Below are 288,358 nucleotides of genomic sequence, written 5' to 3'. Positions count from 1 at the left end.
TCTGGCTCTAAAGCAGCACTGCTGACCTGGTTCTCTGGCTGTACAGCAGCTCTGCTGACCTGGTTCTCTAGCTCTACAGCAGCTCTGTTGACCTGGTTCTCTGCCTCTACAACGGTTCTGCTGACCTGGTTCTCAGTCGATGCAGCAGCTCTGCTGACCTTTTTCTCTGGCTCTAAAGCGGCTCTGCTGACCTTGTTCTCTGGCTCTACAGCGACTCTCCTTCCCTGTTTCTCTGGCTCTAAAGCAGCTCTGCTGACCTGGTTCTCTGGCTGTACAGCAGCTCTGCTGACCTGGTTCTCCGGCTCTACAGCAGCTCTGCAGACCTGGTTCTCTGCCTTTACAACGGCTCTGCTGACCTGGTTCTCTGGCTCTACAGCAGCTCTGCTGACCTGGTTCTATGTCTCTTAAACGGCTCTGCTGACCTGGTTCTCGGTCTTTACAGCAGCTCTTCTGACCTGGTTCTCTGGCTCTACAGCGGCTCTGCTGACCTCGTTTTCTGGCTCTAAAACAGCTATGATGACCTTGTTCTCTGGCTTTGAAGCAGCTCTGCTGGCCTGGTTCTCTGGCTCTACAACGGCTATTCTGATCTGGTTCTCTGGCTCTACAGAAGCTCTGCTGACCTGGTTTTCTGGCTCTTCAATGGCTCAGCTGACCTGGTTCTCTGGCTCTACAACGGCTCTGCTGACCTGGTTCACAGGCTATAAAGCAGCATTTCTGACCTGGTTCTCTGGCTCTAGAGCAGCTCTGCAGACCTGGTTCACTAGCTATAAAGCAGCTTTTCTGACCTGGTTCTCTGGCTGTAGAGCAGCTCTGCAGACCTGGTTCACTGGCTATAAAGCAGCTTTTCTGACCTGGTTCTCTGGCTGTAGAGCAGCTCTGCAGACCTGGTTCACTGGCTATAAAGCAGCTTTTCTGACCTGGTTCTCTGGCTGTAGAGCAGCTCTGCAGACCTGGTTCTCTGGCTCTACAGCGGCACTGCTGACCTGGTTCTCTGGCTCTAAAACAGCTATGCTGACCTTGTTCTCTGGCTCTGAAGCAGCTCTGCTGACCTGGTTCTCTGGCTCTACAACAGCTTTGCTAATCTGGTTCTCTGGCTCTACAGCAGCTCTGCTGACCTGGTTTTCTGGCTCTTCAATGGCTCAGCTGACCTGGTTGTCTGGCTCTACAATGGCTCAGTTTACCTGGTTCACTGGCTATAAAGCAGCTTTTCTGACCTGGTTCTCTGGCTCTAGAGCAGCTCTGCTGACCTGGTTCTCTCCCTCTAAAGCAGCTCTTTTTACCTGCTTATCTCACTCTAAAGCAGCTCTGCTGACCTGGTTCTCTGGCTCTAGATTAGATCTGCTGACCTGGTTCTCTGGCTCTAAAGCTGCTCTGTTGACCTGGTTCTCTGGCTGTACAGCAGCTCTGCTGACGTTGTTCTCTGGCTCTACAGCAGATTGTCTGACCTGGTTCTCAGGCTCTAGAGCAGCTCTGCTGACCTGGTTCTCTCCCTCTAAAGCAGCTCTTTTTACCTGCTTCTCACTCTAAAGCAGCTCTGCTGACCTGGGTCTCTGGCTCTAGATTTGATCTGCTGACCTGGTTTTCTGGCTCCAAAGCAGCTCTGTTGACCTGGTTCTCTGGCTGTACAGCAGCTCTGCTGACCTGGTTCTCTGGCTGCACAGCAGCTCTGATAACCTCGTTCTCTAGCTCTACAGCAGCTCTGCCGACCTGGTTCTCTGCCTCTACAACGGTTCTGCTGACCTGGTTCTCAGTATCTGCAGCAGCTCTGCTGACCTGGTTCTCTGGCTCTAAAACAGCTCTGCTGACCTGGTTTTCTGGCTCTACAGCTGCTCTGCTGACCTGGTTCTCTGGCTCTACAGCAGCTCCGCTGACCTGGTTCTCTGCCTCTACAACGGCTCTGCTGACCAGGTTCTCGGTCTCTACAGCAGCTCTGCTGACCTGGTTCTCTGTCTCTAAAGCAGCTCTGCAGACCTAGTTCTCTGGCTCTACAGCGGCTCTGCTGACCTCGTTCTCTGGCTCTAAAACAGCTATGCTGACCTTGTTCTCTGACTTTGAAGCAGCTCTGCTGACCTAGTTCTCTCGCTCTTCAACGGCTATTCTGATCTGGTTCTCTGGCTCTACAGAAGCTCTGCTGACCTGGTTTTCTGGCTCTTCAATGGCTCAGCTGACCTGGTTCTCTGGCTCTACAACGGCTCTGCTGACCTGGTTCACTGGCTATAAAGCAGCTTTTCTGACCTGGTTCTCTGGCAGTAGAAAGCTCTGCTGATCTGGTTCTCCCCCTCTAAAGCAGCTATTTTGACCTGGTTCTCTCACTCTAAAGCAGCTCTGTTGACCTGCTTCTCTGGCTGTACAGCAGCTCTGCTGACCTGGTTCTCTAGCTCTACAGCAGCTCTGCTGACCTGGTTCTCTGCCTCTACAACGGTTCTGCTGACCTGGTTCTCAGTCTCTGCAGCAGCTCTGCTGACCTTTATCACTGGATTAAAGCGGCTCTGCTGACCTTGTTCTCTGGCTCTACAGCGACTCTGCTTCCCTGTTTCTCTGGCTCTAAAGCAGCTCTGCTGACCTGGTTCTCTGGCTGTACAGCAGCTCTGCTGACCTGGTTCTCTGGCTCTACAGCAGCTCTGCAGACCTGGTTCTCTGCCTTTACAACGGCTCTGCTGACCTGGTTCTCTGGCTCTACAGCAGCTCTGCTGACCTGGTTCTATGTCTCTAAAACGGCTCTGCTGACCTGGTTCTCGGTCTCTACAGCAGCTCTTCTGACCTGGTTCTCTGGCTCTACAGCAGCTCTGCTGACCTCGTTCTCTGGCTTTAAAACAGCTATGCTGACCTTGTTCTCTGGCTTTGAAGCAGCTCTGCTGACCTGGTTCTCTGGCTCTACAACGGCTATTCTGATCTGGTTCTCTGGCTCTACAGAAGCTCTGCTGACCTGGTTTTCTGGCTCTTCAATGGCTCAGCTGACGTGGTTCTCTGGCTCTACAACGGCTCCGCTGACCTGGTTCACAGGCTATAAAGCAGCATTTCTGACCTGGTTCTCTGGCTCTAGAGCAGCTCTGCAGACCTGGTTCACTGGCTATAAAGCAGCTTTTCTGACCTGGTTCTCTGGCTGTAGAGCAGCTCTGCAGACCTGGTTCACTGGCTATAAAGCAGCTTTTCTGACCTGGTTCTTTGGCTGTAGAGCAGCTCTGTAGACCTGGTTCTCTGGCTCTACAGCGGCTCTGCTGACCTGGTTCTCTAGCTCTAAAACATCTATGCTGACTTTGTTCTCTGGCTCTGAAGCAGCTCTGCTGACCTGGTTCTCTGGCACTACAACAGCTTTGCTAATCTGGTTCTCTGGCTCTACAGCAGCTTTGGTGACCTGGTTTTCTGGCTCTTCAATCGCTCAGCTGACCTGGTTCTCTGGCTCTACAATGGCTCAGCTTACCTGGTTCACTGGCTATAAAACAGCTTTTCTGACCTGGTTCTCTGGCTCTAGAGCAGCTCTGCTGACCTGGTTCTCTCCCTCTAAAGCAGCTCTTTTTGCCTGCTTCTCTCACTCTAAAGCAGCTCTGCTGACCTGGTTCTCTGGCTCTAGATTTGATCTGCTGACCTGGTTCTCTGGCTCTAAAGCAGCTCTGTTGACCTGATTCTCTGGCTGTACAGCAGCTCTGCTGACGTTGTTCTCTGGCTCTACAGCAGATTTTCTGACCTGGTTCTCTGTCTCTAGAGCAGCTCTGCTGACTTGGTTCTCTCCCTCTAAAGCAGCTCTTTTTACCTGCTTCTCTCACTCTAAAGCAGCTCTGCTGACCTGGTTCTCTGGCTCTAGATTTGATCTGCTGACCTGGTCCTCTGGCTCTAAAGCAGCTCTGTTGACCTGGTGCTCTGGCTGTACAGCAGCTCTGCTGACCTGGTTCTCTGGCTGCACAGCAGCTCTGCTGACCTGGTTCTCTAGCTCTACAGCAGCTCTGTTGACCTGGTTCTCTGCCTCTACAACGGTTCTGCTGACCTGGTTCTCAGTCTCTGCAGCAGCTCTGCTGACCTGGTTCTCTGGCTCTAAAGCGGCTCTGCTGACCTTGTTCTCTGACTCTACAACGACTCTGCTTCCCTGTTTCTCTGGCTCTAAAGCAGCTCTGCTGACCTGGTTCTCTGGCTGTAGAGCAGCTCTGCTGACCTGGTTCTCTGGCTCTACAGCAGCTCTGCAGACCTGGTTCTCTGCCTCTACAACATCTCTGCCGACCTGGTTCTCAGTCTCTACAGTAGCTCTGCTGACCTGGTTCTCTGGCTCTAAAGCAGCTCTGCCGACCTGGTTCTCTGGCTCTACATCTGCTCTGCCGACCTGGTTCTCTGGCTCTACAGCAGCTCTGCTGACCTGGTTTTCTGGCTCTTCAATGGCTCAGCTGACCTGGTTCTCTGGCTCTGCTGACCTGGTTCACAGGCTATAAAGCAGCATTTCTGACCTGGTTCTCTGGCTCTAGAGCAGCTCTGCAGACCTGGTTCACTGGCTATAAAGCAGCTTTTCTGACCTGGTTCTCTGGCTGTAGAGCAGCTCTGCAGACCTGGTTCACTGGCTATAAAGCAGCTTTTCTGACCTGGTTCTTTGGCTGTAGAGCAGCTCTGCAGACCTGGTTCTCTGGCTCTACAGCGGCTCTGCTGACCTGGTTCTCTAGCTCTAAAACATCTATGCTGACCTTGTTCTCTGGCTCTGAAGCAGCTCTGCTGACCTGGTTCTCTGGCACTACAACAGCTTTGCTAATCTGGTTCTCTGGCTCTACAGCAGCTTTGGTGACCTGGTTTTCTGGCTCTTCAATCGCTCAGCTGACCTGGTTCTCTGACTCTACAACGACTCTGCTTCCCTGTTTCTCTGGCTCTAAAGCAGCTCTGCTGACCTGGTTCTCTGGCTGTACAGCAGCTCTGCTGACCTGGTTCTCTGGCTCTACAGCAGCTCTGCAGACCTGGTTCTCTGCCTCTACAACATCTCTGCCGACCTGGTTCTCAGTCTCTACAGTAGCTCTGCTGACCTGGTTCTCTGGCTCTAAAGCAGCTCTGCTGACCTGGTTCTCTGGCTCTACATCTGCTCTGCTGACCTGGTTCTCTGGCTCTACAGCAGCTCTGCTGACCTGGTTCTCTGCCTCTACAACGGCTCTGCTGACCAGGTTCTCGGTCTCTACAGCAGCTCTGCTGACCTGGTTCTCTGGCTCTAAAGTGGCTCTGCAGACCTAGTTCTCTGGCTCTACAGCGGCTCTGCTGACCTCGTTCTCTGGCTCTAAAACAGCTATGCTGACCTTGTTCTCTGGCTTTGAAGCAGCTCTGCTGACCTAGTTCTCTCGCTCTTCAACGGCAATTCTGATCTGGTTCTCTGGCTCTACAGAAGCTCTGCTGACCTGGTTTTCTGGCTCTTCAATGGCTCAGCTGACCTGGTTCTCTGGCTCTACAACGGCTCTGCTGACCTGGTTCACTGGCTATAAAACATCTCTGCTAACGTGGTTCTCTGGCTCTAAAGCCGCTCTTCTGACCTATTCTCTGGCTCTATAGCGGCTCAGTTGACCTGGTTCTCTGGCTCTAAAGCAGCTCAGCTGACTTGGTTCTGTGGCTCGAGAGTGTCTCTGCTGACCTAGTTCTCTGGCTCTAGAGCAGCTCTGTTGACCTGGTTCTCTGGCTGTATAGCAGCTCTGCTGACCTGGTTCTCTGCCTCTAGAACGACTTTGCTGACCTGGTTCTCTGGCTCTGCAGCAGCTCTGCTGACCTGGTTTTCTGGCTCTACAATGGCCCTGCTGACCTGTGTAGGAGAGTAGGATCTGCACCTTATGCTGCCCCCACTTTTTTCTGATGTTTACAATGGTTTCTGGCTATAGTCTGGCTGGGACCCTGCTAATCAGGGGCCCCAGCCTCTCTATTCTCTCTAAACAACTTGGAGTGCATATTAGATGCACTAGTGATTGGATACTGTGGTACCTTATGAGCCCCTGTATATGGTACCTTATGTACCAAGGGCATAGGTACTTCACAGGCCTACCAGCGGCTGAAGCATGTATTATGCCATCCGTGGGAAGAAAACTAAAACTGACACCACAGGTCTGCTACTGTAGCCTGGGTGAGGTAGTGTTAGCACTCCTCACTGAGATATAGGTTCCATATATCTCTACCTGCACACACATATAAACCTATCAGTCACCCCTAAGGCAGGCCCTATCAATCCTGAGGACAGGGTGCTTGGTTTCCATGTGAGGGGGTGCCTCTGCCTGAGCAGGGCCCCTCTGCAGCCCTCAGAGTCTATTCTCTGTGGCTGTTTGTGGATGCGGTTAAACCATATACTCTTAATTGCATTATAACCTTGTGGTTAATGCCAACTCTGGGATGGCTGCATCAAAACATGTCGTGTTTGGTGTCAAATGCTTCTAGAGGGATAGACATGCACCTACTGTGGAATCACGGAAGCATCCTGAAGAGCCCTGGCATCACAAAATGAATGCAACCAGCACAGACACTGGGCTGCCCTTCTGCTGCTGACCGAAACTCGCAGTGGAGGAGGCCCAACAATAGGTATCCTGTCACAGGGAGGTGTGACCACCTCCCAGACAGGATTTAGTGTATTGGGGCTGCGTGGGTGCACACCTAGAGAGCTTTGAAGTCCTGCACTGGGGGAGCTGTAGGCTCCTCTGTGCATATGCCAGGGGCTACCTGCCTCTGCTCTGGCATGAAACTGGACAAAGGGAAGTGGGTGTAACCACCCACTCCCCTGACCCTCCCATAGGAGGTGTCATAGAGCTAGTCCCTCCCTTTCTTTTTGTATAAGTTAGGGAACCCTTGCCATTGCAAACTAGATATCCCTGGACGACGATCTGAAGAAGAATCCTGGACCTTTGAAGTTCCACTACCTCTGGAAGACTGAAGAATCTCCCTTGGAGTCACCAAAACTTTGCATCAACGGTCGCAAACTTTCCTGCTCCCACTGGAGTCTGAAGTCCCTGCTGCCCCATAAGTGGATTTCCTGACTTTGCCAAGGCTATTGCGAGTCCCCAGTGAAGCTGAGGCAAGTGGACCCCACAAGCGACGAGGAACCGCAATACGTGGATACTGTGCACTAATTTTGAGTGCAACCCCTTCTTGATGATCTACGAACTTGTGCATTGGACCACGTGTGGTTTAAGCCTCCTGCAGGATTTCCACCGAAGATCAGAGGCCTACCTCATTTCAAGTGACTGTGGGCTCCTGTTAAGTGAATCTTCCCAAGGCGTCTTCATGATCCCTTGCCAGTTTGCTTGTGGGTCCCCAGAAGACTTTTCTACAAAACCAAAGAGCTCCTCTGGTTGCTCCATACCTGCCCTGATGTACCCTTGCTGGGTGAGTCCCTCAGACCTGGCTGGTCTGCACCGCTGACTTTTACACTTTCCACCAGACTTGCTGTTGCCAAGGCTTGTTGGCTTCAATCTGGTCGCCGACACTGCTGTAAGCTGCAGACTTCATGGGACACGCCGAATCACATTCCTGGTCATCGTCGACACCTCCTGGACCTCGTGGCTGAAGAGTCAACACACCCGTGATCACCTGAAATCATCCGACGACTGTGGGCAGCCAGCTTCCTTGCCCCGGGTCACTGCCAAGTGACTTTGAAGACTGTCCCTTCTGCTTTCAGGTCTTCTTTCTTCTGAATCCAGCCTTGGATTCCACCGGACACTTCTCCTGTCTTCACAAGCAGCAAGTCTTCTTTGGCTCCCATTGAAAACGACGCAGCGACCCGACACCAAAAGACAACTATGCACCCGGCTTCCCTGGGTGAGGTAATTCCAGCACTACGGTGCTCCTGTGTGTGTTGGCTCTAGAACTACTTACCCAGTAAGTGACTTGCTTGTAGACTCTTCCAAAGTATCCTAAAACTTTAAAATTCCAACCGCGACCTGCTCCATTGAAGTCTATTGGATCCAGGGCTTTGTTCTCACACTGCATGCGTCTCCCGTGGGTCCTTTACTTACCTGCCTTGGGTGGATTAGTGAGGCCCCAGTGCCTCTGAAGGCCCTAGGCCTTGTCCCCTCGCAAGTCGATATTCCTAAGTCTCTTTTTTTAGTATATGGTCTGGTACGCCCCTAGGGCCCCAGCCATATTTGTGCTTAATTTATTGTGAAACTTTGTTTTGTGCATATATTCCTGACTTCTAATCTCATAAAGAGATCAGTAGAGTGTGTCTAGTAATACATACATATATATTTGATATGAATATCTGTGTGGTTTCCTTTCATTTAGTAATTCAAGAGATTATAAGGTAAAACAAGCTGCTTTACATTCCTCTAAAGACTTAGCCCGAAGGCTGCTCTCCACAGCTACCACTAGAATAGCTTTCTTTAAAAGGTTGTCTTAAACCTCTCTACCATAAGAGTCGAATTGTACTGGTGCAAGGTGGCTACTTTAACTAGTGACCAGCATATACCAGGACAACTTCTCAAAACCTGGTTCTCTGGCTCTACAATAGCTCTGTTTACCTGGTTCTCTGGCTCTACAACGGCTTTGCTGACCTGGTTCTCTGGCTCTAAAGCAGCTTTGCTGACCTGGTTCTCTGGCTCTACAACGGCTCTGATGACCTGGTTCTCTGGCTCTAAAGCAGCTCTGCTGACCAGGTTCTCACTCTCTCAAGCAGCTCTGTTGACCTGGTTCTCCAGCTCTAGAGCAGCTCTACTGACCTGGTTCTTAGGCTCTAGAACAGCTCTACTGGCCTGGTTCTCTGGCTTTGAAGTAGCTCTGCTGACCTCGTTCTCTGGCTCTAGAGCAGCTCTGCTGACCTGGTTCTCTGACTCTAAAGCAGCCCTGTTGACCTGGTTCTCTCCCTATAGAGCAGCTTTGATGACCTGGTTCTCTGGCTCTAAAGCAGCTCTGCTGACCTGGTTCTCAGGCTGTACAACAGCTCTGCTGACCTGGTTCTTTGGCTGTAGAGCAGGTCTGCTGACATTGTTCTCTGGTTGTACAGCAGCTCTGCTAACCTGGTTCTCTGGCTCTAAAGCAGCTCTGCTGACCTGGTTCTCTGGCTCTACAGCAGCTCTGCTGTCCTGGTTCTCTGGCTCTATAGCAGCTCTGCTAACCTGGGGGCATATTTACAAGCAGGCGATAAAAAATTATCGCCGCTTTTGCGACCGTTTTCGTCCGAAAAGCGGCGATAATTTTATCGCCAAATTAGGAAGGCCACGCTAACGTGTGAAACCTTGCTTTAGCGTGGGGATTCTTTACGCCCAGCTTTGCATCTCTAATGAGATGCAAAGTGAGCGTTCCTGACCTAACATGACAGGAGAAATGTCGCTAAGCGACATTTCTCCTATCATCAAGCCCCACGCTATGAAGCATAGCGTCAGGAAAAGTAGCGATAACCCCTGTTATCGCTACTTTCCTTATGCCTGCTTCAGAACTGACTTAGCCATGACATTCTATGGAGGGTGGATATCATGGCTAAGTTTGTGAGTCCCTATCAGCAAGCTAACGCCACATTGCATGAGATTATCGCTGGGTTTCCAGCGATAATCTCACGTTAGGCAGTTAGCATGAGGATTTTTATCGCTGAGGAGATAAGCGTTGCTAATAGCACGCTATCTCAGCGATAAAAATCCACGTTACCCGGCGATAATTATCCTCACGCTAAGAGCGCAGAGCGATAATTATCGCCGGTTGTTGCTGATATGCCCCCTGGTTCTCTGACTCTACAACAGCTCTGCTGACCTGGTTCTGCTAACCTGGTTCTCTAGCTCTACAGCAGCTCTGCTGACCTGGTTCTCAGGCTGTACACCTGCTCTGCTGACCTGGTTCTTTGGCTGTACAGCAGCTCTGCTGACCTGGTTGTCTGGCTCTACAGCAGCTCTGCTGTCCTGGTTCTCTGGCTTCATAGCAGCTCTGCTAACCTGGTTCTCTGGCTCTACAGAAGATGTGCTGACCTGGTTCTGCTAACCTGGTTCTCTAGCTCTACAGCAGCTCTGCTGACCTGGTTCTCTGGCTCTAAAACAGATCTGCTGACCTGGTTCTCTGGCTGTACAGCAGCTCTGCTGACCTGGTTCTCTGGCTCTACCGCAGCTCTGCTGACCTGGTTCTCTGCCTCAACAATGGCTCTGCTGACCTGGTTCTCAGTTTCTAGAGCAGCTCTGCTGACCTTGTTCTCTGGCTCCAAAGCGGCTCTGCTGACCTGGTTCTCTGGCTCTACAGTGGCTCTACTGACCTGGTCATCTGGCTCCAAAGAAGCTCTGCTGACCTGGTTATCTGGATGTACAGCAGCTCTGCTGACCTGGTTCTCTGGTTCTACAGCAGCTCTGCTGACCTGGTTCTCTGCCTCTACAACTGCTCTGCTGACATGGTTCTCAGTCTCTTCAGCAGCTCTGCTGACCTGGTTATCTGGCTCTAAAGCGGCTCTGCTAACCTGGTTCTCTGGCTCTACAGCAGCTCTGCTGACCTGGTTCTGTGGCTCTAAAACAGCTATGCTGACCTTGTTCTCTGGATTTGAAGCAGCTCTGCTGACCTGGTTCTCTGGCTCTACAATGGCTCAGATGACCTTGTTCTCTGGCTCTTCAACGGCTCTGCTGACCTGGTTCACTGGCTATAAAGCAGCTTTGCTGACCTGGTTCTCTTGCTCTACAGCAGCTCTGCTGACCTGGTTTTCTGGCTTTTCAACGGCTCAGCTGACCTAGCTCTCTGGCTCTACAACGGCTCTGCTGACCTGGTTCACTGGCTATAAAGCAGCTGTGCTGACCTGGTTGTTTGGCTCTAGAGCAGCTCTGCTGACCTGGTTCTCTGGCTGTACAGCAGCTCTGCTGTCCTGGTTCTTTGGCTCTATAGCAGCTCTGCTGACCTGGTTCTCTGCCTTTACAATGGCTTTGCTGACCTGGTTCTCTGGCTCTACAGCAGCTCTGCTGACCTTGTTTTTTGGCTCTACAACGGCTCTACTGACCTGGTTCTCTGGCTCTACAATGGCTCTGCTGACCTGTTTCTCTGGCTCTAAAGCAGCTTTGCTGACCTGGTTCTCTCGCTCTTCTACAACTCTGCTGACCTGGTTCTCTGGCTCTAAAGCAGCTCTTCTGACCTGGTTCTCTCCCTCTAAAGCATCTCTGCTGACCTGTTTCTCCGGCTCTAGAGCAGCTCTACTGACCTGGTTCTTAGGCTCTAGAGCAGCTCTGCTGACCTGGTTCTCTGGCTTTGAAGCAGCTCTGCTGACCTGGTTCTCTGGTTCTAGGGCAGCTCTGCTGACCTGGTTCTCTGGCTCTAAAGCAGCCCTGTTGACCTGGTTCTCTCCCTCTAAAGCAGCTCTTCTGACCTTGTTCTCTGGCTCTATATTAGCTCTGCTGACCTGTTTCTTAGGCTCTAGAGCAGCTCTTCTGACCTTGTTCTCTGGCTCTATATTAGCTCTGCTGACCTGTTTCTTAGGCTCTAGAGCAGCTCTGCTGACCTGGTTCTCTGACTTTGAACCAACTCTGCTGATATGGTTCTCTGGCTCTGGAGCAGCTCTGCTGACCTGGATCTCTGGCTCTAGAGCTGCTCTGCTGACCTGGTTCTCTAGCTCTAGAACAGCTCTGCTGACCTGTTTGCAACAGATATAGGGTTGATTCTTAAGAAAAATCACCCAGGAGTTAACTTCTGAAATTTTGGAATTAGCAGAGGATTGTAGGAGTACTGGCAGGAAACCATGATGACAATCACACGTTTGTGAGGACATTTGTGGAATTCTTTGTAAATCTCAACATTCTCATATGCATATACAGGTATTTTTGGAAACAAATATAGGTAACGTACATTTACGCATGCACAAATCCCTCTTAATTACAGAAATCCATTCCCCGGCATCGCAAACAATTTTGGGTGAGTAAGTTCTCCGTTTCCACCCACCTTAAAGACATACTCCTGCCCAGACAATATTACATTTTGAACCGTGTCATAGGAGGGAACGGATATGGTAGAACACCGACAAACACTAAAGCTTGGTGGGGAAAAACTGTCCATAAGCGTGCACATCTTCTGTCCCCCTTCGGCTAATAAACTGACAACAATAGGTCTCGCCAAGGCGTGCTGCGGATGAGCTGCGTTGCTAGGCGAGACCTAAAAAAAGGGATGTTTCAGACCGCCTACACAGAAATTGCATCATTATCTGTTGGATGGGACCTTCTACTGCTTGTCAGGTGGTCCCACTCCCTCTGCAATGGTGGTCAGACATCGTATTAACGCCCTAATTCTCTGCAACATATTAAAATCTTTTCAAAAACATAATTAACAGTTAAAAATATATAAGTATGTAAAAAAAGAAATGCAAATATATCTCATTTAAAAAATTCAATAGAATAAATACGTATTACAATGCCATATACATATTATAAATTACTACAAATATTATTATAATTAAAATACAAAACTATATTCACAAAATATTAACAACTAATAAATACCAAATTATTTGAATTTAAAAAACACAACACAATAAAAACTTACAATAATAAATAACATAAATAAATAAAAATAATTACCTATTTCTAAACTTGTTTTTACTTATGTTAAATTCTACCCTATACTCCAACAAAGTATACAACATATATCTAAAAATGTCATCCCATCTCTTAAAATGCAGTTTTCTTTATTATGGAGGCAAAATAAAATGGGGAAATTATTGGCCAATTATATAAAAATCAGACGTGACCGCACTTGAATAGAGTCCATACGAAATAATGCTGGTAATTCAGTTTTTAAAGACAGTGATATTCTAAATGAGTTTGTTTCCTTTTATAAAAATCTATATACTCCTGAGAGAGAGACGACTTCTAATGACCTTTTATCTTACTTTCAATCTATTACACCGCCTCCTACCCATCTTATTGACTTCAACTCCTTAGAATCTGATATTACTTTGTCAGAAATTACTCATGCAGTCTCGATATTAAAAATAGGTAAAGCTCCTGGCCCAGATGGCTTTACTATTGAATTTTACGCTCACTTTGCCAAACTTCTTCTTCCACATCTATTATTGCTTTTTAATTCCTTTTTTACAACTGGTTCATCCTCTGGTACTTTTCAAGAGGCCATGATATGTTTAATCCCTAAAGACAATAAAGATCCATCTTTATGTAAAAATTACCGTTCAATCTTTCTAGTTAATTTGGATTATAAATTATTTGCAAAAATTCTCGCCCTCCGTATAGATTCCATATTATCTAATCTTATTGGCCCTGAACAGGCAGGTTTCGTAAAGGGTCGACGATCCTCTGACAATTCAAGAGTCTTTTTTAGCATTCTCAGTAAAGCCTCCTCTCTTGATTATCCCATTGCAGCTATTGCTTTAGACGCAGAAAAAGCTTTTGATAGAACAGGATGGGATTTCATGTTTCAGGCTTTAAAATGGATAGGATTTCCTCCAAAATGAATCTCCCTCATTTCCTTACTATATGCAGGCCCAAAAGCATCTATTTTTGTTAATGGTAAGACTTCAGACTATTTTCCTCTGTTTAGAGGATTAAGACAGGGATGTCCACTATCACCTCTTTTATTTTTAGTAGCATTAGAACCTTTTTTATCCAAGATTAGACAAGATACCCAATTTACTGGCTTTCAATTAGGTTCCTCTCATGATAAAATGTCTGTATATGCAGACGACATTATTTTATATTGTTCCAACCCTGCCACATCTATCCCCTCCTTTCTTACTCAAGTTGATGCTTGTTCTCAAGTATCTGGATATCGCCTTAACTCAGATAAATGTGAAATTCTTCTCCTTAATGTGACATGCCATAAACATGATTTTGCACTTACCAGTTTCTCTTGGATTCTGTCTAAAATAAAGTATTTAGGATGATGGTTTTCTTCAAACATCTCTGATACACTGAAGCTAAATTTTGATCACATCATCAAGACCCTATCTGATAATATTGAATGTTGGCATCCATTATTTCTTTCTTGGTGGGGAAGACTGGATTCCTTCAAGATGATGCTCTCTCCCTTAATTGTATATGTTCTTTCAATGATCCCTATACATATTCCAGGATTTTATTTTAAGAAAATTGACTCTTTGCTAACAAAGTCCCTTTGGAAGAATAAGTCACAACGCATAGCCTTATGCTCTCTGAAAGCAGACAAATCATCTGGTGGGCTTAAATTTCCCTACTTTAAATCTTACCATTATGCTTTCTCTTTAAAGCAATCCTCTTGTTGGCTTTCCCCTGATCAAGGTGTTTATCCTCCTGTTTGGATTTCTATAGAAAAAGCTTTTATAGCTTCTTTTCTTTTGACAGAATCCCTTACTTTTGCTAATAATATAGCATCCTTACATTCCCCAATTATTTCTCATACACGTTAAATTCTCAACCCCCTCTTACCCTCTTCTTACCCCTCTTTCTCTGTGTTAGATCAACAGCCTATTTGACATAATAAATTATTACGTATAAAGAATCATACCTTTTATTGGAAATCCTGGAGAATTACAGGGCTCCTCTGGATTTCACAACTACTATCTAACGGTACCCCCTTATCTTTTTCAGTACTCCAAGAAAAATTCTCAATACCATCATCTGCTAAAACACAATATAATCTCCTGCTCCCTTCTCTTTCTCAGTATCTTCTTTCTTTGTCATCTATCCCCAGTCCATCCATAAAATGTCTTGCCCTTTTTCCCTTATTAACTTCGACCCCCTCAGCATCCTCTCTATATAAACTTTAATTTCTCTCCGCAGAAAGAGTTAAAACAAAGACTGAATTGACATGGGAGAAGGATCTAACAGAAAGCTGCTCGACTCACTTCTGTGATAAACTATGGTTTAAAATCCATAAAACTTCTAGAGCTGCTAACACCTCTCAAACCCTTTATTTTATTTATCAGCGTCTTTTATTTACCCCGACTAAGCTTATTTCCTTTTCTCCAAATTCCTAAGCTACATGCTGGTTTTGTCCCAGCACCCATGCAGATTTAAAACATGTGCTTTTTGAAAGTCCCCCTATTTCCTAATTTTGGCACTTAGTTTGGTGCCAAATAAATAATATTTTTAATACCATGGCACCTTTCTCCCTCCCTACCATATTCCTAGGCTCCTTAGCTCCTCAGTGGCCCCAAACATCACCTAATTTTAAATTAGTAGATTTACTTTTAGCAGTGGCCCTCCATCTAATAACCTCTAACTGGAAGCAAGCTACTAACGTTACTTTTAAAGCAAGGTGGAATGCTGTCTGTTTCCATCATAAACTGGACACTAACTACATTACGCCCATATCTCTAGCTATTAAGAGAGATCTTTTATGGCTCCCTTTAACCTCTTAGTTAACTTCGGTAGCTTCTACTACTGCTAAACCAACCAATACTTCGGCTGAAGTTCGGAAAACTCCATAATGGAATATACTGTTATATGTAATAGTTTCTTGTTCCTGTTTTTAGTGTTACTCCTTACAGCTATCTTTTTTCTTAGCACAATATGATATTTTACTCTTCAAATGTTCTACAGTGATAATTTTTACATAAGTTATATCTTGTTTCTATATTATAAATTGTGATACTTTCTTTAATATTTTTTATCCCCTGTCCTACAATATTCCCCCTCCTCCCGTTCCTTTCCCTTTTATTTCATAAAATGTTTGCAACATATGTTATTCAATATCGATTGAAGATTAGTTACACTCTTTCTCCTTTGGAATTTCCTATGTATGTTTATTGACATATACTGTAAACTGTATTTGTTGCACGTTTTATTTTTCTTTGATGGATAAAGTCAAACTTAAAAAAAACACATTATTTACACATGTTACACAATTAAATATTAGTTAGAATATTAATGATAAAAATGTAGTATTAAAATAATTATTGTTACTTACCACCCCACAATTTATCCATACAAATCAAATACACATCAAATATAAGAAGCAAAACAGTATTGTTTCTAACATTTTCCTATTCAAATCTCAATTATGAATTTGTTATTAACAATTAAGTAATAATAAATTATGAATATTTAATTACATTCCGACCATTTCCTCCTACAAATTCAACATAATTATTATAAATTAACTTTATTATATAGAATAATTAATTTCCTATTCACCCTTTATACGTACATAAACTACAACACACACCTAAAACAAAATAATTTAATATATGACACAATTTACCTAATTAGTTATCATATAAATAAATGATAATATTTAAAACTTTGTAATTAGAAGAAAAAAATATTAAATAATTCTAATTCAGTTACTTCCCACCCTATATCCCTACAAAACACACACCCCACACCAAAACATATGGTGCCAATTACGATCCTGTAAAAACCGGGTACGAACCGTCGGACGGAGCATATTCCCCGTCCGACGCGTACCCGGTCGTAAGAAGATACAAACATGGAAGTACGATTCGCACGGAAATACTATTTCCATACGAATCGTACAAAACACCGACAACCGAAAATATACATACAAATGTGATCCGGGAAAGCGCCGACGTGACGTCGGGACGCACGCAGCCTGCCATTCATGAACCAGGAAGTACGATTCGCACCGACGTCATCCCGCACGGAGAATATTTTCCGGCAGTTTCCGGGAAATCAGGACGACGCGAACAAGGAGTACCTGTACGCGACGGACAGACATGGACCCGAACCTACGTGTCATCCTGGCCGTCATAGCAGTCGACCTCCTCTACAGGTTACGACGCAGACGCCGCAGAAGGTCAGAACAACAAAGGGAGGGGGGAAAGGGGGGGGCAGGAGCAGGGGCAGGCCACAAAACCCCCACCAAAGTCACACAGCACACATGCCCTGGACATACCTGACCCCCAGGCCCTGGTCACTACGAGGGGGTGGGGGCGTGTCCAGCAAAGCCAGCCTCCGCCACAACGGAGACAGGTACGTCCCGTACCCACGCCTTAAGAGCATGGTACGAGTCGTACCACGCCCACACCTACGTCACCCCAACAATGGCGGGACGGCTGTACCCACGTGGCAAAGGCCTGGGTACGGCCCGCACAAGCATTCCACAGCGTGGGTATGGATATGTACGGACCGTACCCCCACCCCTGTATGCATGGAGCATACCCCCCACCCCAACAGTGTAAGTACGACCCGTACCCTCACCCGCGTATGTATGGAGCGTACCCCCCATGCCAACAGTGTACGTACGACCCGTACCCTCACCTGCGTACGTATGGAGCGTACCCCCCATGCCAACAGTGTACGTACGGACCGTACCCCCCCGTATGCATGGAGCGTAGCCCCCACCTCAACAGTGTAAGTACGACCCGTACCCTCACCCGCGTATGCATGGAGCGTACCTCCACCCCAAGAGTGTAAGTACGACCCGTACCCTCACCCGCGTACGTATGGAGCGTACCCCCCACCGCAACAGTGTAAGTACGACCCGTACCCTCACCCGCGTATGCATGGAGCGTACCTCCACCCCAACCTTGTATGTACGACCCGTACCCTCACCCGCATACGTATGGAGCATACCCCCCACCCCAACAGTGTATGTATGACCCGTACCCTCACCCGCGTATGTATGGAGCGTACCCCCACCCCAACCGTGTATGTACGACCCGTACCCTCACCTGCGTACATATGGAGCGTACCCCCACCCCAACAGTGTATGTACGACCCGTACCCTCACCCGCGTATGTATGGAGTGTACCCCCACCCCAACCGTGTATGTACGACCCGTACCCTCACCCGCGTATGTATGGAGCGTACCCCCCATGCCAACAGTGTACGTACGGACCGTACCCCCACCCCGTATGCATGGAGCGTACCCCCCACCCCAACAGTGTAAGTAAGACCCATACCCTCACCCGCGTACGTATGGAGCGTACCCCCCATGCCAACAGTGTACGTACGGACTGTACCCCCACCCCGTATGCATAGAGCGTACCCCCACCCCAATCATGTATGTACGGACCGTACCCCCACCCGCGTATGCATGGAGCAAACCCACACCCGTGTATGTTCTAAGCGTACATATCCTGAAATAGGAGGGTTGGGTGCAGAGTCCTCCCAGCAGTGCCCAGTCATAAGAGGGGTGTGTGCAGAGTCCTCCCAGCAGTGCCCAGACACAGGAGGGGTATGTGCAGAGTCCTCCCAGCAGTGCCCAGACACAGGAGGGGTGTGTGCAGAGTCCTCCCAGCAGTGCCCAGACACAGGAGGGGTGTGTGCAGAGTCCTCCCAGCAGTGCCCAGACACAGGAGGGGTGTGTGCAGAGGCCTCCCAGCAGTGGCCAGACACAGGAGGGGTGGGTGCAGAGCCCTCCCAGCAGTGCCCAGTCACAGGAGGGGTGTGTGTAGAGTCCTCCCAGCAGTGCCCAGACACAGGAGGGGTGGGTGCAGAGCCCTCCCAGCAGTGCCCAGTCACAGGAGGGGTGTGTGAAGAGTCCTCCCAGCAGTGCCCAGTCACAGGAGGGGTGTGTGCAGAGTCCTCCCAGCAGTGCCCAGACACAGGAGGGGTGGGTGCCTAACACTCCCAGCAGTGCCCAGACACAGGAGGGGTGTGTGCAGAGTCCTCCCAGCAGTGCCCAGACACAGGAGGGGTGGGTGCAGAGCCCTCCCAGCAGTGCCCAGACACAGGAGGGGTGGGTGCAGAGCCCTCCCAGCAGTGCCCAGTCACAGGAGGGGTGTGTGCAGAGTCCTCCCAGCAGTGCCCAGTCACAGGAGGGGTGTGTGCAGAGTCCTCCCAGCAGTGCCCAGACACAGGAGGGGTGGGTGCCTAACACTCCCAGCAGTGCCCAGACACAGGAGGGGTGTGTGCAGAGTCCTCCCAGCAGTGCCCAGACACAGGAGGGGTGGGTGCAGAGCCCTCCCAGCAGTGCCCAGACACAGGAGGGGTGTGTGCAGAGTCCTCCCAGCAGTGCCCAGACACAGGAGGGGTGGGTGCCTAACACTCCCAGCAGTGCCCCTGCAAAGAAAAGGGTGGAGTACCCACAGATCCAATGCCCACAAATGTCAGTCAGGTGCATAAAGATCCTGCAGTACATGTACCACATTAGTGCGAGGCTGGGAGTATACACATGCATAGCGCCGAAAAGAAAACATGTCCACATGAAGTCATGACAACAGTCGACATACACAAGTACAGTGACCACCAAGGACGCCACGAATGATGCAGGTGGAGACATCGCTCAGCATGCATGGCCCAAGTCTAACGAGTCCGTCACACACCCAGCCAATGTAGACACAGCTCAGCACCACATATTGGAAAGACCCTGCAGGGAAGATGTCAGGTTACACAGAGGAAGGAACACACCTTGGGACGATGTCACCATGCAGTAACTGCTTACATGAACAAAGTTATGTAGCCAACAGCTTGTGATGGCACACAGATTCCAGGATCCACCCTATGACCAGCAAAAGACTACAATTCCCACACACCCAACACATAATCACCACCCAAAATATTGGGGCAAGTCCACCAACAGCAATACCAGACAGACAGTAGTGTCATAAGGAAAAATAAATTGCTTTATTCAGCATCCAAAAATCTGTTTGTCCCTTGAAAGTTCAAAATGTACAATGCCCATAGGGCAATCCAAAGTTCAAATCCAGGTGGGGGACACAGTGGGATGCCTGTCCCCTAGCTTGCCTGCACAGTCAGACTCCTTCATCTTCCAGAGGGGGGAGGGCATCATGTGGGGGGGAAGGACCAGGCACCGCAGTGACATGAGGGCGAAGGGTAGGCGTCGTGTGTGCAGGGATGGAGGACTCCACCACAGGGGGTGGGGCAGGGCCAAAGGCAGAGGCCAGGATGGCGCTGCACACCTTAGCAAGGTCCTCCAGCGACTCCCCTGCACCCGAAGGAACCACAGGCCCCAAGGAGGGGTGAGGGGTCAGAGGGATGGGTCGCAGCACCACTGGGGGAGGGTGTGGACAGGGGGGGGACTCAACCACCCTGACCGGGGACTCCCTTGACCGCTTGCGGGGTGGTGTCACTGTGGGGCTCAGGGACAGAGCCGCCATGAAGGAGTCTTTGCCGGATATGTGGCCAGCAGAGCTGAGGGGAGGGGATTTGGAGGGAGTGGATTTGGTGGAATGCGGACTCCCACTCTGGCTGCGTGTCTTACGTTTGCCCCCCGACCCAGTGGGTGTGCCTACTTCACCCTGTGTGTGCGTGCCAGGAGGTGTGCGTTTGACCTTCCCTGCTGGTGTGGTGCCTGTGTCTGTTGTGGTGGGTGCATGCTGACGTCTGGGTGTACGTGGGACAGGAATGGGAGTGGGAAGTGTGGATGGGTCAGGGGTAGGGGGTTGGACGAACCGATGCAGGAGACCCACTGCTGCAGTCAGTGTCGAGTCAATGGACCTCAGCAAGTTGCGTTGGTCAGCCTGCGATGAGAAAATGCCCTCCAAGTATGCCTCCATGTTGTTCAGCACTTGGCTGTGGCCATGGAGTACATTAAGCATCGCAGCCTGACCAACCTGCAACTGCCGCTGGATGTCCACAGACTCGGCATTGGCGGCAGCAGTGGAGACAGGGGCAGGGGGTGCGGTGCCTGGCAGGAAGGAGACATGTGGTGACTGGGCACGCTGGGAAGGGACACGAGCAAGTGGGAGGCGGCTGATGGCAATGGAGGGTGCGGGGAGAGATGTTGTGCCGCTGTCAGCTGCTGGTGCAGCCTGACCCCACTCGGAGAGATCATCCTCGGACCCGTCAGCTTCATATTCTGTGGTGCCAGTGGACAGGTCCTCGGCCTCACTCTCCTCCGCCTCAGTTCCACTCGATGTGCCAGCCACGATGTCACCGCGGTCCCTCCACTCCGTCTGTGCTGATGTCTCCCTCCGTGTCCCCCGACGATGCTGTGGGCAAGGTGAAGAGACAGCAATTAATCATACACCTGTATACATATGTCACATGAGTCCAAACTACATAGGTTACAGTGCATAGCCTGAAAAGGAAGATGAGTAACATCTACAAAACAAGGTACAGATGTAGGGCATGCAACACACAGTTGGTTGACCCACCATGCCAATGAAAAACTATGGAGAGCATGACACTATAGCAAATGACATGAAATGGATTTTGACAGAGGAGCCAGGCCCTGGGGACAATCCAGCACTGCATCTGCACCACACAGCATTGCCGAAAATAGGGATGAGCAGGGACCATATCCATGAACTTGAGGCACATGCTGCATAGGTAATACTGAAAACATGCCCACCATGACTGGCTCACTGCACCTTGAGTGTATGTCCAGACAAACATCACACACTGGCCAGACCTAGCAAGGAAATATCAGGTTTTGACATGAAGGCTTTGCCCGCACCAACCACCCCCTACATGAGACAATTTGTTGAGACACAGGAAGCACTTACATCTCTTAGTCTGGGTGAAATACACATGGGCTGGATAAATGCAAGATTGGACACAAAATACCCAAGGTGCGCCTGTCCAAATAATCCTGTACAAATGGGCATCATCAGATGATTGTAACAAGACACACAGGCACTGGCCACCGTGAGTATGAACAAGGAAAATCAGGTCAGGCTGTACAGTGGACACTTGTACTACATTTTACGTCAATATACATGGTGCCAGGGGACAATGGCACAGAGCACAACCTATGCTGTAGACACTGAGAGTGTCCACATTTTGTGATGACACACATGACACCTAGGAAAATATGCCCCAGGGGACAGTAGTGGCCACACAACTCCATGGTCCTGAATGGGAATGACTGCAACACACGCCACCATCCCTGCACTATGCGTATTGCACACTCATGCACGTCATGTCACAGGCCACAACATAGGACATACGTGCTGTAAGGCATGACACTTGAGAGACTAACTCCCATGTGTGGACTCAGCATCAGTGCCAACTGACATGGAACCCACAAGTACTGAACTGGACAGGGCACAGGCAAGGTCCCAAAACCTGTTACACACCACCCCACTCACATGATGCTACAGGCATTGTTCACGTGGATAAAGTGCCAGCCTACATAACCTTGTGAAGGAGTGACTACACACAGACCAGGGAACACATTGCAAGGAGGGGAAGGGAGGCAGGAGAGCACCGCTATACTGTGGGTAACAGGATCTGCACAGCACCTTTAAACCCTGGCAGTGTATCCATGCAACTGTGCGCTTACAAATGCTGGTGACACACAACAAACACACATGTACCTACCCCCTTCCTGCTGCTGCTTCTCCTGTAAGCGCCTGTCCAAGTCTGGAAAGACCACCGCCAGCACACGCTTGTGGATGTGGGTCAGACGGCGGCGCTCGCGGTTCTTATGGGTCTCAGGTGAGTCCCCCAGCAGGACCCGTGCGATCCTCCGCGTCCAGCACCGGATATCCTGCCAGCGTTTTCTCACCTGGGCCAGGCGCCGCTTGCGACCCTCCGTCCTCCTCACGGCACTGATGGCGTTCATCGAGATCTGCTTCTTGGCAGAGGCGCCTACCTGTGAGGATGAACAAGTGACACTACATCAATACACCTGGCACATGTCACAGAGACACACATTAGAACAAATTTGCTGGTTACAACAAGGCATAGTATGCATCCAACGCATTGCACCTTTGTCATAGGGACATGATCCCCTGGGGAAGGGCATAAGTAGTACGTGCCATTGAAAGTACACAGGTGGAATGAGGGCAACGACACAATCAATGATCCAGGCTCACACTGTGCATCACAAGCTACACCAGGATTATGTGCAGCACCTCAAAGCAGTCACATGCCACAGGCCACTGACGCTACCTCAGCAGAATACACAGACACACACAGGCACAGGACATTCACCTGCCATTGCCAAATGCAGCTACAAACCTCACTCTGCACATGTGCCACTAGACGGGGGGGCTCACAGGTGTGGGGCTGGCTCTGCACGTCAGACACACAGCACTGCTCCCTGCTCACATCACATGGGCAGGGTATATCCATCCCTCATGCAGCTTGGGTGCTACACTCCACATATTCACCCACACACATGACAGGGTACGAACACATCATGTGGACACTCTCAGCACAGGTACACAGAACTAACACACATCTGTGGGTACAATCACCTGTCACACTGGGCTGACCACATAATCACATGAGGACTGTAGAGGCTACATTCCCAGGAGGATAAGACAGGCAGAATGTGGCATGCACCATGCAGTGATTGTCACAGTAAACACAATGCAAGTGAGGCCGGCAGACATGCACCACAGCATGCTCTGGCTGGGAGACATCAGGCATTCCCCCCCTGGGACCCCCCCTACAGTACATTGCATGTGTGTCACACCTGGACACAATGGCAGAAGTCCCAGTCACAAAAAAGGGACACAGTCTGTGCTAGTGGACTCTGCACTCACCTGATACCCTGGTCGCCCATACAGCAGGGGGTACTGTGGGAGGATCACATCCAGCAATGCCAGGTTCTCCTCCAGGGTGAATGGCTGTGCCCTCTCCACAGACCTTGACATGGTTACAGGGAATCAGCAGCAGCAGCTGGGTCGTAGAATCCAAAGATGTGCAGGCAAGTGCTCTCTCATGGGACCTTGCTGCCTTATATCTGCCTTGCTGGCCTGTTTCATGCACAGGAGTACAGAGTGATTGGTCACTCACATTTGCATCCTATGTTTCCTCCAATCCCTTCAAACCTAGCACAGTCAGTGGGTTTTCATTGTTTTTTTTCTTGAGCATGATGTCAACTCCAGAACCACATTGCAACAAAGTAGATTCATTCAAACTGACTTTTGCTGTGCACCTGCAGAAAAAAATTCATACTTTAAACTTGGTCTCCATGACAACCAGCATGCATGTAGGCCTTTACACTTCTCCCTCATGTGTCCCCTATGTAATTTGGAGATTCACACACAGGTACGGTGCGTTCCGGGGCCCTAGGGCACACCAAATGCATAGCAACAGCCCGTACAGGCGTGTGTACGGTCCGTATCACTATGGGTACGCATACGCGAGCACACCCATAGTGATAGTGAGCGTACGTGCGTGTGTACGGTCCGTATCACTATGGGTGTGCTGGCGTATGCGTACCCATAGTGATATGGACCGTACACGCGCCTGTAAGCTCACTATCACTATGGGTGTGCTCGCGTATGCGTACACATAGTGATACGGACCGTACATGCGCCTGTACACCCACTATCGCTATGGGTGTGCTCGCGTATGCGTACCCATAGTGATAGTGAGCGTACAGGCGTGTGTACGGTCCGTATCACTATGGGTGTGCTCGCGTATGCGTACCCATAGTGATACGGACCGTACACACGTGTGTACGCTCACTATCACTATGGGTATGCATACGCGAGCACACCCATAGTGATAGTGAGCGTACAGGCGCATGTACGGTCCGTATCACTATGGGTACGCATACGCCAGCACACCCATAGTGATAGTGAGCGTACAGGCGCGTGTATGGTCCGTATCACTATGGGTACGCAGACGCCAGCACACCCATAGTGATACGGACCGTACACACGCCTGTACGCTCACTATCACTATGGGTACGCATACGCGAGCACACCCATAGTGATACGGACCGTACGCAAGCCTGTACGCTCACTATCACTATGGGTGTGCTCGCGTATGCGTACCCATAGTGATACGGACCGTACACGCGCCTGTACGCTCACTATCGCTATGGGTGTGCTCGCGTATGTGTACCCATAGTGATAGTGAGCGTACAGGCGTGTGTACGGTCCGTATCACTATGGGTGTGCTCGCGTATGCGTACCCATAGTGATACGGACCGTACACGCGTGCGTACGCTCACTATCACTATGGGTACGCATACGGCAGCACTCCCATAGTGATAGGGAACGTACACAGGCCCACTAAGCGAATGTACGGTGCCTTTCACACATCACAGTGGTGACAGGCAGCACACAGGAAGGAATAGAGCTGACATACTTGTCCATGGATGGACATCAAGGCATTGTCTGGGCAGTACTACATGTGTGGGGCACAGGTGTGAAAGGCCGTGATGTGGCACATTACTCCTGAGTCGAGAAGGCAAAAGATGTATGATGAGATGTGTACAGATGTTATGTGTGACGGTGCAATGTGTGCCAGGCATGCCCTTCACTCCCTTGACATGTGTGCATGTCGTACTGCACACTTGGGATGAGCGTCACTGGCATGGCACAGTCAACAACACACGCAAGTGTCCCCTGATGCCCGCTACAGGGGTTACCACACCAGACATGTGACTACCCACGGTGCACGATGTGTCTATGTCATGTATGTGTGGTGTGTTCCCATTAGCTTGATGTTGGTGCTCCCTCAAAAGCATCAGCTGTTGCAGCAACCAACATGTGTCTGTGTGTAGATGGACATGGCACACTGTTACGCACACCAGGCCACATGTTGTATGGGATGTGAGGTGCGTATGTATGCATGGGACACGGAGTAGCGTAACAAGGACATGTCTGCATCCTCTCAATGTATGTGTGGTGAGTCATTACATGTACACCTTATTGGCAAGGTGTGTGGGCTGTCCTAGTGTAATGTCATGTGACCTGTGGCTCTAGTGTTCCGCTACCTGTCTCTGAAATCGACATCCTACTTCTGCTGATGTGTTGATGTATGTCACTCCTGTGTTGCGTCTGGCTGTTCACTTACACTGGGACACAGCTAATCCCATGCCATGGCATGTGGAGGTTCACAATCTCCGTGTGTAGCTGGGTCTTTGTAGGAGTGTCACCTGGCAGCCATACGTGTCCAGGGCATGTGGCACATACCTGACTCCGTATGTAGCATATGTGTATTGACAGATTAACATGTGCTCAGTACAAATAAATTGTTGTTGTAGTGCACTCACTCTTCCTTTTCACTTCCAAATTACTGCAGAGCGTCGCCTCTTCCCCGACCAATTCCGGACTTGGCTGACATGCGGGAGAATGACTGTATACGGTGCTACCGCTTCCCCCAACCGTTGATTGAGGAGTTGACGGCAAGGCTGGCACCACACCTGCAACCGCTGCACAGGTATCCTACTGCACTGACACCCAAACTGAAGGTAATGGCAGCCCTACATTTTCTTGCCACGGGTACCTTTCAATATACCATAGCTCATGTTGGTGGCATGTCCCAGAGCATGTTCAGCCATGTGCTGCATGATTTCTTAGAGGCCATGTTGCTGCACCTGGATGAGTTCATCCATTTCCCAACTCCTGAACTGTTGACTGGGGTCAAGTGTGGATTCTATGCCCTGGGAGGGATGCCCCATGTCATTGGGTCCATAGATGGGACACATGTGGCTTTGGTACCACCACAGGCACAGGAGGTAGCGTACAGGAATCGCAAACACTACCACTCCATCAATGCCCTTGTGGTGTGTCTGTCCAACATGGTGATTTCCCATGTCTGTGCTCGTTTTCCAGGATCAGCACACAATGCCTACATCATGAGGCGTAGCAGGGTGCCTGAAATGATGACGCAGCTGCGCAACGAACGAGCATGTGTTGTTGGTGGGTACACTCTATCTGTCCTGTATTTGGCATAGACTTCCAGCACGACCGCTTCTCCTGTCCTACTTATGTCCATGTGGTTTCCATGTAGGGGACGCTGGCTATCCCAACATGCCATGGCTGATCACACCTCTCCGCAACCCCATCATGCCGGCCCAGCTCCGCTACAACACCGCCCATGGCCGGACAAGGCGAGTGATAGAAAGGACATTTGGCCTCCTGAAGAGCCGATTCAGATGCCTCCACAAGACCGGCGGCGCCCTCCCATATGCCCCGGCGAAGGTCTGCAAAATCTTCATAGTCTGCTGCATGCTGCACAACATGGCAGTTGAGAAAGCTGTGCCACTCATCCTGGATCAAGATGATCAGGACCATCCACCCGTGGAGGACGAAGGGCTTGGCAATGGGGCTAGTGATGTGGAGGATGTGGTTCCGCAAGAGGAGATCCGGAGTCGGCTCATACGCGACTTCTTTGCTTAGTGGTGAGTACCAGTGTCTGTGTGTGCACGCATTGGTCCCCGTGTGGCATGTGTTGCGATGTGTGTGTCCATCTGCATGTATGCCACGTGAGTCAGAGGTGTGTGTGGATGTGTCACTGGAGTGATGGTGCCAGTGATGAGTGTATTTCCCCAGTCATAATTGTGACCTAGCATGTTGTCATCCTTACATGTGTAGAGTTCATGCACATGCAATGGGCTGTGCTTTTTGTGGCTGACTTCTTGTGTGTCTCTCATCCCCAAGTACTTGCGCATGCCGTCTGCTGGTTGCATTGTTGTGGCACTGCTATTCCTCATGGACACGTCATCGTGTGCTGACTCAGCGTTACACGAACGGACAAGTTTGGAAGTCTCCTTAGGGTAAGGGATGCATCAGGGGTGTATTGGGTGTGGCTGTTGTTTCCGATGTGTGCACACTGCCCCTGTCGATGTTTGGTTCCTCTGCAGACATGTCGCATCACCATGGGACACATGACATGTAGCTGGGTACACCTGAATAGATGGTCAGACTTGTTGACATTCATCTGTGATGGGATAGTGGATTGTGATGATGGCATCAATGTGTGTAACACTGCCCTCGGACACATACGGTTTGCATTGGCTTGACATGGTGTGGGACTTCCACATCAGAGGATCAATGGTGTATGGCAGCCTCTCCGTGAGCAGCAGGGGGTGTTTAGCTGTTAGCCGACACTTGTGTGCCAGTTCCATGGCTATCACGCATTTGTGCTGCAGAAAGGGGGTTCCAGTGTTGGACCCACATGTTACTCCACATGACCTGTTCATGTGTACTCCGAGTTGCCTCTGCATTCCCGAATACATGAATAATAAAGGTGTCCCTATGCCTCCAAGGTGCCTATTCTCAGTCAATGCTGGTGTGTTGCCAAGCTGCATACGGCATGTCTGGCATGGTTTTCCGTGATAGTGGCTATGTGTCTATGTGTCGAGTAGCAAGATGCAAGCTGTTTGTGTGGGATTAGACTGTGTATTGTGCATGATGTCCATGACTGTGTGGGTATTGTGACATGTGCCATCCCCATGCATCCAACGTTGGCCAGGCCACCATTCTCTGCATCCACCTGACTCAAGCTTGCAGGACATGGTTCTGCCACCTGTCCACACATACCTGGGTGCCCCCCAGGACACTCCACATGATCCCTGACCTCTGCGCATGGCTGTCGCTGTACTCAATATGTCTGTCGGCACGGTTGTGCGGCCACCCCCTCAGCTGGTTGGGCCCATCACGGGTGTGTATGGTGCTCCATGTCTGTGTTGCCTAATACATTGTGACCCATGTGTGTCCTGTGCCAGACTCAGGCCCCAGGGTGTGGATGGTTGAAGTCATATGAGAACTCAGGCATGGTTAGACTTAACAAGACACATGTAAGGTAATAATGCAAAATGTAGGCATCATCTCTTTATCGTGTAACTTTTTATTTTTGTTGGGGTACGTGGGGGGGGTATGACATGAGGGGCTTTCTGGGTGTGTGGAATCCAAAGTTCACTAGGGGAGTTGGTGTCCTTGCCATTGGAAATCCTCAGAGTCCATGCCACAGTCTTTGTCAACATTGGTCAGACAGTGACCAGCAAGTCCATGTGGCAGAGAATGTCTTTTGCTGATGTGCTGCTGTTGGTCCAGTGGGCCAGGTGCCAGGCCAGGTGTCCTGGGAGATGGTGCTGTTGCGCCGACCCTCACGGTCTTTTCCGTGGACGACCCGCCCTCCTGCGGGAACCCTCAGAAGCAGGCCGTGACGATGTTTGGGATGCTCCGTCGGATGTCTCCTCCTCCTCCTGATCCCTCCCTGTGGGTGGTGATGTTCTACGCCTGGTGGCACAGGGAGGGTTGCCCATGTTGTCGGCTATCCGACGGAGTGTACTGTGAATTCACGTGAACACCCTCACAAGCTCAGCCTGTCTGTCCTCCATCCGCCCTTGGTGTCGCAGTAGACAGGCATGTTGCTCCGCATGTTGATGGGCCTGCTGGGTCTTGATCTGCTCGAGGATGGACACAACCTGGGCCATGCCCGTGGTGTTCTGCCGGTATGTGTCCAGGATGTACCGGTTCCGCAGCCAACTGGTCAGGCTCGCGCCTCCACCGTCCTCCACTCCCACCACCCCTGCCCACTAGCACCTGGCCTGCCCTTGTGGGCACATCGGGTCTCCGGGACCCCTGAGGGGTGGCATTAGCGTTGTCGCCTGCCTCCTCCTGGGTGCCCGGTACACCGTGTCCCTCCTGGTGAGCCTGGCTGCATTGTGGTGGTGGGGCAGGGATCCTGGGTGTCTCCTGGGATGTGGCAGGAGTGGGGGTGGTGGTTGGCCCAGTTGTACCTGACGCAGGTGCTGCAGGTGGTTGGACACCAGAGGGGCCAGGTTGGTCGGGGTCGTCCACAGAGTGGTGAGAGTCGTCGCTGCCGGTGGGATCGGCATCCCGCAGAGCCAGGTCCTGTGAGTCTTCCCCCCAGTGTTGGCGGGTGATCCACGACGTTGACCTGTGTGTGAGAGAGACAATGTTATTTATGTTCCATGCAACATCCATGTTTCATTTGTTTCAAAGTTGGCACATTTCCTCTGGGAATTTGGATATGTCTTGCATTCCACTCACAGTGCACTTGTGCATGGGTATGTCCCTTGGCCACAGCTTTTGAGACTATACCTATGTGTGGCACAGTCTTACTTGCTGCGTCAATTGTGATTGCAGTCAGCAGTGGAGTGAGCAGGTGTGGCGAGCCATGCATTGGCGCCTTCCGTGTTGCACTGTACGTGGGCACATGGAGTTGTTCCACACACTTATATAATGCAGGTAGCTGGCATTGTGCTCGTGCACAGGTTGAGACATGGCCCTGTGTTTTGCCATGGAGAAGAGAGGGGGATTCAGGCACTGGCCACCCTTGTCTACATGTACATTCCACCTGCTGATGTGCAGACATTCCCACACCCCACAAGGCTGAATTGGTCTCCCTGTGTGTCCCTTTCTCACTCCCTCTCTGTCCCCCTCTCCCTCCCTCCCTGTGTCAGCCTCCTCCCTCTGTCCGTCTCCCTGTGTCTCCCTCCCTCTCTCTCCCCCTCTCCCTCCCTCTGTGTGTCGCCCTCTGTCACCTCAGCCCAGCTTCCTAGGCACACACTTTTAGCAGATCTTTGAATGGCCCTTGGCTTGTTGATGTGAGTTTGTTTCTGATCTCCAGGCACCCATTGGGTGTAGTGTCTGTGTCTGCGCTGCTGCTGTGGTGGTGTGTGCTGCCACTCTTTTACAGTGTTGGCTGTTCATTAGCTGCTGTCATGTGCAAAAACGTGCCTTCACCCCCATGTCTTAATGCAAGGCGTCCGCCATTTGCTGGCACGTCTTTTCTGTGTGGGGACACACTGTTTGTCTAGCTGTGACCTAGGCCATATGGGCAGAGGGCATTGTTGTCTGCTTCTGAGTTGCACTATGTGATTTTTGGGGCCCACACTCCCGCCATCCGGCTTACCGTGTCTTGTGTTGGTGTTTTCTGTGGCCTGTGACTTGGCAGGGTGCATGGGGCATGGTGGCGCTAGTGGCATGTGCGTGTTCATGGAGTGTGGTTGAGTCATGCGATATCTTGGGGTGGTTGCGTGACTGATTGTGAGTTTGGTTGTGGATGACGTTCCCTCCATGTGAGGTGAGTTGTTGTGTACTCACCCGGGTCTCGGAGTCCTTCTAATCCGTCCACTGCCACCACCGGCAGTATGGCCATCACCCTCTCCTCCCAGGGATGGTATTGTACGGGTCTGCGGGGCGGCCCTCCTCCAGTGATGTTGGCCTGGTTGTGGTCGTCGGTCATTTTGGCTCGGACCCTCCTCCGCAGCTCGTACCACCTGGCTTGGCATTCATGCCTGGTCCTTCTGGTGGACGCAACAGCATTCACAGCATCAACAATCCTCTGCCACATGGCTGTTTTTTCGGAAATGCTGGTCTGTCTGACCAATGTTCCAAAGAGGTGTGGCTCGACTCTGAGGATTTCGTCGACAAGGACCTCCAACTCTTGGCTAGTGAACTTTGGATTCTTGTTAGTGGGCATGGTGAGGGGTGTGGGTGTGGATGGTTGGGGGGGTGTGGGTGTGGATGGTTGTGTGTGTGTGGGTGTGGTTGTGCAGGTGTGTGTGTGAATGTGATGAGGGGGTGTTTGTGAAGGTGTGTGTGTGAAGGTGTGCAAGTGTAAGGTGTAGTAAAGGTTCAAGTATGGTGCTGTAGGTTGTCTGTGGGGTCTGGCAGCAGTGAGTCTGTTGCAAAGGCTCATGGTTTGTGTCTGTGGGCCCTTTTTATTGGTCCATTGGTGGGTGTGGCTGTGTTTGAACTTTGGGTGGGTGTGTTATAAGGAGTGGTTGTGTTTTGGGCCTCTGTTTGGGATTTTGGCAGTTGCAGGTCAGTGAATGTGTTGCATTTATGCTTGTTGGACATGTTTTGTGGCTTTGTGCCATTCGAATGGTGTATTCTTGTGTTGTTGTGCTTTGTCCTGGTTGTGTTCGTGCGTTTTTAGCGTGTGTACGGTGTGTACTTCGGCAATTTTGTTGTACAGTGCTGTCCTTGTGTCTGGCTTGGTACGACTCGTACATGCGCGATGTTGGGTGAAGGTGCTGGTGTTGGGGCCTGGGGTGCGCTCCGTACTTAGAATGTTGGGCTGGGTGTACGCTCCATACATACGCGGGTGAGGGTACGGGTCGTACATACACAGTTGGGGTGGGGCTACGGGTCGCACATACACGGTTGGGGTGGGGGTACACTCCATACATACGCGGGTGAGGGTACGGTCCGTACATACACGGTTGGGGTGGGGGTACGCTCCATACATACGCGGGTGAGGGTACGGGTCGTACATACACGGTTGGGGTGGGGGTACGGTCTGTACATACACGGTTGGGGTGGGGGTACGCTCCATACATACGCGGGTGAGGGTACGGGCCGTACATACACTGTTGGGGTGGGGGTACGCTCCATGCATATGGGGTGGGGGTACGGTCCATACATACACTGTTGGCATGGGGGTACGCTCCATACGTACGCGGGTGAGGGTACGGGTCGTACATACACTGTTGGGGTGGGGGGTACGCTCCATACGTACGCGGGTGAGGGTACGGGTCGTACATACAAGGTTGGGGTGGAGGTACGCTCCATGCATACGCGGGTGAGGGTACGGGTCGTACATACACGGTTGGGGTGGGGGTACGCTCCATGCATACGCGGGTGAGGGTACGGTCCGTACATCCACTGTTGGGTGGGGGTACGCTCCATACATGCGCGGGAGAGGGTACAGGTCGTACATACACGGTTGGGGTGGGGGTACGGTCCGTACATACACGGTTGGGGTGGGGGTACACTCCATACATACGCGGGTGAGGGTACGGGCATTACATACACGGTTGGGGTGGGGGTATGCTCCATATGTATGCGGGTGAGGGTACGGGTCGTACATACATGGTTGGGGTGGGGGTACGCTCCATACATACGCAGGTGAGGGTACGGTCCGTACATACACAGTTGGGGTGGGGGTACGCTCCATACATACGCGGGTGAGGGTACGGGTCGTACATACATGGTTGGGGTGGGGGTACGCTCCATGCATACGCGGGTGAGGGTACGGTCCGTACATCCACTGTTGGGGTGGGGGTACGCTCCATACATACGCGGGTGAGGGTACGGGTCGTACATACACGGTTGGGGTGGGGGTACGGTCCATGCATACGCGGGTGAGGGTATGGTCCGTACATCCACTGTTGGGGTGGGGGTACGCTCCATACATATGCGGGTGAGGGTACGGGTCGTACATACACGGTTGCGGTGGGGGTACGGTCCGTACATACACGGTTCGGGTGGGGGTACGCTCCATACATACGCGGGTGTACATACACGGGTGGGGATTCGACTCGTACATATGAGGGCTGGGGGGAGTGTTGGGCACGTATGCGGGCACATGTTTCCATGGTTGCTATGGGAGTTCGGTGCAGACGGTGTTTTTTCCATCCGGTTGTAACATCGGACGCACGGGATGGATCGTACTAGCGTGGTCGGACTTCACTTTTCACATTTGTACGGTAAATCGTCCGAGGATGTGTCGGACACATTTTCCGACCCGAGTACGTGTCGGGAATAATTCCCAATGCGATTCGTATGGACTTTTTCCCATGTGAATCGTACTTGGCAGTTTGTACGGCACTTGTACGATTCGCACGGTAAAAAGACCGGATACGAGTCGTACGGGGACATTTTTTACAGGATCGTAATTGGCACCAAAGTAAATAGAAATTATTTACACAAATAACATAAGTGTTTATAGATTAACTAATTATCATCAACAATTAATTATTACTTAAATAAATTATATTTACTTCTCACCTTATACCCCTACTTAACCCATAACCAGCATCTAAACATTTTACAAAAAAAGTATTGCTCAATTAACATAATTAATTATAAACAACATAAGTAATATTAATTCAAATTAAATATTTTCCCATTCTTGCAATTATAAACCTACAACCCATGCGTAAAATGTAATTTAAAAAAATTATTATTGCACAATTAACATAATTAATTTCCAAATAATTAATTATTGATTAAAAATGAACTTTTAATTAATTATAATTAAAATATCATGCACCCTAAACCACTATAAAATCAAAAACCTGGTATAGAACTAAAAACCACAAAATTGTATCAAATAAAATGTAATAACTACAACAAAATTAGCAACTGTATTACAATCATAGACAATAATTATTCCAAAAATCCACTGCATATACATTTAAAACATACACTAAAATACATTACAATAATAAACAAATGATATTATTAACAACTATATTTTTTACACAATATTAAAGACTGATATTTTCAAAATCAATATTACTTACCTTAAATCGATATTTTTGATAATGATATTCTTTCAGATGATATTTCCATATCAAGATATTTTGTGTACAATATTTTGGTAGAATTATATTTTGTCTGAGTACAGCCAGAAAAGATACACTTAATACTGAAAGTTTAATGAACTTTAAAAAAAAACATCAACCATTTGGAATATTTATGGTATACTTCTATTTTCAAATTCCACCTCCATAACTTACTTAATGCTAAATGCCATTTTAATGACATTCCTACTGAAGATGCAACTGCTTATTTACTTAATTCTAATGCCAAATATTAGACCCAACAAAAAAAGGCTGATTCCGAAAGAGTGCATTAGAGTGGACTCCATTCCAGCTGAAAACTCTAAAACCTTGGAGGAATTAAGGGGCCGATTACCGCCATCGTAGCGGGATCTGGACCGCCGCCTGTAATGCGGCAGTCCCGTACCCCAAATTATGATTTGACCGCCACCGCAGCAGTCGCATCTGGCAATTTATCATTGCGGCGGGTGCTGCTTGGTGCAGTACCCACTGCAATGGTAAATGGCCATGTTGTGCATTTCCTTGCACAACGTTGCAGGCACAGCGCGGTGCCTGCCACCTTGTGCATGGAAATGTAGGAGGGTACCATGAGTACCCGCAGTGTACAACTGCCTCCACCACACGTAATGGGCGCACCAAAGCCAGCCCCTGCCAGCCTTTCCAAGGCAGTTCCACCACCATGGGAAGGCTGGCTGATGCCCACATTGTGATCGGGCGGGCAGTGCCTTCGAGCCTTAAAAAATCATTGCGATTGCCTGTGGCGGAAGGGCCTTGCGCCAGCCACTCTTGCAGAACAATTCCCACGCCATCCTGATGTGGTGGGGAAATGGGCATGCAAATGGCAGAGGGACCGCCACCGCCGGGCCGGCGGTGGTGGTCCCTCCACCATAGTTATGAGCCCCTTAAATCCTTGCTGAAAAGGATACCTTCCTCCAACCTACTAACTGTTATCTCAATTTTCAAGTAGCTTCTCAGGATTTATGTCTGGGATTCTAAGCTCATTGGTAGTTCTGAGTGCAGTGGTCTACTCCTGCGCTTCTCTAGATGACTCTGCATTTTGCTGCGCATCCTAGCAGGGGATGTCCTTGTCCACGGGGTCTGATTCTGAAGAACAAGTATGAGTTCTTCTTGCAGAAATTAATCACAGACATCCTATGGACTAACAATATGGGTCATTTGTACTTTGTGATGATGTCTTAGGGAAGCCGCGACCAACATCATTGAGAACTATTCATGGAATAGACAGAACCTTTGGAAATTACCTTTTGTTTTTCCTCATCCATAACGTGCAGATTAAATGATCAAAGTGCTGCATAAGGGCTCTATGACATTTGATTGTGTTTTCCAGTGGCTGTGCTGACTGAGTTCACTGGAGATAGGCAAAGCCCTGGAAAGGAGGTGAACAGAGGGGGTAACTATGTCATGTAGCCCAAGGCAAATCTAGCTTCAAAACGCCTTACTGGATTAATTCCTTACAAATTATCAAACAGGGGCCTATAAGAAAGCATTTTTGCTCCCCAGCACCAAGGAGGGCCAGCTTGAGGCAGATCTTTAGTGCTTGGGCAGTTTAATGAAACTTTACATCTGCAGCCTGCATGCCTCAGCTCAATCCTAGAAAAAACAACTACAATCTCTGTTCACAGACGCACTTTCCTCTTGACACACACAGCTGCACTTGGTCACCGCTATACTGAATATTGAAGTCACAAACCTGTCTAATCCAACCATTACCCTTCAAAGTGGAAAAAACCATAAAAAACCAAGTCATCCAAATGGCATTTGAGAGGGACATTTCAAGGCTTCTGAAAAAAACACTTTTTAAAGCCCTGAATGCCTCGTACATCAAGGGGAACCCCCAACCATACTTCAAATGTTCCCTTCAATCACATACTCACAATAAAATGACTTACATGAGGCTGTTAGCCCTTCTGCACTGCCGCTGCCTTCTGCTCCCAGTTTATCTGGATACGTCTCAGAGGCACTGAAGGGAAGCATGGGATCTGAGTTCTAAAAAGGTCTGGGAAGTTTATTAATATCGTTCTAAACGCATAGGCCAGCATCAAGGACAAGACAAAGAGTTCTATCTTATACTGCCACTGCACACATGGTCCTTGCTGAAAGTCAGGGATTGACTTCTGAAGCAATTTTGGGGTATCCTGCTCTTGCCTTTTGCACGCCAGACTTTCTTTCTGAAGTCAAATGGGCTGTCTTGACATTCCTGCCATTCACTATAAATACTACTTTGGAATTTATACTTTTCGTGCATTGCTTTCTTATATAATGTGTTTTTAAATTGGAATTTCTGTTTTAATCAAGTATCAACTGGATGTCATTATGTTATGGTTTTAATTAACTGTATAATAAACTAGTCTAGACTGGTCTAAACTCGTTACGGCTGTTGTCAATACCTCAGCACAATAGTGCTGCGATTGGTACCATACCAGAATCTGACCCATTCACCCTAGAAAGAGACATCCTCATAAGTTTTATTGGCAAAGCCAATCAATCTTGCTTTGGCAATGTCTGACATTTCTAGTTATCTTTGCATATGGTTAGAGAGCTGTCCAACAAACACTGGAAAAATAACTACAGGTGTATACCTTGGGGTGATAACCAGTATTCTTCCAACATGGCCAAGACATTGTATCTTGGAGTAACCTGACAGCCACCTTGAAACAGTGCTCCTATAAAATATACAATATAACTTTCCAAGATACAAATTAGATAATAACTAAACAAGATGGGGAGTCCGTTTCAGAATGCTAAAACATGAATTTTCTGTACTTATTGCTATACTGTTCTAACATGGCAGTCATGTTGTGTCTACATGCAACCTAATGACCATCTTAAAAAAGATTCCAAGATGACTTTGACAAGCTCGGTGCAGTTCTATAAGAATGAGTGAAGTGAGTGAGGACAATGGCAACAGTGGGAAGCAGTAGTCTATGGGGTGAGGTTATGGACAGAAAGGCAGGGGAGAGCGACACCAAGGGCCTGATTACAATGACTGTGGGACCACCGCAGACAGCTCCTCAGTGGTGATCCCACCACCATCGTCTGTTTCCTGCCTGGTAAATCAGGATGGCAGGTGGATGGGTGGGTGTCAGAGAGACCGACCACCACGGATCCGTCAGAGGTGAAGTAATACCCACAATGGTGGCGGTGCCTGCCAGGCACCACCATAGTTATTACAATGTTCCTTTCAGCTGGCCCTTTAATGGTGGCGAACCTGCCATGAAACAGCAGGTGGAAAAGGACATTGGGGGCCCTGTGCAGGCTTTCCTTTGCCCCTGGGCCTCCGGCAAGGGCCCTGGGAGGCATACCTCTGCACCATGTGGCAGGCACCACATGGTGCCTGCCATGTAGTGCAGAGATTTGTGTAATGTCTATTTTTTGTACTGTGGAGTGTGCTGCCGAGAGCAGCACCCGCCGCAATACAAAATATAGAAATTGAGACTGCCGTGGTGGCGGTTGCAAGCTAATTCGGTTTGCAGGACCACAGACTTGTAGTCGGTCGGTCCAGTTTCTGAATGGTTGGCAGTCAGACATAAGTCCGACTGCCATCCTAATGATACTCTAAGTTACAACAATAGAGTGTTTGGTGAAAGGTGGGAGAGAGAGCAATACAAACATAGGAAAGGAGGCCAAGGCTGACTGAGCAGGGTGGGATCATTGTTTATCACTGACTATGCCACTCTAGACAGAGATCCATCACATTCAAATCAAACCCATTCCTATTCCACTACAAACAGCCAGACAACAACACAAGCAACCTCAGTCAAATTTCAGCCTACTTATTTCATCAGCATTTCATACCTTTGCTCTGTTTATTTTCCTTATTTCACATGTTTACATTAAACTCAACCTTCATTTTCAAGAATGTCATAACAGAGTTGCCCAAACACACAAATCATTGGGATGTTTACTCACCAAGCACATGTTTCCTACCTGAGGATACCTGTAGATTCCAAGAAGCTGGGCTATTGAGAAGGATGTTGTAGATGACAGGTCTCCAATAAAGCCAACCAGTGTGCCATTACTCTGGCAGCTGTAGTTTGGGACTGGATACTCCCTCTTTGACATTATGTTAAACGTGGCTTGAAGAGCTTTCATCACACTGCTGCAAGAATCATAAATCTGATAACCCAGTGTAAAGTTTCCTAAGAGGTTAGGGTTTCTGTTGATCTCTTCTGTGGCATAGATGAGAGCCAGCAGGTGTCGAAGATGGCGGAAGGATGGGCTGAAAGATAAACAGCAAGTTTGACCATGGTACATGAAGTTCATATTTTAGCAGTTAGAACAATTACATTAATAATTCCAGTTGACACCAATTTTAAATGTGTTGTAAGAGTGGATGGCTCAAAAATGATCATAAATATGTGATCTCCCCAGAATTTTTTGTGAGAAATGAGTACGTACTGATACCATTAATCTACATTAAAAAGTGCATAGAAAAATAGATAATGGTAATTCATTGTGGCCTAAACATACACAAATGTGATACGGCAGGTGCTATGAGAATTGATGTTATACTATGTGAAAGTATCATTATCAGTGGGTGTATGGTACTGTCCAACTTCCAAAGAAAGGCTTTGTTGTTCTGTTGGGTTAGAATAGTGTGAATAGACAAACTTATTCTTCCTGATAGCAGAAGTCACCAGTGCATAGACTCTATATGTGATGTATGTCCTGGAAGTGATAATGTGAAAGTGTTCCTAACATGTTTTTTTTGTAAAACTCTCTAGCTGTCATGATGTAAGGGGAGCTACAAAGAGGAGGTTTTACTTAATATTCTCCTCAATGAAGACATAGGCTACAGGCGCAAACTGACTGACTGATCATAAACAATTACAGCCTGCTATTCTGCAAAGGGACACCTGCACACCTTCCTCACCTCATCAAAAACAAACCAGACCTGAGGCAAACTGCAGTGGAAGTTATCACCTGACAGGCAGTAAGCTCTTTAGGCGGGCCAAAAGCTGCAAAGTTGGTGGTGTCCCCCTAAATAGTTAAATGTAGGCATGACAAGCCATACTGTTGAGTTGTATATTTCTCAGTTCTGATTTCATGGTTACTGGTTCTCACCTCCAGCCATGAGGAGTCAGTGAACTACAGCTTGCTACTGAGCAGTGGTCGGACAAGTAGCTTGGCTCTGTTGTCTGTTTTCTGTGTGTGAACAGTAGTAAATGAGCTTGGACAAAGCTCTGTAGGAGGCAACAACAACATATTCCTCACTTTAGTTAGGCAAAATGAGCAGTCCAAAATCTGCAGCTGTCGAGGGAACTAGCTGGCAATGCCAAATTTAGTGGCTTTGAGGCTGACATGAAATGATCTAGGATGGCATCTTGGAGCTGCAGCCAGGCATGAGACATCAATCTTGCTTGATTGTGGTGTGAACTGAGGTCTCATGGTGTCAAGCACCACAAGAACTAAGCAGAGCTGACCTCCAAGGTATGAGGTATCTATATCCCCTTGGAGGCTCTGGTACTGTAGTGGAGAGGCAATATATTGATGGGCAATTCTGGGTGGCAAATTTCTTAAATCTGTTAGTTACTCCCTTTTATTCCTCGCTGACCTCTTCTTTCTATCCTGTCCCTCGCTGAGTATGAGTGGAATGTACAAATGTACCTTTAGATCGGCCAAGTGAGTTAACTGCTGTAAGTGGTGCTGGTAGTCTTGAAGTTTGAAAAGGAAGTTTATTTAAAAATGCAACTTAGCCTACATATTTAACAAAAACTGCAATATGTTAATATAATCATAAAAGGTGTGATGGCTTAATAGTGCTGGTAGTCTTCTGGTATGCATGAGCACTGGAAGTTGGCTTGTAAGAGAATCTAGTTTGCATAATATATTTTCCCTGTGTTTCGAATCACCAACCCAATGGATGGAGGAATAAACCATTCCAAATTGTCAGTTGATTTGTGTTCTTTGTGCTGCTGTCTAATATTTTCTTAGGAACTAAACAGCCTTGTAGGTATATAACTATTGTCTACATTTTTATTTACTTGGCAGTATACATTTCATTAATGAAAGTATGCTTGCAGTTATTATTGTTATGTATCTGCATTGTGAATAGTGTTTTTTTCTCAGCATAGTAAAACTGTGTGGATTATTCACAAACTGCATTGTGTAGTACTTTAGTCATAATATAAAATGCAATCCATAACCATAGGAGGATAGATTTCCACCTCTCTTTTCTTTTCTAAGGAGTGATCCTCACACATGTAAGTTTACTACTAAGGGTCCGATTCTGATTCCGGCCGCAAAATGTACCGACTGACACGGACCCGGACCTGAGACCAACCGACATGGACCGGCGCCGTACGTCCCGTGCAGTACGATGCAACGCATGTGAATTACAACCGATACGTACGGAATACAAGCCGTACGAACGAGCCATAGAGAAAATAGTGATCTGTCCGGAAACCGACGCGAGTTTCACCGACTAACACGAACCCAGAATGAACCCGACCGACCTGTACCCACAATGTCTGATCCCCGCAGTATGATGCAATGCGTGTATACCCAGACCGACTCGCACAGAGACCAAGCCGCACGACCGACACGCACAGAAACCCGGGCCCACAAGTAATTGAGATCTACGCGACCGACGTGTATAAACACAGAAGATAGGCAGCGTGAACAAGGTGGAGAAGCCCGCACGAGCCAACATCAGCGTCCGTTTCCGTCAGAAGAACATCTCCTTCATGCCTACAAAAACCAAAGGAAAAAAGACAAAAAAAGGACCAAACAAGCAATGACAAAGTCAATAAATATCAAATAAAAAAAACTATGACAAAGACACACCCACAACTCCAACTATATAAAGGACTACAATCACTACCAAATCACTACCATGATCCCTTGCAAACAGGAGACACAGCCAGCAGCAAACACCATTACACAGCAACCACAGAAAAACTCACAAGTCACCCATCACACAACTCACACACCATCAGCACCTCATCCAAAAGCACACCCACATACAGTCAGCAAAACCAACACTAACCCACCCTCACTTGCACCCTCACACACACATCACTCACAACCACCACCCATCACCATGCCCCCAAAGAAGAATCCAAAGTTCACAGATAGTGAGTTAGAAGTGCTGGTAGACGAGATCATCAGAGTAGAGCCACATTTGTTTGGTACATTGGTCCAAAGGACCCCCATGTCACAGAAAACCAAGATGTGGGTGAGGATTTTGAACAAGGTGAACGCTCAAGCACCAGCAAGGTGCACAAAGGACGATATCCAGAACAGATTGTATGACATGCGCAGGAGGGTCAAGAAACTCATCGATAAAGATCACGCCCTCAGTCAGTGCACCGGCGGTAGCCCTCCTGCCAAACCAGTCTACTTCAGGACCTGGGAGGAGAAGGTGCGGGCCATCCTACCACCAGAGAGCGTCTATGGTCTAACAGACATACCAGAGCCAGGTGAGTACACAAACAACATACCTAAGATTGTGTGGCAAGGGGACAGTGAAACCATGCACCGCAAACAAAGCTACAGTAACCAATAGATAATCATCCCAAGATGTGTATGTCAGTTAGACAAACACAATACCTGCCATCTCATAGTGACTTGGAGCTGTGTCATGACATGCACCAACCTGCAAACAAATAGAGCAAGGCAGTGGCACAAAGCTAAATAAACACTGCCAGACAGTTTGCCACCACAAACACACTACCTCACAGAGCAGCTGACTGACAGGAAGGAATAGTGGGGATGCAGGTGAAGTGAGTGTATCCAAAAGCATGATGGGGTTTGTAGTCACAGATAATGCTCCCCCTCCTGATTGGCCCATCAAGACCTCTCTGAGACATGCCCAAATCACAGGGAGTGGAAAATGACTGACAAGATGGCTGACACTGGGTCCTGCTGTGGGGAGCACAAGGCCCTGGTAGGGCTTGTGCGCAAATCAGAAGCAGGACACCACTGACTGACATCCTGAGAGACAACTTGCACGCCCTACAATGAAAGCACATTTTGATGGTGGGATGTCTGGCTGGGTGGGAAGGAGGACTGACAGCTCTGATCATACTTACCAGCATGTGGAGACACCCCCCTTCAACACAAACTCCACACAACTCACCAGGTAGAATGCATTGACCCACACCTCTGTTAAATATCAGCAAAAGATATCTCGTACTGGGTGCTGCTGTGTGAAGCACAGAGGCTCTCTTTGGACTTGTAGCAAAACAAACACCAGGATTTCACAGTCAGCCATCTTGTCATTGCTGTCACACCCCCTCACAGGGAAGCAGAGTCAAGAGGGAGGAAGTATGGGCATGCTGGGAAGGGGGGTGTAGCCAAGAGCATGATGGGAGTTACAGTCACAGACAATCCACACCCACCCACATGGCCCAGCAAGCATACACTAAACCATGCTCGCCTCACAGGGAGTGGGAAGGGACTGACAACATGTCTGACACTGGGTTCTGTTGTGGGGAGCACAAGGCCCTGCTGAGAAATGGGCAACAACAAACACCAGGACTTCACAGCCATCTTGCCATTGCTTTCACACCCCCTCACAGGGAAGCAGAGTCAAGAGGGAGGAAGTATGGGCATGCCAGGAAGGGGGCGTAGCCAAGAGTATGATGGGAGTTGCAGTCACGGACAATCCACACCCACCCACGTGGCCCAGCAAGCAAACACTGAACCATGCTCACCTCACAGGGAATGGGAAGGGACTGACAACATGTCTGACACTGGGCTCTGTTGTGGGGAGCAAAAGGCCCTGCTGGGAAATGGGCAACAACAATATCAAACTCTGTCCATGACAAGCTGGAATTAAGCAGTGTACAGGCAGGCATCTGTTCGTACAGTAGAAAATGTCATGTTTGTGAACCATTGATGCCTGTAGAAACATAACTTACATTGTGTGTCTCTTCCAAACACAGTTGGTGCTGGGGACCCAGCACCAAATGAAGAGGATTCTCAGTCCCAAACTCTGGTGGACCCTGAGCTCTCTGGTTTGACTCTGTCTCTGTCCTCTTCGGATGACGACGACCAACCTGGCCCCTCCGGTGTGAGTCATCATGCAGCACCAGCAGCATCAACATCTGCACCCCCTGTACCCACGCCTCCAGCATCTGGAAACCGACAGGACATCCCTGCCAAAACAGACAGACCAAGGCCACTGAACACCCACAGCACAGGGACACAGGACCCCCGGAAGCTACAGCAAACACCACCAGCAACACCACACAAGGGGTCCCAGTGTCACGTGTGCGTCCTGCAGCTGGTCCTGCCCGTGTGGATAGGGGTGCTGGGAGAGGTGGGAGACAGAGGGCGCGCCTTGCAGAGGGGTCTGGACTGCATGATGACCCCCAACTGGCATGCATCATAGATGCGTACCAGGATAGCACCGGAGGATATGGCCAGGTACTGGGGATCCTCAAGGACATGCAACAGGAGCAGGCTGCCCACCATGCCCACAGGAGGTAAAGTGGGATGCCGTTACTGCGGTGAATCGGGACATACCCCAATGCCTCTGCCAGATCAACACAAACCTGTCCACACCTCCCTGTGTGGCCACAACATCTGTTGCAACACCATCTGCCAGGGCCACAGGGAGGGAGGAGGACTCTGGCGGAGAGTCCCCTGCACCGCAGAGGCCTGCACCTGAGGTTCCCCCCCAAGAAGAAGAGGGGTCGTCCGAAGAAGGACATGTGAGAGGCAGATGTCCCAGCACATCCCCCAGGACCTCTAAAGCTGTTCTGGACAATGTTCTTTGTGCGCAACCCGTTCACCTTGTTCAAACGCACACAACTCGCTCACATGACATGGACGGTTCATGTTGGTCCAATGTAGCAGAAGACTGTGGACTTTACTGTGGACATTTCATCTACCAGCACTTTCAACTCTAATGTGAACTTTGGATTCAAAAACCAATGTACAGCACCCACCATCCTGTGCACTTTCCTCACACATGTTCAAAAATAAACTCACCAGTATACCATACTTGCCTCTGTTGTGATTCCAACTTGTCATGTGTCATGGAGATGTCGATCTGCTACACAACACAGTGCATGACAAATACTGCAACAATGTGACCAACGTTAGGTGAGTCATGGTGATGTGACACATGTGAGGGAGACACCACCATGGCAACACAACACATACTCACCATGGCCATGTTACTCATCCCACACAATGATGTTGACCTGAAACACATAGGTATTCCCAAACACAACACCTATCCACAGTCATTGGTAACAAGTCCACAGGTGAGGTAAGCAAATGTCACTCAGATGTGGGAAGACAGACAACGCACCTAACAAAGCATAGCACAGGTTCATTACACATCAGCAACATGTTTATTCAAAAATAGTTGCAAGGCAAATGTACGTTACATTGGACACACGGTCACAGAGTGTCTGAAAATTGTAGTCCAGGGGTGTGTGGCACATCACTCGATGTCAATTGACTACTACCAAACTGGTGTCAGATTCTGGGTGTTGGGGGTCAGTGTTGACCAAACAACAGGCAAATTACCCTGTGAAGGACAGACACAAGACACAGTCAAAAGCACAGCAGAACAGGAGAGAAATGCAATACACATGCACAAAACATGTCACAAGAAACCTACACAAAAACAAGTTAGCAGTACTACCCTATGGTGGAGTACACACCACCTGAATGGACACATCACTGCATGCATCCAGTCAAGTGGCACACAGACACACTCATACAGCAACAGAGCAGCCACAAAACTTTCCAGGCTAACTCCATACATTGACATAACAACCCAGGAAACTCACATTCAGGTGAAGAAGTTGTTGATGAGCTGTGAGCGGACGTCACCCTCATCCTCATCATCACTGGCATCGTGGCCCAGGCCGGGCTCCTCCACAGGTGCCGGAGGTTGGTCATCCTGGATGAGAGGCACCTTCTTCCACACTGCCATGTTGTATAGCATGCACCGTACAAGGATTATTTTGCACACCTTTGCAGGCTCATATGGGAGGGCCCTCCGGTCTTGTCCAGGCAGCGAAAGCGGCTTTTCAGGAGGCCGAATGTCTGCTCAATCACCCTCCTGCTCTGACCATGTGCCTCATTGTAGCGTATCTCGGCTGATGTCACAGGGTTCCTGAGGGGTGTCAGCAACCACGGCATGTTGGGGTATCCGGAGTCACCTACACACAAAAAATGAACAAGTAGCTGAGTTTTGTAGGAGTGCGGAATTCAACATTGACAAACACACACAATGATAAACAGTCAGTACACACCGACAAGCCAGGCATGCTGAGCTGGCATATGTGACATCAGTGTTGCAAGGAGACTACTCCTCATTATGTAGGCATCGTGCGCAGAACCAGGGAACCGTGCACACACATGTGTGATACACATGTCTGCAAGACATTCCACCAGAGCATTGATTGAGTGGAAATGTTACCTGTTACAATATGCCTGCTCATGTGCCTGTGGTGGTATCAGGGCCACATGTGCCCCATCAATAGATCCGATGACGTTCGGCATCCTCCCCAGTGTATAAAAGGCATCCTTTATTTCAGGGAGTTCAGCTGGGCTAGGGAACTTGATGTACAGGTCAAGGAAATGCAACATCCCCTCCAAGACATTGCGTAGCACACGACTAAACATAGTTTGCGACATACCACCTGCTGTAGCCACAGTGTACTGGAAGGTACCAGTAGCAAAGAAGTGCAGGGCTGCCATTACCTTCACCTCTGGGGTCAGTGCTGTAGGGTATGTCCGGCCAGGTAGCAGATGTGGAACCAACTGCTCCACCAACTCCTCAATCAGTGGCCTGGTGAAGCGGTACCGTCGGATGCAGTTGCGTTCCTGCATGGTTTGAAGGTCTGGGAACAGTCGATGGACAGCTGGTACCCTGCATAACAGAGATGAACAAAGGAAGATTGTCGGATCATCCACCCATGTGGCCATGACCAGGCTCAATATCACATGATACATCAGGACATTACACAATGTACTGAGGTGTGTGCTGTTGGGCATGGACACATGTGTCACCTACATGACCATCACCTCACATCTCAATTCCACATGTCCACATAAGTCCCATGTAGTTCAATGGCCAATCATCTGGCTGTGTCACCCGACCTATGTACTGCTGTGACGTTACAAACACACACCACAGTGACAAGTGAGGCCTGATGTCTCCCAGGCATCACAGATCTTTGCCACGCAGATACCCAGGGTCCCTGTATTGCCACTTCAACACTGGCATGGACATGGCGTATCACGTACACACCTGTCAGATGCGTCTTTTATTAATGAACCACACAGGAGTAGAATGACGTTAGCTCCCAATGCCCTTCTCGGAACTTTCCCCACCAGGTTTCTTGGGTTACACCTTAGTAAGTGAGTACCGAGGGGGGAAAGGGGATGGGACAGAGAAGAGACAACTCCAAACACTGCTGCTCAGCACGAACCTCCTCCCTCACCGTTAGCGACAGCTGCAGACAAATCATGAAATCAAGTGGCGAAACATTTATAACTTACTTGCATTTAGAATTTAAGATAACTTATCTTACCAGGAAGTGTTTTGAGTTATGCCCCTCTTCTACTTCTCTTTTGCGTTGTGTGTATTTGAAGAGAAGTCATAACTCTTGTTGTTCTATCTTCGCAGGAATGCTACCTTTTCTCTACTCTAGAAAATTGGGATAAACAAGGTAAGTGTACATCCTATTAATTTATTTTAACCTGTAATTGCGTTTCTTCCATCTCACAGAATATACTCACTGGATAGGTAAGAGTTGTTTTTATTTATTGGAGTCTATTGGATTTACTGCCACTGATTGTTGACCTTGGAGTCCTTAAAGGACTATTTTTGATTTGGTCTTTATTTTTCTGGTGGTAAAAGACTGCCTTCGTTATTATGGACTAACCCAGTTGAGAAGGTTTTCCTCATGTCAGACAAACGTCCGTTGGCTTTAATGGATTTTTTGTTCATTAGCTTTTAAGCGAAGCAAGTAAATTATTCTTTTCACTCGGCTTGCTTCGTATTTAATATACCTCTCGCTCGAGTCCTAATTATTGCCAGCTGGGGGTTCTTGTAACACGAGTCGAGCGTTTATTTTAGCCTGCACGTTTATTTCAGGTTTGCATTCCAAGGCTACACGCGAAGGCTAAAATGATTACTTCCCTCGCGCTAGCTTTGTGATGAATGCTAGTGTTTATTCGAGCGTGAAGAGCTTTTATTGTAATGAGCTCTTGAACTTGAGAATTAACCGGCCTTTCAGTACGCGCGAGTGACGAAATGAAATGACTCACTCGCTCGTCTAAAAAGCTTCCTTTAATTAATGAAATGGAAGCTCTGTGCATAAACGCTCGTGGTTTTCAGCTGATAACCACTGAAAGGATTTATTTATAACGCGGCGAAGGTGACTGACGCCGGCGTTTCTTCTGAACAGTTTCCACTACAGTTTTTCTCCTATTTAATTCTGGAACTCTTCAGTAGAAGGATTAACGTTGTTATTAATTTCTTCACACATATATTTCTGTGAACATTGGTTTCTTCAGTATTCTGCTTTTCTTATTACCAATTGAAATGTAATGCTTATTTCTCAAAGATAATTACACTTTGACAGTTCAACTAACCTGAGGTTTTAATCCGACGAACTAACCCCGAGTTTGACGCCACTACCCTGACTAGCTTTCACGACGCAGAAACAGGTGCTCCTCCTGAGGAATCTTCGGTGAAGTGCACCATGGAATGTTGGAGCACACCTCACCATCTGTCATTCACTGCAAGACTAGACTGCTAACAACAATATGCTATAGCAGCAAGTTGGCAGCCATGTTGGAATTTCTACGATGCCAACAAGCACTCCAACTCAAAGGATTGACTGCTTTCAGAGTTTGCGATGAGAGCATAGAAGCCACGGAAGCAGAAGGAGTAGGAAACCTTCCGTGATTCCTGACAACACCACAAGGCAAGCGTGAGTCCCACAGGTAGTGGCCACTGTTGTCCCTGCACTCCCTACATGTACGTCTCTTAGACACACACACACCATCAAGGTTGATGCATATACCACATGGATGTGGAGACTGTCTCCCATTGGGCACATTAGATCAGACACATCTGAGACACAACATGCACACAGACTGTGGGTGCACATCTGAATTGTGGCTGCAGGTCTCACTGTGATGTACATGCCAACACCCCCAGGACTCAGGGTGTATGTGACATCTCCTAAACATATCCAACCTGCAACTGTGTCCGTGACTCATGCCCTTTACTGTACATTTGCACATCACAGTGGTAATGTGCACAACACACAAAGGATTCTGCCCCCATGTACATGTGCACAGCCTGGGAGTGGCTGAACAAAAGTGCCACCCAACAAACCAAATGTTGCCCCCCAACACACAGGGAATGCAGCCTTACATGCCATGGGACACTGTGTGGCCAATGCTGTAGTGTGGTAGGTGTGCACAGGTGTCCCTGGCAAGTAATTGTGTGTTGAATCTGTCAAATAGTCACACTAATGAGGTCCGACGCGGGTGACAATGCATACGCATTGCACGGTTCATGACCGAGCCGTGCGTATGCTTTGCCATTGACTGCAATGAGGTCCGACGCAGGTGACCATGCGTATGCATTGCACGGTTCATGACCGAGCCGTGCGTACGCTTTGCCATTGACTGCAATGAGGTCTGACGCTGGTGACAATGCGTACGCATTGCACGGTTCTTGACCGAGCCGTGCATACGCTTTGCCATTGACTGCAATGAGGTCCGACGCGGCGACAATGCGTACGCATTGCACGGTTCATTACCGAGCCGTGCGTACGCTTTGCCATTGACTGCAATGAGGCCCGATGCGGGTGACAATGCGTATGCATTGCACAATTCATGACCGAGCCGTGCGTACGCTTTGCCATTGACTGCAATGAGGTCCGACACGGGTGACAATGCGTACGCATTGCACGGTTCATGACCGAGCCGTGCATTAGCTTTGCCATTGACTGCAATGAGGTCCGACGCGGGTGACAATGCGTACGCATTGCACGGTTCATGATCGAGCCGTGCGTACGCTTTGTCATTGACTGCAATGAGACTCGATGCGGGTGACTATCATGCGTGCACGTCGGGCAGGCATGATCCGAGACAGGCGTACGCCTTGGCCATTGAATCGTATGGAGACGGGTGCATGTGTATTTTAAAAAATACGCGTTGTACAGTCAGTTGACCGAGCCGGGCGCACCTATTGGCTCTGGACTGTCATGGAGACATATGCGGATTCAATACTTGTACGAGTTGTGCACTAGATTTTCAGTTGGATGCCTACAACAATGTTGCAATTCCTAGTATATCATGAAGGTGAAGAGTTGAACGATGCGGAAGGCGTGTACGAGTCCTACATTTCCATGCATTGGCCAGATTCATAGAACGCAACCGTGTTGGACCTATCATGTGGGAAATATGGCACAGATTCTGCAGCACAGATATAAAGCTGGCTGGCCCCCAGGGAGCTCACTTGCCTGCACTACGTGCTCCTGGACCACATCCCTGCTACCACTGCTGCTGTCTCTGTCTCTGCATCCTCTGGCTCCTGGCTCCTGCTATGGCACGTACTCTGGAGAGGGCCCCAGCCTTCACTGAGGGGGAGAACCAGGCCCTGCTGGATGGGCTCCTTCCACAGTACAGCAAGCTGTATGGGAAACCAGGAGAGCAGGTGAGTGTGCAGTCCACTGCCTTCCTAATTGTGCATGTTATCTGACTAGCAGTACTAGCAGTGTGTAAACCAGTGGCAAGCATTCTCACTGACTACTTTCATCCCCCAAAGTGTGTAGGTTAGTGTAATAAACAGGTGTTCTGCTGCTAAAGTGCATTAGTGCAAGCTCAAACTTCCCAGGCATTGTTAACATGTCAGACATGCAGGTTATTTGTCCTTTCCCATGGTTGCACTACCTGTGTAACTCATTTTCCTTTGTGATCATGACATGTATATCCAAATGTGTGCACAAATATGGGGCATGTACGTTAATGGAATTTTAACTTTGTCATCCTCACAGGTTGATGCCCACCAGAAGCAGGAGATATGGCTGACAATCGCCCGGACAGTTTGTTCTGTGGGGGTCTACAAGCGCCAGATCCGAAACTGCCAGAAGAGGTGGCATGACCTTCGGGCTGGACCCGGAGGATCGCTAGAGTCCAGCTGAAGCTGTCACCTCCACGCAGGAGGGGCGGACACCGGACCCTGCCCCCCCATGCTTCGGATCCTGGCGGTAGTCTTCCCAGGCCTGGAAAGGCAGCTGAAGGTCAGACAGCAGCAAGAAGGGGGTAAATCCATGCCTAATCTGTGTACTATGTCTGACATGCTAATTGCAGTCTTTTGGCCTGGTCACACTTCCACATTACGTAGGTCTTGTAGTCCAATACTCAGGTCCCTCAATTGTGTGATGCACCCTCCTTATCTGTTCCACAGGTGTGGCCCCTACAGTCTGTTGCTTGTGTCACTAGGGCACTGTGTCCCTGCAGCCAGCTATGCTTCAGGTACCAGACAGCATCTGTTCCCGTGACTCTGTTGTGTGTTTCACGGGTGGTTCAACTGTTTACCCAATGCCTGGGATCTGACATGTGATCTGTGTGTGCCCTTGATATGTGTTACAATTGCTGGTCTGACTCGCCACATGTGGCTGGGGTATTTCAAACAAAACCATCTTCTGTCCAAGGTCAAAGCCTGTTTCACGTAGACCTGGGCAGTCATGCCTCCTCAAGGGCATTTAGAAACACTCTGTAATTCCACTCCTGTGTATCAACTTACAGGTTGTGCTTAGAGACATGTGCCTTCAGGTGTCTGCCTCTGTGTCATTATGGTGTGGCTTCCTGTTACGTACAACTGGGGTTTCTATGATTTTGAGGGCCAGCAGGACATCTGAGATGTAACTGTGAGAGACAAGACCTGTGTGACATATAGATGTGTGATCATCTGACAGCGCACAATGGTGTATGCAACTGTGTACTTCAGGCAGCTGGGCTACATGCACGGCAGACTGTAATGTGCTAATGTACAGGGAGCTGTGTTTCCAGAGACTCATATGTCTGATTTGCATGATGTGGGGTCTTCTGGGTCAGGGATATGTTGTTTGCAGGGGATGGGTAAGTGCACTTGTCATCTGCAGAGTTAGCTTTACCCCTGAGCTATGATTGACACAGTGACACAGTGCATACTGTTGTTGTCTGGATGCCCTGCCCCTGTGACAGGAGACAGTGTTGAATGAATTTCCAGGCATGCCAGTGCCATGGCATTTAACTTGCTATGAGTGATCCTGCATTGTGGTCAAGTGTGCACCATACACACCATTGTGGCATTGCCTATCAGGACATGAGAACATCATAGTGTGTGTTGCTGGCATGCATCACAAGCATGTGAAATGAGTCTCTGCCCATCCCTTCATCCGGACACCTGTACTGAGTCAGTGGCAAGAGATGTGCTGTATGTATAGTGACAACTCCTACATGTTCATTTGCATGTCCAACTGATGCGTGGGTGGTTCATGTCGGGAAAGTGTGGTATTATCATCCATCATGACATATGGGTGCAAAGTCAAGGAGGGATATGTGTGCCATGGTTGATGTTGAGAATGACAATTGGCTTATTCTAAAGTGTTGGCACTTTGAGCAGTGTTCAGCTGATGATGCCAGGGCTTGCCCTATGATGCGATGTACTCACTGTGGTGTGTGCTGTCAGTGCAGGTGACTGATGTTGTTCTCTTTCTTCCTATTCCTATCCAGATACATCCACGGCCACAGGAGGGGACAGCTCCAAGGACCAGGAGGAACCACAGAGCCTGACAGGGACAGAAGGAGAGGAGTCGAGGGACCCAGTGGCATGGAGGGTGAGTGGAGCCACACCAAGGAGTCGTCAGCACCATCCCCCCCAGCTGAGGGCCACAGCAGCTCTGAGGATGACTCCCTTGTGGAAGCGGGTGTCAGCAGCCACCAAACCCCAGCTAGTGAGGCTGTTCCCACCACCGCCCCCACCACCACCATCACCACCCTCCCATCGGTTCCCATCCCAGAGGTCCGTGGAGGCTCCTGTGTAAGGGAGCATGTCTCCTTTGTGCCAGGCACCGCACCCCCTGCCCCTGTGTCCTCTGCTGCCCTGAGTGAGGAGTCTGTGGAATTACTAAGACAGATCCATGTAGTGCATACATTGATGCTGAGTGTCCTCCATCCACACACCAGTCTGTTGACGCAACTGGTGTCGTTCATGGAGGGCATTTCTTCGGGCATGTCTGCCCTACAGAGGACCAATCAGTCCATGGCCTCCTCCCTGATGGCAGCAGTGTCCCTCCTCCAACAGTCCCGCACCCCTCCTACCCCTGCACCACCCACGATTCCTAGCAGCCTACCTGTCCAAAGCACACACACCTGCACATTTTCACAAGCCACAGACATGGGCAGCACACATACACCCAAACCAAGGGCTAGACGTGCACACAAGCAAGCGCAGGGGACTGATACCACACTCACAGGGGCAGGTTTGCAGACACACACACAGTCCTCCACAACCACTCCGCAGTCCCACAAAACCTCTCCCTCCCAGCCCCCCTTCCCTTGCCTCACCTGCAACCCCATCTCCACAGAAGCTCTTCCTCTGTGACCGTGGCCTCTTCCCCACCGACCCAGCAGATCCAGATTACAAAGGGAAGAGGAGTACCCACACACAGAGGGGAGTGCCCCTCACACCCGGACACCCTCCCCTAGGTGCAGTCAGAATGAGGCCCCCACCCGCAAGTCCCCCCGGAGCTGGAAGAGCAAGACCCCACCGCCGCCACGCAATTCCAAGGCAAAGCCCCGTCCTCCATCCCCCAGGCCACTGCTCCAGAGGTTCCCCCGCCACACCATGCCCTGGGTTCCCCCACCCACAGATACACCATCCCCAAAATGCTGAGGCCCTACCCCTACCGCTTGCTCCTCCACACCCAGTCACACGGTTAGTGCCACTAATGTGGGGACCGTGTCCCCCCCTCTGTCCTGCCGACTTCACCTTCACCCCATTCCACTCACATGGATTTAGACACTGCAGTTGAGTCCACGACCACCCCGTCTGACTTGGGCACTGCAGTGGGGACCCAATCCACTCCATCTGACCTGCCCACTGAAGTTGTGCCGGCACCCACCCCATCTGACTTGTGCCCCACAGTTGTGACTGCACCCACCACTTCAGTCAGCTCCACTGCAGTTGCAAGTGACTCTCCTGCATCCACCACCCCTTCACTGCCTCCTTCTGCTGCGCCCTGATCCTCTCCATGCGGTGCCTGGCCTGCCCCCATGTATGCCCGTCCGAGGAGAAGTCCCCTGTCCTTACCAGTGCAGGCAAGCAACGTGTGACAGTTGTCACTCAAGTTCACTCCTTGTAATTTGATAATGGACTGGCCATTGGCCTTTTGTTTTAATGGACGTTTAAATTTTCATATGCTGAATAAAGCTTTTTTCTTTATCCTTGTGAACTTGATTTAGCTGTACATTAGGTTGATGATGTTTAGCATGCCCTTGTACCTGTAATGCTTGGTTTCCAATGTTGAATACTGAGGTGTTGATGTGAGGTACTCCATGTGGTCCATGAGATATGTATCCTATTCTGGTCGGTATCCATGTCATCCTTTGCAGTTAACTGGGTGTGTCATGATCAACAATTTGTGGACATCTCTGTGAACATTTCATTTGCATGGTCACATCTGTGGCTTGCACCCATACGCATATGATGGGCTTCCCATTGTCCAATTTGTCTATTTCCCTGACTTTGGGCACATCTCCACTGGACGTACAGGTGTGGGCATCATTGGTAGGAGCAACTGGGTCCTCTGTGCAACTTGCTGTACCTATGTGTTGAGTATGTGCAGATGAATTAGGGGTGACTCACGTACCCAGGCTGTTGTGACCAGAGGATCACTGACAAAATATCGAAGGTCAAAAAATCGAGCTACAAAAATATCGGAGCAAAAATATCGATGTCAAGAATATCGACATCCTATCTACAACATGGTAAGTACAAAAATATCGTAAATAAAATATAGATGTCAAAAATATCGTTATTAAAATATATCGTTTTTTTCTTTAGTTAAAAAAAATATGTTAAATAAACCAAATAATACTTATAAATAAAATAAACATAATTAAATATATTTTATGTTTAAAATTATTAATTAATATATATAATTTAATAAAACATTAATTAAACATATACATATAATATATAATATATAAACTTACTTAATAATTAGTTTTAATAATTATTTTAATAACTTATACATTATTAAAAGATATTATAAATTACCAATACATCTGTACACATAAAACAATAAAATGAATAAAAATTAAATAATTACGTATAACAAATTAAAAAAATTACATTTAATTTGAATATTTTTAATTATTAATTATATATTGTATTAGCTAAAATAATACAAAAAATATTAAATAGCAGAGAGAATAACACTACTACTCCAACTCCAACAAAAACAACAGTAAGGAAAATGTTGGCTAGCGTAGGGTTAACATTTCGATTTCCACTCCAGGGAGTGTAACAGTAGGGAAAGTGTTGGATAGCTTAGGGGTAAAAATTACTATTCCATCTCCGAAGAGTGCAACAGTAGGGAAAGTGTTGGATAGTGTAGGGGTAAAAATTACTATTCCAACTCCAGAGAGTGCAACAGTAGGGAAAGTGTTGGATAGCGTAGGGGTAAAAATTACTATTCCATCTCCAAAGAGTGCAACTGTAGGGAAAGTGTTGGATAGCGTAGGGGTAAAAATTACTATTCCAACTCCAGAGAGTGCAACAGTAGGGAAAGTGTTGGATAGCGTAAGGGTAAAAATTACTATTCCCACTCCAGAGAGTGCAACAGTAGGGAAAGTGTTGGATAGCGTAGGGGTAAAAAGTACTATTCCCACTTCAGAAAGTGCAACAGTAGGGAAAGTGTTGGATAGCGTAGGGGTAAAAATTACTATTCCAACTCCAGAGAGTGCAACAGTAGAGAAAGTGTTGGATAGCGTAGGGGTAAAAATTACTATTCCCACTCTAGAGAGTGCAACAGTAGGGAAAGCGTTGGATAGCGTAGGGGTAAAAATTACTATTCCCACTCCAGACAGTGCAACAGTAGGGAAAGTGTTGTATAGCGTAGGGGTACAAATTACTATTCCCACTCCAGACAGTGCAACAGTAGGGAAAGTGTTGGATAGCGTAGGGGTAAAAATTACTATTCCCACTCCGGACAGTGCAACAGTAGGGAAAGTGTTGGATAGGATAGGGGTAAAAATTACTATTCCAACTCCAGAGAGTGCAACAGTAGAGCAAGTGTTGGATAGCGTAGGGGTAAAAATTACTATTCCCACTCCAGAGAGTACAACAGTAGGGAAAGTGTTGGATAGCGTAGGGGTAAAAATTACTATTCCAACTCCAGAGAGTGCAACAGTAGGGAAAGTGTTGGATAGCGTAGGGGTCAAAATTACTATTCCCACTCCAGAGAGTGCAACAGTAGGGAAAGCGTTGGATAGCGTAGGGGTAAAAATTACTATTCCCACTCCAGACAGTGCAACAGTAGGGAAAGTGTTGGACAGCGTAGGGGTAAAAATTACTATTCATACTCCAGAGAGTGCAACACTAGAGAAAGTGTTGGATAGCGTAGGGGTAAAAATTACTATTCCCACTCCAGACAGTGCAACAGTAGGGAAAGTGTTGGATAGCATAGGGGTAAAAATTACTATTCCAACTCCAGAGAGTGCAACAGTAGAGAAAGTGTTGGATAGCGTAGGGGTAAAAATTACTATTCCCACTACAGAGAGTGCAACAGTAGGGAAAGTATTGGATAGCGTAGGGGTAAAAATTACTATTCCAACTCCAGAGAGTGCAACAGTAGGGAAAGTGTTAGATAGCGTAGGGATAAAAATTACTATTCCCACTCCAGAGAGTGCAGCAGTAGGGATAGCGTAGAAGTTAAATTGATTGATTTAATTATTTAATAACTCAAAATTATTTACAAATACCAATTAATAATTATTAAAAACACAACTACCAATGAATAATTAATTAGCAATAAATTTATAATATATACCAATAAATAATAATTAATAAACATTATTTACAACATAAGAAATATTGAACAAAAAAATATTTCCCATAACAAAAACGTATTAATTATTAAAAAGTAATTATCAATTAAAATATATTGAACAATTAAATATTTGCTATACCCCAAAATATTAATTACGAAACATTAATTACCAATTAAAAAATATTGAACAAATAAATATTTGTATACCAAAAATATTAATTATTGAACATTAATTGCCAATTAATAATTACTTATTAATATATTAATTAGAAATTTCAATAAATAATATTTAATCATATTTAATTACCAATTAATGATTAATACGCAATAAATTATTATTCATAACCAACATATTATAATTTAAAATATTTACCAATTAATAATTAATGTCAAATAAATTAATTATCAATACCCAACAACAAATCTAATAATTACTTAATTAGATTACAATTACTTCCAACACTATTCCCCTATAAACGCACGACACACTCCAATAATAAAATAATAGACTTAACATAGTTATCAATTAATCAATTAATAAAAACTAATTACCAATTAATACAAATTAATTACCAATTAATACTTAATTAATAATAATATAATTATCAATACCAATAAATGAAAATAAATTATTACTTAATTACAGTGGAGGACTGTGGCTCAATGGTCAGAGCGGCAGACCCTGATGCAGAGTTCCGGCCAGAGACCAGGGTTCGATTCCCGCCTCAGCGGGGCTCGGGCTCAATTTCCTTGGACCTGTCAATTCTCGCCTCGGTGCCTATCCTAATCACGGGCCCCACGCTGCAACTCTGGGCAATAGCTTGCTTAGCCTCCACACTGGCCCCCACAGCGCTAAGGATGCCTGGCTTCACCCTGGGGGTGCCCAGGAGTGGACACTTCACAGGGAAAGCCAGGAGGGGTTCCACAGCGGTATGAGTATCAGTGCCAGGAAACCGATAGGCGACACCGCAAGGTGACCGTCTGGTGACAGTGCGCTCTGTAAGTACCATGACATTTACATTTACAATTAAATTACTTCCCACCCTATTCCCCTATAAACCCACAACCCGCTACAGAACTTAAACGCAAATATTAATTAAAATTAATTAATAATTCCTAATAATTTATAATTAATTTCATATAATTAAATTACTTCCCACCCTATTCCCCTATAAACCCACAACCCGCTACGGTACTAAAACACTAAATTGACTTAAAAAAACATTATTAACATAAAAAAATTGTATACATTTATTTTAAAACCAGTAGAACACTTAACAATTAACATATAACACATACATATTAAATACATACTAAAATACATACCAATAATATAAATATCGATATTAGTAACATCAATATTAGTAACATCGATATATTTGATATCGATATTACTAACTTCGATATTACTAACATCGATATAAAAAAAATCGATATTACTTACCTTAGGGTCGATATTCTGTCCATAGATATTCTTAACATCGATATTATGTCCCTTCGATATTGTCAACTCGATATTAGTGTAGGTCGATATTTAATTTTCGATATTTTGACTGCTCACCGTGACCAGAGCCTTCATTGTGTGGTAACTGATGGCTGACTGACCAAGTGTTCTGCTGACATGAGTGAGACGTGCTGTGACTACGTTTGGCACAGCTGGGCTTCCACAGGCGTTGGGTCCCCTCAGGCTATGTCACAGATGTGTTGTTCCGTGACATAGCCTGGGCCCATGGTATGTGTTGTGTGAGCATGTGTGTGTGTTACCACATCCCTTTGCATACACAGGCAGTGTTCCCTTGATATGTTCCTGTTGTTTATGCTTGCTGAGTGGTACTGTGTTTATCCCATAACTTTGCCATGGGCTACCAGATGTGTGGGTGCATGACACACTACTGTTAATTGGTGTTTCATCATTAAGATTTTTCAGTTCTGAGTTGTGGTGATGTTGTCAGACGCAGATGGGACACAGTCAGGGGTCCCCAAGGCACTTTTTAGTTCTCAATATCATGCAGTTGTCCCTAGGAGCTACTTTTCAGTGATTGAGACATGTGGATGTGTGTGTGACTGCTCACATATGTCGGGTTCAGGGCTGCAATGTTTGCAGGTGCCAGCATGTGTGCCTTGTGGTTCTCCTTGGCTTCGCCATTGTCCGGGGACTGTGGGAGGTTTTCTGAAGGTTACGTGGGCTATGACAATATGGCCAGGTACCGCATAATGTGCAGTATGTCTGTCATTCACCAGGGTTGTGAACTGTCCTTGTGTGATGGGTCTGTGCACTTTAGTTCCTTCCAACATTCCTGTGTTTGTCATGGGTGCATGCGCAATGTCACCTGTCCATGTGGGCTTCACAGATGCACATTGTTGCAGTTCAGGGTGTTTGGTGTTGAGGGTGGACTGATGTAAATGTTTCATGGATGGGCCCCTAGCTCCTGTTTGTCCATGCATGACTGGCCCTGCCGAGTGATTTGTGTTTGTGTGGATGTGATGTATGTTTGTGACACAGGACACATGTCCGGTTTTCACAGTTTGTAAGACATCTACCTTTGTCATCACAGTGGAGGTGTCATGCATGCTTGTGTCACCCCAATATCTGGTCCCTGGGGGTAGTGCTGTTGTGTGTCAGTCTCTAGCTGTGTTAGTTTGTGTTCATTTCAGCTTGTGTCACATGTGTCTGTTGTGCTCCCTCTCATCTCACAATGCCTGATTGCTCACTAAGGGTGTCCCAATGATGATTTACTTTTGTATGGCACTGTGTCATCATCTGCGTCATTGTGGTTCAGCCATGTGTTGTGTAGTTGCCTGGGGATACTGAGACACACACACACATGGTGTGTCAGATGTGCAGTGTGAGGTTGCCTGTTTGTGTTTGTGCATCTGCATCAGTGCATTTGTATTGCTGTTGTGGGCCATTGTATGTATGCTGTTTCTGTGATTTCCCTGCTGTCCCTGTGAGTAATATCACATCATTCTGCACATTCATCCTGGTTGTTAGGTGCCATTGCTGGCATGGAATGGGAGTTTGTGACCTGACACCTACAGTCTACACAGGTTGTTTTGATTAGTGTGTCTATTTTCGAGATGTGTGTATGCTTTGTGATGGTTACTTCTGCTCTTGTGTCATTGTACACTGTATGCATTGTCAGCCCCCATGTGTGGTGCTTGTCTGCACATGGCCCACATGGCCGAGAGCATGTGTTGTTTTCACTGCACTGTTAGCCTCACCATATCTCTGTGGGTATGGGAAACAACCACAAGTTTGCCCCAAAAGTGTTTCATGTGTTGGGAGCAGGAATCATACATGCTGTTTGGCATTTGCAGCTTTGACCATGATGATACTTACCTTTTGGTCACTGTGAGGAGGGGGGATTTAGACCCCATCACCACAATGCTCGACATTTGCTGCAGTTTGGAACCCCACACTTAACTTTTGTTCTACACAGTGAGGGGGTGTTATTTTTACATTGACACAGTGCTTTAGGGATGCTTGCCTTGTGTTGGCCACGCTCATTTGTTGGTCACACATGTGCTGTTAGTTACATTGTATGTTCGAAGTCATAATCACTGTTGTGAGCATTTGTCACAGACTACACACAGTTGTCATGATGTTAAGGGGGATGTATTTTGCTGGCATACCTAATGTTGGAGTATGATGGATGTGTGGCGCATCACCCATCCTATGGGTGGGGGTGGCAGGGGTGATGGGCAATAGGTCCCCTATAAGTGGGGTTGGCAGTGGTGTTGGGCAACAGGAGCCCTATGAGTGGGGGTGGCAGGGGTGATGGGCAACATAAGCCCTATAAGTGGGGGTGGCAGGGGTGATGGGCAACAGGTCCCTGATGTGTGGGGGTGGCAGGGGTGATGGGCAACAGGTCCCCTATGAGTGGGGGTGGCAGGGGTGATGGGCAACAGGTACCCTATGAGTGGGTGTGGCAGGGGTGATGGGCAACATAAGACCTATGAGTGGGGGTGGCAGGGGTGATGGGCAACATAAGACCTATGAGTGGGGGTGGCAGGGGTGATGGGCAACAGGTCCCCTATGAGTGGGGTTGGCAGGGGTGATGGGCAACATAAGCCCTATGACTGAAGGTGGCAGGGGTGATGGGCAACATAAGCCCTATGACTGGAGGTGGCAGGGGTGATGGGCAACATAAGCCCTATGAGTGGGGGTGGCAGGGGTTGTTAAAATACAATTACATTTTTCAAAATAATTCAATGCATCACTTTGAATTATCATTAATGCAGTGATCCTCAAAACATCATGGAGTTAAGAAATATTCACCTATAGAACAGGGGAGTAACAATTTCATAGTTCTTGTCATTTAACAGATTAACCAACAAGAAAAACACCCACATTCCCTATCATGAGCATCACCTGGTCCATGAATACCTTCTCAGTTGCTGCCTGACTAGGTTAACATAACATTTACAACCCTCTCTGACTAGCTTCATTCTGCTAAGTATCCCCAACAATATACTTTTATCTGAGAACCATCTGTTGTCCCAGTCAAAACGCATCCTCTCTTTCCTAAAAAGAAGACAGTCACTACCATCAAACACCTAAACATCCACCCAATAACCATCTGGCCTTGATGTAGCAATAAAATAGAGCAACTAACTGTTCATCCTTCTATCTAAAGCCACCTCAGAGTACTCTCAAAGTCTCTTAAGTCTTATAACTCCTTCCAACACACACAAAATTGTGCATCTGCAGGAGCTTTGGATGTTAAGTCTTGGGGATGTGACAGATGGAGAAACTCTAAAATGGTCCAGAGAGAATTTGTTCTGTTGGACAGGCTGAGATTATTTCACTTTAACTAAGTATGTTGAATTTCTTATACGATGACTGGCTATGCGCATTTGTATTTTAGTCATTTGCCTGGTTGCCTGAATTTGTCTTTAATTTAGCAATGTGATTTGTTACTTAAATGTATTTGTTTGGAGAAAGAGAGGGAAATGTTGCCATTACTGGTTTTACGTTGCTGAGAGTGGTGCATTACATTGATTATGTGCATTAGAAAATCTTTTTTGAGTCTGTGATATTTTAAATCCTACAAATCGATTTGGAAGGTGAGTTATAAATGTGTTAGGTGTACTATGTATTAGGTTTATTTCTAATCTTCACAAATTATTGATAAAATGTGATGTTTGAAATATATTATTAAATGTAGAGATATGTATTGTAGTTTGTTTTATTCTAGTTAAATGTGGTTTGAAATAGATTTTGTATAGTAATATGTGTAAATTGGAAGATGGATTAGTGATTATGGTAATTTGTTTTAGTGTGTGGATATATAGATTTGTAGTATGTCGCATAATTTTAGGTGTTGCTTTAAAATTGGAGGTGAAGTGTGTCAAGTTTTAAGGTGTGCATGGACTTCTGTCTCAAGTTTGTCTCTACTTGTGTATTTAATTTCATATGTCTCATACATTTGAAGGTGCATGATGTATGACAAAGAGGTGTTGTTGCTTTTTATGTGGTAGGCTCAAGATTGTGAGTAGTAGTGGAATAGTGAAGATGTAGGATAATAGTGTGCTTTAAAAGATGTTGAGATAAGGTATTAGTGATTAGGCTTCTTATTTTAAGTTTCTAGAGTGGTACAGTTGAAATATGCCACATCGTGTTGGGTGTTTGCGTGAAATTGGAAGTTTGTTCTGTGAATTTTTAAGGTTTGGATAGTGTCATGCTACACACCTATTCATGTATGCTTTTAGGAATGTGGTGATACATTTAGGAAGGATTTGTACTTTGTATTTGGGTAGGTGTAACATTGTAAGTAGTTGTAGAATGGTAAATCAGCAGCCGAAAAGAGAGGTTTGAGATATGTTTATAGAGACTTTATTTATTAGAGTAATTTGTTTGATGTGTGGAAAGGTATATTTCATATATACCGCATCGTTTTCAGTGTATGTTGAAAATTAAAGTGTAGTCTCTGAGGTTTTGAGGTTTGGATGGTCTTGTGACTGAAATATGTTTCTACAAGAACATATATTATGGTATGTGTTAAGTGTCTGAAGATGATAGATGTATAAAACACAGGTATACATGTATCTGTATATTACTTTTATAAATGTGGCTGCTAGCAAAAGGTACAGACATATGGATACATGCTTTTAGAAATATGGGGAGGCTTTCATCAAAGATAAGTGAAGGGTTGCTTTGCTGCTAGTTATGCTCAATACCAGATGGGTACTAGAATTGTAAAGCAGTATTAGTAGAAAAGTGATGTTTAGGATTTGTTGGGGGAGCGATTATTGATCATGGTGCTTTATAGGAGTCTATGTAACAGTTCACTTGAAATTTCCTGCATAAATCTAGGTGTGTTTGAAATGTTAAGTGTAGTATGTCCAGTTTTAATGCATGTATGATCTTGTGAGCATGGTTATGTTTCTACTTGCACATGTGTTCTAATATGTGTAATGCTTTTGGCAATAGGTGTAGATAGGTGCATGCATGCTTTTAGGAATATGGTTAGAGTTATGGTAGAAACATGTTATAGGTTGCTAATTTATGTTTGACTAGGTCTAATATTTGTAGAATGGTGAATCTGTAGAATAAAACTGAGTTTCAAGACATGTTAGCAGAAGGGATTACTGGTTAGGCAATTTTCCATACGTTTGGGGAAAGGTACACTTGAAATACATTGCAGAAATGTAGGTGTGTGTTTGAAATGTAAAGTTCGAACTATTGGTTTATTTCTGTTATATATATGATGATGATTTCAAAAGGTAGACATATATGCATGTATTGTTTTAGGAATAGGGTGAGATTTATAACAGAGTCATGTGTAGCTTGTATGCTTTATTATGAGTATGTTCAGCACCCTGAGTCATTACAGAATTGTGAGACTGCAGTACCAAAATGTACACCATGTCATAGACCTGACTTTTGAGCTGCAGTTTCAGTATTCTGCTACTATTTAGAATGTTGTTGTCCTCCAATTACTCAGGCACTACTGTAGTACTGCTCCCATCAATCAGACAGTACACCTGCACTTATAAAATTACTCAGGCACTTCGTATGTACTCCTGTAATCTCCCTGATATTATCCTTGCAATCATGGAATCACTAGGTATTACCTATGGACTCCTTTAATTCCACAGCCATAACTGCTGCAATCATGCAATGACTAACGTTTTAGTTATACACTGGTTTAATTATACAGGCACTAGCCTTGCAGTCTTTCAATCAACCTGTCAGGATCTATGCACTTCTCCCATCAGTTAGCCAGTGTCCATGCACTTATAAAATCACCTAGGCATTACCTTTACAATTTTTCATTCACTAAGGCACTACCACAGTATTACTGCAATCATCGAGGCAGTACTGATGCACTTATAAAATTACCTAGGCTCTTTCTATCTACTCTTGTAGTCCCCCAGATATTAATTGTGAACTCATGTAATCACCAATGCATTAGCTATACACTGGTTCAAATACCCAGGCAATACCCTTGCAGTCTTTCAATCATGCAGGCACTACTCTTCTACTTATGTAATCACTCATCAAGTACTCATGCTGTTATATAATCACCCAGACACTACCTTTGCATTCTTTTATTCACTCAGGCACTACCTCATTAGTGCTGCAATCACCCAAGAGGTTGTCATGCAGGTGTTACGTATGTACTCTTTTAATCCTCTAGACGCTACCCCTGTAGTCATGCCATCAGCAATGCATTAGCTATAGAGTATTTCAATCACCCAAGCACTATCATTACACTCTTTTAGCCATGCAGGCACTACTCCTATACTTATGTAATCACTCAGCCATAACTCATGCACTTATAAAACCACACAGGCACTACCTTTGCACTCCTGCAATCACTCAGGCAGTACTTTAGTATTTCTGTAATCACCAGGTAGTACTTATGGACTTATTAAATCATGCACTCACTGTCTATGTACTCCAATAATCCCCTAGTTATTACCCCTCCAGTCATACAATCACACAAGCACTAGTTTTGTAGTACTCCTGCAGTCATGTAATCATGTAGGCTGTATGTATGCACTCATGTAATAACCCAGGCTCTACCCTTGCAGTCGAAGAATGATCCAGATCCTACTGTTGCAGTTATCTATTCACCTAAACACTATTCAATGAGTCATCTATATGTTTAGATGCTATTGATACACTTATCCATACACTCAACGTTTATGTGTGCAATTAGCCAGTCACTATCCATCTTCTCTCAGAATTATCCAGTGACTACCCTTCAACTCATTCATTTACCCAAGCACTACTCCTGAAGTTATGCAGTCACTCAGGCAGATCTGTTACATGTTTCAGTTGTGAGTTTCAAAATATTCCAGAAATAGTGTATACATATTTCTTTTAGATATGATGATGATTTGAAAAGGTAGATACACATGTATGCATGCTTTTAACAATATGAAGAGACTTATGGTTCAGTTATGTAATAGTCTGCTGCTTTATATTTGGCAAGGTCCAACACTCATGCAGTTATAAAAACACTCAAGTACTACCCTTGCAGTCTTCCAATGATCCAGGCAGTACATATGCAGTGATGCAATCACCCAGGCATTACCCCTGCACTCATATAAACATCCAGGCACTACCTATACACTCATGAAATCACCCAGGCACCACTGATGCTCTTCTTTATTCACTCAGACACTACCTCAGTAGTCTTGCAATCATTGAAGAAGTAGCCATGCAGTTATAAAATTACCCAGTTACTTCCTATTTAGTCATGTAAATCCCCAGATATTACATATGTAGTTATGCAGTCACCTATCCCTTACATATGTACTACTTTAATCCCCAAGACGTTACCGATGTACTCATGCAATTACCAATGCATTAGCTATACAGTGCTTAAATCACCCATGCACTATCCTTGCACTGTTACAATCATGGAGGCAGTACTTTTGTACTTATGTAAATCGCCCCGGGCAATACACATGCACTAAAAAAATCACCAAAGCACTACCATTGCACTCCTGTAATCAATCAGGCAGTACTTTAGTGCTTATGTAATCACCCAGGCAGTACTCATGGACTTATAAAATCACCCACTCACTTCCTATATACTCTAATAATCCCACATATATTACCCTTGCAGTTATGCAATCACCCAGGCACTAGTTATGTACTACCCCTGCAGTTATAGAATCTTGCAGTCTCTACCTATGGACTCATGTATGTATTTATTTATTTATTTGAGAGGTTTTATATAGCATTGGCTAGACCCGGAGGTATCAGAGCGCTTTACATGAAATAAGACATTGCCTCAGAACATTGTTAAATAGTTACATCAGTTACAGCTGCAGTTATCAGTATATGCTTGGGAGAAAAATGTGAGCTTACACAATAATATAAGATATTAGTGCATAGCATATCCAAGACACACATCATATGGGGAATGGACAGTAGTGGGGGAAAGGTAGACAGGGGAGACGAAAGCAGACGGAGTCAGATAGATCTGAAGGGGGAAAGTGCTCCAGGAGGAATAAAGCAGTCAAAGTAGTCAAAGAGAGAGACAAATAAAACCATGAAGAACAGTGAAAAACAATGTCCGATGTATGTCTGGGTAGGTGACTGCCGATGGGGTTACCCAAGACCAGCCTCCGCTATAGCTGCATAGGACAGCTCCACTGGGCATCGCCCATAATTGCTCTGTCTCAGTGTTCAGTATAATGAACATGATCACTCTGAAAAATTTCAAATTCAAATGTGAGAGTTTGAGAGATAGAGATCACAGACAAATCTGATCCCAGGTGAGAATAGAGATCCAATAAGGGGGGTAGCTCAAAGGGGAATAAATCCTAAAAGTCAGTCCCTGGCAGGGGGGCTCCCGGCGGAGCTCAACATCTGTCGGCCATCTTAAAGAAATCCTTTGTGAGATACATTGCAGGATAAACTGGTTACCAGTTGACAGAACTTTAGTAGAAGCGACGTGATATTCATGATCGGCCACCATTCTAGAAATCATGATCAGGCACATTGTTAGGGTCAGGCAGGCAGTCAGGCAGGTATACATTGGCCGCAATCAGTGGTTAGCAGTTAAAAATCAGATCCAATTAAGACCATTTAATAACAGATCGCGGTGATCTTTAGTTTTAACTGACATGTCAGGTTTTCCGTGGACGGCCGCACTTCTAGGGATCACGATCAGCCGCCATGTTAGGCTCAGTCATGCAGACAGGCAGATACGCACTGGCGGTAATTAGAAAGGTCATCAGCCCGTATTTTGAAGACTCGCAGGCAGCCTTACTTGTGTGACAATTCAGAAAAAAGCTCCCACTGCTCCTTGCTCCCATCACACCAAAGCAGTGCATCCTGCCTCATCAGTAGCACAGACGGCACCATCCAAGGGGTCACATGTGCGCAGCAAAGACCCTCCACAAGCTCCTCCAGTCACGAACTGCAGCTGCTCCAGTCATGATGTGAAACCTCTGCACAGTGATCCTATAGAGGTGACAGTGTGAGCATGAACGCCTCAACTCCGTCCCTTCTGCTCTGGCAAAGGCACCTGGGTATCAGCGACTCCTCCATCCACCGGAAACGAAGGGCACCATTTCGACTCGTTCTGCAGCAGCACTCACGGAGCCCAATGAGTTACAAAAGGGGTCTTTTTTCCTAATGTGAAGCGGCACTTGCTCAGCCTCCAGAGGATCTGTTGCAGTTTTGCAGCCTCTGAAGCTGGTTTGGTGAGTTTTTGGATGCATATGTGCTCAGGACACTGGCGCAGATCGGGAGCCGAGGTGGAGCATGTCCATCCGGCTCCCCAGCTCCTTCTCCCAACCTGACAATATAATGACCCAGGCACTACCCTTGCAGTTATATAATGACCCAGGCTCTACTTTTGCATTTATCTAGTCACCTAGGCACTACTCTATGACTCATCTATGCTTTCAAGTGTTTTTTATACACTTGTCCATGCAATAAACCTTTAAGTGTGCACTAATGTAATTAGTCAGTCACTATCCACCTTCTCCTGTAATTACCCAGGGAGTACCTTTAGAGTCATACAATCACCCGAACACTACCCATAGAGTTTTGGAATAACTCAAGCAGATCTATTACATGTCTCAGTTTCTAGGTTTCACTATATTTTAGAAATATTCTAAATATATTTCTTTTAGATGTGATGATGATTTGAAAAGGTAGGGACATATGCATGCATGCTTTTAACGATATAGAGAGACTTATGGTTGAGTCACGTAATAGTCTGCTGCTTTATATTTGGCTAGGCCCAACACTCATGCAGTTATAAAAACACCCAAGTACTGCCCTTGCAGTCTTCCAATGATTCAGTCACTACATATACACTGCTGTAATCACTCAGGTGTTACTCCTGCACTCATGCAAACATCCAGGCACTATCTATACACTCATACAATCATCAAGGTATTACCCATGCACTCTTTTAATCATTTAGCCACTACTCATGTACTTATATAATCACTCATGCACTAACGTTGCACTCCTTCTATCACAGAGGCACTACACTTGTACTTATGTAATCACTCAGCCAGTAGTTATACTGTTATGAAATCACCAAAGCAGTACCTTTGTACTCCTTTATTCACTCAGACACTACCTCATCACTCCTGCAATCACTGAAGCAGTACTCATGTACTCATAGAATCGCTCACTCACTTCCTATGTACTCCAGTAATCCAAGATATATAATCACCCAGGCACTACTTACGTATTTCCTTTGCAGTCATATAATCATTCAGTGTCTACCTATGCAGTCATTTAATAACCCACACACTACCCTTGTAGTCATAGAATCACCCAGGTCCTACTATTGCAGTCATCTATTCACCTCGGTACTACTCCATGACTTATCTATGGCTTCAGGTGCTATTAATACACGTACACATGCATTCAACCTTTACATGTACACTCATGTAATTAGCCAGTCACTATCCATCTTTCTCGCGAGAAATGCGCATGCGCGGGTGTCCGCGCTTGTGCATTTGCGAGAAGAAGTTGCCGGTCAAGCAGGAAGAGGGAGCCCCGGGACGCCGCACCACAGGTAAGGTATTTTATTTACTTTTTAATTCTTTAATTTATTTTAAAATGAGGGCGGGCGGCGCGTAGTGGGGCTACGTGGAGCACGCAAGTGTGCGTAGATTTGGGCACACTACGCGCTGCTCCACGTATCCCACTACGCCCACTACGCCCAGGGTAAATTGTTTTCCACTGTTCTTCCAAACTGGAAAAGATGGATGATATGATGAATGACCAGTACATATTCCAGCTTCAGAATACCGTTCAACAAGAGTGTACTCGGAAGATCCAAGATTTCGACAGTGTGTTCCATGATTGTTTCATTTTCTGTTTGAAAGTGACTTGCCTGGACATTCATATGCAGTGAACCACATATTAAAAACAGGAGTTCATCTTACACATCTTTCTGAAAAGGAATTTTTTGACAAAGTTTAACAAAGAGAAAATCATTTAGAATCTCAGTTAAGTAATTTGATGGCATGTCAACGTGGTGCCAATGAGTATTGGTATCATCGTTATGGAGAACTTAAATGTATATAAAGGAACTTTGGTTTGTTACGCTTAGCTGTGCTGAGTACGCATGGGACGATTTGCTTGAATTTCTAAGAGAAGCAAATTCAAATGTAAAAAATATTGAATTGAAAACAGCTAGAGAACTGTAAATGTGTGCAGATATTTCAATCATAGGTTTCAAGCTATGATGTATTTTATGTGCAATAAAAATAATCCACCTCTTTGAGAAGGTATTGTTTTCTTTTGGAGAAAGGAGTACCAAGCCAGAGGTGCACCTCATATTCACATGCTGTTATAGATCAAGAATGCACCAAAATGTGAAACTGATACTGATGAAAGTGTTTTGTCTTACATTGAAAAATATGTACCTGTGTCATACCAAAGGAAGGATGAGAAAACAACTTGAGATAGCAAGTTTTACGGTTTCAAAGTCATCGATGTGGGAAATATTGTAGATGGAAATACAAGTCAAATAGAAAATGTTATTCAAAATGTTGTTTTGGATTCCAATGTTCAGTAATTTCGAGGGGATGAGTCAACAGTATTATGTCAGCAGTAAGGCATACTATAACTTGGAAATCTCTGAAGAATACTTACAACATAAAAAGATGTGAAGATTCAAAGTATATTAATGAATACAATCCAGTGATTCTGATGAAGTGGAATGCAAATATGGATATCCAGTATGTTGTGGATAATTTGATTGCCGTTGCTTGCTATGTTACATCATATATAACTAGGCTTTCCTGTTTTCAGTTTCTATTTTTGGGAAATTCTGGTGGGGTTTTTTCAGTTTTTCCAATACCTTAAAAAAACAGTGATTATCAGTGGTTACACATTTTCGCGCCATTAAAAACAACGAAAACAGTGTGTTACCGGTGTTTGTTGAATTTTTATTTAATTTTAATTATTGCTTGCTTTCTGCACTGATAGTGCATGTGTATAGGTAGCGTGTGCACAGGGTATATGAGGACCAAATACATTTTTACTGCACCAGAATGGACTACAAAGTCAATGGCATTCTTCATTAACTCTAAAGATTGTAAAGATGCTTTCAGCAAACCATCTAGCAAGTGACAAGGATCTCTTACAGGGAAGCACTTCAGCTCAGGTATTTTGACAGGCCATCATACAACATTTTCATATACATAGCTGAATTACTGCAAATACAAACAATATCACTCAAATCTTTATTGAACTTGGTAGGAACTTTTTTCAGCAGCATTCTAAGTCTCACTGTGTTCCATGTTTACCAAACGCCTGGTGTCATGTTTAAAGACTGGGGGGGTTGGCAATTTACTTACAATCAATACTGACTCACTAGAAAAGGGGGCTGATGTATCAAAGGATTTCACCCATTCTCTGTCTGTGGGTAAATGTGATGCTACATATTAGGAAAGATTCTAATGAAACCAGCCATTTTACCCATCAGTGAAATCAAATGTAGACAAAATTTCAAATATGATTTTGATATTTCCTTATTCTCTACAGTTTATAAAACAACTAAATAAGACCTAAAACATGCTTTTAAACACTGCATCTATAGACCAAAGATCACATCCCTAAACAACTAAACTCAAGCAGAATAATGCTAGCCCAGTCTTTCTTGATACTACCTTGTATAACAAAGTTACATTGTATTGCCCCATTCAGGACGAAATAAAAAATACACTTTCACTCATCTTTTCCTTTCTTTGAATGGCACTTAGTTTGTGGTTGTAAAGGTGTTTTTTCAGTGTTTATATGTTTACACCGGTGATGGCTATTTTCCTTTCGGTGGGGTTTTATCAGTTATTATAGGTTTAAACCTAAAACCAGATAGCCTATATATAACCAAATCTGAAAAGACGGAGTTAAAAGGAATGTGGAAAGAAACTTCACAAGAGAAGACTCTTAGTAACAAATTGTACAGCTTTAGTTTGAAGATGTTTTCCCATTGAGAGATTTGATCATTCAAATGTTCAGATCAGTTGACCTCTACAAGTTTATATTGAAAGTCAAGAGGAATCATTTGGGTAAGTCTAGGTCTTGCTGCAACACAAAATCGAGTGTACAAGAAATTGAATACTTAGTATTGAATGAACTGGAAAGTACAGATATTGTTAAAACAAATATGTTGGATATGTACTATCCTAAACGAAGTCCAAATCTGGAAAACATATGTCTCTATGAAGTACTGCAACATTACAGCTTTAAGAGAAATGTTACAGAAAATATAAATGAAGAAAAATATGCAGTAATTGGATGTGATGGATGTTTGGTAAAACATTCCAAAGGAAATCTTTTTAACCACAGGAAACTCAGTTGTGATACTCCAGATAAAAAAGAATTTTCCTATTTAGTACTTCTGCAACTGTTCAAGCCTTAAGCGTAGTGAAATGGAATTACTTGGAGATTTTTACTGCTATGACGATTCTTTTAATGTATGTAAAGATAGCATTGAATGCACAGTTTTTCCAAATTATCTACAAATGTTGAATGAATAGATTGAACAAGAAACTAGTATTGCAGCTAAAATCGCTAGAGATAGTTCCCAAGATAGTCAAAGTTCTGCTCCACTAAGTCAAGATCCACTAGGACAACCAATTCTTGAAAATGAAGCAACAAAAACTTTGAATGAAGTAGGACCAGCAATCCAACAAGCACAACAGGATGTTACTGAGTTGTCAAACTTGGAAGAACAACTTAATATTAAACAAAAAGAAATATATCAGCAAGTTACACAACAGCTATAGCATGGTTTACTAAATATAAAAAAGAATGCCAATGCACATTATTTAAACTTATTCGAATGTATATCAGTGGGCAAGGTCGAACAGTAAAATGTTACTTAATTAAAGTTTTGTCCAGTTATCTACACAAGACCACTGAATCACATTTATCTTGTGTTGTACTTGCTCCAACTGGGTTAGCAGCACATTACATTAAAGAGATTACATTACATGAATTACTCATGCTACCAGTTGAACATGAAAATAAGTTGGAATATCACAAGCTATCTGGAGAAGCTTGTTATAAAGTTTCAAGAGTTCTAAAGAAAATAAAACTTGCAATCATTGATGAGGTGAGCTCAAACTTAATGCTTGCCTTTGTACATTTAAGAATGCAATAGATTTTAAAAACAGTTTATTATGTTTTATTTGGAGGAAAACATGCAATTGTATTCAGCGATCTACTACAACTTACTCCTGTGAAAGGATTACCAGTTTTTAAAACCCTTGTCCATGAAGAACCTAAGAAATCTTTGGGAAGTATTGGAAATGTGAACATTTGGTTTCTTTTTGAATACAAAAGAACATATTAAGAATAAGCGACAAGCAAGTGATGAACACTATGGAAACATTCTTCAAGATATAGAATTGGTGTTTTGACAAAACATTGTAAAGAAGCTTTACAAAGTCGACTACTAAAAAACTTGTTTCCAAATGAAAATATTGCACCTGAAATAATGAACAAAAAATTGGAGAGAAGAAGTCTATAGTTTGTCTAATGCCAACACTGCAAGAGTGTTCTACATTCAATCAAGAACTTTTGAAACTGGAGAAACAACCAAAGGGAAAATGAAAGCCATTGATAAAATGGAACACGAAGTAGTTACTATGCTTCTCTCAGAGAAATTACAGTCAAAATTGGATTATTTGGAAAAGTCTTATCTAAGACTGCTGGTTTAGAAAAGACTTTATATGTATTTGTAAACTGTCGGGTAATATTACGGCATAATTTAGATGTAGAAAAAGGTTTAGTAATTGGAGCAATGGGAAAAATTGTTGATAATGTACATTTCCAGAACAGAGATAGAATTGAATTTTTGAAGATTATATTTGATCAGATTGAAGAGGTAAAACAGATTGGACGTTGTGCTGTTCATTTTTTGCTTGTAAAAGACTTGTATGTTCATAGAAAACAGTTTCTTCTTTCCTTAGCATATGCAGTTACCATTCATAAATCTCAAGGTTTAAGTGTTGACAGTGCTTTGGTAAATATTGAAAGTACAGTGTTTAAAGAGGGTATGGCATATGTTGCATTGTCTCGAGTAAGAACATTATCTGGTTCATATTTGATCGAGTTGGATGAGAAAAAGGTTTGTGCTGATGCAAATTGTGTAAGAGAGTATAATTGGTTAAGAAGACTGTATGCTCCTAAAAAACGTGTGGTGTGCCCAAAACAGAATATGACAAATATTATTGTGAGGGTCAAAAAAACGAAAAAAATTAAAGAGAATGATGAAGCTGCATAGAAAATGAAAATGGACACTGCTGATGATATTATAGGATACCAGTTCGAAAATAGTTCAGTTATCAACGGCTATGCTAATGTAATTGTAATTGTTGTCTTTTATCTAGAGGATCTTCATCATGAAATTATGGAGAATCGAGAAAAACGTTCTGTACTTTACTGCATTATATTTTTCATAAGTTGTTAACTGATATAACTAAAATCCATACTGCTTCTAGCATTCGGCATCTTTTGTATATATGTACTGGTTCTTCGCAATTTACACTTAATATACAACAAGATGCACAATAATTTCTTATGTTTATGCTCGCAGTATTGAAAGATGAAGGAATAGATATTGAAAATGTGTTTGGACTAAGTTACAGATGGGATCATAAATATGAAGAGTGTTCATTTTGTCCTAGCACTCAAATAGACACTGAACGATTCAATATTTGACAATACCTGATTGCAAATTAGTGTCTTTTAACAAATGAATAAAAACAGATAATCAAGAAATAAAATGTTGTCATTGTAAATAAGAAATGCTGTCAACATTATATATGGAAGAATTTGGAAAATATGTCATTTTAATTCGACAACGTTGTAGACAAAATGGAAGAAAATTGGAAACAAAATGGGTTTTTTTGGCAAGTTAAGTGTCAATTTCAGGAAGAACTTTTAAAGCAGTGGCTATTATATTCCAATATGGACCTACTACAACATCTGTCCACTATAATGTGTATTGAAAGTTAAATAAAGGATGGACACATTGCAATGATGACCATTTGGAATTCAAATGTAGGTTGCCTTATGAATTACCAAATTCATATCTGATACTTTTGATGCCAAAATCTTGAAAACATCATTCGGCCTATTGGGAAGATGTGAACACAAAATATTTTGGATATTATCAATGCCAATGGATCTGGAAACATTATTCGGCCTATTGAGAAGATTTGACCAATTAGTGTTTGGATTATTATTTCTTCGATTTTTTATAGCATTTGCAAAATTTTGTTTCAAGTAACTAGTTTATATATTTGATCTTTATATTATATGTAATGTAAATGAGAGTGTATATTTTTGAAAATGTACTTCAGAAAAATAAATAATTTAATGTAGTTGCAGAATGCAATTTAGAAACTGTAGATAGTTAAACAGATAGTTAAATTTATTGTAAATATTTTTGACACTGATTTGTTTTTTTTTACAATCACATTGATTGTATTTTTTTCCCCGCTGGTATATGATGATCTACATTGAAATCACTGTGTATCGTGAAATTCACTATAATCTGAAAACAGTAAAATAGGGAGACTGAATATGTTATGTAATTGTAAAATCATGTTTTGTTCTAAAAACCATAATATTATATGTAATCACAGTTTTCCTTCTTTTTATTACGGAAAGTAATAGTAAACCTTACAAAGATTTTAAATTCAGTTTACAACAAAACAACTGTAAAATAGTTTCACTGAGTTTGGTATGTTTTTGAGTTAAGAAGGTAAGGTGAAATAATGCAATAAGCATAATATTATGAAGTAATGTTTACAGTCATCTTTATTGCACTGATCCATTTTTTCAAATACTACCCATGCACTTATCTACATAATTAGACACTATTCTCATACTCCTATCATCACCCACGCGCTATCCAAGCATTTCTCCATTCACCTAAACTGAATCTATATACTTATGATATCACCCAGAGACTACTTATGTACTCATCCAATCACCCAAGTACTACCCATGCAGTCTTCCAATCATCCATGCACTCACCCAGGCACTACCCTTGCACTCCTCCAGTCTCAAGGCACTATCCATGCACTCGTCCAATCACCCAAGCACTACCTACGCACTTATAAAATCACCAAGGCACTTCCTATACCGTCATTAAATCACTCAGGTCCTGCCCTTGCACTCCTTTAATCACCCAGCCATTATCCCTGTATTCATACAATCACACAGGCATTACCCTTGCACTACTTCAATCACTCAGGCACTGTTCATGCAGTCATAAATGTGCTCAGGCACTTCTGTACCACTCATGGAATCAACCAAGCACTACCCATGCAGTCTTCCAATCATCCACACAGTAATCCTGCACTCATGCTATCACCCTGCTACTACTCATGCACTCCTCCAATCGCCCAGGAACTAGCCAGGCAGTCCCTCATACAACGAGGCACAATCCATGTACTCTTCAATGCACTTAGGCATTACCCATACACTCCTTCAATCACCCACACATCAGCCATGCACTCTTTCAATCACTCAGGCACTATCCCTGCAGTTATGCAATCACCCAGGCACTACCTATGCACTACTTCAATCATGCAGGCACTGTTCATGCAGTCATGGATGTGTTTAGGTACTTCTACAGCACTCATGGAATCAACCAAACACCACCCATGTAGACTTCCAATCATCTGCGCACTACTACTCCAGCAGTCATGCAATCACTTGGGCACTATCTATGCACTTATGCAATAACCCAGACACTACCCTTGCACACCTCCAACCACCCTGCCACTACCCATACACTTAAAAAATCACCACACACTACTCTTGCACTAATTCAATCACCTAGGCACTACCTTTGCACTCACGGAATCACACAAGCACTACCCATGCACTTCTTCAATCACTCAGGCACTACCTATATACTCCTCCAATCAATAAGGCACTGCCTATGCACTCATGCAATCACCAATGCATTACCCATAAACTCATGCAATCGCTCAGGCATTACCCATGCACTTACAAAATCACCCAAGCAATACCCATGCACTTGCAAAATCAACCTGCCATTACCAATGCACTCCTCCAATCACCAAGACTCTGCTCATGTAGTCATGCAATAACCCAAGCACTACTCATGCACTCAACCAATCACTCATGCACTACCCAAGCACTCCTTCAATCACCTAGACACTACCCATGCACTCCTTCAATTACCCAGCCACTACCCATGCAATTATAAAACCACCATACACTACTCTTGCCCTCTTCCAATCACCTAGGCACTAACCTAGCACTCATGGAATGACAATAGCACTGCCCATGCACTTCATCAATCACTCAGGTACTACCCATACATTCCTACAATCACCCAGGCACTACCCATGCACTCCTCCAATCACCCAGGCACTACTCATGCACTCATTTAATAAGCCAGGCATTACATATGCACTCATCCAATCATCCAGGCATTACCCATACACTTATACAATCAACCAAGCAATACCCCTGTACTTACAAAATTACCCAGCCATTACCAATCGACTCCTACAATTACCCAGGCTCCACTCATGCACTCATGCAATAACCCAGGCACTACCCATGCACTCATCCAATCACCCATGCATTACCCATGCCCTCCTCCAATCACCTAGACACTACCCATGTACTCCTCCAATTACCCAGGCACTACCCATGCACTTCACCAATCACCCCACCACTATCCCTGCACTTATAAAATTACCACACACTAATCTTGCCCTCTTCCAATCACCTAGGCACTACCCTAGCACTTATGGAATCACAGAAGCACTACCCAAGCACTTCTTCAATCACTCAGGCACTACCCATACACTCCTCCAATCACCCAGGCACTACCCATGAAATCATGCAATCACTGAGACATTACCCTTAATGTCAGGCATTACCCATCCACGCTTGCAATTGCCCATACATTTCCTCTGCACTCATTCAATCACCCATGCATTGCCCATGCACTTATAAAATCACCCAAGCAATACCCATGCACTTACAAATTCACCCAGCCATTACCAATCCACTTCTCCAATCACCCAGGCTCTACTCATGCACTCATGCAATAACCCAGGCACTAACCATGTACTCATCCGATCACCCATGAACTACCCATGCACTCCTCCAATCACCTAGACACTATCCATGCACTCCTCCAATTACCCATCCGGTACCCATGCACTCCACCAATCACCCTGCCACTACCCATGCACTTATAAAAGCACCACACAGTACTCTTGCCCTCTTCCAATCACCTAAGCACTACCCTAACACTCATGGAATTAAAGAAGCAAAGACTACCCATGCACTTCTTCAATCACTCAGGTACTACCCATGCACTCATCCAATCATCAAGGCATTACCCATGCATTTAAAAATAACCCAAGCAATTCCATGCAGTTACAAAAACACCCAGTCATTACCAATGCACTCTTCCAATCACCCAGGTACTACTCATGCACTCATGCAATCACCCAGGCATCTCCCATGCACTCATTCAATCTACCCATGCACTCCACCAATCAACTTGACACTACCCATGAACTCCTCCAATTACCCAGCCAGTAGCTATGCACTCCTCCAATCACGCAGTCACTACCCATGAACTTATAAAATCACCATGCACTATCCTTGCACTCCTCCAATCACCAAGGCACTACCCATGCACTTATACAATCACTCAGGCATTACCCATGTACTCCTTCAATTACTCAGGCACTACCCTTGCACTCATGCAATCACTCAGGCATTTGGCATGCAGTCCTCAAATCACCTACATATTACCTCTGCACTCATGCAATCACCGAGGCATAACCCCGTACACTCATGCAATCACTCAGGCATTACCTCTTCACTCATGTAGTCATCCAGGCACTAACCTTGCACTCATGCAATCAGTCAGGCATTACTTATGCACTCCGCCAATCACTTATACATTACCTCTGCACTCATGCAATCACCCAGGCATAACCCTTACAGTCATGCAATCAATCAGGCACAACCCTTGCACTCATGCAATCCCTCACACATTACCCATGCATTCCTCCAATCACGTACAGATTAGCTCTTCACTCATGCAATCAACCAGACATAACTCATGCACTTACAAAATCACCACAGCCCACACTTGCACTCCTCCAATCACCCAGGCACTACTCTTGCAGTCATGCAATCACTCAGACCTTATCCATGCACTCCTCCAATCACCCACACATTACCTCTCCACTCATGCAATCACTCTGGCACTACTCATGCACTCCTGCAATCACCCAGACATTTCTCTTGCACTCTTGCAATCACCACTGCATTACCCATGCACTGCTTTAATCACATATGCACTAACCATACCCATCTCCACATATTCCACTTACCACAATTCATACAGCACTTAAAAGTGATTTCTTTTTTAAACAAAATAGGCGGTTCTGAAAAATATATATTTTTTCATTTTTTGTTTTATATTTTTTTTGTATTTTTTCAACTCTTTTTTACATTTTGTTGGTGTTTTTTAAAAAAATGAAAAACAGAACTAATAGGAAAAACATTGAAAATTTATGCAATTAAAACTCATTGCATAAACAAAAAAATAAAACAAAATTAACACTTGTGGTTCTGAATTACAACCAGGATGACATTCACTGATCGCTCAACAAAAAAGAGGGGGGGGGGCCAGGAGGTGGTTATGGTCCAATGTCCATGCTCCAACAGTGATAGTTACATCAATGAGGACATTGTTCCGTATTGGAGGTGAAACAACACGGTCAGCAGTGTGAGTATAAGAATGATCTCTTCAGAGCGTACCAAGTTTGTGTTACCCTCGTAGGAAGACTTCCTACAGGCAGCCGCTGGCAGAGGGTAGGTGCTGAATGAGCTGACCCCCGACGCAACCCAAATAGGGCGCGGGCAGCCAACGGCAATACCTAGGAAGCCCTCACTAAAACTTACGAGGGTAACACAAACTTGGTACGCTCTGAAGAGATCATTCTTAGACTCACACTGCTGATTAGGTCATTGCACCCCGTTGTCCTGTACCAAACATAACCTTTCACTGATGCGGGATACCCTTCCAATTCCTGGAACCCCCGTCTGTATCGTGCACACCTCTTCACATAGCTAGGTCCTGAAGAAACGCCATTGACCTTTACAGGCTAAGCAGGCATGAAACGTGTCAACCTTTTTATGAGTCACATCAGCACCTTGCGCTCACTTGTGACTCCCTGACTTTACCAGGGGTCCCGTAACATTAAAATAACGTATTTGGATACCCCTAGGTAATTTTATTCACATACTTTGCACGCACGCAACCATCTGTCTCTTGGATCCACCACCATTTTATCCCACACACTTGCACTCACCTATCGGCTTTTCTCTTTAAAAGACCTCCGATAAGGAGACCCTTCGGGGGACCGTCAGGCATTGCAGCGCCGGCCCGACGAGGAGCAATAAAAAGCCCAATGATGAAGCAAGACATCCTTCGGGGTGTGTGAGGGCCAATAAGAGGCTACATTGAGTCCTCCCCTTCAGGATTGGATCCTTGATACCGGGGTAGTTCTCTCTGCCTCTTTTCACCTTCACCCCTCCCCTCCCTCTACTCTTTCCTCTCCTCCACACTCTCTCTCTCTCCTCTTTGCCATCCCTCCACTTTTCCCGTTGAGTAGGTGTTCGCTATTTCTGTTTCACCTCCAACACGGAACAATGTCCTCATTGATGTAACATTCACTGATCACTCACCAACACATAATGTCTTTTTACATTTCAAACAACGCCGCTCTACTCGAGCTAAATCAGGATGGATGTTGATTGCAGCAGTTGTTGTGCCAGCAGAAGAGGTACTGGGTCCAGCAGTCTTGTCATCAGTTGTATCATTTTGCTGTTGACGACGCAGTTGTTCTCTTTTGAGACGTCAAGGGTGCATTGTCTACAAATGTTTGAGCATAGAAGAAGTCCAGCAAGAATATTTTTTTCAGACCCTTGTGACAATACTTTTTCACAAAAGGTGCACGTCACCTTCCTGGCATTCACCTCTTTTTCGCAAGGTGGTATAGTGAAAAAATCCCACACTATACTTTCATACCTCACATTGATGGGTTCTTCCAAATCTTCTTCCTCTTCTGGTAGAAGCTGCTATGGTGGATTTCCAGCTGCCATTTTTTGATGGTACAAAAAAAACACCAAAAAGATCCAAAGGAGAGATCCAAAAGACAAAAGGTGTGTCTTCTGAAATGGTCTTGAAAGAATGAAAAAAATGGGTGGGGTCCTTCAATTTCTAGAATTAAAAGCCTCTAAACCAATGAAAGTCTTTCTCATGAAGTCACATGGGATTCACGCACCCGGCACGCAACCAGCGAGCACCCAACACGATTCCTGAAAAATATAATTAACATTAATATATCTTTATTCCAGTCACAGATACATGATATTTACAATTATCTTAAATAATGTTTTGTTATAATATATAACAAAGTTATATATTTATACTTTTAAAGCTCAAAGATTTGGAATAGATTCAAGTACTCAGCACAATTCCTGAATCTACATATGTGACATTACGTACATCCACGATCCCCACATCTATCGCTTATCGAACGCGCATTCTACATGACTTAACCAATATGGCGGCAAAATTCTTGGTTTTCTGTACCCATCAAGATAGGTACACGATAGGTATGCAAATCCTCTTTAAAACAAAAGAAATTCTGTTTATATTTTAGAAAAGAGAAAACATTCTTTTATTTTTATAACTATAAAAAATTTAAAAAGTATATTTTGGGGACATTATTCTTAAAAATTAGCATAAAAAAAGCTTTAAAATTCATTTAGAAAACTAATAGTTTCAGGGACGTTATAGTTAGAAATTAGCATTGAAAAAAACCTTAGAGATTCAGTGAAAAAAACACAGGTTTCAGGGATGTTATAGTTAGAAATTAGCATTTAAAAAACCTTTGAAATTCACTGAAAAAAACACAGGTTTCAGGGAAGTTATATTTAGAAATTAGCATTTAAAAAACCTTTGAAATTCACTGAAGAAACCACAGGTTTCAGGGAAGTTATAGTTAGAAATTAGCATTTAAAAAACCCTAGAAATACACTGAAAAAAACACAGGTTTCAGAGAAGTTATAGTTAGAAATTAGCATTTAAATCCTTAGAAAATCACAAAAAAACCCACAGATTTCAGGGAAGTTGTAGTTAGTTGGACATTTCACTTGTAGAAAACCAGAGAAATTTGGCTGTTGTAGTTAGTTGAGCTAACTATAATTCATGCCCCCGCAATGGACTGCTGATGACGTCACATATTACATCATTCATGACATGGTCAGTGACATCACTGATGACATCACTGAGCCTTCAGGGCCCTGGGGACCACCAACCCCAGGGCTGGCTCCTGCAATGTCCCGGGGTGCCCACACCCAGACTATTGCTGTCTGCTATTACAGGGCGGGAGCACAGCTCCCACCCTGTCATTACAAACACTGTTTTGCTTTGTTGAAGCGAGAGCAGGAAACCTGCTCTCGCTTCCAAGAAGCAAAACAGAATTTCTTTTGGTCAAGGGGAGCTAATTGTTAGCAGTTCCCTTTGCCCAAAAGCAATGCCCACTCCCACAGGAGGCAGAGAACCAGCTGGGACTGTGGGGGCATTGGGGCTCCCCCCATGGTCACCATCAAGGAGGCCAAGCCCCGGGTGATGGGGTCCCTGGGGCCAGAAGTGGCCCAGGGGAGGGGGGCCATGCAGCCCCCTCCTACAAATTTAAAATAAAAAAAACAGGCCAGGCCCCAGGGAATGGGTCCCGGGGGCCAATAGTGACACAGGGCATGGTGGGGTCATGCAGCCCACCTCCTATAAAATAAAAAAAACAGGCCAGGCCCTAGGAGATGGTGTCCCAGGAGCCAATAGTGGCCCAGGTAAGGGGGACCACACAGCCCCCTTCCCATTTTTTTTATATAAGTCCAGGCCTCAGGTAAAGGGGTCCCTGGGGCTATAATTGGCCTCAGGAGGGAGGCCACATGGCCCCCTTCCACCCAAAAACCTCGAGGCTGGCCAGGCCCCGGGGGATGGTGTCCCCAGGGCCAAAAGTGGCCCATGGTAGAAGGGCAATGCGGCCCCTTTCCTGTTAAAAAAAAGATAATATGCTGAGGCCCTGGGGGATGGGGTCCCCAGCACCCAAAAATTCTTAAGGGAAGGGTGGCCAAACAGTTCCCCTTCCAAAAAGAAAAGAAAAGCTGGTGTTGTGGGAGGGCTTGCCCCCTCCCTGCACCATTGTGCAAAAGTACCTCCTGGTGCATTTTGGATTGGGTGATTAAGTCTCCTTCATTCCTCAGGATCCCTGGGGCCATCTAGCCCACCAGGTACCTCCAGTAAGCCCCACACAGTGGGTTTGCTGAGGGTTGGTTCGAGGCCATGCCTCTTTTTACACTACTCTGCAAGCGCGCCTTTTGGTACACTGCTGGTGGGGCGATGAGGTCCTCTTGCGTCCTGAGCACCTCACAAAACAAGTGGACTTTATCCCCCAAGCAGCAGTGGGCCAGGCGCTACATTTGCAGAGTGGTTAAAAAGGGGGGTGGCCTTTGAGCCCTCTCTGCAATCCAGCTGTATGAAGCTTACTGGAGGTAACAGGAGGGCTAGTTGGCCCCCAGGGATCCTCAGGCGGAAAGGTGACTTCATCCCCCAAACAAAAGTGCACCAGGAGGTGCGTTTGCAGATTGGTGGAGAAAGGGGCATGGCCTGTGTCCACCCCTCAGCAATCCCACTGTGTGGGGCTTACTGGAGGTAAGAAGTAGGCTAGTTGGCCCCTAAGTACCCCCAGCAGTGAAGGGGACTTCAATCCCCCATTAAAGAGCACGTCAGGGAGAGCGTTTGCAGAGTGGTAGGCAAAGGGGACATGGCCTGCTATGAAAATTTAACAATCCTGCTGTTTGGGACTTACAAGAGGTACTAGGAGGGGTAGTTCCACCCTAGTATGTCCTTGGGGCCAACTACCCCTCTTGTTACCTCCAATAAGTCTCACACAGTGAGATTGCTAAGATGTCATTGGAGGCCATGCCCCCTTTCTCCACCACTCTGCAAACAGGACTCCTTGCAGACTACGGGATGGGGATGAAGTCCACTTTACTCCTGAGGGACTTTGGGGGCTAAGAAGCCCTCCTGGAACCTCCTGTAAGTCCTACGCAGTGGAATTCCTGAGCACTGGTTGGAGGCCAAGCACCCTTTCTCCACCACTCTGCAATTACGGCTACTAGTTAAAGAAGCATTTGCAATCTAATAGGTTTCGCATTTGCGAGAGTTAGAGCTATTGGCGTTGTAAATGTAATACATTTTTACCAATTGTTTTGGGTGTAGAGTGGATGTACGTTGTGTTTAGTGGAATTATGTGGTATGTTGTGCAGTGAAATTATGTGAATAGAAAGTGTGTGATATTTAGTGTATAGGAATTATGTGGAGTGGGATTATGTGTTTTGGGGAGTAATTATGTGGTATTGCAGTCTGTGTTATGGAGTGGTAACCTCAGGTTTAGTTTTCCTCATTTCCATAGAAGCTATCAATCAATAAATCAATCATAGCATTTGTAAAGCACACTACACACCCGTGAGGGTCTCAAGGTGCTGGGGGGGATGCTCTTACTGTTCAAAGAGCCAGGTCTTGAGAAGTCTCCTGAAGGTTAGAAGGTCTTTGGTCTGCCACAGGTGGATGGGGAGGGTGTTCCATGTCTTGGCGGCGAGGTGGGAGAATGATGAGGGGGATGGTGGCGAGGGCGCGGTCTGCGGAGTGGAGCTGACGGATGGGGTTGTTAAAGCTGAGTCAGCGGTTGAGGTACCCTGGTCTGGTGTTGTGGAGTGCCTTGTGTGCGTGGGTGAGGAGTTTGAAGGTTATCCTCTTGTTGACAGGGAGCCAGTGCAGGTCTCTCAGGTGGGGTGTGATGTGGCTGCAAGGGATGTCGAGGATCAGGCGTGCGGAGGCATTCTGGATGCGTTGGAGCCGTTTCAGGAGTTTGGCTGGGGCTCCTGCGTAGAGTGCGTTTCTGTAGTCCAGTCTACTGCTGACGAGGGCCTGGGTGACCATCCTTCTCGTTTCAGTGGGGATCCACTTGAAGATTCTGTGAAGCATGCGGAGGGTGTTAAAGCAGGAGGAGGAGACAGCGTTGACCTGCTTCATCATGGAAAGCATAGAGTCGAGGATGACCCCTAGTTTTTGTGTGTGGTTGGTGGGTGTAGGGGGTGCTCCTAGTGCAGTCGGCCACCAGGAGGCCGAGGGGAATGGATCCAAGGATGAGGACCTCCGTCTTGTCCGAGTTCAGCTTCAGTCGGCTGTTCCTCATCTAGTCGACGACGGACTTCTTTCCATCGTGGAGGTTGGTTTTGGCAGTGTGGGGGTCTTTGGTGAGGGAGAAGGTCAGCTGGGTGTCGTCGGCATAGGAGATGATGTGGAGGTTGTGCCATCGTGCGATGTGGGCGAGCGGTGCCATGTAGACGTTAAACATCGTTGGGATGAGGGATGAGCCTTGGGGTACGCCACAGATAATCCCGGTGGCTTCAGAGCAGAGGGGGGAGGCAGACGCTCTGTGTTCTGCCAGAGAGGAAGGAGGTGGTCCAGTCCAGGGCCTTCTCTTGGATTCCAGCATCATAGAGGTGTGTTCGTAGTGTGTGGTGGCAGACCGTGTCGAAGGGGGCTGACAGGTCCAGGAGGATGAGGGCTGCGGTTTCTCCGTTGTCAAGCAGGGTCCTGATGTCATCTGTGGCGGCGATGAGGGCAGTTTTGATGTTGTGGTTGCTGCGGAACCCAGACTGGGATGGCTCCAGGATGCCGTTCTCCTCGAGGAAGCTGGCCAGTTGTTTGTTGATGGCCTTTTCGATAACCTTCTCTGGGAATAGGAGCAGGGAGATGGGTCAGAAGTTCTTGAGGTCCTTTGGGGTCCGCCTTGGGTTTCTTGAGTAAGGTGTTGATCTCTGCGTGTTTTCAGCTCTCCGGGAAGGTCGCTGTCTCGATGGAGATGTTGATGGTTTTCCGGAGATGGCGTGCAATGGTGCTGCTGGCTTTGTTGAAGATGTGGTGTGGGCAGGGGTCTTCCGGGGATCCGGAGTGGATGGTGTTCATGATCTTGATGGTGTTGTCGTCGTTGATGTTGGTCCAGGAGAGCAGGCAGTTGGTGCGGGTGGTGGTCGTTGGAGCGGGCGTCTCAGTGGTTGCTGGGGTGGTGATGGAGTCAAAGCTGTCGTGGATGTCTGTGATCTTGCGATGGAAGAAGGTGGCCAGGGATTTGCACAGGTCTTGTGAAGGTGAGAATGTCGTTGGTGTTGGAGCTGGGGTTAGAGAGTTTCTTCACGATGTTGAAGAGCTCTTTGCTGTTGTGTGCATTGTTGTCCAGGCGGTCTTTGAAGGAGGTCCGTTTGGCAGATCTGATGAGGTAGTGGTGTCTGCGGGTGGCGTTCTTGTGGGCTGTGTAGCTTTCTGGTGTTCGTTCATGGATCCAGTTTTTTTTCGAGTTTTCGGCACGTTCGCTAGGAGTCCTGGAGGTCTTCGGTAAACCAGCTGGCTTTCTTGCTGGTGTGGGTGTTGGAGGGCTTCTTGAGCGGGGCGAGGGTGTTGGCACAGTCGTTGATCCACTGTCTGAGGTTACGGGCTGTGGCGTCGGAGTCGGTCGGGTCTGCGGGTAGACTCTGGGCGAGGGTGGTCTTCGGTGACTTTGCTCCAGCGGGGGCAAGGCATCTGCTGGGTGCAGTGGTGCATGGTGGGTTTCCAGAAGGTGAAGTGGATGCAACGGTGGTCGGTCCAGTGGAGTTCGGTGGTGTGGTTGAAGAAGACGTGGGAGTTTGCTGAGAAGATGGGATCAAGCGTGTGTCCGGCAGAGTGGGTGGGTGTTGTGATGAGTTGTCTGAGTCCGAGGTTGGCGAGGTTGTCGTTCAGGGTAGCAGAGTTGGAGTCGTTGTTGTTCTCGAGGTAGAAGTTCAGGTCCCCGAGGAGGATGTAGTCCGGTGAGGAGAGGGCGTGTGTGCTGATGAAGTCGGCGATGGAGTCGCTGAACTGCGGTCAGGGTCTGGGGGGCCTGTAGACGAGGGTACCTCTGAGGGTGGTGTTGGCATCGGTGTGGCTCTGGAAGTGCAGGTATTTGGCGGTGCTGAGGGTGTCGTCGGTGTATGTCGAGATTTTGAGAGTGTTCCTGTGGACGATGGCAATTCCTCCTTCTACTCCGTTGGTGCGGTCCTTGCGGGTGATCTTGTAGCCTTCTGGGATGGCTATGGCGATGTTGGGTGCTGAGGAGAGGTTCAGCCAGGTCTCCTTCAGGAAGGTGACGTCTGGGGCATTGGTGTCGAGTAGGTCCCAGAGTTCGACGGCGTGTTTGCGGGTGGAGCGGGTATTGAGCAGGATGCATCTGAGGAAGTTGAGTTCTTTGGTATGAGGTTTGGCGGTCCGGATGCTGGTGAAGCTGCAGTTCCGGCAGGAGAAGGGTCCTTGGGTGCGCTTCGGGGCAGCCTGCAGCAGGTGCATGATCGTCCGGCGTTGAGTGCGTGGAGAGCACTAGAGTTGTAGCAGAGTCGGGCGTCATGGTGTTCGCGAGGGCCAGGGGTTCTGGCGCTGGGCACGGTCCGGGCGCAGACGGGCTTGTCTTAGGCATGGCTGCAGCGCGGCCTCCATATGAGGGGATGAGGGAGGGAGAAGCAGCTGGGAGGTGGGAGCAGTGCGGCGAATGGGAGAGCAGGGGGGCAGGGCCGCAGCGGATGCAGCAGCGGGAAAAACGAAGGGGGGAGCTGGTGGGGGTTACAGAAGGCAAAAAAGGGACACAAAGGGGGAAAGAACAACAGTGCTGGTGACAAAACAAGAACACGGGCAAGATAACAAAAAAGAAAACACAGAAGTAACAATTGGCAGAGCAGAATGCAGGCAATACAAAAAGCGGGGCACGAAGCAAATGCAAGCGGCAGCGGGCTCAGGGCACACAGGTGCGACTGTGTGGCGGTAAGGGGAGCGACCTGCCTGGTGACAGGGTCAAGGGTCGCTCTCTTCACCACTGCGCGGCCTCCATATGAGGGGATGTGGGAGGGAGGAGCAGCTGGGAGGCGGGAGCGGAGCGGCAAATGGGAGAGCAGGGGTCGGGCCGCAGGGGACGCAGCAGCGGGAAAAACGAAGGGGGAGCGGGGGGAGGTTTCAGAAGGCAAAAAAGGGACACAAAGGCGGAAAGAACAACAGTGCTGGTGACAAAACAAGAAGGGCAAGATAACTAAAAAGAAAACACAGAATTAACCCCTTCTCTGCTAGCCCTTTCCCCCCCTGTGCTAAGCCTTTTTTGGGCTATTTGGGGTAGTGCACGCTTAGGCCCCTGTAACTTTTTGACCACATAAGGTATCCATGCCAAATTTGCATCCTTTTCTGCCACAATCATGGGAATTCTAAAGGTACCCAGGGTTTGTGGATTCTCCTGGAGGGGGGCCAGAAATTTGCCAAAATACAGCAATGTTTTTTTTTGTGTGAAAAATGGGAAAAACGGGCTGCAAATGAAAGCGTCTGGGTTTTTCTGTGCAAATGGTATCAAAAAAGGGTTTGTGGGGCTGAAATCACAATTTTCCCAGCTTTTAGGGAATGACAGACTTTTGTCATAAAACCAACATTTTTTTACACAGTTTTGGCATTTGTCTGGGACTTAGCCCATTTTTACTATTTTTTGTGCTTTCAACCTCCTTCCAGTTAATGGTAGAACTGGGTGTGAAAGCAATAATGGCTCCTGGAAAACTATACATTTTAGAAAAGTAGACACAATTCTAAATTCATCAAGGGGTCATTTGTGTAGATCCATCAAGGTTTCTTTATAGAAACTAACAGTTGAATGTAGGAAAAAATAAAAATTAGTTGAAAAAAAACAGCCTTTTGTATCAACGTTTTCACCTGTAACTTTTTCTAATAATGACAGTTCTTTGAAAGCAACATACCGTTACATCTGCTGGACCTTCCTGGTTGTGGGGATGTATAGTACTTGTAGGTTCACCAAGAACCCCACGAACCCAGAGTCAAAACAGTAAATATTTGCACATTTTCGAAATTGGGAATACTCATACTAGCATGAGAATTATCGGTCATTTTTCAAAATAACTTTTTTTTTTACACAATGTCTTTCATTTGGAAGGCAGAAATGCATCAAAATTCAATAGGTAATAACAGTTGTTTTACAAATCTGAATTACCCTCCCGATAAAAATGGAACCTCGCTTGTGTGGGTCAGCATAGTGCCCGCGACAGGAAACGGCGCAAAACACAACGTGGTCACAACTAAATTCGCAGTGAAAAATTACCCTTTTGTGGCCAAGTTCCTAGCTGTAGTTTTTGAACCCTAGCTCTGTTGACACCTTGGGAAACCTAGCAAACCTATACATTTTTGAAGACTAGACACCCAGGGGAATCCAGGATGGGGTGACTTGACTGCCTCCAACCAGGGTCTGTTACCCAGAATCCCTTGCAAACCTAAAAAATTGTCAAAAAAACCCACATTTTCCCCACAATTCTGTGGTGGAAAGTTCTTGAATCTGCATGGATCCACAAATTTCCACCCACCCCGCGTTCCCCAAAGTCTTGCGGGAAAAATGGCACCTCAATTGTGCGGTTCGGCCTAGTTCCAGTGACAGGAAACGGCACAAAACACAACATGGCCACACCTCAATTTCGTAGAGAAAAATGACCCTTTTTTGGCAAAGTGCCTAGCTGTAGTTTTTGAACCCTAGCTCTGCCGGGACCTTGGGAAACCTAGCAAACCTATACATTTTTGAAAACTAGACAAACAGGGAAATCCAGGATGGGGTGACTTGACTGCCTCCCACCAGGGTCTGTTACCCAGAATCCCTTTCAAACCTAAAAAATTTACCAAAAAACACATTTTCCCAACATTTTTGTGGTGGAAAGTTATGGAATCTGCGTCGATCCACAAATTTCCACCCACCCCGCGTTTCCCAAAGTCATACGAGAAAAATGTTACCTCACTTATGTGGGTCGGCCTAGTGCCCGCAACAGGAAACGGCGCAAAACGCAACGTGGTCACACCTCAATTTCGCAGTGAAAAATGACCCTTTTTTGGCAAAGTGCATAGCTGTAGTTTTTGAATCCTAGCTCTGCCGGTACCTTGGCAAACCTAGCAAACCTAAACATTTTTGAAAACTAGAGAAACAGGGGAATCCAGGATGGGGAGACTTGACTGCCTCCCACCAGTGTCTGTTACCCAGAATCCCTTGCAAACCTAAAGAATTGTCAAAAAAAATACATTTTCCCCACATTTCTGTGGTGGATAGTTCTGGAATCTGCGTGGATCCACAAATTTCCATCCACCCCGCGTTCCCCAAAGTCTTACGAGAAAAATGTTACCTCACTTTTGTGGGTTGGCCTAGTGCCCACAGCAGGAAACAGCGCAAAACGCAACGTGGTCACAAGTCAATTTCGCAGTGAAAAAAGACCCTTTTTTGGCAAAGTGCCTAGCTGTGGTTTGTGAACCCTAGCTCTGCCAGCGCCTCGGGAAACATAGCAAACGTATACATTTTTGAAAACTAGACACACAGGGGAATCCAGGATGGGGTGACTTGACTGCCTCCCACCAGGTTCTGTTACCCAGAATCCGTTGCAAACCTAAAAAATTGTCAAAAAAGACAAATTTTCCCCACATTTCTGTGGTGGAAAGTTCTGGAATCTGCGTGGATCCACAAATTTCCCCCAACTCCGCGTTCCCAAAAGTCTTACAAAAAAAATGGTACCTCACTTGTGTGGGTCAGCCTAGTGCCCGCGACAGGAAATGGTGCATAACGCAACGTGGTCACACCTCAATTTCGCAGTGAAAAATGACCCTTTTTTGGCAAAGTGCGTAGCTGTAGTTTGTAAACCCTAGCTCTGCCGGCACCTAGGGAAACCTAGCAAACCTATACATTTTTGAAAACTAGACACCCAGGGGAATCCAGGATGGGTTGACTTGACTGCCTACCACCAGGTTCTGTTACCCAGAATCCCTTGCAAACCTAAAAAATTGTCCAAAAAATACATTTTACCCACATTTCTGTGTTGGAACGTTCTGGAATCTGCGTGGATCCACAAATTTCACCCAACCCAGCATTCCCCAAAGTCTTACAAGAAACATTGTACCTCACTTGTGTGGGTCGGCCTAGTGCCCACAAAAGGAAACAGCGCAAAACGCAAACGTGGTCACACCTCAATTTCTCAGTGATAAATGACCCTTTTTTGGCAAAGTGCCTAGCTGTAGTTTGTGAATCCTAGCTCTACCGGAACCTAAGGAAACCTACAAAACCCACACATGTGAGCCCGGTGATGCCACAACTTTCCTCCACAAAAATGTGTGAAAAAAGTGATTTTTTCAGCTAAAATTGAGGTTTGCAGGGGAGTCTGGGTAAGGAAACGTCGGGGGATCCACGCAAGCCATACCTTCCTGGAAGCCCCCTGCTGTCAAGTATTCAGAAATGTGTGGGTTTGGTAGGTTTCCCTAGATGGACACCGAGCCCCTGACCAAAAACTCATGGGACCCCCTTGCAAAACCAGGTTGGTTTGTGATAGGTAATTTCGATGTCACATCAATAGGTTTTGGGCCTTTCCCTGCCATGGGTACTTTGCCCACCCATACAAATGAGGTACCATTTCTATTGGGATACTTGGAGAAATGCAGAGGGGTTGGACATTTGTTGTTACTTTCTGCCGTGTGAGAATTTGGGCACAATAATGCAAGGAAAATATCACAGTCACATTTTGAGGTTTGCAGGACAGTGTAGGTAAGATAACTTGTTGGGATCCACAAGAGAAACATCACCATGCACTCCCATGGGTGTTTAGTTTACGACAAAAACTACAATTGTTGGGTTATTCTTAAATGAAATGTACAGCTTGGCAGAGAGACAAAACAGACAAAGATTACTGCACAACCTTCTATTGCTGAAGCAAATACTGGTTGGATTTGGCACAAGGGCGAGTGATGGTTCAGTATATAAAATTGTATTAACAAGAGATTTCACAAAAATGAAATGCACTGTCAGTAATTGAATGGTAAAAAAACTGAACCAGTGACTCGCAGCTCGTGAGCTGTAAAACAACTTCAAGGAACCAACCGCTTTACAGGCCATTGACACACCTTTCATGCATGATACACAAAAGACCATTTACACCACCAGGCACAAAACCAACACATTATAACATTCACAAAAAAGGACAAGGTACACCCTGCTTGACAAAAACAGAAAAGACACATTTTTATGCACAGCCACCAATTCCTCGAGCACACATGCATACCGGTTGGATTTGGCATGAGGGTGGTTCAGTATATACAGTTGTATTAACCAGAGATTTCACAAAAATGAAATGCACTGTTAATTTAAAGGACGAGAAACTGAACCATTGACTCACAGCTTGTGAGCTGTAAAGCCACGACAAGGCACCAACCTCTTTACAGGCCATTTCTACACCTTTCATATGTGGGACACATACAAAACTATTCACAACGCCAGCCGCGGGCCCAGCACATTACAACTCTCACACCAGCAGACAGTGCCATTCAAGGGCCCATCACTTTCACACGCCCACATTCCTGACACAGCAACCACACCAGCTCACGGATTGCGTTGAGTGGTGTTTGGTTAGCAGTGTGTGTAGTGACCAGCAGCTAGTCACTACTCACACAATACCAGCCAAGCAGCAGTCCACGCACACCTCCAGCCAAGCACCAGTCCAAACACACCACCAGCCAAGTGCCAGTACAAAAACACACCGCCAGCCAAGCGCCAGTCCACGCACACCGCCAGCCAAGTGCCAGTCCACGCATACCGCCAGCCAAGCGCCAGCCCACGCACACCACACTGTCAGCCAAGCGCCAGTCCACGCATACCGCCAGCCAAACACCAGGCCATGCACACCACACCGCCAGCCAAGCGCCAGTCCACGCACACCGCCAGCCACGCGCCAGTGCAAACACACCGCCAGCCAAGCACCAGTCCACGCACACCACACCATCAGTCATGTGCCAGTCTACGCACACCATACCGCCAGCCAAGCACCAGTCCACGCACACCACACCGCAAGCCGAGCGCCAGTCCATGCACTCCACCATCACATTTAGGATTTTTTTTTATATAAATAAGAAAACACAAACAAATTGCAAATAGATACAAATCTACTAACACAAAAACTGAAACGAAATACACTACACAAATGCCAACCTTGAAACTGAACAAAAAATATTAAACAATAGAGGCCAGGCAGGCCACTTTACCAATCATGGATGCTCCTAAAAATTATTTAGCGTGTGGTACATTCTAAAACAAGCAGGCACACTCAGCCCAGGGTTGGAAGGACACCCGGGGTAGTACATACAAGTCTCCTACCACGTACCTCTTCACCAACAGACTCTACATCTCCTACTGGGAAAGTCTGTTGAGGGTGTGGGAAGAATGTGATCAGGAAAGTGGCGATCTTTCAATCTAGCAACATCCTCCGCCACTCCAACTCTAGGAACACTTGCCTGTTCCACTAAAACAAGGCTGCCTATTACAGACTCCTGAAACTTAGCAAAAGTCATCTTTGACTCAGGACAAGAATCCTGGAACACAACAAAAGCATTAAAGGTTGCCAAGTAGAAAAGATGGATAGCCAACTTCTTTTACCAAATGTAAGCCTTACGAAGAGCAGCGTAAGGTTCCAACCTCTGATCTACTCTGTCAACACCACCCATGTGCCTATTATAGTCTAAAATGCACACAGGTTTGGGCACTTCAGCAACCTGACCCCAAACAGTCACAGGTGAAGTGCTTTCATCATGGATGGTAGTCAGCAGCATGTAGACATCTCTCCTGTCTGAAAACTTTACAGCTAAAAGCTCCTCGCAACGCAACGCACTGCACTGTCCCCACACAAGCTTTTGACAAACAAGATCTTTTGGGAAAACTTTACGGTCAGAGCGGATTGTGCCACAAGCAACAGTGTCTACTTTGGCCAATTTACTGAACAACCGCGCACCAGTGTAGAAGTTATCTACATATAAATGGTGGCCTTTGTTAAAATATCCTCTACCAAGTTCCCACACAATTTTCTCAGTCACTCCAAAGGGGGACGGACAACCAGGGGGGTTAATCCTGGATTCCTTACCGGTGTACACCTTGAAATTAGAGACATATCCAGTCCTTCTGTCACACAGCATATACAGCTTAATTCCATAGCGTGCCCTCTTACTAGGAATGTATTGCCTAAAAACCAAGCGGCCCTTGAACAACACCAAAGACTCATCCACTGCTATTTCTTTCCCTGGAGCATAGATCTCAGAAAATCGTTCAAAAAAGTAATCAAGGACCGGCCGAATTTTTAAAAGACGGTCACAGTCAGGGTGGTCTCATAGCAACGCTAAACAATTATTGACAAAATGCATCATATGAAGCAGAAGCAAATACCGATCATGACTCATGACTGCCAGAAATATAGCAGTTGCAATCAAGGGACTAGTAGACCAATATGAAGACATTGATGGCTTCCTTAGCAAGCCCATCAAAAAAGTTAAACCCAAGAACTTCTTTATCTCATTCAGATTTGTGGGAGTCCACCGGGTAGCTCTAGAGTGGGGCTTAAGGCTGACACTGTTGTCCCTCAAAAACTGTTCGGCATACAAATTAGTCTGCTCAACAATCTCTGCCAAAAATACATCATCCATAAACAACTGAAAAAAATGTATAGACAAAAAGTTTTCAGTATTCACTCTACACCCTGGAACACCGGTAAAGTCTGGCAATGCTGGCTGCACCATCCCTGGGGCAACCCAGACATCAGCACTTTCAACGTGAAACCTTGCAGCCCCAGGCTGCAGCCCAGATGCCTCTTGCTGCACTATACCAATGGGAAGCCTTGCAGCCCCAGATCCCTCTTGCCGCGCCACACCAACGGGAAGCCTTGCAGCCTCAGGCTGCAGCCCAGATGCCTCTTGCCGCACTACACCCTCAGGAAGCCTTGCAGCCCCAGGCTGTAGCCCAGATGCCTCTTGTCGCACTATCGGCACATCAATGTCCTCCTCTAACACTAGCACTTCATCTGCACTAAGAGTAGCTTCATCCGCACTGAGAGTAGCTTCATTATCCGATGATGCCATGTGTTGAGAAAACTCACCGCCTGAATCTTCCCCTCCCACCTATGCCTCGGATTTAGAGTCAGTCTCTGGACCATGGTCAGAGGAAGACTCAAAAAGCATACCAACAACCTGCTGAGCAGTAATCCTGCGGTTAGCCATTATCCTTACTAAGAAAGGAAACTGCACAAACAAGTCAACAACAACTAACACTGTGCAAAATAAGTAAGTAAAAAAAATGTGTGCCTTTATCACAAAGATCAATACTCAAAAACTATACGATTCACTTGCAAGAGACTGCTACACTCACCAGCACCTACTCTGCAGAGAGACAGCAAAAATGATATCCCACTAGAAAGAAAAAAAAAAAACAATTACTCACAAAAGAACATACACATCAAGCACAAATGCAAAAAGTTTTTGACACTCAAAAAACAGAAGCCAAACATACTGCAATTCTTACATCATTTGCAAAAAACACATTCATGCAGAGAAATGAAAAAGATGTACATTGTACAAAAAAAAGTCTCTTACCAAACACAACCAACTACACAAGCAGCAGAACCTAAAGTAACGAAACCGCAACCTGGAACAGTCTAAAGAGCAAAACCTTTCAACTAGAACAAAAAGGGAGAAAAAAAGCATTACAATTGAAATTCACAAAAAATAAAACAATTAACATTATAACACACTGTCACTACCCAATTGGTCAATCTGCCAGATGGGCCTTCTAATAGGGCTGTGCAAAAATGGGGGTGAAATTGCCCAAGGGATCGCATGAGCTTGTCTGAGGACGGGTCAGAAAATAGCAGACAGAAATATGCCCCCCTTGCAAAAGAAATAAATCCCTGGCGCCTAGTAGGGTTTTCTGCCCCCCTCCCGCATCGGGCAAAAAGGCCACAAAAAAGGGGCAGATATGTCCAAAGGAGGGGCAGAAATAACAATACCCAAATTTATAAAAATATCTGCCCCTTGGGAGCGACCCTTGCCCAAGGGGTTTCTTCCATTTTAATTTCAAATATGTCCCTGGTGACTAGTGGGGTATTCTGCCCCCACCCCCCGGGGACAGAAGCCAAATACATGGGCCGATCTGCCCCCAGGGGGGGCAGAATACACATAAAAAAAAAATATAGGCCCCTGGAAGCAACCCTTCCGCAAAGGGGTCGCTTCCATTTTTTAAAAAAAAGATCCCTAGCTCTAGTGGGCAGAAAAGACTTTTAAAAAATGTGCCCCCTAAGGAAGTGATGCTGCAGCATCGGAGCCTGGATTGGACACAACAAGCCTTGGCAACAGCAACCCACGCAGAAACGAGAAAGATGTTTTGGTGCAGACCAGCAAGGTCTGTGGGACTCACCACTTGGTAGGGAGTTGGGGCACATCTGGAGCAACTGGGAAAGCCCAAGAAAATACAAAGTTACCTCCTCAGGGACCCACCAGTCAACAGACCAGGGATTGCAAAGGGACCTCAAGAAGAAACACAAAATGGCGGCCCATGGGTCACTCGGAATGAAAAGGCTGACAATCTTCAGTGGATTCAATGCCCGAGGTGTGGGCTACAAGTCAGCCCAAGCAAGACTTCAAGAGATGTCGAGAAGTCAATGCACTTGCAGAAATGCACGGTGACCAGGAGTTCTGGTTCCATGCTACTCATGAGGGCTGCGGGTCTCAGCTTTGCTGGGGTCTCGGGTCAACCTCTGAGATGTCTGGAAATCCTCTTCCTGGGCTGCAAATACTTCAGAGTCCAGTGGGAGCTTTGTTAATGCAGACTGGCAAATTGCTTCATTGGTGCGTGCAAAGCAGGGGAGTCACTCCTTGACCCCAAGGGAGATTTCTTAAGTCCTCTGGTCTTGAACAGAGCATCGAAGGTCCAGAATTCAGCTTCAGAGTTTCATCCAGGGTAATCTAAAGACCTAACGACTGGGGTCCCATACTGATACTAAGGTAGGAGATTGGACATACTCTGGGGACCCACCTATGGGAGGGTTTGGAAAGAGGGGTTGTAACACCCATATCCTTTGTCCAGTTTCATATCAAAGCAGGGACTGGAAACCCCTGAACCGATCTGAGCTGGACTATGCACAGGGACACCAAATGTGCCCCCAGTGCAGGACTTCAAGGCACTCAGAGAGTGCTCCCACCCAGCCCCACTACACATAAGCCTGTCTGGGAGGTGGTTGCACCTCCCTGTGACAGAAAATCTATTGTCCACATCTCCCCTGCTGCAATTCGGTCAGTAGCAGGAGGCCAGACCCGTGTCTGTGGCTGCAACATCCATTTTGTGATGCCAGGGCTCAATTTGTTTCTACCGGGTATACCAGTGCTGTCATGTCTCTCCCTCTAGAAGGGTGGGATCATACTCCCACACCAGTTACTGGTGTGGGGATATGATTCCAAGGTGTTTGACACAAAACACAACATGTTTCCGTGCAGCCAGTCCAAAGTTAGCATTTACCGTTTGGTTATAATGCACTTAAGAGTATATGGTAAGGCTGCACGACTGACAACCCCGGAGAAGAGATTTCGAAGGCTGCAAAAAAAAGCCTTTTGTGTCAACGCTTTCACCTGTAACTTCTTCTAATTATGACAGATCTTTGAAAGCAATATACCGTTATATCCGCTGGACATTACTGGTTGTGGGGATATTAAGGACTTGTAGGTTCACCAAGAACCCGAGGAACGCAGAGCCAAAAACTGAGCAGCAACTTGCAATGGTTTTTTTATTATGTACCGGGTATATAGTCATTATTCTGTAAAAATGTGTACATGGAGAAATCGGTATGAAAGACACCTATGTATTTCTGAAATGGGAACAAAATATAGAGTTTAGAAACAGTAGATATTTGCACATTTCCGAAATTGGGAATACTCATACTAGCATGAGAATTATCAGTCATTTTTTAGAATGACTTCTTTTTTACACAATGTCTTTCATTTGGAAGGCATAAATGCATCGAAAGTCAATAGGTAATAACAGTTCCTTTACAAATCTGAATTACCCTAAGTCCCCGATAAAAATGGTACCTCACTTGTGTGGGTAGGCATAGTGCCCACGACAGGAAATGACTCAAAACCCAACGTGAACACACCACATTTTCACAATGAAAATGTACCCTTTTTTTGCGAAGTGTCTCGCTGTAGTTTTTGAACACTAGCTCTGCCGGCACCTAGTGAAATGATGCAAACCTATACATTTTTGAAAACTAGACAACCAGGGGAATCCAGGATAGGGTGACTTGACTGCCTCCCACCAGGTTCTGTTACCCAAAATCCGTTGCAAACCTAAAAAATTGTCAAAAAAAACACATTTTCCCCCAAATTTCTGTGTTGGAAAGTTCTGGAACCTGTGTGGATCTACATATTTCCAACCACCCCGCGTTCCCCAAAGTCTTACGAAAAAAATGGTATCTCACTTGTGGGGGTCGGCCTAGTGCCCGTGACAGGAAACGGCGCAAAACGCAACGTGGTCACACCTCAATTTCGCAGTGAAAATGACCCTTTTTTGGCAAAGTGCCTAGCTCTAGTTTTTGAACCCTAACTCTGCGGGCACCTTGGGAAACCTAGCAAACCTATAAATTTTTGAAAACTAGACACCCAGGGGAATCCAGGATGGGGTGACTTGACTGCCTCCCACCAGGGTCTGTTACCCAGAATTCCTTGCAAACCTAAAAAATTGTCAAAAAAAACATATTTTCTCCACATTTCCGTGGTGGAAAGTTCTGAAATCTGCGTGGAGCCACAAATTTCCATCCACCCCGAGTTCCCCAAAGTCTTACGAGAAAAATGGTACCTCATTTGTGTGGGTCAGCCTAGTGCCCGCGACAGGAAACAGCGCGAAACGCAACGTGGTCACACCTCAATATCGCAGTGAAAAATTACCCTTTTCTGGCAAAGTGGCTAGCTCTAGTTTTTGAACCCTAGCTCTGCGGGCACCTTGGGAAACCTAGCAAACCTTTACATTTTTGAAAACTAGACACCCAGGGGAATCCAGGAAGGGGTGACTTGACTGCCTCCCACCAGGGTCTGTTACCCAGAATCCCTTGCAAACCTAAAAAATTGTCCAAAAAAACATATTTTCTCCACAATTTGTGGTGGAAAGTTCCGAAATCTGCGTAAATCCACAAATTTCCACCCACATCGCATCCCCCAAAGTATTACGAGAAAAACGGTACCTCACTTGTGCGGGTCGGCCTAGTGCCCGCGACAGGAAACGGCGCAAAAGGCAACGTGGTCACACCTCAATATCGCAGTGAAAAATGACCCTTTTTTGGCAAAGTGCCTAGCTCTAGTTTTTGAACCCTAGCTCTGCGGGCACCTTGGTAAACCTAGCAAACTTATACATTTTTGAAAACTAGACACCCAGGGGAATCCAGGATGGGGTGACTTGACTGCCTCCCACCAGGGTCTGTTACCCAGAATCCCTTGCAAACCTAAAAAATTGTCCAAAAAAATACATTTTCCCCACATTTCTGTGGTGGAAAGTTCCGGAATCTGCGTGGATCCACAAATTTCTACCCACCCCATGTTCCCCAAAGTCTTATGAGAAAAAGAGTACCTCACTTGTGTGGGTCGGCCTAGTGCCCGCGACAGGAAACGGCGCAAAACGCAACCTGGTCACACCTCATATTCGCAGTGAAAAATGACCATTTTTTGGCAAAATGTCTAGCTGTAGTTTTTGAAACCATAGCTCTGCAGGCACCTTGGAAAACCTAGCAAACCTATAAATTTCTGAAAACTAGACACCCGGGGGCTTCTAAGGAGGTATGGCTTGCGTGGATCCCCCAACGTTTCCTTACCCAGAATCCCCTGCAAAGCTCAATTTTAGCTGAAAAAATCACATTTTTCACACATTTTTGTGTGGGAAAGTTGTAGCATCACGGGCTCACTCACATTTCCCACCACCCAGCATTCCCCTGGATCTCCCGGTAAAAATGGTGCCTAACTTGCGTGGGAGGCCGAAGTACCCGCGACAGGCAAGCGCCCAAAACGTAGTGAGGCGACATCAAAATTGCCTATCTCAAAACCACCTGGTTTTGCAAGGGGGGTCACTTGGGTTTTTGGCCCGGTGCTCTGCGGGCACCTTGGGAAACCTAGCAAACCTATACATTTTTGAAAACTAGACACTCAGGGGAATCCAGGATGGGGTGACTTGACTGCCTCCCACCAGGGTCTGTTACCCAGAATCCCTAGCAAACCTAAAAAATTGTCAAAAAAAACACATTTTCCCCACATTTCTGTGGTGGAAAGTCCCGGACTCTGCGTGGATCCACAAATTTCTACCCACCCCGCGTTTCCCAAAGTCTTACGATAAAAACGGTACCTCACTTGTGTGGGTCGGCCTAGTGCCTGCGACAGGAAACGGCGCAAAACGCAACATTGTCACACCTCAATTTCGCAGTGAAAAATGACCCTTTTTTGGCAAAATGTCTAGCTGTAGTTTTTGAACCCTAGCTCTGCGGGCACCTTGGGAAACCTAGCAAACCTATACATTTTTGATAACTAGACACGCAGGGGAATCCAGGATGGGGTGACTTGACTGCCACCCACCAGGGTCTGTTACCCAGAATCCCTAGCAAACCTAAAAAATTGTCCAAAAAAACCCATTTTCCCCACATTTCTGTGGTGGAAAGTTCCGGAATCTGCGTGGATACACAAATTTCCACCCACCCCGCGTTCCCCAAAGTCTTACGAGAAAAATAGTACCTCACTTGTGTGTGTCGGTCTAATGCTGGCGACTCGAAATGGCGCAAAACACAACGTGGTCACACCTCAATTTCACTGTGAAAAATGGCCCTTTTTTGGCAAAGTGCCTAGCTGTAGTTTTTTAAACCTAGCTCTGCGGGCACCTTGGGAAACCTAGCAAACCTATACATTTTTGAAAACTAGACACCCAGGGTAATCCAGGATGGGGTGACTTGACTGCCTCCCACCAGGGTCTGTTACCCAGAATTCCTTGCAAACCTAAAAAATTGTCAAAAAAAACATATTTTGTCCATATTTCCGTGGTGGAAAGTTCTGGAATCTGAGTGGAGCCACAAATTTCCATCCACCCCGAGTTCCCCAAAGTCTTACGAGAAAAATGGCACCTCATTTGTGTGGGTCGGCCTAGTGCCCGCGACAGAAAACGGCGCAAAACACAACGTGGTCACACCTCAATATCGCAGTGAAAAATGACCCTTTTCTGACAAAGTGGCTAGCTCTAGTTTTTGAACCCTAGCTCTGCAGGCACCTTGGGAAACCTAGCAAACCTATACATTTTTGAAAACTAGACGCCCAGGGGAATCCAGGATGGGGTGACTTGACTGCCTCCCACCAGGGTCTGTTACCCAGAATCCCTTGCAAACCTAAACAATTGTCAAAAAAAACATATTTTCTCCACATTTTGTTGTGAAAAGTTCCGAAATCTGCGTGGATCCACAAATTTCCACCCACTCCGCATCCCCCAAAGTCTTACAAGAAAAATGGTACCTCACTTGTGTGGGTCGGCCTAGTGCCCACGACAGGAAACGGCGCAAATGCAACCTGGTCACACCTCAATTTCGCAGTGAAAAATGACCATTTTTTGGCAAAATGTCTAGCTGTAGTTTTTGAACCCTAGCTCTGCGGGCACCTTGGAAAACCTAGCAAACCTATAAATTTCTGAAAACTAGACACCCGGGGGCTTCTAAGGAGGTATGGCTTGCGTGGATCCCCCAACGTTTCCTTACCCAGAATCCCCTGCAAAGCTCAATTTTAGCTGAAAAAATCACATTTTTCACCCATTTTTGTGTGGGAAAGTTGTGGCATCACGGGCTCACTCAAATTTCCCACCACCCAGCATTTCCCTGGGTCTCCCGGTAAAAATGGTGCCTAACTTGCATGGGAGGCCCAAGTACCCGCGACAGACAAGGGCCCAAAACGTAGTGAGGCGACATCAAAATTGCCTATCTCAAAACCACCTGGTTTTGCAAGGGGGGTCACTTGGGTTTTTGGCCCGGTGCTCTGCGGGCACCTTGGGAAACCTAGCAAACCTATACATTTTTGAAAACTAGACACTCAGGGGAATCCAGGATGGGGTGACTTGACTGCCTCCCACCAGGGTCTGTTACCCAGAATCCCTAGCAAACCTAAAAAATTGTCAAAAAAACCCACTTTTTCCCCACATTTCTGCGGTGGAAAGTCCCGGAATCTGCGTGGATCCACAAATTTCTACCCACCCCGCGTTCCCCAAAGTCTTACGAGAAAAACGGTACCTCACTTGTGTGGGTCGGCCTAGTGCCCGCGACAGGAAACGGCGCAAAACGCAACATGGTCACACCTCAATTTCGCAGTGAAAAATGACCCTTTTTTGGCAAAATGTCTAGCTGTAGTTTTTTAAACCTAGCTCTGCGGGCACCTTGGGAAACCTAGCAAACCTATACATTTTTGAAAACTAGACACCCAGGGTAATCCAGGATGGGGTGACTTGACTGCCTCCCACCAGGGTCTGTTACCCAGAATTCCTTGCAAACCTAAAAAATTGTCAAAAAAAACATATTTTGTCCACATTTCCGTGGTGGAAAGTTCTGGAATCTGAGTGGAGCCACAAATTTCCATCCACCCCGAGTTCCCCAAAGTCTTACGAGAAAAATGGTACCTCATTTGTGTGGGTCGGCCTAGTGCCCGCGACAGAAAACGGCGCAAAACGCAACGTGGTCACACCTCAATATCGCAGTGAAAAATGACCCTTTTCTGACAAAGTGGCTAGCTCTAGTTTTTGAACCCTAGCTCTGCGGGCACCTTTGGAAACCTAGCAAACCTATACATTTTTGAAAACTAGACGCCCAGGGGAATCCAGGATGGGGTGACTTGACTGCCTCCCACCAGGGTCTGTTACCCAGAATCCCTTGCAAACCTAAACAATTGTCAAAAAAAACATATTTTCTCCACATTTTGTTGTGGAAAGTTCAGAAATCTGCGTGGATCCACAAATTTCCACCCACTCCGCATACCCAAAAGTCTTACGAGAAAAATGGTACTTCACTTGTGCGGGTCGGCCTAGTGCCCGCGACAGGAAACGGCATAAATGCAACCTGGTCACACCTCAATTTCGCAGTGAAAAATGACCATTTTTTGGCAAAATGTCTAGCTGTAGTTTTTGAACCCTAGCTCTGCGGGCACATTGGAAAACCTAGCAAACCTATAAATTTCTGAAAACTAGACACCCGGGGGCTTCTAAGGAGGTATGGCTTGCGTGGATCCCCCAACGTTTCCTTACCCAGAATCCCCTGCAAAGCTCAATTTTAGCTGAAAAAATCACATTTTTCACCCATTTTTGTGTGGGAAAGTTGTGGCATCACGGGCTCACTCAAATTTCCCACCACCCAGCATTTCCCTGGGTCTCCCGGTAAAAATGGTGCCTAACTTGCGTGGGAGGCCCAAGTACCCGCGACAGACAAGGGCCCAAAACGTAGTGAGGCGACATCAAAATTGCCTATCTCAAAACCACCTGGTTTTGCAAGGGGGGTCACTTGGGTTTTTGGCCCGGTGCTCTGCGGGCACCTTGGGAAACCTAGCAAACCTATACATTTTTGAAAACTAGACACTCAGGGGAATCCAGGATGGGGTGACTTGACTGCCTCCCACCAGGGTCTGTTACCCAGAATTCCTTGCAAACCTAAAAAATTATCAAAAAAAACATATTTTCTCCACATTTCCGTGGTGGAAAGTTCTGGAATCTGAGTGGAGCCACAAATTTCCATCCACCCCGAGTTCCCCAAAGTCTTACGAGAAAAATGGTACCTCATTTGTGTGGGTCGGCCTAGTGCCCGCGACAGGAATCGGCGCAAAACGCAACGTGGTCACACCACAATATCGCAGTAAAAAATTACCCTTTTCTGACAAAGTGGCTAGCTCTAGTTTTTGAACCCTAGCTCTGCGGGCACCTTGGGAAATCTAGCAAACCTATACATTTTTGAAAACTAGACGCCCATGGGAATCCAGGATGGGGTGACTTGACTGCCTCCCACCAGGGTCTGTTACCCAGAATCCCTTGCAAACCTAAAAAATTGTCAAAAAAAACATATTTTCTCCACATTTTGTTGTGGAAAGTTCCGAAATCTGCGTGGATCCACAAATTTCCACCCACTCCGCATCCCCCAAAGTCTTACGAGAAAAATGGTACCTCACTTGTGCGGGTCGGCCTAGTGCCTGCGACTGGAAACGGCGCAAAACGATACGTGGTCACACCTCAATATCGCAGTGAAAAATGACCCTTTTTTGGCAAAGTGCCTAGCTCTAGTCTTTGAACCCTAGCTCTCTGGGCACCTTGGGAAACCTAGCAAACTTATGCATTTTTGAAAACTAGACATGCAGGGGAATCCAGGATGGGGTGACTTGACTGCCTCCCACCAGGGTCTGTTACCCAGAATCCCTTCCAAACCTAAAAAATTGTCCAAAAAAACCACATTTTCCCCACATTACTGTTGTGGAAAGTTCCGGAATCTGCGTGGATCCACAAATTTCCACTTACCCCATGTTCCCCAAAGTCTTACGAGAAAAACGTTACTTCACTTGTGTGGGTCGGCCTAGTGCCCGCGACAGGAAACGGCGCAAATGCAACCTGGTCACACCTCAATTTCGCAGTGAAAAATGACCATTTTTTGGCAAAATGTCTAGCTGTAGTTTTTGAACCCTAGCTCTGCGGGCACCTTGGAAAACCTAGCAAACCTATAAATTTCTGAAAACTAGACACCCGGGGGCTTCTAAGGAGGTATGGCTTGCGTGGATCCCCCAACGTTTCGTTACCCAGAATCCCCTGCAAAGCTCAATTTTAGCTGAAAAAAATCAAATTTTTCACACCTTTTTGTGTGGGAAAGTTGTGGCATCATGGGCTCACTCAAATTTCCCACCACCCAGCATTCCCCTGGGTCTCCCGGTAAAAATGGTGCCTCACTTGCGTGGGAGGCCCAAGTACCCGCGACAGACAAGGGCCCAAAACGTAGTGAGGCGACATCAAAATTGCATATCTCAAAACCACCTGGTTTTGCAAGGGGGGTCACTTGGGTTTTTGGCCGGGTGCTCGGCGGCCATCTAGGGAAACCTACCAACCCCATACATTTCTGAAAACTAGACACCCGGGGGCTTCCAGGGAGGTATGGCTTGCGTGGATCCCCCAACGTTTCCTTACCCAGAATCCCCTTCAAACCTCAATTTTAGCTGAAAAAAATCAAATTTTTCACACCTTTTTGTGTGGGAAAGTTGTGGCATCATGGGCTCACTCAAATTTCCCACCACCCAGCATTCCCCTGGGTCTCCCGGTAAAAATGGTGCCTCACTTGCGTGGGAGGCCCAAGTACCCGCGAAAAGACAAGGGCCCAAAACGTAGTGAGGCGACATCAAAATTGCATATCTCAAAACCACCTGGTTTTGCAAGGGGGGTCACTTGGGGTTTTGGCCAGGTGCTCGGCGGCCATCTAGGGAAACCTACCAACCCCATACATTTCTGAAAACTAGACACCCGGGGGCTTCCAGGGAGGTATGGCTTGCGTGGATCCCCCAACGTTTCCTTACCCAGAATCCCCTGCAAAGCTCAATTTTAGCTGAAAAAATCACTTTTTTCACACATTTTTGTGTGGGAAAGTTGTGGCATCACCGGGCTCACTCAAATTTCCCACCTCCCAGCGTTCCCCTAGGTCTCCCGGTAAAAATGGTGCCTAACTTGTGTGCGAGGCCCTAGTACCCGCGACAGGCAAGGGACCAAAACGTAGTGAGGCGACATCAAAATTGCCTATCTTAAAACCACCTGGTTTTGCAAGGGGGGTCACTTGGGTTTTTGGCCCGGTGCTCGGCGGCCATCTAGGGAACCCTACCAATCCCATACATTTCTGAAAACTACACACCAGGGGGCTTCCAGCGAGGTATGGCTTGCGTGGATCCCCCAACGTTTCCTTACCCAGAATCCCCTGCAAACCTCAATTTTAGCTGAAACAAATCACATTTTTCACACATTTTTGTGTGGGAAAGTTGTGGCATCATGGGCTCACTCAAATTTCCCACCACCCAGCGTTCCCCAGCGTTCTCCCGGTAAAAATGGTGCCTCACTTGTGTGGGAGGCCCAAGTACCCGCGACAGGCAAGGGCCCAAAATGTAGTGAGGCAACATCAAAATTGCCTATCTCAAAACCACCTGGTTTTGCAAGGGGGGTCACTTGGGTTTTCGGCCCGGTGCTCTGCGGGCACCTTGGGAAACCTAGAAAACCTATACATTTTTGAAAACTAGACACTCAGGGGAATCCAGGATGGGGTGAATTGACTGCCTCCCACCAGGGTCTGTTACCCAGAATCCCTTGCAAACCTAAAAAATTGTCAAAAAAAACACATTTTCCCCACATTTCTGTGGTGGAAAGTCCCGGAATCTACGTGGATCCACAAATTTCTAATCACCCCGTGTTCCCCAAAGTCTTACGAGAAAAACGGTACCTCACTTGTGTGGGTCGGCTTAGTGCCCGCGACAGGAAACGCCGCAAAACGCAACGAGGTCACACCTCAATTTCGCAGTGAAAAATGACCCTTTTTTGGCTAAATGTCTAGCTGTAGTTTTTTAACCGTTGCTCTGCGGGCACCTTGGGAAACCTAGAAAACCTATACATTTTTGAAAACTAGACACCCAGGGGAATCCAGGATGGGGTGACTTGACTGCCTCCCACCAGGGTCTGATACCCAGAATCCCTTGCAAACCTAAAAAATTGTCAAAAAAACATATTTTTTCCATATTTCTGTGGTGGAAAGTTCCGGAATTTGTGTGGATCCCCAAATTTCCACCCACCCTGAGTTCCCCAAAGTCTTACGAGAAAAACGGTACCTCACTTGTGGGGGTTGGCCTAGTGCCCGTGGCAGGAAACGGCACAAAACGCAACGTGGTCACACCTCAATTTCGCAGTGAAAAATTACCCTTTTTTGGCAAAATGTCTAGCTGTAGTTTTTGAACCCTAGCTCTGCGGGCACCTTGGGAAACCTAGCAAACCTATACATTTTTAAAACTAGACACACAGAGGAATCCAGGATGGGGTGACTTGACTGCCTCCCACCAGGGTCTGTTACCCAGAATCCCTTGCAAACCTAAAAATTTGTCAAATAAAAAAACACACATTTCCGCAATATTTCTGTGGTGGAAAGTTCCGGAATCTCCGTGGATCCACAAAATTCCACCCACCCCACGTTCCCCAAAGTCTTATGAGAAAAACGGTACCTCACTTGTGTGGGTCGGCCTAGTGCCCGCGACAGGAAACGGCACAAAACGCAACGTGGTCACACCTCAATTTTGCAATGAAAAATGACCTTTTTTTGGCAAAATGTCTAGCTGTAGTTTTTAGAATCCTAGCTCTGAGGGCACCTTGGGAAACCTAGCAAACCTATACATGTTTGAAAACTAGACACCCAGTGGAATCCAGGATGGAGTGACTTGACTGCCTCCCACCAGGGTCTGTTACCCAGAATCCCTTGCAAACCTAAAAAATTGTCCAAAAAAAACAATTTTCCCCAAATTTCTGGGGTGGAAAGTTCCGGAATCTGCATGGATACACAAATGTCCACCCACCCTGCATTCCCCAAAGTCTTACGAGAAAAACTGTACCTCACTTGTGTGGGTCGGCCTAGTGCCCGCGACAGGAAACGGCGCAAAACGCAACGTGGTCACACCTCAATTTTGCAGTGAAAAATGACCCTTTTTCGGCAAAGTGCCTAGCTCTAGTTATTTAACCCCAGCTCTGCGGGCACCTTGGGAAACGAAACAAACCTATACATTTCTGAAAACTAGATACCCGGGGGCTTCCAGGGAGGTATGGCTTACGTGGATCCCCCATCGTTTCCTTACCCAGAATCCCCTGCAAACCTCAATTTTAGCTGAAAAAATCAAATTTTTGTGTGGGAAAGTTGTGGCATCATGGGCTCACTCAAATTTCCCACAACCCAGCGTTCCCCCGGGTCTCCCGGTAAAAATGGTGCCTCACTTGTGTGGGAGGCCGAAGTACCCGCGACAGGCAAGGGCCCAAAACGTAGGTTTTGCAAGGGGGGTCACATGGGTTTTTGGCCCGGTGCTCTGCGGGCACCTTGGGAAACCTAGTAAACCTATACATTTTTGAAAACTAGACACTCAGGGGAATCCAAGATGGGGTGACTTGACTGCCTCCCACCAGGGTATGTTACCAAGAATCCCTTGCAAACCTAAAAAATTGTCCAGAAAAAAAAAAAGAATTCCCCACATTTCTGTGGTGGAAAGTCCCGGAATCTGCGTGGATCCACAAATTTCTACCCACCCCACGTTCCCCAAAGTCTTAGGAGAAAATAGGTACCTCACTTGTGGGGGTTGGCCTAGTGCCCGCGGCAGGAAACGGCACAAAACGCAACGTGGTCACACCTCAATTTCGCAGTGAAAAATGACACTTTTTTGGCAAAATGTCTAGCTGTAGTTTTTGAACCCTAGCTCTGCGGGCACCTTGGGAAACCTAGCATACCTATACATTTTTAAAACTAGACACACAGGGGAATCCAGGATGGGGTGACTTGACTGCCTCCCACCAGGGTCTGTTACCCAGAATCCCTTGCAAACCTAAAAATGTGTCAAATAAAAAACACACATTTTCCCCACATTTCTGTGGTGGAAAGTTCCGGAATCTGCGTAGATCCACAAAATTCCACCCACCCCGCGTTCCCCAAAGTCTTATGAGAAAAACGGTACCTCACTTGTGTGGGTCGGCCTAGTGCCCGCGACAGGAAACGGCACAAAACGCAACGTGGTCACACCTCAATTTCGCAGTGAAAAATGACCTTTTTTTTAGCAAAATGTCTAGCTGTAGCTTTTAGAATCCTAGCTCTGAGGGCACCTTGGGAAACCTAGCAAACCTATACATGTTTGAAAACTAGACTCCCAGGGGGATCCAGGATGGGGTGACTTGACTGCCTCCCACCAGGGTCTGTTACCCAGAATCCCTTGCAAACCTAAAAAATTGTCAAAAAAAACACATTTTCCCCACATTTCTGTGGTGGAAAGTTACGGAATCTGCATGGATACACAAATGTCCACCCACCCCGCCTTCCCCAAAGTCTTACGAGAAAAACGGTACCTCACTTGTGTGGGTCGGCCTAGTGCCCGCGACAGGAAACGGCGCAAAACGCAACGTGGTCACACCTCAATTTCGCAGTGAAAAATGACCCTTTTTCGGCAAAGTGCCTAGCTCTAGTTATTTAACGCTAGCTCTGCGGGCACCTTGGGAAACCAAACAAAACTATACATTTCTGAAAACTAGACACCCGGGGGCTTCCAGGGAGGTATGGCTTGCGTGGATCCCCCATCGTTTCCTTACCCAGAATCCCCTGCAAACCTCAATTTTAGCTGAAAATATCACATGTTTCACACATTTTTGTGTGGGAAAGTTGTGGCATCCCTGGGCTCACTCAAATTTCCCACCACCCACCGTTCCCCCGGGTCTCCCGGTAAAAATGGTCCCTTCTTTGTGTGGGAGGCCCAAGTACCCGTGACAGGCAAGGGCCAAAAACGTAGTGAGGCATCATCAAAATTGCCTATCTCAAAACCACCTGGTTTTGCAACGGGGTCACTTGGGTTTTTGGCCCGGTGCTCGGCGACCATCTATGGAAACCTACCAACCCCCATACATTTCTGAAAACTAGACACCCGGGGGCTTCCAGCGAGGTATGGCTTGCATGGATCCCCCAACGTTTCCTTACCCAGAATCCCCTGCAAACCTCAATTTTAGATGAAAAAGATCACATTTTTCACACACTTTTGTGTGGGAAAGTTGTGTCATCACCGGGCTCACTCAAATTTCCCACCACCCAGCATTCCCCCGGGTCTCCCGGTAAAAATGGTGCCTCACTTGTGCGGTAGGCCCAAGTACCCGCGACAGGCAAGGGCCCAAAACTTAGTGAGGCGATATCAAAATTGCGTATCTCAACACCACCTGGTTCTGCAAGGGGGGTCACTTGGGTTTTTGGCCCAGTGCTCGGCGGCCATCTAGGGAAAATTACCAAACCCATACATTTCTGAAAACTAGACACCCGGGGGCTTCCAGGGAGGTATGGCTTGCGTGGATCCCCCAACGTTTCCTTACCCAGAATCCCCTGCTCAATTTTAGCCGAAAAAAAATCAAATTTTTCACTCATTTTTGTGTGGGAAAGTTGTAGCATCACCGGGCTCACTCAAATTTCCCACCACCCAGCGTTCGCCCGGGTCTCTCGGTAAAAATGGTGCCTCACTTGTGTGGGAGGCCCAAGTACCCGCGACAGGCAAGCGCCCAAAACGTAGTGAGGCAACATCAAAACCACCTGGTTTTGCAAGGGGGGTCACTTGGGTTTTTGTCCCGGTGCTCGGCGGCCATCTAGGGAAACCCTACCAAACCCATACATTTCTGAAAACTAGACACTAAGGGTGGGCGTAGTTCACGAAGTAGCACTTCGTGAAGCTACGCAAAGTGCAGTTCGCACTATGCGAGCTACACGTAGCACTTTGCGAACTGCGTAGTAACATGTTCGCACTGTGCAAGATGTTGTTTTCAATGATTGCACAGTGCGGACAAGCAACCGGCACTGTGCAATCATTGAAAATGGCTTCTTGCACAGTGCGAGCTGTAGTTTTCTGCTGCTCGAGTAGATTTTTACTCGAGCGGCAGCTTTCTCAACGCGAACTGGTAGTTTCTCATCACGAGCGGTCACGAGCATACGCGACCCCTCGCAATGAAAAACCTGACCTCCTCGCGTTGGGAATCTCGCCGGGAGGTTTATTTTCCATGCTCGCGATCGCCAACTTGATGTTGCTGATCGCGAACAAGGAAAAAGTCTCGCCGGGATGTCATTTTGCTTTCTCGCGGTCGCCAACTTGACGTTGAGGACCACGAGCAAGCAAAAAATGACCGCAGCACTACGCAACACTACGCTATGCGTGTTCGCACTGTGCTACGTGCAATTTGCGTAGTGCGAAGTTGCGCAAACTTCGCAAACTTCGCGAGCGTAGCATAGTGCTTTGCCCAGGCCTACTAGACACCCGGGGGCTTCCAGGGAGGTATGGCTTGCATGGATCCCCCAACGTTTCCTTCCTTTCTAATTTTGATGTTGCCTCACTACGTTTTGGGCCCTTGCCTGTCGCGGGTACTTGGGCCTCCCACACAAGTGAGGCACCATTTGTACCGGGAGACCCGGGGAATCACTGGGTGGTGGGATATATGAGTGAGCCCGGTGATGCCGCAACTTTCCGACACAAAAATGTGTAAAAAAGTGATTTTTTCAGCTAAAATTGACGTTTGCAGGGGATTCTGGGTAAGGAAACGTTGGGGGATCCACGCAAGCCATACCTCCCTGGAAGCCCCCGGGTGTCTAATTTTCAGAAATGTATGGATTTGGTAGGTTTCCCTAGATGGCCGCCGAGCACCGTGCCAAAAACCCAGGTGACCCCCCTTGCAAAACCACGTGGCTTTGAGATATGCAATTTTGATGTCGCCTCACTATGTTTTGGGCCCTTGCCTGTCACGGGTACTTGGGCCTCCCACACAAGTGAGGCACCATTTTTACCAGGAGACCCGGGGGAACACTGCGTGGTGGGATATTTGAGTGAGCACGGTGATGCCACAACTTTCCCACACAAAAATGTGTGAAAAAGGTGATTTTTTCAGCTTAAATTGAGGTTTGCAGGGGATTCTGAGTAAGGAAACGTTGGGGAATCCACGCAAGCCATACCTCCCTGGAAGCCCCCGGTTATCTACTTTTCAGAAATGTATGGGTTTGTTAGGTTTCCCTAGATGGCCACCGAGCACGGGCCAAAAAGACAGTTGACCCCCTTGAAAAACCAGATAGTTTTGACATAATTAGTTGTTTGTTTCTACAGCGTGAAAATTTCGGCACAATATTGCAAGGAAAATGTGACAGACATTTTGAGGTTTGCAGGACATTGTGGATAAAAACACTTTTTGGAATTCACAAGAGAGACATCACCATGAACTCCCATGGGTTTACGACAATATCTACAGTTGGTGGGTTATTCTTAAATGGAACATACACCTTGGCAGAGAAACTAAAAAGACAAAGATTCCTGCACAGCCATCTATTCCTCAAACACACACACATACTGGTTGGATATGGCACGAGGGCGAGTGATGGTTCAGTATATTAAATTTTATTGACAAGAGATTTCACAAAAATGAAATGCACTGTCAATAATTAAATAGATAAAAAACGGAACCAATGACTCGCAGTTTGTGAGCTGTAAAGCCACGGCAAGGCACCAACCGCTTTATAGGCCATTCACACACCTTTCATACGTGATACACACAAGACCATTCACACCACCAGGCACAAAACCAACACATCACAACATTCACAAAAAGGGACAAGGTACGCCCTGCTTCAGGAAGACAAAAAAGACAAATATTACTGCACAGCCATCTAATCCTAAAGCACACACACATACTGGTTGGATTTGGCACGATGGTGAGTAATGGTTCAGTATATAAAATTGTATTAGCAAGCGATTTCACAAAAATGAAATGTACTAGTAATAATTGAAAGGACGAGAAACTGAACCATTGACTCACAGCTCGTGAGCTGTAAAGCCACGACACGGCACCAACCTCTTTACAGGCCATTCATACACCTTTAATATGTGTGACACATACAAAACATTCACGCCGCCAGCCGCGGGCCCATCACATTACAACACTCACACCAGCAGACAGCGCCATTCAAGGGCCCATCACTTCCACACGCCTACATTCCTGACACAGCAACTACATAAACTGATGGATTGCGTGGAGTGGCGCTCAGCAAGCAGTGCGTGTAGTGATCAGCACCAAGCCACTACTCACACACCGCCAGCCGAGCACCAGTCCACACACACCGCCAGCCAAGTGCCAGTCCACGCACACCTCCAGCCAAGCGCCACTCCACACACACCACCAGCCAAGCGCCACTCCATGCACACTACCCGCCAAGCGCCAGTCCACGCACACTACACCACCCGCCAAGCGCCAGTCCATGCACACTGCCAGCCAAGCGCCACTCCACACACACCACCAGCCAAGCGCCACTCCATGCACACTACCCGCCAAGCGCCAGTCCACGCACACTACACCACCCGCCAAGCGCCAGTCCATGCACACTGCCAGCCAAGCGCCAGAACACACAGACTGCCAGCCAAGCGCCAGTCCAAGCACACCTCCAGCCAAGCACCAACCTACACACACCACCATCACATTTAGGATTTTATATACAAAAAAACACAAACAAATTGCAAATAGATACAAATCTTCTAACACAAAATCTGAAACTAAATACATTGCACTAATGCCAACCTTGAAACAGAATGATTTTTTTAAACAATACAGACCAGGTAGGTCACTTTACCACTCATGGAAGCTCCCAAAATTTATTTTGTGCGTGGTATGCTCTAAAACAAGCAGGCATACACAGCCCAGGGTTAGAAGGACACCCGGGACAGAAATAACAAGACTCCTTCCGCTTATCTCTTCGCCAACAGACTCTACATCTCCTAGTGGGAAAATCTTTTGAAGGTGTGGGAGGAATGTAATCAGGAAAGTGGCGATCTTTCAATCGAGCCACATCCTCCAGCTCTCCAAATCTAGGAACACTTGCCTGTTCCACAACAACAAGGCTAGCTATCACAGAGTGCTGAAACTGAAGAAAGCATTGAAATTTGCTAATTCGAAGAAATGGATGGCCAACTTCTTATACCAAACATAAGCCTTCCGAATAGCAGAGTAAGGTTCCAACCTCTGATCTACCCTGTCAACACCACCCATGTGCTCTTTGTAGTCTAGAATGCACACAGGTTTGCGCACTTCAGCAACCTGACCCCAAACAGCCACAGGTGAAGTACTCTCATCATGGATGGTAGTCAGCATGTACACATCCCTCCTGTCCACACATTTTACAGCTAGTAGTTCATCACTACGCAAGGAACTGCACTGCCCCCTCTGAAGTTTTTTGCAAACAAGCTCTTTCCGATAACCTTTACGGTTAGAGCGGATTGTGCCACATGCAAAAGTGTCCACTTTATACAATTCCTTAAATAATTGCACAGCAGTATAGAAGTTATCAAGGTACAAATGGTGGCCTCTGTTAAACAGTCTTCTAGCAAGAGCCCACACAATTTTCACTGAAACTCCAAAAGTGGACGGACAACCTGGGGGGTCAATAGTAGAATCTTTACCAGTGTACGCACGAAAATTAAAAACATATCCTGTCTTACTCTCAGACAACATATACAGCTTAATTCCATAGCGTGCCCTCTTGCTAGGGATGTACTGGCTAAAAACCAAACGGCCCTTGAACAAGACCAAAGACTCATCAATAGATATTTCTTTCCCTGGAGTTTAGATCTCAGAAAATCGATCTACAAAGTGATCAAGAACGGGCCGAATCTTAAAAAGAAGGTCACAGTCAGGGTGATCTCGTGGCAACGCCATAGAATTATCAACAAAATGCAGCATACGTTGCAAAAGTAAATACCGATTACAAGTCATAACTGCAGGAAATATGGCAGTTGCCAACAAGGGGCTAGTAGACCAATATGAAGCCAAGGTTGGCTTCCTTACCACACCCATCAATAAAGTCAAACCCAAAAACTTCTTAATCTCTTCCAGATATGTGGGAGACCACCGGGTAGCTCATGACTGGTGCCTAAGTTTGTCATTGTTGTCCCTCAAAAACTGTTCAGCATACAAATTCGTCTGCTCAACAATCTCACCCAAAAATAGATCATCCATAAACAACTGAAAAAACTGTATAGGCAAAAAGTGTTCACAATCCACTCTACACCCTGCATCACCGCTAAAGGCAGGCAACACCGGCTGCACCATGTTTGGATCAACCCAAAGGCCAGCACTTCCAGTAGGAAGCCTAGCAGCCTCAGACTGCAATCCAGATGCCTCTTGCACCATCGGCACAGCAGTTTCCACCTCTAAGACAGGCACTTCATCCGCACTGAGAGTTGCTTCATCCACACCAAGAGTACCTTCATCTGCACTGAGAGTACCTTCATCATCCGATGATTCCATGTGGAGAGAAAACTCACTGCCAGAATCTTCCCCTCCCTCCTCTCCCTCAGACGCACTGTCAGTCTCATAATCATGCTCAGAGGAAGATTCAAGAAGCATACCAACCACCTGTTGAGCAGTCATTGTACGGCTAGCCATAATGCTTATTAATAAAGGTAACTTGTCAAACAAGTCAACAACAACAAACACTTTGTAAAATAAGTTATAAACAAAAAGCACCTTTATCAAAAACACATATATACTCCAAAACAATACCACTCACTTGCCAGAGGCAGCTAAACTACTCACCACCACCTACTCTGCACAGACACAGTATGGATCAACAATATCCCACTAAAAACGAAAGAGAAAAGAAATTACATATAAGACTCTGCAAAACACATCGCAAAGAATTTCATGCTCAAACCACTAACTAAATATGCTGCCATTATGACATCACTTACAAAAAATTTTATTCAAACATTACAATATTACTCATTTAGAGTAAATACAAAAAAAAAAATTCTTACCAAAAAAATGCAACTACACAAAACTGCAGAACAACCACTGTCGAAACCGGAAACAGGAATCAAAAGCTTTAGACTAGAATAAAAAGGAGAAAAAAAACATGAATGTCACAAATGCATATAATGCTCTAGACCATCACGTACTGTGCAAAATTTAGTGCTTGAACCTCCCACTTTCAAGAAGGAAAGATCGATGGCCCAATCCTTTACAGGCAACGCGGCGAGAATCTGGAACTCAGCCTCAGCTCCGGACCATCCCCTCTTTCCAGTCCTTCAAAACTGACCCCAAAGTTCTCCTCCTGCAAAGACACTTCCACACTTAATTCACGCCCTCTCTATTGTCTGAAGGAAGTCTTTACATTATAGGAAATTCTGTTCTCCATGCCTATAGAAGTGCCTTCCCAGGGTGTTCCTGTGTTTTGAGAGTCTGCCATTTATTGCACTTTTATACCTCTACTTGTACTTTGTACTCTTTTGTAACTTGCACACATGTCACTTTTCCTTTTGTAACGTATTGTTTGCTACCTCTTGTATTTTGTTTGCTTTTGATACATGCACAATTACCACCATTGCCTCATGTAACGTAACGTTTGCTCTTGTTTTCTGAGTGTCTGCCATTTATTGCAGTATTTTACCTCTACTTGTATTTTGTACTCTTTTGTAACATGCACACATCACTTTTTCCTCTTATAACGTATCGTCTGCTACCTCTTTGATTTTGTTTGCACTTTAAAATATTTAAAAAATAATGTGGCCATAAGGGGAGTGACCCTTGCCTAAGGGGCAGTTCCCACAAACAACCCCAAACCTAAAAAACGAAAAAAAAACCCTGGCGCTAGTGGCCATTCCTGCTGCACGATCGAACGATTGTGCAGCAGGAATGCATAAAAGAGACATCGGGGGCAGAGGTGTAGCTAGAGCTTGTGGCGCCTGGGTCTATCTCTCAGATTGCCACCCCTGGGGAGGGGGTTTGCTGGGGAAAAAGGACGGCGACCACTTGAAAGAGGTCCGAGAGACACTTAGTATCGCCGCTAATAGTTACCTCGATCATGCAAGTTACATGCACATACATGACATGGTCCAAGGCTACACAGTTGAATACTCCGGTGACTGGCAGTACAAAAGAGAACACACAGACTGCATGATCTATCTGGGGACTCAGAAAAACCGCATGTGACATCCATCAGAGAGCTGCGTGAATAATTACTTGGTAATCCCCTCCGCACAATGCAAACATGCACATACATGACACTGTTCAGGGATCCATCATCTACAGCTGACATTAAATGACCATTCATCATGGTCCCCCATTAAAGCAGTGCACTTTGTGATCTGCATGGTACATGTTCTTTGCAGCAGGCACATTAACCCTCTGTGCTACCTTTCCAGGAGTCAACCCTTCCACTAGACAAAACTCCATCTCTCTCTAGGAAGAACATTAATCACCAAAGTTATCATGACATTTTTATTGTTTCTGAAAATTGCTGGAGGCCAGGAAGGAGGCAGCAAGTTTTTTTCAAACCATAATATACTTGCAAACACTACACACCCACCCGAAATAGGTACCCAGTGAGGTCTCACCGTTCGCATCGCCCTAACCTGTTGCTCTAGGGTGTGCTGCTTCGTAGGCCTGCCCGCAAGACTGGAGATGAACTTCAGTATGGATTGTGGTGGACAGGCCTTCAAGGTTAACCCACAATTGACACCACTAGGGTACACCTGCTTGTGCTAAGACATCAAGCCTTCTAAGGTCTAGTGGGGCCTTCTAAGGTCTTGCATGGGAATGTGCTCCCTCAGTAGAGTGGTCTGGTGGACTGGTCATGAAGGCTGAACCCAGTTCCAAATTCGACAGCTCTGGCCATAGTGCCACATCCTCTCCCCCACTGAACACCATACTTCCCCACTGAGAGAAACTCGCACTGCCTTCAGCTATAACCTAATTGTGCCCGCTATAAACACTTGGATGTGGCTCAATACAAATTATGCACATGATAAGAGTAATATGCTGCCTAAAAAAAAGTAAAAGCAACCACTCATAGGGAATGCAAGATTAAGTAAAGAATGTGAAATGTAAGCAGAAACAAAATGGTTACTTTAACGATCTCTCACTCACAATTCAGAAATCAGCGAGTGGTTTTACCTGAAAAGTTATGGACATGACTAGAGGGCCCTGAAGGGAACCGTTTCAATGTCCATTGCTTATATCCTTACAAAACATAAGCAGTATGGTATAAAAAGACCACATCCATAAACACAGAGCCATGGTACACATTGTGTTTTCCAATCCATCCATCATCCATTGCAGTACCTCCAGGAATGGTACACTTTCCCACCTGGGAACAGCAATGCTGTTCAAAGAAAGACGAGAAAACGAAAGTAGCGCTTCACTGGCAAACTCTGTATAGTTATGCTGATGTATTTGGATGTAAATAAAACCAACCTGGCCACTTTGCAACCCCTCTGTCTTGCTTTATTTAGTTATGTATTTATTTTTCATATTTAAAACCTTCTATTTCTCTCCATTCTGCTGCACTTTGGAAGAGAAAAATGTCAGAAAAAGGGCATTTCTCGGAAGAGTGTTTTTCTTTTTTGGATCCATTTCCCAGGGAAGCAACTAAATCAAAGAAGGAAAGAGAGGCTGTGACCCGTTTCTTCAAGTCACGGTTTTCAGTAAGTGATGAGCAAGACAGAAAGAGAGGGAATAATAGGAAGAGAGGTGGGGACAGCTGCCAGCACAAAAAAAGAAGAGGACATTGAACGAGTCCTATTCCCTCTCTGTCCGTCCCCGAACGTCCGCTAAAGCAAGCCAAGCCCTGAATGCCTTTGTCCTCCCCCAAAATAGTGCCCCCACCCTAACTACGCCACTGATGGCCGAAAATCCCCCCTCCCCAGCCGCAAAACTCACCTTTCCTCTCCGACGCGCAGGAAGCAAATGGCTTCCTGCGCGACGGAGAACAAAGTGTAAACCTCCAATGACGTCAGCGCGGCTCGTGCACTGATGTCATTGATGACGCGGGGGGCGGGGGGAGGCAGGGGAAGGTCTTCCCCTGCCTCCCCAGTAAAAAACAAAAAGGATCGACCACTCATGGGGGGAGCGCCAGCGCTTCCCCTGTGGGTGGGTGTCATGACGAGCTGGACTCGTCATGGGCACATCGCGACTGTGCTCCATGACGAGTCCAGCTCGTCATGGGCACAGAACCGGTTAAGGTTTTGTTGAACCTTTCAACTAAACCATTGCATTGTGGGTGATAGGGTGTGGTGAACGTGTAGTTCACTCCACACTCCTTCCACACAGCAGTCAAGTAACTAGACATGAAGTTTGCATCCCTGTCAGATACTACCTCCTTAGGGAAACCTACTCTTAAGAATACACTCAAGAGAGCTCTTGCCACCACAGGTGCTGTAGTTTTCCTTAGGGGAATTGCCTCTGGGTACCTGGTGCTATGGTCCACCTCCACCAGGATAAACATATGCCCAGATGCTGTTTGAAGATCCATGGGACCCACAATGTCAATCCCTACACTTTCAAATGGAACCCCAACAACAGGTAGTGGTATCGGGGGAATGCCTTTGTGGTTCCACCTGCCTTGCCGCTGGCTTGGCAGGTCACACAGGAGCGACAAAACTCCTTGTGGGGCCAGTGAAATTGAGGGACAATTATGTCCCAAGTCTTGTTCTGGCCCAGGTGTCCTGCTAGGGGAATATCATGGGTTAGTGTCAATAGGAAGCCCCTAAACTTCAGAGTTATAACCAACCCCCTGGATGCACCAGGCTTGGGGTCTTTACACTCTGAATAAAGGAGTCCATCATCCCAATAACTTTATGGGTGCCACTAGCATTCCCAGCACCCTCATCAGCAGCTTGCTTTCTGAGGGGTTCAAGAGAGGGTGTCAGAACCATTCAGAGCACCCCGGTTCAAGCGCTCTCGATCTGCTCAATGAATTTGAACAATAAAATGTATGGGAGGCAAGGTATATTTCTTTCCCGATTTTTTAGATTGAAAAGACGATCCAAGATGGCCTCCGCTCGTCAGCGGTCTAGTTTCCCAGTGCAGAACGGCAATCGGGAACGTCCAGGTGAGGCGCCTGCAGAAGCGCGCACTTCACCAGAAGACCAGGAGGAAGAAGGTTTGACGGTTGGAGCGGCGCGAAGTTAGTCAGGGAAGAAGCGGCGGGCTAACTTTGTCGCGCTTCATATTCAGCAGTGCTTATTCGGAGGGCGGAGTAGCGCAGGAGAGAGCGGTAGTAAGCTTGTTATTTTTCAAACTTTGAGAGGAGCCTGGAGCTTAGTGAAGCATTACGAATTTGTTTTGAGCTTGAATTAGTGGGAGCTGAAGATTATACTTAGATGGGCATTTAGTCACACACGTTTATGTGAAGGAAGTATCATAAATACTGAGAGTTGTGAAGTGTTTTTGGTACACAGTGCCTTTAGTTTGCCAGAACTATTTTGAATATTGTAACCAATACATTTTCTTCCTACAAGAGGAAAACCCTTAGCAATTAGAGTATTCGTTTCCATAGGTATTAGGTTTAGAGTGCACATTAGTATTGCTGTAGTTTCCTAGCTCCTTCTTATCCAGTGCGCTTAAGAAAGGTGCCAAGTAGGGTCTAACTATTAGAATTCCTGTGAGGAAAGTTTTCCCCCAGTGTGTTTTGGTGAATTTTCACTAGGAGTCTTCTGTACAACTAGTAGGTAAGACCCAACAAATTGAGAGACCAATATTAAGCATATAAACAGATAGAGAGGTAATCACCAATGTTATTGTAGTTGCAGACAAAACAGCATTTACATCTTTCAGAAGAAAGAAGAGAGGCACAAGTCACCTAGGAGTTGGGTAGGTGAAAAATGTATAAATTAATTATTAAGTACTAATAGCTTATTAAAAGTTACTTAACCAGATTACTTTTCAGTTCCAAGAAGAAGCAGGCTGGTTCAGAACTAGAAGGCAAGAGAAAAGATAGAAGACCCAGAACGGAACCTGAAATCCTGAAGTGGCAGTCTCTTCTCTGTCCCATCCCCTTTCCCCTGTGGGCTCCTTAGCCAGCTGAGTGTTTTCACGAGCCGCAAGAGGCCATAGTGGGGCATTGGGAATTATCGTCTTTCTGCTCCTGTGCATCTGAAGATTCCAGAAGGCCCTTCTGACAGAGTGAAGTGCCAACGTTTAAAATTGCACCTGAGCAGAAATGGCAGAGGGACTAGATTTGAAGAAGTTAGGGGAAGATTAGAAGGAATCCAGAAGGAATTAATAATAGTCAGGGAAGAAAATAGAGAGCTTAAACAGGATTTAATTGCTTCTCGAAGAGAGACCTCAGATTTGACCTTAAAGATGAATAGTTTAGCTTCTGGTACAAGTTTTAAGAATTGCTCATCACATGAAGAATACACCAGTGATCCAACTGCTTCATCCACTAAAGTTACTACCCAAGTGATCCATTCCGTGTCCCCAGTAATTCCTTTAGCCCCTCCAGAGCGTTCCAATGCGGACCCTCAGAAAGCACAAATTTTCCTGACCCAATGTACCTTACATTTTATGTGTCGCCCAGCTGTATTTCCTGACGCACAGTCGCGAGTGGCATTCATACTATCCTATCTTAGCGGTGATGCTGCGTCCTGGTTGTTAGAGTCGGGGATCTCTGGTTGGCGCAAGGTTGCCCTTGTGTCAAGCAGGAACCCTCTCCTCCACGTCAGGGCGCAGGATAACCCCTCGCGAATGACCCTTGCTCACCCTCTAGGTGCGTGGCGTGAGCAGCCAAGGCGATTCCTCAGGCGTTGTTGGTTAAGCACTTACAATCATACACACAGTAAATACATCAATCCCCCCAGAAACGGACACCAGACTTGGATATATATAAAAATACGCTTCTTTATGTAAAAATAGGTATATATATCTCAGCAGACTTATCACAAGACCAATAACGTTTTCGCTAGGCCACCAGGTTGTAAAGCAGGCAAATGTTCTTTGTTCGTAGCTTCAAATGGATACTTTGTAGTCTCTTGCAAATGTTACTTGTGGTTCCAGTACTCACAGAGATCAGCTCCTGCGAACGGGGAAATAAGGCGTTGCGGGCCCCGAGCCCGATACTGGAACTTCTTTCGTGAGGTGGAGAGTCGGCACCGGTCGGTGCGACTCTCAGCTTGGGAAGTGTTCTTGGGTCCTCAATCAGCAGGTGTGGGCAAGTAGGCAGGCGCGGCCAGCGACCCTTTAGCACGGCGGTGCCGGAGGGTCTCCACAGCGGGGGCGGCGCGGCCTGAGATGTCCGGGGAGAGCGAAGCGGGGTCGCAGGGCACGGTCAGTGCAGCTGGATGACCCGGCGTAGATCACAGTCGTCGGACGGCTTCCGGCGGGAGGGGTGATAGCGCGGTCAGCGCGCTCCAGTAGCAGGCGGTGACAGGGATGCAGGCGGCCTGGCCCGGGGACAGAGAGCGGCTCTGACGGAGCGGGGCTCTCACGGGTTTGAGGCAAGCAAGCTTCTGAGTGTCACGGCCCTAGGAGGGGCGATGAGGGGCGCAGTCTCTTTCCAGCGGGATGCACACACGGCTCGAATTGGAGGACGAGCAAATGCACAGAGAACCCACTGGTCCTGGGGTTCAGTTCAGGGGGCAAGCTCAGATCAAGCCCTTGGAGAATGTTCAAGCACAAAGTAGCAAAGTCTTTTCAGTAAGTCTCTTCCTCTCCTTTCTCAGCAAGGCAAGCAGCAGGCCAGCTCCTCCAGCGTCTTCTTCTCCTTCTAGTCGGGCAGAGGTTCTTTGTGGTAAACAGGATTCTGATTTCTTAGGAGCCAGGCTCCTACTTTTATACCATGATTCTTTTGTTCTTTAGCGCCAGGGGGCCTGGGCCTGGCTCAGTCCAGTTCTGGAGCACTTTGTTATGGTGACTCTGCTCTTTCCTTTCAGCAGCAGGGCAGAGACATCAGCCGCTCCGCAGGGGGCGGCGCCGGCTTTGTGGTGGCAGAGCACAGGTCTATTCAAGAGTCAAGGTGTACGCCTCCCACCCATCCTGGTGTCATCTCTCTACCCACCACCTGGCAGCCAACCTGTCTCTGGGGATTCCCCAACCCTGCTCCTTACTGTTGCTAGGCAGAACACATACACACAGCAGAGGCGGACTGAGATGGTCAGGTCAGTAAATACTAACTTTCTAAAAGTATTTACAAACCCAGGATATTAAAATAAACTTGACTACAAGAAGTATTTTATTATTCTGAGCTCAGGCATACTAAACTTGACACTCTACCATGCTCTCTGAGTCCACTGGGGTCACAGCGTTGGCGTGATCCCAGCAGCCCATTCTGGCCTATGGAGAGCAGGTAGCCTTCAATAGTGAAAAACGACAAGGGCTGTAATTCACTACTAAGACATGCCACACACATCAGGGCATGTCCTACCTTATGCCTACAATGCACCCTGCCCTTGGGCCTACCAGAGGGGTGGCTAATATGTAGGTAAGGGAAGGTTTGGAGGCTGGCAAGTGTGTGCACTTGCCCAGCCAGCATGACAGTACCAGACTGCACGCAGGTACTGCAGTGGCAGACCTTAGACACATTTCACTAGGCCGCTTCTGTGGGTGGCACAACCAGTGCTGCAAGCCCACCAGCAGCATTCGTATTTACAAGCCCTGGCACTCCTGGTGCACTTTACTAGGGGCTGATAGTAAACCGAATGAGCCAAACATGGACACCAATCAATGTATACATTTTACCATAGGGAGAGCATATGCACCTTAGCACTGGTCAGCAGTGGTAAGGTGCCCAGAGTCATAAAACAGCCAACAACAGGTCAGAAAAAATACAGGAGGAAGGCAAAAAGTTTGGGGATGACCCTGCAAAAAGGGCCAAGTCCAACACAACCCCCTTCCAGCCAAAACGCAGGGTAGACCAATCACCACCGTGATGGTCTTCCCTGGTTGGGGCGATAGAACAAGGACCTGGCCCGCAACTGCAGGGGCAGACTCCATTTCTACGCCAATCTGAACCTATCGGACTCCCTCTGTCCATACTCTCAGGGCCCACCAAGCCAATCCATGGGGAACCCTTCTCCTCACCTGTGGACACCACCTGTGCAGCACCTAACCTTAACTGGCCCACAGGTGTGTCCCAACAGACAGACAGCAAAATGCTACAGTGGCCACTGACAGTAGTCAGGGATGAGACCCAGGCCGTATGCCTCTCAGGGCTCTCAATCCTCTGTGGCGCCAGGGAGCGGGGGGCAGTAGCCCCAGGTGCTTGGCACCCTTTGTCCATTCTCCCCCTTGTCAGGTCAGGTATGACATCCTGGCACTGACCCACCAGCCCCGGGACTGTACCCGGCGGCTGGACCAAAGACTGGGGTGGTCTCTCCCACACCTGGTTCTCCTCCTTGGGGCTCTGTACCCTCCCACCTGGAGTGGTACCCCCTTCCAGAATTGCCAGGGCACCTGGGGCAGGTGTCCTGCACAATTCGCTCACCAGTTCAGGTGTTCTATCCTGCAACTGGGCGTCCAGGTCAGGGGGGACACCCTGAACCTGACCCTCCAACCTAGGGTCTAAACCCTTCAGTTGAGCCGGGGTCAGAGGTGAGGACTCCCTCCCTCTGCACCCCCTTCCAGAGTACTGCCCACCCCCAATTGGTGTGGTACCCCCAGAAGCAACATGGGTCAGGACACTGATTACAGTGGTCCCACCCTCCAGGTCAGACAACACCTGAACCTGGCTTCCCAACCCTGGGACCAACCCATGTGGCTGAACGCTCGCCTGGCGCACCAGGACTTCCCGGGGAGCACGCATGCCCCCCCTGAGGGTGACACAGAACTCCTGTGTCGCGTGACAGTCTGCCTGGTGCTGATCTCCCGACCCCTGTCCATCCGACAGTGCCTGAAGATTCCCCAGGACAGAAGTGGTGTCACCATGGTCATTCACCGGCGACGCAGCCCTTCTGGCTGGCCCCTGACCCACTGGTTCTTCCACTGGGGACTCTTTCCCCCTCTCACCCCTCAATCTGGACCTCTGCACCCTCCCAAATGGAGCGGTACTGCCAGACACCAGAACTGATGGAGGTCTGATTACAGACACTCCTAGCTCACCAGACACTAGGGGATCCCGCACGACGGGCAGCCCCTCAGGACAGACTAGGCTCCCCACCTGGTGTTCCCTCAAAGAACCATCCAAGCTCTGAGACTGAGGTTGGGCACTACCGGGACATAACCCATTCTCACTCCTTCCCCTTACAGACAGGACGTGAGGCCCTACACCCCTCTCACTATTACAGGACCTAGCTGGGCTACTCTGAGCCACTTCCACCACACTGGGTTTGAAGATACCTGGACCACTCATCGTGGGATCACTCCCCAATGCCTTTCCAGACCCTCCGGACTCCACCAAAAGGTCTGCCTCCAATGTGAGCTCCCTGCGGTCAGAGAACTCACTCTCCAACAGGTGTTGGCATAGCTCTGGAAAACAGGGACTTAAAATATGCTCTCCCACAATTGGATCACACAGCCCTCTAGCAGGGTTAACCAAACTATCCTTCACCTTACCATCCAGTGCCTCACACACGTACTCCACACCACTCTCCTGAGACTGGCAAGACAGTATCGGACTGTCTCTGTCCCACAACCCACACTCTTCTGGGCGGTCTTCACATTCACCCACCAGGACTTCAATTTTGGGGGAACCCCTCTCCCTGTACCTCTCAGCTAGAGTCAGTAGAGTGTCCCTCCCTCCACTAGGACTATGAACCCCTGCGCCAGTTACCCTATTCCCTTCAGGGATACTGCGCACTACTGGAGCTACCTCATGCCCTTGATCCTCCTGGTGTATGTTAACCCCCTCCTTCAAGTCAGGCGCCACATCTCTGGGTGTGCGTACTACTCTCTCAGCACTGTAAAACTCAATATTGCTGCCACCAGAGGGAGAGCGGTCTAAACTCTTGATCTTGCGATCCAACTCCCTCATTTTTAGATCATGATCCATTTGGCGTCGTTGTGCCTCCAAGGCCAACTTCTGCTTCTCCATTTCCATTTGTCCTGCCAACTTTGCCATCTCCATTGCATGCGCCCTGTCTGCTGCCCTGTCTGCCAGCTCCTCTGGGGACAGGACTCTGCTGGGCTCCACAAGGTTGTCGGGTGGAACGATGTCCCCCGCATTCCGTGGGTCTCGTGACTCCTTCCAGGCTCTCAACGCCTTGGTGTACTGGGTCTTCCTCTTGAATCCAGCATGGGGGACTCTGAATTTTACACTGTAGCCTTTCAATTGCTCCATCGTGTAGCCTTCCAGTCTCTCCCAATCCACCTCATCTATCCCGGAAATCACAGAGAGTGCTCTCCCAGCGGAGAGTGAGCTACGCATGGTTGCAGTAATGGCAGATGTCTCAACAAAGTTCCAAAAATGAAAACCTGTGGCTGCGTTACTTGGTCTGCTCTCACTATCTGGTGATTAATAATTCACTGTATGCAAACTACAAGTGCAAATCCGAAATCCCAGCCGCTGCCAACAATGTTAGAGTCGGGGATCTCTGGTTGGCGCAAGGTTGCCCTTGTGTCAAGCAGGAACCCTCTCCTCCACGTCAGGGCGCAGGATAACCCCTCGCGAATGACCCTTGCTCACCCTCTAGGTGCGTGGCGTGAGCAGCCAAGGCGATTCCTCAGGCGTTGTTGGTTAAGCACTTACAATCATACACACAGTAAATACATCAATCCCCCCAGAAACGGACACCAGACTTGGATATATATAAAAATACGCTTCTTTATGTAAAAATAGGTATATATATCTCAGCAGACTTATCACAAGACCAATGACGTTTTCGCTAGGCCACCAGGTTGTAAAGCAGGCAAATGTTCTTTGTTCGTAGCTTCAAATGGATACTTTGTAGTCTCTTGCAAATGTTACTTGTGGTTCCAGTACTCACAGAGATCAGCTCCTGCGAACGGGGAAATAAGGCGTTGCGGGCCCCGAGCCCGATACTGGAACTTCTTTCGTGAGGTGGAGAGTCGGCACCGGTCGGTGCGACTCTCAGCTTGGGAAGTGTTCTTGGGTCCTCAATCAGCAGGTGTGGGCAAGTAGGCAGGCGCGGCCAGCGACCCTTTAGCACGGCGGTGCCGGAGGGTCTCCACAGCGGGGGCGGCGCGGCCTGAGATGTCCGGGGATAGCGAAGCGGGGTCGCAGGGCACGGTCAGTGCAGCTGGATGACCCGGCGTAGATCACAGTCGTCGGACGGCTTCCGGCGGGAGGGGTGATAGCGCGGTCAGCGCGCTCCAGTAGCAGGCGGTGACAGGGATGCAGGCGGCCTGGCCCGGGGACAGAGAGCGGCTCTGGACGGAGCGGGGCTCTCACGGGTTTGAGGCAAGCAAGCTTCTGAGTGTCACGGCCCTAGGAGGGGCGATGAGGGGCGCAGTCTCTTTCCAGCGGGATGCACACACGGCTCGAATTGGAGGACGAGCAAAAGCACAGAGAACCCACTGGTCCTGGGGTTCAGTTCAGGGGGCAAGCTCAGATCAAGCCCTTGGAGAATGTTCAAGCACAAAGTAGCAAAGTCTTTTCAGTAAGTCTCTTCCTCTCCTTTCTCAGCAAGGCAAGCAGCAGGCCAGCTCCTCCAGCGTCTTCTTCTCCTTCTAGTCGGGCAGAGGTTCTTTGTGGTAAACAGGATTCTGATTTCTTAGGAGCCAGGCTCCTACTTGTATACCATGATTCTTTTGTTCTTTAGCGCCAGGGGGCCTGGGCCTGGCTCAGTCCAGTTCTGGAGCACTTTGTTATGGTGACTCTGCTCTTTCCTTTCAGCAGCAGGGCAGAGACATCAGCCGCTCCGCAGGGGGCGGCGCCGGCTTTGTGGTGGCAGAGCACAGGTCTATTCAAGAGTCAAGGTGTACTCCTCCCACCCATCCTGGTGTCATCTCTCTACCCACCACCTGGCAGCCAACCTGTCTCTGGGGATTCCCCAACCCTGCTCCTTACTGTTGCTAGGCAGAACACATACACACAGCAGAGGCGGACTGAGATGGTCAGGTCAGTAAATACTAACTTTCTAAAAGTAGTATTTACAAACCCAGGATATTAAAATAAACTTGACTACAAGAAGTATTTTATTATTCTGAGCTCAGGCATACTAAACTTGACACTCTACCATGCTCTCTGAGTCCACTGGGGTCACAGCGTTGGCGTGATCCCAGCAGCCCATTCTGGCCTATGGAGAGCAGGTAGCCTTCAATAGTGAAAAACGACAAGGGCTGTAATTCACTACTAAGACATGCCACACACATCAGGGCATGTCCTACCTTATGCCTACAATGCACCCTGCCCTTGGGCCTACCAGAGGGGTGGCTAATATGTAGGTAAGGGAAGGTTTGGAGGCTGGCAAGTGTGTGCACTTGCCCAGCCAGCATGACAGTACCAGACTGCACGCAGGTACTGCAGTGGCAGACCTTAGACACATTTTACTAGGCCGCTTCTGTGGGTGGCACAACCAGTGCTGCAAGCCCACCAGCAGCATTCGTATTTACAAGCCCTGGCACTCCTGGTGCACTTTACTAGGGGCTGATAGTAAACCGAATGAGCCAAACATGGACACCAATCAATGTATACATTTTACCATAGGGAGAGCATATGCACCTTAGCACTGGTCAGCAGTGGTAAGGTGCCCAGAGTCATAAAACAGCCAACAACAGGTCAGAAAAAATACAGGAGGAAGGCAAAAAGTTTGGGGATGACCCTGCAAAAAGGGCCAAGTCCAACACTGGTCAATGACTCTAGTAACCCGAAATTACCCAATTTTGTATGATCTAGACAAATTAAAATAGGAGTTCCTCAGAATATTTGATCAGCGAAAAGCCTCAAAAGCCACAGATAATGAACTGTTGGAAATCAAGCAGGGAAATCGAGATTTGATAGCCTATCTGGCCCAGTTTAACAAGCTAATAGTGGAGACAGAATGGCCAGAGAATAAAAGAGCAGCAGTATTTTACCAGGGGGCTGAAGGATGAGTTGAAGGTTGCTTTGGCCCAATGCCGAATAGACCCAACGAAATTTCTGCGCTTATAGACTTAGTATTGGAAATAGACTTTCGTCAAAATGAACGGAGAGGAGAGAAGAAGAGGGATTTTCGTTCAAGTACGCTGAGGTTTGATTGAGCAAGAACAGAGAACATTAGAACAAGTGACTCGCAGCATGGTTCGGAACCAATGCAAATTGGAACTATCCGTGGCCCTCTTTCAAAAGAAGAAAAAGACAGAAGACGTGCAAATAAGCAATGTTTGTATTGTGGAGGTAGTGGTCATTTTGTACGCAATTGTACAAAGAAGCCAAGACAAACACCGGCGGAAAACGCTCAGCACCATCAGTAAATGGAGTTGGACTGATGGCTGCACGACACACAGTGACTGTCTTCACAGATCATCGAAACCTGAAATCTTTGAAGTCTGCTAGAACGTTGACAACTAGGCAACTTCGGTGGTCAATGTATTTCGCTGACTACGACTTTGTGATTACTTATCGACCGGGTTCACAAAATGGAAAGGCAGATGCATTGTCCCGATTAGGCACAGAGAATGTCCTGGAAGAAATTGAAAATAAACCCATAATCGCTGAAGAGAGAATCCTTGGTGCTGTGTTAAGAGGAGACATGGGGGAACCAACATCAGATTCCATGGGGCTAGAAGAGATCCAGAAATGGGTGGATCAGGATACAAGAAGAGAAGTTCGCGAAGGTTTACCATATCATAATGGGGCCCTCTACTTGCCTACTGAAGAGCTGCAACAAAGAGCTTTAAAGGAGTGTCATGATCATGTTTTAGCTGGCCATAAAGGTGTCAAGAAGACTGAAGATTTGGTAAAAAGACGCTTTTGGTGGCCCAATATGACTAGAGACGTTTATCAGTATGTATCCACTTGTGACATCTGTGCACGAGGGAAATCAGAAAGGCAGGTCCCAAAAGGTTTATTGAAACCAATGCCCACACCTCCTTACCCTTGGCATACAGTGACCCAAGACTTAATAGTTGAGCTGCCTTCCAGTCAAGGTTATGTCACCATTTTGGTGTGTGTGGACGCCTTCACAAAAATGGCCCATTTTTTCCCCTTAAGAGGGGTCCCAACAGCTGTTAAGTTAGCTCACATCTTTAACCAGACAGTTGTGAGGGCTCATGGTATACCTAGGGTGTTAGTTTCCGACAGGGATTCCCAGTTTTTATCTCATTTTTGGAGGGCTTTTGCCAAAAAATTAAACATAGAAACCAAGTACACCACTAGCTATCACCCAGAGACAGATGGACAGACAGAAAGGGCTAATAAAGAATTGGAACAGTACCTCAGACTATGGTGCCAATTACGATCCAGTAAAAACCGGGTACGAACCGTCGGTCGGAGCGTATTCTCCATCCGACTCGTACCCGGTTGTAAAACATTACAACCATGGAATTACGATTCGCACGGAAACACCATTTCCGTACGAATCGTAAAAAACACCGACCGACGAAAACATGCATATGAATGTGATCCGGGAATGCTGCGACGTGACGTCGGGACGCTTCCAGGCAGCGTTTCACGACCCAGGAAGTACGATTCGAACCGACAGCAGTCCGGACGGCAATATTTTCACGGCACCCAAAAAGTGCCGGAAAGCGAAGTACGGCGCGAAACGACCAGAGTAGGTGGCCCGGTAAGCGCCGTACCCCCCCAGCCCCCGTATGTTCGAGTCGACCCCCCCCAGCCCCCGTACGTTCGAGTCGACCCCCCCAGCCCCCGTACGTTCGAGTCGACCCCCCCAGCCCCCGTATGTATGCGCCGAACCCCCCCCAGCCCCTGAACGTTTGAGTCGACCCCCCCAGCCCCCGTACGTTCGAGTCGACACCCCCCCAGCCCCCGTACGTTCGAATCGACCCCCCCAGCCCCCGTACGTTCGAGTCGACACCCCCCCAGCCCCCGTATGTACGCGCCGAACCCCCTCCCCCCAGCCCCCGTACGTTCACGTCGACCCCGTGTATGTACACCCGAGTACGTGTCGAACTGTACGTGTCGTACCCCCCGTGCATGTACACCCAAGTACGTGTCGAACTGTACGTGTCGTACTCCCCGTGCATGTACACCCGAGTACGTGTTGAACTGTACGTGTCGTACCCCCTGTGTATGTACACCCGAGTACGTTCGAGTCGTACCCCCACCCGTGTATGTACGGTGCGTACCCCAGTGCGTAGCGCTGGGGGTACGCACCGTACATACACGGGTGGGGGCACGACTCGAACGTACTCGGGTGTACATACACGGGGGGTACGACACGTACAGTTCAACACGTACTCGGGTGTACATGCACGGGGGGGTACGACACGTACAGTTAGACACGTACTCGGGTGTACATACACGGGGGTCGACACGAACGTATGGGGGCTGGGGGGAGGGGGTTTGGCGCGCACATACGGGGGCTGGGGGGGTCGACTCGAACGTACGGGGGCTGGGGGGGGTCGACTCGAACGTACGGGGGCTGGGGGGGTCGACTCGAACGTACGGGGGCCGGGGGGGTGAACTCGAACGTACGGGGGCTGGGGGGGGTCGACTCGAACGTACGGGGGCTGGGGGGGGTCGACTCGAACGTACGGGGGCCGGGGGGGGTTCGGTGCGTACCGGGCACCTGTTTGGACCTCTCCATTGTTTGCTATAGGAGTTCGGTGCGGACGGTCTTTTAACCATAAGGTTGTAAAATCGGACGCCCGGGACGGATCGTACTTGCACGGTCGGACTTCGCTTTTCACGTTTGTACGGTAAATTGTCCGAGGACGTGTCGGACACATTTTCCGACCCGAGGACGTGTGGGGAATTATTCCCAATGCGACTCATATGGGCTTTTTACCATGCAAATCGTGATTGCCAGTTTGTACGGCACTTGTACGATTCGTACGGTAAAAAGACCGGATACGAGTCGTACGGGAATTTTTTTTACCGGATCGTAATCGGCACCTATGTCTACTAGATAAAGAGGGTGATTGGCCAGAGTACCTTTGGGCAGCAGAGTTCGCTCATAATAATGCGAGAAATGTGTCCACAGGTTATTCTCCCTTTTATTTTAACTCTGGTAGACATCCTAATCAATCAATTAATTTCCAAGAAGTGGATGTTCCAGCAGTCAAAGATTTGGTAGAACATTTAAACCAAGTGCATAGTTTAGCCACTAGGAACCTATGTAAGGCTGAAGAGAGCTACAAGAAATATGCTGACCGAAAGAGAAGGAAAGAACCTGATTTCCAAGTTGGAGGAAAGGTTTGGTTAAGTACTAGGAATTTAAGACTAAAATATAATCGGAAGCTACAACCCCGATACATATGTTATTGAAAACAGATTAGGCTCTTTGACCTTCCAATTGAAACTACCAAAATCACTAAAGATACACCCTGTATTCCATGTGTCATTATTAAAAAAGACGACACTAGGGCTAAGAACAGTTACACCTCCTAAACCCATCCAAACAGAGGAAGGAGTTGAGTTTGAAGTCAAGCAAATCTTAGATTCACGAAAGACTAAGGGTCAGGTCTACTATTTGCTAGATTGGAAGGGTTATGGTCCTGAAGAGCGGTCATGGGAGTTGAGTTCTGAGGTTTATGCTCCTCGATTGAATAGAGAGTTTCATAAGAAGTATCCAAACAAACCCAAACCGGGAGAGCCTGCTTTGAGAGGGGGTACTGTCAGAACCATTCAGAGCACCCCGGTTCAAATGCTCTCGATCTGCTCAGTGAATTTGAAGAATAAAAGGTATGGGAGGCAAGGTATATTTCTTTCCCGATTTTTTAGATTGAAAAGACGATCCAAGATGGCCGCCGCTGGTCAGCGGTCTAGGTTCCCGGTGCAGAACGGCAATCGGTAACGTCCAGGTGAGGCGCCTGCAGAAGTGCGCACTTCACCAGAAGACCAGGAGGAAGAAGGTTCGACGGCTGGAGCGACGCAAAGTTAGTCAGGGAAGAAGCGGCGGGCTAACTTCGTCGCGCTTCATATTTGGCAGTGCTTATTCGGAAGGCGGAGTAGCGCAGGAGAGAGCGGTAGTAAGCTCGTTATTTTTCGAACTTTGAGAGGAGCCTGGAGCTTAGTGAAGCATTACGAATTTGTTTTGAGCTTGAATTAGAGGGAGCTGAAGATTATACTTAGATGGGCATTTAGTCACACACATTTATTTGAAGTAAGTTTCAAAAATACAGAGAGTTGTGAAGTGTTTTTGGTACACAGTGCCTTTAGTTTGCCAGAACTATATTGAATATTGTAGCCAATACATTTTCTTCCTACTAGAGGAAAACCCTTAGCAATTAGAGTATTCGTTTCCATAGGTATTAGGTTTAGGGTGCACATTAGTATTGCTGTAGTTTCCTAGCTCCTTCTTATCCAGTGCGCTTAAGAAAGGAGCCAAGTAGGGTCTAACTATTAGAATTCCTGTGAGGAAAGTTTTCCCCCAGTGTGTTTTGGTGAATTTTCACTAGGAGTCTTCTGTACAACTAGTAGGTAAGACCCAACAAATTGAGAGACCAATATTAAGCATATAAACAGATAGAGATGTAATCACCAATGTTATTGTAGTTGCAGACAAAACAGCATTTACGTCTTACAGAAGAAAGAAAAGAGGCACAAGTCACCTAGGAGTGGGGTAGGCGAAAATGTATAAATTAATTATTAAGTACTAATAGCTTAATAGAAGTTACTTAACCAGATTACTTTTCAGTTCCAAGAAGAAGCAGGCTGGTTCAGAACTAGAAGGCAAGAGAAAAGATAGAAGACCCAGAACGGAACCTGAAATCCTGAAGTGGCAGTCTCTTCTCTGTCCCATCCCCTTTCCCCCTGTGGGCTCCTTAGCCAGCTGAGTGTTTTCACGAGCTGCAGAAGGCCATAGTGGGGCATTTGGAATTATCGTCTTTCTGCTCCTGTACATCTGAAGATTCCAGAAGGCCCTTCTGACAGAGGGGCAGGTGTTCTGCTCCTGGCTCAGATCAGACCTGGAAGGGCCCCTTGTCCCCAAGAACTCAACCTGGTCAGGTTCAAGCTCCACTGGGACAGTTCCTTCTTCAGGCTCAAGGTCATCTACCTGAGGAGACTGATCTGCATTCTGAGTCAGGTGGAAAGGCACTGCCTTAACCCTACTGCTCCTCCTCTTGGGAGGCATGTGGTCCATTATTACAGAATCCAGGGCCTGTTCAGTTTTTGACATTTTGGCATGTGACCTAGTCACAGCAAAGACATGAGCAGGGATCCCTAACATTTAAGCATGTGTCCTGAGCTCCACTTCAGCCCATGTTGAAGTTTCTAGATCATTGCCAGGCAAGCACTGTACTGGCAGGTCTGCACTTTCTGCAACCTTCTTATGGCCAGTTACCCCTCCCCAGGAGAAGTTAACAAATTCCAGAGAACTGTCTGTTCTGACATTGCTAGCATTGGTCACTTGGTACATTATAATCTGCCCAGGAGCCACAAGAACTTTTGTCACCATTGTGACACTTGCTCCTGTGTCCCTGAATGCCAAAGCCTCGATTCCATTTATTAAAGGCTGTTGTCTGTATTTGCCCAGATTACTGGGACTCTCAAAGTGGGACATATCCATGCCCCCATCACAGACTAACATAGGCTGAGTTGGAACTCTGAGTAGGCCAGAGTCCATCTCAGAACCCAGGGTCAACCCACTACATCCTTATTCTGAACATTAACACCACCAATTGTAGCTGTACTAGGGGAACAGTTGCCTTAGGGGCAATGGTGGCTGGAGTAGATTCTTTGGACTTGGTGCAATCACTGGTCCAGTGAGTTTTCTGTTTACAAATCTTGCACCAAGGTTCCTTTTGGCCTTTTCCCTTAGTATACTGTGAATCCCCACCTGAAGAAGATTTTTGGGGGCCTTGTGAAGACTTCTGGTCTTTACCCTTCTCCCCACCCTTATCAGAGTTTTTAGGATCTTGCTTCTTCGGTTCACCACCTTGATTCTGTACCTTCTGCCTCACCCTGGTTCTGACCCACTTGTCTGTCTTCTTTCCCAATTCTTGGGGAGAGGTCAGATCTGAGTCTGCCATGTACTGGTGCAACAGTTGATTCTAATAATCATTAAGGATCTGCTCCCTCATAATCAAATTGCACAATCCAATGTGCGTAAGGGAACTATGCGGAGAGTGCGGAGATTGGTTTCATCTCCCTGCCTCTCCGCGTAGGTCCTTTACGCACATTACGCCCACCCTTAATAGACATGCACTTTACTGCCAAGTAACCAACCTTCCAGAGCCTTAGTAGCACAATCTACAAAGTCTACCCAGTCCTGAGTCTGTGCCTTTTGGGTATCCCTGAACTTTAACCTGTATTGCTCAGTGGTTAGGCCAAACCCATCAATTAAGGCACTCTTCAGTGTGGTGTGGTGTATTGCACTACCCACTCTAGTGTGGCCTACCAAACTCTCTTGAGTTATAGAAAGCATGTGCTATCCCTGCCTTAACACACAACTCTAAGTTCAGTAGAACTTTCTGTATTCTAAGGCTTGTATTATATGTACCTAGGATACCTTTAGTGGTTTTCAGTTAGTTACTCAATTGAGATTTTCTGGTAAAACAATAGCAAGCTGGAATCCCACCCACTGCACACCGATTTGTGAAGTTGGCCTGATATATGCTGTCAACTAGTTATAGTGGGCACCTTGAATGAATGTCACAAATGCATATAATGCTCTAGACCATCACGTACTGTGCAAAATTTAGTGCTTGAACCTCCCACTTTCAAGAAGGAAAGATCGATGGCCCAATCCTTTACAGGCAACGCGGCGAGAATCTGGAACTCAGCCTCAGCTCCGGACCATCCCCTCTTTCCAGTCCTTCAAAACTGACCCCAAAGTTCTCCTCCTGCAAAGACACTTCCACACTTAATTCACGCCCTCTCTATTGTCTGAAGGAAGTCTTTACATTATAGGAAATTCTGTTCTCCATGCCTATAGAAGTGCCTTCCCAGGGTGTTCCTGTGTTTTGAGTGTCTGCCATTTATTGCACTTTTATACCTCTACTTGTACTTTGTACTCTTTTGTAACTTGCACACATGTCACTTTTCCTTTTGTAACGTATTGTTTGCTACCTCTTGTATTTTGTTTGCTTTTGATACATGCACAATTACCACCATTGCCTCATGTAACGTAACGTTTGCTCTTGTTTTCTGAGTGTCTGCCATGTATTGCAGAATTTTACCTCTACTTGTATTTTGTACTCTTTTGTAACATGCACACATCACTTTTTCCTCTTATAACGTATCGTCTGCTACCTCTTTGATTTTGTTTGCACTTTAAAATATTTAAAAAATAATGTGGCCATAAGGGGAGTGACCCTTGCCTAAGGGGCAGTTCACACAAACAACCCCAAACCTAAAAAACGAAAAAAAAAACCCTGGCGCTAGTGGCCATTCCTGCTGCACGATCGAACGATTGTGCAGCAGGAATGCATAAAAGAGACATCGGGGGCAGAGGTGTAGCTAGAGCTTGTGGCGCCTGGGTCTATCTCTCAGATTGCCACCCCTGGGGATGGGGTTTGCTGGGGAAAAAGGACGGCGACCACTTGAAAGAGGTCCGAGAGACACTTAGTATCGCCGCTAATAGTTACCTCGATCATGCAAGTTACATGCACATACATGACATGGTCCAAGGCTACACAGTTGAATACTCCGGTGACTGGCAGTACAAAAGAGAACACACAGACTGCATGATCTATCTGGGGACTCAGAAAAACCGTATGTGACATCCATCAGAGAGCTGCGTGAATAATTACTTGGTAATCCCCTCCGCACAATGCAAACATGCACATACATGACACTGTTCAGGGATCCATCATCTACAGCTGACATTAAATGACCACTCATCATGGTCCCCCATTAAAGCAGTGCACTTTGTGATCTGCATGGTACATGTTCTTTGCAGCAGGCACATTAACCCTCTGTGCTACCTTTCCAGGAGTCAACCCTTCCACTAGACAAAACTCCATCTCTCTCTAGGAAGAACATTAATCACCAAAGTTATCATGACATTTTTATTGTTTCTGAAAATTGCTGGAGGCCAGGAAGGAGGCAGCAAGTTTTTTTCAAACCATAATATACTTGCAAACACTACACACCCACCTGAAATAGGTACCCAGTGAGGTCTCACCGTTCGCATCGCCCTAACCTGTTGCTCTAGGGTGTGCTGCTTCGTAGGCCTGCCCGCAAGACTGGAGATGAACTTCAGTATGGATTGTGGTGGACAGGCCTTCAAGGTTAACCCACAATTGACACCACTAGGGTACACCTGCTTGTGCTAAGACATCAAGCCTTCTAAGGTCTAGTGGGGCCTTCTAAGGTCTAGCATGGGAATGTGCTCCCTCAGTAGAGTGGTCTGGTGGACTGGTCATGAAGGCTAAACCCAGTTCCCCAGTTCCAAATTCGACAGCTCTGGCCATAGTGCCACATCCTCTCCCCCACTGAACACCATACTTCCCCACTGAGAGAAACTCGCACTGCCTTCAGCTATAACCTAATTGTGCCCGCTATAAACACTTGGATGTGGCTCAATACAAATTATGCACTTGATAAGAGTAATATGCTGCCTAAAAAAAAGTAAAAGCAACCACTCATAGGGAATGCAAGATTAAGTAAAGAATGTGAAATGTAAGCAGAAACAAAATGGTTACTTTAACGATCTCTCACTCACAATTCAGAAATCAGCGAGTGGTTTTACCTGAAAAGTTATGGACATGACTAGAGGGCCCTGAAGGGAACCGTTTCAATGTCCATTGCTTATATCCTTACAAAACATAAGCAGTATGGTATAAAAAGACCACATCCATAAACACAGAGCCATGTTACACATTGTGTTTTCCAATCCATCCATCATCCATTGCAGTACCTCCAGGAATGGTACACTTTCCCACCTGGGAACAGCAATGCTGTTCAAAGAAAGATGAGAAAACGAAAGTAGTGCTTCACTGGCAAACTCTGTATAGTTATGCTGATGTATTTGGATGTAAATAAAACCAACCTGGCCACTTTGCAACCCCTCTGTCTTGCTTTATTTAGTTATGTATTTATTTTTCATATTTAAAACCTTCTATTTCTCTCCATTCTGCTGCACTTTGGAAGAGAAAAATGTCAGAAAAAGGGCATTTCTCGGAAGAGTGTTTTTCTTTTTTGGATCCATTTCCCAGGGAAGCAACTAAATGAAAGAAGGAAAGAGAGGCTGTGACCCGTTTCTTCAAGTCACGGTTTTCAGTAAGTGATGAGCAAGACAGAAAGAGAGGGAATAATAGGAAGAGAGGTGGGGACAGCTGCCAGCACAAAAAAAGAAGAGGACATTGAACGAGTCCTATTCCCTCTCTGTCCGTCCCCGAACGTCCGCTAAAGCAAGCCAAGCCCTGAATGCCTTTGTCCTCCCCCAAAATAGTGCCCCCACCCTAACTACGCCACTGATGCCCGAAAATCCCCCCGCCCCAGCCGCAAAACTCACCTTTCCTCTCCGACGCGCAGGAAGCAAATGGCTTCCTGCGCGACGGAGAACAAAGTGTAAACCTCCAATGACGTCAGCGCGGCTCATGCGCTGATGTCATTGATGACGCGGGGGGTGGGGGGAGGCAGGGGAAGGTCTTCCCCAGTAAAAAACAAAAAGGATCGACCACTCATGGGGGGAGCGCCAGCGCTTCCCCTGTGGGTGGGTGTCATGACGAGCTGGACTCGTCATGGGCACATCGCGACTGTGCTCCATGACGAGTCCAGCTCGTCATGGGCACAGAACCGGTTAAGGTTTTGTTGAACCTTTCAACTAAACCATTGCATTGTGGGTGATAGGGTGTGGTGAACGTGTAGTTCACTCCACACTCCTTCCACACAGCAGTCAAGTAACTAGACATGAAGTTTGCATCCCTGTCAGATACTACCTCCTTAGGAAAACCTACTCTTAAGAATACACTCAAGAGAGCTCTTGCCACCACAGGTGCTGTAGTTTTCCTTAGGGGAATTGCCTCTGGGTACCTGGTGCCATGGTCCACCTCCACCAGGATAAACATGTGCCCAGATGCTGTTTGAAGATCCATGGGACCCACAATGTCAATCCCACACTTTCAAATGGAACCCCCACAACAGGTAGTGGTATCAGGGGAATGCCTTTGTGGTTCCACCTGCCTTGCCGCTGGCTTGGCAGGTCACACAGGAGTGACAAAACTCCTTGTGGGGCCAGTGAAATTGAGGGACAATTATGTCCCAAGTCTTGTTCTGGCCCAGGTGTCCTGCTAGGGGAATATCATGGGTTAGTGTCAATAGGAAGCCCCTAAACTTCAGAGTTATAACGAACCTCCTGGATGCACCAGGCTTGGGGTCTTTACACTCTGAATAAAGGAGTCCATCATCCCAATAACTTTATGGGTGCCACTAGCATTCCCAGCAGCCTCATCAGCAGCTTGCTTTCTGAGGGGTTCAAGAGAGGGTGTCAGAACCATTCAGAGCACCCCAGTTCAAGCGCTCTCGATCTGCTCAGTGAATTTGAAGAATAAAAGGTATGGGAGGCAAGGTATATTTCTTTCCCGATTTTTTAGATTGAAAAGACGATCCAAGATGGCCGCCGCTGGTCAGCGGTCTAGTTTCCCGGTGCAGAACGGCAATCGGTAACGTCCAGGTGAGGCGCCTGCAGAAGTGCGCACTTCACCAGAAGACCAGGAGGAAGAAGGTTCGACGGCTGGAGCGACGCAAAGTTAGTCAGGGAAGAAGTGGCGGGCTAACTTCGTCGCGCTTCATATTTGGCAGTGCTTATTTGGAAGGCGGAGTAGCGCAGGAGAGAGCGGTAGTAAGCTCGTTATTTTTCGAACTTTGAGAGGAGCCTGGAGCTTAGTGAAGCATTACGAATTTGTTTTGAGCTTGAATTAGAGGGAGCTGAAGATTATACTTAGATGGGCATTTAGTCACACACATTTATTTGAAGTAAGTTTCAAAAATACTGAGAGTTGTGAAGTGTTTTTGGTACACAGTGCCTTTAGTTTGCCAGAACTATATTGAATATTGTAGGCAATACATTTTCTTCCTACTAGAGGAAAACCCTTAGCAATTAGAGTATTCGTGTCCATAGGTATTAGGTTTAGGGTGCACATTAGTATTGCTGTAGTTTCCTAGCTCCTTCTTATCCAGTGCGCTTAAGAAAGGAGCCAAGTAGGGTCTAACTATTAGAATTCCTGTGAGGAAAGTTTTCCCCCAGTGTGTTTTGGTGAATTTTCACTAGGAGTCTTCTGTACAACTAGTAGGTAAGACCCAACAAATTGAGAGACCAATATTAAGCATATAAACAGATAGAGAGGTAATCACCAATGTTATTGTAGTTGCAGACAAAACAGCATTTACATCTTACAGAAGAAAGAAAAGAGGCACAAGTCACCTAGGAGTTGGGTAGGTGAAAAATGTATAAATTAATTATTAAGTACTAATCGCTTAATAGAAATTACTTAACCAGATTACTTTTCAGTTCCAAGAAGAAGCAGGCTGGTTCAGAACTAGAAGGCAAGAGAAAAGATAGAAGACCCAGAACGGAACCTGAAATCCTGAAGTGGCAGTCTCTTCTCTGTCCCATCCCCTTTCCCCCTGTGGGCTCCTTAGCCAGCTGAGTGTTTTCACGAGCTGCAGAAGGCCATAGTGGGGCATTGGGAATTATCGTCTTTCTGCTCCTGTGCATCTAATGATTCCAGAAGGCCCTTCTGACAGAGGGGCAGGTGTTCTGCTCCTGGCTCAGATCAGACCTGGAAGGGCCCCCTGTCCCCAAGAACTCAACCTGGTCAGGTTCAAGCTCCACTGGGACAGTTCCTTCTTCAGGCTCAAGGTCATCTACCTGAGGAGACTGATCTGCATTCTGAGTCAGGTGGAAAGGCACTGCCTTAACCCTACTGCTCCTCCTCTTGGGAGGCACCTGGTCCATTATTACAGAATCCAGGGCCTGTTCAGTTTTTGACATTTTGGCCTGTGACCTAGTCACAGCAAAGACATGAGCAGGGATCCCTAACATTTAAGCATGTGTCCTGAGCTCCACTTCAGCCCATGTTGAAGTTTCTAGATCATTGCCAGGCAAGCACTGTACTGGCAGGTCTGCACTTTCTGCAACCTTCTTATGGCCAGTTACCCCTCCCCAGGAGAAGTTAACAAATTCCAGAGAACTGTCTGTTCTGACATTGCTAGCATTGGTCACTTGGTACATTATAATCTGCCCAGGAGCCACAAGAACTTTTGTCACCATTGTGACACTTGCTCCTGTGTCCCTGAATGCCAAAGCCTCGATACCATTTATTAAAGGCTGTTGTCTGTATTTGCCCAGATTACTGGGACTCTCAAAGTGGGACATATCCATGCCCCCATCACAGACTAACATAGGCTGAGTTGGAACTCTGAGTAGGCCAGAGTCCATCTCAGAACCCAGGGTCAACCCACTACATCCTTATTATGAACATTAACACCACCAATTGTAGCTGTACTAGGGGAACAGTTGCCTTAGGGGCAATGGTGGCTGGAGTAGATTCTTTGGACTTGGTGCAATCACTGGTCCAGTGAGTTTTCTGTTTACAAATCTTGCACCAAGGTTCCTTTTGGCCTTTTCCCTTAGTATACTGTGAATCCCCACCTGAAGAAGATTTTTGGGGGCCTTGTGAAGACTTCTGGTCTTTACCCTTCTCCCCACCCTTATCAGAGTTTTTAGGATCTTGCTTCTTCGGTTCACCACCTTGATTCTGTACCTTCTGCCTCACCCTGGTTCTGACCCACTTGTCTGTCTTCTTTCCCAATTCTTGGGGAGAGGTCAGATCTGAGTCTGCCATGTACTGGTGCAACAGTTGATTCTAATAATCATTAAGGATCTGCTCCCTCATAATCAAATTGCACAATCCAATGTGCGTAAGGGAACTATGCGGAGAGTGCGGAGATTGGTTTCATCTCCCTGCCTCTCCACGTAGGTCCTTTACGCACATTACACCCACCCTTAATAGACATGCACTTTGCTGCCAAGTAACCAACCTTCCAGAGCCTTAGTAGCACAATCTACAAAGTCTACCCAGTCCTGAGTCTGTGCCTTTTGGGTATCCCTGAACTTTAACCTGTATTGCTCAGTGGTTAGGCCAAACCCATCAATTAAGGCACTCTTCAGTGTGGTGTGGTGTATTGCACTACCCACTCTAGTGTGGCCTACCAAACTCTCTTGAGTTGTAGAAAGCATGTGCTATCCCTGCCTTAACACACAACTCTAAGTTCAGTAGAACTTTCTGTATTCTAAGGCTTGTATTATATGTACCTAGGATACCTTTAGTGGTTTTCAGTTAGTTACTCAATTGAGATTTTCTGGTAAAACAATAGCAAGCTGGAATCCCACCCACTGCACACCGATTTGTGAAGTTGGCCTGATATATGCTGTCAACTAGTTATAGTGGGCACCTTGAATCAGTCCAAACAACCGCTTATTGGTTACAGGTTGAAGACAACCTTTATTGAATGCTATCCTAGTAGTAGCTATGGAGAGCAGCCTTCAGGCTAAGTCTTGAAGGAATGTAAGGCAGCTTGTTTTACCAGTCTATAATCTCTTGAGTCACTAAATGAAAGATATCCACACCAGTTATATATATAACATATATGTATTTATTACTAAACACACCCTCCTAGTCACTTTATGAGACTAGAGGTCAAAATAAATAAGTTACACTTCAATAATCACAGTAAAATAGCACAAATACACGTCAGGCCCTAGGGGCAAGCCAAACCACATAATAAAATAGTGGTATAAGAACCACAACTTATCTAGACACAAGGCGTAGAGCCTGTAGAATCACTGGGACCCCACGGAACCACCCAAGGTAGTGACACAGGGGACACACGGGGGCCAAGTGCAGTGCATTCGACACAGTCTGCCACCGCACCCTAACAAACCGCCTCCACCACGCCGGGATCCAAGGAATGGCCCTGGAATGGATCACCTCCTTCCTCTCCGACAGAACTCAGAGAGTCCGCCTACCTCCCTTCTGCTCAGCGGCCACCAAGATCATCTGCGGCATACCTCAAGGCTCCTCACTCAGCCCCACCCTCTTCAACATCTACATGAGCCCCCTCGCAGCCATCGCACGCCAACACAACCTAAACATAATTTCCTACGCCGACGACACCCAGCTGATCCTCTCCCTCACCAACGACCCCACCACCGCCAGAGCCAGCCTCCAGGACGGAATGAAAGACGTCAGGAATGGATGAAGCTCAGCCGGCTGAAACTGAACTCAGACAAGACGGAAGTCCTCATCCTCGGACCATCCCCCTCCGCCTGGGACTACTCCTGGTGGCCTCTGCTTTGGGCACCGCCCCCAAGCCCACAGACCACGCACGCAACCTGGGTTTCATCCTGGACTCCTCCCTCACAATGATCAAGCAAGTCAACGCCATCTCGTCATCGTGTTTCAACACCCTGCGCATGCTCCGAAAGATCTTCCGGTGGATCCCCACTGAAACCAGAAAGATGGTCACCCAGGCCCTCGTCACCAGCCGACTGGACTACGGGAACGCCCTCTACGCTGGAACCACAGACAACCTACAGAAAAGACTCCAGCGCATACAGAACGCTTCTGCACGACTCGTCCTGGACATCCCTCGACACAGCCACATCTCTGCCCACCTGAGAGACCTGCACTGGCTCCCCGTCAGCAAAAAGATCATGTTCAGGCTCCACACCCACGCTCACAAGGCTCTCCATGACATGGGCCCCATATACCTCAACAGCCGCCTCACGTTCTACACACCCACCCGACAGCTCCGATCCACCAGCCTCGCCCTCGCCACCGTACCATGGATCCGCAGAACCACCACCGGAGGAAGATCCTTCTCCTACCTGGCTGCTAAGACGTGGAACTCCCTCCCCACCCACCTCCGACTGACCCAGGACCATCTCTCCTTCAGAAAGCAACTCAAGACCTGGCTCTTCGAGCAGTAGCAGCACCCCCCCGTCCCAGCGCCTTGAGACCCTTGCGGGTGAGTAGCGCGCTCTATAAATGTGACTGATTGATTGATTGGTGTGTGAACACAGACGTGAGCTCCCGTTAGCTTCTATGGGGAAAGTCGTGGTTAGATTTGTAAAGATTAGGGACACTTAGAATTGAGTCAGGACCAAACCCTTTTGGACTTAGGAAGTTCTAGGGCTAGCACCCACGGGAGCACTGGAGTACTCGTGTTACCTCACCCAGGGAAGCCGGGTGCATAGGTGTCTTTTGGTGTCGGGTCGTGTTGTCGCTTTCAATGGGAGCTGGCGAAGAAGTGCTGCTGCCGTGAAGATGCAAAGTGTCCGAAGAGATCCAAGCCTGGATCGAAGATGAGAAGAACCTGAAAGCAGAGGAGACAGAGTCTGGGTCACTAGCCAGTGACCAGGAAGGCGATGAGCAGATGCCCACCGATGTTGGGTGATTTCAGGTGAAAGAGGTGAAGCTTGACTCATCAGCCACGAGGAACAGGAGGTGTCAAGGACAACCAAGAGCTGGATTCAAGCTGTCCCACAAAGGATGTCGAGTGCTGCAGCATCGGTACCCAGATTGGACACAACAAGCCTTGGCAACAGCAACTCATGCAGAAACGAGAAAGATGCTTCGGTGCAGACCAGCAAGGTTTATGGGACTCAGCACTTGGTTCGGAGTCAGGGCACATCTGGAGGAACCAGGAAAGCCCAAGGAAATACAAAGTTACCTCCTCAGGGACCCACCAGTCAGTGGACCAGGGATCGCGAATGGACCTCGTGGCAAAACACAAAATGGTGGCCCACAAGTCACTCGGAATGACCAGGCCGACAATCTTCAGTGGATTCAGTGCTCGACGTGGGGGATACAAGTCAGCCCAAGCACGACTTCAAGAGACATTGAGAAGTCAATTCACTTGCAGAAATGCAAGTTGACCAGGAGTTCCAGTTCCACGCTACTCACGAGGGCTGTGTGTCTCAGCTTTGCTCGGGTCGGCCTCTGAGATGTCTGAATATCCTATTCCTGGGCTGCAAATACTTCGGAGTCCGGCAGGAGCTTTGATAATGCAGACTGGCAAATTGCTTCAATGGTGCCTGACAAGCAGGGGAGTCACTCCTTGACCCCAAGGGAGATTTCTTCAGTCCTCTGGTCTTGAGAAGAGAGTTGAAGGTCCAGGATTCAGCTTCAGAGTTTCGTCCAGGGTAATTTAAAGTCCTAAGGACAGGGGTCCCATACTTATACTAAGGTAGGGGGCTGGATATACTCTGGGGACCCACCTATGGGAGGGTTTGGAAAGAGGGGTGGCTACATCCATTTCCTTTGTCCAGTTTCATGCCAGAGCAGGGGCTGGAAGCCCCTGAACCGGTTTGAGCTGGACTATGCACAGGGACACCAAATGTGCCCAAGTGCAGGCCACCCCTTCCGGAGTTGCGGTCAGCAGCAGAAGGCCAGACCCGTGTCTGTGGCTGCAGCATCCATTTTGTGATGCCAGGGCTCTATTAAGTTTCTACCGGGTATACCAGTGCTGTCATGTCTCTCCCTCTAGAAGGGTGGGATCATACTCCCACACCAGTTACTGGTGTGGTGTATGATTCCAAGGTGTTTGACACCAAACACGACATGTTTCAGTGCAGCCAGTCCAAAGGTAGCATTTACCGTTTGGTTATAATGCACTTAAGAGTATATGGTCAGGCTGCAAAACAAACAGCATCAGACAAGGGTCTCCGAACGCTGCACAGGGGCTCTGCTCATGCAGGGGCAGCCTCTCACATAAGAACCAAGCACTCCCACCTCACCTAACAGCTGTATTGGATAAAAAGATCTCCATAAGAGCGCTCCCTAACAAAGAGCCCGTCGGGTATTGCACCAGCCGACTCGACGTGGAGCAGCCCGATGATGAAGCACTACATCCTGATGGGTGCATGAAGCACGACATCCTGATGGTTGTGTGAGGGTTCCTATATCCAAGCAAACTTTTTGAACACCACATGGTCCGTCTCACTCACTTAAGGAACAGATTTGATATTTTTATGGTTGTATATTTCAAGGCCTCTGGTGTACCCTGAATGGCAAGGTCCCAGCCAGACTAAAGTTGAAAAACAGTGAAACACCAGCAAAAAGTGGGGATGTACATGTGAAGCAGATCCTACTCTCCTACAGATAGGTGCAACAAGAAGCATGGAAAGTGCAAAATGAAGCAACAGGGGTGCAGAAAGAGGCAAGAGAAGTGCAGAAAGAGGCAAGAGAGGTGCAGAAACAGGCTGTAAAGGTACAGAAAGTAGGAAGAGGGGTGTAGAAAGAGGCAATAGAGGTGCAGAAAGAGAAAAGAGGGGTGCAGAACGAGGCAAGAGATCTGCAGAAAAAAGCAACAGAGTTGCTGAAAGATGCAAGTGAGGTGTAGAAAAAAGCAAGAGATCTGCAGAAAAAAACAGCAGAGGTGCTGAAAGAGGCAAGTGAGGTGCAGAAAGAAGCAAGAGAAGTGCAGAAATAAGGAAGAGAAGCGCAGAAAGAAGTAACAGAAGTGCTGAAAGAGGAGCAAAGGGTGCAGAAAGAGCAAGAGAAGTGCAGAAGGAGGCAACAGAGGTACAGAAAGAGGCTAGAGGGGTAGAGAAATAGGCAGGAAATGTGCAGAAAGTGGAAAGAGGGGTGCAGAAAGAGGCAAGAGGGTACAGAAAGAGAAAACAGGGGTGCAGAAAGAGAAAAGAGATATGCAGAAAAAAGCAAAAGAGGTGCTAAAAGAGGTAAGTGATGTGCAGAAAGAAGCAAGAGAGGTGCAGAAAGAAGGAAGAAAAGTGCACAAAGAAGTAACAGAGGTGCTGAAAGAGGCAAGAGATTTGCACAAAGAGGGAAGACAGGCACAGAAAGAAGCAAGCAGGGTGCAGAAACAGGCAAGAGAATTGCTGAAAGAAGCAACAGAGAGTTAGAAAGAAGAAAGAAAAGTGCAGAAAGAGGCAGGTGAGATGCAGAAACATTCATGAAAGGTACAGAAAGAGGGAAGATGAGTGCAGAAAGAGACAGCAGGAGTGCAGAAAGAAGCAAGACAGATACAGAAATAAAAATAGAAAGAGCAGAATGAAGCAACATGGGTGCAGAAAGAGGCAAGCGAAGTGCAGAAAGAAGAAACAGAGGGTCAGAAGGTGGCAAGAGAAAGAGGCAAGAGAGTTGCAGAAACATGCAAAAGAGGTACATAAAAAGACAACAGGGCTGCAGAAAGAAGCAAGACAGGTGCAGCAAGAAGCATGGAAAGTGCAGAATGAAGCAACAGGGGTGCAGAAAGAGGCAAGAGGAGTGCATAAAGAAGCAAGTGAGGTGCAGAAAGAGGCAAGAGAGGTACAGAAAGAGGCAAGTGAGATGCAGAAACAGGCTAGAAAGGTACAGAGATTACAGGGAATAGGAGTGCAGAAATAGATAACAGGGGTGCAGAAAAAATCAAGACAGGTGCAGAAAGAAGCATGGAAACTGAAGAATGAAGCAACAGGGTTTCAGAAAGAGACAAGAGATACCACATACTTACTATCCACATAATTTCACTGCACAACATGCCACATAATTCCCCTACACACAACGAACATCTAACCCACTCCAAAAAACATTAGTAAAAAACGTTAACATTTACAAAGCCAGTAGCTCTAATTCTTGCAAACACTTCTTTAACTTGTAGTCGCGTTTGCAGAGTGGTGGAGAAAGGGTGCGGGCCTTCGATCGCCGCTCAGGAATTCCACTGCGTAGAACTTTCAGGAAGTACCAGGAGGGCTGCTTGGCCCCCAAAGTCCCTCAGGTGTAAATTGGACTTCATTCCCCATCCTGTAGTCTGCCAGGAGGCGCGTTTATAGAGTGGTGGAGAAAAGGGGGCATGCTTTCCGAAGACGTCTTAGCAATCCCACTGTTTGGGACTTACTAGAGGTAACAAGAGGGGTAATTGGCCCCAAGGACATCCTACCAACTACCCCTCCTATTACCTCCAGTAAGTCCCACACAGCAGGATTGCTAAGTTCTCATAGCAGGCCACGCCCCTTTTCCCACCATGCTGCGAGCACACTCCTTGGCATGCTCTTGAATCGGGATTGAAGTCCCCTTTGCTGCTGGGGGTCCTTTAGGGGCCAACTAGCCAACCTCTTATCTCCAGTAAGCCCCACGGAGTGGGATTGCTAAGAGGTGGACAAAGGCCACGCCCCCTTTCCAAACCACTCTGCAAACACGCCTCCTGGCATGTTCTAAGTTGGGGTATTAAGACCCCTTCATTCCTGAGGGTCCCTGGGAGCCAACTGGCACACCAGGTATCTCCAGTAAGCGCTACACACCTAGATTGCTGAGAGTGGTTCTAGGCCATGCCCCCTTTTTTTATACCACTCTGCAAATGTAGCTCCTGGCACACTGCTGCTCTGGCATTGAAGTCCACTTGTGTCCTGAGGTCCTCAGGACACAAGAGGTCCTCATTGCCCCACCAGCATTGCACAAAGAGGTGGGTTTGCAAAGTGGTGTAAAAAGGGACATGGACTCGGACCACCTCTCTGCAATCCATCTGTGTGGTACTTACTGGAAGTACCTGGTGGGCTAGTTGACCCCAAAGGACCCTCAGAATTCAAGGGGAGTTAATTCCCCAACTTAGAAAGCACCAGGGGGCACGTTTGCAGAGTGGTGCAGTGAGGGGGCAGGGCCTGCGGCGACATGGTGGCTTTTAAAAAAATATATATTTGTAGAAGGGGGGCTGTGTGCCCCCCCTTCTTTTTGTATTTATGGGGCCCTGGGAACCCCATGCTTTATGGCCTGACTCTTTTGAGAAAAAAAACAAAAAAAAATGGGAAGGGGCCAACCGGCCCCCCTCTCGAGGTTGATTTTGAACCCAGGGACCCCTTCTGGTAGGGCATTGTCTTCTTTTTTTGTATATATTTTTATTAGGGAAGGGGGGCCACTGGGCCAATTTGGCCCAGGGGACCCCTCCCCCCGGGGTTTGGCCATTTTAAAAATTATTTTTATATGAGAAGGGGGGCCGGGCGGCTCCACTCCTCAGGCCAATTTCGGCCCTAGGACCGCATTCCCCAGGGCCCGGCAATTCTTTTCTTTTCATTAAACGGAGGGGGGCCACGTGCCCCCCTTCTGGCCCCAGGGATCCCATCCCTCAGGACCTGGCCTCTTTGATGGGGAGTGTGGGGGTAGCCCCAATGACCCCATTGTCCCTGACGGCTCCCTGTGGGAGCCGACATTGCTTTGGGGCAAGGGGAGTTGCTAATTTGCCCTTTACCAGTTTCCTGCTCTTGCTTCAATGAAGCAAAGCAGAGCTTGCTATGGCAGGGTGGAAGCCTTGCTCCCACCCTGCCATAGCAACAGCAATGTCCCGGGTTGGGCACCACAGGACATTGCAGGAGCCGGCCCTGGGGCCATCAAGGACTCCAGGAGGGGGGCTGAGTGGCCTCCCTCCCTACATTTCAGGCTGGGACCCTGCATTTAAATTAGAGTATGCCACAGGGAGGTGTGGGGGGGCAGGAGCACCCCATGAATTTTTTAAGGTGAAGCCCTATGGAGGTGGTGGTCCCCAGGTCTGTGGGGGGGCACATGCCCCCGCATATGATAAACAAAGCCCAGGGGAGGCGGCAGGCCCCGGGGCTGTGGGGGCCAACATGGGCTCCCACACCATAATTAAGAATTGCCCCTGGGACCTGGCCCACCCGGGGGCTTGAAACAAACAAAGTGCGGGAGACCGCGCTTAATTTTTTAAAATAATTTCGGCCAGATTCGCGCATCCGGTGCAAATTCATCTAAAATAATTTTTAAAAAATGCTTTTTTTAGGTCTGCTTTATTTGAGCAGGCCTAGAGCATCAGGGTGTTTCTACCCTGCCCCCTTTTCTTGTTTTTCACCTTTTTTTACCTTTTTTCTTGTGACTCGGCTACAAAGTCACAAGATGGCTTCCAACACTTCCTAGTTTGGAGTGTTGGCAGCCAATTAGAATGAAGCTCATGCTCGGGAAGAGTAGCGACTCCTCCTCGGTGCTAAAATATATAGATTTTTATTTTTTCAATTTCTCAGCAACTACTGAACGGATTTACACCATTTAAAAAATGGTCGCGTTTAGGACCAAGAGCTACCTTTTTGCCTAATGTGGTGTAATTGTGTTCAGCAGTTTGGGCTGTAGCCATGTCTAAAGTTCTTATGGGAATTAACATGGGTAAAACGCGTTTTGGGATGCTTGACGAACCACCCCAAAACTTTAAGTATAAGAGCTAACCTGAGTCAACCAGTAGTTTTGAAAATTTTGCAAAGATTTGTCAAACGGCGCCAAAGATATTGGCAAATGAAAAAACGCTTTTTGAATAGAAGCAAGGTCCTAACTATAACTACCTTCTGGTGGTATATATTACCTACTGGCGGTCGCCAGTAGGTAGTTATAGTTAGGACCTATTTTCCATAGGAAATACGCAACATTCTATTTGGAATAACTTTGGCGACCGTTTATGAATCTTCGTGAAATTTTCAAAACTTTTGGCCAGCTCCGGTCCACTCCTATCCTGAAAGTGTCGGGATGATTCATGTAGCGGGGGCTGAGAAAAAAGGGGGGTCCCAAAACGTGTTTTCCCCATGCATTTTCCCATAGGACCTTTAGCCGCAGCTACAGCCTGAACAGCTGAACTGAATTTCACCAAATTTGGCAGAAAGGTAGACCTTGGTTCAGAGTCGTGCCTTTTGTTTAAATGGTGTAAATCCGTTCAGTAGTTCCTGAGAAAATCAAAATCAAATATATATCTGGGCAGAGCCTAACCACACATCTCATCATGAGATCTGATTGACTGTCAGTACTTCATCCAAGAAGTGTTGGCAGCCATCTTGGGACCAATATACATGATAGCACCTCATTAAAAAGCATTGCAGTTGATAGAAACTTTTAAGACTTTAGTTACATTATAAATCATTTCTTGATGGTACCATACTCATTTTTGGAATTGTTGTGTGTTCTTACGTGATTTTACATGTGAAAAAGCCTTCTGCTGTGTTATCATGAATCATGTTTGAGAGAAAACTATTTTCTCATGCTTTTCCCACAGAGGTTTGGAAGGTGATCTATAAGCTAAACTGAGAGCATTTTTTCTGTAAATTCACATTATCTTTCTCAGTCATGTGAGAATGAAGTCTGACCTTCTCAGTAAAACATGTACATCCAACAAGGGCAGGGACTCCTTTGTGTTCTACTGCAACTTCCCAGAGTGTTCTAAAGAACAACTAGAGCGTTAACAGTCCTACTTATGACAAACGTATTGCACACCTGAAGCCATCTTGATTGGAATAAAGTGGTAACTCTTAAAACATTTACTTTAAAAAGAAACAAAATGAGAGGGTTCATTTTGCCATAGAAAGTAGGATTACTGCTGCAGAAAGAAAAGTTAAGGCACATTTTAAGTGACTTCTCAAATCCTCTATATTCTGACATGCAGACTGAAACATGCACTTTCAATACCCGCAGCATACTTCCCTGGTGAGCAGTAGCTTTACTACAGTGATCTAATGAGCAACTAGAGTGCTAACATTCTGAATTTATGGCAAATGTGTGACACATCTGAATGCCTTCTTGATTGAATCAAAGTAAAAAACTGAAAGTATTTCCTACTGAGGAGACTGTAGTAAATGAGGAACTTAGGAAACTTCATAACAAATAAGTCTCCCAAAATGGCCACCAGAGACAAAAGAGCCCAAATGTAGCACAAATATCATCCAGATGTAGCCCAAGTATAGACCAATGACAGAATGTCCCAGAGTGTTCTAACGAACAACTAGAGCGCTAAAAGTCTTAGTTATGATAAAAGTATGGCACACCTGAAGCCATCTTGATTGGAATAAAGTGGTAACACTTAAAACATTTAATTTGCAAAGGAACAAAATGAGGGGGTTCATTTTGCCATAGAAATTATGATTAGTGCTGCAGAAAGAAAAATTAGGGCACAGCATGCATCAGCTCTTCTGTTCGAATGAATGTAAAACCAAACTGTTCTGCAATATTAAAGTCGCTTGTCCTTCAAATATTGGCAGCTGTATGCATGATATGTCTAACAAGTGGTACGATCAATCTAAACACAACACTCTGTACCTTCTAGTGACCCAGACGCGTTCTTTGCATGATGTACAGACCAATGGCACATTTCACGGTTAAGAATGTGCAACAACAATTTGTTATCCTGTAAAGCAAAGTCAAGTCAGCATTTCTAAAATGAATGGCACATAACAACAGTGTCGTGTGCAGCGCAGCAGAAACGACAAGCTTGCCTGCTAACCATGATCTTGTTTATGCTAATTTAGTGTTGTAAATAGGGCGTGGCTTAATCCATCTCACACCCCCCCATGATCGGAGCATGAACCAATAGGGATACACTTATCAAGAACGCAGAGTTCAAGTGATTCTGAACGGAACCAAGGGCATGAACTATAAGTCCATATATGGTAAGTGTAAAAAGTCCGAGAATAATAAACAAAAAAAAATGTTTTGTTTAAAAATTGAAAAATGATGTGTTAAAAAATAAGCAACACCTTCGTATGAAATTAATAAATCCGGGACGCACCCTGGAGTGACAATGTCAATCAGTCTCTCCATGAAGGTATATGCACCGTAAGTTGCAACTGCTTCCAATAGGAAATCATTGGAGCGTTCCGCAAAAGCATCTGCCATCCAATTTAGCAAGGGAAAGGAACACACGTGTTCATCAAGTATCGGAGCATCCAACAACATGATAGGACAACTGTCAGCCTCCTCGATATAACTCCTTTCTAGGAATTCAATAGCTGCCTCTCCGATATCCCAGTTTCCAAGGACTCCGTGTGCAGCACCCAAAGCCATAAACCCGACACCAGAACAGTCGAATTCATGAGCCACTAAGGGACACATTAGTTCATCAAAATCCGGGTCAGGTGATGCCAAGTTTGACAGGCACAAGTCCAGAGCCCATTGGAAGGGACAATCTAGGCAATGAAAAACAGGTTGCACACAAGTAAAAAAAGGGAAACCGGAAAGACAATCCATACTTGACGCTTAATACCGCCAGCGGTAAGGTGCCGTAGAAATCAAGCATCCGGCTACAAAGAAGGAGCAAGCGCAGCATTCTGTCTTGCAACTCCCGGTGTGCAGCCATATCGAAGTGCGCAAATCAACACGAGGATCCCAGCCACCAAAGGGAGGAGCAAGGGGAACCCTCCGAAGACACTTGAAAAAATGTAAAAGAATGTAAAAATGCGGGGATCACACCAAAAATAGTCTGGAAAGATGTCACGAGGCCGGAGCCCACAATTTTAAAAAAATGAACAAGGCCAGTCGTAGACGAAGCATTAAAGATAGTTTGAATCAAGGTTCCAAAATGGAGAGGGAGGTCGGTATTTAAAAGAGCTTGTACCTCAGTGCGTGTGTTTGCAACATTAAGAAGAAATGCTTCACGGGATGAAGTCAACGCAACCTCTTTTTTAGACAAAAGAGCCCTTATTCTGCTCATCCTATTGAACTCTGCGTTCAAGGTTGGAATCACTGGCCAGATGGATATGTCGAGTCGGCCTTGCGGGGGCGCGAAAAGGACGTTATTACAGCAAACTACTTTTTGCGAAACAGTGACTATGTAAGGAATACCCACTAGCATCCCACAGCAAGCTTCACTGTTTAAAAGCAAATAACTACCGTTGGCAAGCAGCTTAAAAGAAGACGTTATAACTGGCATTGGAATCCCCTTTAGGACACAAGCTAAATTAGGAGCGTGTATATTGCAAGCGCCATGTAATTGTATATGTCTACAAACCACTGAGTGATCAGGAGCGGAAGTGCATTTTTCACCCTTTAAGTAAACTTCCTTGCCATCCCTTACGCATCTGTAAGTGAACGGAAGTGACCAAACTTCATGCAGAAACGCATCACCAAGTTGTTCATATCTGCCAATAGCATAGTGTTTCATGCACGGACTAAACTTGAACAAACATGGACATGAACTGCTGTTTTTCAGTCAAATTAAACGGAAGGAACAATGATGAAATATTCATGTAATCCCAAGGGACTTTCCCTGCCTTTAACGTTTGCAATGTCCATGCAAACTGCATAATGGAACGCAACTGATTTTGACCATGATACAACACAGATACATCATCTTGCACAATGTCTACGACAGAAGAAACAATATTATCTAATGTATAAATTCTAGAAGACAACGTATTAATACTATTATCTATCACAGCCAATACCTTTTCCATATTGGCCTGGTCAATAGCATGTAGTCTAGAAGCAGCTTCAACTTGCGACAACTTCCAAATTTCATTGTAAATAGCATAAGCCCATCGTTTAGATCTACCATTTACAGGACCCTTAATGAAATCATTCAAATCTATTTTTTCATTTAAACGTGACAAATGAAGTTTAACTGAAGTTAACGTGGAATGTTGCAGCCATGACTGACATAACTTACCTACAGAGTAGGTAGTCACCGTGTGTGAAGATGTGAAACGTGGGTCAACCCTAAGTTGTGTATACCCCGGAGCCAAATCCAGAAACCGACGTTGACAGGAATCTGAGCTTGTTTGCTATACCAACCAACCCTCAGGATTCAATGTTGAAATATTGAAGGTGCCATTGGAAACAAGCGACTGCAAACGAGTAAGGGACTGATCTGAGTGATTCTCCCAACCAGGATAAGCACCCAGATCAGGGATCGAGGGGGAAATTAATTTTTTAGATATAGCCAATCAAAGCAGGTGGTCTGAAAAATAGATGAATTTAAAAACAAAATATGGTTGGGATAAGACAGGCACGATGCAAAGCTTCTGTTCCTTGTACCTGCCACGGTTTAGTTCCCCAAACCGATTTAAGATCGATAGTTGCTTTCCATACGTCATAACCTCCAATCCCTAATTCCTCCATAAAGGATTTGGAATATAATAATTTTGTGTGTCAGTCTGACCTTAGAAGTGGGTTCTACCGCTACCTTAAAATAAAAAGACTCAGGGTTTGACACACTAAAATCCGAAAAGTATGCGAATTTTTTCAATAAAGTGGCAGAGCTGCCGGGCATAGGGACAGGACAATGTTCCCATTGAGTGAAATTAACAAAATTTCTAAAAGTATTTGCTCTGTGTAGGAAATGTGTGCCATAATGTTGAAAACAAAACTGCTCATCATAGTTTGCAGTATTTAAATACAGATCTTCAGCATCAAATGCAGCATAATATTTCAAATCAGAAAACAGTGCTTCTATGGCTTGTACATCCCAATCATCTGAGCGGATGTTTTGTTTAACTACATCACCCATAGAAACACGAAAAACAGTTGGCACATTAATAACCTCGGTCGGACCATGAATTTGAAAGTTCACCGCATCCCAGGCAATCCCATCACGTACAGGCCAGGCGGTGATGTTCACAAACGTCTGGTCTCTCTTCATGATGTGTGATGAGGAATGGGGGGCCAAAGTTCCATCAATCAATTGAATTGTAGAACGCTCATTCAGGTAGTGTCCATTGATAAGTCTAAAAAACACTACCACAAAGCCAATTGTCATGAATAAAAAAATACAAATCAGCACCAACCAGATGTAAGTCCAAGGTGCAACCAAAAAATGTCTCTTGAACCAGGCAAAAAATATAGAGATTTTGGAAGGGACAGTGGAAGTCAATGATTCAGTTTCAAAGGAAGAATTTGACTGGGTAAGTGTTGTTGTATTTAAAAGGGGCAAAGTGACTTCTGCAGGATAAGCATACTCAGGATCAGCGGGCAAACCACCAGCAGTAGGTGGCGGATCATTAACAGTAATCATTTCAATGGAAACCTCAGGCACGATGACAGATGGTGGCAACACAACAGAGTTTCTTAGCATTGAAGGGCAGGAAACCAAAGGTGTCATACTATGGAGAATCGGCCACCTTGTGTAGCTTGACATTTTCAATTGAAATGTACCTCTTTTCTTTGCGACCAGGAAGTGGTGGTAAAACAACTGTACGTGTACCCAATACTCCAAGCACCGGGACTGGTGCACGATAAGAGGGGCCAAATTCCTTCTTGTTCTCCACCTTCTCACGGACCAGATCACCAACTCGAGGCAGCCAGCCGACCACCGGAATCAGGAGCGCTTCTTCAGAGGTAGAGGGCACGTGTTCCTTCACTAGAGTGTCTCTTGCTTCTTGTAGATTCTGTAATACAGCACAGTGGTCATCGAGGTCAAAAGGCGCGGCAGCTGCCGCCATGTCTAGACCATCAAGGTCCGGAACAAACATTCTCACTCCAAAGAGCATCATGTACGGGGTCCGCCCACCCAGAGACCTTCTAGGGAGATTATTAAGTGCACGTTGGACGTCATACAAGTGGGCAAGCCAGTTCCGGCCCGTACCTAACACCTTGGCTGTCAACGATTGCTTTAGGTCACGGTTCATCCGCTCCACAACACTATTGCCCTCAGGCCGGTATGGAGACGAAAATTTGACTTGGACCCCCAAACTTCTCATTGCCTCTTTGTAAGCCTTAGAGGCGAACGCCGGGCCCTGATCAGAGTGAAAGGTACCACACGCAAAACTCCCTATAAAGACACGCAATGCTTTGATGACAGTCCTGGCATCAGCACTCCTTTGTGGCCACACCCACAGAAAACGTGTGCACGAATCCACTGCAACCAAGATGTACTTGTACGCAGTGTCAGAGGTAAAAGGACCGCAGTGATCTAAATAAACACACGCTAGTGGTTGATTAGATATATGCAGCTGTGTTGGAGGTGGACGCGCCACAGAAGAAGGTTTGATCTGCTTAAAAATGTCACAATTAAGTACATAAGCCTGCGCTTGTTTATACAAACCGTACCACCAGTAACGTTGCTGCAAAAGAGACACAGTTGCTGACACTCCAGCATGCGCAGACGCAACACCTTCGTGGGCTGCTGTTATCAAATTTGGTCTGCAGTCCGCGTTGGGAATCAATCTATCACCAACGTCGTTAATCCTCACCAATGGGACGTTATCAGGACTTAAGTGATACTGGTATCGAGAAGGGAAACCTCTAGGGAAGTTTGTCCCTGTCTTTGATGCAGCAATAGCTGCTAAGATGTCTGCATCTATCTTAGATTTTGATCTTGTAATTGCTGCTACTAAATATGTCGCCACTGCTGTTTTAGCTGCCTCGACAGCCAAACTGTTACCGACAGCATGGACACCAACCCGTTGGTGACCAAGAGTGTGAATTACATCCACAAGTGGCAGGCTCACTTTGAGTTCTGACACTCGAGCCCAAAGCGTTTTATGCTTCACTGCGCTACCTTTGGAATCACGAAAACCATTCATAATCCAAAAAAGTAAATTGTCGTTGTAAGATTGAACACAGTAGTAAGAGTCACTCACTATAAGAGTAGTGACTCTGTGATCAGCAAACTCAAGTGCAAGCACTAGAGCACGGAGCTCCGCCAGTTGCGCGGTACAATCACCCAATGACTGCATATGCACTGCATCAGATTTGAACTCTCCATTCACGAAAGTACCGACTACAATTGCGCAAGCCACTGAATAAGCATGCCTTGATCCAGTTGCGGGTTGCGCCGACCCGTCAGTGTATATGACACAATGGTACTCCTCGATGGGGCGCAATGACTGCGGAGCAGGATGAACGAATTCATACTCCAAACTCTCTTGAGTCTGCAACGCCGCGTTAAAGATGTATTCGACGTCAGGCGAAGCTAAGGAGGTCGCCCATTGTATCCACCTTGGATGCAAAGCCTTGGAATTTGGTACACTAGCTTTAGTGACTGCTTCTAGAGCAGGAAACGGTGTTACCACCAGCATGCGTTTTCCTCGTTCTTTCAGGATCGCCATCTGAACTGCTGTCAAGACTTTTTCAACAGTGGAAAATCACAGCTCAGCCGAAGTGTACAGATGAGATTTGTAAGCAATGGGGACTGTGTCACCCTCATTGAACGTTAAGTACGTGAAACCTTCCGCGCCCGGAACAATTCTAATGACCAGGTTGGTGTGGTTGTCACGAGTTTTTAGATATTTAGCTGTAAGAAGATCAGTTTGCAAAGTATATAATGCCAACGAGTGCTCTGGCAGCCAGCAAGCTCTGGTATAAGTTGGTTGTATCAAGGCATAAAGTGTCTTGATACGCTGGGCATAATCAGGAATGTAGGATCGACCGAAATTCAGAAAACCCAGCAAGGATTGTAGTTTTTTCAGTGTCGTAGGGATACAAAGGTTTGCGCATTTCTCAAGGAACTGCGGTGCCAAGCCCCGACCTTCATTATTGAGTCCGTACCCCAAGAACAACACTGTAAATTCAGCAATGTGCGACTTCTTAAAGTTAAACTTGTAACCGAAGTCCGCAAACATAGTCACTATGTTATCCACACGAGCAAGGTGTGGAAGCAACTCGTCGTCTGTCAGATAGATGTCATCGACATACGAGTATGCTTCCGGGTCTACCATCTCCAAGAGAGAGACCACACGAGTGGCAAAAACTCCAGGGCTGTTTTTATAGCCCATCGGGAGCCTCTTGAACAATTTTTGTTTGCCACCCGAGGTGAATGCTGTCCACTCATAACTAAGAGGGGCCAGATTATGGCAATAAAAACCATTGGATAAGTCGAGCGTAGTTTTGAAACGTTTTCTCACAAGACTATCTACGAGAGCCGAACTATGAGTATTTTGTACCACACACGTCCGGCAATGTGAGTTTAAATGCCGGTAATCCAAAACTAGGCGGTACGACCCGTCAGGCTTCGTTACAGTGAATAAAGGATTATTCATGGGTGACACACATGTCTCAATTACTCCTTGATATTCCAATTGTTCAAGGATAGACGCGACGTGAGGTCTAGCCTCGCGACGCATTGGAAATTGGGGTTGAGGCTGGGGATCGGATCGCAATGGAATCTCGTGATTGGGAGAACATTTATCCCAGCCAACCTGATTACGATATAACGCAGGCGCAAGCACCTGCGCCCACTCCCCGGCCAACCTAGTAGACTCCTCCGTGGGCACTGCGTGCCCAAAGGAAGGAAGTATAACTTCCTCTCCCCTAGGGGCGTCCAAAATGAAAGCCGGAGGCCATTCTTTCTCCGCCAAAAGAATATCATATGTGGTGGTAAGATTATCCCAAAAAACACTTTAATTTTGCGTTGTATGTCACCCTCAATATTAAGGACTATTTCAAATAATCTTTCCGGGGGGGCTACGCGAGTATCAGCAGTTTCAACTGTCACATAAATGTCAGTTGCTGTCGCCTCCAGAAATGGACGCAATGCTTCCCGCACTACTGTAACTTCCGCCGCGCTGTCTAGCAGCGTTAGTGCCCATGTCAGGTTCCGAAGCTGTGTCCTGACCATCTGAGGCATATCTCGCTGAGATAGCAGCAACTTTCTTTTTCTGAAACGGCGGACGTGGTCTGGCAGCGTCTTCCTGCTTGCCTTTACCGTCAGTCTGGCGGGGCTGGTCGCGAACTTGAGTGCCCCGTCCTCTTCCACGCTCTCCACCACCAGAGTGCGAAGCCGATGTTTCCTGTGAAGAACGAGGAGAGCGTTGTTCAGAAACCTGAAATCTATCAGGTGACCTAATACGAGTACAATCGCGCAAATCATAAGTGCGTTCACCATACGACCGAACTGGTGAGGCAGGATGAGAAACCTGTTTCTGTTGCTGCTTCTCTTGTTTTTAGCTCGCCAACTTTGTTTAGGAAAGTTGGGCTTTTCGTCTTTTGTAGACGAACTCACCTTAGTTTGTTGCACTACATCGGGAATTTTGATGGTGGGTTTCACGCCTAAGGCACTACGTCCAACCATCCTATAGGCTTTCGCAACAATTTTTGCGAACTCCCTTGGCTTATCGGCATCAGCCACAAGCTCCAGCATATTACCAACTTGGAACTGCATGGCATCTCCTTTGAGGTAGCCCATTACCATGGAACAAACCACATCGAAACTGTCTACAAGCCGTAAACCCAACTCAATAGCCGCCTCCGCACCATGACTTTCTTGAACTTTCTTGATGACGGAGGGTAGTACAGCCATAGACGGAGTGCCGTAGCACTTCGAATACGTCGCAGCAAAGACCTTGCCCCAATTGTCACAATCAACAAGTTCAGGGACCAGATCCTTGGGCAAAGTAATGGTGAGTATCCTGTGTTTATCCACAGGTGTAGTGTTTGGAAACACGGCTTCTAATTGATCAAATTTTTCCGCAAGCCAGTAAGGAAATTCATCCTTAGGGGGCGCTTGCCGACAACCGCGTTAACCATAACAGGGCTAATCACCACCGCGTGATGGTGATCCGCCCCGTGTCCACCAACCGCAGGTGCTCCCACCTGAACTGTGCGTGACACATACTGCACTAAAGCCCTATGGACCGTAATCAGGGCTGTGTGTAGTGTCCGTAAATCACCCACTACCACCGTCAGGTAGCGTGGGTGTGGAGTATATCCGGCCAGTACCGGCCATGTAGACCCTGCAATTGACAATGGGCCCATTCTTGCCGATACGACCTCATGGGGGAGGGCGCCATTAAACCAAATTGTATGCTGCCAGGCAGAAATAGGAATTTCCAGAGTCTGATATGGGGCATAAGCCGCAGGTACAGCCGAGGCTGTATATTCGTGGAACAAATTATCGTCTGTATCCACCTCCGCAAAGGTCACCCATGAGTAAAACAACTCATACGGGTAGGTGGTATCAGCACTGACCACAAAGACTACGGACATCCCGTCATCAGGTACCCCACACGTCCTCAAATGAGCACGCAGAGGAACCCTACTATGAGCGGGAATATTAACCACCATAAGGACACTTTAAAGAGTAACAACGATAATCACAGTAGCACTTGGGCTCAAAATCATAACCTTTTTAATTTTCAAGCTTGATAGAACCTTTAGTCTAAACCTAGGTAGGTTAAACCGTCACTCAAGTTTTCCGGAAACGAGAGCGAGGGTTGTTGTGGACTAAAACAGTACTACTAAAGCGTCTCAGACGTTAAGACCAAATGTTAGGTGCGCCATGTTGCAGGGATTCTGCTTTTGCACAGAACTATGCGCAGGAGACCAGGACCTCAGAGAATTGTGGTGTACCAGAAAACTCCCCTCAGAACCCAGAACCCCTTATCCGACTAGCTTAGTGTCCCATTCGTTAACCTAGATCTAGCTAGGTGGTCCCAATGTATAGACAAACCAGAACAAGCGACTTAGATATTTCTCAGGAGTGGTGGGAATTCGAAATACCTGTTCGTACTTATTTGTTAGTCCACAACATAATAATACAGACACGGTAAAGTTTAAAGAGTTTATTTTATAAACGTCGCGTCCTAAGATGCAGTACTTTGGCTATCACTAACAGTACAGATCAGAACCATAAGCAATATTACAATACCATATAAAATGAAAGGAGCAATCATACTATTAATGACAGTGGTATACGGCCACACTCCTTTCACTAGAATCTAATACATTGTTATTATTAGACTATTAGAAGGTCTCTTAGGCTAACAGGGGGGACCCCATACGGTATAGATCAGCTTAGTAGAATCACATCAAAGGATCAGCTCTCACAGCATGCATCAGCTCTTCTGTTCGAATGAATGTAAAACCAAACTGTTCTGCAATATTAAAGACGCTTGTCCTTCGAATATTGGCAGCTGTATGCATGATATGTCTAACAAGTGGTACGATCAATCTAAACACAACACTCTGTACCTTCTAGTGACCCAGACGCGTTCTTTGCATGATGTACAGACCAAGGGCACATTTCACGGTTAAGAATGTGCAACAACAATTTGTTATCCTGTAAAGCAAAGTCAAGTCAGCATTTCTAAAATGAATAACACATAACAACAGTGTTGTGTGCAGCGCAGCAGAAACGACAAGCTTGCCTGCTAACCATGATCTCGTTTATGCTAACTTAGTGTTGTAAATAGGGCGTGGCTTAATCCATCTCACAACTGGAGGTACCTAGTGGGCTAGTTTGACCCTAGGGACCCTTAGGATTCAAGGGGTCTTAATCACTCAACTTAGAACAGCCGCAGGGCGCGTTTACACAGTGGTGAAGGGAGGGGACGGGGCCTGAGGTGACGTGTGCAAGCACGCCCTGTGGCACGTTTTAAATTGGGGAAATAATTCCCTTTCAATCCTGAGGGACCCTGGGGGCCAACTAGCCCACCAGGTACTTTCAGTAAGCGCCACTGCTCTGCGTTGCAGAGAGGTGGTGCAGGCCGTGCCCCTTTTTACACCTCTCTGCAATGGCACTTACTGGACATACCTAGTGGGCTATTTTGACCCTAGGGACCCTTAGGATTCAAGGGGACTTAATCTCACAACTTAAAACGGCCACACGGCGTGTTTACACAGTGGGGAAGGGAGGGGACGGGGCCTGAGGTGACGTGTGCAAACACGCCCTGTGGCGCGTTTTAAAAGGTAGTTTTAATCCCCTGCCCTATTATATACTAGGGGCTTAAAGAGGAGGTCATGCTAATCACAGGGGTACCCCAACGCATAGTGTTCCCTAGTGTAAGTAGGTGTTTTCACTGTATTCTGAGTGTCTTTTAACATAGCACTGGCTCTAGGACTGGTTAGTCAGACTCAGTTACCATCTGTATCCGTCTGAAAATGTTGAGGGTACAGGATGATTTTGCAACAAGGCTTCTGTCTGTTTTCTGCACGTTATCCTTCTTCCTGCACTTTTCTTCGTCTTTGAGGACTTCTGTTGCTTCTTTCTGCATTTCTTTTTTTTCTTTCTGTGCATTTTTTCTTCTTTATTATCTTGTCCTCTCTCTGTAGGCATAGTTAGAAATTAGCATTTAAAAAACCTATGAAATTCACTGAAAAAAACATAGGCTTCAGGCACATTATAGTTAGGAATTAGCATTTAAAAAACCTTAGAAATTCACTGATAAAACCATGGTTTCCGGGGCATTATAGTTAGCTGGACTTTTCACTGGTACAAAACCATTGAAATTCCCCCGTTATAGTTAGTTCAGCTAACCATAACTCGCGCGCCCGCAATGCACTGCTGATGACGTCACATATTACATCACTCATGACATGGTCAGTGACATCACTCATGACATCACTTATGACATCTCAAATGAAATCACTGATGACATCACTCATGACATCATCCTTGTGATAGAGTGGCAGACCTCCTCTCCCCCTAATATAACCTTTGATACACACATTCAAAAATAGAAACTAAAATGTTCAAAACAATGGACATACCAATACCAGTTACAACAACCTATTCTGTAATTCTAAGATCATCATCCACTCATTCACCAACAGTCCTATACAGTCACTCATATATGTACTCACTCATCATATGTACTCATACACCTATACATCTTGTTACACAACGCCACTCATCCTTAGTTACTCACACACATAGTCACTCATGCTAATAAAGAATCAAACATCCATTTACTTGCATATACAGTTATACACACACCACCACACTTACTTCTACAGAAACTTACACATACTTAGTCTTTTAAACAATCACTTATAGAAACACATACTTATTCATACAGGAACTCTTCCAATCTCTCACTCTCACATATACTCACTTATATACACCAATAGTCACATATACTAGTGTAAAACATGTAGTTACTCATACAGACACTATTGAGGCAGTCATTCACTCACTAAAACACCCATGCACACACTCATCCACCCATACAGTCCTGAACACATGCTGTCTTCAACACATACAAACAGTGAGTCACTCATTCATGCATCTATGCACTACGTAATACCCCCACCTAACCATACAGACACTCAGACACTCCTACTGATACTCAAAAAAACAAAACAAAAATAAGTCTAGACACTCATGTAGCTACTCACCAACCCATGCAGCCACTTATACACAAAGTGAGAAACTGATACTGATATTTACATATTTAAACATTACTCACTAAGGCGTGTATTCACTAAGATACACTTAATCAGTCAGTTATACAATCAATTTTTCAAAAACAAATCATCCATTTAGACACTTATATACCCCTTTATTCTTCCATCGACCTTGAGATATACATATATAAAACATATGTAATTTTCAGAAAAACACACATTCACTGGATGATGTCATCAGTGATGTCATCAGTGATGTCATTTGAGATGTCATCAGTGATGTCATAAGTGATGTCACTGACCATTTCATGAGTGATGTAATATTTGACGTCATCAGCAGTGCATTGCAGGCGCGCAAGTTATAGTTAGCTGAACTAACTATAACGGGGGAATTTCAATGGTTTTGTACGAGTGAAAAGTCCAGCTAACTATAACGCCCCTGAAACTTATGGTTTTTTCAGTGAATATATATATATATTATTTACTGGCGGTTGTTATAGTTAGGACCGAGTTTCCATAGGAAATCTGAAAATTTTATTTGGAATAACTTTGGCGCCGGTTGACGAATCTTCGCGAAATTTTCCAAACTAATGGGGCGCTCCGCTCAGCTCCTACCCTGAAAGTCTCGGGGTGATTCGTCAAGAGGGGGCTGAGAAAAAAGGGGGGTCCCAAAACGCGTTTTCCCCATGCATTTTCCCATAGGACCTTTAGTCGAAGGTACAGCCCGAACGGCTGAACAGAATTACTTGAAATTTGGCAAAGAGGTAGTCCTCAGGTCAGGCATGTGCCTTTTGCATATATGGTGTCAATCTGTTCAGTAGTTCCTGAGAAAATTGCAGTTAAAAGTACGTAAATATCTCTGTGCGCGCAGGGTGCCGTGCGCAAGCGTAATTCTGATTGGTGGTTAGATGTCAGTCAACATTCGAATCGGTCGAAATCAGGAAGTGTCGGATGCCATTTTGTGTGTGACAGTGAAAAAGAAAGGTGGAGAACGTGAAAAGGGGGCAGGGTAGAGAGTTCCTGACCCCCTAGCCTTTGTCAGGGGGTACCTGAAGGTTCCTGGAGGGTGAAAAAAACATTGTATTTTTGTTAAAAAAATCGCGGGGTGCGCGCACCGTGCGTGCACGGCGGAAAAAAATCTTTAACAAAATAGAATTAAAATCAAGTTTAAGTGTTTAGATGTTGGTTGGCTCTAAAAAGAGCCATTGTGTTAATTGAGTGTTTTTTGGTACCTATAAGTAAGTACCGATGCAGAGTCTAAACTTCAAGACAAAGACTCTGTTCCCTTCATCTGTGAAATATACACTATCTCCTCTATAAATGCCTTGCCACTCCCCTCACTATTTCTTCTTATTTCCTGGGACAAGGAGCTGAACTGCTATCAATTTTACTTGAAAATGGCCGAACAGCAGTGTACTTCAGGGAGTGAGGAGGAGACCTGGATTCACGCAGAAGCATTGGTTCATAGTAGTTTCTCTTCCAGAATCTTCTGTTCTCTTCATCTGTGAAATGTACACCGTCTCCTCTATAAATGAGGAGGAGACCTGGATGCACTCAGAAGGTGTCTTTCAGTAGAATGGCAATATGAAATGAAAGAAAATTGTAGAATGGAGGCTTACATACTTTTTTTTAATAAAAAGAACTCATTGGCTGTTTCAGACCATTCAACACTAAAAACTAGGCTGCATGTTTACACTTTTAAAAGCATGTTTTGTATTGGTTCAGAAAAATGTGTTCCCACAGAACATTAGTTTGGATTTGCTGTTAGGTTTGAAAAGTCTAGCACTCTTGCTCTTTGGATTAGAAACATTGTGTGCTGAACTTCTGACCTCTCTGCTCACACCAGTGTTCCATGACCTGTCGCTATGCTAGCAGGTAGAAGTCATGTTGGGGGTAGGAATCATTTGGAAAGGGTTGAAATTTGCAAACAATAGAAATGTCTGTTTCCATTTGAAAAAATGTGGGAAGCAATGTGATTTGAAGTTAACATGTATATGTATGAAAAAAGAGAGGAAAAGTTTGCCATTTACTGGTTCTGGTTAGAGGAGTACAGCTCCGAGATTCTGGCTCTGATAATCTGCTGTGTGAGTGCCACATTTCTTTCTCCACTAACTACTTTTAAAGGTGAGTTGTGAATTTGAGAGGGGATGTATGTGGTGCATTTTGATATAAATAATAGAAATGTGTTTCTTTTTTTCAAGTTGTGTTTTACATTTTATGTTTTGGAAGATATTTAACTGCCTTGAACTTGTAAGTTATTATGGAGTATGTCTTCAGTATAAGTTAAGGTGTAGTGGTATCACTGAGGAATACTGGTTTGTGCCTAGAATCACATTATGAGTCTGTGTGCACACAGAAATTGTTGTCAGAGATTTAATTTGTGTTGCTGTTGTTCTGTAAGACTTGCACTCGCAGGAAACTGGCAGCTTGTTTTCTTGAACTGTGATGGTTAGCATTCAGCACAAATCAATATCTCACAAATGAGAGGCAAATGCTAACACATTTGAAATCAACATGGTAGATTTTCCTCCCACTCTTGCAATGGGTGAGGTAGTTCCTACATGTTCAAAACTCCAATTAACCCTTACCACACATGTACTCTTATATATATCTCTGCAGTCTTCATGTAATTGTGCAAACGTCCATGCAGATCTCTCTTGCACCTGACAATACACAGTCTCCAGAAACACACTCTTAGCACACAGGCAGCTGCTTCTCTTGCACTCCCATGCTTACTATTCAGCACTGTGTGGTGTTTCAGATAGCAGTGTGTAACGCTAACACATTCAATGTCACCAAGGCTCATTTCCTTTGCTCTAGTCTAATCACTCACCCAGGTTCCACATGCTCATGGTCTCAAGTAGCTGTTAGGACATGTGCTCTTTTCTGCCTCTTTAAACTATAAGGAAAATGTGTCAGGTTGTTACAGTAATTATCACTTGCTCTACCACAGTAGTAAATGTGCTTTGAAATTGACAATCAAATATTGTTTTCTGCCTAGAATCACACCATGAGTCTGTCTGAACACAGGAATTGTTGTCAGAGATTTAATTTGTGTTGCTGTTGTTCTGTAAGAATTGCACTCGCAGGAAAGGGGCAGCTTGTTTTCTTGAACTGTGATGGTTAGCATTCAGCACAAATCAATATCTCACAAATGAGAGGCAAATGCTAACACTTTTGAAATCAACATGGTAGATTTTCCTTCCACCCCTGCAATGGGTGAGGTAGTTCCTACATGTTCAAAACTCCAATTAACTCTTACCACACATATACTCTTACATACATCTCTGCAGTCTTCATGCAGTTGTGCAAGCGTCAATGCAGATCTCTCTTGCACCTGACAATACACAATCTCCAGAAACACAGTCTTAGCACACAGGCAGCTGCTTTTCTTGCACTCCCATGCTTACTAATCAGCACTGTGTTTTATTTCAGATAGCAGTGTGTAACGCTAACACATTCAACGTCACCAAGGCTCATTTCCTTTGCTCTAGTCTAATCACTCACCCAGGTTCCACATGCTCATGGTCTCAAGTTGCTGTTAGGACATGTGCTCTTTTCTGCCTCTTTAAACTTTAAGGAAAATGTGTCAGGCTGTTACAGTAATTATCACTTGCTCTACAACAGTAGTAAATGTGTTTTGAAATTGCCAATCAAATATCGTTTTATGCCTAGAATCACACCATGAGCCTGCCGGCACACAGGAATTAGTGTCAGAGATTTAATTTGTGTTGCTCTTGTTCTGTAAGACTTGCACTCGTAGGAAAGGGGCAGCTTTTTTTCTTGAACGGTGATGGTTAGCATTCAGCACAAATCACTATCTCTCAGATGAAAGGCAAATGCTAACACATTTGAAATCAACATGGTAGATTTTCCTTCCACTCCTACAATGGGCGAGGTAGTTCCTACATGTTGAAAACTCCAATTAACCCTTACCACACATGTACTCTTATATACATCTCAGCAGTCTTCATGCAGCTGTGCAAGCGTCAATGGAGATCTCCCTTGCACCTGACAATACACAGTCTCCAGAAACACACTTTTAGCACACAGGCAGCTGCTTCTCCTGCACTCCCATGGTAACTATTCAGCACTGTGTGGTATTTCAGATAGCAGTGTGTAACGCTAACACATTCAACGTCACCAAGGCTCATTTCCTTTGCTCTAGTCTAATCACTCACCCAGTTTCCACATGCTCATGATCTCAAGTAGCTGTTAGGACATGTGCTCTTTTCTGCCACTCTAAACTATAAGGAAAATGTGTCATTCTGTTACAGTAATTATCACTTGCTCTACCACAGTAGTAAATGTGCTTTGAAATTGCAAATCAAATATCGTTTTATGCCTAGAATCACACCATGAGTCTGTCTGCACACAGGAATTGTTGTCAGAGATTTAATTCTTGTTGCTGTTGTTCTGTAAGACTTGCACTCGTAGGAAAGGGGCAGCTTGTTTTCTTGAACTGTGATGGTTAGCATTCAGCACAAATCACTATCTCACAAATGAAAGACAAATGCTAACACATTTGAAATCAACATGGTAGATTTTCCTTCCACTCCTGCAATGGGTGAGGTAGTTCCTACATGTTCAAAACTCAAATTAACCCTTACCACACATGTACTCTTACATACATCTCTGCAGTCTTCATGCAGTTGTGCAAGCGTCAATGCAGATATCTTTTGCACCGGACAATACACAGTCTCCAGAAACACACTCTTAGCTCACAGGCAGCTGCTTTTCTTGCACTCCCATGCTTACTATTCAGCACTGTGTGGTATTTCAGATAGCAGTGTGTAACGCTAACACATTCAACGTCACCAAGGCTCATTTCCTTTGCTCTAGTCTAATCACTCCCCCAGGTTCCACATGCTCATGGTCTCAAGTTGCTGTTAGGACATGTGCTCTTTTCTGCCTCTCTAAACTATAAGGAAAATGTGTCAGGCTGTTACAGTAATTATCACTTGCTCTACCACAGTAGTAAATGTGTTTTGAAATTGCCAATCAAATATCGTTTTATGCCTAGAATCACACCATGAGACTGTCTGCACACAGGAATTGTTGTCAGAGATTTAATTCGTGTTGCTCTTGTTCTGTAAGACTTGCACTCGTAGGAAAGGGGCAGCTTGTTTTCTTGAACTGTGATGGTTAGCATTCAGCACAAATCAATATCTCACAAATGAGAGGCAAATGCTAACACTTTTGAAATCAACATGGTAGATTTTCCTTGCACTCCTGCAATGGGTGAGGTAGTTCCTACATGTTCAAAACTCCAATTAACTCTTACCACACATATACTCTTACATACATCTCTGCAGTCTTCATGCAGTTGTGCAAGCGTCAATGCAGATCTCTCTTGCACCTGACAATACACAGTTTCCAGAAACACAGTCTTAGCACACAGGCAGCTGCTTTTCTTGCACTCCCATGCTTACTATTCAGCACTGTGTGGTATTTCAGATAGCAGTGTGTAACGCTAACACATTCAACGTCACCAAGGCTCATTTCCTTTGCTCTAGTCTAATCACTCCCCCAGGTTCCACATGCTCATGGTCTCAAGTTGCTGTTAGGACATGTGCTCTTTTCTGCCTCTCTAAACTATAAGGAAAATGTGTCAGGCTGTTACAGTAATTATCACTTGCTCTACCACAGTAGTAAATGTGTTTTGAAATTGCCAATCAAATATCGTTTCATGCCTAGAATCACACCATGAGACTGTCTGCACACAGGAATTGTTGTCAGAGATTTAATTTGTGTTGCTCTCGTTCTGTAAGACTTGCACTCGTAGGAAAGGGGCAGCTTGTTTTCTTGAACGGTGATGGTTAGCATTCAGCACAAATCACTATCTCTCAGATGAAAGGCAAATGCTAACACATTTGAAATCAACATGGTAGATTTTCCTTCCACTCCTACAATGGGCGAGGTAGTTCCTACATGTTCAAAACTCCAATTAACCCTTACCACACATGTACTCTTATATACATCTCTGCAGTCTTCATGCAGTTGTGCAAGCGTCAATGCAGATCTCTCTTGCACCTGACAATACACAGTCTCCAGAAACACACTCTTAGCACACAGGCAGCTGCTTCTCTTGCACTCCCATGCTTACTATTCAGCACTGTGTGGTATTTCAGACAGCAGTGTGTAACGCTAACACATTCAACGTCACCAAGGCTCATTTCCTTTGCTCTAGTCTAATCACTCATCCTGGTTCCACATGCTCATGGTCTCAAGTAGCTGTTAGGACATGTGTTCTTTTCTGCTTCTCTAAACTATAAGGAAAATCTGTCAGGCTGTTAAACTACATATCACTTGGCCTACCACAATAATAAATGTGCTTTGAATTTGGCTATCAAATATCGTTTTCTGCCTAGAATCACACCATGAGTCTCTCTGCACACAGGAATTGTTGTCAGAGATTTAATTTGCGTTGCTCTTTTTCTGTAAGACTTGCACTCGTAGGAAAGGGGCAGCTTGTTTTCTTGAACTGTGATGGTTGGCATTCAGCACAAATCACAATCTCACAAATGAAAGGCAAATGCTAACACATTTGAAATCAACATGGTAGATTTTCCTTCCACTCCTGCAATGGGTGAGGTAGTTCCTACATGTTCAAAACTCCAATTAACTCTTACCACACATATACTCTTACATACATCTCTGCAGTCTTCATGCAGTTGTGCAAGCGTCAATGCAGATCTCTCTTGCATGTGAAAATACACAGTCTCCAGAAACACACTCTTAGCACACAGGCAGCTGCTTCTCCTGCAGTCCCATGCTTACTATTCAGCACTGTGTGGTATTTCAGATAGCAGTGTGTAACGCTAACACATTCAATGTCACCAAGGCTCATTTCCTTTGCTCTAGTCTAATCACTCACCCAGGTTCCACATGCTCATGGTCTCAAATAGCTGTTAGGACATGTGCTCTTTTCTGCCTCTCTAAACTATAAGGAAAATGTGTCAGGCTGTTACAGTAATTATCACTTACTGTACCACAGTAGTAAATGTGCTTTGAAATTGCCAATCAAATATCGTTTTCTGCCTAGAATCACACCATGAGTCTGTCTGCACACAGGAATTGTTGTCAGAGATTTAATTTGTGTAGCTCTTATTGTGTAAGACTTGCACTCGTAGGAAAGGGACAGCTCATATGATGGATTTGAAAAGCTCAAAAAAATATATAGTAATATATTTAAATTACATAAAGGTATTTTTTTTTAAGTTTCTTTCAGGTATTGCTGAACAACAGTGAAATAAAATAAACATGCCTATAAAATCAAGAAAGAGAAAAGAACAGCAAAAACATCTATATTTGAAGACAACTGGACAACAAAAATTAGTTGAAGAACCTCATGTTGGAAAAAAGAAAAAGTCTTCTGGTAAGCAGACTAAGGATTTTTTTTTAAATATCCTCAAACATAGAAAAAATGTAAAAAATATATCCACTGCAAATAGTGTTTCAAGTAGAAAAGAACAAGACAATAGAAAGAAAATACTAAATGCTAATGTACAATCAGAAGTAAGAAAGAATGACTTAAAAAGAAAAACAGAATTTCAAAACATTCGTAGAAAAATGTTTCAGAGGAGAGTGATGTTCAATTTGCTAAAGGATGTGAAAAAATATAGGAAGAAAGCAAAATTTTATAAGAAAAAGAAACATATTGAATCAATTGTTGCAAAGGCTTTGGACTTAAAAAGAAAACTATTTATTTTAATTTTGAACAGGATCCGTACATTAGATAAATTAGTCAATGTAATGAAGTCAAAAAGCAAAAGGAAAAGAGTAGTGAAAAAAAAGAACTTTTGTAAAGTGTTCTTAGGAGAATGGAATCATAGTTCAAGTACTGAACCATTTTTTAATGAAGAGAGTTATCTTCAAAGTAATAGTTTTCTGCATGCAGTTGACACCAGTGGTCGAGCTTATGAAGTTAAAGATGGTTGTGTAATGGAAAAGGAGAAAATGGTTCCAAGAAATGAGGAAGAAGTGTTAGCTGATGAGGTTATGGGGAAACGTCCTAAAGGCCCAGTGTACACTTGTAATTGTAGTAGTATTTGTACTGTACGACAAGAATCTATTGATAAATTACGTGACTTTCTAAGAGAATATAGTAAAAAAAGTGTTAAACAGAAGATTAAGATGCTTCAAAGACTAGATCCATGCACAGTGAGAAAGAATACTGGTTTGCAAGGACATTCTCTGGCTTGTCTTTCTAGGAAAGTTTGTCAAAGAGTTTTTCACCATTTTAGGATGCTGGCAGTACATCATACTGAAATGAGAAAGTTTGTGAGAAGATTGTATTTTGCACAAAGTCCAGCACTAAAGTTAAATGAGTTGAATACTGCTCTGCTCCGTGGATCTGTATCAGATGTAGAGAAGGTTACTGATGAAATTCAGTTTTGTTACTTTGGTCCAGAACAAGAAAGTGCAGGAATTGACACAGTTATTGAGGAAAATGTGGAAGAGAATGTAGAACTCACTGTTAGTAAAAATTTTGAAGATCAAATGAAAAAATTTACTATCATCTCTAATGAAAGACCAAATATTACTTGTATTTGTTGCCGGAGAAGCCATTATAAAACTCAAACAAGGAATGTTGATCTCTATAAAAAAAGTGAAAAAGAAAATAATTATGAGTGGAAGGATTTTGCTACATATTTGTTTCTGGAAAATTGTTTTGATTTGGGTGAAGATCAGCGTATTTGGAAATACTGTTATAACAAGTTCGAAGAAAATAAAATGCCAGCTAGAGCTGTCCATAATAATTTAGAATTGGTTGATATTCCTGCAGAACTTAGTGATTTAAATACGTATGAGTCTATACTCATTCAATGTGTACATCTGTTTCAGACTATAGTTCGTATGGAGCCCAGAACAGGTAAATTACCTCCTTCAGATTTACAAAGAGGTTTAAAAGGAAGAGTTGTCTATTTGCCATTAGATTTGAAAAAAATATTGAAACAATTGATGCAGATAGTTTGGAAACTGAACCATTAGTTATTCTGGTTAATGGTGTACCTACAAAGAATTTGGCAAAAGCTAGTAGATGTACGAAAAGTACAAAGAGCAAATTTATATTTGAAAAGAAATAATAAATGATATGAATCAATTTATATGGATGAAGATGAAGAAGTTTTATTAACAGACACAGGAATACCAACTGGGCAAATTGAAAAAGTGGATAGGTCAAAAGAAGAAGAAATTTATGAACATTTCAGCATACATCCTCTTCATTCTAAAGAAGTTATGGGAAACACTATTGATCTGTTTCAGATGAAAAAAGCAAAAGGAACTCCCGTGAGTGTATGGGAGGAGAGCTTGGAAGCTCGTTGTTTTCCCTAGCTGTTTCCTACAGGAAAAGGTGGATGATATGATGAACGTCCAGTACAGATTCCTGTTTCTGAGTATCGGACTACAAGATTATATGCAGAAGATCCAAGATTTCGTCAAAGTATCCCTTATTTGTTCCATCTTTTATTTGAAAGTGACTTGTCTGCACTATCTTATGCAGTAAATCACATTTTAAAAACTGGAGTACATCTACATAATGTGTCTGCAAAGGATTTTATGAACAAAGTGCAACAGCGAGATGATCATTTGGAATCTCAATTGATTAATCTGATGGCTTGTCAGCGTGGGACTAATGAATATTGGTACCGATGCCATGGAGAATTGAAATGTATGTTATGGAATTTAGGAACTCCTACATGGTTCCTTACCCTAAGCTGTGCTGAGTATGCTTGGGATGATTTACTGGATTTTCTTCGAGAGGCAAATTCAAATATTGAAAACATCTAATACAAGATAACAGGAGAATTGCGCTCATTGGATCCAGTTAATGTTTGCAGATATTTCAATCATAGATTTGAGGCTATGATGTCCTTCAGCTGCAATAAAAAAAATCCACCTCTTGGAGAAGTTGTGGATTTCTTTTGGAGAAAAGAGTACCAAGCAAGCGGTGCTCCTCATATTCATATGCTGTTGTGGATATAGGATGCCCCATAATTTGGAACAGATTCTGATGATGCAGTTTTATCTTTCATTGAAGAATATGCAACATGTGCTTTACCTAAAAGCACAGAAGAAAAAAACCTAAAAGAGCAAGTTTTACGTTTCCAAAGTCATTGGTGTGGAAAATACTGTCGACAAAAGTACAAGAGTAAAGATAAATTCTACACAAAATGTTGATTTGGATTTCCACGACCTGTTCTTTCAAAAGGAAGAGTAAACAGTTTTATGTCAGCTGTCCGACATACTATTACAAGAAAATCTCTGAAAAATACCTACAACCTAAGAAGAAAAGAAGAGTCAAAATATATAAATGACTACAACCCAGTCATTTTATCCATGTGGAATGCTAACATGGATATTCAGTATGTAGCTGACAATTCTGTTGCTGTTGCTCGGTATGTCACATCTTACATCACTAAATCTGAGAAAACGGAATTGAAAGAAATGTGGGAAGAGATTTCTCACGAGAAGACTGTCAGTAAAAAGCTATACAGTTTCAGTTTAAAGATGTTATCGCATCGAGAAATTGGGTCATACGAATGCTCAGATAGGTGATCATCTGCAAGTCTGTACTCCAAATCCAGAAGAATAATTTCGGTAAGTTTAGACCTTGCAGGAATGCGAAATCAGGTACTGAAATCTATTCGAGAAATTGAATGTTTAGCAGAGAACGAGCCACAAAGTACAGACATTTTGAAATCAAACATGTTGGACACATACTACCCAAAAAGAAGTCATCATCTTGAGAACATGTGTCTCTATGAAGTGCTGCAGAACTACATTTTTAAACGGAATGCCACAGAAGACATCAACAATGGAAAATATAAAGTCATTGGTGAGGAAGGATGTTTGGTGAAACAAACAAAAGGAAGTTTGATTAATCACAGGAAGCTGAGTTGCGACACTACTTAAAAAAAGGAATTTTTCTTCTTAGCACTTCTACAGCTGTTTAAACCATGGCGTTCAGAGGATGAATTACTTGGAGATTTTCAGAGCTATGAAGATTCCTTTAATGCATGCAAAGATAGCATAGAATGCAGTACTTTCACAAATTATGTACAAATGTTAAATGAAGAAATTGAACAAGAAGCTACAATTGCAGCTGAAGCAGCTAGAGACAGTTCTCAAGACAGTCAAAGTTCTGGTACGCTCAGTCAAGATCCTCTAGGGCAACCAATCGTAGAAAATGAAGCTGCAATAGCCATGACTTAAGTGGAAACAGCTATGGCTCAAGCTCGGGAAGATTTAATAAACTTACCAAATTTGGAACAACAACTGAATGATGAACAACAACAAATTTATGAAGAAGTCACAAAACAAATTGATCATGGATTACTACATGAAAATAAAGAGTGCTCATGCACATCATTTGAACCAATCAGAATGTATGTGAGTAGACAAGATGGAACTGCAAAAAGTTTCTTAATTAAAGTAATTAGAAGCTACCTACAGAAAAAAACGGATTCAACTTTGTCTTGTATTGTTACTGCTCCAACTGGGTTAGCAGCATATAACATAAAAGGAATTACCTTACATCGTTTGCTAATGTTACCAGTAGAGCATGAGAACAAAATAGAATACCACAAGCTAACAGGAGAAGCATGTTTTGAAGTTTCAAGAGTGTTGAAGAAGATGAAGGTTCTCATTATTGGTGAGGTAAGCATGGTATCAAACTTAATGCTTGCCTTCGTGCATTTATGAATGCAGCAAATTCTAAAGACAGACTATGACGTGTTATTTGGAGGAAAACATGTTATAGTTTTTGGGGATCTACTGCAGCTCACTCCAGTTAAAGGACAACCAGTCTTTAATACTCTTACACATGAAGACACGAAAAAGTTGTTAGGAAGTATAGGTAATGTGAATATTTGGTCATACTTTGAGTATAAAGAACTCATTACCAATATGCGGCAAGCAAATGATGAAGATTATGCAAGTATTCTCAAAGATATCAGAATTGGACTACTCACAGAACATGGCAGAAAAGCTTTACAGAGTCGATTGCTATGTAATTTGTTTCCAACAGAACAAATAGTTCCATAGAAAATATACAAGAAAATTGGAGAAAAAAATACTGTAATCTGCTTACTGCCAACACTACATGAATGCTCTAAATTCATTGAAGAACTTTTGAAATTGGAAAATGAAGAGATTATAAAAATGGAAGCTGTGGATAAAATACAGCATGAAGGAATAACTATTATATTGACAGGCAAATTGAAAACTAAATTGGATTCTCTAGAGAAAATCATATCGAAAACAGCTGGTTTAGAAAAGAATCTTTATGTATGTATGAACTGTCCAGTAATTTTAAGACGTAATTTGAATGTAGAAAAAGGTTCAGTGAATGGAGCTATGGGTAAAGTTGTAGGTTTTGTTAATTACCACAAAAAAGATGAATTGAATTTTTAAAAATAAAATTTGATCAGATTGAAGAGGTTAAAGACATTAGTCGTTGTTCAGTTTGTTTTTTGCTTGTGAAAGACTTATATGTACCTAGGAAGCAGTTTTCGTTTTCTCTAGCATATGCTGTAACTATTCACAAATCTCAAAGATTAACTGTAGATAGTGCTTTTGTAAACATTGGATCTAGTGTGTTTAAAGAAGGTATAGCATATGTTGCTTTCTCACGAGTGAAAAAATTATCTGGTTTATTCATGATAGACTTTGATGACTCCAAAGTTAGTGCTGATGCAAATTGTGTGAAGGAGTATAATAGATTAAGAAGAAGCTATGCTCCTCATTTAGGTCAGTATCCTGTGTTTGAAAAACGTGTTGTTTGTCGGAAAAGGAGAATTGAGAATATCTGTAATGAGGATGTACAGAAGAGAAAACAAAAAGAGAGTGATGTGATTGCAAGCAAAAAGAAAAAGGACAATGTTGAAGAGGTTGTTGGTTGTCATTTTGAAAATAGCTCTGGTGTCAACTGCTACGCTAATGTATTGCTGAATGTTGTATTTTATCTTGAAAGTGTGCAAGAGCAGATAATACTAAATCATGAAAAAAGATTTTGTTCTCTGCTGAGTTTCCTTTATGACAAGCTGAGTAATGATAAAACTAAAATAGAAAGTGCTTCTGATGCTAGAAATCTTTTAGATGTATTTTCTGGATGTACACAGTTTACACAAAATGTCCAGCAAGATGCACAGGAATTCCTAATGTATATGCTTATGGTACTGGAAAGATGAAGGGGTAGAAATAGAAAATATGTTTGGTCTCTCTTATAACTGGGAACATTGTTGTGAAAACTGTATGAACACATGCAGCACTAATGTTGATTCTGAAAGGTTCATACATTTAACATTACCAGAGTGTAAATCAGTGACTTTTAGTAAATTAGTTAAAGATGCAGATCACAACATGAAATGTTCTCAATGTAAATCAGAAATGTTGTCAACGTTATTTTTAAAGAAATATAGACAGTATATAATTTTAATGATACAACGTTGTAGAGCTGATGGAACAAAATTGGACACTTTAATAAAGAAGTTTGTAGGAAATCAATTATCAATATCAGGAAAGACTTTTGTTGCGGTTGCAATAATTTTCCATGATGGACCTTCTATAACTTCTGGTCATTACACAGTTTATCTAGAATGTGAAAAAGGCTGGACACTGTGTAATGATTCTCAATTGATTTTCAAGCAATGTTTGCCTGCAGAATTACCAAATTGTTACTTAATTTTTCTAAAACCAAAATTTTAGATACAAATTGCAGCATCTGAATAAACCAATATTTCGATTTTATACGATTAACATTGGATTTTTCACTTAAAAAGGATTTAAAAATTACCATTTGGCCTCATGGAAAGGTAAATGTTTGTATTGTGGACTTCTTTGACAGATATTATTTTGATGTATGTGCTTAAGCAACAAGATTTACAGACGTTATTTATTGCAAATAGTTATTGTTCTTAGAAGATATTATTAATATATATGTTACATTCCTATCAAGGTATGTTTTACTGAGGATACATTCAGGGCTTTTTTAAACAATCTTGAAGATTGTTTATGTTTTTTGCCCGCTGTTAAGTGATGAATACAATTGATATCACTATTTTCAATGAAATTTAATATATTCTGAAAACAGCAAAAAAAAGGCACAAAATTACTTTGTTAAATATGAAAATATGTGTACTGTTTTCTAAAATGTATTGTTGAATATTACTACTTTTTTTCTTTTTTTTCAGATCTAGAAAGAAAATTTAGGAAATTGAATCCATTTTTCTTGCAATTAAAAAAAAACATTTATTTCTAATTAAGTTATTTTGTTGGTCAGGTAAGTTTAAAATATCTGTATTTTTTCACCCCTTCACTTTCATGCTCCCTTTTCTTCACTTCTCCTCACTCTGCTTTTCTCATTCCCCTTCCTTCTCTCTTCTTCCTTTACTGCTCTTTCGTAACTCCCTCACTCCTTCTCTACTACTCCCCTAGGTTTACTGCCTCCATCACTATTTTTTCAACCATGTTTCTCTCCCTGTCTCCATATGTCTCAGTCAGTCTAACTGCCTTACTCCTTCTCAGTTCCTTGCTCTCTGTCTCTGTTTCTGTCTCTCTCCCTTTGTCTGTCTTACCCTCAATTTCCTTAACATATCTGGGGCAGATTTACAAGCCCCCTGCACCACCACTACGTCACTTTTCATGACGTACTGGTGGCGCAGGGTCTCCTCCATATTTACAAGGAGAGGAAAAGCCACCCTGTGTGACTTTTCCTCTCCTCGTAAATAAAGCCACTTCACATGCAGAACTGTGCGTTGAAGGGGTTGTTCCATGGGTGTTGTTGTGGGTGTTCCCACGCAACACCCATAGAACTAGACACATCTCCAGATTTACGAGAAATCGTAAGTCTGGAGATACGTGTGAATGCTACGCCACCCTAGAGGTGGCGTAGCGAGGCACAACGAGGAGAAATGTTTTCATTTCTCCTAGTTTTTTCCTCTTTCAGTGCGTGCTGCATGCTACAGCACACATTGAAAGAGGAAAAAGCCTCTTGTGATTGTTTTTGTGCAGGAAGGTGTCCCTTCCTGCACAAGAACAATCTCCCCAGCATGCAGGCATCCTTGCACCACGGTGCAAGGGAGCCTGCGCCGGCGCATGGCTGCAGTTTGTGCGCCAGCGCAGGGGAAGCATAGAGATGCGACATATTCTTGTAAATATGTTGCATCTCTGTGCTTCGAAACTAACGCAGCACGGTGCAGCAAAATTACTTGCTGCACCGGGCTGCGTTAGTTTGTTATAAATCTGCCCCTCTGTTTCTACCACTCCTCCTCTCTCCATCACTCATTTTCCATCTATGTTAATTTTTTAACCTTCTCCGTCATTCTCCTTCCCTCACCTTCCCTAACTGTCACTATCCTTTACTCGTAGTCACTCCTATTCTCCTACTTCACTTCCTCCTGTCTGTATCTCACACCCCTTCACCTTTTCGCATTCTTTCCTTCACTCTCCCTCACTCTGCTTTGCTCATTGAAATCCTGACTCCCTTTCTCTCACTCCAGTTTCCTAAATCCCTCCATCCCCTCACTCCCCATCTCTCACTTTCCCTTACCCCCTTTTCTAATCCTCATACCTGTTATCTCACCATCACTCCACTTCTCTTACTTTCAATCCCTTTACCCTGCTGTACTTCATCCGCTTTATCTGTTACTCCCTTTTCCTATCTCCGTCCCTCACTCTGCTTTTCTCATTCCCCTTCCCTCTCTCTTCTTCCTTTACTGCTCTTTCGTAACTCCCTCACTCCTTCTCTACTACTCCCCTAGGTTTACTGCCTCCATCACTATTTTTTCAACCATGTTTCTCTCCCTGTCTCCATATGTCTCAGTCATTCTAACTGCCTTACTCCTTCTCAGTTCCTTGCTCTCTGTCTCTGTTTCTGTCTCTCTCCCTTTGTCTGTCTTACCCTTAATTTCCTTAACATCTCTGGGGCAGATTTACAAGCCTCCTGCACCACCACTACGTCACTTTTCATGACGTACTGGTGGTGCAGGGGGCTCCTCCATATTTACAAGGAGAGGAAAAGCCACCCTGCGTGACTTTTCCTCTCCTCGTAAATACAGCCACTTCAAACGCAGCACTGTGTGTTGAAGGAGCTTTTCATGGGTGTTGTTGTGGGTGTTCCCACGCAACACCCATAGAACTAGACACATCTCCAGATTTACGAGAAATCGTAACTCTGGAGATACATGTGAATGCTACGCCACCCTAGAGGTGGTGTAGCGAGGCACAAGGAGGAGAAATGTTTTCATTTCTCCTCGTTTTTTCCTCTTTCAGTGCGTGCTGTATGCTAGAGCACGCATTGAAAGAGGAAAAAGCCTCTTGTGATTGTTTTTGTGAAGGAAGGTGTCCCTTCCTGCACAAGAACAATCTCCCCACCACGCAGGCATCCTTGCACCATTGTGCAAGGGAGCCTGCGCCGGCGCATGGCTGCAGTTTGTGCGCCAGCGCAGGGGAAGTATAGAGATGTGACATATTCTTGTAAATATGTTGCATCTCTGTACTTCGAAACTAACGCAGCACGGCGCAGCAAAATTACTTGCTGCACTGTGCTGCGTTAGTTTGTTATAAATCTGCCCCTCTGTTTCTACCACTCCTCCTCTCTCCATCACTCATTTTCCATCTATGTTAATTTTTTAACCTTCTCCGTCATTCTCCTTCCCTCACCTTCCCTAACTGTCACTATCCTTTACTCGTAGTCACTCCTATTCTCCTACTTCACTTCCTCCTGTCTGTATCTCACACCCCTCCACCTTTTCGCATTCTTTCCTTCACTCTCCCTCACTCTGCTTTGCTCATTAAAATCCTGACTCCCTTTCTCTCACTCCAGTTTCCTAAATCCCTCCATCCCCTCACTCCCCATCTTTCACTTTCCCTTACCCCCTTTTCTAATCCTCATACCCCTTATCTCACCATCACTCCACTTCTCTTACTTTCAATCCCTTTACCCTGCTGTACTTCATCCGCTTCATCTGTTACTCCCTTTTCCTATCTCCGTCCCTTACTCCCCTTTTCTCACTCCCCCCTCCCTCACTCTCCATTACTCACTGCCATTCCATTACTCATTCACTATTCTTACCTGTATCCTCTACCTTTAGTCCTTTTGTTGCAGTCAGTCTTTCACTTCCCTTTCATGACTGATCATACTTTCCTTTTCTTACTCATTCTGTCAGTCCTTTCCTCCTCTTCACTCAGTCATTTCAACCATTTCAATCATTCATGTATACACTACACATTCATTCAATAAAATTACAACACAGTATATTAGGTGGCAGATTTATAAGCCGTGTGCCTCACTTTTGCGCCACCGTTGCGTCACTTTTGTGACGCAGCAGCGGCGCAAAGCCAGCACCATGCTGCGGCAGACTTACAACGTGACGCATCTAGGGAGATGCTTCACGTTGTAAAGCCCTGCGCCAGCAGTAGGCGTTCCTGTGCAGAGGGGGGCGTTTCATCGCAGGAACGCCTCCTAAAAGTGGCTGAGTGAAATCTATAAGATTTCACTCAGTCACTTTTAGGCCCATGCTGTGTCAAAGCCCTGCGCCTGCTTGAAGCAGGCGTAAGGATAGACGCAGCATTGTAACAATAGGGCACCCCGAGCCTTGCTGGAGCTGCGTCGCGCTTGCGATGCAACTCCAGAAATGCGCCGCCCTTAAGCCGGCAGATGCGTCACGCATCTGCTTGTCCTTGCGCCACGATGCACCGCATTGTAAATGCGGCGCATCTGCGGTGGTGCAAGGGCAAACTTGCATGACGCATCTTCCCTGGTGCAAAAAAAATCATTAAAAAAATAAAATTAAAAATCAAGTTTAAGTGTTTGGATGTTGGTTGGCTCTAAAAAGAGCCTTTGTGTTCATTGAGTGTTTTTTGGTACCTATAAGTAAGTACCGATGCAGAGTCTAAACTTCAAGACAAAGACTCTGTTCCCTTCATCTGTGAAATGTACACCATCTCCTCTATAAATGCCTTGCCACTCCCCTCACTATTTCTTCTTATTTCCTGGGACAAGGAGCTGAACAGCTATCAATTTTACTTGAAAATGGCAGAACAGCAGTGTACTTCAGGGAGTGAGGAGGAGATCTGGATGCACTCAGAAGCATTGGTTCATAGTAGTTTCTCTTACAGAATCTTCAAACACCACAGCCACTCCCCTCACTATTTCTTCTTATTTCCTGGGACAAGGAGCTGAACAGCTATCAATTTTACTTGAAAATGGCAGAACAGCAGTCTACGTCAGGGAGTGAGGAGGAGACCTGGATGCACTCAGAAGGTGTCTTTCAGTAGAATGGCAATATGAAAAGAAAGATAGTTGTAAAATGGAGGCTTACATACTTTTTTTTTTAAATAAAAAGAACTCATTGGCTGTTTCAGACCATTCAACACTAAAAACTAGGCTGTATGTTTACATTTTTAAAAGCATGTTTTGTATGGGTTCAGAAAAATGTGTTCCCACAGAACATTACTTTGGATTTGCTGTTAGGTTTGAAAAGTCAAGCAATCTTGCTCTTTGGAATAGAAACATTGTGTGCTGAACTTCTGACCTCTCTGCTCACACCAGTGTTCCATGATCTGTTGCTATGCGAGCAGGCAGAAGTCATGTTGGGGGTAGGAATCATTTGGAAAGGGTTGAAATTTGCAACCAATAGAAATGTGTGTTTCCATTTAAAAGAAATGTGGAGAACGTGAAAAGGGGGCAGGGTAGAGAGTTCCTGACCCCCTAGCCTTTGTCAGGGGGTCCCTGAAGGATCCCGAAGGGTGAAAAAAACATTTTATTTTTTTTCAAAAAATCGCGGCGTGCGCACACCGTGAGCGCACATTGCGCGCACGGCGGCAAAAAATTCGTAAAAGAAATGCGATTAAAAATCAAGTGCAAGTGTTTAGATGTTAGGTGGCTCTAAAAAGAGCCGTTGTGTTAATTGAGGAACAGAGGAACACAAAAAAAAATGACAAAAATTATGGGGGGCATGTGTGCTGCTGTATCTTGTTCTCTATTAGGTTAATGCTGGTCTCACCATAACAGAGAACAGCATTGCACACATTGCACCGTATATGTACCCTCTGGAACAGAGGGTGCATATCCAGAGGACGAGAAGCAGGTGAAGCTGCGGCCGCAGAAGATGTGCTTGCCTGAGCTGCTGGAGGGTTGTCTCTTCTCTTGCAGCTTGAGTACACTCCCGAGCGTAAGCCACGGGATGCACTGATTTAAAGTGCCTTATCATAGAGTAAATACTAATGGGTTATTTTTGTTTAGGGTCTCCTCTAGATAAGACCACTCCACAAACAGGGCAGGTGACTTTAGGAGCATTCACCTTCTTCTGGCCCTCTGGAAAAGTAAAACATTTCCAAATGAATGAGTCCTTCTGTTTCCTCTGCCTTGGTGACACAAAGGTCTCCTCCTCACTCCCAGAAGATGACTGCTGCTCTGCCATTCTCAAGTACTGGAGTACTGGAAAAGCTGTTCAGCTCCTTCTCCCAGGAAATAAGAAGAAATAATGAGGGGAGTGGGTGTGGTGTTGGAAGACTCTGGAACTGAAACTACTATGAACCAATGAAAAGTGTTGTTTCGTAATCACATGACTTGCATGGAGCGGCGCGCATGCGCATACGGAGCACGCGCGCACGGAGCACGCGTGACGCATGCGCGCATGCGCGTACGGAACACGCGCGCACAGAGCACGCACGACATACGAATGCGCACACGGAGCACGCACTCATGCATACACTTTGCGCACACTGTGCGAGAGAAAAGTTGAGAACGTGAAAACAAGTAATGGAAGACACTTCCTAACGCCCTAAGCTTTGTCACAGGGTCTCAAAAGGACCCACAAGAGCAAAAAAAAATATGATTTTTATATTGCTCACCGTGCGTGCACGGTAAAAACCCTAAAAAAAATAAAACATTAAACTGTTTATAAGTTTATAGAAGATATTAACTATGGTGTTCAACTTTATCCAAATTCAAAGAAAAAAAGAGCTGAGCCATTCCATATTACAGGATACAGTCAAGCTATAACTATATACATAGGTAGCTTATTGTACAATAAATATATAAAAAATATAATAATACATTCATAAATTAGCATTTAAAAAACCTTTGAAATTCACTGAAAAAACCATAGGTTTCACACACGTTATAGTTAGGAATTAGCATTTAAAAAACCTTGCAAATTCACTGAAAAAACCATAGGTTTCACACATGTTATAGTTAGATGGACATTTCACTCGTACAAAACCATTGAAATTTCCCCGTTATAGTTAGTTCAGCAAACTATAACTCGCGCGCCTGCAATCCACTGCTGATGACGTCACGTATTATATCACTCATGACATGGTCAGTGACATCACTCATGACATCACTGATGACATCTTAAATGACATCACTGATGACATCACTGATGCCATCATCCTTGTGTAAGAGTGGCAGATCTCCACTTATCCTAATATAAACTTTGATACACACATTGAAAAATACAAACTAAAGTTTTAAATACTATAGAGATACCAATACAAGTTAGAACAACCTATTTAATAATTCCAAAATCTACATACGCATCCACTCATTCATCAACACTTCTATATAGTTACTCATACATGTACTCCGTCATCATATCTACTCATACACCTATACATCCTGTTACACACCTACACTCATACATAGAGTTACTCACACACATACTCACACATGCAAATAAACATCCATTTACTTGCATATACAGCTATACACACACCACTACACTTACTTCTAAAGAAACGTACACATACTTACTCTCTTAAACAATCACTTATAGAAACACATACTTATTTATACAGGAACTCTTCCAATCTCTCACTCTCATATATCCTCACTTATATACATCAATACTCACATATACTAATTTAAAACATATGGAATTACTCATAAAGACACTATTGAGACAGCCATTCACTCTCTTACTCACCCATATACACACTCATCCACCCATACTGTCCTGCTCACATACTGTCTTCAAAACACATACAAACAGTCACCCATTCATGCATCTATACGCTAAGTATTATCCCCCACTGTACCATACAGACACTCATACTGATACTCTAAAAACGAACTAATAACCCATATACACACTCATGTAGCTACTCAACAACCCATGGAGCCACTTATACACAAAGTAAGACACTGATACAGATATTTAAATATTTAAACATTACTCACTAATACTTGTATTCACTAAGATACTGTTAATAAGTCAGTTATACAATTAATTTTACAAAAAAAACCATCCATTTAGACACTTATTTACCCATGTATTATTCCAGTAACCTTTAGATATACATATATAAAAAATATTTATTTTTCAGAAAGACACATATTCACTGGATGATGTCATCAGTGATGTCATTTGAGATGTCATCAGTGATGTCATGAGTGATATCACTGACCATGTCATGAGTGATGTAATATGTGACGTCATCAGCAGTGGATTGCAGGCGCGCAAGTTATAGTTTGCTGAACTAACTATAACGGGGGAATTTCAATGGTTTTGTAAATGCTAATTCCTAACTATAACCTCTGTGAAACCTATGGTTTTTTCAGTGAATTTCAAAGGTTTTTTAAATGCTAATTTATGAATGTATTATTATATTTTTTATATATTTATTTTACAGTAAGCTACCTATGTATGTGAGTGATTGCGGGCGCGCGAGTTATAGTTAGCTGAACTAACTATAACGGGGGAATTTCAATGGTTTTGTACAAGTGAAATGTCCAGCTAACTATAACATGTGTGAAACCTATGGTTTTTTCAGTGAATATATATATATATACACACAAATGTATAACCAATAAAGGCATAACAAAATAGCAACAGATCAAGAATTTCTCACTATTAAAACATAGGCATGATTAAGACATATTAATAACATTCATGCCAAACAGTAAAAGCATCTTTTTGGTAGGCCTGGGCGTAGCACTACGCTACGCTCGCGTAGTTTGCGAAGTTCGCGCTACTTCGCACTACGCGAACTGCACGTAGCACAGTGCGAACACGCGTAGCGTAGTGTTGCGTAGTGCTGCGGTCATTTTTTGCTTGCTCGCGACCGCGAGCAAGCAAAATGACATCCTGGCGAGACTTTTTCCTTGTTCGCGATCGCGAGCATGGAAAATAAACCTCCCGGCGAGATTCCCAACGCGAGAAGGTCAGGTTTCTCATTGCGAGGGGTCGCGTATGCTCGCGACCGCTCGCGATGAGAAACTACCAGTTCGCGTTGAGAAAGCTGCAGCTCGAGTAAAAATCTACTCGAGCAGCAGAAAACTACAGCTCGCACTGTGCAAGATGCCATTTTCAATGATTGCACAGTGCCGGTTGCTTGTCCGCACTGTGCAATCATTGAAAACAACATCTTGCACAGTGCGAACATGTTACTTCGCAGTTCGCGAAGTGCTACGCGTAGCTCGCGTAGTGCGAACTTCACTTTGCGTAGCTTCGCGAAGTGCTACTTCGCGAACTACGCCCACCCTTACTTTTTGGTAGAAACAGGTGGACAACGGGGAGGCGGGTGGGACAGTGAGGAATCCACAGGCAGATACTGTATCCAGCACAAAAAGCATTACCGATGGTAAGTAACTTGCTCTTCTGATGGATACTTCTGCCTGTTGATTCCTCACCTTTTGAATAGAATCCTCAAGCCGTACCTCACCCGTAGGAGGGTGTCCACCTGACTAGACCAAAAAATCTTGCAAAACAGATCAAGCAAAATGGCCATCCCTCCTAACCTCCGAATCCAATAACAATCGAATAATTTTTAGCCGAAATTACATTGAAAATAATACTTTAAAAATACTTTTAATAATAAATTTAGACAAACACTTAAAGGAAAACTTTTATTTATAATTAATTTAAAGATATATCATACTTTACAAATTACGCCGAAGTCGCGACCCCAGCGCGACTTTTCAAAATGGCTACCGGAATGCACACAGCCATCGTGTAGGGTGCGCGGTGTATAATATATTTTTTTGTAAAAGAATGAATATAGTTTTCCTAACTAAAAATTATACACAATTAAAAAAAAAAAAATATATATATATATATATATATATATATATAGATATATATATATGGCTTTATTTGCTGTTCAGAAGTGGCAGGACATCAAACCCTACGCGTTTCGGCCGTTATTTATGGCCTTGTTCACAGGTGAGGTGCATCACAATCAATTAGTTCACACACTTTTGAACACCCTTCATCTGCGGTTTTAAAACGCTAATCAGCTATAGTTTATAACTACCGCAATGTACAGCAACGACCAAGATGCACTATGGGACTGGTAATATCGTTACCTGGTCACGTGATGAGGGTGTTCAAAAGTGTGTGAACTAATTGATTGTGATGCACCTCACCTGTGAACAAGGCCATAAATAACGGCCGAAACGCGTAGGGTTTGATGTCCTGCCACTTCTGAACAGCAAATAAAGCCAGTGAGAGACGCAGTTGGGCTTCGCAGTTCTTTCCTTTGCCTTGGTGTACCAAATGCGGGTTGCTCCACGCCCGCTTTGCGAAGCTGCCCTGTAGGGACGGAGGCTCCCGTCAGCTGGAGAAAAGTTTGATGGACATATATATATATATATATATATATATATATATATATATATATATATATATTTAATATATATATATATAAAATAAAAAAGCATGGGATTGAGGTTCATTAGACTTACAAATTTTCATTTGAAAACCCTTTAAAATTCACTGAAAAAACCATCGTTTTCAGGCACGTTATAGTTAGAAATTAGCATTTAAAAAACCATAGAAATTCACTGAAAAAAAATAGGTTTCAGGCACGTTATAGTTAGAAATTAGCATTTAAAAAAACATAGAAATTAACTGAAAAAAACATAGGTTTCAGGAATGTTATAGTTAGTTGGACATTTCACTCCTGCAAAACCATAGAAATACCAGCATTATAGTTCGCGCCCCCTCAATCACATATTACATCATTCATGACATGGTCAGTGACATCACTGATGAAATCTCAAATGACATCACTGATGACATCATGCATGTGAAAATCTGATGCACCTCCTCACACCTGAATATAACCTTTGATACACTCACTCTAAAATACAGGCTATCATTTTCAAAAAATAGACACATCAATACCAGTTACTAAATACACACAGACTGATTACTAGGTCTAAACACACATCCACTCATTCACCCATACAGTAGTCACTCATCAATACAGCACTATCATATGCACTCATACACCTATACAGATACTCACACACTGCCACATATCCAGAGTTACTCACACAATTAGTCAGTCATGCAAAGAATCAAGCATACTTCCATTTACTCACATATACAGTTATACAGACACAACCTCACTTATTCATACAGATACTAACACATAATTACTCTCTTATAGAATCACTGATACTAATACACACTCATCCATGCAGCCACTCACACACTCAGGCAGCCATACAAATACTCAAGCAAGCAATCAATAACCCTTATAGACACTCATGCAGCTACTCACCAACCCATGCAGCAGTTTACACAACAACAGACAGACTGATACATACTTTCACACAGTTTAGTCACTAACCCATGCATTCAGTAAGACACATTTAATCTCTCACTTATACAGTCAGTCACGTTCCAACTAAATCCTCCATACAGACACTTATACACCCACACATTCCTCAATACAGCTTGGCATATATATAAAACAAAACTAAACTTTACAGAAACACACTGGATGATGTCATCAGTGATGTCATTTGATATGTAATCAGTAAAGTCATCAGTGATGCCACTGACCATGTCATGACTGATGTAATATGTGATGTCATCAGCAGTGCATTGCGGGGGCGTGAGTTATAGTTAGCTGAACTAACTATAACGCCGGAATTTCTATGGTTTTGTAAGAGTGAAATGTCCCACTAACTATAACGTTCCCGAAACCTATGGTTTTTCAGTTAATTTGTATGGTTTTTTCAAAGCTAAATTCTAACTATAATGTGCCTGAAACCTTTGGTTTTTCCAGTGAATATATATATATGCATGTATGTGTGTGTGTGTGTGTGTGTGTGTGTGTGTGTGTGTGTGTGTGTGTGTGTGTGTGTGTGTGTATATATATATATATATATTACCTACCGGCGGTCGCCAGTAGGTAGATATAGTTAGGACCTATTTTCCTAGGAAATCCGCAACATTCTATTTGGAATAACGTTGGCGCCGATTGACAAATCTTCGTGAAATTTTCCAAACTTTTTGCCAGCTCCGGTCCACTCCTATCCTGAACGTTTCACGGTAATTTGTCAAGCGGCGGCTGAGAAAAAAGGGGGGTCCCAAAATGCATCTTCCCTATGCGTTTTTCCCTAGGACCTTTAGCTGCAGCTACAGCCCGAACTGCTGAACTGAATTACACCAAATTTGGCAAAGAGGTAGTCCTCAGATCAGACTCATGCCTTTTGCTTAAATGGTATAAATCCGTTCAGTAGTTCCTGAGAAAATTAGAGTTAAAAGTACATATATATCTATGGCCTCGGAGGATCCGCGCACCCTCCGGAGCACGAGCTGTATGCTAATTGGCTGCCAACACTCTGAATCAGGAAGTGTTGGCAGCCATCTTGTGCATCGGTAGAACCGACGCACAAGAAAACCACAAAAAAGGGCGCAAAACGCGACAAGGGGGTAGGGTAGAAACACCCTGACCCCCTAGGCCTGCTCAGGGGGTCCCACAAGGACCCCCAAGGCCCAAAAATGTTTATTTATTTTTTGTTAAATGGGAGGATGCACGGATCCTCCCAATAGAAAAAAAAATTCAGCGCCGGCTCACGCGCTGAATATGGTAATTTGCCACCAAGGGGCCAAATCCCGGGGGCAGAGTAAAAAAAAGTGTGTGGGTGGTCCCAATCCCCCCACACTGCCCCGGGGACTGCCACCCCCCGGGGCTCAAACATTGTATATGCGGGGGGCTCATGCCCCCCCGCATCCCCAGGGACTGCCACCCCTCAGGGCTTGGTGAACATGGATCGGGGCTCTCAGCCCCCCCAGCCCCGGGGACCACCACCCCCCCGGGGCATGCACATAAAATAGGCGGGGTGGCTCACGGCCCCCCCACAGCCCCGGGGACTGCCACCCCTTGGGGCTTCTTAACAATCGGTGGGGGGGCTCTCAGGCCCCCCCAGCCCTGGGGACTGCCACCCCCGGGGCAGTTTTAAAATAGGTAGGGGGGCTCTCAGGCCCCCCAGCCCCGGGGACCGCCACCCCCAGGGCAACTTTAACATGTGTGAGGGGGGCTGCGCGTCCCCCCTCCTGGAGCCTGGTACAGGCCCTGGGGACCACCACCCCCAAGGGCCGGCTCCTGCAGTGTCCCGGGGTGCCCACCCCCGGGACACTGCTGTTTGCGATGGCAGGGCGTGAGCCTCGCGGCTCCCAACCTGCCATTGCAAACTGCTTTGCTTCATTGAAGCGAGAGCAGGGAAATCTGCTCTTGCTTCAATGAAGCAAAGCAGATTTATTTTCCACATGGGGAGCAGCATGTTAGCTGCTCCCCATGTGGAAAAGCAATGACGGCTCCTGCAGGAGGTGGGGAGCCAGCTGGGACTGTGGGGGGATTGGGACCCCCCCACGGTCCCCAACGAGGTGGCCAGGCCCCGGGGGATGGGGTCCCCGGGGCCATAAGTGCCCGGGAGGGGGGCCACGTGGCACCCTCCCATTTATTTAAAAAAAAAAAAAATCAATGGCCAACCCCGGGGGATGGGGTCCCTGGTGTCAGAAACTGTGCTACCATCAACACGGCGTGCATTATTTGTCACCATTCTCATGGTACTATGTTAAATCATGTCTTGATATCTTCCTCCATCTCCCGATAATCATGTTTTCACCCGTGGTTGTACCAATGCTTAGTGTACACATTCCTTGTAAGCATCGTACATTTGGCTATGCCAATGCTTAGTGTTTTCTTTGTATTGGCACAGGTGATTGATTCATTTAAATATGTGCTCAAACATTTCCTGAAAGCTACTCAGCATGATTCATGCATAATTCATGAATCACTTTGAACATTTAGACTTGCTGGCACCCTGCAGTGTGTCAATGCCCAGTCAGCTATAAATAGCTGCTCTTGGTTGTCAACGATGCTTGGCTTTGTTTCCTTGACTTCTCTAAGACCATGTGTGCTGCTCAGGATTCCAGCTTGATTTCCAACACTGCTGAAGCCGGTTCCTGCAAGCGGATTGCTTCTTGTTGCCTTTCATAGAGGTACTGAACTCAAAGGAGGTAGCTAAGTGCTTTCAGCTGTTTTCTTCATTTTTTTTGTTTTTCTTTTCTTTTTGGGATATTGTGTTTTTGGACATTAGAGAGACTGTAGTATCAATGTGTATTTGGGTGCAAGCGCTATTGTAAATGAGTGTCATTTATTGAGAGCGCGCCAAGTGCTAATTCGTATAATTTGTTCTGATTATTGGTGTAAAAGCATTCCCAATGTTTATGATGTTATATGTTATTTGATGCAAGCATTCAAGGTGTTACCTTACTTTGTGTTTTTACTTTGAGCATTTTTACCATTGAAAAAACCTGTTATGCAAAGGAACTGAGACTGTCTTTCAGTTGTTTATTGGCATTTTGAGACTGTGTCTCATTTTCTTATTGGCGCTTTGAGTTTGTTTTCATTTTAATGTGTTTATTGAAGCTCTAGGACTGCATCTTATGTCCAGGATTGTTTCTTGATGCTCTGAGACAGTATCTTATGCCCAAGTTGATTCATTGACGCTCGGAGACCGATTCACATTGCAAGATTGTCCATTGGCATTGAGTACTAGCACTAAGACGTTGTTCCTGGGTCATTGAAAGGTGAGCTGGAAGCTAGATGAATCCACAACTTTAAGTACTAGTATGGAGACAGCGTTCTAACCTGCTCTTTGTTCTTCATTTAGCATTCATGAGAAAGAACCAAAATAAATACATGCACGCACAAAGTGCCAAGTTCCAATATAGAGGTATATGATGTTATATAATTGAACTGCTTATTGATGCTTAATGATAGGGTAGCAAGAGCAGTGGTTATGTTTCCTTCTTGTTATTGTTTTATAGGCACACCTCGCAAGTTCCAAACAAACCGTGGCTGGTCCAGGTGAATGAGCTGTGCTGAGTCTTTTTCTTGTTTTTCTTTCTCTGTCCAATCCCCTACCCCCTCGGGGCACCTTCCAGGGCTTCTGTTTAATCAGCAGCACTGAGAGGTGTTCTGGAAGGGTTGGAGAACTATCATCGCCCCTGCAGATGTTCCTGGATTTAAGGTGAGTGCCTTGGCATACTCTAACACCTGGGGCCTTAATGTGGCCAGAGGAGGGGGGCTACGCAGCCCCCCTCGATAAAGAGCTAAAAAAAGTTGGCCATGCCCCGGGGGATGAGGTCCCCGGGTCAAAATGTGGCCTCGGGAGGGGGGCCATACGGCCCCCTTCCCGATTTTTAAAACAAAAAAAAAAACAAATTGTGGTCAGGCCCTGGGGATGGGGTCCCCAGGGGCAATAAATTAGAAAAAAAGGGGGGCAACATAGCCCCACTTCTAAAAAAAAAAAATTGATAAAAGACGGGATCGGGCTGGAGGCAACGCCCCCTCCTTACACCACTCTGCAAACACGCCCCCTGGCACGTTTTGCAGAGGGGGAACTAATTCCCCTTGAATACTGGGGGTCCCTGGGGGCCAACTAGCCCACCAGGAACCTCCAGTATGCGCCAGGGAGTTGCGTTGCAGAGAGGTGTAATGAGGCCACGCCCCTTTTTACACCTCTCTGCAACGCAGCTCCGTGGCGCTTACTGGAGGTACCTGGTGGCCTAGTTGGCCGCCAGGGGACCTCAGGATTCAAGGGGACTTAATCCCCCAACTTAAAATGCGCCACGGGGCGCGTTTGCACAGTGGTGAAGGTAGGGGGCGGGGCCTGAGGTGATATGTGTGCAAACACACCCTGTGGTGCGTTTTAAGTTGGGGAATTCATTCCTCTTCAATCCAGAGGTCCCCTAGGGGCCAACTAGCCCACCAAGTACCTCCAGTAAACGCCACGGAGCTGCGTTACAGAGTGTTGTAAAAAGGGGCGTGACCTCTGAACACCTCTCTGCAACGCAGCTCCCTGGTGCATACTGGCGGTACCTGGTGGGCTAGTTGGCCCCCAGGGGACCGCAGCATTGAAGAGGAAATAATTCCCCAACTTAAAACGCACCACAGGGCGTGTTTGCACATGTCACCTCAGGCCCCGCTCCCTTCCTTCACCATTGTACAAACATTCCTCTAAAATCAGCCGAACTACGAATTCCGATTTACTCACCTGTTATCAGGAGAGAAGCCAGTGAAGCATCTTTTAGCCCAGCACTGACCCTGAAAAGTAATTGTAAGCGTTCTTACCAGTAACTTGTATTTCCTTCCATAGGAATCCATTGTGTGGTTTTCAGCAGAAAAGTTTCTAAGTGTTCATTTTTGAAACGTACAAATATTCCTCTAAAATAGGCCGAACTAAGAATTCCGATTTACTCACCTGTTATCAGGAGAGAACCCAGTGCTGCATCTTTTAGCCCAGCACTGACCCTGAAAAGTAATTCTAAGCGTACTTACCAGTAACTTGTATTTTCCTTCCATAGGAATCCATTGTGTGGTTTTCACCAGAAATATTGCAAAAAAATCGTCTGTATGACTTAAAAACATTTTTTCAACTGTTTACAGGAGATTCACCAGTGCTGGATCCAGGATCCACCACTGAGTAAGAAAAAGTAACGATAACACTACTTACCTGCTTAGTGAATTTTCTGCCATAGAATCACATTGGTGATTCTATGTGAAAAAAATTCTGTCACCTTTTAAAATACAATAATATTCCTTAAAAATCACTACTGTAACCAAAAAGCTTTTACTCAACTGTTTACAGGAGATATCCAAGGACTGAATCTAGGATCCTGTCCTGTGGTTAGAAAAGTAATCCATAAAGTAACTAATTGCATTTGACTAGAAATTCACATTGAGCTCAATGTTGCATTGTGATTGAAATTGTGTTGCCCATTGCAACAACTGTAACTACTGTACTTAAAAGTCTATTGCCTATTTGCAAAGTATTTAAACTAAAGTAATTAATTCTGAGAAAGTATATTTTGTAATGTAATGTATAATGTAATTAGAATGCAATAAAAAAAATCTAAAAATAAATAGTTTAAAAAATGTAGTAGATCAGTATCAAAAAAATCAGTATAACAATTAATACATTAAAATTTGTCATTTACAAAACCTTTGAAATTCACTGAAAAAACCATAGGTTTCAGGCCTGATATAGTTAGGAATTAGCATTTTAAAAACCTCTGAAATTCACTGAATTGTACTAACTACATCTCGCGCGCCCGCAATCCACTGCTGATGATGTCACATATTACATCATTCATGACATGGTCAGTGACATCACTGATGACATCTCAAATGACATCACTGATTACATCACTGATGACATCATCCACGTGACACTCAGATACACCTCATCATACACTAGTATAACCTTTTATCACTCACTGTAAGATACATAGTGCCACATTTAAAACCATTGACACACCAATACAAGTTTTTAAACACCCACTCAGTGATTCCTAGATCTATACACACATCTAATCACTTACCTATAGATTTACTCATACATGCTGTCAATGATCAATAGAACACTATCAAATATACTTATACACCTATATTGACATTACACACCAGCACACATCCGAATCAATTATGAAGTCTTCCTACTCACTTATGCAAACAATGGATCATACTCACTTTTACTTAGCTATACACTTATAAAAACACCACTTCATCTATTCATATAGATAATAACTCATACTTATTGTGTTATAAAAACACTATTACAAGTGTTCAGTTATCCATACAGTCACTCATACAATCACTGAGTCTTATGTATACTTATTCATATCCAACAACTGACACATTATTTTTCTAGTTTGTTGGATAAGTACCATTGAGACATATATTGGCTCATCACCACACCCATAAAGATATTCACTCACCCAAACAACTGTTATAACATGTCGTTTTAACTTCATATACCTACTGAATCAACTATTCACACATCTTTGGGCTGTCACACACCCCCCACCGAACCACACACACATTCACTCTCCCATACAAATACTTAGTTAACTAATCTATAACTAATATAGATTTTCACGTAGCTAGTAACCAACTGGTGCAGCAGTTTACACAACAACTGACAATGTGATACAGATATTCCCACAGTTTAGTCACTATCCAATATATTTAGTGAGACAATATAAATTAGTCAAGAAAACAGTCAATCACACTGCTACTAAATCCTCCATCCAGAAATGTATATTTAAATATCCACTCATTTTTCAATGCAAATTGCTATATATATATATATATAATACATATTTAAATAACGAACCAAACCACATTCACTGGATGATGTCATCAGTGATGTCATCAGTGATGTCATTTAAGATGTCATCAGTGATGTCACTGACCATGTCATGAATGATGTAATATCTGACATCATCAGCAGTGGATTGCGGGCGCGCAAGATGTAGTTAGTACAACTAACTATATCGGAGGAATTTCAATGGTTTTGTTCGAGTGAAATGTCCAGCTAATTATAACACCCCTAAAACCTATTGTTTTTTCAGTGAATTTCTAAGGTTTTTTAAATTCTAATTCCTAACTATATCAGGCCTGAAACCTATGTTTTTTTTCTGTGAATTTCAAAGGTTTTTTAAATGCTTATTCCTAACTATATCAGGCCTTTCAGTGAATATATATATATAGATATATAGATATGTAAGGTGGATCTTTCCAGGAAATCCCAAAAGGAAACAGCGGCACACCAGGGGATAGCACAAAAAGTTTATTGTGCCCACAAACAACACATTTCAGCGAAGCCTTTCTCAAGGTTGTGAACCATGCACACGATGGCATAAATTACATACGTGGAACTGCAAGTAAGAAACTGGGTTAAAGTCTTACTCACTTTGTTGTACACAACTTTGTTCTTAAAGACACTGTTTTTGCAGGCCTTACAGTGACCACACGGGTAAAAAACAATAAGGCCATGTTCGTATCTATTGGGGTAGATGGTTATGTCACTGTTTGCCAACATAACTCTCATGTTTCTGCCACTTCTGTATGTGATGTTGGGTCTCTCGGGAATGGTATCACCGATAGTATTGTCACATTTGAGAATATCCCACTTGCTGGCCAAAATATGACTGATACCCTTCGAGTCTGTGTTGTAAGTCATTATAATTCTGGTACTCTCTTCTCCTATATCCGTGGTCGATGTTGTATCGTCAGATATGGTCTTAGCTCTATCTACACCATCTGCTCTGGTTTAAGCTTTGTTAATGACCCAATTAGGATGCCCCCTTGCTTTGAAATGCTCAATCATGATCCTACTTTCTTCCTGGTAAACTTCATCAGTGTTGCAATTCCTCCTCGCCCTCGGCAGCTCCCCATAAGGAATGCTCCACATGAGAGCCTCCGGGTGGCTGCTGAGGGCGTGCAGAATGCTGTTATTTGGTGTAGCCTTCCTTAACAAGGCAGTATGTACTCGTTTGTCTTTTATGGTAAGGCTCACATCGAGGTATTCGGCGCTGGTTCTACTGATGTTGCCAGTGAGATATATATTCCTCTTGTTGTCATTGAGTTTTCTAACAAACTCACTGGCTTCCTGATCAGAACCCCTCCATACAATAAAAAGGTCATCGATGTACATGAGCCACATGGAAACATGGCACAGGTACATCGCAAGTTCTGGGTCAGTGAAAATGCTCTCCTTCCAGCATCCCATAAAGAGATTAGCAAAGCTGGTAGCAAAGCACGATCCCATAGCCGTGCCCATCGTCTGTCTGTAAAGTGCCCCATTAAAAATGAAAATATTGTTGGGTTTAGTTGGGTTTAGTTTTTAGTGCTCCATTCGGTTTTCTGAAAGTTGCCCTAATAGCTCTATTACGCTCTCTTTTTAGGCGAAGCAGCCGATTAGTATGATTAGTATACCATCCTGATTTTTTAGCTGTCATGATGGAGCCTTTTGATGTTATAGATGGAGGAAAACGATCCCAAAGTGAAGCACACAGACAAGGCCAAATATCCACCATGGACTTCCTTTCTTTTTTCTCCTCCAGAACTTTGGTGATTAAGAGATCTAGAAAATCCAATATTACCTTTTGGTTTCTCAGATTCCATACTAGCCTTTTGAGGCTAAAGGCTGTTGGTACAATTTTCATTGATCTTGCTTCCTGTAGATGATCCAGTGATAGTGCCAAGGAAATTAATTGTGGAATGTGGTCACTTTCTATCCTGGGTATTACTTGATATTTGTGAAGGGAGTATGTCAGCCCCGCTGAGATGATGGAGTAATCAATGACGGAGAAATTGCCTGTTTTTTTAAATGTGGGTATTTGACCATCATCCTGTAATAACACGAGGTTACATTTTTTGACCTGAGAACCGCACATCTGTGACAGTGCTTTTGTGGGTTTGTTGACGCAGTTTCAATTAAGGAAATGCATATTAAAATCTCCTGAGATGATTATCATTGCGTCTAGGTGGTAGTGATACAGCACGTTGACTATTTCCCATAAGGTAGTGAATTGAGAAGCTTTATCAGAGTTTTTTGGACTTAAGTAAACGTTTAGGAGTATTATGGGTTGTTTAAAAGCTAGTTTGATACATAAAAGCCATGCCAATTGAAAGTCGATCTCAAAATGTTTGACATCCAGACTTAAGGAAACGTAGGTGGATAGTTCTGCACTTGGGCGACCAAAGGCAGCCTTATAGAGAGCAACATTCAAATACTCAGAATAGCCAATAAGGGGTTCCTTTTCCATGTTCCATGTTTCCTGGAACATTAAAACATCAAAATCCCTGAGCAAGCTTATTGTGTCGGGATCCTCTATTAACGTTTTCAGACCATTTGTGTTCCATGAGCAAATATTACAGGGTTTTAAGACTTTATTAGAGCTCTTTGGGCATCATTTGTACATGTCAACACTCCCTTTTATTTGTATTTTAGGGAGCCCGCTCCAGTCATCAGTGAGAGCTGTATCTTTCTCTAGCTCTTAACATACACAAGTGCCTGATTTACAGCTTGTAATCTTAATCCCGGATGACAGATCTAGTTTTGTCAATGGCCCTGAGGCTCCTTTCAAAACCCTTGAACGACCTCTTAATCTTGAATTAGTAGCAGGATCCCTTAAAACTAGACAATTAGATGTTAGCATCGGGATCAGCAGAGTAGGATATTGATTTTGGCTTATTTTCCATATTTTAATACCCCATTTCTCAAATTGAGTTTTATTTGCTAAGATGTTACTAATTAGGTCTTCTCGATGCCAAGTTATAAGATTTATCTCTTAGTTGAGATTGTTATGATCTTGCTTGAACTTAACTGAATCTAAGTCATCTGATGTTAAATCTTTGAACTCAGGAATTGTGTTCTGCAGTTTCAAAATATTACCGCGATTCAGGATATCATGTGGACCCCTTGTGGTATACCGTGGACAAAATGCTAGTTTCATAGCTGTATCTGAGAATTTATTAGTCTTTAATTTCTCTTTTTTAATATTACCATTTTTCTCCGATGTCAGCTGCATGTCTGGAATGACCCCTTTACCAGGCACAGTATCATCCACTATGATTTGTGCGGAGGATACTGTATGCTTGATGTTAGTAGCGCTATTTTCTGGAAAGGCGACATTATAAGCAGTTTTCCGTATAACGGCATTTTGCTCTTCACAATGTTGATCAATTCCTCTATGATTCTGGTCTTGACCACTCACTTGTGAATTGGATGTTGCAGTAATTTAAGACCATATGCTGTCATGTAACACTTCGGAAGGTGGTCGTATTGGGGCCTGACCAGTTAGGTCAGCTATAGTTTTGCTCTGGCAGGATTCCAAAGGTTTAAAGATTGGATACATTTCTTTCGTCATGAGCTCAGTTGGCAAGACGTTGATTGTGGACTTTTTAAAAGTTTTTTGTTTTATTGTGAGCTTTCCTTAGTCTTTTTCTTGCCCTTTTGGTTAGACCCTCTGTGTTTATATTAAGAATTGGTGTCTGCTTTAAGGTAATTTGTAGGGCATTAACTTCATCTACTGATGTTTGATCCATGGATTTGTTTCCTTCAATCAAGTCCTGGGATTTCTGTGGCATATTTGATTTGGTCTCATCATTTAGGGATTGGTTTTCCCTTGCTGCAAAATTTCTTTTTGATTGAGCTATATTTATTTTTTTGTTGAATTTTTTCGTATCACAATTTTTGCCTGTGAGTTCCCAGTTTCATCTGAGGGTCCCGTACTTGAGGCTTTTGTAACCGAAAGGGAACCATGGTTATGTTCGGTCAAGACTGTTTTGTTTTGTACAACTCTGTCTGATATCGCCTTTACCTCTTGCACCATGGATCTAACAATGGTCGGTAGCTCTGAGATCGTATCAATTAGTTGTGCACAGGTACATGTTAACAATTGATCTTCTCCATCTGATTGTACTTTGGCTACCAGGTTTGATAGGTGAAGCAGTTTAGCAACTATTGCAGCTACGTAGAGAGCCAATGTGTTTAACAAGTCCACTTGAATGTTCAGTTTATTCGAGTGAAAGTTAAGAGCATTGGTGATGTTATCCATTGTGTTAAGTAAACTACCCCATATTCTACAATCTGGGCTTTTTTGTTCAGTTTCTGAGGCACAGGTTCTATCCCGAAAGTTTTCATCATATTTGGCTAGCAATGATAGGTCGGCTGAACTAGGCGGATTAATCAAAGAATCAGCTTGCGCGGGTTTGCTTTGATCATTTTAAGTAGGCGCATTCTCAACTGTAACTTTGCCTGAGACCAGAGTTGACTTGTTGTCTTTATTAATGATACTAGTTTCCAGAGTTAAACTTGATAAGTCCACATTAAATAACTTTTTACTGCCATTTGGGCTGGAAGATGCCTCTGGGATCAAGGTTTGGCAGCCCCTTGTAGTTTCTGACTTAGGTATAGTGAGGGAGGACATAAAGACCTTGTCACTTGAGTTTTAGTCCGGACCAGAGAATATATTGATCACGGAGTTAGTCTCGCTTTGACTAAGACCTTGTGGTATTAGCATAATTGTGTCTTTTCGCCCATCGGATATTACAGTGGAAGACGTAGAAGCCATAGAAGCCATGGAAACATGAACTTGAGCTTTTACCTGAATCGGGCGAATAGTCTGTGGGGTTATTGTTGAGATTTTCACAGTAGCTATAGACAGACAGATCCCAGTGTTGTTGTTTACTGATTGAAAATCACTACTGGCTTTCTTTGTCTCTGACTCTGGGAAATGTAGGGCATTGACCAACATAGGCCCTGAGTCGGGGCCTAAGCTGTGCGAGAACACTGTGTTAGTCTTAGATGTTTGATCCCCATTAGCACTAATGAACGCTGACGATGTTCCATTATCATTAGCCTTGTTTGCAGATTTTTTCTCCTTAAAGAAACCTATGATAGATGGTTGGCTACTGCTGGGCCAGTTATGGACTCCAGAGTATCGAACGTCTGCAGGAGAATTTGTATTTTAAGAAAATACTGCTAAATTGGCTAGGTCTCGAGGTGTGTCTCCTTTAAGGCTGCACTGACCGAGCAGAAAATCATCCCCAATTTCTAAACTCTCCTCACTCTTTTGTCGCAATTTTAATTGTGGTTGTGGCAATGTCCCACGCTGATGACCGGACCTGTGTGGCGTAAGAAAAAACTTACGTCTTGTACAGTCTTATACAGCCACTGGCAGTGTTTCTTTGCTTCTCGCTTCTTTTCTTTTGTCACTAGGTTTTTAGTATTAAGATCCTTTGCCAGGTGTCGCTGGGTGTCGCTGGCTAAAGGTTGTTGGGAATTGAGAATTAGGTGCTCGGTGGTAGATGCTAGGTGCTGAGGAAAGCAGGATGCGGGAAGCAGGGTACAAAGCACGATTAAGGGGAATCACCGCTCTCCTCTGCTCAGCTCAGCTTCCCTTTTTAACTCAGGCTCTCACCGTTCACCCCCTCTTTATCCCTCCTTGTCACCGCACATTTCTTGTGTTACTGGTTTCTGTATGCTGTATGCTGGGTACCGGGCATTAGGCCAGGCTTTCACCGCTCACCTCTGTTTTCCTCTACACAAACGCACAGCTCTGCTTCCTCTGCGCTGTGCTGTACTGGTGCCGGTGTCAGTGTCAGTCCATGAGGGCTCTCAGAAGTCCACTCAACTTAACCTGACTCGGATTCTCGTTGGGTTTGGGTTAGAGATCCACTGACTGTTGACCGTTGTCCGCACTGTCCTCACGTCCTCACGCCTTGCCTACCAGCCTCCACCGATATTCTTGCCGCTCCCTTCCGCTTGTCACCGCTCAAATGCTTGGAGCACTGGTCACGGGTCATTCTAAGCAGTAAACTGCAGGCGCCGCTACTGCCTCTACTGCCACCGGTTCACAGCAGCCCACTTCTGTCCATGGCCCCCACCGACTGTTAATGAGGGCAAGGGACATGCTAATACAGCAGGAATGAAGCAAGAGTAAAACAGGTACCGGTGCCGTTAGGCGGAGCGGGAGCAGGAGGACGGCCGGCGTCTTCCTCGTTGTCGTCGTTCTCGACTGCTTCTGCTACTGCCGCTGTGAAACCATGAACTCATATTATGTCATTAAAAAAGCCAAAACCAGAGCACATGGTGTAGATGGAGCTAAGACCATATCTGATGATACCACATCGACTATAGATATAGGAGTAGAGAGTACCAGAATTATAAGGACTTACAACACAGTCTCGAAGGACATCAGGCATATTTTTGCCAGCAAGTGGGCTATTCTCAACTGTGACAATACTATCGGTGATACCATTCCCGAGAGACCCAACATCACATACAGAAGAGGCAGAAACATGAGAGATATGTCAGCACACAGTGACATAACCATCTACCCCAATAGATACGAACATGGCCTTATTGGTTTTTACCCGTGTGGCCACTGTAAGGCCTGCAAAAACAGTGTCTTTAAGAACAAAGTTAGGTACAACAAAGTGAGTAAGACTTTAACCCAGTTTCTTACTTACAGTTCCACGTATGTCGTTTATGACATTGTGTGCCCCTGTAAGCTCTGGTATATACGGAGCACCACCCTTATGGCAAAAAAGAGAATACTCGAACAAAGTAGAGCCATTACCAATATGGATCCCAAATACCGCGTTGCACGTCATTTCCAAGACAAACATTTTTCCACCTGAGTTTCTTCATTCTTGACAATTAACAAGAACCCCAGAGGGGGTAATAAAATGCTCAAACTATGACAGAAGGAGTTCAAATACATTGTGGACTTCCAAACCAAGATCCCAGGGGGACTCAATGTGGATGAAGAACTTGCTATTCATCTTAGGGAGGACTAACCAAACTTTGTTTTGCACACTGTGAAGACACTTTGGGAAGCTTTTCTTCACCTGATTCTCCGATTCTTTCTCCATTTAATGAAGATAGTTCTCAGTAACTTTACTCATCCTTTTCCTTAACACTCTTTCTTCCATATCTTGTGCATTAGAAATTGGTGTATATCAATAGCAGTTATTGTTTTAATTTTTAAACAACTGCTTTGTTATAGATATTTTGCATTATAACAATACTGCATTATTTTTATATTTTTGTCTGTTTCTTTTGCTTTCTTTTAGGAGGAAAGGAAGGTGCCCATTCACCTATATTCACCTGCATGGGCATCCTACACTTTTCCCCCCTGGTTTTTGGCACTTTTCACTTGACACCATCGATTTAGGTAACCCTGCAAAGCCTGAGGTGGGGCACACGAGGAACAGACAGTCAGTTGGTGGTGTTCTCTCCTAACTGGAATGTTTTGTACTGGTGTGTGCATAAACGTGGCACTCTCCTTGGGTGGTTTACTGGTTTATTCACGCCACCACTCTCCTCCTCCTACGGGTTTTGACCCCACAATATATATATATATATATATATATAAACAAATATATATATATTTTCACTGAAAAAACAATAGGTTTCAGGACGTTATAGTTAGGAATTAGCATTTAAAAAAACCTTAAAAATTCACTGAAAACAACATAGATTTCAGGGACGTTATAGTTAGTTGGACATTAGACTCATATAAAACCAGAGAAATTCGCCTGTTATAGTTAGCTGAGCTAACTATAACTCGCACCCCCGCAATGCACTGCTGATGACGTCACATATTACATCACTCATGACATGGTCAGTGACATCACTGTTGACATCACTGATGACATCATCCAGGGAATGTGTGTTTCTGTAAAGTTTAAATAAGTTTTATAAATATATATATGCCAAGGTGTATTGAAGAATGAATGAGTGTATAAGAGTCAGGATGGATGATTAAGTAGGTGTGTCACTAACTGTATAAGTGACTAATTAATTGTGTCTTGCTTAATGCATGTGTTAGCGACTGATGTAGACATTCACACATTTTAGGTTGTTAGTTGATGTGTAAGCAGTTCCATGGTTTGGTTATCAACTAAATAAGAATCTATTTGAGCTATTAATTGCTTGTCTGAGTACCCGTATGAGTACCTGAGTGTCTTGATGGGTGTGTGGGGGTGTGACTCTCTGCATAGATGTGTGAGTGGCTAATTCACTAGGTATATGTGTTCAAGTCTGTATCTGTGAAGGTCTGTATGGCTGAGTGAGTGTGAATATGAGTGTCTCGGTGAGTGAATGGATGCCTCAGTGGTACATGTGAGTAACTCAATATGTGAAAGGCAGTATATATATGATTGTTGCACTATATAAATGACTATAGGTAAGAATGAGTGAATTTGAGAGTGCCTGTATAGATCAGTGTTTCCTTGTATTAGTTATTGAATTAGAGTGTAAGTATATATTAGTATATGTTTAAATAAGTGACGTGGTATATGTATAACTGTACAGGTGAGTAAATGAAAGTGTTATTGATTATTTCCATTACTGACTAGGTGTGTGAATAACTCTAAAAATGAGAGGCAATGTCTGAGTGTCTGTGTAGATATGTGACTGGATATGATAATGCTGTATTGATATGAGTGATTGTATAGGTGAATGAATGTATGTGTGTAGACCTACAAATTATAGAGTGGCTATGCACTAACTGGTATTGGTGTGTTCACGGTTTCGAAAATTATAGTCTGTATTTTAGAGTGGGTGTATCAAATGTTATATTAGGTTTTGATCATGTGCATCTGATTTTCATGTGGATGGTGTCATCAGTGATGTCATTTGAGATGTCAGTGATGTCATCAGTGATGTCACTGACCATGTCATGAGTGATGTAATATGTGACGTCATCAGTAGTGCATTGAGGGCGCGTGTTATAGTTAGCTCAACTAACTATAACAGGTACATTTCTTTGGTTTGGTTTTCTATGAGTCAAATGTCCAACTAACTATAACGTCCCTGAAACCTATGGTTTTTTCAGTGAATTTCTAAGGTTTTTTCAAATTCTAATTCCTTACTATAACGTCCCTGAAACCTATGGTTTTTTCAGCGAATTTCTAACATTTTTTTAAATGATAATTCCTAACTATAACGTCCCTGAAACCTATGGTTTTTTCAGTGAATTTCAAAGGTTTTTTAAATGCTAATATCTAACTATGACGTGCCTGAAACCTATGGTTTTTTCAGTTAATTTCAAAGGTTTTTTAAATGCTAATTTCTATTTATAACGTTCATTAAACCTATGTTTTTTTCTGTGTTTTTTAATTATCATCCCATTCTCAACTTGGTGAAAACTGCAAATCTCACCACTCTTCCATCAATACCTTACAGCAACAAAATCGCCACAAACAAGAGCCACATCTACTGCTAATGAAATGCACAGTAGGCATTCCCATGCAAAAAAAACACGAAAACACCACTTTCCCATATTATGAATGACCAGCCAAATCTGCAATGCGATCCAAAAAGCAGGCGATAAGCAGAGTTAGCAGTAAAACATTAACATCAACCTTTAACTGGTGTAACTCACAGCCACATCTAAAGACCAACACATGATACAGCTACTGATCATGCAGCTCCGACACCCAACAACGCCACAACACCCAGCCCCACCACCACCAGAACCTCCCCCGGACCACCCCCCCTACTAACACCGAGGCAGCACAAATCAGAACGGACCTTCCCAAAATGCCGTGCCCCTCAGCCACACAATAGCTGAATGTTGGGAGATGAGCAACCAACTATATATGAAGGAGGCAAGTCACCCATCACTGATAAAGCACACAATGCCAAGTGTAACGCTCATGTGCTGCACAAACCTCACTATGCAAAGCACAAACCTCTCCATGTGAAGATATACTATTGATACTTGTAGTGTAGTGCACAGTGGATGCAACCATGTTACCTCAGGCAGTGGGGAAGATCTCAGTCATGTAGCTGTGTTGTCCCCCCCTGGAAGTGGAAGGGGAGTGGGCTGCTCCAACGTATGCCACTCCAGTGTAGGAGTATGAATAAATAGACCAGACTCTAGGCGTGGTTCACTTGTGGGAAGACCACCGAGTCTGTCAGAATGGCAACCCTCACCCTGGCACGTAGCAGCCGCCATAACCGCGGGGCTCCTCAACACCGCAACACAGGGCCCCTGGGAACCCAGCGGCACAGCACCGCAGACTTATGTCTGTACCGACTACTGCCTTCAATCTACACTACGGACAGCACAGCTCACAATTCAGATGTAGATGTGATTGCAGATATTGCAGTCCAGTTCACAAGACACGTTGCTCCCAGTGCGGCCCACCCAGACCACGCATCATCACAGGGTGCGCACACTCTTTGTACTTCAGGTGCTACTAACTCACTGCACCATAAGTCATCGCCACGTGGCCTTATCAACGCAGAATTCTTTAGACAAAAGACATTGCTCCCAGTGCGGCCTGCCGGGACCATGTCTCATCGCAGGGTGCGCACACGCTGAGTACTCCAGGTGCCACTAAATGTGCAGCTCAACTCAACGCCACATGCCTGTGTGCCCATCCTGACCGCTGCCTCCGTCCAACACTGGAGTTACATGCTTCACAGTTCAACATTAGTAGCAACACAAATTGTGTAAGAGACTAAAATGTGTTAAGAAGACCAAATGTTCCCAATCTGTGCACTCAAGTCAACGTCACCTGCCTGTGAGTCTTTGCTGACCGCTGCCTCCGGGGTACACTGTGGAAGACCGACGACACGTGGTGCCAACTAACCCTGTTCAACACAAGCTGATCCCACATGCGCAACTGTGCCCTGAGTGCTGAATGGCAGCGACAACAGCACCAGACTCCCTTTGATCAGTGAGGGGAATTTCCTTATGGAAGGCCAGCAACACGTGGTGCCACTGAACCTACACTACGCAGGCCAGTGGGGCCACCAACGTATGCACGTGGCTGTGGACCCTAGCTCACCGCTACCTCTGCCCTACACTGTGGGCAACCAGAGACAAATGGTACCACTAACCGTTTTCAACACAAGCTGATCCCACTTGTGTAACTGTGTCCTGAGTCCTCAATAGCAGCGACCACAGCACCAGACTCCCTTCGATCACCGAGGGGTATTTCCACATGGAAGACTGGCGACACGTGGTGCCACTGAACCTGTACGGTGCAAGGTTTGTTTGTGTCCCCAACTTGCCAGCGACCACAGCACCAGACTCCCTTCGATTAGTGTGGCGTATTTGCATCTCGAAGTCATTAATCTGGAAAGTATTGCCGACGAAAAGATAACGCAAAAGATATTTTACACAAACTGTTGATTTCCCTTTCCACGTCCAGTAATTTCCAAAGGAAGAGTGAACAGTTTTATGTCAGCAATGACACATACCATCACTCGAAAATCACCCAAAAATACTTATAATTTAAAAAGAACAGAATCATCGAAGTACAATAATGATTACAATACAGAGATTTTAAAGATGTGAAATGCAAATATGAACATACAATATGATGCACATAACTCAATTGCTGTTTCTCACTATGTCACGTCATATATTACCAACTCAGAATTGACAGAAATGTGGGAAGAAATTTCACAGGAGAAGACAATTGGGAAAACAATGTACAGCTTCAGTTTGAAGATACTTTCAAATCGAGAAAATTGATCCTACCAATGTTCGGATCGATAGACATCTGCAAGTTTATCTTCAAAGTCAACAGGAACCATCTGGATAAGTCTAGGTTTTCCTGTGGCACGAAATCGAGTTTTAATATAAATGTTATAAAACAAATTTGTGATGATATCGACTTATGCTAGTCAAGAGAAGTGTACAGAAAATAACAGTTGGATATGTCTAGGTGTTAATCAACAAATGGAAGATAATATTGTTGTGAAGTTTGAAAAAGAAATAACAAAGTTTAAAGTAGTTTGTGGTGAAAATCCTAACTATGTTTATATTTATTGCTAACGTACTCTTTATAAAAAGATGTACTACCACTAACCCTGTTCAACACAACTCGATCCCAGATGTGTAACTGTGTCCTGAGTCCTGAATGGCAGTCACCCCAAGTCCCTGGCAGCGACCACAGCACCACATTCCCTTCGATCACCAAGGCATATTTCGATATGCAAGGCCAGTGACACGTAGTCCCACTAATCCTCTTTAACACAAGCCGCTCCAACATGTGTAACTGTGTCCTGAATGGCAGTGACCCCAAGTCAGTGGCAGCAATCACAGCAGCATACTCTCTTTGATCAGTTAGACAAATTTCCAAATACAACGGTGGCGACACGTTGTGCCAATAACTCTGTTCAACACAAGCCGATCCCACATGTGTAACTGTGTCCTGAGTCCTGAATAGCAGTCACCCCAACTCAGTACCACCACACTCCCTTTCATCAGTGAGGGGTATTTCCATATGCAACTACAGTCTAGTAAGTATCACAGTCCTACACCCTACATATTATCCTTTTAGTATCCTTGCTTCAAGAACTTTTTTTATATCAGTTATATCTTTACTACAATGACCAAATTAATCTTCAAATGAAAACTAAAATGGAATACCAGTCTACACTACATGCAGTACAGCTCGCAATTCCATTTTAAATGCTAATTTCTAACAACATGATTGTACTTCGTCAGTGTATTCTATACTTATATCATCTTTTCATCATACGCCTACACTGCACTTACTAGGGCTCCCAATGGAAATTATTTCTTCATTCATTAACTACAGAGTCCACTAGGCAAGTAACTATTACAGGCCTCAAATCTACATAATATACTTTTAGTATCCTTTCTTCTTGAACATTTTTTATATCAGTTATACCTTTAGTACAATCACCAAATTCATTTTCAGGTACAAACAAACACTCAGCAGTCTACACTGCGGGCAGCAGACCTCACAATTTGAATTTTGGACACGTGGTGCCAACTAACACTGTCCAACACAAGTCGATCCCACATGTGTAACTGTGTCCTGAGTCCTGAAGGGCAGCGACCCCAAGTCCATGGCAGCCACCACAGCAGCAAACTCTCTTTGATCAGTTAGACATATTTCCAGCAGCAAACTCTCTTTGATCAGTTAGACATATTTCCATATGCAGTGACCCAAAAGTTAATGGCAGCGACCACACCACCACACTCCCTTCGATTAGTGAGGAGTATTTTCATATTGAAGGCTGGCGACAAGTGGTGCCACTGAACCTGCACTACGCAGGCCGGTGAGGCCACCAACGTATGCACGTGACTGTGGATCCTTGCTCACCACTACCTCTGGTCTACACTACGATCAGCAGGCCACATAATTCAGATACAGTCATAATTCCACATGATGCAGTCCTATAGCCAAGACACATTGCTCCCAGTGCGGCCTGTCCACACCAAGCATCATTGCAAGCTCATACAGTCTCAATACTTCTGGTGCCACTAACCCTCTGTAACAGAAGCCGATCCCACATGTGTAACTGTGTCCTGAGTCCTGAATAGCAGTGATCCCAAGTCAGAGGCAGCAACCACACAACATACTCCCTTCGATTTGTGAGGCATATTTCGATATGCAAGGCCGGCGACACGTAGTCCCACTAACCCTCTTTAACACAAACCGATCACACATGTGTAACTGTGTCCTCAATCCTGAATGGCAGTCACCCCAATTTAATGGCAGCACCCACAGCACCAGATTCCCTTCAGTCTTAATTGTTGTTCTTTTCTTTAAATATTTTTTTTATATGTAAATCTATACATGTCTAGGACTTTTCCTTGTCCAACCGCACAGGGACACTTCTGGGTCCAAGAATGTTATTGGGGGTATGATGGTAATGTGGGAAGAGAGTGCATTACCTGCTGATGTAGGGAGAGGCAGCGTCAAAGGGATATCATTCACAGAAAGAACTCTGATATGTTTTCACAAATACCTCGGACAAATGCCAGCTGACGGACTGAATCACAAAATGATTTTTCAATACTTATGTAGTGTGAGTTATGAACAGTTCGCACCCAGGCTCGCAGAGGGACAGCTGCGGTCCGTCTACTCCACTCACAGGTACACTACTACAAGCCATCTGCGCCATTGCTATCCCTGCCCTGTTCCGTTGTACGCCACGCCACACCACGCCACTCAGATTACGTTCCGACGATGGCCCCACATACCTACCTGTCACAGGCATACTCGCTGTTGGTGTGCAGGTCAGTGGTCTAGTTCTCAACATCTCATGGCCACTCCCTGAGGGCAGGTTTGCACACACACCATACCCATCTGGCACATGCATCACAGGCCGTGTGACCACGCAAATATAATGAATCGACAATGTCACATCCTTTATTGCCTGTGCTGACTAGATGCCGGACGCTCCACGTGTCTCAACCACAAAGAGTCTTTCAAAACTTGCGCAAAAGGTTACTCGCACCCTAATCTGTATAGCCCTCAGGGGCCTACCACCCCCTTGGCACGGACTTCACATGCACAGGGCTAGTGCCACCCGAAGCTCATATGGCCATCAGGAGCCTACCACCATGTGGCAAAAACGTAACTTTCACAGGCTTAGCGGCTCCAAAAGCTGATGTGGTCTCCGCCATTCATGACTCAGGACTCAGCTACATCTGTGCAATCCGCCAAGCACCTGATGTGGTCTCCGCCATTCAGAACTCAGCGACATATCTGGGATGCGTGGAGTTTTGACGGGCACTTGGAGTGCCCACTGCTTCACACTCCGGTGGCACCAGGTAATTATTTGCTCATCGATGCACAGGGGCGGCAGTGTCTCTCTCTTTCTCTCTCTCTCTCTCTCTCTCTCTCTCTTCCTTCTTTTCCTTCTATCTCTCTAACACTCTCTTCCTTCTCTTTTTCTCCATGTCTCTCTCCTTTGATATGCACATTACACACGTCCTTATTTTGTGCTTTATTTTCCAGGCTCTGTCGTCCACATCCATGGTCCCCACAGCAGTGTTCCACCTTGTTATTTTGTATTTTTTTTGATAAATGTTGTTTATTACTTTATTGTTGATATATGTTAATAAAATAATTAAGTTTGGAAAAAAAACATGTAATAACATTTCTGGTTGTTTTCTTCACTGCTGTGCAACTCTTTCTTGTTCTTATTACTGTTATTGGATGAAGTCCACCATGGTCTTACATTTTGGAGGACTTATCATGGGAATACTGGTGATGTCTGCAGTTTCCACCAACTTCAGAATAGCGTGTTAGATTTATCTCAACTTTACTTCCATTAAAGTGCTGATAATGAAATGCAGACTAGCTGTTCTCGTGCAAAAAGACACAAGGTGCACCTTTGCAATTTATTCTAAATACTAAAATCCTGTATTGAATTGCACTGACATAGTGGCTGCACTCACAGTGTACACCCAAAATCATTTACGAAACCTCATTGTATTTACATTGATTGGGAATTGGGTGTCAGGTGCTGGTTGTTGACGAGATACACTGCCCAGTTCGTATATTGTCCTGCACACGCAAAAAATCACATCACAACTTTCACACCAACTGCAATACGATACAAATTCCGGCGATAAGCCACGTTAGCACCAGGGATTTTACACCTGCTATCTGATGGTGTTAAGCAGGACGACTACCTGCACCATGAAAGAGAACACAGCCAAGAGCCACACAAGAACACCCACAGGTGCCATAGCATGATACAGGGATACCAATGAGGGCCACAAGACTCTTCGGAACAACTCCGGGACCGCCAATGCCCCCCAAACCCACATCTGAGCAAGTGTGTCCCTCTGGTCATTGTGTTAGCATGATAGGCACCAGACCTGCAACATAACAGTGTGCTATCAGCTCAGCGTTGGCAGTGAGCCTGGACATGTAGCTATGCACGCATCCTCCTGCATGCACAGCGTGTGCTGGTCCGGAGTACACAGGTCAGCGCAGAGGTGTGCCTATCCGAAAACAGGGTGTCTCGGACATCTCCGTGTACAAGAAGTATGATAAGTGTGTCTTAAGTGCCGCAGCAGTCGATGTTGTAAAGTGGCACGCACCACCTTCAAATGGCACTGTGATGGTGTAGTTGGAATGCGGCAGCACATGCGCAAATAGGCATTACAATGGTGTGCCATACGAGTGCACGAGATACAACAGCGCACCGTACAAAAGTGTGGGAGCTTGTGGGAGGAAGGAGCAGCTGTTTGCAACGTAACAGACAGTGAACTCACAAATGTACCACGTGCTGGGCGTCTCATCCATGATGACCACGGTCGCAGACATCCCACAACACCAATGACCCGCCTTTGTACACATCCTCTATGAATGCAGCGTGGTTTCACTTCTATGCTCGTTCACTGGTGTGATGTTGGCGAGTTGTGTGACTTGTGCTCCTTGTTGGTGTGTTTCATTTTGGCCATTGTTTGTCTATACTTGTGCTACACTTAATTGTACATGTATGCCATTCTGCCCATCTTCCCCGTCCCCCCACTCCCTGCTTCTTCCTCTTCCTGGTGCTGTTCTGTCTATAATTGTGTTGCTCCACACATAAATAGATGTAAAGAATAAATTAGAATATTTCCTTGATTCTTTTAGGTTTCAAAACTTCTCTCTCCTTATAAACAGTGATTTTTAATATTCAACAACACATAGAAGTCAGAAGTGCAACGTATTCTATCAACACACTTTCTAGAACATTCTACAACACGTGCAGGTTAAAAGTTCATCAATCTTAGCAGGTGTGGATGAGTTGACAACTTTTATCCTCTGATATGTACTCCACGTTGAAACTGCTTTTTATTAACCAATCACAAAGATGCTTTTCCACAAAACGAATGTGCACCCTACTTTTAAAAAAGAATGCTTTTTGTCTCCCAATCACATATTGTTTGTATGGCAATAAAAAGTAGTTCCCCATCTTTAAACATATCTCTTATTCTACCAAGGAACTGCATGAGCTACAGACATCTTTCCATACCTTCCAGCCATACCTTCAAAATGCTAGTGTGGATCATAGGACATAGCTATATTTTCTGGTGCAAGAGGTATGCAGAACAAAGACGTATTGACTTAAACCTAGGTTTACAAAATGTGGACATTAAATGGTTTGCACAGAGAGGATTGAAGTGGCACCAATTGTTGCCTTTGGTTAAGACCTGTTTGCATCCCCACCATCCTGACCTCATGATTGTGCACTGTGGTGGAAACGACCGAGGCACATTGACTGGGATAGGTTTGGAAATGCTTATGAAGGACACCTTTGGACAACTGATGTTACTTTTCCCTCAAACTGTCTTTGTATATTCCGATATATGCCAAAGACAGAAGTGTAAATGGTCAAAACAATTTTGTCCTGAGATTGAAAAATCTAGGAAGAAACTCAACAAAGCATTGTCTGCATTCCTCAGAGACCACAACACGGGGTCCATCTACAACAACAACATACGTTTTGATATGGCTGATATCTACAGAAGTGATGGAGTCCATTCACAGATCACGGAAATCAAGTTTTCCTGAATAACTTGAAGCTGTGCATCCGCACTTATATGTAGCTCCAACTAATCAAGACAAGGGTTCTTTTTAGAGCCACCCTATAACTGACAACTTAGGCCCGCTATTTTAGGGCCAGGTAACAGCAACTTCCAGACCCTCGCAAAATGTATGTGACTTAGCAGCCAGACCATCTGACTTTGCAGCACAGAGCTCTCGCTTTGATCACCACCTCTACTCCTCCATTGGGGTGAGTAGTTTGCGCTTTACAAATACCATATTGATTTACCTTTGCACTCCCTATACAACACCACCTAAGCACCATATACAAGTTGGACAAGTGTGGCACAGTGCCCAGAGCACATGACTTCACAGCATAGCAAACACAGGCTCGCGGTTTCATACCAGAGTCCAGCAGCAGCTCAATTTAGCAGCATGATACTGTAGGCAATACCTCACTTAATTTCCGTACTCAGCACTTTGAAACCAGTAGAGGGTCAGTAGTTCACCGGCTTTACCCCGAGTCCGTCAGCAGCTCGGCTTACGCCCCCAGCACCATCAGACCCGTAGGAGTGAGTAGTTTGCACTTTACAAATACCGAATTGTTTTGATATGTGCAAATTTACCTTCACACTCCCTGTATAACACCCCCTAAGCACCATACACAAGTTACAATGTTTGAAACAAAAGTTCCTCCAAGTAGGTATAACTACATACTGACACTACTTGGACAGATATGGCACAGCGGTCAGAGCACATGACTTCACAGCATATGACACACTTTCTGGACTCACGCTTTCCTCCCCGAGTCCGGCAGCAGCTAAGCCTAGCACCTTGAGACTGTACACAATACCTCACATATTTTCCATACCCCAGGACTTTCAGACCAGTACGGGTCAGTAGTTCATCCTAGTAGGTATAAACACATGCTGACACTACTTCCACAGGTGTAGTGCAGTAGCCACAGCACATGACTTCACAGCATATGACACAAAATTTGGGCTCACGCTTTATCCCTGACTCCCACACCAGCTCACCTTATCACCATCAGACTCTAGGCAATACCTCACTTAATTTCTGTGGCCCAGCACTTTCACACCACTACGGGTGAATACTTTGCTCCACACCTCGTCTATAGCACACCCTAAACACCCCACTGAAGTTACAGTGCTCCTACCCTCCTCTTTCTTACTTTTTTCACCCTTATTTCCCCTTACTCGCTTCAACGGAATCACAAAATGGAGGCCAACACTTACTAGTTGCAACCGCTCGCAGCGCTCACAGCCAATAAGTAGCAAACTCGTGCTTGTAATGCCTTAGCCAATCAGATGGCATGTTGTAAGTTGGGGGATTAAGTCCCCTTGAATCCTGAGGGTCCCTGGGGGTCAACTAGCCCACCAGGTACCTCCAGTAAGCTCCACAGAGCTGCATTGCAGAGAGGTGTAAAAAGGGGTGTGGCCTCGGACCACCTCTCTGCAATGCAGCTGTATGGCACTTTCTGAAGGTATCTGGTGGGCTAGTTGGCCCCAGGGACCCTCACGATTCAAGGGGACATAATCCCCCAATTTACAAAGCGTCAGGGGGTGTTTTTGCACACTAGTAATATCAGGCCCCTCCCCTTCCCTGCACCACTATGCAATCGTGCCCCCTGGCGCATTGTAAATTGGGGGATTAAGTCCCCTTGAGTCCTGAGGGTCCCTGGAGACCAACTAGCCCACCATGTACCTCCAGTAAGCACCACAGAGCTGCGTTGCAGAGTGGTGTTAAAAGGGGACGTGGCCTTGGACCACCTCTCTGCAAAGCAGCTCTGTGCCGCATACTGGAGGTACCTGGTGGCTAGTTGGCCCCCAGGGACCCTCAGTATTCAAGGGGAATTAATTCCCCAACTTACAACGCACCAGGGGGCGCATTTGCAGAGTGCTGCAGGGAGGGGACGGGGCCTGCAGTGCAATGGCGGCTTTTTTTTTGTTGTTTTTCTGAAGGGGGTCTATGTAGCCCCCCTTCTTTTCCCTTGTTTGGGGCCCTGGGGACCCCATCCCCCAGGGCCTGACCCCTATTTTAAAATAAATAAATAAATCACCGGGAGGTAGTGGTCCCTGGGGCAGTGTGGGGGCTTGAGCCCCACCACACTAATTTTGAAAGCCCCAGGGAGGTGGAAGTCACTGGGGCTTGAGGGGGCCCGTGAGGCCCCATCCCTTTTTAATGAAGCCCCGGTCAGGTGGCGGTCCCCGGGGCAACGTGGAGGGGTGGGACACCCCACATATTACTTTTTCAAAAAAGCCCGGGGAGGTGGCAGTCCCCAGGGCTGGGGAGGGCCGCGTGCCCCTCTGCACATAATGAGCATTGCCCCGGGTATGTGGCGGTCCGTGGGGCTACAGGGGCCCCTGCAGGCCCCCGCTAATATTTATTGACAATGTCCCCAGGACCTGGCCCACCCGGGGGCCTCACCCAGCGCTTCATTTTTTAAAATCATTTTGGCAGCATTCGCGATCCCCGCACGAATTCGGCCACAATTATTTAAAAAATGCTTTCTTTTGCCCTGGGGGTCCTTGTGGGACCCCCTTAGCAGTCATAGGGGGTCAGGGTGTTTATACCCTGCCCCCTTTTCTTGCTTTTTATATTTGTTTTACTGTTTTCTTATGACTCAGTTCTACCAGTCACAAGATGGCTACCAACACTAGTTTGGAGTATTGGCAGCCAATCAGAGTGAAGCTTGTGCCCGGGAGGGTGCGCGAACCCTCCTCAGTGCTCAGATATCGAAACTTTCTTTTTCTATTTTCTCAGACACTACTGAATGGATTTACGCCATTTAAAAAAGGGCTCTTTCTGAACCATGACCTACCTTTTTGCCAAATTTGGTGTAATTCTGTTCTGCAGTTCGGGCTGTAGCTTTTTCTAAAGGTTCCTGCGGAAATTAACATGGGGAAAACGCATTTTGGGTCCCCCCTTTTTTCTCATCCCCCGCTTGACGAATCACTCCGAAACTTTCAAGACAGAAGCTGACTAGAGCAGGCCACTAGTTTTGAAAATATTGCGACCACCAGTAACAATGAATCATTAATATGCATTGTTATTTATATAGTGAGTTATCTATTGTGATGGTTAGAATTAATTATCTAGTTATATTTTTTTTACTTGGTGGTGACTATTGAATTCCTGCTTTTACTTTGCACTTTCATGACGTAACCGCGGGGATCGCGATGACAACGACATTGTGATCTCCGGCCTTATTGTGAAAAACCGAAAATAGGTTTTAAAGTTGGTTGTTCTAGAAATGCACTAGGAAAGCATGAGTTTGAAGGGTACAGTAATAAATCTTTAGTGTGTAAAATACTGTAATATATGTGCATATATGTGTTTTTTGAAAAGGCGCAATCGTCGCGGCTAATGATGCCATTGCAATGTCCTGAATAACCGCAAAAACAGAAAATAGGTCTTAAAGGTTGTTTATAAAGAAATTTAGCATAAAAATATGAGTTAAAGCATGCTATGAAATAAGTATGCATATAGTATTATGTGTAGTGCAATTCAGAACTTATTTTTTTACATATTATTTTTGGATGTGTTGGTGGTCATTGGATGTCTGCTTTTGTTTACTGTTTTCGGTGCAAGTCCCTTGGGATCACAATGTCATTGTGAATATAAAAAAAATGCTTATTAATCCCCTGAAGAAAATACAAGCTTATAAAAACACACCATATAGAGTCATTTTAGATAGAAAATACAAATGAAAATACTTTAAAATTGAATACAAAATCATAAGTTACATGGACGTTATAGCTAATAGAATTTGAAAAACTTTATAAATTCAGTGAAAAAACAAAGGTTACAGGGACATTCGAGTTAGGCTTTAGCATTTCAAAATACTTAGTAATTCACTGAAAAAAATCCAAGGTAACAGGGGTGTAATAGATAGGAAATACAATTAAAAAAACCTCAGGAATTCACTGAAAAAACTTGCCTATGTTTTTGGCATGATTTGACGAAGCTTCATGGAATTTTCCTGCAAAAGTATTCAGTGATTCTTGCTGCACACGGAAAGCTTAGGTATGATCAGTCAAGCAGGGGCAGAGAAAAAGAGTGGCCCAAATGTATGTTTCCAATATTAATTTCAGCAGACCATTAAGACTCCTGCAACCCGAACCACTGAAAGGAATTACACCATAATAGGGAGAAAGCTAACTTTTGGTATGCAGATTATCAGAGCTATTACAGGAAATTCAAATTTGTATATCTACAATTTGCTACTACTTCACTAATAATATTGTGCTCGTGCAGAGCCCAACATAACTCTGATGGGCTGCCAATACTTCAACCATCTTTGGACTTGGCTTCAGCCGAATCCCCCCAAAAATGGGAAAAAAAGAGGATACTGTGACCCACCAGCCCAGGTCTTGAGGTCCCAGAGGGACCCCAACAGGGCAAAAAAAGCATATTTTTTTTCATTCACAACAATTTTCACAAAGTATTTGTGAATATTGTGGCACAGTTAAAAAAAAAAAAAAAAAAACGTGATCTCCCATGATTCTTTTTAATTAAGCCGCCAGGGGCAGGTCCCATGGGCAAGCCTCCTTTATTAAATTAGAGGAGGGGAGTGCCTGTAGCCCGCCGCCATAAGCATTTTTGTGCCCTAGAAACGACCCACCCCTCAGGGCTTATGTAAATTTTAATGTTGGCGGGCCGGTTGACCCCCCCAAGAACCCATGATCTCCACCTCCCCGGGGCTATAACTTGAATCAATAGGGGTGCTGCTCAGACCCCTCTGAGCCCCAGCGACAACCACCTCCTTGAGTCAAATCATTTTTCAAAATGAAGGAGGGGGTTTGACAGCTTTCCTCCTGGGCTATATACAAAACCAGGGATCTTCACCACTTCGGGTCAGCCTATACACAAGAAAGGAGGGGGCCACCCATCTCCCTTTTTGAGGCAAAAATGGCCCTGGAGACTCCCACCTCCCAGGGTCAGCTCCAGCTATGTCCTGGGGTGCTGACCCCCGGTACAGCTGTGTTCTTTTGCTTGGTGGGAGCTTTGACAGCTCACACCAAGCACAGGCAAGAACTCTGGTTCCAGCAGGGGGGAGCTGTCAGAGTGCTCCTGCCCACTGGAAGTGGAGGTTTCATCTCTTTCTCTGCCACAGAGATGCGGCATGAAAAGAGTTGAAACTATTTCTCCTGCAAGCAGGGAGCTGAATTTCCAGCAGTTTGATGTGAAAGAGCCTGGGAGCCAGCTTGGACCTCGGCGGCCTTGACACTCCCCCTGGGGACCCAGAGTAAAAGTGCAGAATGAGGCAAAATAAAGGTCAGAAATTAGCAGAAAGAGGCAGAATAAAGGTAAAAAACTAGCAGAAAGTGGCAAAATAATGGCCAGCAATGAGCAGAAAGAGACAAAATAAAAGGTCACCAACTTACAGAAAGAGGCAAAATAAAGATGAAGTTCGAACAGAAAGAGGCAGACTAAAGGTCAGAAATGAGAAGACCAATTCAGGGACTCATACAACGACTCACAGACCCACAAAGACACTTATGTGCCTACTCACCCACACACCCAGAGACTCATCCATCTACACACAGACATTCAAACACACTCATGCACCCACTCACACACCCAGTCAGAGGCTCACATACTGATTCACTGATCTACTAAGGCACTCATGCATCCACTCACAGACCCACTCAGACACTCATACACCAACTCATAGACCCAATCAGATGCTCACACACCCATTGACAAAGCCACACTGGTACCCATACACCCACTTACACAGCCATGTACACACCCATACAGTCACTCACACACCCACAAACACACTCACATATCCACTCAGAGACACATACAGCCATTTACACATCTACTCAACTGCCTCAAAGGTTACAGGTTACTGTTATGAAATAAAATGTCGAACAATTCACAGGAAAAAAACTTTCAAAGTGGGTGTGTTAGTGTTTTGTTCTGTTTTGAGTGAATCGATCAGTCGCTGAGTGAGTGTCTGTGTGTGTTTATATGGGCGTATAAGTGTGTGGGAGTACACTTTGTTTTGAGCAGATAAAGTATATATGTTTATGGGTTGTTAAGACTATTAATGCTTGTAGGAAGCCAGTTCTGCATATAGGGCCATATTCTAAAGGAGCTATCACCGAGTTAACAGCACTTTATCCCAGCCAAAGTTGCGATTAATTTATCACTCCTTTCACAAGCTGGTGTACACAGCCCATAACACCAGTATATCCGCGATAGCAGCCGCAAAAAACATCGCCACAGATGACAATGGTATCTATCGCTAATGAGATGCAGAGTAGACGTTTCCATGCAAACAGCTGCGACACCACCACTCCTCAACATTCTCAACGACCAGCCACATTGGCAAAAAGACCACGAAACATGCGATAATGCAAGTGAGCAGAAAATTAACACCTGCTTAGACCTGGAGTAAAGTCAGATGATTACCGGCAGCAGCCAAGGGAGCAAAGCCCAAAGCCAAACATGAAGAACAACAGATGCCGCAAATGAACATGCAGCCCAGAGCCCCAATAAGGCAACAACAGCCACCGCTACCACACCCAGGACCACAACCCCCCCGGACCCTCCCAGACCACCACAGAGGCAGCACGGACAAAGACAGTAGACCCACAGGAAATGTACCAGCCTCACAGACTCAACAATAGAGGATGTCATTGCCCACTACAGTCTCAAAAGGACAACCATGCTAATCATCCTGACCATCATTGCCCAACAGGCCAACGGCACCAACACAGCGGACAACCAACATCCCACCCCACACAAAGCTGCTGGCTGTGATGCACTTGATGGCCTCTTTTACCCCCAACAACACCCTCTAGAGTCAGAGGAGTCTCACAGCCAGCCGCATCCAAGTCCCTCACACCTGTCCTGGATGCCATCATCAGCCTGGTACCCCAGTATCTATATGTCTTCCACAATGCGCAGGATTCGCTAGAGACCAAGCAAGGACCATACGCCATAGCTGGATGCACGCACATGTTGGGGGCAATCCACAGCACCCATGTCCTACGTGTGCCTCCTGGTGACACAGAACACTATCACCGCAACAGAAAGCACACGTCTCATATCAATGTGCAGGCAACATCCGAACACCAAGGAATCTCCACCAGCGTCATCACCAAATACCCAGCCACTGTGCATGATTCCTTCATCCTTCTGACAGTCCATCATCAACCAGTGCTACCAGGAGGGCACCAAGGGAAATGCACAGCACCCTGGCAAGTTCCAAATGAATACCCCACACACCTCAACTCCACAATGCAATGCACACCTCACAAAATCACATACAACATGCAAAACAACATACCCACCCACCAGACTCGATAGAACAACTTACAATGGTAACCTGGGCAAGCCGTGAACATGAGTCATCAACGGCATGGCACCTCAGCCACACAATAGTGGAATGTGGGGAGAGGTGGGAACCAGGGATGTATGAAGGAGGCAGGAGAACCAGGATTGGGAAAGTACACAATCCCAAAGGTGGCAGCGATGTGCTGGACAGACTGCAGAATGAAGAACACACCCATATTCATGGCGACATACACTGCTGGTGTATGGAGTGTAGTGGACAGTGGATGCAGCCATGTCACCCCAGCCAGTGGGGGAGTTTGCAGAAATGTTGCCTGTTACGTCCCCCCTGTAAGTGTCAGCGGAGTGGCATGGCACAGCATACACCAGGCCAGCATAGGGGTATGAATAAAAAACACGTAGCCCTGGGCATGGTCCTCTCCTGGAATGCCCAACATCTCTGCCAGGGCAGTGCCTCCCACCCTGCCACGCAGCCGACACCGTCCTCATGAGCAGAGTTGCCTGCGATCCTGTGCGCCTGCTGTACCCCGGCCCGCTGGACCCCACACCCATTCAGGCCCACCCCTGCGCAGCCAGGCCACACTGATCACCTGCCACACCAGTGTGTGTCAAGAAGGGCCCACCATGTACCGGCACAAGCTCCAAGCACGAGGCCCGCGACCTTGGCAGCCTCCTCAGACCAAAACGGCCTTCACGACACAGGCACGCTTTACTCCTTTCTCGTTGACATACTCTTCTGCTGCACCCGGGCTACACAATGGTCAAGTAGGTCACACATTTGGAACTGAGTCTTGAATACACCATGGCAGTAAACATTCTGTAAGGCTGAGTTTATGTCACTATACTTCCTTCGATGTGATGCAACCAAGTCTGTGCATAGCATTACAGCCACATGTGTCTGTGGGCCTACTCGGACTACTGCCCTCGGCCTATGCTGCGCACGAGTAGGTCACAGAATTGGAACTGAACATCGATTACTCAAAGGCAGAATACATATCATTGCATGCAAGGAGAGGCGTAAGAGGATGACGCGTTGCAGTCCGGAGGGAATAGGATCATCGTTACGGAGGTGATCGAACATTACCGACAACTGCCCTGGTGTCACTAACTCTGTGCATCGCGAGCCAATGACACATGGCTGTGGGCCACTGCTGACTGCTCCCTCTGGCCTACACTGCAGTCCAATCGGTCACAAAATCTTGATTTAGCGATGGTGGAGTTCATATCAGTGTACCGGCATCATCGCAGACTTCACCCCCTCCCAGTCACGGTGCCACTAAGTCTGAGTGCCACTAAGTCTGAGTCATGAACACTCTCTGGTCGTACATTGGTACAGTCTGAATCTATGGACTAGGGAGTAGTTTCATCCTCATGTGGCTGTCACCGAATTGGTGGTGGCAACGAGGCTGTCGCTTTCCACTCCTCCACTTGCTGCTTCTGGATAACATCAGATCTCTGTATCATGCCCTGGAGGACACCTTCCACTGTCCCCTGCAACCCTCTGCCACATTCACCTTGGAAATCGATGAGGACCCACCCAGTCCACATGGCCCTACCTCAGTGCACCACAAGTCAAAGTCATGTGGCGGTGTGCCTTTGCTGACCGCTGTGCATCTGGGGCCACTAACTCTGTGCAGCTCAAGTCAGGGACCCGGTCTGAATGAATATTGGATGACCTTTGTGACGGTGGTCTTGGGGTCATCTATACCATGTGCATGTGGCCTTGTGCTGTCCGCTGCCTCTAGCCTCAACTGCGGACCACTAGGGCTCACACATCAAATTGAGTCCCGACTGGCCTGGAAGTCTCATCACGGCAGTAGGCACACACCACCATCGCATGGGCCAACTCCAACCACTAACTGCCAGAGTCAAAACAGTGGTACTGGCAGACTAACGAATTTGCTCGGGCATGCTGTGGATGCCATCTTCTGCCTAAACCCCTGCTCAGCACTCCAGGTGCCACTGACTCACATGGACCATTACTGATTGAGTTTTGTGCTGTGGAGAGGTTGCGCAGCAATGTCACCTCAGGCAGAGTGGGAGACCTGGGACATTGATGAGGAAGTTGATGCAGGTGTAACACACCCCACTGCATCTGGATCAGGACTAACCCGAAGGGACACAATCCTAGCAATTTCTTCACATGAGTGCGCTCATCTCTAGTGCCCCAACCTCAGTGCATTGCAACTCACAGACACTTCTGTTTGAATGTTGGGTGACCGCTCTCCTTGCTCCAGCTCCCTCCATATTGCTCAGCAGTTGACTCTGTTATGCAGGTGTTTTCTGTTTCCATTGCATAGGTGCCCACTGTTCAAATTGCTTCCAGCACCAAGCACTCCATGTGGGCTGGCTTATACTCACCCCTCACACATCCAGCACAGGTGTCACTGTACATGTGACCCTGCCAATAAAGGGGGCGGGCGCACGTGCCCGTAGCCAGTTCAACCTGATACATGCATGTGTCCCTTGGTCTTGTTGTATGCATGAGGGCCCGGGCCCTACGACATTACATTGTGAATGTGTGATGTGTAGAGCAGACGCAGACATGTCACCGCAGGCAGCGGGTAAGACCTTGTACATGTAGCTTTGTCATCAGCAACTCAATGCGTATGAGGAGTGGACTGGGCAGTCATATGGAGGACCAGCGTTGGGGTGTGAATGATGATTCAGTGGCTCTGGGTGTGGTGCATTGCAGGACATGTGCGCATGCATGTGTTTCTGTCGCAGTGTGGGTCTCCTTTGTGGGGTGTAGGTGGTCCCTGATGGGACTTGGACAACCACGTATGTGATCTACTTTGGCTTCCATGAGCCCTCAGCCCACCCTGTTTTCGCAGCTTTCTGTAACGCGCTTGGCCTCTTCGCAGCTTTTTTGTCATTCGTGTTTTGCATTTTTGTGCATGGCGTTGATTTTAATTCGGCCATCTGATGCGTTATCTGGTGACTATCGTATGGTACCGCCGTGTTGTGAATACTTGGTTAACACAGCGTTCATTTCCCGCGGTTAAGGTGAGCGAGCAGTTAGACTTATCAGTGGGTAGTGCTTATGCATTATTGTACTCACAGAAGCAATACATGAGACACACACTCAAGAATGAATCCAAAACCAATTTGTAAAAATAACCACTATCTTTATATTATTTTTCAGACTAGGAATATTGTTCTTAAGTAAGTACTTTTTAAATTTTCAAAGTTGGCAAAATAAATCACATTTCTGTGTAAATCCGCACAATAGAAAATGGGAAAAAGCATATAAAACCAGAAAGTGGATTCTAGAGGTTCACCTTCAGTATTTAGGGAAGTAGCAAGGGCAGGTCCAATGTTCCAGCAGGAGAAAATCAAGAGCATCCTGGATTTGGCCAGGAGCAGGTTTCTGAGGTCATTGATAGCAGGCGTGCTACAAAGAAGGGAGCAACCTGAAAACACTCTGCACAGAGGACTTAAAGGTAAGTCCGGGGAATCCCTGTCAAGGGAGCAGATCCCAAGGGTCTAAGAACCATGGGAGCACATCTAGTTAATTATTACCCAGACCGGGTAGGCTGAGTACAGAGCAGATAGGACAGCCAGGCGTTCTGTGTCGAGATGGTCCTCACGAAGAGGGGCAGGCAGGTTACCTAGGTGATTTTGGGACAGTTGTGCTACTCATGGAGCAGTTGTGAGTGCTCCCTCACTCCGTCTATGGGTATCTGTGTCATTGGAGTCCAGCTTGACTCTTTCTTCTTGGCCATTGATGCAGGGGGTCCAGTACCCCAGGTTTTGACATAGCACGACTCTGGTAGGTCCTGATGTCTCCTCACTTGGTGGGATAACCCATCTGACCTTTTAGAGCTGGTGCACCTCTTCCTCTTTGACTGCTGCTTCAGAGTTACCGGGGAGCAGCAGGTCGGTAAACATGACTTTGCGGTTCAGTACATGCAGGCTGCAGGGGAGGAGCTCCTCTTCTGCAAAGGCAGTCCTCTGCAATTTGTCAAAGGCTGGAGGTGCTCCGGGGATCTATGAGGCCTCATAGTTGCACAATGAGACAGCACACTACAATGTTTGAATCCTGCAGCCGCACTGCCATAGCCATGAAAGGTTGTTTTCCATGAAAGGTTGTTTTTCCACCATTTCAAGATGGTGGCTTTTTAAAAGTAGTGGCCAACTCACCTGCTGCACCTTAGGGGTGGTGTTGGCTAAATTTGCGCACTCCTCCTTATTTAATACATTTTCCGCCTTTTCTCCCATCAAAGGAGGGCAAGGAAAGAGCATTGGCATCCTCCACTGTCTGCAGATCCCTGGCTTGGATTTCAAAGGTGGCACCGCCTTGACATACCTTTACGGCCAAGAGGAGGTGTGAAGCACTACCGTCCAGAGCCAGCTTTGTTCAAAGCCTCTGAGAGCGCTGGCTCTCAACCCATGAGGTTAGAAACATTTCTGGCAGTGGCAGACTGGCAAGATGAGTCAGAGACCACACCAGTGCTCGATAGATTTTCAGGGGACCCTCAAAAAGGTCACCTGTGTGCATCTATTAATAAATCCAACACTGGCATCAGTGAAGATTTATTAAGAAAATAGGTTTGGTGCCAATCCTCTTAGGGTATAGTGAAACCACCGTGGAGCTAGGAAACTCATAATGACAAGTGTCCAGCCCATGTACTCTCTATAGCTTCCGTGTGCACGTACAATAGCCAAACATGGCTTGAATATTGAAGGGTCATATCTGCTCATGCAAATATGTCCACACATGGGGTATAGTGCACCCTGCCTTAGGGCTGTAAAACCTGCATTAGGGGTGATGTACCTATACCTCATGCAGTGTATGTGGTCATGGCACACACAGCTGTGTGCCATGTCGACTGTTCAGTTTTCTCTGCACCAAGACACGCAGTCTGCAGAAGCATTGTGCCTGGTCTAAGTGTGAGGTCCCTGGGATGGTACCATTTGTGCTGCAGCCACAGGGTCCTTCTTCCGTACACATGCCCTAGGTAACAGGGCTATCATTTACTAGGGACTTACAGATGTGGCTGAAATGTGCCAATTGTGGTACAATTTTAGGAAAGAGCTCTGGAACTGAGTCTTTTTTAGCAGGAACCCAGTGCACCTACAGTTCGAAATCACATCAGACATCAGGCAAAACGTGGGGGCTAACCATGTCAAAAGAGACACTTTCCTATAGTGCTCATAACTGTGATCCTTTTGCAACAATTACTTACTGAGCAAAGCATATAAGTATAAGTTCTTTGCAGCAGGTGCATTAACATTCTGAGCTATATTAATGTTACTATCAGTACACTAAAGTAGGGTAATTAATAATGATAATTTCAATTCACTTACTCATTCACTTAGGTAGGTGCATTGTTTATAAAAATTAGAAGTGTCTCAGGCTAATTGTATTTGTGTTGCAATCTGTGTAGTCCTATTTGCGTTAAAAGACTCGGGTGACTTCTTCTTGAATATTTGGGAGGTGGGTCTGCTCCTTAGTCTGTGATGCTAAAGCAGCTTTGTAAAGAGGTGTAAGAAAGCAGGATCTGCTTTCATGGTTACCTTCACCACTTTTTGTCTGTTGTCAGTGTGTTTTGACTGTAGTTTTCTGGGATTCTGCTAGCCAGGACCTCAGCATCGGTGCTCTCTCTCCCAAAATGGTTGTGGTAACTACTCTGGTACCTCCACAATTGTCTACTGGTGTACCTTTATAAGTCCATAGTATATTATACTGAGGTCCCCAGGGCATAAGTACACCAGAGGTCTTCCATGGGCTGCAGCATGTTTTGTGCCACCCATGGGAGTCCACTTAAACTCTGACTACTGGCCTCTTACTACAGATATCAGATTTCTGAAGTCATTGCCTTTAAAATGTATAAGTCACCCCTATGGCATGCCCTTCAGTCCTGAGGGCAGGGTGCTTAGTTATAAGTGTGAGGGTCCCCTGCATGAGCAGGGCACCCTTACAAACCCTGACTTTGATTCTCCAAGTGCTGTCATTTTTAGACCTATAGTAGACATCAGTCATTACAAGATGTCTATCTACATATTGGCTGCACCGAACCTGGTCATGTTTCACACATTTTGGAATCATACACCAACGCTGATTCCAGTGTTGGAAATATGATCCCATATACTGGGGGCCACTTAGGGCACCCACTGTACTCCTGGTAAAAGCCTTTCAGGGTCTGCCACCAAGCTAGCGCTGCTACTGACCACAGTCATGGTTCTGCCTTCCTGTTGCTGAGCTGAGCTCTAGCAGGGGAAGGTAGAACAAGGTAGAACAAGCCATGGTCCATGCAGGTAACAGGTAGGGGGGATTTTGAGGGACAATGCTGAGGGAAAATTAAATAAATAAATAATTTTCCCTCTGCATTGGTCCTCGAAATCCCCCCTTACATGGCCCCACAGACCCACCGCTGTTACCTGCATGGACCGGTGGCTGGGTAGAATAATAGGTTTCCTGTCATAGGGAGGTATGACCACCTCGCAGACAGGACCTAGTGTATTGGGCTGGTGTGAGGGCACTTTTCCAGCACCACCAGACTTCTTTGAAGGGTACCCTCTTTGAATACTCTGGTTTGAGCCAGTTCAGGAACCCTTGGTTCCCACTTTGGAGTTGAAATTAACACAGGACAGGGGAACATCCTCCTCGCTGTACAGCATCTCCTCTGGGAGGGACGCCTGAGTTGTTCCAACCCTTTCCTTGGGTATTTTAGGGCTCCCCCATGGGTGGGTCCACAGATTCGTCATGGAACAAGATTCAACCTTGTAACCAAGACACTCTTTGATCATCTGGACAATTGGGCTTTGTTGGCTTTCAACTGGAACAGAGACTGCATCAAGGAAGATCCCTGCTGTGCCTGGTCTTGCTGTTCTTGAAGTCTTCTGCCTCATCTGTGTCTGTGAGTTACTCAAGGACATCTGAAGAAATCTCCCTTGAAGTGAAGAATTTACTCCCTTCCATCTTCAGGCACCGCACTTGAAGCTGACTGGTCTGCTGCTCCTGTCATCCTAAGGGTGCCCAAAACTCAGTAATACAGGTGGTGGTTTTGTGGTTCTTCAGAGGCCTGACATGTCTTCCCTGCAATTTAGAGGACAGTATCCCACATTGGAGCCGATGGGACCACACCCCTGTGCACTGCATCAACTTGCTGTTGCCAAGGCCTGTTGGCTCTGCACTCCAAAGATCTTCAGGCTACAAGAAGCTCCAGCCTCCAGCAGCATGTTATCCCTTGAAGATCAGCATCCTCACTGTATCCCTTACACCTTGGGCCTCCATTTTTGGTGAGCTGCCTGAGGTCCTCTTGTGATGCCTGTGCCTTCAGCCTGTGGGTCTTCTTGAGGGTTTTCTTCTCCCCTATGCAACTGGGTTTTCTGGTGCAGGTAGCCTGGTTCCTGGGGCATCTTCTGGTAGATGGCTCTCCAACCTTCCATCTTCCAAAGGGTTACTTCAGAGTCCTCTGTGAAGGGTCATTTTTCTTTAAAACTTACACCACGACTACTCCTTGGACTTTCATTGGGCACATGGCTGTTTTTCTACTGTGCACACAACCGCTGTGGGGTTCTTGGGTCCTTACCTTGAGCGGTTCCTGGTTCTCTCAGCTCTTCTGAGTCCTTTGGTCCAAGTCCCAAACTTCCTTGCAGTTCTCATTACATTACTTTAGTATATTTTTTGTTTTTTCCCATGGAGATCAGTGTACATTTGTGTTACTGACCTGATTTATTTGGAGTATTTTCATATGTATTGTTGATATCTCCGGGTAGGAGATATACTAATGAGTTAGTGATTGTTTTGTGTAATAAATAGACTTATTTTGATAAACACTGTGTGGTTCTATTAATCTGATCTACACTACAGAATAAATGTGGTAAAACAAGCTGCTTTACACTCCTTCAAGAAAGGCCTGAAGGCTGCTCTCCACAGCTACCACTTTGAGAGCCTAAGGTTATCAAACACCACTAAAATCACCATAAGGGATGCCTGGATTAGAATTAGAATTTAAGAGACTCCTCCTATTTTATGTGTAATGATTAGGCCTGGGCGAAAATTTTGTTCCGTTCGCAGAAATTGCGATAATTTGACATTTTCGCGTTCCGGGGAAAGCGCGAAAATTTCCGCATTCCGCAGCTTGGCGATAATATGTTTCTTGGTCGCGCTGTAAAATAATACATTCTCGCGCGCGCGCGATTGCCTTACCTGATCCCTGCGTTCGCTGACAAGTTTTCTTGATCCGGTCGCGTTCTCCATGATATGTTGTATTGTTTTTAGCCATTTGCGCTGTCTCGCGACAGTTCGCGCCCGCAGTGACGTCATGCGTCACGCGATCACGTCTTTCTTCTCGCGATCATGCACCGCGAGACAACTGAAAACAAGATGGCCGCGCCCGTGAGCAACCACATGGGTAAGTTGGCGAGCCGCAACCATGCAGAAAATCTCGCGAACATGCGGGAAAAAAACTTCCGCATCTTCGCGATATTTCCGCGTGTTTGCGATAATTTTAAACATTTTCGCGATAATTTGCGAAAGTGGATTTCTTAAATTCCGCCCACCCCTAGTAATGATGACATACACAGAAGAAAAAAAGGTTCTTTTTGGAGCCACTTTATTTCCCAAACAGTTGTTAATTTTCTTTGTAAATCCTTTTTTTAAATATATTTAGAATGCACAGAGAAATCACTGATCCACAAACCAAAATTAACCACTCAATTCAAAACAACACATTTAACATTTTGTAAAAAAAAGTGCTGAATGGATCGTTGACTGCATCTGTTAGTCTGCAACTGAATGTGTGAATGCTTGAGTGTGTCTGTGACTGGGTATGTAAATATCATTATGACTACATCAGTGGGTGTGAGAGTGTGTGCATGAGTTTATGAGTGATTGTGAAAGAGTGTATATGATTGTAACTGTAAATGTGTGTGTGAGTGGGTGTATGAGACTCAGAGGGGGTGAGTGAGTAGATGCATAAGTCTCAAAGTAGGTATGTGAATGGGTGCATAAGACACTAAGTACATATGTGAGCGGGTGCATGATTTTTGGTTCTGCAAATTCTTGTGAATGGGTATGTAACTGGGTGTATATTTGTCTGAGTGGATTTGTAAGTGGGTGTGTCAGTCTGTGAGTGGATATGCGAGTGAACACGTGTTTTTGAGTGAATCTGTGAGTAAGCATATTAGCATCTTATTGGGTCTTTCAGTGGGTACATGAGTCTCTGGCTGGGTCTTTAAGTGAGTGCATAAGTGTCTGAGGGGATCGGTAGATGGCAGCAAGAGTCTATGTGTGGGTCTTTGAGTGGGTGTGTACATGTCTGAGTGAGTCTGTGAGTAGTGCATCAGTGTCTGAGTAGACCTGTAAGTAGGTGTGTGAGTCTCTGAGTGGATCTGTGAATGGGTGCATGAGATCATCAGTGGGCCTGTGAGTAGATATGAGTCTGTGTGGGTCTATGAGGGGATGTATGAGTCTCTGAGTGGGTCTGTGAGTCAGTGTGAAAGTGTGTCTGTGAATGGGTGTGTGAACATCTATGTGAATCTGTGAGTGGATACATGAGTCTCTGTTTGGGTCTCTGAGTGGGTCTCTGAGTGTCTAACTGAATGTGAGAGAGAGTGTCTGAGTGGGTGTCCGAGTGGGTACATTAGTGTCTGAGTGGGTCTTTGTGTGAGTACATGAGCTTGTGACTGAGTATTTGAATGGTGCCTTAGTGCTTGAAAGGGTCTGTGAGTGGGTGCATGAGTCCAAAAGTAGGTGTGTTAATAGGTGTATGAGTACCTCAAAAGGTCTGTCAGTGGACACATGTGTCTCTAATTGGGAATGTGAGTGGATGCATGAGTGTCTGAGTGGGTCAGTGACTCATTGCGTGAGTGTCTGAGTTGGTCGGTGAGTGGATGCATGAGTGTCTGACTGAGTCTGTGAGTGGATGCATACGTCTCTGAGTGGGTTTCTGACTGGGTGCCTGAGTGTCTGACTGGGTCAGTGAGTGGGTCTGACAGTATCAGAGTAGGTCTGTCACAAGCAATGTGAGTGGGTCTGTGAGTTTGTTCTATCAGCATAGGTGTCTGAGTACCTGTATGGGTATGTCAAAGGAAATGACAGTGTCTCTATGAAAGTAAGAGTGGGTGTCAAAGTAGGTAGATATGTATATATTTTTTAAGTGGGGACACGCTAGCTCTGCAGATACTTTGTAGAACTACACAGGGGGCCTTGCTGAGCCCCTCGATGGGTCAGCGGATCTTGCATGTGGTAAAAAACGGTTTTATGTGTTGCCAATCACAGTACACATGCTTGCCTTTCATTTTAAACATACAAAAGAGGTCAGTGAATCACTCACCTGAACCCTTCAATTAGAATTAATTAAAATGTAAACATTTCAGCCCTGAGAACTGCTTCCACAACATACAAAATGGCAGCTGCAGCTTTTGTTCAATGATGTGACCAGCCAATCAGGGCCCTTCTATGGCACATGGATTCATGAATCCACTATGGTTGGATCCCCAGAGTGTTCTCATCCCTAGGCATACACATTTAGATGAATGTTAATATCTCTAAAACTACTGAATGGCTTTAAACAAAACTACCAAAAAAAGGCACTCCCCTGGATCAAGATCTATCTTTCTGCCAAATTTGGAATAATTCCATCCAGCGGTTTGGGCTGTAGTTGCGTTCAAAAACCCTAAATAATGAACATGGGAAAAACTTATTTTGGCCCTCCTCCTTTTTCTCTGCCCCTGATTCAAGAATCACCCCAAAACTTTCCATACCGCAGCTGAAGCGCGCGTCAAATTAGTTTTTATAATTTCGTGAAGATTCATCAAATGGCACCAAAGTTCCAGGGAAATGGCTATCATCAAAGCCATGGACTCAACATTGTCTACTACGCTGACGACACCCAGCTGATTCTCTCCCTTACATACGAACCCATAGCCACTGAGAGTAACTTCCACCATGGGATGAAGACAGTTGCCACCTGGATGAAGGACAGCTGCCTTAATCTTAACTCAGACGGGACCAAAGTCCTTATACAGGGTTCCGCCTCTCTACCTGGAACAAATCCTGGTGGCCCGCAGCACTCATAACCTCCACACCCAAGTAACACGCACAAAATCTCGGCATCATCCTGGACCCCTCATTCTCAATGAACCAGCCATGTCAACACTGTTTCATCCTCCTGCTTTCTCATGCCCAGCCTGCTTTATAAGATCTTGAAGTGGATCACCATCGAGTCCAGGAAAATGGTCACCCATGCTCTTGACAGCGACAGACTTGACTACGGCACCGCAATGTACACTGGCACTGTCGAGAAACTCCTAAAGAAACTCTAGAACATCCAGAATGCCTCTACCAGACTCATCCTGACCATCCCATACCACAGCCACATCACTGGACACCTGAGAGACCTTAATTGGCTACCTATCAAGATAATAATTACCTTCAAGCTCTTCATGCAGAGCCCTCCACACTGCCAGGCCTGCATACCTCAACCACCACCTCTCCTTCTACACTCCCATCAGACATTTCTGCTTTGCCCATCTGGCCCTGGCTCCATCCTACAGATTTGAAAGACCACAACTGGAGGAAGATGCTTCTCCTACTTTGCTGTGAAAACCTGGAGCTCCTTGCCTGTGCACTCCAGGCAATCACCGTTGTTACCTCAATTCAAGAAGGACCTCAAGACATGGGTCTTTGAATGAACCTCAGGTTCACCCCACCTCTCAGCACCTTGAGACCCTTATGGCTGAGTTATTGTGCTTGTTAAGAGAAATGATTGAGTGAAAGTTATTAGAAAAGCCAAAAACACCTTTCTCATGAAAACCAGGTCCTAACTATAATTGCCTACTGGTGAGCGCCAGTTGGTAATATATATATTTAAATATATAAAAAAAACAGGCGCCATCAACTCGCCAAAGGCCTCACACCCTCTCTGCACAACTATGCAAACATGCCTCCTGGCGCGCTCTGGGTTGGGGGATACTGAGGGCCCTTAGGGGCCAACTAGCCCACCTGTTACCTCCGGTAAGCCCCACACAATGGGATTGCTGAGAGGCGGTCAGAGGCCATGCCCTGTTATATACCACTCTGCAAACGCACCTCCTGGTGCACTGCTGGTGGGGCGATGAGTTTCCCTTGTGTCCTGAAGACCTCAGGACTAGAGTGGACTTTATCCCCCAAACAGAAGTGCTACTTTACATGTGTCATTTCACAGCTAAAAGGGACTAACACAGTCATTGAGGTTTCCTCAAAGATGCTGACACTCAGAAGAATGACATGAGAGGAGACGGCCTATCATTTTGGGTCAGGCCTGGGAGTGTGAGCTCTGCCTCCCTAATTAAACCGGTAGAGAAACATGAGTTTTAAAATATGTTGACAAATATATTAACCTCTATCCTAGTCCAAATAACTGTTTGTGAATGTACATTGAAGTAGGTCATGATGTGCGTGCTTTAAATGGACATTATATTCTGTCAAATTTAAATGTGTGTGTGCTACCATGTATAGGCTATGTTTTTTTATTTGTAGTTTGGGCATGTGGTATAGTTGATGATCCTAACTTAAAATCTTTACAGTCTATTATACCCCTGGACAAACATTTTCAGAGCTCCTTCAGCATTTATTCCAAGAAGCACAGGTCACTTAGCTAGGCAGGCCCTGTGAACGTACTTGAAGACAAAGGTTAATCCCTGCCTGCAGTGAATAATAAATAGAAAGTGATCCATGCAGCTTATTTTACACACATTTACACAGCATATAGTGTTAAATAGAGGTACTCTACTACGTATAGTGTGATTTACATGTTATGTTATGTTATGTTATGTTATTTATTCTTTTGTATAGCGCACGGCTACTCAAAAAGAGTGTCCCGGCGCTTTTTTGGAAAAGGAGGGCTGCAACACAATAACATAACACTGTTAAAAAAAGGACAGAATGCCAGACAAATACATGCAGGAAAAACAGGCTACTGGGTAAACAGCCAGGTTTTAAGGCCTTTTCTAAAAACTAGTAGGCTGGTAGCTCCCCGCAGAGTGAACGGCAGAGAGTTCCACAACTGTGGCGCCAGTAGTCCAAAAGAGCGGCCTCCCAGGCGAGCTCTCTTCACACGCGGAACAACCGCCAAAAACAGGGATTCTGACCTCAAAGACCGGGTCGGCTGATAGAAGACCAGTCTCTTTTGAAGATACTTTGCTCCCACCGCGTGGAGAGCTTTGTAGGCCAGAGTCAGAGCCTTGAAGGCGATCCGTTTCCGGATAGGGAGCCAATGCAAGGTTTTCAACAGGCCCGATGCACTGGCCCGTCTATTTAATCCAAAGATTGCTCTCGCAGCAGCGTTCTGCACCACTTGGAGCCGCTGCAGCAAATACTCTGGCAGGCCCAGGTAAAGAATGTTAGAATAATCCAACCTGGACCCGATCAGAGCCTGCACTGTCAGTTTCCTATGCTCCTCAGACAGCAGGGGAAGGAACCTCCGCAGCATCCTAAGGATGCCGAAGCAGGTGCCCGACACCCCGAGGATCTGGGATTTCAATGTTAGCCCCTTATCCATCTTGACCCCCAGATTCTTGGCGACTTGGGAGGAGCAAGACGGAGGAAACATATTAATCGGCCACCAGGCCTGCCAGTCTGGCTCTGTGTCGCACCCAAAGAAGAGTACCTCAGACTTATCGGAATTGCACTTGAGGCTGTTCAGTTGGAACCATTGGAAAACAGCCCCAAGGCAATCCCGGATACTCTCCCCGTCAAAGTCTTCTCCTCTCTTACACGAGAAGAGGAGCTGGGTGTCGTCGGCATAGGATACGATCTGGGCCCCATACGACTCCGCCAATGCCGCCAACGGAGTCATGAAGATGTTGAATAGGGTCGGGCTCAAGATAGAGCCCTGTGGGACCCCGACTCCCAGAGGCGGCATCACGGCGGAATCTGGCGAGGCCCAGACCGTTTGCCGGTGGCCGGCTAGAAAGGAGGAAAACCAGCCGAGCACCGTCCCCCGCAGACCTATCTCAAAGAGTCTTGCGAGAAGGCCATCATGGGGGACGGTGTCGAACGCCGCCGACAAGTCCAACATCACCAGCATGGCTTTGCCCCCAGAGTCCAGAACCCCTTTAATGGTTTCTGAGACCTCAAGGAGCGCAGTCTCTGTGCTGAGATGGGGACGAAAACCCGACAGGGTGGCGTGCAAGATCTCGTTGGTCTCAAGAAAATTGGAAAGCACAACCTGAACGTGCTTTTCCACAATCTTCGTGAAAGCCGGCAGCAGAGAGATGGGCCTATAATTGACCGGGGCCTTCGGGTCTAGGCCTGGCTTTTTGAGCAATGGAATCACCATCGCCTGCTTCCAGGCGTGCGGGACCACTCCCTGACTCAGCGAAAGATTCAACAGCGGGTTTGCCAGTGGATTGATCACCTCCGCAACTTTCGCTAAAAATTTAGCAGGGCATGGGTCGAGGGGCGAGCCCGATTTGAGATTGCCCATTAGCGCTAAAGAGTCAGGGGCAGAGAGCGAAGGAAACACACTCAGCGTCACACCAGGCCAAGCCCGCGGGGATAAAATGGCCTCAGGATTAGTCTGGCCCGTGGGCCCAGGCGATGGAAAAGAATCCTGTATGCGTTGGATCTTGCTCGTAAAGAAATCAGCAAGGTCCGAAGCCCAGGTACCCGACGGTTTTTCGTCCGAGGTGTTAGACCATGGGGAAATAAATTCTCTCACAATGGAGAAAATCTCCTTGCAGGAGTTAGACGCAGCTTCTATTCTCCTGGCTAGATATGCTTTTTTTTCCAGGCGAATGTCCCGGTGATAGGCCTTGACCACCGTTTTATAGGTCAGCTTGGCTACAGTATCATATTGTGCCCGCCAAGCTCTCTCGGCCACCTTACACTGCTGCCGCATAGCCGACAGTGCTGCGGTAAACCAAGGCGCAGAGACCCGTTTCGGTGTCAGGCGGGGTGTCAGTTCCGGGGCAAGATCATTCAGCCTGTCTAGGAGCCAAGCTTGCAGGGTCTCCAAGTCCCTATCCAGATCGCCAGAGAGGGAACATGGGTGATCCACAGCAGCCTGGACCAGCATCTCTGGGGTCACACGATGATATGCCCTATGGACACGACCCTGTTGCTGTGCCAAGGCAGCCACCGGTTTAACTGTGCCTTTGATCGTAAATTTGGCAAGCAAGTGGTCTGACCATAGTACTGGTATAATCTCAATCACCTTGAGAGGGGAAGACGAGAATACCTGGTCAAGAGTGTGCCCCTTCTCGTGCGAAGGCTCCTGCAAATGAGGAATCAGTCCCAGCGGGGCCATAGCCTCAGAAAGTTTGATGGCAGCAGGGTCAGACGGATCATCCATCCGAAAGTTAAAATCCCCTGCCACGATGCAATGTTCCGCTTTCAGGGCCAGCCCCAACAACACGGAGTCCAGATCTTCAAAGAACGTACCGGGTGAACCAGGTGGTCTATACACGAGTAATCCCTTAACAGATTGATGTGGAGACAAAGTGAGAGAAAAAGCGAGGGTCTCCGAGCCTCGGATGTCCATCACTGGCAGGATCGCACAGGGCGTGCCTTTCTTGACCACCAATGCCACTCCACCACCCCTTCCCTTAGCTCTATCCTTCCTGAAGATGTTATAATCAGGCGGGATTGCCGTAGCGACATCTGGGTTGGAAAATTCACCCCACCACGTCTCAGTAAGCATAAGACATAGTGGCTTCACTGTATCTAGAAGCTCAAATATGTCTTGCGCATGTTTACAGCCCGACCTGGTGTTTAATAGCATGCAGCGATAACCCACACTGAGGGTGTTATTGTTGGGTCGTGATAACTGAGAGCGGTTAGGGCGCCAGCCACAGCCAGGGCAGCAGAGTTTCCCGCGATGGCGTCCGGGAAAGACAGTGTGACAGCCTGTAACCAGGGTGTCAAAAGAGCGAAGTTCCCCAGGGGAATAATGCAGCACTGGTGTCCCAGGGGGACACATCCCTGGTGTTTAGAACCCTACCCGCCGCTCCGATCGCCTCCGGGACGCTGACGGGCGCAGACGGGCAGGACTCTGGCTTGACTCCGGCGCGAGTCCGGCGCTACCGCTGCGCGTCACCGCTGCGCGCAGAAAGCGAGCATTAAGTAGGGCTCACCTGTGGTCCTAGTGAGCGCTAGAGCGCTCAAACAAGTGGCACACTCGCTACTCGCCACCCCCAAGATGGCGACCAGGCGCCAAACACGAAGGCAAGAGGAAAGATGAAACAGATCCGCGAAAAGCGCGGTGGGGGGCCCAATTTAAGGTGCAAGTATGTGGGCACACAAAGATTGACTTAAAAGCAGGGGAAAATACAATTTTAAGCAAACGAAATAAAAAAACGGTATTTTTAAAATATAAGCAGCGCTGTAGATTATAATTCCAGCAGCATAGCGCGCGTGCGTGCTATTACCTTCTCCAGCAACATGTGTTATCTCATCTCTAAAATGCACTGACACATGACACACTCGATTCTCACAGTCTGGGACCGGACCAACACACGCCATAACCTTACAACTTTCCCATCTCTACTCACTTCATTGGTGGACAATCCTGACTTTGGCCCAGGGATGGGCCATCAAACCTATCGCTTGTGACAGGAAGCCGGTTGTCGTGCACTAGGTCTATTGTTCGCCAAGAGTGACATCATCCCCTTCTCGCAGCTTTGGGCAGACTACGGCCTCCCGGAATCCGAATGCATGCACTACTTACAAGTTCGACATTGGGCTATGCACCCTGACAACTGCTCCCAGGCCACTAGACTCCTCACTGCATTCGAACGATGGCTCATCACGCGGAACTCAGACAAGAAGTTAGTTTCAGACCTATATGAGATGCTTCTGTCCAGATACATCCATACTTACCATGCGGGGTGCATGCGCTGGGAGAGAGACCTGGGACGTCCACTTAGCCTTGCAGAATGGAAGGGTGCTGGTTACCGATCGCGCCATAAAGCAACACACGTTGGCCTCACAGAGACACTTACAAAGTTGGTTTATCACTCCAGTGAGGCTCCACCAAACTGACCCAACGCAAAGTCCTGACTGCTGGCGTGGCTATGGGAAAAGGGGCACACTGGTCCACTTATTATGGGACTGCGAATATCCTCAGACCTATTGGACACACATTTTAGATGACGTGGACAAGCACCTTGACACTGAAATCCCTAGGTTTCCTGCTTATGTCCTATTAGGGGTGCCAAATCCGTTCAATTACCCACTGAAATCTAGGTGAGGGAAGCAGATAGCTATAGAACTGGGTACAGGAGTCCAGAACATTTTATTTCACTGGAGAACCCCCCGTATTCTCGTACATTCCGTATTTTATCAACACCTATGGCACGTACTAGGCATGGAAATAATTTCTCTCACACTAGCAGGGAAAGGTTCCTCCTTCGGCGACTTGTGGCAACCATTCCTGTCTCTACTTGCGCAGGAATTTCTGGAGCTTTATTGCCTGAGGTATCTCCGCCTGTTACGCCTCACGACGCCAGACACCTCTGCGTAGGCTGACCCACCTTCAGGACCGCTGATCTGCCTGGCACACCGCTACTTTGCTGGTATGGACCGGGAAGGGTGGCTCTCCCTAGGTTTTCTTTCTTCTTCCTTTCTGTTTCTCTGGGTGGTAGGTGGGATTGTATTTGCTTTATTTTGTTGATTTTGGCTAAATAATGCACTGATCAGTATTGCTGTACAGCCAGTGTGGCCCGGTTTTTGCAAATTTGCCTTTCTGCAGTGTACAATTAAAGAATTAAACCATAAGCATAACACACTCGTCGAGGTCTTTTGAAAGATGCTGATATTAAAGAGAGTGGCATGAGATGAGACAGCCTTTAGTTTTGGGTGAGGACTGGCACTGTGAGCTCCATGTCTGTAATGAAACTGGTAGAGAAATGTGAGATTTAGAACATGTTGCCAAGTGAATAAACTTACATCCTAGTGCATAAAGGTTTGTGCAAAGGTATACTGCAAGTAGGCCCTAGACAGTGATGCGTGTTTGTAGAAATCCAAACTCCAGGAAACAAGGTAGTTTTAAAGATTGTAGCTTTATGTTAGGTAATGGAGACACAGCACCACAAGCTACCAGGAATATACACCAACTGTCGACTCTTGGAACAAGGAACACAAACTGTACCACGCAGGCACTGTGTTCCATATTCCAGTGAGCCCAGATTACATAGCGATACATACAAGCTTACATATTACAGAATGAAACACATTTCCCTTCTAACAAATGAAAAATATTAATCTAAAAACCGTACAGGTAATCTTCTTTCACGAAGATTGTTCTTAACCCAACACGCCACAGAAGATGTGGAAAGAGGAACGTCTTTTGAAAAGTCAGAAGAATTATGTAATGCATAAGATTCATCACCAACAGGCATTTTATACTTTGCCACCCTCCTTACATTCCAGACTCTACCATCCTGAGTAATCACACTGTTCTTACATACCTTCACCACCTTAATGGGATGGTAAAATTTAGAATGTCCCTTAACCAAAAACCCAGGCTTCCTGATCCTGACCCAATCTCCTACCACAAAGTCAGGAATCTTGACATTCATCTTATCATCAAACCTTCTTTTCATTACATCCTGTTTACTTTTAACCTGTCTAGCAACATCATTTATATCAGTTGTATTGTCTGTTTTATTGAACTTTGCGGAGTGATCCGGTAAATCCACAGCTTCTTCCTGACTACATCTTACCAAGGTCCACTTGACCTTTGTGCCACCTGAACACTGTCTTTGAGAACTCTGTTAAACCGCTCCACTTGACCATTTTCCCTTGGTTCATATAGGGACGTAGTCACATGTTTGATGTTGCACATATCTAAAAACTCTTGCATCTCATGAGATGTAAGTTGTACCCCATTATCCGTTACAATTATCTCAGGATACCCTTCACGAGCAAAGACCTCCCTAAAGAAAGTAACAATAGTCTGGGTTGACGTATTAGCCACAAACTTAACCTCTGGCCATTTGGAATGATAGTCGATCATGACTAGAGCAAAACGAGCACTGGGGGGCAGACTGCTGAATGGTCCAGAAAAGCCACCTTTTGCCAAGGGAACACTGGCCACACCACTGGCTTAAGATGAGCAGATGAAGTATGAAGCATCCTATCGCTATTAATGCATTCTGGACACTCCCTAACAGTTCTATCCACCATTTTGTCAAGGCCCGGCCACCAAAAGTTAGCCCTAATCAAACGCTTCATCGAAGACATACCCAAATGAGTTTGGTGTGTAAGAAATAAAATTCGCTTTTGCATGGAATTCGGAGGAACGATCTTACCACCCTTGAAAAGTAAACCATCACTTTCCTCAATGTCTGCAGATACCCGACAAAAAGGAGCAAGATCAGCGGAAACCCCCTTTTCCTTAGGCCACCCATTTTTCACACAACTCAATATTTCCTGATACAACGGGTCTTTACCCACTTCCAATGTCCATTCACTTTCTGACAATTTTACAAAATCCTGAGATACAAAGTCTTTCAATGTTGCAACTATATCTAGATCCTGTTCAATTGAAGAAACACAGCTATCACTACACGGTAACCTAGACAAAAAATCCGCAGTTACATTGTTTCTGCCCGGAACATATGCTACTTCGAAATCATACTCCTGTAAACGAGATGTAAGACGAGCTATGCGGGCAGTGGAGTTCCAACCACCCCCTGGAGATAAAATACCAACCAGGGGTTTATGATCGGTTCTCAATGTGAATCTGCTTCCCCAAATATAGTTGCGAAAATGCTCAATCGCCCAGATGCATGCCAAAAGTTCCCTTTCAATTACTGCATACCTTCTTTCCGTTTCAGATAAGGTCTTTGAAGCAAACGCTACACACCATTCATCTTTACCAGCACATTGGCTAAGAACTCCTCCCAGTCCATAAAGACTGGCATCTACAGTGATAATGCATCTTTTGGTGACACAAAATGGCCTTAAAGTAGGAGTATTAACAATCTCCTCTTTAATACATTTGAACGCTGAATCCTGTTTGTCTGTCCATACAAACTCAGAAGATTTCCTCATTAATTCTCTGAGAGGTTCCATTTTGGTTGCAAAATTTCCTATAAACTTGCTATAATATTCACATAACCCTGCAAATGACAATAATTTATCCTTATTATCTGGAGCTGGTGAATTTATGATAGCATCTACCAAAGCCTTTTTTGGTACTACACCCTCCCCAGAAAGTGTGTGTCCTAGATATTCCACGGATTTACAGAAAAATTTACATTTACTAGCTTTGACTGTTAACCCATACTCACTTAACCTAGAACAGACTTCTTTAAGATGTTGATAATGCTCATCATCATTTTTTGAAAAAATCAAAATATCATCCTGAAAACATTTCACAAATGTAGACAAGTCTCTGAAAATGTGATACATAGCTCTCTGGAAAACAGAAGTGGCCGAAGCCAAGCCAAAAGGCATCCTTTTGAACTGAAAAAGACCATGTGGTGTTATGAATGCAGTGTAATGTCTAGAATCCTCTGTGAGTTCGATTTGATGATAGGCTGACCGAAGGTCAAGAGTGGAAAATACACATGCTCCATCCAACATACATAACATCTCATTGATATTTGGAAGAGGATGACAATCCACAACTAGGTTAGTATTAAGAGCTCTTAAATCAACACATAACCTAATACTTTTATCCGGTTTAAGGGCTAAAACAATGGGAGACACCCATTCCGAAGACTCCACTTCCTCAATAATGTCATCCTTAATCATGGTATCCAACATGTTTCTTAGGTCCTCTCTGATGTTGATTGGAACACCTCTTAACTTTTGTTTCACAGGAATAGCACTCAACTTGATTTTGATCCTGTGAGTGGAACCTTTGAGTTTCCCTAAACTATCTGAAAAAACATGAGGATACAACTGTGAAAAGTCAACCGTAGACACAGATAAAGCAAGTACCGAAACTGGTTCCTTGTCTCTGGGATTTAACATAATACCTAGTCTGGCTTGGTCACGCCATCCTAGCACATTGACACCCTTAAAGGTAACATACAATTTAATAGTGGTGGAATTACCTTTGAACTGAATAGGTACTTCTTTGTAACCAATAAAATCAATTTTAGAACCATCAAAATTGAAAGCCAAAATATCCGGCTCACATAGAGACCCAAAATCTCCCAAGCACTTTGAGCAATACTCTTTAGTAATAATTGTCCAAGGAGAACCAGAGTCTGCCATGAGTTCCAAGTTTTTTCCCAAAATATCAACAATGCATTTAGGCGAACCAATCTTATCTACTTCCGACAAATCAAAGGAACTCTGAATTGAAACTACCACACCAGACTCTACCCCTCCAAAGAAACAATCATTAGGCATATTCTCACATGCAACACAAGAAATCTTTCCTCTTCCAACATTGGAAGAATCTGGATTAAATTTCCTGTAATCAACTTTAGGTTTGAATACATTTTTGCACAATTTCGAGAAATGCCCAAGACGTCCACATTTATTACACTCCTAACCTATAGCAGGACAATGCGGAAACGAAGCTATGTGATCCGGATTGCCACATCTATATCAATAAAATTGTTTAGACTTATTTTCATTCTTGTAAGAAGGACCTCCTTTTGAACTAACTACACTAACCTCATTTGAAGTTACAGATTTGGTATCCTTATCTAGTTCTTTAATCCATCTATCAGATTGTTCAAGAGCTTTAGCCGTACTAATCGCCGTCTCCAAGCTAGGGTCACCTAAAATCCACAACTGTTCTTGAAATTGTTTACTCTTAACATGCACAATTATCTGATCTCTGATCATCTCATCCGTCATGAGACCAAAATTACAGTGCAAGGATAACGCACGCAGAGCAGTGAGAAACTCATCAAAACTTTCACTGTCCGCTTGAGCTCTTGTATAGAATTTGAACCTATTAAGTGCGACACTAGTAGTAGGTTTAAATCTTCCCTCAATACGTAAAATGGCCTCATCATAAACATTGTGATCCCCACCAGATCTAACAGGCGGAAGAGTTCTGAAAACTAATTGTCCTTCAGAACCCAATGAATTAAGAAAAATGTTTTTTTTCCTTTCGGCCGACATACGTTCTCCATCGATGGCCTTTCAAAAGGTAAAAAATTCCTCCTTCCATCTTGTCCAGGGAATTGGTGGCTCACCTTTGTCTTGTAGGAACTTAGACGGCGGATCAAATTGCATGTTTACCAAATAAAATAGTAGTTCAACTTTAAAGATATGTACTAAATTGAACCTCAACGTGTATTCTTACAAAAATTATATCACACTTTAAAATACACACTACACACAGGAAGATACAACTTGGGCTTATAATTATTCTTTTTCCTGTTGCAATTCAAATTCTTAGAACTGAAAATGAGGAATAATAAAATAAAAATGTCATAGTCATCTTCCAGAAGAATAACTGTTAAAGTCACGCACAAAGGTACCTCACACAAGTAAATCTTTTTTTGCGAAACGATAACTTGAAACGATAAAAAAAAAACGAACAAAATAGCTCTTTCCGACGAAAAAGCTTCTCCTTTACACCTTGTTACATCAAGATGGCCGCCAGCGTGATTACGTCACGCGCATCCAATCGCAGGCATTGGCCCTTCATCCTCTGCACCGCGCGCATCCAATCACAGAGTCCCACTGTAAACTCGTATGCCTCTGCTTATGGAGCGTCTCTCACGGTATCCCAGATACCAAATGCACCGCAGTCACTCTTCTCGTGCAGCAATGACGTATCCTGACGACGTATCCAAGTCTTGTATTTTCCAGGAAAACGAAAAAAATTCAACAACTTGCGAATCTCACCACCGTCAATCTCCGGATTTTCAGGGACAGCACGAAGAGGCATCAGCGATGAAATGAGGATGTTCCCCACATCTCTATAACCACAGACAGCGTGGATCCAGATGAAAGCTGCAGCGCACCTGTGTCTCATCCATGTAGTGGCAGCAAGCACCTTCCACAACTCGTCGCCAATTGTAGAAATCCAAACTCCAGGAAACAAGGTAGTTTTAAAGATTGTAGCTTTATGTTAGGTAATGGAGACACAGCACCACAAGCTACCAGGAATATACACCAACTGTCGACTCCTGGAACATGGAACACAAACTGCACCACGCAGGCACTGTGTTCCATATTCCAGTGAGCCCAGATTACACAGCGATACATACAAGCTTACATAATACAGAATGTAACAGTGTTGTTGAAACTGATAGTTTATTCTGTCAAGTTTGAATGTCAGACTTCAGTCATGTCTGAGATATGTCTGTCTTTCTACATGTAGTCTGACATGTGTGGTGTAGCTAATGACTCTAACTTAAAAAACAATACATTTTTTTGTACCCCTAGAGAAATATTGTGAGAACTACTTCACCTTTCAGTCCAACAAGCACAACTCTGTTTCTAGGTAGGTTTTCTGGAAATATTTGAAGAGACGGTTTCACTCCTGGCTGCCCTGTATAATAAGTAGAAAGTGATTGATGCAGCTTCTTATACAGACAGTTATGGAGCATGTGGTGTGAAACAGAGGTAGTATGGTACCTCTAGGCTTGTTCATATGTGTTATCTTGCCCCTAAGAATGCATTGGCACACTCACTGAGGGCTCTAGAAAGATGCTAACACAGAAGAGTGACATGAAAGAAGTCACACTTTTATTACGGCTTAGGGGTGGCATTGTAAGCTCTCTCCCTCCAATGGAGCTGGTAGAGCAAACAGACATATGCTTGTGGGACTGAATGCTGAAGTAGCTCTGACATAATGTTTTTAAGAGAATGATAGACTGTATAGTTTTTAAGTTAGGCTCATCAGCTGCAGCACACGTCAGAATATACGTAGAAGTGGAGACATATCTGAGACATGGTAGCAGTGACACATTCCAACTTGACAGAATATGTTTACAGCTGAAGGCATACAACTCACTATCTACTGTCTTCTTGCAGTGTACCTTTGTAGAGACACAGCTTAATGCATTTGGCGACATGTTTTAAATGTTCTCTCTTTCAGTTTCAGTAGAGAGGTAGAGCTCCCAATGCAAGGCCTAAGCCAAAATGAAAAGATGACTCCTCTCATGCCATGTTTCCGAGTGTCAGCATCATTCTAGAGACCTCAATCAATTTGTCAGTGCCTTTTTAGGGGTAAGATGACACATGTAAAGAAGTGCATAGGTACGAGTCTACATTTATTTCACAGCGCATGTTCTCTAAATGTGTTTGGAGGAAGCTGCAAGGGTCACTTTCTACTCAATGTGTTCAAGTAATTCCTTGATGCCTCCATAGCTAAAAAAAACTGCACTTCTGGGAGTGAATGTTGAAGTAGCTCTGACAAATATTTCTCCAAGGGAATGATAGACTGTACAGTTTTTAAGGCCTAAAGCTGCAGGAATATACAGTCTACCATACACCTGCAGAAATATTGTCAGAGCAACTTCAGCATTCAGTGCCAGAAGCACAGATCAGTTACATAGGAAGGCATGAAGGAAGCAGTTGAAGACACAGTTTCTTAACTGGCTGCCCTGTATAATGAGTATTAAGTGATCCATGTAGCTTCTACTATAAACATTTAGGGAGCATGCAGTGTGACACAGAGGTAGTCAAGTGCCTATCGCTCACCTTCACCTGATAGAAAACCAGGGTTTTGGTTAGGGTGAAGCCATGCACTGTCACTGTAATGAAACTGGTACACAATAGTGAGGTTTAAAACAGGTTGACAAGTGGATTAAGTTCTATCCTACTGCATATAACTTTTTGCAATGGTACACTGCAAGTAAGCAGTAGATAGTGATGTCTCTTATTGAAACTGAAAGCGTGTTTTGTCAAGTTTTAATATCTAACTGCTACTATGTCTTACGTATGTGTTGACTTCTACATGTAGTATGACTTGTGTCGGAGATGATGACCTTAATTTTAAAATAATGTCCTCTATCATACCACTTGGGAAATATTATTGGAGGTATTTTACCTTTCAGTGTCAGAAACACAGTTCTGTTGCTAGGCACAAAGGTTCATACCTGGCTGTCCTGTACAATAAGCATAAAGTGAGCCATGTTGAAAAATTGAGGATAACCCAATTTATACAACTTTTTAGACAGATTTTTAACCATTTACAGCTTTTCTAAAGTGCATATTAGAAATCCTACATATCTATCATTAAAAGAGACAATGTTAGGCTAATTTAAGGAACTGGTTTGTGACTGTCATGAATAATGCTTTATGAATAATTTAAAATGATCATTTAAAGAAATTAAATATTAAAAGTGTTTTTTTACATATTTAGTTTACTTAAAGTAAAAGACTTAAAGATAAGAAAACAAGAAAAGAAAAGAGATTAAACAAAACAGAATTCCTTTAAAAATTGTGAAAAGAAGAAATTGGATGATGGACATAATAGTATAGAGGAAATAAGTCTTCTGGTAAGAGAACTAAGCAGATTTCTGAAAACAGTATTGAGAAGAATGAAAACTGTGGAAAAAGTTGAAAAGCAAAAAAAAGTTTAAGAACAAGTCAAGTCAAGTCAGAGGCATTTGTAGAGCGCCCGGCTACCTCCAACGGAGGTGTCGCGGCGCTGAAAATGGATCCTACAGAGGAGGAGGAGAGAGAAGGACTGTATATTAGGGGCAGGCAAATAGCCAAAGTCTTCAGCGCTTTCAAAAATGCTTGTTCAGTCTCTGTCTTCCGAAGGTGGACCGGCATGGAGTTCCACTAGGATGCGGTTCTCACTGAGAAAGCTCTACCACCAATCCTGGTTTTAGAGAAGCGGGGGATCCAAAGACGTTGCTGGAGATTAGACCTCAGGGTCCTTGCTTGGTGGTATTTCCGGAGTCTCTGATGCAGGTACAGTGGGCCCCTATCCCTGGTTGCTCTGAAGGGGATGGAGAGTGCCTTTTTAGGACAGGCAGCCAGAGAAGGCTCCGCAGGTGGGGAGAGATGTGGTGACAAAACAGCACATTTCTAACAAGTGTGGCTGCCGCATTCTGAACAACCTGCAGTCTTTGGGACAGATAGGCAGGAAGACCCAGGTACAGGCTATTAGCATTGACTTACCTTGATGTCACCATGGCATGGACTGCAGTCTTCTGACAGTCCATGGGGAGGAATTGCAGAACTATCCGCAAGGCTTTTAATTTCCAAAAGCAAGCCGATGGGACTTGGCAGATCTGAGATTTACAGGAAAGGTGTGTATCAAATTTGAAACCAAGATTCCTAGCTGCCTCAACTGGAGCAGGAGGGGGATTCATTTCAGGGGGCCACTGGCGATCTGGAAACAGAGGAGAAGGTTGGTTGAAAAACAGCACCTCTGTTTTAGCAGTATTTCATTTGAGGCAACATTCCGTCATCCAGGTTGAGATATTGACCAAACAGTTCTAGAAGTTGTCGAATGCTGCTTCTGAATGCTTTTTGAAAGTGAACACCAGCTGAGTATCATCAGCATTGGAGACCACTTTCACTCCCCAAAGCTCAACAAGGGGAGCCAGCGGGGCCAGATAAACATTGAACAGGGTGGGACACAGGGCAGAGCCCTAGGGCACTCAGGCACCAGGAGTTTAGGAGCGGAGACATGGGGGTGAATAAATACTTGCTGCGACCGGCCCTCTAAGAACGAGCGGCACCAAGCCAGCACAGTGCCCGGAACTCCCAGGTGCTCGAGTCTCTCCAGTAAGATTTGGTGAGACACCGTGTCGAATGCTGCGGAGAGATCCAACAGCACAAGCATGGCTGAGCTACCCTGATCTAAGGCTTCACGTACAGTTTCTATCACTTCCAATAGGGCAGTCTCAGTACTATATCCCAATCTACAGCCTGATTGGGAGTCATGCAAGCAGTTGTTGGACTCAAGGAAGTTAGATAATTGCTTCTGAACTTCCTTCTCAAGGATCTTAGCCGGGACAGTCAAAACGGAAATAGGCCTGAAGTTCTAGAGCTTCAATGGATTGGCGTCTGCTTTTTTCAAGATAGGCAGGACGTAGGCCACTTTCCAGATGGCGGGATAGATACCTGTCCTCAAGGAGCAGTTCCATATAGGGTTCAGTTGCCGATTGAACCCATCAACCAGCTGTTTAAAAACGTAGCTGGGCAGGGATCAACAGGTGAACCTGATCTGCATTTGTGCAGTTCAAGCAGGGATGCAGCAAGGCTAAACGGGTTGAACTCAGACCATCGCCAAGGAAGGTCAAAAGTAGGAGTCACACACGAAAAGGGATTACTGATGTTTAAAGAACCACAAATTGTAAAACAACAACTTGTCTAATAAGAAGGTAGAAACAGTATAAAGATATTAGAAGAAGAATGTTTAGAAATAGAGTAATTCAAAATTTACTAAAGTTTTTATAACAGTATAAGAGAAGATCAACAAAATGTATTTATCTTGTAATTGAAGAGATTGAGAACACTGGATAAAACAGTGGTGTTTATGGAGAAAAAAGCAAGAGAAAAAGACTGGTTAATAGAACTAACTTTTGTAAAACATTTACTGGTAAATGAGAACACACTTCTATCACTGAGCCTTTCTTCAATGAAGAAAGCTATTTTCAACAGAATACATTAATACATGCAGTTTATACTAATGGTTGAAATTATGAGGTGAAAGATGGTTCTCCCACTGCACAGGAGAAAATGGTTCCTAGGAAGTAGTAGTAGCTGAAGAAGTTCAGGGTAGGCGTACATAGGTTCCTGTATCTAAATAGCAATATTTGCAGTATACAACAGAAGTCTAATGAAATATTACAAAATCTTTTACGCCAATATCCAAATAGAAGTGTTAAATAAAAGATATTGCAAGGACTAGATCCATGTACAGTAAGAAAATATACCAAGTTACAGGGAAATTCTCTGGCTTGTCTTTCACAGAAAGTGTGCCAAAACACTTTTCATCATTTAACCCCTTCAGCGCGGCACGGATTTTCGCGCTGTGCTGAAGGTTCTATTGCGCGGGCGGGGCCATGACGGAGCGGTTCCGTCATGCGCACAGCGCAACCGACGCTCATGACGGAACCGCTCCATCATGAGCGTCGAAGGGGTTAAGGATGTTAGCATTCCACCACTCTCAAATGTGGAAGTTAGTAAGGAGACTTTTCTATTTCAAAAAACTCCTGTATTATATTTAAGTGAAATGAATACAGCTCTTTTTCACGGTTCTTTAGCAGATTTATTGAACGCCTGTGATGGTGTACTGTTTTGTTTTTTTGGTTCTGAGGAGGAGTGTAGAGAAAGTGAGGAATTGGTATCTTAAGGTGTAGTAGAATAGGAGAAAGATTAGTATTGATGATTTTGTGGAAGTAATTATTAAGTTTAACACTGTTTCCTCTGAAAAAGCAATCTTTGCTTGTATTTGTTGTCAATGTACTCACTATAAATTCAAACTAGGAATGTTGACTTATATTTAAAAAGTGAAAACAATATAAGTGGCAGCAATTTGCTGTTTATTTATTTGTAGAAGGACGATTTGAGTTGTCCACTGATCAAGTTATATGTAAATACTGTTACAACAAATTAGAAGAAAACAAAATGCCATCTAGACCAGCACATAACAACTTAGAGTTGGTATCTATTCCTCAGGAACTGGCAGATTGAAATATAGATGAGTCTATTATTATCCAATCAGTACACCCATTCCAGGCCACAGTTCGTATGGAGCCTAAGACAGGTACACTGGCACAAACAGATTTACAAAAAGGTCTCAAAGGAGGAGTTGTGTATTTAACTTTAGATTTTAAGAAAAATATTAAAACTATTGGTGTAGACAGAGAGGAAATCAACCAAATGATCCAATACCAACCACCCATGCATGACCCCCCAAATGGGTGAGACTTCTAACTCAGATCCCCTTGGTTGACCTAGAGGAAAAGGTAAGCTCTCTCCTTACCATCCCCAAAGAGGATCTCTCTACAACAGAACTCACCTCCCACTACAACACAACTATTATTCCATTCTGAACCAATTAGTCCCCTTTAAAACTAAAAAGAGTCAGGAACATTCCATCCAGATCTTGGTTCAACACAGACATTAACATCGAAAGAAGACAACTAAGAGCTACAGAAATACTCTGGAGGAACAACCCTTCCAAAATCCTCCACGATCAACTCAAATTAGTTCGGACAAAGTACAAAAAACACATAAAGAGCAAAAACACCTCATTTTTCTGCAGCGCTCTAAACAAAGCAAAAAACAGGCCCAAAGAACTCTTCAACCGTATTAGGCAGCAAACTTCCAAGCCCCCTAAATCGTCAAGTCAGGCCTCCAAAGATCATTGCGACAACTTTGCCAACTTCTTCAGTGACAAAATCACCAAGATCGAGCTTTCACTGGACAACAACCACAGTCCCCCTGAAAAGATCCCACCACCAGGGACAGAAGATCTCACACCTAAGCACCCCCCAAAACTCTGGAAATCCTTTAACCCCATCCCGGAAGCAGAGATAGTCAAACTAATTTCCACCTCCAAACCTTCTCACGTCCTAGATCCTATACCCGCCCAACTGGTCAAAAAGCATAAACTCTTCCTAGCCCCGCTCTGGAGCAAGATCATAAATAACTCTCTAAGAACCGGAGACACACCAGACTGCTTCAAAGTCGCCCAAATCACAACATTACTGAAAAAACCAGACCTGGACACCAATGATCTGAACAACTTCAGACCCATCTCCAATCTACCTCTCCTATCCAAAATCCTAGAAAGGTGTGTCCACCTACAACTGACTCAACACATGGACAGCATAAACCTTCTAGACCCCCACCAATCGGGCTTTAGAAAAGGCTGCAGCATTAAGACCCCGATCATCAACGTCATAGACGATATCCACAAGTCACTCGATATGGACTAACGCTGCCTACTCATTCTCCTGGACATATCGGCAGCCTTCGACACGGTTCACCAGAATTGACTCATTAAGGTCCTTCAAGAAAGGGCAGGTGTTGATGAGGTGGTTTTAAACTGGTTCTCCTCATTCCTCCACAACCGCACCCAAGGAATAAAAATCAAAAACTTCTCGTCTGACTTACACCCCGTCAGCAGGGGTGTCCCATAAGGATCAGTACTTTCCCTGCAACTTTTCAACATCTACATGGAACCCCTCACTAACATACTCCAAAAAGCCAACATCCCCTTCCACCTATATGCAGATGACACCCAGATCTATCGCGAAACCTCCTCCATTGATGACATTCAGAGACTCAACGACACTCTAAGAGAAGATTAACACTGGCAAACAATAAATCATCTAAAACTCAACCAAGACAAAACGGAAATCCTCCTCCTTTCCAACAAAGAAGAGAACCCTCAAATCTTAGAATTGCTAAAAGCTATTGATGCTCTCAACAGCAATCTCACCCTGGCTGGCTCTGTAAAATCACTGGGAGTAACCCTTGACCCTAAACTTGACAAGGCAAAACACATCAAGAACTCCGCAAAGAGCACCTTCCTCAACATGAAAGTACTCAACAAAATAAAACCCTTCATCCCGTCCTCAAATAAGCGACTCAATTGCTAATGCTGACTAGAGTGGACTACAGGAATGCAGTCCTCATAGTTACAGTAAAATCGCACTTAGCTCCCCTCAGAACAACTCTCAAAGCAGCAGCTAGAATGGTTACCAGAGTTTAGAAATATATTCACATCTCACCCGCACTCAGAGAAATAAAATGGCTCCCAGTCGAAATGCGTGCCAGCTTCAGAAATGCCTGCCTCATGCACAAAGCCTTGCACACAGGGAAGCCAGACTATCTGGCCTCCAAACTCAAGAAAGCCGGCCAGGCAAGGAACTTCAGGAGCACCAACATTCTACTCCTCATCACTCTGAAAACACGCTAACAAAATGCACAGCACGGTCCTCCGCTGGAAATGCGCCTAAAATCAGGAACTCCATTCCAGTCCATATCAGAACTACCACCTCCTTTGCAAAATTCAAAAGACAGCTCAAAGACCTCTTCCTCAATCGTTCTCTCTCAAACCGATAGCTGCCATCGAAGCCCAAGCCAGCACACTGCAGCTTACTGCTATTAGGACATTCAGACTTCTACCCCCCCCAAGAAAACAAACCCTGCCTCTATCACCTCATCCCGAAGGAGGCTCAGTTCAAGTCAACAGACACACAACTTGAATACTACTTGATTCCCCGGATTAATGATGTACATTGCGCTGAGACTTACAAAGCGCCTTGAGCCAATATGTATATTGCTGGTTGAAGAGGGGTGAAACCCTGAAACCGGTCCTAGGATGCTTGCTTCCAGTCCTGGGAGGAGCTGGCTTGGCAGTTCGGGCTGGACTGTTCCCATGAGGCAAAGGGTCAAGACTGATTTGCATATGGCTAAGTTCAAACTGGAATGGCATGGTGAGCAAAAGAAACAATGGATTTAGGCCCAGATATTTGTACTGGGGTGAATGTATGACATTGTTCTGCATTCTGTCCAACAACTGTGGTTTTTGCATTTGTCACCCCTAGTGGGACGGGTATGCCCAGGCATGGGTCCCGTGCTCCCCATGCCACTGGAATCAAGCTATCCTGGCTGAAGAGGGGTGAAACCCCGAAAACGGTCCTAGGATGGTTGTTTTCAGTCCAGGGAGGACCCGGCTTGGCAGTTCGGGCTGGACTGTTCCCATGAGGCACAGGGTCAAGACTGATTTGCATATGGCTGGGTTCAAACTGGAATGGCATAGTGAGCAATAAAACAATGGATTTAGACCCAGATCTCTGTACTGGGGTGAATGTATGACATTGTTCTGCATTCTGTCCATCAACTGTTGTTTTTGTATAAATCAATTTGATGGCATGCAGATGTGGCACCAATGAATATTGGTCTCACCACCATGGTGAACTTAAGTGCATGTTAAGAAACCTAGATAAACCTACTTGGTTTCTAATACTTAGGGCTCGATTCCGATGCGGTTAGGAAAGCATTCCCACCTAAGGCCCGATTACGATGCAGTTGGAAGGCCTCCTAACGGCATTAGCTCCTTCCAATTCAGATTGGTAATGTGTCTTCCCGACTGAGGGCCAGATTACAATTAGGGCTCCCGGTTTTATGGTATTTATTTTTTGGCCATTTCCGTCTGTATTTATCCACATTTATTTTTGTCACAAGCAAAAGACGATGCTACAGCTAGTACTTTTCCACATTTATTTAAATTGACAATGCACACATGCACTCGGTTGTTATTGGTCAACACTATACATTCATCTGAAAACTTTGCCATTTGCAGAATGTCCCAAATATGCTTAAAAGTGCTATCACAAGCCATTTGTCTCAGAGCCTTGAAGTTTCTGTCATCGGCAGAGTGCCACATCCTCTCCCCCACTTAACACCATACTGCCCCATTGAGAGAAACTCACACTGCCTTCAGCTGCAACCCAATTGTGCCCCGCTATAAACACTTGGAAGCAATTCAATTCAAATTGTGCACTAGACTACAGTAATATGCTGCCTGAAAAAAAGTAACAACATACTGGAAAAAAGCAAACACTCAGGGAATACAACTTAATGCTTTTACACTCATTATTCAGAAATCAATGAGTGTTTTTGCTTGAAAAGCTAACATGAAAAGAAAAGTAGCACTTCACTGTTCAAAATCTGTTAGGTTGCGCTAATGGGTTTCAGTGTAAATAAAACCAATCTGGCTACTTACTGGCACATGCATCAAGCAAAAATCAAGTCGGTAAAATACCGAATCGCTAAAATCACCCGTTAGCGAGTGGCAAAAAGCGATTTCCAATGCATCAACACAAATCGGGAAAAAATAAAGAATCGCTAAAAAATTTCCTGTAAAAATAAAGAATCGCTAAAAAACCATCTCGCTAAAATAAAGAATCGCTAAACAAAAAAATCGCAATTACCGAAATCACTAATAGCTCCCGGAATGTGCCAATCGCTAATAACAAATCGCAACTGAATGCATCAAAAATCGCAATTACCGAAAAACCCATTAGTCGCTATTTAGCAGGAGCAGATTAAGGGGAATCAGAACCTGGAGGTAAAGTTACATGTAAAAAAAAAATTTGGGACAAAAATTCCTACAGGTGCCACAGATGCTACCAATCAGTAAGCCATTCAAATAGGGCCAGGAGACCCTGTTGCCTTGCACAAAATGGCAGCCCTCTACGTGCTTGCAAGGAGGATGCGAATCAATGCAGCACGACAGCGCAGGAGAAGGGTCCAGGAGAGAGTCTTCAGAGTGCGCATCACATTGCTAGGACAGAATGAGGATGAGGTGTACGACAAGTATCGTCTAAATCATGCCATGATCATGCGCCTAATTGCAGACCTCGAACCACTACTGCAGCACCAGACACGTCGGACCAATGCAATCCCTGTGCACGTCCAGGTCCTATGCAGCCTGCACCTACTGGCCTCTGGAAGTTTCCAGGGGGTCATCGCCGTAGCGGGAGGCGTATCGCAAAGCGCATTCTCACGCTTCTTCCACAAATTCATTGATGCCATGCTGACAATGATACATACCCACATCAGCTTCCCCACAACCACACAGCAGTTGGAGCACACCAAACAGGCATTCTACCAGGTGGCACAATTCCCCCATGTCATAGGATGCATCGACTGCATGCATGTCCCCATCTGTCCACCCTCAGCCAATGAGTAAATTTTCCGTAACCGGAAGTCCTACCACTCTATCAACGTGCAGGTCGTGTGCGATGCCAAGCACATCATCACGGACCTAGTGGCACAATTTCCAGGGAGCACACACGACTCCTACATATTCAGACACAGTGGCATCCACAGGTGCCTACTCAATGGAGAATTTGGAGAGGGACTCCTACTTGGTACGTACACATACCTCTTCAAAACATGAGCATCACACATGTATATTCATCACTGTTGCTAAGCCTTTGCTTCCATCTTGTAGGTGACAGTGCATACGCCCTGCGGGAATATATCCTCACCCCCTACATCAATCCAGCAACACCACAGGAGCAACGCTACAACGCGGGGCACATAAGCACCAGGAATGTGATTGAGAGGACCTTTGGGATTCTGAAGAGTCGCTTCAGAATCTTACATAAGTCTGGTGGTGCCTTGCAATACAAACCAGACACCTGCTGCAGGATTGTAGCAGTATGTGCCATGCTGCACAACATCGCAACCAGAAGGGGGATACCCATAGAGGTGGACAGGAATGACGACTACCGGGATGACCAACCACCCGCACAACACCGACAGGCACACGTCCCTAACACAGCTGAGGGCCAAAGGAGGCGGACATACATCACGCAACATCATTTCTGATCTAGGTAAGAATTAACCATGACGAATTAATTAGTGGTGCTACTGTTTAATGCACAGGAGCACTGATGTATTTGCGGGTACACATGATTGCAAATAAGAGCTCCCCCAAAACAAGAGTAACTAAACATGCCCGTTGTAGTCACGGGAGTGCAATTGTCCAATTGGAGAGGACCCTGGTTACCCCACCATGGTCATGGATGGCGTACAGTATGTCTAGTGGCGCTTGCCACGAACGCCCAGCCTCCTTTCACCTGTCTCCTCCACCTCACCACGGCCTGTCCCTGTGGCTGTGGAGCAGCGCGAACTGCGCCTCCTGGTGCTGGCCTCCACCACGGATACGCTGCTGACACTTGAGGCAGCCTCACTGCCGTCCTCCCCTCCCAAGGTGCTGCCACTGAAAGATCCGCTCTGCAAGTGTTCCACTGCAGTGGTCACCTGACCTAGGGCCTTTGCAACGTCACCACAATAATGGCCCAGGTCCACCTGCAGTGACACTGAGCGGCGGGACAATACAGCAGTGCTGTTGCACAGCCTAGTGATGGCCTTGGTTGATGCAGCGGAACGGAGCAAGTTCTTTCTGTGCCTCCGTCGCTCACTGTGATGCCCTGCTCTGATGGCACGGGTGAGTTCCTGGATGTCCTCGCTCAGTTTACCGCTCCCCTCTGCCACTACAGTGGTCATGTCCCGCACTGCCTCTGTCAGGGTACACATTTGCTTAGCTAGGCGCGCCATGTGTATGCTTATGGTCCCCATGTGTCTCCCCTGCAGGCGCTGGACACGCAGCATCTGTGCCTCGATAACACCATATGGGGAGCTTGCTTGGTCGGCTACATCCGATGTACTGCGCAGGGACCTGCGCCGCTGCGTGACTTGGCCACGTGCTGGTGGTGCTGCAGGCGGTGGGACAACTGTTGGACTTCCGGGAGATGGTGTTGCAGGACTCCGGCATGCATCCATCACCTGCATGGGGGGACTTGTGCCCTGCGTCTTTGTGGTTTGGTTGCAGTTGGCGCAGCAGGTGGTGGTGGTGGTGGTGGTGGTGGTATGGTTGTTGGTGGAGGTGGGGATTGACCCTCCGGCGGAGTGTCGCCATCAGAATCTGCTGGTGTCTCAGAGATGATAAGGCAGCCGCTGTCATCTGAATCGCCAGGAGATGCATCTCTGTGTGAAGCAGTGCATGGTTAGTGGGTTTTTACTACAGCAGTTTGCAATATTTCATACATGTCCTTCTATTAATCACAATATTTGAGTCTATGTCTAGCTTCTACTGCTGTTGGGAAATATTGTTGCTTTCATTACTATACTTGCACACCGGCCTGACATGACTACGACTTCCATGATGCACTACTGATATGAGTGAAGATGTGTGGTGCACTTCTGCCTGCACACTGTGATCGAGCTGGGGATTATGGGCGCAGCCATGCATCTTACCTTGGGCAGTTGTGGCAGCGCCGGAGGTGTCCATCTGCGTGACTCCCACGACCGCCTCTGGCTCGATGGTCCCCTCAACTAGCTCCTCCAGGGCAGTGTTTGCAGGCACTGTGGATGGTCCCCCTCCTGTGCCAGCTGCCTCCCGGACCCTTTCAGCGATCCTCTCCTTGGCCCTCTTCCTGAGGTCGTACCACCTCTTCTTTAATTCGTCTATGCTGCGGGGCGTCACTCCCACGGCATTGACCCTCTCCCTGATACGCAGCCATATGCATCGTTTTTCAGCCTCTGGCACCTTGAGGGACAGCTTCCCGAACAGCCGATCATGTTTGCTGCTCACCCCCTCGATCAGGTGCTCCAGTTCCCGGTCTGAGAACTTGCGCTTCCTCTTCCTGGCTGTTTCTGCGCTGCCTGGTGCATCTTTGTCCATTCGGGTGAGGGTATGGTGAAAGTCTTGTCTGTGTTTAATCAGTGGTCTCAGGCTGTCTCCTATTCCTCCTCCTGTGAGCTCCTCTGGTGAGTGAATGAGGGTGGGGCAGCTGTACTTCCTGGTAGTGATGTCATAAGACCGTTCCCAGAGCGACCCGTTTCATGCGATTTCGCTATTACCGAATTCGCAAATACCGATTTCGGTATTAGCGAAGTCGCTATTACCGATTTCGCTAATACCGATATCGCTATTTGCTATTCGGTGTTTGCTCTAATCGCATATGTGGATTATGAAAATATTAGCGATTTTTTTAGGAATCGCTCTTTTTTAACGAATCTGTTGATGCATTCTGAAATGCGATTCCTTAATAACGATTCCTTATTTATCGCTATTAAGGAATCGCTTTTCAGAATGTTGATGCATGTGCACCTTTGCGACTACTCTGTCTTGCTTTATTTAGTTATGTATTTATTGTTTGTATTCTAAAACCTTTTTTTTCTCTCCTCCTGAGGCTGCATTTTGGAGTAGAAAAATGTCAGAGAAAGACATGTACAGCAAAAGTGCTTCTCTTTTTTTTGGATCCATTTCATTGTGGTGCTTAAACCGACTCACCTCTTGTCTCCTTTCTCAGTCCACGCACAATAAAGCTTTGTCTGTTTCTCATTTTTTTTAAATCTTATCTCGAAAACTTCTCTTAATCCCCCGCATTCCTGGTTGGACTACACTGAGCGTTTGTTTATTCACGGCTTCGCCTCCAGCACACAGGCTGTCTTGGTGTTACATGTCATAAATATTTTAAACTGTGAACAACTGTGATTGCATTTAGTGCAAGCAAATCTTTTCATATTCTCGACATTCATGGGATGGCTAAAGCCTTAAAAATGTGACTCGCCTCCCCCGAGTTGCCGGTGTGGGGATTTGGCTGACCTGGAAAAGGGGGGGTGGGGGAGTCCGACCCTTACAGTACCCATCCGTATATAGCACTCGCCAGGCTAGATGAAGATTTGCTTACTGCTTTTGCTCTGGCTGTAACTGAAGCAGTTTGCAGCGTGGCCGTGGACTGTAAACTGGCTGGTTTAATATACCTCACCAGCCCTTTTTAACCTACCACCTGTATGTGCGCACATCGCAAGCTGCCCTTGTAAAACCCAGTATACGAGGAAAAGACAGGTGCTGATGCAATCGGCAGAGTGAAGAGGCAGGGGCTAAGGGGTGAAAGAACAACAAAGCCTCATTAACAAGTAAACAGGCTTTCAAAGACCTGTGAAGTACTTGGGTGCAGTGGCTGTGTGTATGCCCAGGAAGCTGTCTCAGCCTGGGCTGACACCTTTTAACCCTCTAAGGAGGGGGAGACACCAGATGGTTGGGGGTGTGATTCTATTGATGTCAATGACAAAATACACTAGTATTTTCCTGTTTTTAAATATAAATACAGATAAAGGAAAACTGGTTTTCCGTCTGTATTTATATGTAAAAATCAGTTTAAACGGAAAACCGGGAGCCCTAATTACAATGCAGTTAGGAACATAGGCTCCCATAGAAGTCAATGGGGGTACAACCAAATTGTATCTGGAAGCATCCGGATGCATCATACTCGGTCAGCCGGACTCTCCCGATCCAAGTCGGTCGGAAACCATTTCCAAACCGAATAGATCAGGAAGATTTCCTAACCACATCAGAATCAGGCCCTTAGTTCAGCTGAATATGCGTGGGATGATTTACTTGAATTCCTACGAGAACCAAACTCAAATGTAAAAACATTGAACAGAAAACAGCTGGAGAACTCTGTTCCTCGCATCCCGCAAATGTCTGCAGGTATTTTAACCATGGGTTTCAAGCTATGATGTCATTTATCTGCAATAAAAGCTTTTCGCCTCTTGGAGAGGTAACGGATTTCTTTTGGCGAAAAGAGTACAAAGCCAGAGGTGCTCCTCACATACACATGCTATTAGGGATAAAGGATGCAATAAAATTCGGAACAGATAGTGATGACGCTCTTTTGCCTTTCATCGAACAGTATGTTACATGTGCCATTGCAGGAGATGGAGAAGAAAACAGCTTGATACAAAAAGTTCTACAGTTTCAAAGTCATAGAGGTGGAAAATACACGCAGACAGAAACAAAAATGTAAAGGAAAATGTTATACAAAATGTTGTTTTGGATTACCACAACCTATAATTTCTATAAAAAGAGTAAATAGTTTTTTTCCAGCAGAAAGACATACAATAACTTGGAGATCTCACAAGAATACATACAACTTAAGAAGAACAGAATCTCCAAAGTATAATAATGATTATAATCCGGTCATTTCGAAAATGTGGAGTGCAAATATGGACATTCAGGGGCAGATTTATGTTGCACTTGCGCCACTTTTGCGCCGCCGTTGCGTCACTTTTGTGACGCAGCAGCGGCGCAAATCCTGTGCCATGGTGCGGGGTATTTACAACGTGACGCATCTGGGAGATGTGTCACGTTGTAAAGCCCTGCGCCACATGTAGGCGTTCCAGGGCAGGTGGGGGTGTTCTGGCGCAGGAACGCCTCCTAAAAGTGGCTGAGTGAAATCTACAAGATTTCACTCAGTCACTTTTGAGCCCATGCTGCGTCAAAACCCTGCGCCTGCTTGAAGCAGGCGTAAGGATTGACGCAGGATTGTGCAGATAGGGCCCCCAGAGCATTGCTGGAGCTGCGTCGCGCTTGCGACGCAACTCCAGCAATGCGCCACTTTTACGAAACAGATGCGTGACGCATCTGTGCCATTTTTGTCCCATGGTGCGCCGCATTATAAATGCGGCGCAATCATGATGGCGGAGCTGGGGCGCAAAATAACTGGCGCATCCCTGCTGATATGCAGGGATGCGCCAGTTATTATAAATCTGCCCCTCAGTATGTTGCAGACAACTCAATTGCTGTTGCTCAATATCTGACGTCATATATTACAAAATCTGATAAATCAGAGATTAAACAAATGTGGGAAGAAATTTCTGCAGAAAGGAGTCTTTGCAAGAAATTGTACAGCTCTAGCTTGAAAATGCTGTCCCAGAAAGAGATAGGATCTTATGAATGTTTGGATCGCTTGAGCTCAGCTAGTTTGCATTCAAAGTCAAGAGGAATACTTTGGGTAAGTCTAGGCCTAGCCTCCACATGAAACAGAGTATTGAAATATTTTCCAGAAATCCAATACTTAGAAGAGTATGACCCAGAAAGCACCAATATTGTCAAAAGTAATATGTTGGATACATGCTATCCCAAAATGAGTCCACATCTTGAAAGATCATGCATCAATGAAATACTTTAACATTACAGGTTTAAAAAGAATGTTACAGAAAATATAAAAGAAGAAAAATATGTAGTCATTGGATGTGTTGGATCAAATCAAATGAAAATCACACTGTCATTCAAGAGTGTGAAAGCATATTAGACAATGCTCCTAGTCCCAATGTGGTAGAACCCATTAGAAATTCCACAGCACCCCCTCAGAAAAATACCCCATCTATTCCACAAATCTAAACAGGGTGGGACAAAGCGGGTTGTTAAGGAACCTTATGTGTCTGTGGAACTTCATGAAAATAATGAGAGTGTTGACCAGTTAGAGGATGAGATATCTAGCGAACCTAACCTCAATGTCATTTGTTCCAATAGATATGCCCCCCTAGCTACAAATAGTGACTACCATGATACCACCTCCCCTATTAGGCCGGGTCATTGCTGCCCCTGTAACCACACCATAGGGGAACTAGAAAGGGTGATTAAGGAACTCAGAGGAGAGGTTATGAGCATAAAGGGACTATTGATGGACCTCTTAGACTCTACCCCATCCAAACGCCCTGAGAAATTGCATCACACTATAGGCAGTCCAAAACCCACTAGCGAAAATGATCCATCTCCCACTGGTGGGGGTTTTAGAAAAAACACTGTAATTGGGGAAGGGACTTTGATACAATATCCAAGGGGGGACGGAGGACCCTACAAGATACCATACAAAGACCATATTGCCACCCCTACTTGGGGGGATAGTTTCTACCCAAGTTTTAAGCCTAGACTACTGAATACAGGGACCCAGAAGACTCCCAGACCTTCTTTAGATTGTGACCAAATTGGGCCTGATCAGAGACCCTCAAACATTGTTCTCATGACTAATTTCCCCAAAATTACCATCCGGGCCATTACGAATCCAGTGACTCGTTAATTAATAAATCGATCCACTGGATACATCATGTCCGAGGGTGTTGTTCTATTATTAGGGAAGACATTGTGAAAGCCAAGAGATGCCCTATCCCTAATTCCAACATGGACATGATTGAACTAACCCTGATGGATGCCACATTGGTTGACAATTTGGTTACATTGGAATATAGAACTTCCTCTCCAGATCCCTCTCGAATTCAGTTTAGGCGATGTTCTATGACACCACACAATACTTTATCAAAGGGAGGAGCCATATCTTTTTTAGATACTAATGATTGACTCCTTGTACCCCTCTTAGCTCAGAATACAAGTTGTCCTAGTCTCACTGGTCAAGGTACATCTCTCCTATGTAATCCAAAGCTTCCACCTCTTTTAACACCACAAGTCCAGTCTAATACAACTAACCTCGCTATCCCAACTCCTTGTTTGACGATCCAATTGAAAAGATTGTCATGGAATATAGCAGGCCTCAAGAAAAACATGACCACACCATCATGGGTTGAGTTCGTGGGCACGCACGATGTCTGTGTTTTCCAGGAGACATGGAGTATGGAAGCGCTCTTTATTTCAGGTTTTGCCACTTACTTTATTCCCGCAACCTCTAGCGGGAAGGGAAGAGGTCTCCTAGTATGGATTAACTTAGACCTGGGGTGGTCTGTTTCTGTCCAAGAAAGCAACAGTCACGATATCATGTGGTTATCCCTAAAGGCCCCAAAAAAAGGGGAATCACTTGATCTTTTTAATGTTTATATTAGGGGTACAGTGAGCGGCAGGTCGTCGATAATCTTGAGCGAATTGGATCACCTTGTATCTAACTGTTCACCTACCTCAAAAACCATCATAGCCGGGGACTTCAATTGTACTTTTGAGCTCCTGAGCAATGAGGATCTCTTGGACCTATCTGTAGAAGACAATAAATGGGGAGTACCACCCCTATCTTTGGCCCCAATTAAAAAATGGACAGAGATTGTCACGTAAGTAAATGCCCTTTCTTTGGAATATGGCCTAAGAGCCGTGAATGGTAGAACTCCGTCAGACCAAAAGGGGGCAAATACTTTTAATAAATTGACATGCCCATCCCGTATCGACTACATCCTGGTGGATTTACGCCTCTGGGAAGATGTAGTCGATATGGTGGTAAGCCCCACCGTAGACAGCGACCATAACCCCCTATCCCTAACATTGCGGAATCACTGGGCAGTTCTTCTCCCAAACCAATCCGCATGCAGAGTGGATTCATCTTCCACTAAAGAGGTAATACTCTCCAATTGTGGTAGGCGGTTGAGGTGGCCTAGGGTGGTGGGAGACGAACAAAAGATCAACCTTATCTCCTCAATATTAGATGAAAAAAAGGGAGATCTTGAGGCAGCTTTGGCTTCAACCCAGGAGAGGGAGAAGATCCCCATAATCCACCAGGAAACCATACGCTTGATTGGAGCGCAGTTTGTAGGAAGTTGCAGTATAGGAAAAAAGAAACCCCCAAAAAGCAATCCTAATCCTTGGTTTACAGAGTCTTGCAAAGAGAAAAGATAAGCCTTAATAGCCGCTGTCAAAGAGAAAAACATCAGTAGGGTTAAACTAGCGAGGAAGGATTACAACTTATCCTTGACACTAGCTAAACGAGCCTGGGAAGAGGCCCATTGGGATAATCTGAAAGCAGCAGCAACAGAGAGAAACTCCACTTCCTTTTGGTCCCTAATTAATACTAAAAATAGGGCAGGCACTGTTTCCATCCCAAACCATATAGGGAGTCAGATTTGGAGGGACCATTTTTCAAAACTCTATGCCGAAGCAATAGAGGGGGAACCAATATTCGGTTGGGATAGCCTGCACCCACCTATTACAGATCCTATAACTCCCTTTAGCATTGATGAGGTCGTAAGTGCCATCAATAGTGTGGTGCCCGCTAAAGCGGCGGGACCTGATGGCATTCCGGGCGACCTGTTCCTTTTGGATCCCAAAAAATGGGCTAAATATATTCAGCACTTGATTAATAATTTGCTAGAGGGTGGTGAAGTTCCCCCTTCTTGGAAACAAGCCGAAGTTATCCCTATCTTTAAAAAAGGTGATCGCCAAGACCCTGCTAACTATAGGCCCATCAGCCTTGTAGACTGCATGCAAAAAGTGGCAGGGAGAACCCTTCTTATTCTTAATAGGATTCATTACTGGATGGAGGAGGGGGGAATCCTATCTGAATGCCAAGCAGGTTTTAGGAAAGCCACTAGCACCATAGACCAAGTTTTCCGACTACTCTTACTTTATTAGGAAGTGGTAGTCATTGCTAAGGGGAGCCTATACCTTGCATTTATTGACCTCAAGACGGCATTCGATCTTGTTCCACGAGCGAAGCTGTGGTCTGTCTTGCAGGAAATGGGAATCCCTCCTTACATCCTATCCCTTTTAGTTCGTCTCCATGACGATACCTCTGCTAGGGTAAGATGGGGTGATCAAGGGCAGACTACAGAGAGTATTCCAGTAAGGAGAGGCGTCCGCCAGGGTTGTGTTCTGGCCCCCACACTATTTTCACTCTTTGTGAACGGTGTGGTGGATTTCCTGAGCCAAATTCCAGCAGATGCACCAACCCTGGTGGGGAAAAAAATAGCTACGCTTCTCTTTGCGGACGATACTCTCCTAATTTCCAAATCCCCCATGGGTCTTCAAACGTTACTCACTCGCTTCCAGGCTTTTTGCACATCAAGGGGCCTCACCATTAACATCTCAAAAACAAAATTTATGGCTTTTAATCCTGGGAAACAGTTTAGACCCAAACTTGCTCTTAATGATTTATATCTTGAGCAAGTTCACCCCTTTGACTACCTGGGGATAAGGTTGTTAGACAAGATGTCATGGGGGCCCCATCTGAGCAAGATGCTACTAAACCATAAAAGGGCAGCGGGGGCCATTCTGAGAGAGCAGCGTCTGTCCTCTTCCAGATTGGTCTCCCCTGTCCTGGTCGTACACGAGGGCAAGGCAGTGAGTTCGGCATCTTACGGTGCGGAACTCTGGGGGTTTGAACAAACAACAGAGATCCAAAGGTCGGAGAATAAGTTCCTCAGAGACTTGGTCGCCGCCCCCCCATGCACTCCATTAACACCTTTGTTTCTCGACATGGGGAGATATAGGTTGAGCGAGATAGTTAGATTACGCCCCCTATTGTATTGGGCAAGACTAAGATCTACCCCCGAGTTATCACACTATGCGGCAGGTCTTAGCGAACTGATCACTTTGTACACTGGCAAAAGGGTAAAATGGTTAAGAGAGGTTAAGGAACTCTTACTGTCTCTGGGCCTAGCTGATGTGTGGGAGAACCAAGTACATCTGCCAAAGGTGGAATTAAAAAAGATCTACTGGAACTGGGTACATCAACGGCTCCTACTTCACCTGAGGCATGGGAAATTAACTGAGGATTTTCTTCTCCACAAACAAGTTGGCCAATTGGAACCTTACTTTGATTTTATTAGAGTTCCCGTGGACAGGAAGTTGTACATGCTTTTTCGGTTTGGGTCCCTATATCTTAATGCTACAGTTGCCCAAAGGGATCCAGCCAAAAACCTTTCACCAAGCTGCCCGTGTTGTAACGATAAGCAAGAAACCATAGCCCATTGCCTATTTGTATGCCCGGCCTATTGTCAGGCTAGGAACAAATGGCTAAAACCGATCTGTGTTCAGCTGGTAACTATGGGCCCGATTCACAGAACTAACTTAAGACAAAATCCTAAACTTACTACTTATGGTATTCACAGAAGTTAGGATTTTGTCCTAAGTTTGACTTAAGACAAACTTAAGACAGACTTAAGACAAACTTAAGACAAACTTAAGACAAACTTAAGACAGACTTAAGACAGACTTAAGACAGACTTAAGACAGACTTAAGACAAACTTAAGACAAACTTAAGACAAAATCCTAACTTCTGTGAATACCAAAAGTAGTAAGTTTAGGATTTTGTCTTAAGTTAGTTCTGTGAATCGGGCCCTAAGAATTACCAAGTCGCACTTCGCATTTTGAGATCTGACGCATCCAGGCCTGCTTTTGTGTGTGGAGTTGCTAAATTTCTGGGCTGCGCCTGGATCATCCGTGCAAAAGCTACTACCAAAGCTGTGTAAATATATGATGCTGCTACATAACAATCTTGTAACTATGATTCTTGCAAGAGGGTAGAGGGGATGAATTGTGCTTACTAGACCACACATTGAAACGAGTAATCTGTTTACTATTGGGAATCTTCCCTTTTATGAATTACTGTTTTAATTATTTGCGTTACAGTCTGTGTTTTAATCTTTTAAAATCTTTTTTTTTTAATTGTATAATATTGATCTTATGGATGCAAAAGCTTTTATGGTATTAATTATCGAATAAAGCAATTCAAATTCAAATTCAAAATTCGAAAATCAAATCAGGCATTTGTTAAGCACGACTACTCACCCGTAAGGGTCTCAAGGCGCTGAGGGGTGTTGGGGGGGTTCGCAGGTTCCAGTCCATCAAGGAGGGGGTCTGTCGAAGAGCCAGGTTTTGAGGTTTCTTGCAAAGATGGGGAGCGGTGTTATCTATCTGCGGTGGAGCGGAAGGTCGTTCCAGGCTCTGTCCGCATGGAACAAGAAGGAGCGGCCTCCCGATCTGGTCTTTCTGGTGCAGGGGACCACGGCGTAGGAGAGCTGGGCTGATCGTAGGGTCCTTTGGGTTGCGTGGAATTTGAGTCCGCTATTCAGGTATGCTGGTCCGGTGTCATGGAGTGCCTTGTGAGCATGGGTTATCATCTTGAAGGTGACTCTTGCTTCGATGGGGAGCCAGTGGAGTGTGAGCAGGTGCTGAGAGATGTGGCAGTGTCTTGGCAGGTTGTGGACCAGTCTTGCAGCGGCGTATTGAATGTTTTGTAGCTTGTGGGTGAGGTTTTTGTTTATTCCGGCATAGAGTGCGTTGCTGTAGTCGAGCCTGCTGGCGACCAGGGCGTGAGTAACGGTCTTTCTGTGTTCGAGGGGGATCCATTTGAAGGTCTTACGTAGGAGGCAGAGGGTGTGAAAGCAGGAGGATGAGACAGAGTTGATCTGGCGGTCCATTTTGAGCTCTGAGTCTAGGATGATTCCCAGGATGACACAATGTTGAGACCGTAGGTTCTGACGATGGGGGCGAGCGGAGCCGTGTAGATGTTGAAGAGCATAGGGCTGAGGGAGGACCCGTGGGGGACTATGCAGGTGGTAGGTTTAGGGTCCGAGTGGAAAGGGGGGAGTTTGACCCGCTGCGTTCTGCTGGAGAGGAATGAGCAGATCCAGTCGAGGGCCTTGTCTTGGATCCCTGTGTCGTGGAGTCTGCGTATTAGAGTGCGGTGAGAGACTGTGTCGAACGCTGCTGAGAGGTCGAGGAGGATGAGGGCTGCTGTTTCTCCTTTGTCCAGTAAGGTACGGATGTCGTCTGTTGCGGCGAGGAGGGTGGTTTCCGTACTGTGGTTTTTTCTGAAGCTGAATTGGGAGGAGTCGAGGATGTTGTGCTCTTTGATGAATGTGGCGAGTTGGCTTTTGATGGCTTTCTCTATGACTTTCACTGGGAACGGAAGATGCATCTGTAGTTTTTGAGGTCGGTGGGGTCTGCCGAAGGTTTCTTCAGGAGGGGGTTGATCTCAGCGTGTTTCCAGTCGTCAGGGAACGAGGCGGTTGCCAGGGAGCGGTTGAAGGTGTGGTAGAGCATGGGATGTTTAGTGAAACATGCCAAAGAAAATCTTATTAGCCACAGAAAACTCAGCTATGAAACTCCAGATAAGAGAGAATTTTTCTATTTAACTCTTCTACAACTGTTCAAGCCTTGGCGTAGTGAGACAGAATTACTTGGAAATTTTGACTGCTACGAAGATTCTTTTAATTGAAAAAAACAGATGCTATTAGGTGTACAGTATATCCTAGCTAGAGATTGAACAAGAAGGAACTATTGCAGCTGAAATAGCTGTAGAAAGTTCACAAAGCAGTCAAAGTTCCTGGTCCATTGACTCAAGATCCACTTAGACAACCAATTATTGAAAATGAAGCAGCAATAGTAATGAATGAGGAAGAAACTGCAATGTAGCAAGTACAACAGGATATTATTGAGTTTGAACAGTTAGAAGAACAACTAAAAGAAATATATCTATAAGTGAAACAACAATTAGAACATGGCTTATTCCAAGAAAAACAAATGTCAATGTTAGTCATTTGAACCTATTCTATTATACATTAGTGGTCAAGCTGGAACAGGTAAAAGTTTTTTAATTAAAGGGCCTAAAGAATCACATTTATCTTGTGTTGTAACAGCACCAACTGGATTAGCAGCACACAACATTAAAGATATTACTTCTGCTACCTGTTAAACATGATAATAAACTTGAAACTAAAAAGCTATCTGGAGAAGCTTGTTATGAAGTCTCAAGCCAACTGAGGAAGCTGAAACTTTTAATCATTGATGAGATGACCATGGTGTCAAACTTAATGCTTGCCTTTGTATCCTTGACAATACCACAGATTTTAAAAACAGAGTATGATGTGCTGTTTGGAGGAAAGCATTTAATTGTATTTGGATACCTACTATAACATACTCCTGTTAAAGGGCAACCTGTTTTTAAAACACTTCTGCATAATGAGACATGGAAATCTTTGGGAAGTATTGGAAATGGAAATATTTGTTTAAACTTTGAATATAAAGAACTTATTAAAAATATGCGACAAGAAGCTGATGAAGATTATGGAAATATTCTTAAATACATAAGAAGTGGCATGCTGACAAAACATGGTAAAGAAGCTTAAGAAAGTTGGCTATTAAGGAATTTGTTTACATCTGAAAAAACACCAGCAGAACTAATGCACAATATGCTTGTAGAAGACAAATCCATAGTTTGTCTAATGCCTACACTGCAAGAGTGTTCTACATTTAATGAACAACTTCTAGAACTAGAAAAACAACAACTTCTGGAAATCAAAGCGAATGACAAAATGGATCACCAGGGAGTAACAATTCTACTTACTGAAAAATTGCAAGCTAAATTGAATTATTTGGAAAAATCTGTATCTAAAATGGCAGGATTAGAAAAGTGTTTACATGTAGGTAAAAACTGTAGAGTAATTGTGTGTCATAATTTGAATGTAGATGAAGGATTACTAAATGGAGCAATGGGAAAAGATGTTGATTTTGTGACTTTTCAAATAGAGATGGAATAGAATTTTTTATAGAAAAATGCAACCAGATTAATGAAGTAAAACAGATTGGGCAGTCTGTTGCATGTATTTTGCTTGTAAAGGACTTGTATGAATGTTCAAAAACAACAGTTTCCTATGTCTCTAGCATATGCAGTAACTATCCACAAATCTCAAAGTTCAAATATAGACAGAGCTTTTGTAAATATTGGCAGTAATGTGTTCTAAGAGGGAATGGCATATGTTGCATTGTCTCAAGTAAGAGCATCAGGGATGATTACAATGACGGGGAGACCGCCAAGGCAGAATCACCGCCATCCTAGCCAACTTTACAGCCCGCCAAATTATGATGGCGGGCGGGCAGACTACTGGCGGTCGTAAAGACTGACCGCCACACATCAGACAGGCTCTTTGAGCCTGACGATGAAGCAGAGGGGCTCGTAGACCCTACAATGCTGACAGTGCCTACCAGACACCACAGTAGGGATTATGATGTCCCTTTCTACCAGCAGTTTCATGGCAGCTTACCTGCCATGAAAGGGCTGAAGGAAAGGGACATTGGGGGCCTGAATCAGCCCCCCCTTCCCCTCTGGCCCTCAGACACAAGACCTGGGGGGCACCAATGCTGCCCCCTACATATCTCTGCACCATGTGGCAGGTACCAGATGGTGCCTATCATGTAGTGCGGGGATATGTGTGGGGTCTCTGCTTTGTATTGTGGCAGTGCAGCAGAGCGCAGCACACACCACAAAACAAATCATGGTCAATGTGACTGTTGCAGTCACATTATAATTAGCCCTGTGGGACCACCGCCTTGTAGGTGGGTGGTCCCAATCCCCGATACAATGGCGGACAGACTGAAGTTCGTCCACCATCATTATCAGCCCCATTGTCCAGTTTTTGTATTTAATAGAATTTGATGAAAAAAGGTTAGTGCTGTTGCAAATTGTGTGAGAGTACAATTGCATAAGAAGAATTTATGCTCCTTATTTAGGTTAATACCCATTATATGAGAGACGTATACTATGTCCAAAATGGAAATATATGAAACATTCAAGAGAAGTTCAAGATAAGAAAAGCATTGAAGAGAAAGTTGAATGCGTAAGGCAAAACAAAGCGGAAACTGATGGTGATATTGTAGGATACTAGTTAGAAAACAGTTCAGGTATCATCTGTTCTGCTAATGTAGTTCTAAACTTAATCTTTCATTTACCACATCTTCTTAATAAAATCATTGAATACTATGAATACTATGAAAATAGATTCTGTTCTGTACTACATCATTTACCTAAACAGTTGCTTATTGATAGAAGTAAGATATATAATGCTTCGGGCATTAAACATCTTGTGGTTATACGTAGCGGGTCAGTGACATTTGCTCTCAACATACAACAAGATGCACAAACATTTATAAAGGTCATGCTTGAAACATTAGAAGGCAAAGGAATAAACATTGATAACTTATTTGGACTAAGTTACAAATGGGACCATTAGTGTGAAGATTGTTTATTTACATGTACCACTGAAATACAAACAGAACGATTCCTATACTAACGATAACAGACTGCAAGACAGTGTCTTTTACGAAATTGATTTAAACAGGAAATCAAAATATGACGTGTTCACATTGTAGATTAGACATGTTGTCTACATTCCACATGGAAAGATTTGGCAAATATCTAATTTTAATGCTCAAACGCTGTAGATCAGATGGAACAAAATTACAAACAGAAATTACAAACTTCAAAGCAGGTCAAATATCTTTTTCAGGAAAAAATATAGAACACTGGCCATAATTTTTCATGAAAGAGCTACAATAACATCTGGTCACTATAATTTGTTTTTGAAATGTAACAGCGGATGGACATATTGCAATTATACCAACCTGAAATTCAAAGCTAGATCGCCTTCTCAGCAAGCTAATTCCTATATGTTATTTCTGCAGCCAACGTTTTAAGAGCATCATTCGGCATGTTGGGGGTGATGTTGTTAAAAAACACAATGGATTGGATTCTACCAACATTCATAATTAGTGTTTTCAAAATTATTTTGCACATTTATAATTAGTGTTTTCATTATTATTTTGCCTAAAAGATTTTGAAGATTAACTTGAAAAAGCAATTAGAATATATATACTTCTTTTCAGTACTGTGCCAAGTATAATAGCAATATCTATTTATGTTAAGTAGTAGAGTTAATATAGGTGAAACTAGTGATTAAGAAATTGTAGTGAGTAAAAAGCATAGTTACATATAATTATAATGATGTGGTATGCACTTATGTTTTTTTTCATACAAACCCTTTGTTTTTTTTCCCCACTGTAGAATGTTGATGCCGCTTTCAAACCACCATGTATGGTGAAGATATATGAAATCTGCGAACAGTAAAACAGGGAAACTGATGCTGGTATCTAATTATTTTTATGCAAAATGAATGTGTTTTTTAACAAAACATGTATATTTTTCTTTTTCTTTAAAGCAATCACAGAAGCACGGATCTGTTTCCCACGCAGGCCTCATGAAATCACTCAAACACACAAGTTAATCCTAAGCTGCCCTGTATATTAAACAGAAAGGGATCCATCCAGTTTCTTCTGCACATATTTACCAAGGATTTAATGTGAAACAGCAGTAGTCTCACATGTGTGGTTCACCTGATCACCCTAACTTAAAAAGTATATAGTGCATCATACCCTTGTAGAAATTTTCCCACAGCTATTTCAGCATTCAGTCTTAAAACCATAAATCTGTTAGCTAGGCAATCTCACGCAAACATTTGAACACATAGCTTCACACCGAACTATCTTGTATAATGAGCAGAAACTGATGCATACAGCTTCTACTGCACACATTTAGAGAGCATGCGATGTGAAACAGAGGTAATGTAGTAATATAGTACTTAAAGCTACTTTATAGTTGTTATCTCATCCTAAAAGGAAAATACACATTCATTGAGGTCTATTGACAATGACAACACTACCAAAAGTGGCGTAATAGGACTTAGTCTTTCATTTCATTTTAGGCCTGACAATGCAAGCTCCAAGTCTCTAATTAAACTGGCAGAGAAAAGTGAGGTTTAAAAGATGTTGTCACAGGTACAAACCTGTATCCTAGATCATATACACCTCTGCACCATAGTGATGTCTGTGTTAGAAACTGAAAACGTATTCTAGCAAATTTTAATTTCTAAGCTGTTTCCTGCTAGCCATTTCTGTAGTTCTACGTGTACATTATATGCATGCTGTAGATCAGTGATACTCAAAGTATGGCCCAGGGCCACATGCGGCCCTCCTGACCTTTACATGTGGTCCCTGGCCAGCAGAAGCACTTGGCTGCCATTTACTCAACTCAGCACTAACATGAAAAAAAGTTAAATATACAGGAAATATTTATTTAAAGGTTAATTGTAGTTAGGGATAGGATGTAACTAGGCCCTTAACATTAGGAACACCTTCATTTTAAAGATAGCCACTAAATATAAATAGTTTGGTTCCCCTACATTGACTTTACACCCCCCGCTGGCACCAGTGCGGCCCTCGGTCACACCATAGACCAAACTTTGCAACCCCCGGGAAAATTTTTGTGAGTACCCATGCTGTAGGTGATTATCTTAATTGGATAACATCTATCATAATCATTGTTAAACATTGACAGAGATACTTCATCTTTCAGACCCAGAACCACAAATCTCATTTCTAAAAATTCTACATGCAACCATTTGAACATATATGTTCATACCCCACTGTATTTTATAATAACTAGAAACTGATCTGTGGTGCTTTTTGTACACACATTTATGAAGCTTGCGCTCTAAAACATAGGTACTCTAATGCCTACAAGCTATTTTACATGTGTTAAATCACTCCTTAAAAGGACTGACACATTCATTCTGATCCCCAGAGAGATGCTGACACTGATAATATTGGTATTTCATTTTAGGGTACACCTGCCACTGTCAGCCCTGTCTTACTAATCAAACTGGTCGACAAATATGATGTTTAAAATATGTTCCCAAGTTTGTTAACCACTATCTTAGTCAATATAACTCTCTGCTAAGGTGCACTGCAAGTAGGTTAGAAACTAATGTGTGCACTTTGAACAGAAAACATTTTCTATCAAGTTTCAGTATCTCACCTATTCTGTGTCTTAGCTATCTCTGTATAAAGTGTTAAAAGAGTGGTATATTTAATAATGATGCATTGAAAATTAAACAGTATATCATACCCCTGACCAAATATTGAGAGAAGTATTTCACCTTTCAACCCCAGAATAACACATCTCTTTTGTATACAGATCTTCTGAAAACAGTTACATACAAAGTTTAAAACCACAGTTCCCTGTATAATAAAGAGAACGTTATGCATGTACCTTCTTTAGACACGTTTATGAAGCATGCAATGTGAAACAGAGGTAGTCTAGTATTTATAGGCTAGTTTCAATGTCATCTCACCCCTAAAAGCGAGTGTGTCAAGAAATGTTGACAGTAATAACAATGGCATGACAGAAGATGGCTACTACTCATGCCCTCATCCATTCACTCAGGGACTACCCATAATCTCATCCATTAACTCATGCAATATCCAGTTACCAAGGCACTATCCTTGTACTGATGCATTCTCTCATGCAGTACTCATGTACACATCCATTTACTCAGGCACTACCCATGCACTCATCCATTGACTCATGTACTACCATTGCACTCATTTATTCTCCCAGGTATTAACCATTATCTCATCTATTCACTCACACAGTATCAATGCACTTATACAATCACCCAGGCACTATCCTTCTACTTATCCATTCCCTCAGGCAGTATTCATATACGCATCCATTCATTCAGGCACTACCCATGCACTCATCTAATCACCAAGGCACTACTCATACACACATCCATTCATTCAGGATCTATCCATGCACTCATCCATTTACTCAGGCACTACTCATGCAGTGATACATTTGCTCAGGCACTACCCATCCACTCATCCACTGGCACAGGCATTACCTATGCACCCATGCCATCACCCAGGCACTACCCATGCATTCATTCATTCACTCATGTACTACCATTGCACTCATCTATTCATCCAGGCACTTCCCATGAACTCTTCCATTCACTCAGCACTACTCTTGCACTCATGTATTCACTCAGGGACTACCCATGCACAAATCCATTCACCCAGGAACTACCTATGCACACATACAGTCACCCAGTCACTACATTTGCACTCATCCATTCACACAGGCACTACCTATACACTCATCCAATCACCCATTTACTACCCATGTACTCATGCAGTCACCCAGGCACTACCCATGCAGTCATCCAATCACTCCAGCACTATCTGTGCACTCACCCAATCACTGAGCCACAATCTGTGCACTTATTCAATCGCTCAGACATTATACCCACGTATTCATCCCGTCACCCAGGTACTACCCATGCAAATATCCAACCACTACATATGAAAACATATGGCAAAGTATATTTTCACCATTACTAACATACAAATAACAAAAATAATTTATACCTTTAATTAGAATAGGCGGTTCCAAAATAACATTTTTTTTGTTCTTTTTGTATTTTTGACGATTTTGAGTTTTTTTCTGTGTTTCTTAAAACTTTAAAAAAAGACTTTTAGATAAAGTTTCTTCACACTGCAGAAAAATTTCACTTGTAATTCTTGATACGTGTTATAACAGCTTGGATAGACTGCACTCCAACAAACAAGATAGTTTGTGGCAATGTATCCCTGCATCAGACAACTCAGCATATGTCACTGGTTGTGGCGAACTAAGTACTGCACCAGATGAAGTACTGGCTTCTCCTAATTTGCCACATTGAGCTTGCTCTCTCTTCTCTCTAGCACACTACTCCATTGCAAGACGGGTGGGATGGATAGTTTGAAGGTGCTTCATCACAGAAGAAGTGCTACAGGAATATTTTTGCTCTGACCCTATGGAAAGTATTTTCCCACAAAGCAAACAGGTGACTTTCCTGGCATTAATATTTTTTCCCATTCAGGGATAGTAAAAAAAAGTCCAGACTATAATCTCCTTTCATGTTTTTAAAGGGTCGTCTTTTTCCTCCATGTTTTTAAACTCCTCTGAACTCTCTCCTACTCCAGATGCCATTTTCTCTTTCAAAAAGGAATTTAATTCACCAAGAAAAACTCAAAATAATGAGTCCAAATACAGAAGGTGTGAAGCTGTAGTGACACACCCAAATGCAGAAAAAATGGTTTAGATACTCCCTCTTTAAGGATAGAAAGCTTTCCGAACCAATCAAATCTCTTTTTTTATGTCGCATGATCTCACAATTGGTTTGCGTCATTATCATGATCACGTCGTGCACTCACAAAATATATTCAATACTTGTTAAAACTAAGTTTCTTCTATTAAAGTGTTATTTTGACACTTTCACAACAAATCTGTAAAACGCATATATAATACTTGTAAAAATCACACTAGAGTCACGTACACACTGCCCACCCAGATATACAGGCTGCAAGGTACACAGTGGTGTTGTGGCTCCATAATAACTATTAAAACCTGTTTTTACATAATTCTAGTAATAATTGTCAAAGTTCTAGTGCAATTTCAAACACGGGTGTAAATTTCTCAAATTATAAACTCATTTAATGTGGATAAGCAAAGAAAGAAGGGTACAAAAAATATACTGGCAGGACACAATGACCAAGGTTAATGAAACATATACAGAAATTGAAACCTTCAAGTCATTAGTGTAAACATCTATTCCAAAATGATAAGAAAACAGAAAATGAATCTGAAACAAACAGAAAAGAATTCCTTGAGCAGTAAATCTCTGGGGAAAATAGATGAGCTTGTCGACGTTTCGGTTTGGGTGGCATATAAGTTCATTAGACCATCTTCAGGACGATGAAAGAAGAGTAATAATTGACTCTTATATCTGGTCAAACAGATGTATAGAACCAGGCGAATCACAAAAGTTATTAAATACTTCCAGGTCACAGACACAGGAATAGAAATGTATTCTACGGCTTGGTCAGTGTCCATGCGTGTGGAACAATCATAAACCCGAAAGGATCTGCTGCAAGTGACACTCGTTTCTGTCAAGCAACATGTGTGGGCAATGCTCCTCTAGGGTACCGCTGTGACTATGTGTAGGAGAGTAGGGTCTGCTATCTTATGGTCACCCCAAATTTTTGCTTTTTGCTTCACTGGTTTTTGACATATTGAGGCTGTGGGCCTGCTAATCAGACCCCCAGCCTGCTGTTCTCTCTACTAAATTGACACTATGCACTGAAGCATGTATTATGCCACCCCTGGCCTGACCTAGCTATTTGACACAACTGGCTGATCACTCAGCTGGGGTAAGTTGGTGTAACCACCTCTTACTTAGGTGTAGTATACCTATACCTAACCTTAAATGGGACACCTGGTAACCTGTAAGTCACTCCTATGGCAGGCCTTAACAATCCTGAAGGCAGAGTGCTTGGTTCCATGTGAGATGGTGCTCTGGCATGAGCTGAGCCTGTCTGCAGTGATCGGAACCACTTCCTTTTACTGTTTCCAGATATCGCCATACCATATACTCTTAAGTGCATTATGAGCCTCGCGGTTAAATGCTATCTTTGGTTTGGCTTTATCAAAACATGTCGAGTAAGGTGTCATACGAATTGGAATACTAACCCCTCGCCAATTCTGGCGACGGGGTTAGCATTCCACCCTTCTAGAGGGACACGACATGTACAGTACCTGAAACCCGGGTAAAATCAGACATAGCCTCAGCTCCACAAAATGGATGCTGCCACCACAGACACAAGTCTGCCCTCCTGCTGCTGGGAGTCCTTCCAGCTTGGGAGACGTGGACAAAGGGTTTCCTGCCAGGGGAGGTGCAAGCACCACCCCGGACAGGATTTTGTGTATTGATCAGGTAGGGCTTGAAAGAAATCAGACATGCCTGAGGTTCACAAGGAGCCTTGGTGCATATGCCAGTTCAAACCGGTCCTGGGGCACACCAGCCCCAGACCTGGGGCGAGCTGGACAAAGGATTGGGGGTGTAACCACCCCCCTTCCTGGTCCCACCCTTAGGGAGGGACCTAGCAGGTAGTCCGGCCCCTAGAATCCGCTTAAAGGTAGGAGCTGTGTCCTAAGACTTCAGACATCCTGAAATCAACTTAACCACAAGAAGAAGACGGGAACTTCAACGCTCTGCTGCACAGAGGACAGAAGGAAATCTCCCCTATGGTCAGGGAGTGACCATCTTGCTAACGCAAGCACCAACCAGCTACTCGACGTCTGCTTTGCCACCGCCTCCTGCCGGAGCCCGAGCCCAAAGCCCGACAAGACCTGGACCTCCAGACCTCTCACAGCCCGATCCACAGTCCCTGCAAAGAAGGAACCCGTGGAGGCATCGAGATACGTGGAGCCAGCCATCTTGAAAGACCAACGACAAGCTGCAAGCGCGACAACAAAGGCTCCCTCCAAGTTGTGCTTTGGGTCCTGAGAAGCCCAACATACGAGCAGCATCTGCACCAAAGGTGAGCCCTCCAGCATCCCCACGATCTGCGTGGGGCCCCTCTGCACTTTGCATCTCGACGCGCCTGCCCGGTCCCTGGCCCGTTGGCTAGTGGCCATTTTGGCGACGAACCTTGAAATCTACGATGCTGGTCTGGTTGCTCCAGACTGGCCCCAGCTGCTTTCCAAAGGAGCAGCCCCTCTGACCTTGCTGGTCAGAACAATCAGCTTTCGTCTCTTTCCACGACTCCTGCCTTTGCCAAGGCTTGTTTGCTTCTTTCGAGTCGCCGACACAGCCAACAGCGAGAGCCTGCATGGGACAGCTCGTGAACCGACTCCTGGACGTCGTCAACCTTCAGGGACCACGTGGCTGCGGAGACAAGCTACACCTCATCACCTGTTTGCACCCGACATCGCCTGGTACCTACCTGGTGCCACGCCGGTCACTGGCTAGTGACTGTGAACACTGTCCCCTCTGCTTTCAGGTCTTCTACAACTTCGATCCACCCTTGGATCCAACGCAGCTCTTCTGGACCGACCGCCTGCAGCATCTTTGTCATCAGGCTCCATTGAATTGATAGAAGAAACCGGACGCACTTCGAGACCTATGCACCCGCTTCTGGTGCCCAAGTGTAGAGAAACATCTCTAGTGTCTGTGTTTTGAATCTTAAGTTCGTAGTCCATCCAGAAGACCCTTTCTGCAGTAACTTTTAAACTTTTACGCACCCATTGAAAACCTATGGGAGCCCGCGTGTAACTTTACTCACTGCACACGCGACCCGTGGACCTCCTGGTCACTAACTGAAGTTAGCTCCTTGTAGGCCCAGCGATTCTAGAGGCCCTAGGCCTTTTCCCTTTCCTGTTTGTGGTACTTATACCACTATTTTAGTATATGGTTTGAGTGGCCACCTGGGCCCATCCATATAAAGTGCAACTTCTGTATATTATAACATTGTCTTGTTTAACAATTTGTGCTCCTGTGCTCATAAAGAGTCTAGGGGATACTTTGAGTAATAAATACATATATATTTTGAATATATATCTGTGTGGTGTCCTTTCATTGGTATAAAGGGGGGTTACATGTGGTAAAACAGCCTGCTTAACACGCTTTAACGAGTTTAGCCTCAAAGACTGCTTAGCCTACGCTACCACTAGGGCAGCTAGTCCAAAAAGGTTGACTTACAACCACACCATAAGGGTTGCTTGGAATGGTACAAGGTGGTCACTTTAACTAGTGAACATCATATACCAGGCCAACTTCTCACATTGGTGAGCAGCGGTTGGATTTGAGCTTGCTGTGTTTTACCATTGTAATCTCTTTGTTACCAATTGAAAGATCACATAGGTACCTGTAGGTACATATAAAACAAGATTAGATATACTTATGTTCTACTGAACTTAGTTGTTGGTCAGCAAAGGGAGTAGCACACCCTGACTACAACTACTAGATAGGTTTAGTAGGAAAACCCAAGTGTAGGTAGTTGCAACACATCCACCACACTTAAGAGCAATGGCTGGGGCAGAGGGGTCCAATGTACCCATCTCTGTCGAGAGTGACCCCCAGAGGGCACCAACCATCTTTGCTACCCTAAATCAAAATGAGCTCAGGCAGTTGGCAAATATCAGGGGCCTTAAACAGCCCAGGAACCCTACCTCTGCTGAACTCAGAGAACTCTTACAAGCTGATGAAGATCAGAGAGCTCTCAACAAAACCTCCCAGTTAGGCCCCTCAGGGACTGGAACAGGAGGCCCTCCTTCTGAAGATGCCACTGAAGTACCCCTTTCCCACAGTCGCCCCTTAGTTGAGAATCTGACTACAGATGATGAGAATCAGCATAGGGACAGGGATGACAAAGGGGGTGAATCTGACAGTAGCAGTAGTTCAGATGGGAGAGATAGCCCAGTGCTAGGTGGTAGACCTGGCTCAGCTAACTTAAGGCTACTTGGGACTGACAGTGGGTTCACCCCATTGAATCTCTCTAGTGGACTTAACCAGGGGCTTGGGAGGCAAAGGAATCACTCAGGTGACTCTAATGCTTCTCATGCCTCTAGAGGCTCTCAAGGTCACTCCAGGAGGAGGATGACCAGCCCTCAGAGGAGGGAGCATGAGGCCAGAATGCAGGAAGCTCAGCTGAGGATCAGGAAACAGGAGCTAGAAGTAGCCCTGATGGAAGAGAAACTGAACAAGGCTAGGCAACCTAGAGAGAGTGGGTCTATACCCACTGGTGGCAGCATTGTCCCTAAGGACAAAGATAGGGTCTTTGACAATAGGAACCTGTCCAAGGTTGTGCCCCCCTACAAAAGTGGGGATGACATCCACAAATGGATGACTGCTCTTGAGAGAGCCTGCAAAGTGCAGCAGGTTCCTGAAGACCAGTGGGCAGCAATCTTATGGCTCTCCTTTGAAGGAAGAGGCAGAGATAGACTCCTCACTGTTAGGGAGGAGGATGTCAGAAACTACAGAGCCCTGAAGAGTGTCCTAGTTGATGGGTTAGGCTTAACCACTGAACAGTACAGGTTAATGTTCAGAGACACCCAGAAGACACAGACTCAGGACTGGTCTGAATACATTGAATGTGCCACTAAGGCTTTGGAGGCTTGGTTGCTGGGAAGTAAGGTATCTGATTATACAGGATTGTACAATTTGATGATGAGAGAACAGATTTTAAATAACTGTCAGAACCAGCAACTGCATCAACACTTGGTTGACTCAGATCTGACCTCTCCCCAAGAATTGGGAAAGAAGGCAGACAAATGGGTCAGAACCAGGGTTAAGCAAAAGAACCAGAACCAGGTCCAAGGGGGTGATCAGAAGAAAACAGACCAAAAGGGTGGAGATCAGAAATCCAAAGACCAGAAGTCTTCAACAGGGCCCCAAACTAGTACTAACGAGGGTGGGTCCCAACAACCTAAAGGGAAGAAGAAAGAAGGTCCAAAGAAACCCTGGTGCAAATCTTGCAAGAATACAACTCACTGGACTAGTGATTGTAAGAAGGGTGGAGCCCCCAACACTGTTGCCCCTAAGGCACCTGCTCCCAGTACTACTGTTAGCAGTGTTGGTCCCCAGACAAAGGGGGTAGTGGGAATCACTATGGGAACTGAAGGAGATTCTGACTTAGACAGAACCCTGACACAGGTAGTCTTGATCTGTGATGGGGACATGGATTTGTCTCTGACTGTGAGCCCCAGTAACCTGGGCAAGTACAGACAGACTCCTTTAATAAATGAAAAAGTGGCTCAAGCCTACAGGGACACATGTGCCAGTGTCACTATGGTGACACCAGGCTTTGTGGACCCTGGACAGTACCTTCCAGGTGAGAATTACCTGGTGACCAATGCCAGCAATGCCACTACTTCACACAGTGTGGCTGTTGTTAACTTCTCATGGGGAGGGGTAACTGGCCTCAAAAGGGTTGTGGTTAGTGCAGACCTCCCAGTAGAATGTTTGTTGGGCAATGACCTAGAGAGTTCTCTATGGTCAGAAGTGGAGTACAGGACACATGCAGAGATGTTAGGTATATCACCACATGTCCTTACTGTGACCAGGTCACAGGCCAAAAAGTGCCTTACTGAACCACAGGTCTTGGATCCTGGAACAATGGACCAAGCACCTACCAAGAAGAAGAACAGGAGGGTTAAGGCTGTGCCTTCCCCCCTGCCTCCAAGTGATGATCAGCCTTCCCAGGAAGATGATCTAGAGAACCCTGAAGGAACTGTTCCTGAAGAGCTTGAACCTGACCAGGTTGAGTTTCTGGGGACAGGGGGACCTTCCAGGGCTGACTTGGGGCAGGCCCAGTTATCCTGTCCATCTCTTGAACCCCTCAGACAGCTGGCTGCTGCTGAGGCTGCTGGGAATGCTCAAGGTACCCATAAAGTGTATTGGGATGATGGGCTCCTTTATTCAGAGGCTAGAGACCCAAAACCTGGTGCAACCAGGAGGTTGGTTATACCTCTGCAATTTAGGGGCTTCCTTCTTACCTTGGCCCATGATATTCCTCTAGCAGGACACTTAGGCCAGAACAAGACTTGGGACAGGCTTGTCCCTCACTTTCACTGGCCTCACATGAATGAAGATACCAAGGAGTTTTGTCGCTCCTGTGTGACCTGCCAAGCCAGTGGTAAATCAGGTGGCACAACAAAGGCCCCCCTAATACCACTACCTGTGGTGGGGGTCCCCTTTGAAAGAGTGGGGATAGATATAGTGGGTCCCATGGATCCCCCCACTGCATCTGGGCACAGATTTATACTGGTGGTAGTGGATCATGCCACCAGGTATCCAGAGGCAATTCCCCTTAGGACCACTACAGCTCCTGTTGTGGCCAGGGCCCTGCTGGGAGTATTCTCCGGAGTGGGGTTTCCTAAGGAGGTGGTTTCTGACAGAGGTACCAACTTCATGTCAGGATACTTGACAGCTATGTGGAAGGAATGTGGTGTCAACTACAAGTTCACCACCCCTTATCACCCAAAATGCAAAGGGCTTGTTGAGAGATTCAACAAGACCCTAAAGGGTATGATCAAAGGATTACCTGAAAAGCTCATGCGAATATGGGACATCCTTCTACCCTGCCTTCTGTTTGCTTACAGAGAGGTCCCACAAAAAGGAGTTGGCTACAGCCCCTTTGAATTGTTGTTTGGGCACCCTGTGAGAGGCCAACTGTGTTTAGTGAAGGAAGGATGGAAGTTACCTCTCAAAAAGCCTAAACAAAACATAGTGGGCTATGTACTTGGTCTCCGCTCCAGGATGGCTGAGTATATGGAGAAGGCATCCAAAAACCTTGAGGCAAGCCAGGCCTTACAGAAAGCTTGGCATGACCAAAAGGCTGTCTTGGTTGAGTTTCAGCCAGGACAGAAGGTATGGGTGTTGGAGCCAGTGGCCCCAGCAGCACTCCAAGACAAATGGTCTGGACCCCATACAATCCTGGAAAAGAAGGGAGAGGTTACCTACTTGGTAGACCTAGGAACTCCCAGGAGTCCCCACAGGGTACTCCATGTTAACAGGTTAAAAGCATATGTTGACAGGGCAGACATGGGCTTGCTCATGGCTACAGATGAGGGACAGGAGGAAGAGAGTGACCCTCTCCCAGACCTGTTGTCTCAGAACCCTGAAGATGGTTCAGTTGAAGGAGTGACCCTTGGAGGCAACCTTACTGAGCATCAGCAGATTGAATGTAGACAGGTTCTACAATCATTTCAACATATGTTCTCACTGATACCTAGTCAAACTGACTGGTGCACCCATGTGGTGGACACTGGTGACAGTCTGCCTGTAAAGAACAAACTTTACAGACAACCTGACCACGTCAGGGACTGTATAAAGGCTGAGGTACACAAAATGCTGGAACTGGGTGTCATTGAACCCTCAGAGAGCCCCTGGGCTAGCCCAGTGGTTCTGGTCCCCAAACCTCACACCAAAGATGGCAAGAGAGAGATGAGGTTCTGTGTGGATTACAGAGGACTCAATGCTGTCACTAGGACAGATGCACATCCTATTCCAAGGGCAGATGAGCTCATAGATAAACTGGCTTCTGCTAAGTTTTTGAGCACATTTGATTTGACAGCTGGCTATTGGCAAATCAGGTTAGCTGAGGAGTCCAAGGCCAAAACAGCATTCTCAACCCCAGGTGGGCATTATCAATTTTTGGTGATGCCCTTTGGTCTGAAGAATGCACCTGCCACCTTCCAAAGGTTGGTGAATCAAGTCCTTACTGGGTTGGATGACTTTTGTGCAGCATATCTTGATGACATTGCTGTCTTTAGCTCCACCTGGGAGGATCACCTGATCCACCTGAAGAAGGTACTGGAGGCTCTGCAAAAGGCAGGCCTCACTATCAAGGCTACTAAGTGCCAGATAGGGCAGAGTAAGGACGTGTATTTGGGCCACCTTGTAGGTGGAGGCCAAGTTCAACCACTGGAGAGTAAGATACAATCCATCAAGGACTGGTCTCCTCCAACCACTTAATGACCTGACATCCAAGAAGATGCCCAAAAAGGTTCAGTGGACAGTAAGCTGTCAAAAGGCATTTGATGACCTGAAGAAGGCCATGTGCTCTGCACCTATCCTGAAAAGTCCTGACTACTCCAAAGAGTTTATTGTCCAAACAGATGCTTCTGAGTTGGGTGTGGGAGCTGTGCTGTCACAACTTAATGTAGATGGTCAAGACCAACCCATTGCTTTTATTAGCAGAAGGTTGACCCCCAGAGAGAAGAATTGGTCAGCTATTGAGAGGGAGGCCTTTGCTGTGGTGTGGGCCCTGAAGAAGCTGAGGCCATACTTGTTTGGCACTCAGTTCAAGATTCAGACCGACCATAAGCCCCTCTTGTGGCTAAATCAGATGAAGGGTGAAAACCCCAAACTGCTTAGGTGGTCCATTTCCCTACAGGGGATGGACTTTACAGTGGAGCACCGGCCAGGTACAGACCATGGGAATGCAGATGGTCTCTCCAAGTACTTCCACTTAGGACATGAAGACGAGACTGGTCAAGGCTAGTTTAATCTCCCTGCATTTGGGGGGGGGTTGTGTAGGAGAGTAGGGTCTGCTATCCTATGGTCACCCCAAATTTTTGCTTTTTGCTTCACTGGTTTTTGACATATTGAGGCTGTGGGCCTGCTAATCAGACCCCCAGCCTGCTGTTCTCTCTACTAAATTGACACTATGCACTCTAGGTGCATAACCAATTGGAACTAGATCACCCTGTGAGCCCCCTGTACCAGTGTACACTAGGTACCCAGGGCATTGGTGTATCTAAGGCCTACCAGGGGCTGAAGCATGTATTATGCCACCCCTGGCCTGGCCTAGCTATTTGAAACAACTGGCTGATCACTCAGCTGGGGTAAGTTGGTGTAACCACCTTTCACTTAGGTGTAGTATACCTATACCTAACCTTAAATGGGACACCTGGTAACCTGTAAGTCACTCCTATTGCAGGCCTTAACAATCCTGAAGGCAGAGTGCTTGGTTCCATGTGAGATGGTGCTCTGGCATGAGCTGAGCCTGTCTGCAGTGATCGGAACCACTTCCTTTTACTGTTTCCAGATATCGCCATACCATATACTCTTAAGTGCATTATGAGCCTCGCGGTTAAATGCTATCTTTGGTTTAGCTTTATCAAAACATGTCGAGTAATGTGTCATACGAATTGGAATACTAACCCCTCGCCAATTCTGGCGACGGGGTTAGCATTCCACCCTTCTAGAGGGACACGACATGTACAGTACCTGAAACCCGGGTAAAATCAGACATAGCCTCAGCTCCACAAAATGGACGCTGCCACCACCGACACAAGTCTGCCCTCCTGCTGCTGGGAGTCCTTCCAGCTTGGGAGACGTGGACAAAGGGTTTCCTGCCAGGGGAGGTGCGAGCACCACCCCAGACAGGATTTTGTGTATTGGTCAGGTAGGGCTTGAATGGAATCAGACATGCCTGAGGCTCACAAGGAGCCTCGGTGCATATGCCAGTTCAAACCGGTCCTGGGGCACACCAGCCCCGGACCTGGGGCGAGCTGGACAAAGGATTGGGGGTGTAACCACCCCCCTTCCTGGTCCCACCCTTAGGGAGGGACCTAGCAGGTAGTCCGGCCCCTAGAATCCACTTAAAGGTAGGAGCTGTGTCCTAAGACTTCAGGCATCCTGAAATCAACTTAACCACAAGAAGAAGACGGGAACTTTGACGCTCTGCTGCACAGAGGACAGAAGGAAATCTCCCCTATGGTCAGGGAGTGACCATCTTGCTAACGCAAGCACCAACCAGCTACTCGACGTCTGCTTTGCCACCGCCTCCTGCCAGAGCCCGAGCCCAGAGCCCGACAAGACCTGGACCTCCAGACCTCTCACAGCTTGATTCACAGTCCCTGCAAAGAAGGAACCCGTGGAGGCATCGAGACACGTGGAGCCAGCCATCTTGAAAGAACGATGACAAGCTGCAAGCGCGACAACAGAGGCTCCCTCCAAGTTGTGCTTTGGGTCCTGAGAAGCCCAACATACGAGCAGCATCTGCACCAAAGGTGAACCCTCCAGCATCCCCACGATCTGCGTGGGGCCCCTCTGCACTTTGCATCTCGACGCGCCTGCCCGGTCCCTGGCCCGTTGGCTAGTGGCCATTTTGGCGACAAAACTTAAAATCTACGACACTGGTCTGGTTTCTCCAGACTGGTTCCAGATGCTTTCCAAAGGAGCAGCCCCTCTGACCTTGCTGGTCAGAACAATCAGCTTTCCTCTCTTTCCATGACTCCTGCCTTTGCCAAGGCTTGTTTGCTTCTTTCGAGTCGCCGACACCGCCGACAGCGAGAGCCTGCGTGGGACAGCTTGTGAACCGACTCCTGGACATCGTCGACCTTCAGGGACCGCGTGGCTGCGGAGACAAGCTACACCTCATCACCTGTTTGCACCCGACATCGCCTGGTACCTACCTGGTGCCACGCCAGTCACTGGCTAGTGACTGTGAACACTGTCCCCTCTGCTTTCAGGTCTTCTACAACTCCGATCCACCCTTGGATCCAACGCAGCTCTTCTGGACCGACCGCCTGCAGCATCTTTGTCATAAGGCTCCATTGAATCGATAGAAGAAACCCGACGCACTTCGAGACCTATGCACCCGCTTTCTGTGGGTGAGGTAACGCTGGCACTCTGGTGCCCAAGTGTAGAGAAACATCTCTAGTGTCCGTGTTTTGAATCTTAAGTTCGTAGTCCATCCAGAAGACCCTTTCTGCAGTAACTTTTAAACTTTTACGCACCCATTGAAAACCTATGGGAGCCCGCGTGTAACTTTACTCACTGCACACGCGACCCGTGGACCTCCTGGTCACTAACTGAAATTAGCTCCTTGTAGGCCCAGCGATTCTAGAAGCCCTAGGCCTTTTCCCTTTCCTGTTCGTGGTACTTATACCACTATTTTAGTATATGGTTTGAGTGGCCACCAGGGCCCATCCATATAAAGTGCAACTTCTGTATATTATAACATTGTCTTGTTTAACGATTTGTGCTCCCTGTGCTCATAAAGAGTCTAGGGGATACTTTGAGTAATAAATACATATATATTTTGAATATATATCTGTGTGGTGTCCTTTCATTGGTATAAAGGGCGGTTACATGTGGTAAAACGAGTTTAGCCTCAAAAACTGCTTAGCCTACGCTACCACTAGGGCAGCTAGTCCAAAAAGGTTGACTTACAACCACACCATAAGGGTTGCTTGGCATGGTACAAGGTGGTCACTTTAACTAGTGAACATCATATACCAGGCCAACTTCTCACACTATGGCATGCCGTCTGTAGAAACAAGCCTTGTTGTATTTAAGCCCCCGGATTGTCCAGGTCCCAGGGGCATGCCTTATTATGTGGCACAGGCCCGCGGGGGCCCCCGCAGCCCCAGGGACCGTCACCTCCATGGGGCATTATGCAGATTGTGTAGGGGGGGGTTTGTGGCCCCCCCAAGCCCCAGGGACTGGTACCTCCTGGGCTCTGCTTTTAAAAAAATAAATTAGTGGGGGGCTGGAGCACCCCACATGCCCCGGGGACCACCACCTCCTAGGGGCATTAAATATGGAAACTGAGGGGTCCGTTACAGACCACTAAGCTCCGGGGACCACCACCTCCCCGGGACTTTCAAAATAAAGGGAGGGGGTCACTCAGCCCCCCTCAAGGAGCCCTCGATGGCCCTAGGGACCACCACCCCCCAGGGCCGGCTACTGCAATGTGCCGGGGTTCCCACACCTGGGACATTGCCATTTGCTATGGCAGGGCGGGAGCTGTCATAGCTAACTCTGCTTTGCTTCAATGAAGCAAAGCAGAATTGCTTTTGAGCAAGGGGAGCTGCATGTCATCATCTCCCCTTGCTCAAAAGCATTGCTGGCTCCCTCAGAAGGCAGGGAGCCTGCAGGACCGTGGGCCATTGGGGCTCCCCCCACAGTCCCAATCACAGAGGCCAGGCCCCGTGGGATGGGGTCACAGGGCCAAAACTGGGCCGGGAGTGGGGCCACGTGGCCCCCCTCCCCTCTGATAAAAAAATTCATTAAAAGGAAAAGCCGGCCCGGGTGATGGGTGATGGGGTCCCTGGAGAAATAATTGGCCTGAGGAGGGGGGCCACGTTGTCCCCCTCCATATAAATAAATTAAAAAAGATTAAAGAAAGTCTGGCAATGCCCCGGGGGATGGGGTCCCCAGGGCCCCACAAAAGTTTTAAAAAAGGGTGGCCACGCAGCCCACCTTGTTAAAAAAAAGAAGAAAAACCAGACGGCATCTTATCCATTCATTCGTTTTTGAGATATACTAGGAAAATGTGTATATCTAGGCATATGATGTCATCAGCAGTGTCATTTGAGATGTCATCAGTGATGTCATGAGCAATGTCACTTGCCATGTCATGATTGACCTAATATATGAGGTCATAAGCAGAGCATTATGGGGGCATAAATTATAGTCAGCTCAGGTAACTATAACTGCTGAATTTCACTGGTTTTGTATGAGTATAGTCTGAGCTTAACTATAATGTTCCTGTAACCTTTGTTTTTTTACAGTGAATTTCTAAGGTTTTTTAATTCTATTTTCTAAGTATAATGACTCTGTAACCTTTGCTTTTTTGATGTGAATCTCTAAGGTTTTTTCCAACGTTAAGTAAGATGCCCGTTGCAATCCACAGTGGGGAGTTAAACATAGGACCTTGCCTGGCATTGTGCTGCTTGACCCAAGCTTGCTACTCCTCCCCCCTCCTGCTTTCCATTTATTGTCCAAGTCATTGACCCTGCTCCCTCATTACAGCCATTAATGGGTATTGTTCTGCCACAACCCTTCCTGTCTGCCCTTAACAGTTAGCTTGTTGCCCCATCCACCTCCTCTCTACCCTCTGTTGTCCTAGTCCATGTACAAGCCCCCTCCGTCCTGCCGTGCATGGTCTGATGTGCTGTCAACAGGGCCGGACTGGGAACTGAAAGCAGCCCTGGCAAATTTTGCCAGACAAGGGGGGGGTTCTCCCCTCAAAAAATTTTGGGAAAAAGACAGACCAAAATGGTGAATTTTACAGCACATTGTTCATTACATATTCAATTGTATCAGCTTTCAAAGCACAGTAAATAGTAGATAATGACCTTCAAGAGCACCAGGTTACCCACCAAGTCATATGTACCCATAGACCTTCTTACAGAGAGCACCAAAAATAGACACAAGTAGTGAATCAGAGAGAACAAAGTAAAAGTGAGACCAACCCCCACATGGTGTATAGCGAGCAAGCGCAGTGAGCAACCACTACTAGGGGGAGTTTGGGGGGTTGTCCCCCCCCCAAGAAAATTTGAGACAGAAGGCCAAAACAAAGCATTTTTCAACACATTTTTCATTATATATTAGATTGTATTAACTTTTAAAGCATAGTAAATTATTACCTTATGGAGCACCAGGATTCCCAGTAATAAATCACAGACATTCCGACAGAGAACGATAAAAAATTAAATGTCAATTAAGAAACATGAATTTAAATATAACCAATTTATTCTTCATATAAAATAGCATAAAGTCATTTAAAAACGCACTTAACTTCAAACAAATATGCAAAGGTTCAGAGTAAAAAGTGTGCACTTCAACCCTTGGGGAACCAACACTTTTGCAAAGAGCTGCTACTCTTTAGTGCGACCGGAAGTAACACTTCTAAAGAGGACTGATATCCTTTCTTGGTGCAGCACGTCACTGCCAGGGTGTAATAACTGTGATAGGTCAGTGACTGCACTTCTGAGGTGACAATGATCACCCACTTTATTTATTTTAAACATTTGCTAACCCGTTTGCAGCAATGCTGTGTGTGGGCTGAGGCATTTTTTGTTTGCTTTTTATACAGAATGACTGATCTTTGTAGCGGTCTGGTGCAACTGCAAGATTTGGATGCCCTTTGGGGTGAGTTGTTCTGCCATAAGGGTGCACTCACTGAATATTTCTTGAAAAGGGAAGAGTCTGAATCTCTCAGTTCATTGAGGAAAAAAAGGCCCATAATAATAGTAATTAAAAATAAAAAAAGTAACAGAAGACCAGTTAGGTTTCCCCTGAGTGAGGCAATGTACGTTTTGCCAATTAGTTGTGCTGTGTATGTATTCTATAATGAGTTCTGGAAAAGGCCCGAGTGATGCTTTAGATAAAATATAGTGAAGGCTCTCCGCCTCCTCCTGCTCACCACATGCCCTCGAGGTCCCCCTGGATTCCAGGTTGATGCATGTAGCATGTTTCGACCTCTGAGGGGTAATGATGGCTCATGGCTGGCTCAGTTACATGGAGGATCCGGTCCGGGATAGCCGCTCCTCGAGTCATCAATCAGAGCCTGCCTGGCCTAGAGCCTGAAGCCTGCCACCACCTCGTTCCACCCCTGCTCCAAACAAACAAAACCACTACACTGCGGAACCGGGCCGGGGCCTAGCCCTGCTGTCCCTTACCCCTTTAGCTCCCTTTTGCTTTTAGTTAATTTCTCTGGCCTGGTCGCGACGCCCCCATACAGTGCCACCCAACGCCCACCACCCAGTGGTCGAAGTTGGGGAAAAAAAGTAGGGGAACTGTGGGCGGAGAATCAGAGGGCGTGAATAACCCGTGGATTGGGTCAGTGGGTGGAGTCAGAGGTGTGGCAGAAAGAGCAAAATATCCCAATGTTCAGTATTTGTTTCCCATTTCACTAACCGGTTACAGTTTATTACGTTATTTAATTTAACCAATGGATACACATGTTTATTTAATGTTTAATATTAGTTATTGACATTAAAATACATTCACAAAGTGGGATACATTTCCAAGCATAGAATGTCCCAAATATCCTGAAAAGTGGAATCGCAAGCCTTTTGTCTCCCAGTCGTGGAGTTTCTGTCATCAGCACTTCTCCTCCCTTTTCCACAAGAGCAGTTCAAACATGAATGGCAAAATATCCTAGATTGCAAATGTTTTCCACATAATTATGGCTCTGTCATATTTGCCACATAATACATAATCTTCTGCATAATCGGACGATTTTAACTAATAAATTGTTTATACCTCAAACGTATCAAAAGTTACTAAGAAATGTGATTTGTGCTGCTGTGAAGTGGAGGGCCCTTTGCAAAGGTTGACTGGTCACCTTTCTCACTGCTGCAGTTGTATGTTCCACTGGTACTCAGAGGCTGTTAGCATGTGTAAAAATGTCAAAATAATAAAGTATCAGAAAATTTACAGCACCACTTATACCCGTGTAGGGTGTCAGAGAGCTTTACATCACACATATTACACAGAGACAATCAATCATATGTGTGTAAATCACTGCATAGGAAATGTTACATAAGAAAAAAGACTACAAGGTGTAGGAGTCACATGACAACTATACTGGTAAACAGCATAGCTTAATAGTGATTGGAGAAACACCAACTCAGAATTTAAAACGTGAATACCATGCTTGGGGGTTCTCTTTAAGAATCAGAATTGATATCTACCCCACTGAACCCTTTTTTGTAACATTCGAATAATCAAAGACTGGGGAAAAAACATAACACTATCATTTATACCTTGCAGTTTGCATGCAGCTCTTACATGACAGTTAATAGCTCACTGTTCTAAGTTAGGATTTTGACTAATTAACTGCAAGTAACAATAGGACCTCTCTGGCTAAAGCAGGAACCCACTGACCTATTTACATTATGCAAAAACAACAATTGATGAACAGGATGCAGAACTATGTCATGCATTCACCCCAGTACAGAGATCTGGGCCTAAATCCATTGTTTTTTGCTCACCATGCCATTCCAGTTTGAACCCAGCCATATGCAAATCAGTCTTGACCCTGTTCTGTGCCCAATGGGAACAGTCCAGCCCGAACTGCCAGGCCAGGTCCTCCCTGAACTGGAAACAAGCATCCTAGGACCAGTTTCATTTGTTGCAGTTGCACTATTTACATTATGTGAACTCTGTGATCTGTATGATACATGTTCTTAGCAGCAGGCACATTAACCCCATTTCCATGAGTCAAAACGTCCACTAGACTAAACACCTTCTGTCTGTACTAAAAACATGAATCACTGGCGTTATCATGCCATTTTTATTGTTGTCGAAAATTGTTGGAGGCCAGGAAGGAGGCAGCAAGTGCTTTAAAAACCATATTATACTTGCAAACACGATGCCTCCACTTGAAGTCAGCGCCAGCCGTGGTCCGTGCAGGTAAGAGAGGTGGGTGGTGGGGCCGGCTAAAGGGGGATTTTGAGGGACAACGCAGAGGGAAAATTAATTATTTATTTAATTTTCCCTCTGCATCATCCTTCAAAATCCCCCCTTACCCGGCCCCTCTGCCCCACTGCTGTTACCTGTACAGACCGCGGCTGGTCAGCGCCTAGTGCGGTCGCACTGCCCTAGAGCCACCCTGCTCAAGGGTCCTGTGACCTCAGTGACAGAGTCACTGTCACTCTATGGTGTGCTGCTTCATAGGCCTGCCTGCAAGACTGAAGGTGAACTTCAGAATTAATTGTGGCGGACAGGCCTTCTAGGTTAACCCACACTTGCCACTGCTAGGGTCCACCTGCTGGTGCAAAGACACCAGTGCTTCTAAGGTCTTGTGGCGCCTTCTAAGGTCTAGCATGGGAATGTGCTCCCTCAGGAGAGTGGTCTGGTGGATTGGTTATGAAGGCTGAACCTGGTTCCCCAGTTCCAAATTCAGCAGCTCTGATCATA

This window comes from Triturus cristatus, chromosome 2_1, assembly GCF_964204655.1.
Source record: "Triturus cristatus chromosome 2_1, aTriCri1.1, whole genome shotgun sequence".
Taxonomy (NCBI): domain Eukaryota; kingdom Metazoa; phylum Chordata; class Amphibia; order Caudata; family Salamandridae; genus Triturus; species Triturus cristatus.
Note: the sequence above shows the minus strand (reverse complement) of the source record.